Here is a 288,358-nt window from a genome sequence, read left to right on the forward strand (position 1 = left end):
TGTAATAATAATAACAGGTCAGTGAAAGAATTTAAGTATTTAATTCAGTCATATGCTCCAAGAACCCTTTTCAAAAAACTGATCAAAGCTATGTCTTGTGTTTTCTCCTTCAGGCACCTGTAGCTCCTTAGTTCATTCATGTTTCTCTATTGATGAACTTGAATAAGGTTCTCGCTTGCAGGATAGTGTGTGTGTGTGTGTGTGTGCGTGCATCTGTGTGTCTGTGTGTGTGTGTGTGTGTGTGTGTTGCGGGTGTCCTTTTTTTAAAGTTAGTAGTCACTCTATTTGTACATCAACTCTCAGAAAATATAAGTAATATAAATAACATATACCTGAAGTTCATATATCCTCTTGTAAAAAGTCTGTCCTAGTGAGTTCAGGATTGCTCTTCAGTTAACTGCAGGAAAAAAAAATCACATCTTCCTTTGGTCATAGGAGGACAAAGTAAAGGGGAGTTCTTATATATGGTGATAGCTATCAAGTTTATCTGTATGATATTTAATCTTTAGGCCAAAATATATATGAACCCACTTTAAATTAACAATATATATCATACTTAGAATATATATATACATATACATATATGTAGGAAATAACAATTAAGGAAAAAAGAGGCAATGAGCTTGAAGGGCAGCAGGAGGAAGGGGTATTTGAAAGGGTTTGCATAGAGAAAAGGGAAGGGAGAAATGATGTAATTAAACCACAATCTTAAAAATCAACAACAACCAACTGGAGTTGGTGATCTCTGGTTAGTTCTGTCCCACCGTCTCCATCTGATGGAACATGAGACCAAACCGGACTCTCTGAATGTGGCCAACGGTGGAGGCTGACTGAGAAGCCAAGGAAAATGGCGCTGGGCTTTGACTCTTCTGCATGGACGGGCTCTGTGGGAGCCTTCTCAGCTTGGTTGATCACCTTCCTGGACCTGGGGGGAGTTGGGAGGACCTTGGTCTTAACATAGAGTAGGGAACCCAGATGGCTCCTTGGCCTGGAGAGGGAGGGAGGGGGGTATGGGTGGAGGGGAGGGGAGGGAAGGGGGAGGAGGAGAAGAGGAGATGGAAATTTTTAAATATAAAAAAATAAACCATATTAAAAAAATCAACAACAACAAATTTTTAAAGTTTTAAAAGATTAGCCATTCGTGAGCATATATGCTACCCAAGTGAGAGCTATACATTTCAGTAGTATAGTAAGTAACAAAACTTTTCAAGTGTCTTAGTTACTTTGCTATTGCCATGACAAAGCACTATAGCCAAGGAAATTTAAAATCAAATGCATTTAATCTGGTGGATGAAGTTTCCAGACATAACCATCATGGAAGGGAGCATGGCAGAAGCCAAGCAGACCTGACACTTGAGCTGACAGCTTACATCCTGATCCATAAGTTGGAGAGACAGAGACAGAGAGAGAGAGAGAGAGAGAGAGAGAGAGAGAGAGAGGATGACTTGGAATTTGAAGCCTCAAGTCCACACCCAATGATGTACCTCCTCAAACATGCCACACCTCTTAACCCTTCCTAAACAATACAACCAACTGAGGATCTAGTATTCAAATATATAAGTCTATGCAGGACATTTTTATTCAAACCATTACACCAAGTAAAATATTCTACCTCTATGAAAAATGTGATTTTTATCATGTGTGGTTTGTCCTCCACATACGACTTTTTGATGACATGTGCCTTGTTCTTGTGATTAGACACTTTATTCATGCAATGTCTCTTAGCCTCAAAGTATAAATTGTATGATACTGTGAATAAAATTGGCTATTACATGAGAAAGGAAAGATGAACATCTGTACCCTTGGAAGACTATGATACTATGATGGTCAGCATAGATGGCTGTGATTATGGGGCCTTTTTCTTTTCTTTTCTTTTCTTTTCTTTTCTTTTCTTTTCTTTCCTCTTCTCTTCTCTTCTCTTCTCTTCTTTCCTTTCTTCCTTCCTCCCTTCCTTCTTTTCTTTTTTGTTGATAAGATTAGAATTTGGAATCAATCAGCTCAGCAATCCAATCTGGCATCCTCAATGTGGGTGTGTAGCAGAGTTCAGTCCATTTTCTTGTAGCTTATTTAGAGGTATTCAAGCAATGAGTGTTTTTGATCTTTTAATCCTACATAAATAAAAATGTCTTTATTAGACTCTCCTATAGTTTGTATTTTTTCCAAATATAAAATTCTATTTTTGAAAGTTTTAGGGTATTTTTACTCATATCTGCTATCTAAAACTATTACTGAGATATCTGATTCCATCATGAGTCTCATTTCTTTCTACATCTTCTTTTCTCTAGATTGATGCTTTTAAGGGCATCATTTTCCCCTATGTATCTTGAAAAATTGCAGCAATATCTAAAAACAAAGTGAAATAGAAATTGTTCTCTAATGATAACATTGCAATTGAAAGCATAGACTAATTTTTTCATAATATATTTCCTCAATATGTCCTTTAGGAGTGCCTACTCAGCAGATGCATTGAACTCTAGATTAATCTACAAATATCCTTTCCTGTGTGTCACTATTAAAATGTGTGCATCTAATAAAAATCATATATCACAATTATTTGTGCAATATTGTATTATTTTTGTTGCAATATTTGAGCTTCCCAAAGCTCTCATTTCTCCCTGGTTGTTCTCTTATTGAAAAACATACACTTTTTTTTACAGTTGAACACATTGTTTAGACTCGAGAACAGGAATTATGCCAACCACACAAATTCTGCTTTTTCTGTTTCTAGTACATGATTATTGGTTTTGCCTTTTAACCTTTGTTAGATAAGCTTCATAAATATCTGCTAATTCTGACTACAGCATATCCTTGAGAGTGAAGCATATGCAGTTAATTGGAAGTCTTTTTGAAAAGATGAGATTCATGGCTAGCATTGACAACAGAAGGTAGTCTAGCACCATGAAGCAGACTACTTGTAATTGAGAGACTTCTAATTTTACTAGGTCCTAGCGTAGGATAGTTCAACTTTTCAAAAAATAAGAATTATCTCCTGCCAGTGTGGCTGTAAGTTTTCTTTCTTACTGTCCGGATCATGGGAGATGGACAAAGAAGAAGAGTTATACTGGTTAATATGCAGGTCCTTCCTCAAAGTCTCTGTCTAAAATCACATTCTTCAAGTGTCCATCCCATTCAATGTTCTCTCCAATCCGGGAATATTCTTCTCCATTGCCTGATTTTTTTTTTTATTTTTTTTTTATTTTTATTTATTTATTTATTTTTTTTTTTGGTTTTTCGAGACAGGGTTTCCTTGTAGTTTCTAGAGCCTGTCCTGGAACTAGCTCTTGTAAACCAGGCTGGCCTCGAACTCAGAGATCCCCCTGCCTCTGCCTCCCGAGTGCTGGGATTAAAGGCGTGTGCCACCACTGCCCGGCTTTCCATTTCCTGATTTTTATAATAGACTATTGTGGTTATCCTGAAGTTGGGCTAATGAGATAGGAGCATTTCACTGTTCCTTATAAAGACCCTATTTTTTAGATTATTTACTATGTATACAGTGTTCTTCACACCAGATCTCATTACAGATACGTGTGAGTCATCATACAGTTGCTGGGAATTGAACTCAGGACCTCCAGGAGAGCAGTTTGTGATCTAATTCTCTGAGCTGTCTCTCTAGTACCCCTTCCAAAGACTCTTTAAACAAACATATGTTATGTAAGTGTATTGACTTTTCTGATACAGGACATCTCAATTCCCATTTTGTAGCAAATGATTAGTGTCTTGATCTCTTATCATCATGATATACCTAGATATGTTCTTCACTTCTCCTAATAAACCACACACCCTTTTTAAAATTTTTCCAATTCCACATGATGTCATATTGTTCATGGTTGTAGGCACCATTAAATTTTATAAATGCAAGAGCTTTAAGTGTTGATTCTTCTTACCCATGTATGTTGTGTGTGTGGTGGTGCATTTCATAGAGTATTATAAGGGGTTATAAGAGAAAAAAATGGTTATGGAGAAAAGGAATGAACTTCTTTATTTGCCTAATTTCCACAATAAATTAGAGAGTTAAGTGTGGTGGTTCATGCCTGTGAGTTCAGGATTTGGGTACCAGGTACAAGAAGATAAAGATGAATTCAAGGGCAACCTGGGCCACAGTTAGTTCTTTGCCTGCTGAGGCTACAGTGTGAGCTCTTGTGATAAAAAACAAAGAAGTAAATAATAATAAGAAAAAAACAATTGAAGATCAGCTTCTTATTAGTCTTGAATAAGTCAGTTAGACAAAATCTCCATATGGAATAATAGAAATCTCAGAGAATGCTATAGGCTATCAACAAAGGACATGGAGAGGTAAAAGGGGAAATATTGCATGCTTATTTTCCTGTTACATGCTCATATTGTCTTAAGTGTTCAGTTTCTTTCTTTTACAAATACCTATGTCTTTCTCTAGACATGACAGACAAGAATTTATACCACGTCCATGCACCATGTAGCTTCTTGTAAAAGTTGTAAGGTGGACATAGTTCCTGTCAAAATAAACCCTTTCCTCCCCCAAGAAGAGTTAGAAACCGTTGATTCCTTGGGTCACTGCCAGTATTTTTAATCATATCAATCATTTAAATATTTTAACCCAAACACTTCAACTTATACTGCTTAGTTTATGCCTCTCTCGTGTCATTTTTCTAAAATGCCCCATGTGCATAACCTATGTTTCAAGAGATCCACATATATTATTGGTTGCGAAGATTTTTAAAATTCTTTAAGTGAAGCATGTATGTATGTTCTTCATATATCACATTCTGTTAAATGACAATATTATTAAAAACTATTCTACTTGTAGTTAGACTTTTAGGGAAATTGACTAGTTTAATCATATAAAACATTTATAAGATTATTTGGTAAATAGTAAACAATTTTTTTATGCTTGATTTTTAAAATTTTTCTCAGGTGGGATTTTGCTGATTAGGTTTTTTTTTGTCAGCTTGATACAAATTATGTCTTCTAAGAAGAAAAAGCCTCAGCTGAGAAAATGCTTCAAACAGATTGATATGTATGGGGCATTTTCTTGATTCATGTTTGTGTGGCTAGACAGGACTTCTACGGGTAATGCTTACTAAGAAACTTGAAACCACAAATGAAAGTTTAAATTGAAGGTGTGACGTCATATTGTCAGTGTTGGCACCACTACAAGAAGAATGTTAACTAATGAGTCATAATCAAATAATGTTTTCTGAGGACGAGGAATGTGTACTTGGAATTGTGGGATAGGAAGAAAAATAAGAGAGAAGGGAGAGATTGAGGGAATGAGTGTTTGATGTCACCCACAAACTCAGAAAAGTTTTTTCAATATATACAGGGAAATTTATCAGCACAGCAGAAAGGATATTGTGAACACATTGGTGCAGTCAGTTTAGGGAAGAAATGGTAAATTAGGTATTTTTTTTTAAAAAAAAAATATTACTATTTCATCCTTTTGCTCAGAGTTTCTAAACAAGATCTTATTGTTCTAGCACTGATTGCTGCTCTGCACACCTGCATTCTGGGAATGCGTTTATTTGATCAGATACTAACTAATGAAATAATGAGTTGAACCTCAAAAGATGAAAGTTTCTTAAAATTTAATTGATAAACTGACAAATGAAGATGTGATCATATTCCACTAAGGATCTCAGTAAACATATGAGAGAGACACTGGAACGCTGAATAATTCTCTCTAGGAAGTCTTTTGTGGCTCCTACACAGAGGCTGTTTCCTTATAATCAGAAACATCAGCCAGAATCATATGAGGCAAGTTCTTTGGTTAAATATGTAGTTCATAGAAATGTTCATCAGCAAAACCGATGCTACTTTCTGCTACTCCCCTGATGAAAATGAACCCTGGAGGGAAGAAATAGGTACTGATTTTTTGTGAAGAAAAATACAGTACTTCCAATGCAAGGCCACAATGAGGAAATTATTTTCTAAAAATATAACGTATTCTGTCCTTCCTCATAACCTAATATACCTCCTGGGTTTTACTAATAGTTAAGTAGAAATTGGAGTATATGGGATATGTGATCAAATTATTCAGAGTGACAATATGCAGCAAAAATCTGTCTATAACATGAGGTCTTCAGTTAGTATTACTGCATATTTACTCTTAAATAACAACAGTTTAGTGTTTCTGTTTGACAAGGCAGTAACTAGAGGATTATCACAAATAATAGATGTGCTAGTGTGTTTCACTATAGTAAACATTTGGATATCTTTGTATATTCTAAAACATCCTACTACAAACTAAAAATAAATATAATAAAATGAAATAAAACAAACATGGGCTAAAATACCATATTTTGTTTTAAAGGTAGACTGCTCATAACTGTTTTTTTTTTTTAAATAAAAACTAGCCAAGAAGTTGCTATGAGTTGAATGTGTCTCCCAGAGCCCACTGTTTAGAAAATTAATCACTAGTGTTACAAGGCTAAGAAGATTAAGAGGTAACTAAGCTACAATAGATCAATTTTGTCATTGCAAGAGTAGGTTACATACTTTAGATGGGTTCCTAAAAAAGAATGTGTTTTCCTGCTTCCAGTTCAATTTTTTATCTGAATTTTTGCATTCTATTGTATGTTTGGGTACTTTTAATAGTACCCAATAATGGTATTTTACTATATGTTTTTTAAAAAGCCAGAACAAATGGTTATTTTTAAAAGCTTTTACGTCAAAGAAATTATCAGCTTTTGAGGAGTTACATGTTTTCACTCTGATTTGATTATATATCATGTTAAATAATTCAAAAAATCAAGATATTCTATAAATTAGCATATATTATGGCACCTCAAATACAAGTGGTTTCAGGTATAGTCATTCACATCTGTAATATTAATATTTAGTAAATAAGGTAAGGGAGTTTCCATGAGTTCAAGGCAAATTTACTTTATGTAGTGAATTCTAAACCAGCCTTGAATACAGAAACAGAAATAAAAATAATTATTAAGAAACATTTCTAGCATGATAGACTTAAGAGTAATAAACTGCCTGTAATAAATATGCACGTCTGGGATTCTTATGTTTGCCTCATAGTTTACATTTTGATTTCACTCATGACCTATTACATAGGCTTAAGGTATGGTTTACCATAGATTTCATGGCTCATTACCCATCTGATGCACTGAGTTATTATACCATATGGCACAATATTGTGATTATTCCATTTATTGTGAACATGCTTTTATTTTGGTATTTAGTAATTATTAGCAATACAGTTGCTTTTTGCAGAAAGCAAAAGGCACTCTGGGTAATTTTGCTGCTCACAGGTAATTACATGAAGAGTGAGATTAAATATAAATAATGTTTCAATCGTTTTCCATTCTGAAAACATTCCCCAAGCTAATGCCACAAAAGCAAACTGTTTCAATGTCTCTTGTTTAAAGAAGCAGTTCTTTCTTACCTGCTTGTCTCCTTATTTTATATCTAACACATCTTTTAGTTGATTTATTATTTCTTTTATAACCATGAAAATTCTAACAATTCCTCAAGTTTATCTCTCTAATATATTCTGCATCATTTTTATTTATTTTCCTTTTCCATGGAGCCCATGAACCTAAGCTTCATGGCAGTAACTTTTACTCTATTTATAAAACTACTGGATCCCCAAATTCTTTTGTAATATTTACTAAATGAGAAGTTCCCAAGTCTTTGTCATTTTCTACATGTCTCTCACGGATCTTTTATCATTTTCTGTGGAAATAAGCAACTACTTATTTTAAGCATGTATGATACTCTGAATAGCGTTCTCTAAAAAATTCTTGCAGTTTTATCAAATGGTGGTGACTTCAGTTAAAATACCAATGGACTCAAATCTGCACTTAGAGCTATAGATATATTACTTCAATGCACTTTCATGACAATCTGGTGAAACAGGTATCATTATCCACAATTTGCAGGTGAAGATATTGCGCCTTTGAGAAATCCAGACATGACATATATCAAGTGAGTGAAACAGATAAAACTGAGCCAAAATTTTGTTCAAGTCAAAACACATTTTTCTTACACAATACCATATTGTCTATTTTATTAGTGGATTAGTGGTCACAGTAACATCTGACTTTAAGAAATATTAACTACTAAGAATGATAAGACCCCTATGAAAACATCCTCTTTTTTCCAAAAGCAATATTTCCATATTATAGTATGCAGAATATTAAAGTAAATGAAATATAGTAAAATATAAACTAGATTCATTATCTTTCTTCCTAGTGCCATGACTGTTACCTGTGTTGTTGCCTTTACCAAAACCTAAGCCTTGATCTCTGTTGTTGAAATGATAACAATAAACAGTTAACATTCACACCTGGTCATGCTACATATTATTTTCACAATAGAATGAGGATTTTACTGAAAGTTTTGCTCTTTAACATGAGATAAATTTGAAAATACTTTTCTCAATATCTAATTTCATTTTGTGTAACTAAATCATACACAACCTACATGATATGGTTGCCTCCCTTACTGTTTGCATCTGTACTCTTCTGCTATTGTTGATGTCTTGTGCCACATCAGTTTCTGTTCTTTAAATTGATTAAATTCAAATTTCCCATTTCAGGTAATTAAGAACTGCATGTATATGAGAATTAACATAGAGGCCCACATCTAGACAAAGTTCAAAGAGTGAGAGACCATGAGAAAGAGGAGAGGGAAAGATAGAGTCTGGTTTACATTGGATTACCCTGGAGAATGTTTGATATACCCAGTGACATTTTAATGAAGGAAACTAATTTTCCCTTTTCCAGTAGGCAGCAATTAATGCAAAGAGATTCTTGGCTGGTTGTGGAACTTGGTAACAGTTTCCCCTTCCCAGTGCTGGAATTTTTTTCTGAGTTGAACCCATGCGACCACAGTCTACGTACCCATATGTGCATCTGTCCTGATTTTTACAGGTGCTCTTTTTCTTTGGTTATCTTCCACCTCTGACTCTTAAAATAATTCTACTTCTTCATCTGCATGGATTTTCAAATATTGAGGGGAGAGTTTGATGAAGACATACTATCCAGGGCTAAGTATTTCAAAGTATCTCATTGTCTGTACATTGTATGGTTGTGGTACAAAGTGTTATTTTTCAGACACACAAAGCAAAGATTCACTATACATGGCACTGATTTGTGGGTGTATCAGAATGTTGCTAGGAGTCATTTTACTACCATGTTTCTTTAGCAGAATACTTTTGTGTTTGTAAAATTAACCTGGTGCTTCCTCCTTCCTCACCAAATTGTATATTTTTATAGTTGAATTTATTTTCTGCATTTATATATTTATCCTGGTCTTCCTTATTCAACTAAAGTGATACATTAAGTGGATCTTATAACAAACATTCTATGTTTCTTCCCGCATACAGCTTCAAACTCTTCCAAATTCTTGGCACTACCCAGTTCCAGAAGCCCAAGAAACACATGATCAATGCTGTCACAGACACAGACCAATCTTAGTATCAATACCTTTGTATTAGTTTTGTTGTTGTTGTTGTTGTTGTTGTGATATAATTCTAAATATAACAATTTAAATGTGGAAAACTTACCTTGGTTCATGACCTAGGTGATATAGCCCACCATAGTAAAAAAACACATAGCAGCAAGAACTACTCATGTTGGTGGCAGTGGGAGTGTGAGCAGCTAGTTACCTCACATTACAGGTCATGAAATATAGAATCAGTCCAGAAACAGTCACAGGCTATAATCAAAATGTCTTTTCCTATGTCTATTTATCTGGCAGCTAGGTATCATGTTTCAATGGTTCAAGCTATCTCGAAACAATATTACCACCAGTTAGTTACCAACACATATGCTTGTGAAGGACAGTCACATTCAAGCCATAACACTGTCTATAAGCTATATACATATATATGTATATATATATATGATATATATACATATATATATATATATATATGAGAGAGAGATAGCTGTAGCTTAAAATGTTACTTTATTATTTCAGTTGGAATTCAACCCAAGCTCCATAACTGATACATTTTTTCCACGCTGAGCTACTTTTTCAAATACTTTCTTTTGACTATAATTTTAGTTAAGTAGCATATAAGATAAAGGTACTGTCATGGAATCTTCATACATGGGTATGATAGCTTATCATGTCATTTGGGGAATGACAATCTGAGTTTTCCTTGTTTTTAAAAGCCTACTCTGAATTTATTCCTAAAATACAGCTACATTGGTAAGTAGCTACATATTGTTAAGAATGATTTCATTGTTTTGTGGCTCTCAAAAGAAGACCTATCATATAAACACAAGGTTTAAAGTCTAAACCTAAACTGTTTGTTCATCATGTACATATTACAGTTTTCAGAAGCTTACACTTTAGAATAGTTTCTACCCTTGACAACCGATTAGTTATTTTGACTTTCCAATCTCAAATTTTAAAGTGGAATGTTGTAGATAACACAGAATATGCATTACACTTTTAAGGGTTTGTGGATATGGAATAATTTTTTTTTACTAATCAAAAAGATGGTATAGCTTTTTGTCCAAGATGATACTTAGCATGAATAAAATTTCAAAGATAAATAGTTCTCATAAAAATTGCTCCAATGCTTAGAGATTTTAGACATTTAATGTATGTCTTAAGAATTAACATTTTTATAATATTGATTCCAAATTGTGGACTGTGCTGGAACCTTGGAGAATGGAGCCTAAAAATGAGGTGCATCAAAGTTTCATAAATGGACAACTTTATTCAGAGAATCAGACAATTTATACTCTGAGAGCTAAGAGTCATATTAGTAAAGTTTAAGAATAATCTGTACATGGCAACAAAATGTTTTGCCATAGAGACATATAAAAATAATATCCTGCTATAATAAATAATTTGAAGCAAATGCTCTCCTATTCCCTTCTCTTAGGAAGAACATGAAAACATATTCCAAGGACAGTTTTGTAATATTTAAAGAAACTGAAGTCACATGATTCTTGAATTGTATTCTTGTAGTTTACTCACAAGCACTCAGAAATTTTCCCCATTCAACTCTATTCTTGGACTCTGTTCTGATAAGTTATAGTGAAAAGACATCAACTATGAATGTAACATAAAGAATAATTTGCAAATTAGCTAATTATAAAATATAGGTAAAACTCATAGATGAGTTGAATACAATCAATAAGCTATTATATATTATATAGGCACAATCTAATATGCTAATGATGAAAAGAACAAATGAGGTGTAAACAAAATAAAAGTGTCATATAGAAACAAAATAGATCAAGTCCTGATAGTGCATCCTATAAGCTAAAATACATTTACAATAGTCTGTTATGACTTGAGATATTATCTGTGTGAGAAGATAAGGAACACAAGTGCCTCTCCATCTCTAGACAAGCAGTTGGTATGGTCTTCAATGGGGAAGGCCACTTCTCCCCTTCCCTATAACTTTTTGTGTGGGTATTTCCTACACAATCTCAGAACTATGGTGTGACCAAGAAAAGGAATGTTGACAGAGAAGCATGACACCTAGATGCTGTTTGTATCTGAAGTCATGTAGAAGTCATTTTCTCTAACTCATAATCTATCTGAATAAGTCTCAGCTCTCTTTCTCTCTGTCTGTCTCTCTATGTCTCTGTCTCTCTCTTGCTCTCACTCTCGCTCCCTCTCTCAATATAAATATATCTAATACATTACTTGGCAATAACTATTTCTGAAATGGTATTCCTGGAGTAGTTTGCAAGTATATTCAGAGGCTACCATTGTGCCATGTCATTTCCTGTATGGTGGGAGTTGACAATAAGATAATTAGAACATAGCTCTTACTCCTCTTTAAAAAATAAATGTTAGAGACAAATTATCCATAAAGTAAGAGGGCATAAACACAACAATGTTAGGATCAAAGATGTTCAATTGTACTTATTGTAGCAATATTTTTTATGTCTGTGACATACTTCTAACCATGGTCAATACTGAATATATCTAAGGATGGAAGTTAAAGTGAGTCCTCTGTAAGATAGATGCTAATTAATCTCCAAGCTACATTGTCAGACACATCCCTCTGATACCATTTGGACATGATCATATGTCCAAGAAAAAAAAGAAATTTATGGTCCGTGACATTTTAATTTCTTTTTATGTAATTATAGATATTTGCTTTATATCAATCTGTAGTCCTTTCTAAGGCAGTTCTACTGCAGTGAATTCCACAGTCTGCTAGCGTGTCAAAAGCTGCATTCCAGGGGCGCCTGCAACATTTCACCACCTGCACTTTTGTCAGCCTCAGCCTCACATGCTCTGCTGTCAGATCAGTTAAAAAGATGCTTTGACATCTCCATGGATACCTAGAACCCCCTCTAGAGTGAAGTCTTTTGCTAACCCTAAAATGTCTTCCTTAATTAAGATATCTTCTTCCCTGCACCCCTATCCACCCTTCATCCCAACCATCCCATTCCCCCGGGGTCTCCCCATCCTCCCCTCCTCACTTTTCTATCCACCTCTCCCCATCACCCCTTACCTCCACCCCACCCCCACCCCCAAGATCCCAATTTTTGTCTGACAATCTAGTCTACTTCCAATATCCAGGAGGACAACTATATGTTTTCCTTTGGGTTCACCTTCTTATTTAGCTTTCCTAGGATCTGGAATTATAGGCTCACTGACCTTTATTTATGTCTAGAATCCACTGATGAGTGAGTACATACCAAATTCATCCTTTTGGGACTGGGTTACCTCACTCAGTTTGATCCTACCGCATGTACTGGCTTTTGGGGAGCCTAGTCCATTTAGATGTGCACCTTCCTGGACCCAGATGGAGTGGGTTGGACCTTGGACTTCCCACAGGGCAGAGAACCCTAACTGCTCCTTGGACTGGCCAGGGAGGGGGAAGGAAATGGAAGGTGGGGTGCAGGTGGAAATTTTTAATAATAAAAATAAATTAAAAATTTTTAAAAAGATGCTTTGAAAGATGCCGAGTTTAAATTGTTTTGGTGGACCCAGCAAAATACAAATTTCTTAAGATGACATTACCAAACCTTACATTTGGGCTATGGCAATGGCCCAGCTGTTAGCAGGGCTCACTGCTCTTTCAACCTCTTTCAAGTTTGCTTCCAGCACTCCCACTGAGCAGTTCCCAGATCCATGTACCTCTGGCTCCTGGGTATCTTACACCCTCTTCTGGAAAACACAGGCACCTAAACTCTTTCCCTGCCCCCTCCTGACATGCACACTTGCAAATAAAATAAATCTTAAGAAGTACTTAAGTCTTAAATCTTTGCCTCTTTGATCATAGTAAATCTAAATATTGAACACCATCTAAGTCCTAAGAAATAATAAGATTTGAAATGAATCACGGGACTTCTACAACTACTGAGAAATTGTATCAACGATTACAAAGGGAGAAGATCATAGTTTTTATTTATGATCATTGCAATAATTACTTTTTCTACAAGCTACACAGATTAAATTATGACACATTTGTATTCTGTAAAAACTGCAAATGCACACCTGCACACTTGTGTATATATTACTCATACTTACATACTTATCTGTAAATACAGGTAGGCTCAGCAAATATTTCTTTGTAGATCTGCTTTATTTGCCTTGTAAGACTTTGACTATGATGTTATAAAGTATCTAATTTCTTTCTTAGTAAACAACATGTAATCATGCCTTCCTTAAAACTCATTCTGCTATTATTTTGAGATTTTTCTTTTTGAGAGAGACTCTTTCAAGGTGGGTCAAATGACCTGGAATTGATTTTGCGGTACATAGCCCAGGCTGGTCTCAAATTCATAATCCTACTTCCTGCTCTCTAATTACAAGTATATATCAGCATGATCGACTTTGTGGCATCTCCTGTAGATCCCACTCCCCTGGAAAAGGAAAAGCTTAGTAAATGCACCTACTCCATACATATATATAGTCTTTTCTAGGTCATAAGCTTTTATACTTGAGAAATAAATAAAGTGACAAATAAAATTATCACTAAATATTCAAGATGTATTTAGGAATAATCAAACACATAGACCAAATAGATCAAAGTCTGGGCCATTTCTGAAATAAGCACATTCAGCATATAGCTTTCAAAATATGCCTTTTGAGAATACATGATATCATCTATATCTTAAATCTTTTATTTATTGTTTAAGAATTTCTTAAATACATATAATATATTTTGGTCATATCTGCCCTACATCCAACTCTTTCCAGATCCTCCCACCATGCAGCTCTCTTCAATTTCATATTATATGTCTCATGTTTTTTATAACCTACTGAGACAAAGTGATGTTGCTCATGTGTACATGGATCGTGCACTGGAGCATGGGAACCTACTAAGAGCTGAGTCCATATAAACCAATCATTCTTCTTTTCCTATCAGTCATCACTACCAATAGCTCCTCTGCTGAGGATCAATCTCATCCATGTTAGAATTTTCACTGCTCTGATCTTTTGCAGGAAATCTTAGAAATTGAATAAGAACAATCTTACAATTTATAGAGAGGCAAAAAACTCTTGATACTGAAGCTCTCCTGTCCAATCATGACAACACAAAAACAAGTCATTATTATAAATACCATTATTCCTTATTCCACATTATACTATATATAAAGACTAATAAAAACAGCACATTGTTAACACGAAACACACCCACTGATCAATGAAATAGAACTGTGACATTAACTGCTGAGATTCTTTCAATTTTATCACCTTTATATGAAAATAGAAAATAAAACTTTAAACAGTTTGTTCTTTGTAAAGATTAGATTGCAGAGACTACCTAGAGACTAATGGTTGTCACATGTACAATTGGCCAGAAAACATTATTTTCTTATGTTTTTCTTTAGTAACTTGGAAAAGAAGTCATAAGGCAAAGAAAGAGTTGATTTTATTTTATGTTTAAAAAAATATTAGCCTGTTTTGCTTAATATACAGACCTAGGAACTTTAAAATGTCACTCTCTGCATAGACCAGTTAGGACAAAAATTCAAATGATTGTCCAATAATTGAACAATAAGGGAGATTACATCCTTTTTTTAAACTTTAAAATCAGGAGACAGTGGCAGGTAGATCTCAGTGAGTTTAGGTCCATGTTGGTCTACAGAGAGAGTTCTAGGACAGGCTTCAAAGCTACAGAGAAACCCTGTCTCTAACAAACCAAACAAACAAAAAAATTAGCCAATGTTACAGAAATCAGTCTTTATTAAAAAGAAAATAGATGAGTTTCAGTAGATAATTATATTATTATACTCAAATTTATTACATACACCCTGAATATTGGCTAAATTGCATTTATTTTAGCATGGTCAAGATTTAAAAGATACGTGCTGCATTACAAAGGAAATATTTCAACTTTAGCTTTCCAAAAGCCATATAATTTTTTATTGATTTTTATTGAGCTCTACATTTTTCTTTGCTCCCCTCCCATCCTCTCTCTACCCCTTCAACCCTCACCCAAGGTCCCTATGTTCCTAATTTACTCAGGAGATCTTTTTCTACTTCTTATGTAGGTTAGATCTATGTATGTCCCTCTTAGGGTCCTCATTGTTGCCTAAGTTCTCTGGGATTGTGATTTTTGACCTGGTTTTCTTTGCTTTATGTTTAAAAACTGCATATGAGTGAATACATGTCATAATAACCCCACATCAGACAGAGGTCTGATCTCCAAAATATACAAAGGACTCAATAAATTGGTCATCAAAAGAACAAATAATCCAAGAAAAATTGGAGTACAGACCTAAACATAAAACTCTTAACAGAGGAATCTAAAATGGCTGTAAGACACTTAGGGAAATATTTAACATCCTTAATCATCAGAGAAATGTAAATCAAAACAACTCTGATATTTCATCTTACATTTGTAAGAATTGCCAAGATCTGTCATACTTTCTTTATCCATTCTTCCATTGAGGGGGCATCTAGGTTGTTTACAGGTTCTGGCTATTACAAATAATGCTGTTATGAACATAGTTGAACAAATGTTTTTGTAGTATAAGTCTCTTGGGTGTATTCCGAAGAGTAATATTGCTGGATCCTGAGGTAGGTTGACTCCCAATTTTCTGAGAAACCACCACACTTATTTTCAAAGTGGTTGCACAAGTTTTCATTCCCACCAGCAATTGATGCGTGTTCCCCTTACTCCACATATCCTCTCCAGCATAGGTTATCATTGGTGTTTTTGATTTTCGCCATTCTGACAGGTGTAAGATGGGGCAGACTGAGAAGCCAATGAGAATGGTACTGGGATTTGTCTCTACTGCATGTACTGGCTTTTTGGGATCCTAGTCTAGATGCATACCTTCCTAAGCCTTTATGAAGGGGGGAGGGCCTTGGACTTCCCACAGAGAAGGGCACCCTGCCCTCTCCTAGGACTGGATGGGGAGAGGGAGTGGGGGAGCAGGAAGGAAATGGGAGGAGAGGAGGAAGTGGAAATTTTGAATGGTATTATTTATAAAGCAATAAATAATAATAAAAAAAAAGAATAGCCAAGATCAAAACACTGATGATTACTTATGCTGGAGAGGTTGTGAGGTAAAGGGAACACTCCTGCATTGCTGGTGGGAATGCAAGCTGGTACAGCCCCTTTGCATGTCAGTGTGGCAGTTTCTCAGAAAATTAGGAAACAACCTTCCTCAGGACCCAGTAATACCACTTTTGGGCACATATCTAAAGGATGCTCAATCTTGCCACAAGTACTTGTACACAATTATGTTCATAGCAGCATTGTTTGTCATAGCCGGAACCTGGAAACAACCTAAATGCCCCTCGACAGAACAATGGATAAGGAAAATCTGGTACAATGAAGTACTACATAGTAGAAAAAATAACAACATCTTGAATTTATGCAGCAAACAAGTCTGGTCACTAAGTATCCTTATATACTTGAATCGGAGTATCATTTTCAGTCATCATAGGAGAAGTTTGTTTTGTATTATATGCTACCCTTCAGAGCCTTGAAGTCCTACTGGATTTTCTGAGTAGAGTAAGAGTGGTTCCCCTTATGTACTACTGAGGGCATAGTGTAAGACACCATCATAGGTTTCTAAAGCCACAGGCAGTGTTAAATTCTGCATACACTCTATTTTTCCTTGAGTTATCCTAAGCAATGTTTAATTCAGTCACAGGAAGAGATAAAAACAATAACTAACAGTAATGTAGGACAAGTTCAACCATAAACCAAAACAGAAGTTGTGTGAATATAGAGTCTCTGTCTTGAAGGAGTCAGGACAATAGATATCTGGTCTGTGGCTGACCACAAACAATATTAGCTGTGCAAAGTGAAAGTGTGTATAATGGCAGAGGGGGATGTCTGCTATATTGGGACAATATTCACAGGAGCTCTTATTTTTCATTTCTATAATCTACAATCTCAGTGTGCTCTGATGTAAGCAACACTATTAATTCTGACCACTGTAGGCAGTCCAAGCACACTTAGACTTGACCTGGGTAGGAATTAGTTATTCGACGCTCATAATTCTTGGGTAACTTAAATACTTTGCTTTGTTTGTTTTTGAGATTGTATATAAATTAAAATAATTTCCCCTCTGTCTTGCCTCTCCAAAATGTCCCATATACCCCTCCCTAATCTCCTTTAAATTTGTGGCCTCTTGTTTTTTCCAATCATTATTGCATAGCTATAAATAGTTTTAACCTCACAGAGAAATGCATGGATCCAATTCCTGTTCAAAGATCAACTTAAATTGAGCAAGAACCTTGTCATGCAGTAATAGTGAATCCACCTCCAATAATAGACTTAGATTCGGTTTTTACCTTTTCCTATTATCTTGTACAAATTTGCTTTTAATTTAACTCATTATTTAGTACTCAACATAAATGTAATAATTAGAAAAACATATCTAGTTAAATTAACTGTCTATGATTATGTTAATTTGCAAAACTACATATTTAATATGAAGCATATATGGGCATTCTTTGGAGTACACTGGTAGGTCATCTGACAAAGTGTAGATAGGATTTGATGTTAGGTGTGTCTATCAGTGAAATCCAACAGTACCTTGAAAAGATTCTACTGGGCCTGGTTCTATACTTAGCCACAGCAGACTTTGTGTTCATGGAGATATGATACCAAACTGACAGATTCTTTTTCTTTTTAATTTTTTAGATTAAAATATAATTACATAATTTTACCCCTCCCTCCTCCATTCTCTCTTATATAACTTCTTTGCCTCTCTCAATTAAGTCTCTTTTGCTTCACTTGTTATTACACACACACACACACACACACACACACACACACACACATAAAACCTGCTCAATTTAGTGTTACTTGTATTCATATGAGTTTAGGGTTGACCACTTGGTTTTGGAAATTTTAATAATAAGATTTTAATTTTATTCATTGAGAATATCATATATGTATACAATGTACTTTTGTTGTTGTTGTTGAGATCGGTCTGACGCTCCTACCTCTAAGACCTCCCAGAACCAACCCCAATTATTTTTTCTTCCCCTTCCCCTTCTTTCTTTTCCCCTTCTTCCCCTTTATTCCCCCTTTCCTTCATTTTCCTTCTCCTCCTCCTGCTCTCCTTCTCCTTCCTCCTTCCTCCTCCTCCTCCTCCTCTTCCTCCTCCTCCTCCTCCTCCTCCTCCTCCTTCTCCTCCTCTTCCTCCTCCTCCTCCTCCTCCTCCTCCTCCTTCTTCTTCTTCTTCTTCTTCTTCTTTTCCCTCCATCTTCCTTCTCCTCTTCACCCCTCATCCTTTCCTTCCTTCTCTTTTTATTCTTCCTCTTAGTTTCATATCCACTAAGTCAAATTAGTGCTGCTTGCATGGTAGCCTTGTTCTGGGACCATCCACTGGAACATTAGCAACCTTCCAGTAACCCCACTCTCACCTTTCCCCACCATCCATCAACCTCAAGTTGCTTTTCAGCAATTGATAGGGCCCAAGGAGGCCCACCCCACCCATTCTGAAATGTTGACTACCTTGTCCTTTTACTGGCAACCACAGCTACTGTGAGTCATGAGGGTGATGGTCAAATCATCTCTAGAATATAACAGTTCATAACATTCTTCCTCTTCCTCTGGCTCTGACAATGTTTTTACCCTCTCTTCCAATGATGTTCCTTGAGCCACGAGGGGAAGGACTGCATTCCATATGTTGATGTGTACTTACAACTACTTATTCTTAGTTATTTGACCGGTTATAAGTATGCAAAATTGCTGCCCACCACAGAAAAATTTCTTCAATCAATTCTGAGATGAGCACAAGTCTATGAGTAGAAGAGAAAACACATAGAAAGCAGTTTGATATCATGATGACTTAGCACAACACAGAAATAGGGTCCCTGATAGAGGTAATGACTTCCAAAGCCACAGCCTTTTGACCAGATTTACAGTACCAACATAAACTTGGAGCAGGTTTCAAATCCAAACACAAAATGTTTGGTTTAACCCCATAGCAATGGGGATATCTTGCATGGTAGGTTGCATTGCAGCATCTAATAGTGGGTAAGACAATTTATGCCCCCTACACATAGTAAATGGCCTACACAGCACCCTCCAGCACTATGAACGCTGACCAATAGAAAGGACATTTAGTTATTGATACTGTTTATAACAAAGAGTTTCAAGTCTAGGTATATGAGCCTTTGTGTTCTACGTGATCATCATCAATAGTACATATCTAGAATGAAAAACATGTGATTATGCTCAAACAATGATGTTTAAAGATATAACCAGTAGAAATTAGCGGATGGTTAGACTTATTTTAACCACACATAGAAGCAGTCTATATATATACATATTCAAAATCAACTAAAAATCTTATGTAAATATATAAGAAAATATTTATATTAAAATATGTTTCATAGATTAACTTCTAAAAGTATCCCTGGAATGGATAAAAAGAAAAAGAATCTGCTTTTGATAGAACACTGAAAAATACTGGCATGAACATGAATAAATTTTGGGAAAACAAACAGCAAGGAATTATATTAGTGGTAGCCTCTGTTTTCTTTACAATTTATTATCATTTAAAAAGCAATAAATGTTTACAATAATGATGAATGGAAACTTAAGTGAAACAGCATTAACTCAGAGATTGAAAAAAAAGCAAAAGACCAATATATATTATTAGATTAGGTACTGGCTCTTGTTACTTAGGAGTCTGCCAAATAGTTTGAATGTTAGCCAAAGTTGCCTATTAGTTATTATCAAGTTGAAACCTTGAGAACAAGAGGGATATAAAAAGCATGTATATTGTACAAAAACTGAAGAAAAATTAATTTGGAACAGATAGCCAACATGTGACAAAGCCAAGGTTCTAGAAAATAAACAAAAGTGGAATAGTAGCTTCTAGGCATTATATTCTTGCCCCATCCCTAAGGCACAAAACATTTCATATCTTTTGTTAAGTACTTTTGTTAAGTACTTTAAGTTTACAGAATAAGTGAAAACTGCTTTCAAAGTTCTGGCATTGAATTTACTTGTGGTTGTTAAATTAATATATATACCAAAGTAAAAATTTTTAAAAAATCTACAGTTGGAGCTACAAATTATCAACAGAATTTCAAAAGCATGGGTTTTCAATGTTTAAAAAGAAGAACTAATTCCTTGAATCAAGTGACCTCTTGCCTTAGACTTCAAGTAGCTGGGAACACAGGTATCAGCCACACCCAGAAAAGCAGAGGCACTACCTACATAGGCTTTTTTTTTTCATTGTTTACTTTTTATATTTAAAAATTTCCATCTCCTCCCCTCTTCATTCCCCTTCCCTCCCCTCCCCTACACTCATATCCCCCCTCCCTCCCTCTCCAGGCCAAGGAGCCATCAGGGTTCCCTACTCTATGTTAAGACCAAGGTCCTCCCAACTCCCAGGTCCAGGAAGGTGATCAACCAAGCTGAGAAGGCTCCCACAGAGCCCGTCCATACAGAAGAATCAAAGCCCAGCGCCATTGTCCTTGGCTTCTCAGTCAGCCCCCACCATCAGCCACATTCAGAGAGTCCGGTTTGGTCGCATGTACCATCAGTCCCATTCCAACTGGAGTTGGAGATCTCCCGTTAGTTCTGTCCCACCGTCTCCATGGGTGAACGCACCCCTCACGGTCCTGACTTTCTCATGCTCTCCTTCTGCTCTTCATCAGGACCTTGGGAGCTCAGTCCGGTGCTCCAATGTGCTTTTTTTTTTTATTTAGTTCACTTGGGAGGACAATAACATTTGAGAGGTTCTTTAGAAATTTTTGAACAAAGCAGAAGTTTTTGAACTTGACAGAGATATTTTAATGTTCTATAATGACAATAGTTTTAGCTATGCATACATATTTGAATTAACACAAGATTTTCTACCCTCTCTCTCTCTCTCTCTCTCTCTCTCTCTCTCTCTCTCTCTCTCTCTCTCTCTCTCTCTCTCTCTCTGTCTCTCTCTCTCTCTCTCTCTCTCTCTCTCTCTCTCCAAAAGTACATAGTTTAATCTTTTTGACAAAGAGCAGATACAGGATCAAGGTCAAAGCTATGCTTAACTAATTAGAAAGACATTTTTTTTTTGAAACAAGGTTTCTCTGTGTAAAACTCCTGGCTGCCCTAGAACTTGGTTTGAAGTATGTTTATTTTAAAAATTTAACTTTTATAGAATAATCATGAAAAATATAGAAGAAAGTAAAACAAAAAATAAAATACTCTCATGTCATTTTCTTAAATTCTCTGGATATAATGATAGAAATATTTTCAGAAAAAATGTGATTTTTTTTTACTTCAATTTATTTGAATAAATTAGTATATTGAAATGGAGTCATTTCATATCATTACAGTAAATAAAAAACTTTATTTAAGGTCAGAGGTTTGCACAAATTTAATTTTGGTAAAACTAAATGCACAGCTTCTTGATTATCAAATGTCACATTAAAATGTTTGAATAATTCAGAATGGATAAAAATATTATTTAATTACATATTACAATAAACACAATCATGCATGTAATATATATGTGTATATGTATATGTACATAAATGTCTATGTGTTTAATTGAAAGTGATAAATATGCACATATCTGAACGGCTTATATTTTGAGATAGGGAAGATAACAACAGACTTGTGTAGATTATATAACAGTGTTAGAATACTTATGAAGTAGTACAAATACTGAAAATTCCACATAAAGTTTCCATTAAAGAGTCAATTCATGAACAGTTCATTACATCAGTATACTATGTATTCTGTACATAAGAAAGATGATTGTTCTAATTTTAAGGAGAGAATGTTAGAGATAATAACCCTGGGAAAGAGAACATGAGAAACAAAACTGGAAACTGGACAAACATTTAAAACAAGACATGATCTTGACCATACTACAATCCTGACTCAAGTTATATCTAACTACTCAAAGTTCCAATAAAGACAGCTTGATTCTATTATGGTTTGGTTTAATGTTTCTCAAACTGGAATGTGAGACAGGTGAGATCTCTAGGCCAACACTAGTGAGCAAATACCAGCAATATTAGAAAGTGAAGTCTAGTGGGAGGAAGATGTGATGATGGGACAACTTGTTACAGAGAATGCTATGATCCAAGCCCCTGCTCCTCTTCTCTTTATCTTCAGATATTGTGTTCTAAACAGTTTTCTGTACTACATGCTTCCTACATAGCTCACCTTGCTACAGATAAAATGTAAGTAAGGTCAATCATCTACTCTTTAAGATTAACATATATTCAATCCCACCTCCTGATTGCTGAGATAAATGTTGAGTTGTCTGGAGTTATCTATAATTAATAATTAGTAAGAGGTAAATATTTTAGTACATCTGGTCTTATTTTTAAAAGACATAAACTAAAAATTGGGTAATGATTTAGTGAAATTGCCCATTTATCAGCAGATTCCAGCTGCCATTCAAACCTTTTGGAAGTAAATGATATTAAGACAAAATAAAAAAAGGTCAAAAATTTAATTTGCTGCCTTAATGTAAATTATGTTTTCTCTCAGAAAATGGAGAATGAGAATAAAACATTTGGAGGCCCAGTTTAAAGCATATATTAAAATATCAACTGCTCTGTTAACATTTTATTTATTTCACTGTAGAACTTCCAAATATGCTAAACATAAAAATGTTATATACTGACAATATATTTTATCAATAAAATAATGAGCACAGCTTGCTGCACAGGTATTTTGTGTGTTCCATGAAAGGTAAGTCAAATTGGATTCAGCAAAAACTAAAGAAACTTTATACGTGCCAATAGAAGGAATCTCATCTATAGGTTAACTTAATAATTTTAATTTTACAGTTAATAATAACATTACCATAAGTAAATTCATTGGAGAGTATAGTCGATAGAACCCTAGAACTGTCACTTACACTTTCTGCCCTTTCTGAAGAGAAAGAATGATCAAAAGAGAGAGGAATAGTGGATATTGGGGGGAAAGATTGGGAGGAAAGAATGGAGGGAGGGAAAAACCATGATCAGGCTGGAAAAAATAGATTAATTATTTTAAAAAAAGTTCTACACCTTAAATATGTACTTTTTATAATCAACAAAATCAAATAACAAAAACAAATTTTAAAAAAATATGGAGAATAGAAACAGTTATCTTAATCATGCTGTTTTAAAAGATGAAACAGAAGCTTAGCAATTATTTTCTCTTTTGACATGTGATGATATGCTGCTTAAATGCATAGTATAAAATCATCTTCAACAAGAAGCTTATAATATACTCAGTAATTCCTCTCTAAAAGCAAAAAAAGAAAGCAACAAATAAATGAAAAGCATCTGGAAGAAGGAGAGGTGGTCTTTTCTAGAAAAGACAAAACAAAACAAACAAACAAAAAAACCCATCAACTTATTTTCCAATGTGAATGGTCAGCCCTAAAGCACACATACAAATAACATGCAGAAGGAGAAGTTTATATTCAGGAATATATATGCATACATATATAGGATTTTATATTATATTTAGAAATATATACACATCAAAAATATAGCATGCACACATGTGTATGCATTCACATATAGTCTTATATATGCATATATGCATGCAATATATCTGTAGCTAATGAAACATGATATGATGAATTTGAAGGAGAAGGGGAAGGAGTATATGACAGGTTTTGAGGAAAAGAAGGAAATAGAAAATTATATTTATACTATAATCTCAAAAATTTTTAAATAAAAAGTTTAAAAGAAATCAATAGTACCATTCCAACTGGAGTTGGTGATCTCCCGTTAGTTCTGTCCCACCGTCTCCATGGGTGAACGCACCCCTCACGGTCTTGACTTTCTCATGTTCTCTCTCCTTCTGCTCCTCATCAGGACCTTGGGAGCTCAGTCCGGTGCTCCAATGTGGGGCTCAGTCATTTTCTTCATCTATCGCCAGGTGGAGGTTCTATGGTAATATGCAAGAAATTCATCAGTATGGCTTTAGGAACTGGCCTTTTCAGGCTCCCTCTTGGAACATGAGAACAAACCGGACTCTCTGAATGTGGCCTACAGTGGAGGCTGACTGAGAAGCCAAGGACAAAGGCGCTGGGCTTTGATTCTTCTGCATGGACAGGCTCTGTGGGAGCCTTCTCAGCTTGGTTGATCACCTTCCTGGACCTGGGGGGAGTTGGGAGGACCTTGATCTTAACATAGAGTAGGAATCCCCGATGGCTCCTTGGCCTGGAGAGGGACGGGGGATATGGGTGGAGCGGAGGGGAGGGAAGGGAGAGGAGAAGGGGAGGAGATGGAAATTTTTAAATATAAAAAATAAACCATAAAAAAAGAAATCAATAGTCTTGATACACTTAGAAACATAGAAAGGGTGTTTTATTTGTGTCTTAATACTTGAAACTCTATTTTCCAGTATAATATGAGCTGAATATGAGCTGATTCATATAACAGAAGCCCTTGTTTTGTCTGGGAAGTCAAAACTGATTTTATTTATATGTATATAAGCTTTATATATAGCTATATATTTGCATATATATCATTTTATTTTATTATCTTTAATTGATTATTTTATTGATGTGATAAAACACCATGACTAATGTAACTTATAAAAGAAAAATTTTGAGAGCTCAGTCTGGTGCTCCTATGTGGGGCTCTGTCATTTTCTCCATCCAATGCCAGGTGAAGGTTCTATGGTGATATACAAGATATTCATGAGTATGACAATAGGATCTGGACATTTCTGGCACCCTCTCCTCAGCTGCCCAAGGAACTAGCTGGGGGCGTCTTCCTGGACACCTGGGAACCCCTCTAGAGTCAAGTCTCTGCCAACCCTAGAATGGCTCCCTTAACTAAGATATATAATTCCTTGTTCCCATATCCACCCTTCCTATATCCCAACCATCCTATTCCCCCAAGCTCTTCCCATCCTCCACTTCACACTTTTCTCTCCCCATCCCCCCATCCCCCCCACCCCCATATTGCCATTTTTTGTCCGGCAATCTTGTCTACTTCCAATATCCAGGAGGATAACTATATGTTTTTCTTTGGGTTCACCTTCTTATATAGCTTCTCTAGGATTTTTTATGAATTATTGGCTCGATGTCCTTTATTTATGGCTAGAAAGCAATTATGAGTGAGTATATCCCATGTTCATCTTTTGGGGCCTGGGTTACTTCGCTCAGGATGGTGTTTTCTATTTCCATCCATTTGCATGCAAAATTCAAGATGTCATTGTTTTTTACCGCCGAGTAGTACTCTAATATGTATATATTCCACACTTTCTTCATCCATTCTTCCACTGAAGGGCATCTAGGTTGTTTCCAGGTTCTGGCTATTACAAATAATGCTGCTATAAACATAGTTGAACAAATGCTTTTGTAATATGATTGGGCATCTCTTGGGTAAATTCCCAATAGTGGGATTGCTGGGTCCTGGGGTAGGTTGATCCCAAATTTCCTGAGAAACCTCCACACTGCTTTCCAAAGCGGTTGCACAAGTTTGCATTCCCACCAGCAATGGATGAGTGTACCCCTTACTCCACATCCTCTCCAGCACCAGACTGAGCTCTCAAGGTCCTGATGAGGAGCAAAAGGAGGGAGATCATGAGCAAGGAAGCCAGGACCGCGAGGAGTGCTTTTACCCATTGAGACGGTGGGACAGATCTAACGGGAGACCACCAAGTCCAGTCGGAATGGGACTGATCGAACAGGGAACCAAACCGGACTCTGTGAATGTGGCTGACGGTGGAGGAGGACTGAGAAACCAAGGACAATGGCAATGAACATGAACTCTACAGCATGGACGGGCTCACTGTGAGCCTTGTCAGTTTGGTTGCTCACCTTCCTGGACTTAGGGGGAGCTGGGAGGACCTTGGACTAAACATAGTGAAGGGAACCCTGATGGCTCTTTGTCTTTGGAGAGGGGTGGAGTGGGGGTATGGGTGGAAGGGAGGGGAGGGAAGGGGGAGGAGAAGGGGAGGAGATGGAAATTTTGAATAAAAAAATGAGAAAAAAAAAGAAAAAAAAGAAAAATTTTAATATGGGGCTCATGACCATGATGGTTAAAGTCTATGACCATCTTGGTGGAGATCATGGCATGAGGCCATGTCTCGGGAGCAGCAGCTAAGAGCTGTCGTCTTGAGACACAACCAGCAAATAGAGAGAACCATCTGGGAATACCATCAGTTTTGTGAAACCTCAAAACACATCCTCAATGGCACACTTCATCCAGCAAGGCCATACTTACTGATTCTTCCTAAACAGTTGATAACCTGGTACCAAATAGTAAACATGTGGGCCTATTGGGAGGCACATTCTCATTAAATCACTACATACATACATACACACACACACACACACACACACACACACACATCTTCTTCTTCTTCCCAGAATCTAATGATGAGTCTAATCATTCTGTGGCAGGGGTGGCAGATGCAGGGTGAAGGTGGGGTGGGTTAATTCTAGTACTTAAAATGGGGAAATGTGAACTGTGCAAAGCCTCATCCTTGTTTCTTGAAAGAGCCCTCAGTGTAATCATTTTGACTGCTACAGATGAATCATTATAAGATTCCACAACATGATTGCTGCTCAAAAGGCCCTGGAGACTCTGTGGAGTCTGACATCTTTCTAATTTGCTTTCTTTTCAAAGTATATATTATAATCTTTTCTTCAAATATCTGTGCAAAGCAATTATGTGGTCTCAAGAAACGTGTTCATGTACTCTCCGAGGACTCCACAAAATACCTCTTCCTCATTCCATAATCTACTTATTTTAAAGCATAGTTATAATTCTGCTTCAAATGACCCATATTTTTTAACATGTAAAAAGAGCCTAGCTTACTGTTGCTTAAGTATAAACTTACAGAATCAACTTTCTTTACTTTATTGCACCTTCGTGATTTCAAGATATTGTATCTTTATCTGTAGCATTATTGAAAATGTTGATTCAATACTTTACTTATTTCCATCAGCTCATATTTGAGGAACAAATTTTTAACAAAAAACTCCAGATTGCTCAATGATTAATTATAGTCATCCTCAGAGACTATACTTCAGAGTGTGAAAGGTTCAACCTTATGTCAAATGACGGTAAAATGGAAGTGATAAATAGGGAATGTTAAATATTCCTTTGATGAGCAGTAGTTATGGAGAGCACAGTTGTTCTCTTGCCTCAAAATGGAACATAAATAAAATGAGGTCGGGACTTAGTAAAAACAAAACATTCAAAGTCAAATAAAATGACTTGAGCTTTTGAAGGAATATCTAATGCAGAATCTGCTTAAAGATTTCCAGACTAGAAAGGCTGGAGTTAAGGTCATTTACAGAGCAGGAAGGCTGGAATCAAGGTCAGTTCTAGAGCAGAAAGGCTGGGGGCAAGGTAAAGAGTAGAGCAGGGTGACTTTCACTTTAGACACAAGGACATTGTCCCACTCTTTCCCTCTTCAATTACTTTTCTTCAACTTTCATGAAAACTAACAATTTTAATGGTTTTATAATCTTTAAGGTTACAAGACTTTTTTTAAAAAAAGGAAACCATCTCCAATGATTTTATTCAGAAAAAATTCTTCAATGCATTTTTACAGATAACAGGCAGAAGTTTTGTTCTCAATTTTGTGTCTCATGGTGTTATGTGCACAAGAGATTCGACTATCAATATTTCCATTGTGCGCAGTAATAGGATTCACTGTTTGTATTTCCATTATATAGATACTGTAAAATGACCATTTTCATCTACCCTTCTTCCTCAAGTTCCATCAATCTTTCCGGACTCAACTAATAAGAGGTGACAATTGTTTTTCTTGGCTGGTTTATTTTGCTTAATGTGATATCCAATTTTTCTTGTTCATGCATATGGCACGATTTCACTTTCCATATGGCTGGACAATCCCATATTTTGTGTATCTATGATCTTTTCCTTATACAGTTAATCCGTTTACAAGGGCTTAAGGTCATCCTGTATTACTGTGAATAATGCTAAAATAAACATAGACATTTGTTTGTAGGCTCATTTTATTTTATATATATATATATATATGTTTGTGTGTATATGTGTATATTTACAAATATATGTATACACACACACACATATCCAGAGATGATGTGGAAGGGTTTTCTATCTATCTATCATCTATCTATCATCTATCTATCTATCTATCTATCTATCTATCTATCTATCTATCTATCTGTTACTTTCATTGGTTAATTAATAAAGAAACTGCTTGGCCTGATACGTCAGAACATAGGTGAGTGGAGTAGACTGAACAGAATGCTGGGAAGAAGGGAAGTGAGGCAATCGCCATGCCTCTCCTCTCTGGGACAGTCGCCATGAAGCCAGCCACCACTGTGGCATGCTGAATCTTTCCCAGTAAGCCACCACCTTGTGGTGCTACACAGATTGCTAAATATGGGTTAAAGCAAGATATGAGAATTAGCCAGTAAGAGGCTAGAGCTAATGGGTCAAACAGTGTTTAAAATAATACAATTTGTGTGTTGTTATTTCTGGGGCTAAGCTAGCTATGTGGGAGCTGGGCGGGATGAAAAGCAGGCCTGCCCGCAGCACCTTCTACACAGAGGAAAGTGGGATAACTGAATAAAACAGTGGCTCTACTCTTAATTTACAAAAGAACATTTACAATGATTTCCACAGTCACTGCACCAGTTCACACTCGCATCAACAATGTACAGTGATCTTTTTCTTCTGTATCATCACCAGCAATTGTTATTGTTTATTTTTAATGCCTTTTAAATGTGAGCTAGTCTAACTTGGGTGAGTTGTGATTTTGATTTACACTTCTCTAGTGGCTAGTAAGAGCTAACATTGTTCCATATATGGATTGGTTCTTCTATTCTTCTTCTGAAAATTGTTTTGATACTCTGTCCACATTTTATTGAGTTACATTTTTTAATATTTGGAGTTCTTTGTGGTTTTGATTTTCAGTTGTTTTGAGAATAGGTCTTTATAAACATCTATTTATTTAGTATATATGTATCTAATGTGTGTTTAAAGATGTACCAAGAGACATGTGTGGAGGTCAGAGGACAACTTGTTAAAAAGCATTTCTCTCCTTCTTCCGTATGGGTTCTAGGTAATGACTTTGATGGCAACTGCCTTTACCTGCTGAAAACTCTCACTAACCCCTGAGACAGAGTCTTGGTGTACAGTGTAAGTAGTTGGTATCCACTATGTAGTCAGTGTTGGCCTTGAAGTCATAAAATCTCTGCTGTGTCAGCCTCCTGAATAGAAGCATTACAGGAACGCAGCTACTGGATAACCTTTGTGTTGTTCACTGTGTCATTTGTGCTATGGATGTTTCTTACCTAATCTAATCCCATTTATCAGTGCTTCTGCTTAGCCTGTTTCTTGTGTCCTATTTAGATTTCTGTCTATGACCTATACCAATACCTGGACGTGCTTCCCTGTGTTTTTATCTAGTATTGCAGTTTCAGGTTCTATACTAAAGTCCGTTTTGGTTGATTTTTGTACAGAGCAGCAAGAGGCAGCATCAAGTTTCAACCTTCTGTATGTGGAGATGTGATTTCTTCAGAACTTTTTGTTAAAGAAAGTGCCTTTTCTCCAATATCTGTTCAGTGCACATTTGTCAATACTTAGTTGGCTCTCTGCTATGTTTCTTAGTTCCTGTGTCTCTTTCTATACTGAGACAGTATATAAACTTAAAAAAAAATTAAGACTTGTTTTGTGACACAAATATATGAGCTATTTGAGATAAGGTTCCAAGATCTGATGGAAAAAACACACAGCTATTTAACAAAATGTCCTATAAATGTCTGTTAAGTCCACTTTCCCTTCCATATAGCTTAATTGATTGTGGTGCATGTGTATAATGTTATTGTTGTTGTCGTTTGATGTGGGATAATGTTCTTGTACACTATAAAGTTTTGTTACTCATATTGGTTTAATAAAACATTGATTGGCCTATAGCCAGGCAGGAAGCATAGGCAGGACAACCAGATGAGGAGAATTCTGGGAAGTGGAAGGCAGAGATGCAGTCACCAGTCATACACAGAGGAAGCAAAATGAGAATAGCTCATTGATAATAGTTACCAAACCATGTGGCTAAACATAGACAAGAATTATGGGCTAATTTAAGTTGTAAGAGCTAGTTATTAATAAGCTTTAGCTAACAAGCCAAACAATTTATAATTAATAAAAGCCTCTGTGTTTTTCTTTGGGACTGAATGGTTGTGGGAATGGGTATTACAGAAACTTTTGTCTACAGTTGTTGTTTTATTTTGTTTTAACATCTGGATAATAAATATATTTTTGTGAATTGAATTTTAAAAATACTCACTATAAGTATACTGGAACTTATTTCTTCTCTATTTTCTATTTTTTCTAAAAAAATAAAAAATTTCATAGAATTTTTATAATAGATTACACAACATAAGTGCATGTAGATTTGCAAATTTTATGTATGCAATGTTCTGCCTGTATGTATGGCTAAGGGCCAGAAGAAGGTACCAGATCTCATTGTAGATAGATGTGAGCCTTCATGTGTTTGCTGGAAATTCAACTAAGGATGTCTGTGTTCTTAACTTCTAGTTCATCTCTCAAGTCTCAGATTTGTAATTTTTTAATTTTCTTTTAGAATTGATATCTTTAGCATTACATAGTGATTTCACATTATCACAGTGATTTGTTTTGTCTCCTCTTACTGTTTTTATCTTAAAGTCAATTTAGTCAAGTAAAAATCTTGTTACTTCTACTTATTTTCAATTTTAGTTTGTTTAAAAATAATTTTTTTTCTTTTAGACTAGTGTCTCTGTGTTTCTATTTGAGGGTAAGTTTCATGTAGGCAGAAATGTGTTGGAACTTGCCTTTTAATTAATTCATCAAGTTTGTATTTGGAAACTGCAGAATTAAGAAAATTATATCAAGACTCTTGAAATTATAAATTTTTACCAATACTTCATGGGTTGTATTGTTTCTCTCTATATATTATATGATGCTTTGCTTTGCCATCAATGTGATCTAGTAGCCCCACTATCAACAGCTTTGTATACATGGGAACATTGTTCTGGTCAGAAAACTGTTTTCCTCACATTTTCAGTTGAAATTCATGCTATTGGTTGAGCAGGTATGCACTGTGTGGTTCAAGTAAAGCAAAATATCTCAGCTAAGGTGCTTACAGAGTGAAGAAGAGTATTATGGTACTAGGCAAAGTTTCTTTCCAGGTCTTCTCAAATCATATACTCCATGATTTCATTGATACCTTGGGACCTGGAAGCAGTGGTAAGGAGCACCCAGGATACCTGCCTTTGGATGGGGGAGAGTGGACTCATGATTTCTTCCTAGTATTGTTACTGACAAGTGACTGCCCATGGAAGATGCTGAGAATGGAATACCAGAAGTCTTGCAAATTTTATAGTTTTGACACCTATAAAACTACATACAACTGTCCCTGACCCTAGTTTCAGAAAGCCAACACTATTTCCTGGGGGTAGTACTATATTTATTTTCTATAACAAACTTTTAATTTACTGACATATCATTAATAGTTTAGCAGAAACACTATTATGGACCAAGTTTGGTGTAAGGCATTGGCACCCATTGAGCTAATGAAACAGGATTCCTGTGTAGTCATACAGACAAGAACTCTAAATATTTTCATTCCACCATAGAACTCCAAATTCAAAGAACAGGTTACCTCTCAAATGGCACCTGGCACTATCATCTTGGGAATTTTCTAGAAGGTTAAGAAGATTCCTTTACCAAAAGTAGGATCTGTAGAAAAGAGCCTGCATGGGTAGTAACAATTACTAATACATATGATTACCAGGATGTGGACTGCTAGCATCTTTTGGAATTCTGTCTTTTTTTTCTTTCTCCTGTGGATGGCAGCTGACACCTTTCCAGGATGTGGAACATGAAGAACTGATATTAGGATATTCCATTTGTTTTCCAGATCTTCTAGAATTTACTTTTTAAATGCTAGGACAACAACCTCTGGACTTGATCAGATTTCTACTTTTTTTTTTTTCAGTGCTATTGCTCAGATCACTCAGCAAAGTATGCTTCCATGTGTGTGTGTATGTTGCATTGGCTCTTCTGTGTGGAGGGACAGATAAGTGCTGAACACATCTATTCAACTATTTTGCTGACCTCAGTGTTTTAATAGTAAATATATAAAAATCATAGAAAATGGAAGAGAAAGAAATCAAAGTTAATAAATCACAGAAACTCAGTTACTATTAGTGTAGCCCTGTGCATTTTTCTATTTCAAAATTGTATCTAAATGAGATTGAAAAATCAAGTTCTTTGAACCTCAATAGGCAATATGAAAAATATGAGCTTAGCTGTGTGTTGACCAATTTATATTTCACTGTTGCTGTTCCAATTAAAGAAAATAAAGTACTGCCTCAATTTTATGTGACTGTGATGGAGTTCTAAAGATAATACTGTATGAATATGAACTTTATTTTCTAAAATAAAGGGATAGTTTATTGTTGATAATTCTGGAATAATTGTGACAATGTTCTCTGTTCAGTGTTGATAGAGAAAAGAAATGAGAAATGGATTCAGGAAAGGACAGGGAACATTTTCCTGTTTTTGATTGGTGTATTTAATAATGTGCTGATTTGAAACTCACAAGCATAGAGATTATGAAAATTATTACAGGCTTGAATTCATAACTTTGACCTACTTAAATATTACTCAAAATCAGTATCTTTGGAACATTTCTGTAAAATAGGTATTTGACACTTGTTCCCATTCTCTGTTTGTCCTTCCAAACTGCTATTGTGACAGATGTATTACAGAATTCATAATGGTTTCAATATGTTTGGGACCATAATTCCAAGTAGTGAGGAAGAAAACACAAATAAGAACTATTGAGAAAAGGGGTATATGAGTATTTGTACTCATGCATATCTATTATTAAATATAGGTATAAGATATTTGGTACACAAAATGCTATTAACTAAGAAAATAAGTCATAATGATAGAAATTTAATAAATATCTTATTTTTTCTATAAAATAAGTGTTCAGTTTGCTCAGAAAATGATAGACATATATAATGTTTGGAATTTTTAAATTCAATGAATTATATATTTATCAAATAAATGTACCAGAGTGGTATAATTTTATTAATTAGTTCTTTCAAACTTTAAGGCAATTGATCGTTGTTGCACCCTTTAAGTATTTTAGGGCATTCAAATTATGGCACAACATGAGAACTCATCATACAACTCAGAAAAATAAATATAATGTCTTATCTGATACAGCATTTTATTGCAGAATTACAGTCTGATGCACCTTACAGCATTCTTAATGTGAAATCCTAGTGCTCAGTGTAAGATGAATGTCTTTGGGAGTCAATCAGGTAATGAAGGTTATAACACAATGTAGGATTAATGTCCTTATAATACAGATTGAGATATAATGCCCCCATTTTCTCCATCTGTCTCCCTCTCTCTCTCTCTCTGCCATCTCTCCAATCTAGGACAAAGATAGTTGAGCTATTTACAAACGATAAACAACATCCTCAGCAGACACAGGATCTGACAGTGCTTTGAATTTTCACTCTTCAGAATCAGGAACTGTGAAGCATGAATGTGTGTAATTTAAGCCACCTAGTCTATGGCAAGCTGGTATAAAAGCACAAAAGCTTCCAGCACCAAGATAGAATAGGTCATGTCATACTCACTAAAAAGAACATCCAGAGGCTAAGAGAGGAGAATTTTTATGCACATATACTGCCATAGTTATGGTTTCTACTTCTATGATAAAATACTATGACCAAAGCAACTCATGGAGGAAGGGTATTATTTCAGCTTAGAGTTGTAGTCCATTATGAAGAGAAAAGAGAGCAGGAGCTCGAGCACGGAGGAAAACTGGAAGCAAGAACGGAAACAGAGATTTGTGAGGATTTGGTGCTTACTGGGTTACTCTCTCGTGGCTTGTTCAGTCTGTTTTCTTTCTTTATTAACAATATTTTTATTATTTTTATTGTGCTATACATTTTTCCTTGGTCCCTTTCTCCCCTTGCCACTTCTGTGACCCCAACGCTCCCAGTTTACTCGGGAGATCTTGTCTTTTTCTCTTTCCTAGTTAGATCCATGCATGTCTTGTTTAGGGTCCTTTTTGTTGTCTAGTTCCTCTGGGGTTGTGGATTGTAGGCTGGGTTTTCTTTGCTTCATGTCTAAAAGTTACTTATGAATGGTTACATATTATATTTGTATTTCTGGGTCTGGGTTACTTCACTCAATATGTTTTTTTCTAAATCCATCCATTTGTCTGCAAATTTCAAGATGTCATTATTTTTAACCACTGAGTACTACTCCATTGTGTAAATGTACCACATTTTCTTTATTCATTCTTCAGTCGAGGAGCATCTAGGTTGTTTCCAGTTTCTGGCTATTACAAATAATGCTGCTATGAACATAGTTGAACACACGTTCTTGTGGTATGAATGAGCTTCCTTTGGGTATACAGTCTGCTTTATTAAAGCACCCAGGACCAGCAGTCCAAGGCTGATACCACCAACCATGGACATCAATTATGCATTAAGAAAAAAATAAGTATAGATTTATCTACAAACCAAACTTATAGAGGTGTTTTTCTTTTTTATTGAAACTAGAATTTTTAATATAATCCATAATCTTTTTTTCTCTCATGAGTATACAAACATGAATATAACATAATTATAATTAATATCAATAATAATAATAACAATAAATTTAGATAAAATAAAATGTTGGGGGAGGCTGCTAGTTAGTTTCCTGACAACCCTGACTTGAAATAATCACACAGAAATATCTATTAATTGCAATACGGTTTGGCAAATAGCTTGAGCTTATTTCTGGCTAACTTTTTTATCTTAAATTAATCCATTTCTATTAATCTGTGCACGAGTTTGTGGCCTACTAGCAAAGTTTCAGTGGGCTCCAGCTGAGGCGTCTACGGAGGCGTCTATCTCCTCTGGTGGCTACATGGCTTCTCACTAACTCCACCTACTCTTTCTATATATCTTTTCCAACCTGACTATATTCTTTTAAACCACTGGCCAAAAGAAGTTTCTTTTTAAACCAATGGCAATCAAAAATACTCATAGCCTAAAAAGGGGAACCCTACACCAATAAAACAAACCAGTATTGAACAAATCAAACAACAGGAAAAAAGGCAAATAGATAGTTTAAGAAATGTAAGTTGTGGAGACACAAACATTTGTTCATGTAGAAATCTCATAAAAACGCAAAGTTAGAACCCATAATATAAACATGGAGAACCTGTAGGGTTAATAAAATTCCTGACAGTTATTTTGAGAAAAAGAACCTAGAAAATACCATTGAGTTCTTTTTGTTTGAACTGTTACTTCTAGGCTTAGGGCCTGGCCTTAAGAGTGATTTGTATATCCAGTAAGACTCTGGGCAAACAATATTTTCATTTGTAAGAGATTATCAATTGGAGATAACTTCTGGGTTAGGGATGTGGGTTTGTGTCTTCTTCCCCTGTCAGTTTTGGGACTCCATCTGGTGCATACTGGTGAAAGCCCTGTGCAGGCTGTCACAGTCCCCGTGAGTTCATATGTGCATTAGTCCTGCTGTGATTCGAAGGCTTTGTTTCCTTAGTGTCATCCAACCCCTCTGGCTCTTACTCCTTCTACTTCCTTTTCTGCGAAGCTCCCTGGGCAAGGAAACAGATAGAGACATATCATTTGGGTCTGAGGATTCCAAGATCTCTCACTCTCTGTACATTATCTAACTATGGATTTCTGTATTTATTCCCACCACTGCAGGAGAAAGCATCTCTGATGGTGACTGAGTGTAGCACTAACCTATGAGTATAGCAGAATGTCATAAGGAGCCATTTTATGGCTCAGTCCCTTTAACAGAAGAGTTGTATTTGGTTTTCCCCTAGGTGTCTGGCCTATCTAGTCTTGGGTTCTCAACCATACAGGCATTGTTCGGGATGGGTTTCATCTCAAGGAGCATACTTTAAATCCTATCAGATAGTAATTGTTTAGTCCTATAATCTTTGTGTCACTATTACATTAGTAATAAACATGTCACCATTGTAGGTAGAAGGGTTTGCACTCACGTTGGTGTTTATCCTTTTTTTGGTGGTATGCAGAGCACCTTCCAGTAACATGAATGCTAGTATATAGGTGAAGGATATAGGTAAGCATCATCCCAACTTTTTCACATTCACTGAGTTGTATAGGTGTTGTCTTCAGCAATAGGGCATACTATCGGTTTCTAGAGGGCCACAATAACTTTTACTGTAGCCTAGGTTTTTGGGGAGGATTCCCTGTGGTCTCTTTGGCCAGCAACTCAATTAGGTGTACCCATTCCTAGAACTAGAGACTTCATTTGGTGACAAAAGATGTCCAGTTGGGGCAACATCTCCCCTGGTTATTTGGTGACTCATTTTAGATCACTTGTATGTATGTATATATTTTCAAAGCTTCTACTGTATTAGGTTTTTTTATGCAAGTCCCCAAAAGGCCCTTAGTTTTAGATGTCCATCCCTCACACTCCTCTTCACCCCCACCTTCATTTGGTACTCCCACCAAGCTCCCATCCACCCATAATTTTCTATTCTATTTGCCCTTCCAAGGTGATCTAACCCTAACCCCTAGTCCCTCACTCTATACCTAACCTCTGTGGTTCTGTAGTTGTAGCCCACTTATTGAAGACTTACCAGCTAATTGGAGAGGATCAAAATGATTTGTACACATGTCTTTTGGACATCCTGTTGAAGAGATTCAGAACAAAAGACCTAACCATTTCATAAGTCACACACTCATTAAGCAATATGGTACAAAAGCTTGAGCAGGGAGAAGAAACATGAAAATAGTTTCCTTTAAGAAGTTGCTGCCATGTCTGTTCATCTGTTAGTGATACATTATGCAGAAATTTTTTTCATGAAAAAGCTGAACAGTGGCTCAGTCACTGACTTATGATAGGCACAATGATATCTTCTTCTCCTAAAATATGAGTATCACAGAATCAAGGAAGGTTGGCCTTTACTGTCTCCTGAACAAGCCTAAGTCAGCATGGGAAAGTCTCATATCACAATTTTACTTATTAACAAGTTATGTTTGAGAAAGAACTTGAGAGGCCAGACAGTGTTTTACTCACTCTGAAATAATTTATTATTTCATAACGTCAATAGAACTCAGAACTTTAACATTAACTGAAATATTTAATTCATACTTTGATACATATAAAAAATGAAAACATTTGAAATACCATATGTTCTTTTCAACAACTTGATATCACAGAATAATTATAGCTCACTACTATGAGATGACTTTGGATAGTATGTCTCTATTTTCTTCCTGGCAAGTAATCTATGAGACTAAAATATAGTATATAAATCAAATTAAGAGATGAAATGCTTTACCACAAGAGTATTTAACCAGCAGAATGACAGAGCTAAGAATTTTTAAAATAAAAGTATCCAAATAACAAAACAAACAAACAAAAACAAAGAACTCAAAATTAATATTAGCATCTGTCAGGTTTTTTCCTTTGTTTGTCCCATTGATTTACACTGACTTTTTTCTGACTTTGTTTTGAAACAAAAAAAAATATTTCTGCATAAGAAATTGCTGTAGATTGAGAACAGTTAGGAGGATATGCCTGTGAATTCCTGTTGGTCATTGCCAAGGAATGAAGCTCCCCTCAGAGATACAACAGGCTGGAATCCTTGCAAAATCAAGGTGCTTTAGATCTCTCCTAGTTTTATCTACCAAGTACTCTCCTTTGGAATTTAAAGACATCATTGTATTCTAGAAAATGTGTCTATGCAGTCGATGGAGTTACTGAGGTATGTAGTAAAATGAATTGACCGTGGGTGTTCCCATGGACTTGGGTGTTTACCCATTATCTTAGTTTCTTATTATTTCTGAAAGAAATCAGGAAACAAAAAGGAGCAATGAAAAATGAATGAACTTAATTTGTCCAAAAAGTCCCCACTGTGACTGTGGCCAACTTACAATTATTAGAGAACCACAAAACAAAAGCCACAGCATATACAAATGTAGCTAAGAGTCAGTTAGTGTCCCTTTCTGGTGGGGCAGAAGCTACCTTCTGGTAGCTTACCAGCTGGTTGTATCCATTTTCTGAGGTTTTTATTGTTGCTGTGCAAGCCTGAGTGAAAATGAATAAACATTTCGAGTGAAGATTTCTGAAAGAGGAAAGCAACTCTGGGGGTAGGGGGCTTTATGACATGGTGGAATCCCTACTCATCCTAACCTGGCAGAGCTGTTTGTTTTTAGATCTCTTCCTTTATTGTAAGGAGATTAGCTGCAAATTTGGATTTCTGCATGCCTGTTAGCAGGCCATTGCCATGGTTCTAAAGGATGAATTGCAGTATTGAAAGATCTACATGTACTATTTGCTTAATAATCAGCTAAGATTTTACATATCATAATACATGTTTATTATGCTATGCTAACAATTTTGTTAGTGTGTTTAACACCTACTTTGTATGTGTGCTCATGTCTTCTCCTTTCATTAGCATCTCTTTTTATTTTGAGGGATCTGCTTCTTTTCTCATTCCAACCTTGACACTTCAGTGGTTTCTGTCAATCATGCTACTTCATCTACTTGAGTCTTTATGTAGATAGCCAGGCAAGCTGATTTAGACAAAGCTTTTCTTTGTAATGATTTCAACTAGATCTAAGAGATAGAAAACAAACAACAACAAAAATCTTCATTGTAGTGAAATGCTCATGAATAGAAAATCACCGAAAAGAAAAGAGGTAAAAAGTGAAGGGGAAAACTATGGTAACATTGAAGTTTATCGTTTGGGGTTTTCTATTTCAACCTTGTTTTCAGCATTCAACACGGTGTGCCAATTGCTTAGGAAGATTTTTCTGAGTTCTCAGTCACTTGCAACCAAATGATGCCTTCTGTGACACAGTAAAACAGAATTGAGGTCTTTAATATAGGATCTTACTACCACCGTATAACTAGATCCACTTGTACTACTTTTCAATTTGGACTCACTAAAAACAAACAGCAGCAGCAACAAAACATATCCTTACTGCACAGCAAAATATATATGCTTCAGGTTTTTGGCATAGAATTGCTAGGTATGGTTATAACATTTATAGCTGTCCAGGAAGACCAGTGGGTATGCGTTAAAGGCTCTGCATAGCACCCTTGCATACCATAGCTGAGAGGAATTTACTCTGGGAGGATATTATCTTGGTGCTATAAAGAGTTAATCTGCAGAGCCCAAATATCCATTAGACATATAACACTTTAGTCAAGTTTCAACCAAATAGAATAGGCAGAGAAAAGTGAAATTCTAAATATAGTTGACCTAACTCACATTCCATCTAAAGAAATACAACTTTCACACATGCCCCAAAATATGTTGACATACCTGCAATTTCTTTTCACACATATCTGAGCAACTATTTTCTTGATGTTCTGCCTGCTTCAGAACTTAGCTGTAATAAATTTCCCTTGAGAAGGTTAGAAATGTAAGCCTGAACCTAAGATCACTAAATCCAATTCAAAACTGAAGTGAAATGCTGAAATAGAAAACAAAAGATAGTAACGTCCTGCATTTTTGTACAAGCCCAATTTTATTTTCTCTCAGTGTTAAAGTCGTAAATTCAAGCCAAAGTTGTGAGCCAAGGCTATGAAAACATTCTTAGCTAATTGAGTGTGACTGATTGAGCTAATCACAATGGAAAGAAGGTTGAAATTAAGGACCATCTAGACCTGAATAAGGATTCATTGTTACTGACTGACATTTCTTTCTGGTTTTGCCTACTTTGGACTACTATTCGTATTTTAAATGATCATGCATTATATTTTAATGAAATATTTTATTATCTTTGCAGGAGTATATAATAGGAATATAATTATACATGCCTCAAATATAAATAATTTTTAAAACCAGCTTCAGACTATAAAATTTAAAATAATTTGTTGTATTTATTTTTTAATTGATTTTATTGGCTCTTACCTCCCCTTTAACCCTCTCTCATGATACCCATGCTCCCAATTTAGTCAGGCGATCTTGTCTTTTATTATTTCCCATGTAGATTACATCCATGTTTGTATTTCTTAGGGTCCTCATTTTTGTCTACGTTGTCTGGGATTGTGATTTGTGGGCTGGTTTACTTTGTTTTCTGTTTAAAAACAATTTATGAGTGAGTACATATGATAATAGTCTTTCTGGGTCAGGGCTACCTCACTAAAGATGATGTTTTCTAGCTCCATCCATTTGCCAGCTAATTTGAAGATGTCATTAATTTTTCTGCTGTGTAGTACTCCATTCTGTAAATATACCACATTTTTCTTATTCATTTTTTGGTTGAGAGGTATTTAGGTTGTTTCTAGGTCCTGACTATGACAGACAATGCTGCTATGAACATAATTTAGCACATGTCCTTCTGGCATAATTGAGCATCCTTTGCATATATACCCAAAAGTGGTATTGCTGGGTCTTGAGAAAGGCTGTTTCCTAATTTTTTTGAGAAATAACCATACTGGTATCCGAAGGGGCTATACGAGCTTGCACTCACACCAACAATTCAAGAGTGTTCACTTTACCCCACAACATCTCCATAAGCATAAGCATAAGTTGTCATCACTGTTTTTGATCTTGGCCATTCTTACAGGTGTAAGACAGAATCTCAGAGTTGTTGGTTTTTTTGTTTTGTTTTGTTTTTTAATTCTCTGATGACTAAGGGTGTTGAGCATTTTCTTAAGGGTCTTTCAGCAATTGCAGATTCCTCTGTTGAAAGTTCTTTATTTAGGTCAGTACTCCATTTTTATTTGATTATTTGTTCTCTTGATGATTAATTTCTTGAGTTATTTTTATATTTTAAAGATTAGTCTTCTGTATAATGTTCAGTTGGTGAAGATATTTTCCCATTTTATAGGTTGTCAGTTTGTCTTGGAGATCAGACATCTGTCTGATGTGCAGTTAGGGAAGATTTTTTCCCATTCTGTAACCTGTCGTTTTGTCTTTTTGACCATGTCCTTTGCTTTACAGAAGCTTTTCAGTTTTATGAGGTCCCATTTATTAATTATTACTCTCAGTATGTGTGCTGTAGGGGTTATAGTTATGCAGTTTTCTCCTCTACCAATGTGTTCAAGAGTTCTTTCCACTTTCTCTACTATGATGTTCAGTGTGGTTGGCTTTATGTTGAGGTCTTTGATCCAGTTGGACTTGAGTTTTGAGCATAATAATAAATATATAGGGTCTATTTTCATTCTTCTACATTTTGATATTCTGTTATGCCAGCACCATTTGTTAAATATGCTTTCTTTTTTCCATTTGATATTTTTGGCTTTTTGTCAAAAATCAGGTGTTTGAAGGTGTGTGAATTAGTGCCCAGGACTTCAATTTGTTTCCATTAGTCCTCCTGTCTGTTTTTGTGCCAATACCATGCTGTTTTCAGTACTGTAGCTAAAGTTTCAGTACTGTAGTAGAGTTTGACCTCAGGGACTGTGATGCCTCCAGAAGTTCATTTACTGTACAGGATTGTTTTGGCTATCCTGGGTTTTTTGTTTTTCTATATGAAGTTGAGTACTGTTCTTTCGAGGCCTGGGAAGAATTTTGCAGGGATTCTGATGGGCATTGCATTGAATCTGTAGAGTGCTTTTGGTAAGATTGCCATTGTTACTATGTTTATTCCACCTACCCAAGATCATGTGAGATCTTTCCATTTTCTGGTGTCTTCTTCAATTTCTTTCTTCAAATATTTAAAGTTGTTGTCATACAAGTCTTCCACTTTATGGCTAGAGTTATTCCGAGATATTTTATGCTATTTGTGGCTATTGTGAAGGGTTATGTTTCTCTGATTTCTTTCACAGCCCATTTATCATCTGTGTAAAGGTGGGCTACAGATTTGTTTGATTTCATCTTCTATCCTGCTGAGTTGTGGAAGTTCCTTGGTAGAATTTTTGGGGTCACTTATGTAAACTATCATATTATCAGAAAATAGTAAGAGTTTGACTTCTTTTCTGATTTGTATCCCCTTGATCTCCTTTTGTTGTCTTATTGCTCTAGCTATGACCTCAAGAACTATATTTAATAGATATTGAGAGAGTGGATTCTTGATTTCAGTGGGATCTCAATGAGTTTCTCTTTATTTAGTGTGATGTTGGCTGTTGGCTTGTTGTATATTGCATTTATTATGTTTAGGTATGTTCTTTGTATCCATGCTCTATCCAAGACCTTTATCATGAGGGATTTTGTATTTTTTCAAATGCTTTTTCCGCATCTAATGAGATGATCATGTGGTTTTTATTTTTCAGTTTGTTTATATGGTGGATTATGTTGATAGATCATCAAATGTTTTTTTTTTTTTTCTTTTTTCGAGACAGGGTTTCTCTTCAGCTTTTTTAGAGCCTGTCCTGAAGCTAGCTCTTGTAGACCAGGCTGGTCTCGAACTCACAGAGATCTGCCTGCCTCTGCCTCCCGAGTGCTGTGATTAAAGGCGTGTGCCACCACCGCCTGGCCTAGATCATCAAATGTTGAACCATCCCTGCATCTCAGGAATGAAGCTGATTGATCATGGTAAATGATGGTTCTGATGTGTTCTTCAATTCAATTTGCCAGTATTTTATTTAGTATTTTTTTTACCAATTTTCATGAGTGAGAGTGGTCTTTAATTCTTTTTTAGTAATGTCTTCATGTGGTTTTGGTATCAGGGTAATGGTAGCCTCATAAAAAGAGTTTGGCAATGTTCCTTCTGTTTCTGTAGTGTGGAACTATTTGTGGCATATTGGTATTAGTTCTTCGTTGAAAATTTTGTATAATTCTGAGCCGAAACCACTAGTCCTGGGCCTCTTTTTATTGGGAGACTTTTGATGACTGTTTCTATTGTCTATTTAATTTGCTTATCTGGTCTTGATTTAATTTTATAAGTTGATGAACTACGTCCATATTCCCAAATATTGTTTATAAATTTTCTTTTACATTTAAAGGGGAATATGATATAGATATGAATAATTTACATTGGTATGGATTTTAAGGTCAATTTTGTTATATATATTTCTGATCTTGATTGGGGTATTGTGATTGTGTAGTTCATTTAAAAATGTAATGTATAATTAGGAAATATAGGTTGTTAATGGATAGTCATCAAAAATAGTCAAGCTTGCAGTCATGGAAGTTAGATTTTCTAGATATATATATATATGGATAGATAGATTTCAGTTAGATAGGCATTCTTCATATCTTTCAAAGACTACAGAACATGGCATTTAAGATGTTTTAATAACTTAGGACTTTTCATGAAAATGAGATACATCTGCTCCTTGCAGCACCAATCTACTTCAAGATAAAGATGGGCATCAAAGAGGCTCTTTATGAAGTTTGATAGCCATTTGGGCAAGAAACTGCTCTTGTCTGGACTGTTACATAAACTGGACACAGAAAACCCGCAGAGAGAAGACTGCTGAACTTGCCTAAAGATGAGATGGTCTTTTAGGGTTCCTGCTTTATAAAAATGTCTGTGAGACATTCTTCAGGACACAGCAGAAAGTGACTAAACTGTCTTTAAAATTTTCTGCTTCATGGAAAAGTCTGCTGGAAACTATGGGCCTAAAGGCTGAAGATGGATGCCCCAACACCAAAGAACTTTGGGTGACTGTCCAGGCAGCAAGATGTCTCTGTCATTTCTAGAGTTTTAAAAGTTGCTTACTTCTTGTTTACTTAGGTAATATTATATCCTTCTGGAGTCTTTGATGGAGTTAAAAAATGGATAGATAGTTGTAGTTTTCCTTAGTTATGATAAAAATAAATATAAATATTATAACTGTAATTCTTACTTGATAACTGTTTTGTTATATATAGTTTTACTATGTTAAAATTAAAGCCTTTCTTTTTTGTTTAAACAGAAAAAGGGGAAATGATGGAGGAGGGTCATCTGTATATCTGTTGTTTCATTGGTTAATTAATAATGAAAACTGCTTGGCCTGATAGGTCAGAACATAGGTAGGCAGAGTAGACAGAACAAAATTGTGGGAGAAAGAAAGCAGAGTCAGACAGACGCTTCAGGCGGTAGCCATAGGCAGTTGCCATGGCTCTCCTCTCTGAGTCGGAGGCAGGTTAAGATCTCTCCTGGTAAGCCACCATCTCGTGGTGCTACACAGATTACTAAATATGGGTTAATCAAGATGTGAGAATTAGCCTATAAGAGGCTGAAAATAATGGGCCAAGCAGTGTTTAAATGAATACAGTTTCTGTATAATTATTTTGGGTAAAGTTAGCCAGGTAGTGGGATGCAGCCCACCGTTCCATCTACAATAAATGATATTTAGCCAGAAAGTTGTCATTTCCTTTAAATTTTCCATGTTTAGGGAGTACAGGTTTTCAAAATATGATCTGATGATGCTCTGTATTTCCTCCGTGTCTGTTGTTATGCCCCCCTTTTCATTTCTGATTTTGTTAATTTGGATATTCTCTCTCTGCTTTTTGTTTAGTTTGAATAAAGGATTGTCTATTTTGTTGATTTTCTCAAAGAACCAACTCTTGTATCATTGATTGTTTGTATTGTTTCTATTTTTATTGATTTCAGCTCTCAATTTGATTATTTTTTGCAGTCTAATTCTCTTGGGTGAGTATGCTTCTTTTTTTCTAAAACTTTCAAATGTTTTGCTAATTCACTAGTGTGGGAATTTTCATCTTAACACTGCTTTCAGTGTATCCCTAAATTTGGATATGTTGTGTGGTCATTTTCATTGAATTTTAGGAAGTCTTTAATTTCTCTCTTTATTTCGTCCTCTTCCTTAACCCATTGATGATTCAGATGAGCTTTGTTTAATTTTCATGTGTTTGTGGGCTTTCTGGAATTAGTGTTGCTGTTGAATTCTATTTTTATGCCATGGTGATCTAATAAGATACATGGGGTTATTCCAATTTTTTTGTATCGGTTGAGGTTTTTTTTTTCCAAGTATGTGGTCAATTTTGGAGAAGGTTCCATGTGATGCTGAAAAGAAGGTATATTCTTTTATATTTGGATCGAATTTTCTATAGATGTCCGCTCAGTCCATTTGAGTCATAGCATCTGTTAGTTCCCTTATTTCTCTGTTATTTTTTTTTCTGACTGACCTGTCCAATGGTGAGACTGGAGTGTTGAAATCTCGCACTAGTAGTGTGTGTGGTTTAATGTATGATTTTTACATATGAGGGTGCGCTTGTATTGGGGGCATAGATGTTCAGCATTGACATTTCCTCTTGATGGATTTTCCTGATGACTGATATGAAATGTGCTTCTTTGTCTCTTTGGATTGATTTAAGTTTGAAGTCTATTTTATTAGATATTAGGATAGCTACACCCAGTTGTTTTTCAGTCTATTTGATTGGAAAATTTTTTCCAACCCTTTACTCTGATGTGAGTCTGTCTTTTAGGTTGAGGTGTGTTTCTTGTAAGCAGCAGAAGAATGGATACTTTTTCATAACCAATCTGTTAGCCTGTGTCTTTTTATAGGTGAGTTGAGTCCATTTATATTAAGGAATATTAATGACCAGCAATTGCTATCTCCTGTTAATTTAGTTTTTGTTGTTGGTAATGTTAATTTGTGTGCTTTTCCCTTATTTGGGATTTGCTGCTGTGAGATCATCAATTGTCTGTGTTTTTGTTGATGTAGCCAAATTTCTTGGGTTGCAGTTTTCATTCTAGTAAATGTGTAGCGCTGAGTTTGTGGCTAAGTATTGGTTAAATCTGGTTTTGTCTTGAAATATCTTGTTTCATCCTTCTATGGTGATTGAAAGTTTTTCTGAGAATGGTAGTCTGGACTGGCATCCATGGTCACTTAATGTCTGCATAAGACTTGACCAGGACCTTCTGGCTTTCATTGTCTCGATTGAGAAGTTAGGTGTAATTCTGATAGGTCTGCCTTTATGTGTTACTTGGCCTTTTTCTTTTGCAGCTCTTAATATTCTGTCTTTATTGTATGTTTAGTGTTGTGATTATTATATGGTGAGGGGACTTTTTTGATCTAGTCTATTTGGTATTTTGTAAACTACTTGTATCTTCACAGGCATATATTTCTTTAGGTTGGGAAAGTTTTCTTCGATGACTTTGGTAAATATATTTTATGTGCTTTTGAGATGAACTTCTCCTTCTATACCTATTATTCTTAGGTTTGGTCTTTTTATGGCATCCTATATTTCCTGGACATTTTGTGTTAAGCTTTTGTTAGATTTAATGTTTTCTTTGACTGATGAGTCTTTTTTATCTATTGTATCTTCAGTGCTTGAGATTTTCTCTTCCATCTTTTATATTCTGCTGTTTATGCTTGCATTTGTGGTTTCTGATCGTTTTCTCATGATTTCTGTTTCTATAATTTTCTTAGCTTGTGTTTTGTTTATTTCTCTATTTCAATTTTCAAGTCTTGAATAGTTTCTTTCATATGTTTCATTGCCTTTATGGTTTTCTTTAGGGGATGTGTTGATGTCTTCCAATTTTTTCTTTTTCTTTTTTTCCATTTTTTGAAGTAACTTCTCATTTCCTGTTTAAGAGTCTAAAACATTCTCCTGAAGTTATTTTTTAGGTCATTTTCTTCTGCTTCATCTAAAAAAACAAATGAACATTCTTAAATTTTAAGTAACTAGTTAAGAGCCTATGAATAGAAGGTCCAAGAACCCAGTAGTTGTTCAATTCATGAGGTTGTATGTCTCAATTGGTTTCCAGTATATACCAGACCCTCAAAACACTAGTCTACAATTTCAATGAAAAAATAAACTTGCTAGAAAGCAAAAGCAAGCAAGCAAAGAGCCAAAACTTCCTTTTTCCATGTTCTTATGTAGGTTTCTGGCAGAAGGCATGAGTCAAATTAGAGGTGGATTTTCCTAGCTCAGTCTGTGTTAAATGTCTGTCTTCCCACCCCAGGTCTTGGCCACTATCTGAGGCCATGTTGATGCCCAAGAGCCACACTGCTGCTGGAGCCATACTGATTTGAGTGGCCTGTGTAGTCATCCAGACATGGCCATGGTGACCTCTGGCTCCAAGGTGTGATAGAAGACCATGTCTGGTTTATGATTCTATCACAGCCAGGGTCTGTGTTGATGTCTGTGCCTTGTGTTACTTACTACCTAGTACCATGGAATAGTTGGCCTTGGTAGCCTGGGTACCAGAGAACTGGTTCTACCCCTTGACAACTGCTTCAAGGGAAGAGCTGTTCACCCTCTCAGAAAAACTGGCTCCAGTGGCATGGGTGCAAGAGGGCTTGCCCCAGCTTTTAATGGCTCTGGGACAACAACTGTACCCCAGCCCTCACAGGTTGCTTTAATGGAATAGCAGCCAACCTCGAAGCAGGGAAAGATGGCACCACCCCTCACCATGGTCATAGGGAAGAACTGGTTTTGACCCTCTCCTGTGGGGGCAGTCCCATTTGAGTCCCAAGCAGACCAAACTAGCTACCACCTAGGCCCACATCCAGGGCTTAGAATTCATCCAACCTAATATCAATACCATCTACTAATGTGGGATTTCCCTCTGTATACAGTGATTACCATAAATAAAGAACTGCTTTGAGTTTATAACAGAGCAGGGTAGGACAGAACAGAGCTAGATGGAAAGAACTGGACTGAATGCTGGGAGAAAGAAGAGTGGAGCTGCCACCAGATTCAAACATGCTGAAATTTTCTGGTAGGCCACAACCTTGTGGTTATGCACAGATTAATAGAAATGGATTAAATTAATATATAAGACTTAGCCAATAAGAAGCTAAAGCTAATGGGCCAAGTAGTGATTTAATTAATACAGTTTCTGTGTCAATATTTTGGGTCTAAGCTAAATGTGTGACCGTGTACAAACAAGCTGCTCCTTGAAACAATCTATGATATCCTGGAGCATATGAAGGGATGAGTCCTGTGGAAACATAGTCACAGGATCACCATAACTAAGGTTAACAGCAGGTTATCTGAAAGGAGTCTCATAGTCATGGATTGATTGTGTACTGGAAGCCAGGGGCCTTGAACCAGATCAAAGACTCATTGGAGTGAGCTTTTGCAAGTAAAGTTGTTTGATCAAAATGGTATATTGAATAGTACACCCAAGGCACTATGAAAAATAAATATGTCATTGAGAGGTGGAAAAGATAGAAGAGAAGTGCTTTTCTGTTATGGAATAATCATTTTGGGCTCTGTGAAAATGTGTTTGTGCCAAAGCACCTTCTGATTCATTTAATAAAAAGCTGACTAGCCAATAGCTAGGCAGGGAGGGGTTAGGCAGAAAAACCAAACTAAGAGGACACTGATAAAAAGAATGAGGTCAGGAGGAGACACTATCCAGATGCTTAGGACATAGGATGTGAAGAAAATGCAGTAACAAGATACAAGTCGTGTGACAACATGTAGACTAATAGATGTAGGTTAATTTAAGATTTAAGAGCTAGTTAGCAATAAGTCTAAGCTAGTGGCTGAGCATTTATAATTAATAAGAAATATGTGAGAGTTTATCTGTGAACTGACTAGGGAAACAAAGCTGACTGGAGGCATAGAAAAGTCTACCTGTGTTTTTCTTTTTTCTATTTTTTTAAATTTTCTCTTTTGAAGGCTGTAAGGGTGGAGGACAATGAGGAAGAACTGGGAAATTAGTGGGATTTGGGTGCATGATGGCATGATGTGAAATTCCCAAAGATTCAATTAAAAAATATGTCTTCCCACCTCAAAATCTAAATTTAATATCTCTTCCTACCTCACTGCTCTGGATTAAAAGTGATTCTTCCTACTTCAAATTAATCAAAATTTCCTCAGAGGGATGTCATTGTATTTTGGGGGTTTAGCTAATTCTAGATGTAGTCATGTTGACAAATAAGAATAGATATCACATCATATAAAAAAGAAAAGCAACCCAAAATTAAATGTCATTTTCCTCCTCTTTCTCTTCTTCCAAAGCTCCACAGGGTACTGGCTATGACATGGAAGCTTCATGGCAATTTCAATATTGAAAGAGCCTTTTATTCTATATATTGTAAAGCAGAACAGAAAATTTGGTGAATGATGTGGGATTCCCTTTTGTATTCTGTGAATACCATTGGTTAATAAAGACGCTGTCTTTGGACTGACAGGACAGAATAGAGGTAGGTGGAGAAAGCTAAATTTAATGCTGGGAGTAAGCAGGTGTAGTGAGAGAGAAGCCATGTAGCTCTGCCAGAGATGGACACCAGACAAAACTTGCCGGTAAGACACAGCCACGTGGCAATACACAGATTAATAAAAATGGGTTAAATTAGATGTAAGAGCTAGACAATAAGAAGCTATAGCTAATAAGACAAGCAGTGAATTAATTAATACAGTTTCTGTATGGTATTTTAGGGCTGAGTAGCCGGGAACAAACAAGCAGTCTCTTACAACAGATAAAATACATTTTATAGAGATTTCTTCATTCAAGAGCTCTGCTGACATACACCACACAGATGCATAAGCATCTGCAGGGATTCCACTCATACTGTGCTTAGTTTGAACTGCTTCATGCTGGTATGCACCCAGTCAAAAACTCAAAGATTCCACTCAATCATGAACAGATTAGATAAGTTTCTTATTTCGAATTTAGTTCTATACATCTTTAATGATGACCATTTGAGATACATGAAGTTCATATCATTGGGATTAATAAAAAACTATTCAACTTTGGAGTCACTGTTCTTATGATTCATTCATATATATGCAAATGTATACAAGCATGAGCCGTGTTGTATGCTCATGGCTATCTAAATCAACTATGATACCTCTTCCAAACTCTAATGACCATGGAGTTATAATTCCTATACACTAAGAATCACACCACTTCCAAGTCTGAAGTATGGTCAAATAGAGACCTAACCTGTGTTTTAACTTTATATGTTTAATTCTGTATCTGTTTGTGGTGGTCAGTTTATGTCAACTTGAAACAAAATAGAGATATCTGAAATGAGGAAAGCTGTATTGAGACAATGACTCCTTAAGTCCAGTTTTAAGACATTGCTTCAGTTAATGATTGACATTAATGAATGACTGTGAGTGGTGCCATTCCTGGACTGAGATCCTGGGTTTTATGGGAAAGCAGGCTAAGCAAGCCATGAAGAGCAAGGTAGTAAGCAGCATCTTTCCATGGACAATGCATCAGCTCCTGCCCCCAGGTTCCTGCTCTGAGTTCTTGCCCTTATTTCCCTTGGTGATAGAGTATTACCTAGCACTGTAAGATGAAATAAACACTTTCCTTTTCAAGTTACTTTAGTCATGAGCTTTTATTACAGTAATAGTAACCCTAAGTAGGACACTGTTCATTGCCATTCTTTTTCTTAATTCTATTTAGGAAAAAGTATTCAATGTTGTGAAAATCAACTTTAACACATGTTTTAAATCTTGATTTTCCATTCAGGAACAAAAAATCCTGGTAGTGCCTAATTTTCAAACAATAGGGTAAACCGAGACTGCACATTCGTTTTCTGCTACTCAAACCCGAATAATCACACAGAAATTATATTAATTATAACACTGTTTGGCCTATTCGCATAGGTTTCTTATTAACTAACTCTTACATCTTAAATTAACCCATTTCTATTTACCATGAGGCTGTGGCCTACCAGAAGGTTATGGCAGCATCATTCTCTTTTGGCAGCTACATGGTGTCTCCCTGAATCCGCCTACTCTCTCTATGTATGTCTATTCAGATTTCCAACATGAGTTTATTCTGCTATGCCTTAGGCTGAAACAGCTTCTTTATTAACCAGTGGTAATAAAACATATTCACAACATACAGAGGGGAATCCTACATCACAATAGTAACTGACTGAATAATTCTTGAGCACCAAAAATTTTATATGACTTGATTCATTAATACTAGTCATATTTTTGATATGAGTTAATTCCAATATATATGCCATTTCAAGGTCTTCTTGGAGAAAATAATATAAATTACTGATAGCCGTTTAGAAACCTCTAATTAGATCAGTGTGGAAACCTGAGTGTTTGGCGAACACATTTGCAGAACCACAATTCTTTTCCCCATTTAGTTTCCACATGTGGGTCACAAGTTTGTTATAGAATGCACTGTTACTACACTACAGATTGTGGGTAATGAGCCACTCACAGTTTGACAGCAAAATGAATCAGAACAGAGGATTTTCTTACATTTTGAATTTCAGAAGTGTTTCTCTAGCAAGAAAAATCAAGTAAATATTTGCCAGACTTAATCCAGAATTTACAAACTGAGCTTCATTAAATTTACCATCAAATGTGGATCACCCAACACATACTAATTAACCTCCAAGGGAATGTTACTGTGCTTGATATTGTGGCGAATGCAACTAAATTTAAAGTATAGACAATGAATTTAAAAATTGTGGCAGCAAGAACCTTTGCCCACTGAGCCATCTTGTGGGTTAATGATGCTAGTTTTAAAGAAAGGGTTATAAACCTTAATAGGACAGACATTTTACTGAGCAGGTGTTTTCAGACGAATCTTCTAGGAAAACCTAACATTTGAGATGCCGTACGTAATAAGAAAAAGATGCATTACATAAGTAGTTTAAGAAAAATAAACAATGGTGTAGACATAAGAAAATGCAAATTAATTAAATTTTCAGATTTTCATGAAGCCAGGCAGTGGTGGTACACACCTTTAATCACAACACTCAGGCAGATCTCTGAGTTCAAGGCCAGCCTGGTCCACAGAGTAAGTTCCAAAACAGCCATGGCTATACAGACAAACCCTATCTTGAAAAACAAAGAAATAAATGAAATCATGAAAGTCACAGGTAAATGGATGGAACTAGAAAAAATGATCCTGAATGAGAAAATTCAGACTCAGAAAGACAAATGTGATCACCGCTTTGCTCAGCCATCATCTAAAAGAAGTGTCCACCTGCAGCAGATGGCAACATATACAGACAGCCACAGCCAGACACTATGCAGAGATTGAGAGACCTTGGAATACTCAGTCCTAACAGGATGTCTCCACCAAATCCCTCTCTGCCAAGGCTTAGGGAACCCTGCAGAAGGGAGGCAGAGTATAAGTCACAGGGGAGAGAAGACACCAAGGATTCAAAACCTAAACACAACCAAAGCATATGTGAACTCACAGAGCCTGAGGCAGCATGCACAGAGGCTTCAAGGGTCTGCACCAGTTGGGGTCCAAGGGATAAAAAAACAAAAATGAACAGATGACCCCATTCATAACCCAGAAATTATCTCCAACTGTTAACCATTCACATCTCACTGGGAAAACAAACTGCTCCTAAGAGTATACCAAACGACCTACAATAGAGGTCAATAGAAAGTGAATTCAGTGGCATATTTGAAGGCTCCTTGTCTCATCATGTCTTATCAGTGCCTTTTATTTTTTAATTAGTAATTTTCAATTTACAAATTTAGCATATATAATACGGCTTCAAGTTTTGTGTTTTTATGAGATTCCTGAATATGTGAATGAGTGGGTCTTCTTGTCTATTTTTAATTCTTGTGCTTTTTCTTTGTTTATTTTCTTCTATTTGTTTGTTTTGTCCTATTCCAATTTGTTTGTTTTTGTCTTATCTTATTATGCTTTATTTTATTTATATTAAATGAATATTAATAAAATATAAAAAATTTCAGAGCTCATGGTGAAGTGGATTAATAGGAAGAAATGGGAGATCCATGGTCTGTTCTATAAAAGAGCCTCTCTGCCATCAACCAAATATACAGATTAAGCTTCCTGCTGTTCCACTAGAGAATGTTCTGAGAGTTCAAAGTTCAGTGGGGAGAACCACTAACATAAAAAAAGCAAATAATGTAAAATGTATTTATTAGTCAACAATATCTGTTGTAGTTTAAATCTAAACTGTCCCCTTTAAAGTGCATTTCTTTTTTTTCTCATTTTTTTATTAAAAATTTCCATCTCCTCCCCTGCTCCTCCCCCTTCCCTCCCCTACCTTCTACCCATACCCCCACTCCTCCCCTCTCCAAGCCAAAGAGCCATCAGGGTTCCCTTCACTATGTTAAGTCCAAGGTCCTCCCAGCTCCCCCTAAGTCCAGGAAGGTGAGCAACCAAACTGACAAGGCTCACAGTGAGCCCGTCCATGCTGTAGAGTTCATGCTCATCGCCGTTGTCCTTGGTTTCTCAGTCCTCCTCCTTCGTCAGCCACATTCAGAGAGTCCGGTTTGGTCCCCTGTTCCATCAGTCCCATTCCAACTGTACTGGGTGGTCTTCTGTTAGATCTGTCCCACCGTCTCAATGGGTAAACGCACTCCTCACGGTCCTGACTTCCTTGCTCATGATCTCCCTCCTTTTGCTCCTCATCAGGACCTTGGGAGCTCAATCCAGTGCTTCTATGTGGGGCTCTGTCATTTTCTCCATCCAATGCCAGGTGAAGGTTCTATGGTGATATGCAAGATATTCATGAGTATGGCAATAGGGTCTGGACATTTCTGGCACCCTCTCCTCAGCTGCCCAAGGAACTAGCTGGGGGAAATGCAAATCAAAACAACATTGAGATACCATCTTACACCTGTCAGATTGGCTAAAATTAAAAACACCAATGATAGCCTTTGCTGGAGAGGATGTGGAGTAAGGGGTACACTCATCCATTGCTGGTGGGAATGCAAACTTGTGCAACCGCTTTGGAATGCAGTGTGGAGGTTTCTCAGGAAATTTGGGATCAACCTACCCCAGTACCCAGCAATCCCACTGTTGGGAATTTACCCAAGAGGTGCCCAATCATATTACAAAAGCATTTGTTCAACTATGTTTAAAGTGCATTTCTTAAAGGCTTTGTCTTCAGGCAATAGTTTTCTGAGAATGATAGAATCTTAAAAATTATAGCACCATTAATGGATTCATACGTTGATCAACTGTTAGCTGCAGACACTTTTTAGTATTTAGGCTTACTTAGAGGAAGTAGACCACAAGAGGGATCTATTTGATAGTGAGTCATGCCTTGGTCCTTACTATTGGTCATCAGTCATGCTTCCTTTCCACATTGTGATAGATTTTGCGCCATTCCTCTGAGCCACCATGATATCCATCACCTCAAATGTCATATGTTTTGTCATTGATGCCCTCTACTGGATTTTATGTGCACACATTGCTGATGGGCAACAAAGATTTATTTGTTAAATTGTGTGACTGCATAATACATATCTGTGGTGAAGGATCACATCAAAGCAGAGAGAAAATGATATAAAAATTGAGGTGCTGGATTGTTGCCTGGTCAGTTCTGCTTATAAAATTCTAATTCTTAAATTTCATTTGAAGTAATTAATATTAAATGGGAGATTATGAGTATGTGGAAAAAGCATAGGAGAAAAATTTTAATTTCCTTGTGTCAAAATTATTTATCCATAGCATGAAAAATATTGTGATAGGATCAAGGCTTACCTCACTTTGAAAACATAAAACAAAAAATAAAAATGTTGCCTTGGTGTTTAATAGTGCAAACACATTTGTTTGCTCAGCCGTAGGATGATTGTGTTGAGTTACCATGCCACCACAGGGATATTAAGAGACTTATTGTATTAAAGTTTTCATCTTTCAGGAAAATATATTAGCTACATCTCACTCAAATTAAATAAAGGGAAGAAAGCTACCAGTTTTATTCAGAGACAGAACTAGTTTCCAGTGTATAGTTTGACCACTAGGTTCACTGTTTTGTATGGCTATTTATTGTTCCGTCTTCAGAATTTAGGACATGATTTCACTCTTGCAACAAGCAATTCTGCAAAACTCGACCTAATGTATTAGTTTTACATTTCTCTTTTCAGAAACAAAAATCTGCAAGGCAAGAAAATGTGTGTTATTCCAAGATTGATTTCCTATATCTTATGGAAGAGATTTAAAAATTACTAGGAGATACAATATTTTGAAACAGCAATCTAGAATGGGTGTTTTGTTGGCTAATTAGTGAATACTTGTTAAAGTTCTATATTGTTCTCAACAGTGGATCCTCACATAGGTAACTCCAGAGATCCAATGAACATATGCTTCATAGACAAATAGACCTTTCATGATTAAATTTTTTAAATTTTCATGGCAATTTAAGAATATATAATCATAATATATGGTACATGTTAGAAAAATATTGTTAAAGTGTACACCAGTTATTCTAACACCACTATCAATATAACAAGAGGTCTGGCAGGGGTGTGGAAAACTTATTGTCAGCATGTCCAACAGCACTTACCAATCATGGCTACAACAAAGAATTTTCTTTAGAAGAAAGAGATAAATAATAGCTAAAGTGAAACTCATGAATTGTTCTGAATATAATCAAAATTATATGATATGATGGTATTTTAAAAAGGAACTTAAATTTTATTTATCTCCTAGTTAGAATGGAATTAATTTTAATATATTTAACAAGAAGTTTTGCTTAATATGTAGAGAACAGTGAATCATAACTTTGAGGACATTATAGTACACATAAGTTATGATTAAGAACAGAATTCTATAGGACAGAAGAGAAGAAACAACTAACAGGCAGCTATGCCTCACAGAAATGGAATTGGATAGTTGAGCTATAAAAATAAATAGTATTTAAATATATGAACAGTTTTTATCAGCTATGTACGTTTATGAGTTTTAAATATGATATAGATTTTATTCTGATTCTTGATAAGCTCCATTATGGATAAAATCTAAGGTCTTATGTAGAATTTATAAAAAAGGTTGGAGAAATTCATTTCAAGTGAGAAGTGGTAGAGTAATGAACAGAGGCATCAGACATATCGATGAGGTTGCCCATATTCCAAAATCTACATGAATCAAGTGTGCATGGTAGGGATAATGGAGTGATATAATAAATGGAAGAATGTGTTCTTTATCAGGAGAAGAGATGGGGGAAGATATAGAATGGGACAGTGTGGGACAGGCAGGAAGCCTGCAACAGAGCAGTCAAATATTTTGTGCCTGAGAAATGTTAATTTGTTAAAGAACATTGTGCAAAGGGGATTATGTGCTGAAGTTCCAGAGCGGGAGGATACAGAAAGAAGCTCTTGGCAATAATCTGCATGTGTGATTCCATATGCTTCCTCTTCTCCAATGCACTGAGGCATGAAGTCAGGATGAAAGCTTCTGTATAAATATTTCTGCAAAAGAAATTCATCTTTTGGGCTTCTTCCTCAGCTCCAATTTGGTGTTCATTTTTCTCTATCCCATTCAGCTGTTCAAATGCCTTAAGTATGCCTTACGTCATTAGATTGTGATAGTCACAATTCTTTTTATTACACAGTAGTTTGCATAATGCCTAGTACACCACAGGTGTCCATAAGACCTGGCTATATGACTGTGCCATGTAGTATGTCACACAAGTAACCAGTGAAGTTCTGAAATTTTAGAAGCCATTGCCTGAAGTATCGTGAGCATATACTTTGTTAATATATCATAATCTGAAAAACTCAATATTTTAGGTCTTAAGTCTAAGAAAATCTTGAGGAAAAAAATGTTAGCATTTATTTTTTTTTATTAAAAATTTCCATCTCCTCCCCTCCTCCTCTGCCTTCCCTCCCCTCCCCTCCACCCATACTCCCACTCCCTCCCTCTCCAGGCCAAAGAGCCATCAGGGATCTCTACACTATGGGAAGTCCAAGGTCCTCCCAACTCCTCCCAGGTCCAGGAAGGTGAGCAACCAAACTGACAAGGCTCACACAGAGCCGGTCCTTGTCGTAGAGTCCGAGCCCAACGCCATTGTCCTTGGCTTCTCAGTCGGCCTCCACCGTCAGCCACATTCAGAGTCCGGTTTGGTCGCATGTTCCATCAGTCCCATTCCAACTGGACTTGGTGATCACCCATTAGTTCTGTCCCACCGTCTCAATGGGTGAACACACCCTTCACGGTCCTGACTGACTTTCTCATGTTCTCCCTCCTTCTGTTCCTCATCAGGTCCTTGGGAGCTCAGTCTGGTGCTTCAGTGTGGGGCTCTGTCTCTATCTTCCGCCATCGCCAGGTGAAGGTTCTATGGTGATATGCAAGATAATCATCAGTATGGCTATAGGATCTGTCCTTTTCCGGCTCCCTCTCCTCAGCTGCCCATGGAACTAGCTGGGGGTAGCTCCCTGGATACCTGGGAACCCCTCTGGAGTCAAGTCTCTTGACAAACCTAAGATGGCTCCCTTAATTAAGATATATGATTCCCTGCTCCCATATCCACCCTTCCTATATCCCAAGCATCCCATTCCCCCAAGCTCTTCCCATCCTCCCCTTCACGCTTTTCTCTCCCCATCCTCCCTTGCCCCCATCCCACCCCACCCCCAAGTTCCCAATTTTTGCCCAGCAATCTTGTCTACTTCCAATATCCAGGAGGATAACTGTATGTTTTTCTTTGGGTTCATCTTCTTATTATCTTCTCAAGGATCACGAATTATAGGTTCGATGTCCTTTAATTATGGCTAGAAACCGATTATGAGTAAGTACATCCCATGTTCATCTTTTTGGGTTTGGGTTACCTCACTTAGAATAGGGTTTTCTATTTCCATCCATTTGCCTGCAAAAGCAAAGGACACTGTCACTAAGACACAAAGGCAGCCTACTGACTGGGAAAAGATCTTCACCAACCCCGCAACTGAAAAAGGTCTGATCTCTAAAATATATAAGGAACTCAAGAGACTAGACTTTAAAATGCTAATTAACCCATTTAAAAAATGGGGTTCTGATCTGAACAGAGAATTCTCAACAGAAGAAGTTCAAATGGCCAAAAGACACTTAAGGTCATGCTCAACCTCCTTAGCTATCAGGGAAATGCAAATCAAAACAACTTTGAGATACCATCTTACACCTGTCAGATTGGCTAAAATCAAAAACACCAATGATAGCCTGTGCTGGAGAGGTTGTGGAGTAAGGGGTACACTCATCCATTGCTGGTGGGAATGCACGCTTGTGCAACCACTTTGGAAAGCAGTGTGGTAGTTTCTCAGGAAATTCGGGATCAATCTACCCCAGGTCCCAGCAATTCTACTCTTGGGAATTTACCCAAGAGATGCCCAATCATACTGCAAAAGCATTTGTTCAACTATGTTCATAGCAGCATTATTTGTAATAGCCAGAACCTGGAAACAACCTAGATGCCCTTCAGTGGAAGAATGGATGAAGAAACTGTGAAATATATACATACTAGCATTTATTTTCTTTATCTTGTGAACTGAACCCTGTCATCTGCATGCCAATGAAGCACACTACTTCTGAGTTACATCATCAACCCTTGAAAACTGTTTTGAAAATGATGTTCAGTCATGATTGCTGACATAATATATGCTTTTTTTCATATATGGGCAGCAGATCACTTAAACATTTGATAATGGTGAAAGTTAATAAACCAAAAATACCTGTGCAGAGAAGAATATTTTTCCCATTTAGAAGTTCGGAGAATACAATAAGGAGACATAATTACTGATCATTAATAAAGGTAAAGAGAACTATTATGAAACAGTTGTGCATAAAAATCAGAATTTACAATAAACTCTGTGTACATATCACACAAGATAATAAAAGAGAATATAAAGTCTTGTGGTGATTTCACAGAATTATTAATTTCAAAAGTCCAGAATATTGTTGAGTGCATGAAAAATTGTTAGGCCCCAAAGTATATTAAGTATACAATCAATTCATAAAATAAATTATACAATTTTGTTAAATAGGAAAATACATATTAAAACCAATGTACACATATGAAGATCAATATGCATTAAATGTACACATACTACCCTACATACATAAATATATAATGTATACTTAAATATGTATTAGTAATAGAGTAAATAAAATGGAAAAGTATCCATCTAAAATATTGGTGAAAATGTGGAGCAATCAGAACTCCTTCTCACAGACATTCGGTAGGGAATATAGATTCTTACACTTGTTTTAGAAACCTGAAACTATCTTCTCAATTCAAGGATACATACATTAGAAATTAATATGCCTGCTCATTTAGAGGAGTGTCACAACAGAACTATTACTAAGACCCTATTGTTAAAATTTACTCAAACATACAATAATAAAATGAAAAATAATGTGAAATGTGCTCAAGTAGAATTCTATGCAGCAAAATAATTTAAAAATTATAGTTGCATATACAAAATAATTGATACTTACAAAAGTAATAAAATCTGAAGAGGTAAGGCATAGATTATGTACTGTGTGCTTACATTTATGTATCATCACAAACATATGGCTTTGAAGTTAGGTTGATGGATACTTTGGGAAAGGGGCATTTGTGCTGAGCTTCTAAGGTTTGTTGACTGGCATGATGAGACAGATGTGGACTTGTGATTTGTACTTTTAATATAAATGTTATATTTCAACATATTTTTTAAAAATTTGTCTTTTAATGTTAAAGCTTTGATGGCATCACTATTGCATTCAAGAATAAAGTATAATTTTGTTAGGTAAATCAAAATTAGGCTAGGAAGGAATGTATTTGTGTTCTTCAGATTTATAAAATTTGTCACTTTAGTAGTATTTATCTTGTCGGGTTTTAGTCTTATTATTCAACTACGTAGACAAATTGTCTTCAGCTTTATTCCATGAGAACATAAAGAAATGTTCCCTACACTAATCTCTAAATGTAAGTGATACATACAGCTTCGTTCCTCATTTCTTTCCTCACTGTGAACCTCATGCTGAGAACTGATTATCCTGCGGAATTCACGACAAATCAAAGATTCTCATAGATCTAACTCATAGATATCCAGAACAGGTTACATATTTGTGTTACAAAATTTTCATCTTAGGTAGCCTAAAAATATTGTTATTGTAAAACAAATGATCTCTATTTCTTGACATTTACAAGAGTGTGGGTAGTTTTTATAAATACTTTGACCTCAAGGAGGAGGAACATGATTCTTATGTTCCTGGTTTTTAAGTGCTAGTTTAATATGAATATACTGATTTCCTTCCAGAAACCAGGAGAAGGACAGGAGACAGAAGTGATTCATTGTAGAATGATGAGCTCTCCTCCAGTCTTTAAGGGTGATAGCACCACTGCTGATTCCTGCTGGGAGAAGGCACACTAGGTAAACTGTGGCATGATGGAACTGCTGCTCAGTCCCAAGGCCTTTCTCCTACCTTTCATAGCCACTACCTAAACCCAAGGCTCAACTCCCAACAGAAAAGCATCCTATGAATGTCCAACTAATATTCTTTAAAAATATTTTAGTGTCATTAATTAAACACAAGCTGAGTAATTGCCCTTTTAAGAGGAGTTTAAGGAAACACTGCAGAAAATTCCAATGTGTTGTCTTTGTAAGATGATGGAACTGAAAGCAAAAATTAGGAAATAACTAAAGAGATAATAAAGCAGATTCTGATTACTGCTAATGAATTACTGCTGATATTTGTCACATAAAACAAAGGTATTAAGCCAATGAAAGATTTTAATAATATGGGAGACCAACAATAGAGAGAGCATTTAGAAACCCTCTTCTATATTTTTATTTCTCTAAATCTAATAGTATGATTTTTAAAGTGTTCAAGATATTACATGTGGACTATCTTGACAATAGACAGGTGAAAAAAATGATTTTACTTATAATGTTCATAATTACATGTTACTTGACACAAGGTCTTCATTAACTCAAGCAACATAAGTGGATAAAACACAGTAACTTATGTATCCCTCTTCTGTTTATGTAAAATGCAACTTTAATTAGCCACCCAGTGCTGTGTCTAACATCAGACTCAAGAGATAGACTGGTATTAAATGCCTGGCTGGTCATGCTTTGTTGCTCATCTGCTGAATTCCCCCTCCTTTGATTTTTTCCCACTGGTTTTGTATATGATCTATAGGCAACATAGGGAATGCTAATAAAAGTGGAAAAGACGGCAGCATAGAATGTATGATGATAAAACTTTTCATGAAGCCCTGTTACACAAATTTGGAGACAGACTAAATAAAGTTATTACTCTAAAAGAAAAGGTTGGAAAACAGATGTTATGTATATTGACATTTGGGGAGCAAATAGATTTAACAAATATGGGTAATCTTTGAAAGAATCAATTTATTTGCAAGCAAAAATGTAAGAGTAATGATTAGAATGACAACCAATTTCCAATATCAAGTAGAATATTAAAAATAGCTTCTGAGTTATTATCTTTGAACAAGTATGATACATTTGAATCAAGTCTATAAGTAAAGAAAAACTTATTTAGACCTTAGGTTTTCAATTTAATTTTGTTTATTAGTAAAGAGTTGGCAAGTGTGTGTGTGTGTGTGTGTGTGTGTGTGTGTGTGTGTATGCTAGTGTTCCCAGTATGACTGTGTAGATAAGAAGACAGTTGCCAGAGTCAGTTTTCTCCTTGCCCATGTAAATCCTGGAGACTGACTCAGATCCTCAGGGTTACTGGCAAGCTTCTTGATCAACTCAGTCATCTCTCTAATCCTTTGTCATAGATTTGGAATCTCAAAATCCAAGTTTCACAGCATAGGCTCTACGACAAGGGTCACCTTGGCTGCCTTACTCTTGAGATGGAGAACAATTGGTGGTGTGAATATTTAACAAGTAGTCAAAGCTTGAGCCAGGAAACTTTGAATTTCCAAAGGACTGCAGAAGAATTACTTCTGTGAGCTAGTCACTAGTGATCTAATTATCTCCTTTTAGGTCCCATTTCATAAAAGTTTTAATAACAAATCATTTTGCCTTGGAGGAAAAGGCATTGCTCACAGGTAATCCCTAACATAAGCAATAGAATGTTCATCTTGTTGCAGTGGTCAAATCATACTTATTACTAAAATTTCTGAATAATTAAAGTATCACAGATTATTACTTAAGGATACACATAATAGAAAAAAATTTTAAACTGAACAAACTGAGTCAAGAAAGGAGCCTCATAGTCTCATGTGCCCTGTGTTCATTAATAGGTAAAGGAAAAGAAGAAAAAAGAGGAAAGGGAAAGGAGATGAAGGAGCATGGGGAATAGAAAAGGAGATGAGGAATAGTGAGTACAGGTGAGTTGAGAAGAGGGGAGAGGAGACGAGACTGGAAGAAAGGGTAGGAGAGAAGAGGCAGAAGCATGGAGGAAGAGGAGAGGAGAGATCATATGGGAAGCATGATAGAAAGTACAAATCCACACACACATTTCCATATACATTCTTGTTATCAAGTTTTAAGAACATTAGAAAGTCAGAAATGGATTATGGATATATTGCAGCATTATTTCCAAGTTTCTAATAGTTTCTTGTGGGCATATATTGCTTTTATAAACGAAAAATAAATTTATATTATTTTAAATTATGTATTAATTGAAACATACACATGAACTTTAGGAAACTGAATAAATCAACTTTTTGTCAGAGTCACCTAAAAAGAGAAAAGATGTGGCTAAACAAATTTAAACTAAATTTACTTAGAGATTTTCCATTAGAACTAAGGTTGTCCTCCACAATTTTTGTCCTGTAATTTTTATCATATGCATTCTCGGAGTAAGGCAACTGATTACAACAGGTTACAGAATGTTGCTAATTTAACAATGCCTGCATTTCTAACTCCTAAAAATTAATGTTTCATGGAAAATTCTAATATATTATTAAGTAGACAAAAGTAAGTCTATGAAAAATGCATACAGTATGGATGGTGTTCAATTTTAACTATATGTGATTGATTATAAGCATCAATATATAAACATAAAGATATATGTATATAATAACATTTTTAAAGTTTTGTAGGATTTACATCAAATTGATCATGAGAGTCTTGTCTGAGGGAAGGTCTACAGGATGGGACCTGGAGTCAAGATTCAGTAGAGCTGCTTTGGGCTCTGTTTTGTTTCCAATATTCACACGGGGTGTAGCTATTGCTTTCATGTATTGTTTAGTAACTAGATATTTTTAAACAGATTTCAAAAAAAATATCACTTTGGGCCTTCTATACTCACTTTTAAAATGGGCAAGGAATGTGTGACAACTTGTGTAAATGCAGAGAATATGTTCACCCGAGCGTGCCTCTGGGAAGGTACACTCTACAAAACATTCCTAAAGCATTCCAAGCACTACTTCCTTTATTTAGCACATGGCTCTGTGACCACAGAGTCACCTGAGAATTATTAACTGTGAAAATTGGACTCCCTACCCTACACCTGTACAAAAACTTGGAGAGTTTGAAAGTTTTATACTTTGTTTTCATAAGCCTTCTACGCACTGCCAGTGCACACTATTAAAATCACCATTGCAATGTGTTAAAATGCATTGCTTTGAAAGTTTGTGTAATAAATCACTGATGTAATTAATAATATTTCAATCTAGCTACAGAAATCAAACTCAGAGGGGAAAAAGTTAACTTACAACCTCACTAAATAATATCCGATCTAGTCCTTGTTAGTCAATTGTAGCTGAGTTCCAGCTCTTACAACCATGTAAACGAATCCCAACAAAAGTACATAAATAGATTCACACTTTAATGAAAGCCTTAAGACTTACTTGGCTGTTGTTGCTTTGTGGCATGAGGATGTGCTGTCCTGAGGACAGTAGCTATCTTGGAACTAAGAGGATTAAGGCCATATGCTAAGGATAGCATATCATGGAAAGAAACTGAAGCTAGCTAGGGACTTTTTAATATCATGGGTGTGAACTATTTTTGCAGACCTAGATTTCCAAAGTAAACTTTTATTCAGTAGCACCTCTTCATTTCATGCAATCTGATTCAACCTTAGCATAAAAACACCATGCAGAAATTTCTATTTAGGTCAGTAGAAGGAGCAAAATATAAAGTGTTTTGGAAACTTAAAGTGCGAGAGACCCAAGACACATGTTGGACAGAGGAGTGAGAACTGGGAAATATCAATATGAAGAGATATTCCATTCCATCATCAAGACTGGCCATGAACTTCCTTCTTGCTCAGTTATAAATTTGCCTGCCAGCATTCAGCTCTTCTCATCCAGAAACAGCTTTCATATTTCATGTATTCCTAAGATCTGGGGCACCATCTGACAAGTTTTTCTTTCTTTGTTTTTTTTTTTTCTTTTAGAAAATAGGAAAATGCCCCAAATACATGTAAAGTTCTTCTTTGTAACACAGCTGCACTGCAGACACATGGAAAGAATTCTGTGGAAGGAAGAATAAGGAGACTCTGCCCTGGCTTCCACTAGCACTTTTGGATCTTCAGTATATAGCAGAACTCACCATGACCCGTGACCTCTTTTCACACTCTCTTGCAAAATTCTGAAAGGTGCTAGGTAAACCCTTTACAAGTTTTAGTCCTATTTTCTTATTTTTATCCTTTTGCTGGGAAGATAATTCTTCTATGGTAGCACATTCTGGCCCTGCTCTCCAGTAAAGAGAGGAACTGGTTTCCCAGATATGCAGATATCATCCCCTAACCCTGTAGTCACTGATTTCAGATATAGTTGCAGTGCAGTGCAGCTAAGTATTTTCCCGCAGGACCTCTTTCCTCCTGTTACAAAGGTGGCCTTATTTAGTATGCCAGTCTAGTGCAATGCTGTCCTTTGGTAACATTGGAGATTCTACACCTTTCTGGGGCTAGTTGTGTATTCATTTCCGAAGAAAGCTTCTCCACTTGTTTTCCACTTTCTTATAATAGATGCAACACTTAACTCTGGCACAAAGCGAAAACCACCACTTCTTATTCTTAGGGCTGTGCAAGCTCCATGGCCTTGCCAGTATTATGCCTTTCCCTGTGTGGCAGCAGAGCATTGAAATAGCTTTTGGTAATGTTTATACGCAGTCTCCACATTAAATAAAATCCCACTATAAATAAGCTTGTTTGCAGTGGAATTTTACTTTTTTTAATTTTTCAGCAACTTTCAAAAGTACAAATTTAAAAATCTATTTAGGTAACCTCTAACAATGATATTTTTATTTCCAGGACTTTGAATAGCTAATAACTCAGTCCTTAACAGACACCATAATTATATCTGTTCTGTAGTACTCATGGGAAATCCTCCGGTCATTTTTTCAGTTCTGACTGATGAAACTGGAGATGTTCTGGGTAGCCCACTAGACCTATAATTTCCCTCCCTTTCATTTATGTGTTGTGGAATATTTTATTCCACCATGGTCAAAGAAGTTGACAGTTTATTAATAAGACACTGGAAGACAAACTGCTTCCATAGAATTCTGTTTTCTTGATGGAAAATCTGAAACACAAGGAGTCTTTGATTTTTGTACCAAAAAGGAAAGCTCCAACTGAGCACATTTCTACTCAAAGACAGTGAATGGTGCTTTTGACATTTACAAGAGCTCTGTAATTCCTGGAGAATTAGGCTGAAACGAGGAACGGAAAGATAGTGCCTTGAATGCAGGGCATTGGCTGTTAAGAGAACTTTGCTTTTCTTCTGTTATTAACTGTGTGCTTTGCTCTTCAACTTCAAGAGAAACTGTGCCAGTTCACAGGAGGCTGAAAATGCCTTTGACAATTTCAATGAGTACTTATAAAATTAAGACATTTCCACCTACAAGTATGTGCTCAATGATGACTCACTGGCCCATGCAGGTGGCCACTTGATTAACAATACACTTCACTCAAGGGTGACCTGTGACAGGCAGGAACAACTTGCTGTACACCAGAACAGTGTTCTTCCAGCCCACTTCTCTTAGTCCTCCACAGCTTCTGAAACTTCTGACATGTGCAAGAGTAAAACCACTCCAGCATTTCACTCCTGCAGGACGGAGGGTATGGGAGAGGAAGAAGCAGTGGCAGCCGTCCCCAAACATCCTAATCAGTGGAGTATAACTTTGATGTCAGCTCTGCTATGAAGGGGTAAGGGTCTAGCTTGCCATGAAAGTGCAGTGTGCACATGCCAACATAATAAACCCTAGGGCCTTCTGTTCCATGGTGCTCATACCATTGCTGATGAGGGTGGTGTACTCTGACCTCATGGCAGTACTTTCTGGAGATGATCAATGCAATGCAATTGATCAGTGCAATGATCAATAATCTGTTAAAAGCAGCAGGTGCCACCTCTCTTGTACAACTGTAACTGGTTCTGTATCTATAGGCTTTATTTCTTATTTTTCTTTTCAGACTTTATGTTGCACCATATAGAGCAATTAGCCTTTTCTCAGCTGTTGCTAATTTCTCCAGAATGTTAATCAATACCAAGTCATGGCAAGAGTTACTATTTTTTAAATATTTAATCCTTTGTAAATAAATAATATGAGTTTAGATATATTTATCATACATGGCAGTGAGAAATTGGTCAAATAATCTATAATTTATTGTTGTGTATTTTAATCTATTGTTTATTTAACCCCCAGTATACATGTAAATTAGTTTTAAACTTGCTGACATGTAATCTCAATGACAAAATACTATTAATCAGTGTAGAGTGTCTGGATACAGTTCTTTTTGTTTTTAACTGATGTGGGAGAGTCTTCTGTTTGAGTTGATTTCATTGGCTAATAAAGAAACTGCCTGGCCCATTTGATAGACCGCCCCTTAGGTGGGTGGAGTAGACAGAACAGGAAGAGGAAGTGAGGTAGAAGGATCAGTAAGATGCCACGCCTCTCTTAAGTTAGGCAGACTGCCGTGCCTCTCCTCAGAGAGATGCGAGATGCGATGAGGCCAGCCACCAGGTCAGATGTGCTGAATCTTTCCGGGTAAGACACCATTCATGGTGTTACAAAGATTATTCAATATGGGTTAGTCAAGATGTGAGTAAGAGGCTAAAAATAATGGGCCAGGCTGTATTTAAAAGAATACAATTTGTGAGTTGTTATTTCGGGGCATAAGCTAGCCGGTGGCCGGGAGCTGGGCAGGATGAAAAGCAGGCCTGCCCGCAGCTCTACACTACATTTAACTTTATATTCTCAAGTCAAAACAGGTTTGAAAATTAGCTAATCTTTCCCCACCACTTTTAATAGTAGGATTAGATTCACATGCCACATGGCCTTTTATTTTGTAACTTCCCAACATACATATGAAATTTAAATAGGCATACAATTATGTACAAGGCAAATGAGTTTGGACAAAGCCATACTCCATGTTGACTAGCTTAGTCCCATAGTCAATAACAGCATTATCACCTTGCAGAGCCCTTTTGTACTGATCCATCGCTCCATTCTAGTTCCTGGTTATTGTAATTTCTTTTGTATTTTTATGATTTGTGTTATAAATGATGGGATAAAAATATAATGAAGCTTTGTATTCTTTTACTTCTGCTTTTCTGCATTTATTGAAACACCTGTAATATCTATATGGTATGTCTGTCTATGTTTCTGTGAATTAGCATGGTATTCCTTTATATCATTGAACAGTTTTGTGTTTTATGGATGAAGCACTGTGTCATAAATAAGTTAGATTGTTTATTTACAATTTATAAGAATTTTATATAAATATAATTCCTTTGTATAAATTCACAAAATTTAACCATTGCAAATATGCAGTTCAATTCTATTCAGTGTAGTGAGGAGACGAGCAGGCCTGCTTTTCATCCCACATCGCTCTCTCACGGCTAGCTTTATACCCCAGAAGAATTACATGGAAACTGTATTCATTTAAACACTGCTTGGCCCATTAGTTCTAGCCTCTCACTGGCTAACTTTTACATCTTGATTAACCCATTTCTATTAATGTGTGTAGCACCACGAGGTGGTGGCTTACTGGGAAGATTCTAACCTGCGTCCATCTCGGAGAGGAGAGCTATGGCATCTGCCTGTCTCAGCTTTCTCTCTCCCACAATTATTTTCTGTCTTCCCTGCCTACCTATGTTCTGACCTATCAGGCCAAGCAGTTTTCTTTATTAATTAACCAATGAAAGCAACAGATAAATAGAAGACCCTCCTTTTTCTGTTTAAACAAAAAAGAAGGCTTTAACATTAACATAGTAAAATTACATATAATAAAATGGTTATCAAGCAAGAATTACAATTACAATATTTAGATCTATTTTATCTTTTATCGTAACAATGGAAAAACTATATCTATCTATCCATTCTTCAACTCCATTAAAGACTCCAGAAGGATATAATATTACCTAAGTAAAGAAGAAGTAAGCAACTTCCAAAACTCTAGAAATGACAGAGACATCTCACTTCCTGGACAGTCATCCAAAGTACCTCTGTACAGTTGGGGCATCCATCTTCAACCTACAGGCCCATAGTATCCAGCAGACATTTCCATGAAGCAGGAAATTTCAAAGACATTTCAGTCACTTTTTTCTGTGTCCTGCAGAATGTCTCACAGACTCTTTGATGAGTCAGGAACCCCAAAAGACCATCTCACTTTCAGGCAAGTTCAGCAGTCCTCTTTCGGCACGTTCTTTGTGTCCAGTTTATGCAACAGTCCAGGCAAGAGCAGTTTCTTGCCCAAATTGCTAACCAACTCCATAAGGAGCCTCTTCGATGTCCATCTTTCTCTTGAAGTAGATTGGGGCTGCCAGGAGCAGACATGTCTCATTGTCATGAAAAGCCCTAAGTTATTAAAACATTAAATGCCATATTCTGTAGTCTTTGAAAGGTATGAGGAATGCCTATCTAACTGAAATATATCTCTATATATCTAGAAAATCTAACTAACATGACTACAATTATTAATGATTATCCATTAACAACCTATATTTCCTAATTATACATTATATTTTTAAATGAACTACACAATCACAATACCTTAATCAATATCAGAAATACATAAACATATAACAAAATTGACCTTAAAATCCATACCAATGCAAATTATTCATATCTATATTATTTCTCCCTTTAATTGTAAAAGAACATTTATAAATAATATCTGGGAATATTGACGTAGTTATTTCTCTCCAAATTCCTTCCTGTTGTATAGGGGCACTGTTAATCAGGTCTTTCACGGTATACCCTATATGCTAGCTTCATCTCAGTCGGCAGTTGAGTGAAGTGATTTTCTGAAGGTGTTCACTGCTGCAACCTTTCAGGAGGGCGTGATCTATCATACCATATTGGGATAGAAGCAATCCACAGGGTCTCATCCTCTGTGAAAACAAAAGAAGACCCTCTCCAAACCATCATGTCCTTAAACCCAAATTTGGAAGTTATGATACCTTTGGAACATACATGTTGGATCAGCTTAGCAGCCCATACAATGAAATGTCTCTCTGTATTTAGCTCCTTCACAGTCAAAAAGTTCAAAGAAAATACAATATACAGAATCCAAACTCTCTGTAAATTTTCCATTTTTATGTGGCTTATTTTTCTTTATTTCTTTTAATTGATAACTCTCTGTACTCTGTCTCTTTAAAGACTTTACCTTTTTTAAGGCATTAACTTTATTCTCTATATTCTTTTTCTTCTCTCTCCCAAGCCTACACTATGTCTAACACTATGACCCATTTAGAGGTCTTTTATGTCTGATTCTGTTCCATTGCATAGTCTGTTTTCTAAGCTGTAACATTCCTAAGTCAAAAACAGGTACTGCAGGCAGAGCCACTTGTGACTCAATCAGTTGCACCTTTGAGCTGCAGAGCTGTGGGCTGATCTAGATGTTGGCTCCACCTCTCTCCAATTTCAAAATGGTGGGCGTACCATTTTCTATTAGCTCTGGGGCCGTCAGGTAGGAGCCACATTCAGCACTTTAACTCTGAGACTGAGCATGCGGCATAGAAACTCTTTTCATCCAAGTTACAGCCAAATCTGACAGGCAGAGCACTGCGCAGCCTGGAAACATCTCTGTGTATGGAGACGGGAATCCGCCATACTCTCCTGCTGAACAGTTTTGTGTTTTATGAATGAAGCACTATATCGTAAATAAGTTAGATTGTTTATTTACAATTTATCATAAGAATTATATATGAATATATTTTCTTTGTATAAATACACAAAATTTAACCATTGCAAATATGCAGTTCAATTCTATTCAGTATATTTACAGATACATAAAACTATAGAGAAGGTTTGGAAGTGTTTGTCACCTCACCACAAGAAACTCTAACACTCAACTGTCACCCCTCTTCACATGTGCCTGCCTCCCAACCTTAAGCTGACATTCTTTTTTTCTTGGGTTTTCTAAAAACTTCATGTACACAAAAGTGGATTTTTCTCCTTATCATTGGCTTTCAGCATTGTTAGTATGAGGTATCAGCATGAATATATCTTTGCAATGATACCTGGAGTTTGTTGACCACCCGAGTATGCGGCTTACTTTTTTTAAGAAAAATGTTTATTTCTTTTAATGTCTTTTCTGTTTCTTCATATATTGAGCCTCCTCTTGCTCTTCTCATTACTCAAGTGTTTTTATGGTTAATAGTGCCCCATGTTCTAAGAGTCTGAGTATTTGTTCAGTTTTCTTCATTCGTGTGTGTGTGTGTGTGTGTGTGTGTGTGTAGAGAGAGAGAGAGAGAGAGAGGGAGAGAGAGAAGAGAAAGAGAGAAAGAGAGACAGAGAGACAGAAAGCAAGAATAAAATGTTTGAGATTAAATAATCTCTATTACCCAGTTCAGTCACTATTGTGAATTTTTTTTAATTATTATACTTTCAACTTTCTGGATAAATCATATATTTTCAATGATATTTTTATTGATTCTATCATCACATCTTAGCATGTATAATTACAGTGTCTCATAGCCATTGGTCATTCAAGTGTTATTTTTGCTGAAGTTTGCACATAGGTTTTTTTTTTTTTTTTTTTTTACTATATACAACTGTTCATTTCTGTGAACTTCATTGTTTTCTTGGGGATGGTTTATAATTTTTAGTTCTTTGGATATCTCATGCATTTCTTCTATAGACTGAGTATTTTAGACAGTGTGTGGTAGTAGCACTAGATATTGGCCTCCCACTTGGAGCTTGTTGCTGTTCATTTTTTATGACATTATGATTGACTATAAAATATTAGTAATTTGTTTTATACCTACCTCACACCTGCACACCCTCTCCTCCAATCTCTGTATTACATTTTCACATTTTATTCTTGGGTTCCAGACGTAGTTGTTTATGCCCAACAGACATCTGGTATAAAGATAGTTCTGGAAACCATTATTTAACTATTTTTATTTTCCTTGCGCACCCACACAGTTATAAGCAAAGCTTTTCTGTTTGGCCAATTATTTCACATTAATATTTATTTCAGCTTCATTCATAACAGGTAAAACAGAAATCTTTGTTTTTGAGTAAGCAGATAGATTAAACTCTGCTAAATCCAAAATGAAATGGTGGTATTGCAAAGTAACAAATTCCTAAAAACAATTAAAATATGGATACATTTTAAAGACATTATACCATATAGAAGTCTGTCTCTGAAGCTCGTGTAATATCTGATTCTATTTGTTTGCCATTTAAAAATGATTTTAACATTTCATTCGTGTATATATTATATATCTACTAAGGAAGCAAAGTTGTAGTGATAGAGAATAGATGATCATATGATTGTCACTGAATAAGTGTGCAGAAGGGAATGACTAGGAAAACAAGGCAAATTTGGCAGTCTTAGAATTGTTCTGAATTTGGAGTTACAACAGTTACAAGACTCTGTATGGGTGATAAAATTGAAAAAAAAAAAAACGCACCAAACAGAAGTCAATTTACTGCATGCTAAATTATAGTTTTTAGTAACAGTAAATCTAAACATAAATCATCATTACAGTAAAAAAGGTCAGAACAAAAAGTATGCACTTCAATAAGAGAAACATCATGTACTGCCTGGGACTTTCAAGGAATGAACACATGGTCACAGTGACATCCCAAGGTGATACTTTATGTATTTCTTAGCATTCAGGTAATCATTTTCATTGTCAATGAGGTAGCTTAGAAAAGGTTGGAAGTCAAAATATAAAATCTCCATTTGTTTGTTGAGCAAAGATTCTGATTAATAATTAGTGATTTACTTTGGCAAATTTATCTTTATAGGGAAGTTTAATTTTCTTTGATCATATATATATATATATATGTATATATATATATATATTTCATTTTCCTTCATTATCTCATATTATGGCCATGTTTATAAAGATTTGATTTGCAGACTTTATGATTTAATTAGTTAGAAAATCATAAAATAAATATAGTGAAGTGTGGTCTGTAGAACTTCTGAAGTAATGATAATATGCTGTAGAGAAGCTTTATGTCTACAAAAACTAGTGCTAGCCTCAATAATGCAAGCTTCTAATGGTTTTGTGAAATGGACAACACCTACCAAAATTCAAAATAACAGTGAAATTTGAAATGCAATATTTCAAGCTACACAGTGTTTATTTTTTTCAAGTCAATAAAGTAAAACTGTTGCTACTTGACAATCATTTTGGGGTAAAACTATGGTTAGGGGATAGCTGATTTTAAAATTAACGTCTCTTAAGTAGAATGTACTAAGAGGTCCATAAAGATCAAAATTAAATTTTATTATTTAAATGGCATACATTAACTCTATAAAACTAAGCAAGTCCAAAACCTAACATAAAGACAATTCATGAAAACCACTGGCTAATTTATCTAGGTTGAATTTGATTAAAGTGTAACAAACCATCTCTTGATGATCTATAACATTTTAATTTCTATGTTAAGTACAGAGACTATGGCCTTGTTTTATTAACTAACAAATATAGCAGAAATAATGTTTCATTATAAGAGCATTTAATTATTGGTCTGAAATTCTGACACGTATCTATGAATCCTTATTTGCAACTGCATTGTAAAATTCACTTTTTAAAATGTTCTAGTTCTCAGTAAGTAATTAAATGGCCTTGTTAAGGTCTCTGATGCAGTCACGTTGCTCTTCACTTTGTCACTTAGCTTCACAAATGGCTCTTGCATAATGATAATAGGTGAACTGAATCACAAAATTTGCTTATAGTGTTTGTGTCAAAAAATACTAGAGTTAATTAGCTAAGTCAGTCTAATTCCTTTCCTTTAATAACCAAGGGATTTTTTGAAATGACATTTGAAACCAAACTATGCTCCGACACACTTTAGGTAATAAGTGATTATTTTGAGATAAGTGTAATTCCTTCCAGCTCATATTATCTATCTTTTTATGAGATGAAATGGTACAAGGAAATTCAACTAGTATAATAATTGTACCATTGACATAAACTAAGCACTGAGTATTTATATGATTCAAGAGTGACAGTTTGGCAAACATCTAGTGATCTAAGGTAGAAGAATAAAAGGATTTATCAAGGCGAGTAGTAGAAATAAAAGTTCATATTTCCTTGGGTCTCTTGGGTACCCAATGAACAAAACATACGCAGCAAGTGGGTGAGTCAGGTGACACTCTATGTAATATATAGTGTAATCAAATGCAAAAACATAAACATAAGAGAGATCAACTACATTTACATTCTTTGCAGCTGAATGTATGTGTTCTTATTTTGTAGGTGCATGTAAACATGTGTGGGGGCCCAGATTTAGTGCTTAGTGTCTTCCTTGATTGTTCTTTATTTTAATTGAGGCAGTGTTTACTCCCAGAGCTAACCATTAATTATGGTTAATCTAGCCATCTTGTTCCAAAGCTTATTTGTCTTTGCCTTCCAAATTCTGTGATTACAAGATTACACATCTGACTATTTTTTTTTGTTTGTTTTTTGTTTTGTTTTTTCGAGACAGGGTTTCTCTGTGGCTTTGGAGCCTGTCCTGGAACTAGCTCTTGTAGACCAGGCTGGTCTCGAACTCACAGAGATCCACCTGCCTCTGCCTCCCGAGTGCTGGGATTAAAGGCGTGCACCACCACCGCCCGGCTTCTGACTAGTTTTTATGGGATATCTATGGCTCAGAACTCTGGTCTAGTGGTAAGGGCTTTCATTAGTGAGCAATCTCACCAGTCCCCTCAGATCGATATCCTTTTTTAAAAAAGATACATACTGTTATGTGTATGTGTTTGTTTGTATGTATGCATGTATGCCTTTTGTTTGTAGGGGGGTGCCCACCGAGGTCAAATGAAGGTATCATATCCCCTAAAGCTGTAGTTACAGACAGCTGTGAACTTCCCTACAAACAGGGCAGGGACCAAACAAAGGTCCTCTGGAATAGCAATAAGAACTTTGAATGGCTGTGCCATTTCTCAGGCCCCACAAAAATATTCCTGGTGGCAAAAAAGTTTAAACAATAATTTGACACATTAGGATTTGTTTTCCTATAATATCAAATTTAAGTAAGAAGTAATTTCTTGAGAGAATAACTTTCTAGTGAGATATTAATATTTTTAGAAATTATCTGTGTGCCTGTTAACCAGAATCATGTACAAAAGTGTTAGGTGCCACTCAGAATCTGGAATTTCCACTGAGAACTGATGCAGTATGGTGAGATCGTGTTATCATGATAATGAGTTTAATATCTTACTAGTTCTTGAAGCATAAACAGTCCATTCATTAAAAATTTACTTTGAATAATTTGTTGAAATAGCTTCAAAAGAAACCCATGCTCAAAGTTTTCAGGTACAGTGAAACGCATTTGTGACCTCTTGGATGAATTTGTGATTCTTCCTTCTTAATGTTATTCTAATATTTTCAGGAATTCAGAAAATTTTAAATTACTAAGAGGCTAGTATATTAAAATGTCTGTTTCCTTAGAAAATATTAATGGTGATCATGCCTTGAGAAAGCGAGTTTTGTGTTCTTTCCATTAGAGCACTGGGCATACTTTACACTCTGCCTCTAGGTCTTTGGCTTTTAAAACTAATAGCTCTGATTTAAAAATGGACTGAATTAAACATTTTGGTCACTCTCCATTCTGACACTTTCACACCTCAGAATTTTTTTGCATACATACAAACCATCACCGTTGATCCCCTTTATTCTTTTGTCCTGATTTAACAATGGGAACATAAAATCGCAATTGAGCCTCCTGTTAGACTGATGAATTTGCAAACTTTAAAATTTATTCTTTTCTCTTGCAACCTACCACAAAAATATACACACACATTCATATTTATTGCAACACCTTTCACAATAGCAAGAGCAGAACCGGTTTAGATGTCCATCAGCAGAAGAACAGATCATGGAAATGTGACACAACACACCATAGAATATTCCTCGTCTGTTAGCCTTCATCCAGTAACTGATAGATCCAGATGCAGAGATCCATAACCAAGCACCAGGCTGAGCAACAGGAATCCAATCGAAGACAGAGAAGAGGGAATGTATGAGCAAGGGAGGTCAACATCATAATGGAGAAATCTACAGAGACAGCTGAGCCAATCTCATGGAAACTCATGAACTCTGGACAGACATCTGTGGAACCTCCATGGAACTGAACTAGGCACTCCATATGTGGGAAACTGTGGTGGAGCTTGGACTATCTGAGGGACTCCTTGCAGTAAGACCAGGATCTATTTCTGGTGCATGAACTAGCTTGTTGGATCCCATTCTCTATGGTAGGATGCCATGCCCAAACTTAATGCAGAGGGAAGAGGTTTGGTCCTGCACCAACTTAATGTGCTGGACTTTTTTAACTGCCCATGGGAGCCATTATCCTTTGGGAGGAGTGGATGGAGGGTGTGCTTGGTGGGGAGGAGGTGAGCAGGAACAGGAGGAGGGATGGGGGAGGAAAACTGTGGTTGAAATAAAAAAAATGAAATTAATAAAAATAAAAGAAAAATTAAATTTGAAGGAAAATGGGTGGAAGTGGAAAGTTACATGAAGTGAAGCAACCCAATCATAAAAAATTCATGTTATTTCTCATATGTGAATACTAACTTTCAATGTATAAGTATCCAAATAAAGAATTATGTTTGTTAGAGTGTGTGTATATTATGAAAGTAAATAAGAGACTGATGGGGGAACAGGTGTGGAGAAAGAGGAGGCTTAAATTACCTAGTTTGGCATAGAGGGGAAATGAGGATACTTGGGGTGAGAGGACATAGGGAAGGAATAATGATATGGAAAAAAGAGGTGAGAGAAACAATAAAAACAAACTTTGGTTAAAAATATCATAATGAAGCCTTATTCTTTATAAGCTCATAAGACATTTTAAAAGTCTATTATCCTCACCAATTTTAAGCAGTTGGAGTAGAAAAGAAGGTTAGTCAACTGAACCTCTTATCATCTTTTTGGGGTCTAGCTTGTGTGACAAAAAATTCAACCATCTTTCTTTAGATTAAATTGTACTAGCACTTATTTTATTTCAATTATTTGGAGAATCCTGTACACTACCATTCTGCTAAATGAACATTATATTAAACAGGTTTTCTAATGGATTATTCTTATACCCATATATTAGTGTGTCTCTCAACCCTCAGAGAAGCATCTTTCTTCAGTATTATTAACTCAAAACCCCGGCAGATCAAGCTCCTGTGACTAAGAGACTACAGAATGCGCAGAGCTAAATGATACATCTATAGAACACACCCTCCTCCCTAATCTCATGGAATATCTCTGAGGAGGCGAAAAAAAGAATATAACAGACAGAGGCACTGGATGACTACAAAGAAATAGTTTGTTCAGAACATAGTTGGGCAGTTGTACACATGGACTTAAAGTAGTTATGACAATACATACAAGTCCTACACAAGCTCAAGTCATACAATATCCCAGTTTAGAGATGATGGTTAACATTGAACTCAATCACTAGTTATGGAGCGATTCGCAGTTGATAGCTGTTGGAAAAGTCAGTTTTCTCTGAAAATATAGTCCTTAGCCTGACATAGTGGCCCAAATCTTTAAATCTAACATTATGAGGCAGAGAGGAGTGGATCTCTTAGTTCAAAGCCAGCCTGGTCTACATAGTGAGTTCCAGAACAACCAGAGCTACATAGTGAGACCCTTTTCAATCCCTTACCTCCAGAAAATGAAATGTAGCCCTTATTAGGTTGTCCATGCTCCAGTGGAAGGCAACTTATCCATGAATACATGGGCAGCAAAAATTGGACTTGAGGGTTTAAAAAAATTGGAAGAAAAATTTGGGTGAGTAGGGAAATGAGGATGGACCTGGAAGGAACTGAGAGAGGTAGGATAAATATCATTAAAAAAACAATATCATTGCAATCTGTTTTCCTGCTAATACACTACTTGAAATGCACTTTCCAAAACAAAAGTTATATTCTATAGCCTTTCTGAGAAATACTCCGGAAGATCTGCTCAACATTTCTGCAGCCTCCCCTGTCCCAAGCAAAGGCTTCTGGTTTCATGTGTGCTTTTCTTGTATTGCTAATAAAAATACACACATAAACACACAAACAAACACACACACACACACACACACACACACACCATGCCGACATGAATAAGGCTACAATTTGTGTCCTTAGTGCCATTCCTGAAGAAGTTCTTCCTATTGAGGATTTAGTTTGGAAAAAGCCATCAGGTACCTTTGAGCTGAACGTTATGAAAACGTGGCTTTAAATTCCTGGAACATCTTAACTCCTCATGATACACAAAGCATCATATGTTCAATGTGTATGTATGTTCTGCATGCATATAAATAATATGAATGAGCATATTTGTGTTTGTGAGACACTTAAAGGCAAGATTTCTGTGCCTTAGACTAAGTGGTGTTAGCTGGCCCAGTGAGCGCTGAAGGACAGCAGTGCATTGACAGAGGATGTGATTGATCAAGGGAGAGATTCTCCTAGGTCGGGAAGAATTACTGATAAGCTATTGAGCAGACTGTTTAGAGATCAATTCTTTTAGACATTTATGGTCAGTTCATGTTGTCTGCACCAGACAGCTCCTTTATTCTCTTTCCAATTCACCCCTCCACAGTTGCAGCTGATCCACATGTGTGTGAATGCACATCCGCTATTATAGATTGTCTCTATGTTGGAGTTAAAGATTATGCCTAGTCCCGTTGTCATCTAATTTTCTTAATCTCTCATTCGCAGATTCCCTTTTATTCATGCCGATTATTTATCTATTAGGCTCTTCTGTTTTCATTATCATTTTCCTGCAGTGTCTAACATCTTTGATAACTTCTGTTTTTCATAACTGACATAGCAAATTGCCCTCTTTTCTCTTAGTTAAGGATATAATGCATTAATTGTCTTTGTAGGTTAAGCAGATCAATTTTTCTGCTTGAAACTGTGTTAGGATATTCTCATTTTCTATGCTAATTTCACTCCAATTTACCGCTCTAGCTTGAGGAATAGAAATTTTCAAATAAAATCACAAGATGGGTATTTAGCTCTTTTTAGTGACTAAAATATTTCTACAAGATTTTGAATTTTTCTTTAATTTCTGCCTCTGTTTAAAAGAAAAAAGATGTAAAACATCTAAACATTCTAAGGAATTATCAAGAAAAGTCATATCATTTAGAATGTTTTTTGTTACTGGAATACTCAATCAGCATGGGTTAAATAGGAATATATCAGTGGTATTAATTATAGGTGACTGATAAAGTCAATGTGGCATCTCCAAGGTTACTAACAAATTATTAGTCAGTAGTAATTCAATAACAATAGGCTGAGAATGTGGAAACAGGAATGGATCAGGCCTGGGTCAATAGGATGCCTATTTTATGCTCTGACACATAAGAATAGTATATACTTGATGATAGATGAATGATGCTTCTTCATCTATTAAGCATCTTTCAAAAGAAGGCTGCTGATCTCTAATATGCAAAAACACAACCTATTTACACAATTGGCTAAATGAAAACTTGATGTTTGAATGTACACTTTATGTTTTGTTTATTCTTTAATTGACAATGTGATTATGGTAAAGAACCAGCATGAATTAAAGACACATGTAGAACTGGCAAGATGACTCAGTGGGTAAAACACTTATTACCAAGGCCAATGACCTTAGTTGCATGCCTAGATTCCACATTACTGAAAAAGAACAAACTCTTGACCTCCACATGCACACCATGCTGTATCTATACCCTTTCACACATATACAATAAACAAATAAATGTAATAAAAATTTAAACCATACCTAAGTAATTCTAACACATTCAAAATTATTATACATATTTAAAGAGAAATTTGTAATATTTAATAATTTTTACTAGAATGTGTCAATTGTACGAAGCTGGAGATCCCATTATGACAATTCCCGATATGTGTACAATGTATATTTATCATCTCTAGTTCACTATTTCTCTTATCTCTGTCCTACTTTTCTGTTTTTTCTTCCATATCACTAGTAATGGCTCTTATATTTCCATGTCTTTTCTTTTTACTAGCTTACATATATAAGAAAAATCATAATACTCATTACATTTAGCATAATTATCCACCATTTTCTGCCTCAAACCTCAGTCCATGTCCTTCTTGACATACAACGCCCTTAGCAAATGCTGATATCAAAGCATGTTTTAAATCATATGGGTTTATTAAAAGAACAAGCTTATGAATAAGGAGTAACACATATGCGGCACTTAATATTTTATGGGTATACTACATATGGCACTCAAGTTAGGAAAATATATTTTTACAGCATGTTCTCTAATTAAGGGGGTTATAAGATAATGATACCTTCAAATATTTAACAGATGCCATGTAAAAATTTCATGTCAAATTAAACACAAATCAGAGAACTTTGAAGGTGTGACTAGCAGAAATTGCCATTTCTTCATATAGCATCATTGTGGTTTAGCAAATTGTTTGTGAGTCTTATTAAAGCTTAACATGGTTCCATAAATTATTTTAAAATAGAGAACTGGACATGTGTGAAACATTTATTTAAATTTACAACTCCTAAAACAAAATGCTGGGCGATTCTACTTTTAAAGCATTTACTGCCAACAATGACTGCATTCTTCTTTTTTTTTTTTTTTTTGAGATAAGATTTTATGTATCCACTTGAACCAAAATCACTAATTGAAGAAGATAACCTAGAATTTTTAAACTCTTATCTATTCTTCCCAAGTGTTGGGATTATTAACATGTCCCACCATGTCTATTTTAAGGCTGTTCTAGGGACAAAGCCCAGAACTTCAGGTCGACAAGGCAGGCACGCTATAAGCTAAGTGACATTCTCACCTCTATGTCATTTTGGAACAGCTTCTACATCAGGAATTCAGAAGAAACTGACACCACTGCTAGGAGTTGAATTTCAGATATCTAACGTCTACGACTGTGAGTTAATAAATCTGTGCCACTTTAAACTCTTGATTTGTCGTGCCTTGTTAAGGTGTTCCATAGGAAACTGGTACTGGATAGAAGATAGTTAACTTAGAAAGAAATGCAGAAATCTAAGTATAAACAAAGGCACATAGCTATAGAGACCATCGTGCTTGCAGTCAGGAATATAATTGACTGACAACCCCAACTGTTCCTATTCAATATTGTCCCATTCTCATGCTGAGACCACATTTCCTATAAGTTATTCTCAGGCAGTGAGAGATCATGGAGGACTTATGAATATAGACTCTTTTCTAAAGATACAAAACTCTTCTCATGGGTGGTATTAACTCAACAACTCCCTGCAGACACTGAAATTTACTTCAAACTACTGCACAGTTCTCTCTGTACAACCTTCCTTTCTCCCTCCCTGCTCTCCTTTCAAAGGTTTCACATACACGGTGGTATGACCATCTAGTTTTGTATGTCTTTCTTAGTCAATATGGTATTGCTGTGAAGAGACTCCATGACCACAGCAACTCTAATAATAAAAATTATTTCACTGGTGCTGGCTTACAGTTTCAGAGACATGGTCTATTACCAGCAGAGCAGTAAGCCTGTTGGCAATCAGGCAGACATAGTGCTGGAAAAAAAAACTGAAAGTTCTCTATCAGGATGTGTAAGAAGGAGGAAGAGAAAGACATTGAACATGGCTTGGGATTTTGAAGCCTCAAAGCCCACCTGCAGTGAGACATTTCCTCCAAAAGGTCACATTTCTTAATCCTTTCAAGTAGTTTCACTCCGAAGCATTCAAATAATGTACTTATGGGGGTCATAATAATGGTGAATTCAGTAAATTATTCAGTGATATAATTAGTCTTTAAAACAGATTACTCTAATGTTTTGATATTCATGTCATTCTCTTTTGTTATGTTAGCATCATATTCTTTTCTTTTCTTTATTTCTATATGTCAGTTCTTGTCAGTTCAAGATGTTAGAGTAATGTTTACTGTGATTCAGATTTCCCAGGTTTGAAGCCTAGTTCACCACCTTTAACAAAAGCGAAACATCTGACCTGCATTTCTCTAAAAATGTAGATAAATAACTCTATAACATTTTTTTTCATTTTTTTTATTAAAAATTTCCATCTCCTCCCCTCCTCCTCTGCCTTCCCTCCCTTCCCCTCCACCCATACCCCCACTCCCTCCCTCTCCAGGCCAAAGAGCCATCAGGGTTCCCTACACTATGTTAAGTCCAAGGTCCTCCCAACTGCCCCCTCCCCCGGTCCAGGAAGGTGAGCAGCCAAACTGACAAGGCTCACACAGAGCTCGTCCTTGTCATAGAGACCAAGCCCATCGCCATTGTCCTTGGCTTCTCAGTCAGCCTCCACCATCAGCCACTTTCAGAGAGTCCTGATTGATCGGGTATTCCATCAGTCCCATTCCAACTGGACTTGGTGATCTCCCGTTAGTTCTGTCGCGCCATCTCAGTGGGTGAACGCACCCCTCACGGTCCTGACTTTCTTTCTCATGTTCTCCCTCCTTTTGCTCCTCATCAGGACCTTGGGAGCTCAGTATGGTGCTCCACACTGGAGCACTCTATAGCATTTTAAAGACTAAAGAGATAAATATTGATGACAGTGTCTCACACATAGTAAATGGTAAGTGTAAATGGTTAACATAACCCCACTTGGTAGTATTTTGTCTGAGACTTCACAGTACCTTCAAAAATGTTTCTTCAAACTTTCTAAAGCTTTGTGAGCTGCACACTTGACAACTAAATATGCAATTCATATATACAATTTTGCAGCAACTTTACTTAAGATAGACTTACTAGAAAACATAGGAGAGATCAGTGAGATGTGTCAATGTATATTTTATTATTTATTTAAATATTAACAAATTACTTGTATGATAGATGAGGACAAATGTTCTCTATTAAGGGAAGAGCAACCAAAGAAGTGTGGCACTACTGAATAAATGGAGACCACTTTTGTTTCCTGGCTGCTATTATTTGAATAATCACACCGAACTATATCAATTACAACACTGTTTGGCCAATGGCTAAGGCATATTTCTAAATAGCTCTTACCTCTTAAATAAATCAATTTCTATTTTTTTTTTTTATACTTTACCACGAAGCTCAAGGTTTACTAGTAAGGTCTCTGGTATCATTCTCCCTCACTCCCTGACTCTCTCTTCTTTCCTCCTCTAGCTCTGTTTGGCATTCCCATTTTGCTATATTCTGCCCTGCTATAGGCAAAAGAGCTTCTTTATTAATCAATGCTAATAAACATATTCACATCAAAGAGACAGGAATCCCATGACATTATCATAGTTTATTTAGTAAGTAGTTTAATTTATAACTGTGCACATTTCAATAAAAAAAGTGTTGGAAATATGCAATTCATATATACAATTTTGCAGCAACTTTACTTAAGATAGACTTACTAGAAAACATAGGAGAGATCAGTGAGATGTGTCAATGTATATTTTATTATTTATTTAAATAATAATAAATAAAGTATGGTGAAATAGAAAGAGGTGGTGAAACAGTGTTTTCAGAAAAAAATTATACCTAGAATATTCAGTTGCCAATCTATTTTCTCTCAATTAGTAAATGGAAATCACTATTCTAGAAACTAAAAACATTATTTTTCTGCTTTAAAGATTGACTAAAAGCTTACAGAAACAACATTCATTTAAGTGAACTTTATTTTAATTACTATTCTTATTGTTGTTGACTACCAACACATAAAACATTTAAGAGTAAAATTGTTTAAAAGATGCTGTGAGAATTTCAAAGAATTCCCTTCCTATTTCCTTTTCTCCCTTCCTCCTTCCCTTTCTTCCCACCTGCCTGTTTCTTGCCCACCTGCCTTCTAACCTGTCTTCTCACCTTTCTGCCTGCTGGCCAGCTTACCTGCCTGCCTGCCTTTATTTATCATTGACTAAGCAACCATGGCCAGATGAAACCAGATTATTTCTTTCCATTTCTATTAGGATAGCTGCTAAAATCTTCCCTGCATTTTTTCAAAGGACCCTTGCCTTCCCATCTCTGACACTCCTCTTCTTCTTTTCCATACAGTACAATTTAGAAAATTTGCTGTTATGGTTCATACTTCTGTTTCTCACAGGCCTTTGTCCATCTCATTTGTTCTCCTAGACTGTATTTCCCTACTCACATTCTTGCCTATAACTCCCATTAAAATCTCAATTCAATGTTTGGAGATTTTAAGGATGTTTTTGCTGATGACTATTTAATCCCATCACAATCCCTTTGCTTTGGATAATTCTTAGTTATTAATAGCGTTATTGTGAGTGTCTTTTACTCTCTATGAATAATAAGCATCATACAAACAAAAAATTTCTTTACTGTTTTTGGTTAAACTTAATTCTTACCAGAATTCTAATCATCAAGTAGCAAGTTTTCATTATATGTTTAACACAGAAAGAAATATTTATGCAAAATAAGTTATTGAATGGGCTTTCTTGAGTCAATAAGTTCATTTATATTTCATGCATTTGTCTGTGATTTTATTCTAAAAGGCTAAGTAGTTAATAAACTCTTTATACCAGTGTCTCTGCGTTATGACTATGTGAAAGAATTTTTCAGAACTTAAGCTTCGACTCAGTAATTGTATCAATAAACAGAGAAGATACATTTAAACCTAGTCTTTCTTTTCAATTCCAGAATTTAATCTGCTACATTACACTGTGAGTTTTAACACTATTTAATATCTTCATTAAACAAAATACTGTATATATAAGATACTGTCATAGATCCCATAGATTGAAAAGAAACAGATCATTAACAGATATTAATTATGCAATGTTGTTTATAATAAAGAAATTATTCATTGCCTATAGAATGTGACCCACATTAGAATTAATATAATATTTATAGCTATAAAATTCAATAGGTACATAAAACTTGCTTGTATTAAAATACTTGTATTATTTTTACAAATTATCACAGTGTGTGTTATATTTGATTCTTTATACAAGCAGGTAAGTTGCTCATATAACCTTCCTTCTGTTTTCAAATAAGGAAATTAAAATAATAGTGTTATTGGAAATAAGTATAAGAAATGGCAAAACTGTAATTAGGACTAGGGCATCAATTGTTTCATGACTGGGGGGGAGATCTTTTCAGGAATCTTGATACACTAATACTCAGAGTCTCATGACAAAAAGAGATTGCTCAGCCATTAAGAGTACTTCCTGCTTTTTCAGAAGACCCAGGTTTGATTCACAGCACCCAAATGTCAGTTCACGGCTACCTGTAGTTAGAGTTCTCTGGGATTAATATCTTTATCTGCCCTTCACAGATACCAGGTATGTGTATGGTGCACAGATATACTTGCAGACACACACATAAAATTAAGTAAAAAAATATTTTTAATATGTCAAAAGTCCAAAGTAATGGAGGGAATCTAGTCTTAGGGGAATACAAATCTGAGCTTCCAAACTCTGAATATTCTCATTTTATAAAATCTATGACAAGGGTTTCAGTCATGTTACATATCCTGTTATTACAAAGAATAATTGTGTGAATAAAATAATGTTGTAACTCTGTTAATTATTACACTGTCATGGGGTGATGTTGGTTATGTGCATAATTTTGTGGCTTGCATTACACTGAGTGTGAAGAAAACTTTGAGCATTTGTTAAAGAACTACTTAACTTGTAAATGTGTAGGTGATAGGGATTCTTTCTGTAATTTTCCTAAAGAAGGGAGAGAAGGAAAGAGAGATAAAGAAATAGAAAAAACCCTGTCCCAAGTCTTAAAATCAACTATGCTACTTGGTTCAGTCAATATCATGCTTTACAGCTGAGCTTATTCTCAGGCTTAGCAGTCACCTCCTCTCTTTCCCCCTTATATGCTAAAATTGAGTGAGCTTTCAATATCTGGTCAAACTCATTTTGTGTTTCAGTCATATGAAGTGAAGTAAGGTTCTACAAGTTCCTCTGGGTCTTAAACAGTAATCTCCAGTCTACTTATGTGTAGGAATCAACATATATTAACATAGATCTATTCCCTTTGTGTCAGGGACCATTTTCCTAAGGATAGATTTGACAGGGACCATCGTCCTTACAGGGATAGCAGAGGTCATTGCCCTAAGGATGTTTACGGAGATCCCACCCCTCATCCCAAACTATCTTGAGAGCTATCCTTTAACGGAACCCACCCCTTACTCCAATGCTAATGGATCACATCTGTTAACGAAACCCACCCCTTACTCCAGTGCTAATGAATCACATGCTTAGGCTTATACCAGGTGCTGGCTGATGACCTTCAGTTACCCCAGCAGAGTTCCTGCCTACCCCTACCTCCACCCCATTCAAGGGTATATAAGCTGTAACATTCACCCCAGTAAACAGAGACCTTGACAATAGAATCTTGCTTGGTCTCCTTCCTCTTCTTCAGCCCATGTCTTGCAGGTTAGCGCCCCTTCAGAGGACCCTGAATAGCTGACCCTGCCGGCGGGGTTACAGTGGCGCCTGAACAGGGACCCTGAAGTAAGGCCAACTAATCGGATGACGAGGCGCAGTCCCGGGACGAAGGAAAATAAGGTCCTGACCAGCTGTGATACTTGGACAGGTCTGCAGGACGGAGGTAGGAGCAGGTTCGTTGTCGTCTATAGGACATGGGACAATCGCTTCCAAAGGAAGAGAAATTTGTAGAGGAATTTCAACAGTCACTTAGGGAGAGAGGAGTAAGAGTTTAAAAAAAGAGAGATTTAGCTGAATTCTTTTGTTTTATAGATGAAAAATGCCCCTGGTTAATTTTAACCAGCCCAGGAATTCACCCCCAGACATGGGACAAGGTAGGGAAAAATCTTAGTAAAATGTTTAAAAAATGGAGACCCCGTGCTGGAGGCTGTCCTCAGTTACTGGGCTCTTAATAGAGATGTAACATAGAAAAAGAAATGTAGAAAAGCGGGACAAAAGTTAAATAGGGAGTAAAACTTTGTAAATAAGTTATAATGGGGATAAGGAAAAAGTATTCAGTTATATATATTGGTAACTAAAGGGAGTAAGAATGGAGCAGAAACAATGGCAGAGTTATTGAGAATCAGTAAGCGTGATAGATGTAGAATTGCAACTTTTATTGCATGCTAAATGAGTAAAAAAGGTAAAGAAAAAATTGATTTTTGTGAGGAGCCACGTGCACACAGTCAGCTAACCTAACTCACCTGCAGGTAAAATGGCAAGCAGAAACAAGAGTAAGTTTAGAGAGCAAATTTAACCTAACACAGTCTATAGAACAGAGGAGAGGATTCAAAAACTTCTCCTAATTTTATGATTTACAAGTTAAAATAAAAAAAGATAGTTAAAAATCTGCCTGCCAGAGTTCAAGAAGGCAGTCTAACTAACACTAACAGGCAAAGTGAGCCTGTGTTCTACCCCCTGCTGTGCGGCGCAGCTTCAGCTAAAGGAAAAAAGACAGGTTTAAATTAAGGTAGCCTCTGAAATAAGCAAGTTAAAATGCTTCTTTTCCTTTTCACGATGTTGCTTCTTTGTCAAAAATCTGCTGTTTGTAAGCAGGTGAATTTATATCCAAGGTGGATTGATTTCAGTACTGTGGTAAAGTTTAAAGTCAGAGATTGTAATACATTCTGAAGTTCCTTGATTGTACAGGATTTTAAGATTGTTTAGGCTATCCTAAGTTTTTGTGAGTTCTGTGAGAAATGTTGCTATAATTTTTTAATGGACATTTACAATGAATCTGTAGATTGCTTTCAGTGAGATTGTCATTTTTGCTGTGTTTCTTCTACTTTCCCAAGAAAATAGGAGATCTTTTTATTTTCTAATGTCTTAAATTTTTTCTTAAGAGTTAAAGTTCTTACAAGTTTTTCCATTTGTATGGCCCGCTCTTGGGTGGGAGTCGAGTTATCTCAGCTTGTGGTCCTTTCCTGCTGGCACGTGTTGCTTCAGGGTGGACTGCTGAGACTCAGGCCTTATTAAATTTATCAAGGGCCAGAGTTATACTCTAACAAGTGATAATGGTTAAAAATAAAAAAAAAAAAATTTACCCCTTCACAAGCAGAGATGACAGGACCCAAAACTTCTGTCCTGCTTGCTTAGAGTTACTCCAAGATATTTTATGGTATTTATGGCTATTTAAAAGGATTATGTCTCATCCTAGGTGTAAAAGAGATACATTTGGGTTGTTTTCCGATTCTGACTATTATAAAGTAATTCTGCTGTAAGCATAGCTGAGCACATGTCCTTTTGGTATGGTTGAAAAACTTTTGTATTTAGGCCCAAAAGGGGTATTGCTGAGATTTAAGGTAAATATTTGCCTAATTTTAAAAAATAACCATACTATGATCCAAAAGCGGCTGTGTTAGCTTACACTTCCAGCAATGGAGTTTTTTCTTTACCCACATTTTCTTAAGCATAAGTAGTAATTTTTAGTCTTGGTCATTTTTACAAGGATAAGATGAAATCTCAGAGTTTTGATTTGAATTTCTCTAATGGCTAAAGGATGTTATGTTTGAGCATTTTTTTAAATGTCTCTCAGTCATTTTTAAGTTCGTCTGTTGAGAGTTTTCAGTTTGTCTGTAACAAATATTTTTATTGGATTAATTTTTTGATAACTAATTTCCTGAGTTCTTCATATATTTTTGAAATGGGTTTATGATAAGTAAAAATCTTTTCCCATTCTATAGGCTGATATGTTTGTTATACTAAAGTTTCTCAATTCAGGAGATAATAATTTGTTTCTCCTAATGTTTGTGCCACTGAGGCTGTGTTTAAGATGTGGCAAAGTGTACTTCTAATTTTTTCTCTATGAGGTTCAATGTAATTTTTTATGTTGAGGCCTTAGACTCATTTAAACTTGAGTTGTACATGGAGATGGATGTGGGTCTATTTTTATTCTTCTACATGTCGATCATTAGTTAAAATGCTTCCTTTTCCCATTTTCCTATCTGCTAGGCAGACTTACAACTTAAAAGGAGGATAGCTTACAAACTTTTAATTAGATATACAATGGTTAAAGCCCTAGTTATAATATTCTTATGGGAGACTTTGAGCCAATAGGTAAAATTCTTACAAAAAACAATGAGCCAATTCCCAATAGAAAGATTAAAGAAGCTGCCTGACAGGTACTCAAACAGGTAAAGTGTACAATAATGTATAAGTACAGTGTATTACAGCTATGGCAAATTGTATATTAAGTACAAAACTTATTCTACAACACTTTTATGAAAAAGCAAAATTCTGCTTTTGGGTAAACCTTCCCAGTTTTGCCAGTTAAGATATTAAAGTCTTAAATTAGAGGCTAAAACCACACTTATAAGGGTAAAAAAAACTATCTCCCAGCAAGGCTCAGGTATTTTGATCCTGAAAAAATCCTTTATCTATTGACATTTGCCACTGATTATATGCCATCAGGGCTCCTGTGGCAAGAGGAGCAGCCGCTTCTTTGGATACATGCGCCTGCTACCTCATCCAAGGTTTTGCCCTTCTATCCCTTTTTAGTGAAGCATACCATCTCTAAGTTAATGGCACAAGAGACCCTTTACCCCATAAAAGGCAATGCCAAGACAATATTGTCTCATGCTCTCTTTGTGCTTAATTTCCTAACTTTGGACAATCAAGGGCAGTCCACTGTGGACAGTTTGTGGCACCCTTCTACCTAATCTACTTATGCACAAGCCCTATGGAAGGACCCCCTGTTGGGAGTCTGGGCTGGCCCTGACCCTATGCTTATTTGGGGAAAAGGCCATGCATGTATTTATGATACCAAGGCTCCTTGAAAGCAACTTTAAAAAGTTGCAAACAGATCCTGATGCAAACAGATCTGACATGATAACATCAAGCTGATCTTTACTAACGCAAGGTAAAAAAGCCCTTGCAATGCATTATAAGAAAAACCCGACCTATATATATTTGGGGTCGAGGATATGTTTATGCCTTGTTTCACAGAAAGAAAATAAAGCTGGACCTGATGTCATAGTTGTGGTCACCCCCTGGAGGAGTTCGTGGAGAGAGAGTTGGAGGAGAGTCCTTGGTCCAGTCTTCCCTGCCCCCATGGAGAGAAGTGCCTGATAGCAGGACCTGCTATGCCACTCTACACATCCTGCCTCCAGAGATTCAGCTGAGATAATTGCCAAGATGTGCTTCAGGTAGCTGAATCCAGCTCACCCCACCCAGGAATCCCACCTGCCCTAAAGCACAAATGCTGAGATGCTTCCAGACCTGAGACGCAGACACAGATGCCCTGCTGAGATGACCTGACCATTGGTGATTACAATTTTCTGCAGTTTGAATTCTGTTTGCTTTGGAGCTAAGATGCAGACTTAACAACTGACTGTTTTAATCTTTGGGACACAAAACTCATTTTGATTAAAATCTTAACTCCTCTTCACTTAAGAAGGGGAAAGAGCAGGATTTTAACTGTTGCTCAGAGACTGGAACTGATGGTGTTTTGATATAACAAAGTTTGTCATGGTACTCTTACTGGAATTGACCTAATGATATTTGTAACTGCTTATAGATGTTGGAAAAAGTTTGACACACCCTGTAAAATGTTTGGGTTTAATGCATATGTTAAAAATTTTTAGATTTTGCCACATAAAACCCAGAGATATGTGTGCCTGTCCACGATAGGCATAGACACCAGCAAAAAGGGTGTGAGACAAAGTACTGTAGGGAAGGACCATGCATTCTGTCTCTCTACCCTTGCTACAGACCCCAAACCTGGAATTCATGAAAAAAAATTTTGGCAAGCAGCACTCGTAATCTTATGTTGGAGTAGACACTTAGGAAGGAGTTTATACCATAGGTCAGACTAAAAGGTGAATACTGGGTTTGGAAAGTGCCCTTTCTTCTTGTCCAGAGATGGAGTCATTGGTGTCCAAATTATATCTTTTATACCTTTTGTTTTAGAAGCTCCTTGCAGTCTTTTCATTAATAGTCCACGCAGAGGCCCAATGACGGGAATATTGTGGAGCCCTCCCCTGAACAGCACATCATACAGAGGCCGTACAGGCCAGCTCAACATGGCATGATGTCAGGGGATGAGGATTGCCCTCCACATAGCCTAAGACAGGGACCCTGCATTCAAAGACCTGCTTACTTTGGTCTTGCTAGATACCTTTTTGAGGAGCTTCGAGGACGGGCAACTGATGGCGGGACCGCCCCCAACCTAAGACAGGGCCCTGGGAACCCTATGACGGGTAATGGGGAGAAAAACCTGGTCCCCACTCGACCTAAGACAAGATCCCTCATCACAGGCCAACATTACAGGCCAAAAAATAATTAATACTGCCCATAAGACACCCCTCTGTTCCCAGGAGAGGATAGGAGACTCTACCACTCGAGAGGAGGGTCCTCCTTGTCCCAGTCCCTTCTCCTATAGGTCTGACAATGTGGTTAGATTCTGACCAGTGCTCTCCACTTATTAGCTGCCTTCCTTAATAAAAGGAAGGGGGATTTGTCAGGGACCATTTTCCTAAGGATAGATTTGACAGGGACCATCGTCCTTACAGGGATAGCAGAGGTCATTGCCCTAAGGATGTTTATGGAGATCCCACCCCTCATCCCAAACTATCTTGAGAGCTATCCGTTAACGGAACCCACCCCTTACTCCAATGCTAATGGATCACATCTGTTAACGGAACCCACCCCTTACTCCAATGCTAATGGATCACATCTGTTAACGGAACCCACCCCTTACTCCAATGTTAATGAATCACATGCTTAGGCTTACACCAGGTGCTGGCTGATGACCTTCAGTTACCCCGGCAGAGTTCCTGCCTACCCCTACCTCCACCCCATTCAAGGGTATATAAGCTGTTACGTTCACCCCAATAAACAGAGACCTTGACAATAGAATCTTGCTTGGTCTCCTTCCTCTTCTCCATGTCTTGCAGGTTAGCGCCCCTTCAGAGGACCCTGAATAGCTGACCCTGCCGGCGGGGTTATACCTTTGCAAATTTGCATTTTAATAGCCCAAAAACTGCATTCATATAAAGCAAATGGCTAAAAATATTTTATAGTATGCACGAATACCTACAACATGTGAATATTGTATTTCAAAACAGCCAGTTATGAAAACGTATCACCATAACCTACTGATAGATAGTATTTTAGGGCTGTCATAAACTTTATTCTTTCTCACAACTAATCAACCAAGGACATAGAAGATCATTATTCCTTTTCTGAAGATAAAGAAAATAAATGCAAACTCATTAAACATTTTCTCAGGAAAACACAACTAATACTATCACACCTGTACATGGATACATGTGGCTCCATTCTGGAGCATACACCGCTTTAACCTGTGTGAGGTCTCTGTCCCTTTCCAGCTCTAGCAGCACTCGTACAAATGCCTCATATGTAGCCTTTAATTGAAAGTTTGTTAAATGCAAACCTACTTTCCAAGTCAAGATTTATCATCTGATCAAACTACATTGCAATCTTCTATAACAAGTAGCCAAGAATTCGGACAAGTATTGACTAGCGCAGAACTTAGAAATCACTGTTTAAAAGATTTAATTTTTAAATTGCAAAGTTTTAAGCAAATGAAGGCATAGCTTAGCAATTATTCTATTCTCATATGCCCATGACATTAAGGAAAAGTTTTAGTAGGCAACTGGTGTTTAAATTCATTAAAAAAAAAAAAAAACCTGCTGAGTGGTGGTAGGACAGCACTTTGGAGGCAGAGGAGGAGGATCTCAGTAAGTTTCAAGCCATTTTGGTCTACCAAAAGAGTTCCAGGATAGCCAGGAATGTTACACAGATAAACTCTGTCTCAAAAAATAGAAACAAAAAATTTGCCCTCTTACTATGTGCAACAAAGGATTTCAGACTTGATCATATATTAAGCTCAACCAAACAGATCTCAATAAAATCTTTAGTTAAGTTGCTTTGGGCAGGTGTTTTTCTCCATTGATCCCAGAGTGTAGTGAGGGCTCAGGACAACAGATCCAATACAAATGGACAACCTGAGAACCTGGTATTTCAAAAAGATAAGGTGACAATTATGAACAGAGGTGAGAAGTACTATTATTATTGTTTTATAAGAGTGAAAGAAGAGTAAGTTAAGGAAAAAAATCTAATTTACCTCTTGATTAAAATTACATTTTAATCAATTAAAGACTGCTATTAAAGAGCTTTTGCAATCACTGTGCCATTTATATTCAGGTAATATTAATGTATACTTAATTTCTATTTCAAAATAATCCTCCAAATCATAACAACATTTAAGCTAGCATTGTATGGTAATTCGAATGAGAACATACACCATAGGCTAATATATTTGAATATTTGAATACTTGATCCCCAGTATTCATGGAGGATTAGGAGATGTGGCCTTGTTAGAGGAGGGATGTCAATAGAGACTGACTTAGTGGTTTCAAAAGACTTGTGCCATTCCCAATTCTCTCTCTCTGTCTCTCTGTCTCTGTCTCTCTGTCTCTCTGTCTCTGTCTCTCTCTGTCTCTCTCTCTCTCTCTCTCTCTCTCTCTCTCTCTCTCTCTCTCTCTCTCTCTCTCTCTCTCTCTCTCTCTCTGTCTCTCCTTCTTTTACTCCCTGGTTATGGACCAAGATGTCAGTTCTCAGGTACTTCTCCAGTACCATGCCTCTTGGCCTGCTGCCATGCTCCCCACCATGGAAGTCATGGCTGCTAAAATGGTGAATTCCTGATATGGGATTTCCTTATGTATGCTGTGATTTTAATTCATTAATAAATAAAGAAGCTGCTTTGGACCTCTAGAAGGGCAGAACAGAGTTAGGTGGGAAAAACTAAACTGAACTCTGTGAGAAAGAAGACAGGGTCAGGGAGAAGTCATGTAGCTACTGCCAGAGACAGATACACTAGAACCTTGCCAGTAAGCCACAGCCATGTGGTGATACACAGATAAAGAAATGGATTAACCAACTATATAAGAGCTAGCTAGCAATACACTTAAATGATTGGCCAAGCAGTATTTTAATCAATACAATTTCTGTGTGGTTATTTTGAGTCTGAGCAGCCGGGAATGAACAAGTGGCCTCTGACTACACGCCCCAAATAATCTTTTTCTTCTATAGATTGCTTGGATATGGTGTCTTGTCATGGCACTAGCAAAGTAACTAGGACATGTGGAGAGTGTTTTAACTTAGAATAAAAATAATCTTGCACTGGGTAGTACTGCCAGAAGACCATATTTACTAATGAAACAAAGCAAGAGTAGAGTTTCATGTAATTTTAACCGTTAGTTTCCTTTTTTACCTGTTAGGTTTTGTTGTTGCTATTTTGATTTTCCCTATTGAGGTTGAATCCTGATGGCCATTAGCTCTGGCCACTTTGGTCAGTTTTCTAGCCTACAATGTACTGCCTATGCTTGAAGCATTATTACTAGGTTCAGTTTGCTTCGCTGTTCTTGAGACTGCTAAGATGTATGATTCATCTGCTAAAGCACCATGTCTAGGTTCCTTTCATTCCAGAGCCTGACATACCTATATTTCCTATAATTATCTGACAATGTTTGGGAATTTTGTTTTACACTAATATTCTAATACTCTAAAAGGACTTTCATTCCTGTAAGCTGTGAGATATAGGAAATTGCTGCTGATCTTCTTGATGAAATAGTCTTTTGGTTCTCAGAATATATTGGTTGGGTCTAATTTAGAGCCAGCAATGTCATCTATAAGTTAATTGGTAATCCTGATAAATTTTCAAATCTGTGAGTATTATCTTTTTATTTAACTTAAACAGCTTCTGGTACAATAGTTGACTTTAGTGCATATAGAAAGGGAAGAAAATTTTGCCTTGAGAAAAAATAAAATCATGATGAAAAAGTTGGAAAATCTATTTATTATATCTTCTTTTCTGCTACAAAATTGTCCTTTGTCAAAAAAAGAGTCATTTTTGGTTTTATTAGATTTTTGAGTGCATAGTGTTATTTATTATCCATGATTCTTTATTTTTTGTCATTGAAAACAGAATAAATTGATTGCATTAAAGTTGAAAGAATTGACCCATTAAGTTAAAGAATAATAATTAATTTTACCTTATGCTTTTTAAATAAAATTTAATTAAGACTTCCAGATGATTTTCATAACATCATTTTATATTCTTTCACAAAGAAGTGAAATAGTGTGATAAAGCAGTCTAACTTTAAGAATGTAAATATTGATTTTTTATCATAATTTATGTACTTTAATGCATTGTTAAGAAAACATTATTAAAATTTTTATTTCTCTAGGATGTATTTTCTTTGTTGTAACAAGTTAGGAAATAAAATGTCAGTAAGAAGGTCAATTATTAATTGATTTCTTATCCCTTACTAATACTTTTTGTTCTGATTTACAGTAAGTCTCCTATACAATATATCTTTTAGAACAACAACAACAAAAGCACATTTTCTTCATTAATAGTTTCAATACTGAAGTATTATTCTTATTATATTTTACAGAAGACCAAATTGTCTCCATGAATGTGATGAAAAAATAACACATAAATTATATTTTAGAAGATACATGAGCAATCCATAAACTTAACAATGAGCAAATAAAGCTAATTAATAGTAAAGGATCTAAGAGTGTCTTACTTCACCAAAACACATATAGAATAAGAATAAAACTCTTTATGTAGCATAATTTTTGGCATCATATATCTTTAAGGAACTAATATTAAAAGTTTGATACTACTTTATAAGAAAGAAATTGAAGAGGACACCAGAAAATGAAAAGATCGCCCAAGCCCTTGGGTAGGTGGAATTAACATAGTAAAAATGGCAATCTTACCAAAAGCAATCTACAGAGATGGCTTCTGAATCAGGAATGCGGCAAGTGTCCATTTGTCCTTTCTGCTTTAGAACTCCATCCCGTGAAGACCCATATAGGCCCTGTGCATTCTGCTTTAGTGTCTGTGAATTCTTATGTGTGATGATCCTGTCGATCTATAAGGTCTTGCTTTCCTGCTACTCTCCGTCTGCTCTGACTCTTACAGCCCTTCTACCATGCCTTTTGCAGGGTTCTTGAACCCTAAGGGGAGGGATTTGATTGAGACAACCCATTTAGAGCTGAGTATTCCAAGATCTTTCATTCTCCGCATAATGTCTGACTGTGGATCTCTGTATTTGTTTTCATCTGCTGAAGGAAGAAGCTTTTCTGATTATGACTGAGCAAGGCACTGACCTATTAATATAGCAGAATGTCAGTTGGAATCATTTCATTGATCTGCTTTTATTTGTTTGTTTTAGAACAGTGCTACTTGGGTTTCCCCCTGGTCCCTAGGCTATTCAGTCTCATTTTCTTGGTCATCCAAGAAAATGTTGGGTATGGGTTCTGCCTTTTGGGGTGGGCCTTAAGTCAAACCCAACATTGACTGTTTACTTCCACAAGTTGTGTGCTGCTATTGCACTCGTGTTTCTTGCTGCAAGGGTGCCATTGTCAATCAAAGGGTTTGTGGCTGGGTTGGTGTTTACACTTTGATAACACTCAGAGTGACTTCTTGTTCCAAAGACACTAACATGTAGTTGTGAAGACTTTTTGGGAGCACCCGCTAATTTTTTTAATAGACATTGAATTCTGGGAAAAATGTAGAGCTACAGAAGCTTTCCCTTCACTGATCATGGAAGATAAACGAATGAAGCTGGCTTAAAGTCAGTATGTCTGTTTCTTACAGTTTTAAGTATTTTCTCAACCACATACCGAGAATGAGAGGTTGTGTGATTCTTGGCGTTTATACAGATAAACTGAAATCTTCTGCCCACCAAAATCTTACATATGAATGTTCCATACATTTGTTCATAGTTTTCAAAACTTTTGATGAATTGAACTATTATTCAGTAGTAGAAGCAGTCTGCTTAGATGGGAAAAACACACACTAACCTTGTATACATATTACTATGAAATGTCATTCTGCAAGATATACTTACAATGTATATATACTACATTCTATGAAACTTAAAAAATATGTAAAAAGCTATAGAGATAGGAGAAAGATCAGTGGTTACCGGAAGTCCTAGGAGAAGGATGAAAGGTGGAGCCTGTGAAACCTTTCAGTATAGTAATGTGCTGAGAGTCCAGGAATTATGCCTTTGTTAAAACACATGATATAAATATGCAAACTGTAAATAAAAACCTGAACTGTGTTTTTTGTTAAGAGTACACCAGGCTTCATTGTATAAGAACTGGATTATACCAGTGCTTTCAGTAATGTTGTGGAATAACATAGAAAAGAACTGCTGGAAAACCTGCTTTTATTCTAAAACTTGCAGTGAGTCTAGAACTTTGTAAATGAGAAAGCCTAGTAATCATTTGTAAATGCAATAAAAAAATATATAAGTCTTACCCTGTGTGTATGTATATATATATATATATATGTATATATGTATATATATACAGAATTTTCATTATATATTTGTGCAGTGTTTTCACTGAGATGATTTAATCACAGTAGAAAAATTTATTATAATTCCTTCTGTTTTTTATCTTTCTACTTGTGCATATTATGAGTACATATGTAGTGTGAGGATGTGTTTCTTGTACACACTAGATAGTAATCAGTTCAGGTTAGTTAGCATAATTAAGCATTTTTATTTCTTTATGTTCAAATTCATGTCTTATAAATTATTGGGAAATGCAATTTTATTAATAATATCCATCCTACTATGCTACAGAGCATCAGAAATTATTCCTGTTGCCTAAAGATAGCATTGCATCCATTACTGGGTTTGTCCACATTTCCCTCTCCATGTACCTAGTCTCTGTTAGTCATTATTCTTCTTGTAATAACTATGAGAAATATTTAGCAATGCACAACTGTCCTTTAAGAAATTGTCCTACATAAAATTATTCATCAATATTCATATACATACCCAAGGAACATTTGTCTTTATGCTCAATGTCTACTTTTAAAATAGAAAGATTTTACATTCAAGAAACTTGCGATGTAGAAAGGAATTTAAAAATATTGCAAGTCACTTGAAGTCAGTGTCTTAGGTTAAGTTTAATGCAATCACTTATTAAGGGTTTTGTGATCTACAACTGTGTGTGCAAAGCTTGCTATTTGAACTTGTAGTTGAACAGATAAGATGTCTCAAACTAGGACTAGAGTGCTCTGCCTAAATGTAAATAAAGATTTAATGTCTCAATATTACATTGTAACTAAACTACAAATTATACTTGAATTTGTTATAAAATATTTTAATATCCTTTATTTGTACCAGTGTCCAAATCAAACTCTCATGCTATGTTTGATTGCATCCCCTCAATTTCTTCCAATCATAATGCTTGTTTCATAACCCTGCCATTTATGAGAAGCACTGTAATCTTATACATGTACCTCAATGTGTCTTTATGTGTCATCTTTGTATGAGTAGAATGAAGTCAAGCCTTTACATCAAGAATACCACAAAGGTGATACTCCTTGTCATATTTGGAATACATGATACCAATATTCCTTCTTAATGCCAATGCTGTCATTGTCTGTATGCTGTGGTTTGAAGGCACACACACACACACACACACACACACACACACACACACACATAAACACAGAGAATTAATTAATAATATAATTAATTAGTTAAATATAAACTAAAAATACTTTTAGGAAACATGATTCATTATAACTTCTGGTTGTAATCTTATTCTATATAGTTTATTCCTGATTCCATCATTCTTTGTAATGCTTCTTTTTCTCACCAGGAGAATTTGACCATTGTCATCTATAGTAATAAGCCTGTTTAATCCACCTTGGTATATAATAAAATAGTATTATAATGGCTAGCACAATCCCAAAGAGAAACACAAATAGAAAATATACTTTTATACCATTATTTCATCTTCAGCTAGTATCTAGTCACAACATTATTTTTAAAGTCAGTTACATTAATTCATGTCTTTCCCTCTGCTATTATTGTGTCATACTTTATACTATGTTAAGTTTATTTATCATGCATTTCATTCCATATTTATCTACCTGCATTTGAACTGAGCTGTTAAAATGTACACACAATACTGTCCTCCCCTTTAGTATACATATACAATTCTGTAGGTCTTCATAAAAGTGATTTTCATTTAGCAATAATGGAATTCAATGGGTTTTATTATGTTAATTAAAAAACTTGCCTCATTTTACACACCAAAGTACCTAAAAATGAATATTAATATTTGGAAATGAATGAGAAATAGAGCATAAAATTTTAGTTGTTAAGACAACATAGCAAGTATGGTCTTTTATGGTTGATTGAACTTGAATTTTATTGCTGCATATTTGGCTCATAATTTTTGTTTGACTCTATCTTCCTTTGAGTGAGAGTATAATAAAATTTATTACACCTCGTGATTTAGTTTAAGAATTAAAACTTCTATATTTAAAACAACAAATGTGATATTTCTCAGATGTTCCAGCATTAAATGGAAAGACTGGGAGAGAACTATTTCATGCATTTGCAATTGTATGTAGTCATGGCAAGGTGTAGTTATGGTAAGGACAATTTGAAAAGGAAATCATGATACAAAATAAAATATATAATATTAATTTTGTACAACTGGTTCTTTTGTGGTAGAGTCAACTACTATTCCAAACTTTCTAAGTAAGTACTAAAAAAACTCTCTATGAACTTTTGGTCAAAGAAGTCCAAAAGGCAGTTTCTAAAACATTATGGGGTATTGTTAATGTTCTTGGTTTTCCCCAAGAACTAAATTATAAGGTTGAGATGGGATAAGGACTTAGATGGAGAGCAAGGAAAGAGATATCTTGATTGAGGGAGCCATTATGAGTCTAGCAAGGAACCTGGCACTAGAAAAATTTCCAGTAATCCACAAGGATGACCCCAGTTTATTAGCAATAGTGGAGATAGTGCCTGAACTGGCCTTACCCTATAGGTAGATTGCTGTCTATCTTAAATGTCATAATAGAACCTTTACCCAGCAACTGACAAAAGCAGATGCAGAGATCCACAGAGGACCACTAGGCTGAGCTCCCAAAGTCCAGTCAATGAGTGGGAGGAGGAAGAATGTGAGCAAAGACGTCAAGACCCTGATGGGGATATCTATTGAAACAGCTAATGGGAACGTATCAATTATGGCTTGACAGTGAGGGAACAAGATAGAACCAAACTAGACCCTCTGAATATGGGTGACAGTTGTATGGCTGGAGCAACTATAGGGCCACTGTCAATGAGATGAGAATTTATCCCTAATGTTTGTGCTGACATTTTGGAAGCCATTCTCTTTGGAGGGATCTCTTTCTCTGCCTAGATATAGTGGGGAGGGACTTGGTCCTTCCTCAAAGCAATGTGCTAAACTTTGTTGACTTCCCTTGGGAAGCCTTACCTTCTCCGAGAAGTGGATGGGGGTGGGATGGAGAGAGGAGGTAGAGAGGATGGAAGGAGGGGAGGGAGTGGGAACTGGAATTGGTATGTAAAATGAGAAGATAGTTTTTGCTTATTTGTTTGTTTGTTTTAAAGACTCAATAGCTGAAGTTACCACAAAATTTGATTGTAGGACACTGGGAAATCAAGACGGATGTGAGATATGCTTCCTCTGTGATGTTAGCTTTCATAGTGCTGGAAGGGGCAATTGGGGCTGGTAGGGGAAGAAAGTCATCAACAGTTCTCCATTCTTGTGGGCTCAATCAGTAGGAAATAACCACTCCCTGATTAGAAATCTGATCCACAGAATGACCCTTTCAAGAACCAGTGGTTGAGGATACCACAGAACTAGGGGGAACCTAGTACTGTTATGCTGTTAAGTCATGTCAAATTGCTTTCTAAGCACTTGTGTTTATAGACACAGATAAGTACTTCTCTCAACCTTCATCAGTGAAGCGTCTTTCCTCAGTGGACAGTAGTTGATGCAATCTCACAACAGGTCTAATTACAGAGCTTCTACAAGGCTCAAAGAATGTTTTAGAAGAGGAAAAGGAAAGATTATATGAGCTGGAGTGTAGTAGGAATGCTTAAAAGCAGTGTGTTCTGGACATAACACAACTATTTTATTTATTAACTCACTGCACCTGTGGTTACTACACAGCTCTCTCTACAAGACTTGGGCCTATCTCTGTCCCACCAATGCATGGGGCTTATAAAGCCATACTCCTCAGTGAAGGATTATGGGCAGTTAACATACACTAGGCTAGAAGTGTCAATTTCTTCAGTGGTGTTATCACATTCATGAAAGTAACCTTAATTAAGCTCAATATTTCACATACCCTCAAAGACATATAGGTAGGAATAAGAACTGTTTAAAGCAAAATGGCTTCAGAAGGACAGAAAGAAGGATTAAGAGAGTGTAATATAAAAAATGTCCAAAATTAAGTATAAACATATTTGAAAATGTCAAGGAATAATACATAATAAACTCAGAAAGAGAGAGAGAGAGAGAGAGTGAGAAAAACAAGAACAAGGCACTATTATAATGATATTATATTAAAATATCTAGAAATCCCAACAAAACATTATGCTTTTAATTGTAATATGTATATTTTAAGATTTTATTCACTAACCTAATCCTAAGTTTAAACTTAAATCAATTTTGAAATTTTTTTCTCGCTATATAAAAAGTTCACTTTAAAGAAAAAAGTAACTCCAGGTTCAATCTTCCATAGCATGTATAGTTTTTTAATTAATTCTTTTTTAAATTTTTATAGAGTATATTTCAATCATAATTCACCACTCTGAAATGTATATATTATTTTAAATTCTACTTTTTATTAGAAGTTGTGCCCTGAAAATTTTTATATATGTAGAGAGATACTGACGCTACTTGGTTTGTTGAGTTTCCTATCTCAGGGATAAATATATATAAAGAGAGAGAGAAAGTGTGTTATCACAAGATGATAACATACCTCCAAGAGTCAAATCCCATTGTCAGGTAAGGGAAACCTCCCTTTCAGTTTTTGGTCAAAAGGATCCAAAAGACTCCCAAAACCATAAAATCTACTGACTTTACTCTTGGTTGCCTTCCAGATTTGAAGGTAAGTCTCATTCCACTCAATCAGATGATTTGGAAGAACTGAAATGATACTGATTTGGAAGTCTCCTCACTAAGGACTGGCTCTCAGAGAATCTAAAGCTGCTATGTAAGCTGCCAAGGCAGAAAAGTAATCAATATTCCTTCCCAGCTGTTAAATCTATGAGCCACAGCAATGATTGGCCCCAGCAAGATATTTCAAGCTGTACAATAATGAAGCCTATCTTGAGGATAACCAAATAGCTGCCTAATTAGACAGTAAGAAGTAATTCATATCTAGTACTCTAAACCTAGCCTACTACCTGTGATTGGAGAGGTCATAAAGGAGAAACTACTACCATTTTCCTAGAATAGTGCAGCTTCTCACTGTATTCTAAACACTTCTATACCCTCAGATATATGTAGCTCTCACTGCTTACTGGACATGTTTTTTTTTTTTTTATTTTGCAGCATACAAGATAGTACAAAGTTCCACATCTTGCAAAATGCAGATAAGTAATAAGAAGTGGCTAACACCAATTAGGATATCTACAGTACAATCTACCCCTAAAGTTAGGTTACATAGTAGAAGAGAGAAACGAAAGCTTGTAAGAGCTAGAGGACTCAAACATCTTCTATGAAGTAATATACAATAGACACAATAAGGATGTTGTGCCAATGAAATATCAACAATATTATTGTCTAAACAAGACCTGTGTAATGACCATACCAGTCTATGTGCCAAGAGGATCCAGGGAAATTTCACAATGTCTTACCACCAGATGAAGAGGTAACAGCAATCAGTGTCTACTCTAGGAGGGAGAATAATTTTTTGCAGGGGAAAAGTTCTCTGAAATGTTATCATATTCCAATTGGTCAGCCTTAAATCCATAAACATACCATGAACTCCCAGTGAATCATTGAGCTCTCACCGTTAAAAGCCTTACTAAGAGACCAAGCTAAGGCAGTTGATACACGTGCAGAAGGCCTAAGTCAGTCCCACTAATAGAGCAGACCATGGTGCATTATTCTTTCTCTCATTTCTTTCTTGTTCTATAGAAGTAGCCCTCAACCTGTGGGTTGTAATCACTTTGGCAAATCTCTATCTCCAAGAATATTAACATTGTGATTTATAACAGTAGAAAAATTATATTTATGAGGTAGCAACAAAATTAATTTTATGATTGGGAGTCACCACAACATTAGGAACTGTACTACAGGGTCACAGAATTAGAAAATTTGAGAAACATTCTGTGTAACATGAGGGGGCCTGTTTGTTGGGGGTTTCTGTCCCACCCAGCTCCCCACAGCCAGCAAGCCCCAAAGAAAATCACACAGAGATCTCTATAAGTTATAAAGCTGATTGGCCCATTAGCTTAGGATACTTAATAGCTCTTGTAGTTTATATTAACCCATTATTCTGATCTATTTTTGCCATATGGCTCGGTACCTTTTTCAGCTGGCAGGTCACATCCTGCTTCCTCGGTGGTCTGAGCAGGACTGGGAGGAATCAACTTCCTCCTTCCCAGAATTCTCCTATTCTCATTGCATCATTTCTAATTCCTGTCTGGTTTTCCTGCCTATACTTCCTGCCTAGCCAATCAGCTTTTATTTAAAACATGATTGACAGATTACAGACAATTCTCCCTCACCAATTCTATAGTTTTAATATCTTCTATATAATTTTAAGGAACAAATCTTATTTTCCTATTTTATACATTATCTATTCATTCATTAAGAAAATGCTAATAGCTTTACCTTCACATCCTAAATCTTATCATTTCTCATGCTATCCACAATTACCTCTCTAGACCAAACTACTGCAATAGTTCCCTAAACTACGCAGTTGACTCCTACTGAGTTCCCTTGTTTGTGCCTCTCTTCTAGTTTACTCTGTTTCCAAAAATATTTGAAGTAAGAACCATTAGAAGTCTCTTGTATATTTGAATCTTTCTCTTTATATCAACAATTAACTTGTTGGTTGCTGATTTATTTTGTTTATTTCTTCCATATATATATATATATCATATTCATATACAGTAACTCACTTCTCTCTAAAACACATACTCATCTCCCTTGACAAAACACCTATTTGTTAATTGTCTAAATTCTCCATAATAAAGGGAGACAGTTTTTGTATGTTTTATTAACTGCTTTATTTAGAAAAGCATCTTTTACATTACATTAACTAAATAGGGTAAGGAGACTACCAAGTATAAATGGTTCCAATTTCTTCTAGTCTTTCGTTGTTACTTAGTCTAAATCTGTAAATTTTCTTTGGACCCTCATAGCAATTTTCATGACTTTTTATTTTTAGCTTGTAATCAATAAGATTTTTTTTTTATATTTTGCCTGAAGAAAATGAAATGGGTCAGATAAAAATGTAGGTTTTCTTATGTTATGTATTCAGCAGTTGAGATATTTGTTCTTTCTGTCCCTGATTTATTCACAGTGGAGTTTGAAATCCACACTAGGGTCTTTTAGCCCTTATTACAATAGTCTTGAAAAATACTGACACTATTTTTACCTCTGCCTGGCTCTGACTTTCTTTGGCATAATAACACATACATACCCAGAAACCAGGATATTAATATTCAAGGAAAAATCAGTGCTGTGCAAAAATTACACTGGAATGAGAAATTGATATGAGCAAAGTAAGGCAGACTAACTAGTACTGCTCAAATAACAATTCATCCATCGTATCTTTCTACACATCAAGTCTAAGGATATCCATTCATAAAAAAATACTATAAATATGCTGCTACTTCCTAACATGCAGACAAGGCAGGTTATTCAGGGAGAGGAGTAGAGCAATTCTCAATATTTTTGCAGCATCATCTAGAGCCATTAAAGAATGTATGAAAAGAATGAATGTGCAAGTAAGATGTTTCTTTTTTTTTCTATTATAAACATTCTTGTAATGAGTCTACAGAGAAAGAAATGGAAACCATGTACTCTATTTTAGCAATATATCTATTAGGGTAGAATACAATTTTCCTTTGCTTATAAATGTTTAGAACTCAGGTAGATTTCCAAGAAAGATCATTTGATGAAGGTCAATGATGAAATATGTTCTAGTGATTTGTAAGAAGTTTTTAAACACCTGGCATAATTTGGGATGCTAAACAAAGGGAAAAGTAGGGTACTAATATTGAATGCAAATCATATAAGCTGAAACGTGTGAACAAAAAGAAACTATGGTGAAAAACAAGAATCACAAGAATAAACAAAAATTTTAAAGTCAGTCAAATGCAACATTGGTTAAATTAAAACAGTACCATGTATATAGTGTATGTAAGAATAGAAATGAATGAAAAAGGAATATGCCAATGATATCTTCTTTTGAGTTAATAATATCTGAATAATCAACAAATAATATCACATGCCCACTATTATTACTTAGAGATTCAGTCACCAAGTGAAGGAAAAATGGCAAAAGGAAAGATTTGGGACGATTAATGAATGAGCCTAATTGTATATCCTAGCTTCGTATGACCTTTCTGTTGATATTATTACCTTATACAATGTAACTTCTTGTACTTATGATGTATATCTTTACCAAAGAGAAAAATCCTTATTCTCTGCTACCTATATGAGTACTTTGCCCTAATTTCCATGATATGATATATAGCTGAAGTGTCAGATACTTCTAGAGTAAAAAACAGAATTCTGTGACTGACTCAGCCATGGTGGACATAGTATCATAGCTGAAGCTCAGAGAAAGGAAAAGAAATAACAGAGTTATTAGAAACCTATGAAGAATAGAAGAGATGAGAAACCCAAAGAGCTGCTCTTCACAAAGCATGCTTCCTATGGAAAGAATGCTGACATCGTAGTTTGAACCTATCTAGGAAGCTTTTGTCTGGTCATTGGATTCTTTTTTTTTTTTTTTTTAATGTCGAACAGTCTGTATACTTTATTGGTTTTTTTTTGTTTCCAGTTTATTTATTTTTTATTAAAAATTGCCATCTCCTCCCCTCCTCCTCCCCCTTCCCTCCCCTCCCCTCCACCCATATCCCCACTCCCTCCCTCTCCAGGCCAAAGAGCCATCAGGGTTCTCTACACTATGTTGAGTCCAAGGTCCTCCCAACTCCCTCCAGGACCAGGAAGGTGAACAACCAAACTGACAAGGCTCACACAGAGCCCGTCCATGTCGTAGAGACCAAGCCCATCGCCATTGTCCTTGGCTTCTCGGTCAGCCTCCACCATCAGCCACTTTCAGAGAGTCCGATTTGGTCGCATGTTCCATCAGTCCCATTCCAAGTGGACTTGGTGGTCTCCCATTAGTTCTGTCCTGCCGTCTCAGTGTGTGAACGCATCCCTCATGGTTCTGACTTTCTTTCTCATGATCTCTCTCAAGGTCCCGATGAGGAGCAAAAGGAGGGAGATCATGAGCAAGGAAGTCAGGACCGTGAGGAGTGCGTTTACCCATTGAGACGGTGGGACAGATCTAACGGGAGACCACCAAGTCCAGTTGGAATGGAACTGATGGAACAGGGGACCAAACCGGGCTCTCTCAATGTGGCTGACGGTGGAGGAGGACTGAGAAACCAAGGACAACGGCAATGAATGTGAACTCTACAGCATGGACGGGCTCACTGTGAGCCTTAACCTTCACCTGGCGATGGATGGAGATAGAGACAGAGTCCCACATTGGAGCACCGGACTGAGCTCCCAAAGTTCTGATGAGGAGCAGAAGGAGAGAGATCATGGTCATTGGATTCTTAAGGGCTAAATGTAGCCAGAATACAAGACAGGGTGTTTTACTAATGAAGCATTCACACACACACACACACACACACACACACACACACACACACACACACACACACAGACTAAAAATCTAGAAATAGAAGAATTATTAGCAAGTGAATTACCTTTCTTTGATATTTTCCCTGCTGATATTAAAGCAATGGAACCATCACTCTCAGTGTGCTAAAAGCAGCCTCTTTGATTCAGTCTGCTGCAATTGACATAAATTTGAGTTATTTTTCCACACTGGGCAAGAATCTTGGAGGTGTTATTATAATGATGATGGTAGTCATAAAATATTTTATTTAGTTTCTTTCATGTGAAAATGGCATGTGCATTTTACACAGCCATCTCATAATTAATGCTGTATGTCTTCTTTATTGAAAAGACAGTTTGGGACGATGTACCAGAAGAACATCCTTTCAAGTTTCTCCTAAATTACATTATTACTCACTAAAAGGATCATTTCCTACAAACACAATCAGAACATTACCATTTTTCTCCATAATCAGATTTTATATCTCCACAACATGTTAGTCATTTTTGCATAGAAATGAATCTACCCGTATAAACAATGCTCTCCTTCCTTCTCCACCTCCTTCCCCACCTTGCACTAAGTGTCAATCTGCAACTTACTGATTTTAGATCCTTTCATAGTCTTCTAGACAATATGTTTGTAATATTTTTCTGAAATAATGATGTTTTTGATGTAGTGTTTAACCTTATATATCCAAGCTGCTTTCTTAGGTAAATCAAACGTTGCCTTTAAAAACAAATTTTGTGGAAGTTTAATTTATAGTAATTCAGTGCTTCTCTTTAGGGTTTTCTTGTGTGTGTGAATCACAGTATTATTTTGTATCAAAAATAATTACTTCTGAAATCAGTATAGACTCATGAAAATTTGCAGAATGATAAAGAATTCCTGCATGATCATCAACAATCAGTCCTCTTAAACAGCTGTATTTAATATCTTGACTCTAGACATTTTTTTTACCTTCAAAAACATTAAAAATTAATGCTGAGTGTATTAAAACATTTAATTGAATATATACCATTTCAACAACACAGAAATTAGGGCATAAAGCATATTTATTACCAAGATGTTTCTAACATTCCCTTTACCGACAGTACTAATGATCCTTTTTGCCTGCCTATTGTTTTGTGCCAAATGATCTTTGTAGTATTAACTTATTTACACCTACCCTACTTCATACAGCACCATATTTTTTCGTATTTATTTCAAGATGCTGTAATATATGTACTTTATTATTATTTATTGATATTCTAGTGTGTGAATTTATGATAATTAACTTATTATTTTGAGCTGTTATTAAGTATTTTTGTTGTTTCAGTTCATTACTATTATGAATGATGTTAGTGTAAGTCTTTTAATGGACAAACATTTTCATGTTGCTTTGGCAGACATTTAACAGTAGCCTCATTACATAAGACCATTGCAAATGTCTAAAGGAAACTGCTAACTTTGGTTTTAATTTCTACCTACAATGTTGTTTAAGTATTTCCATATCTGGTGTGTGATGATCAACCTTTATTACAATAAAAATATGTATTTGTTCCTTTGAGTGCAAAGTTATATCTTAATTATGATTTTAACTCTGAATTTTTTAACAGCCTAAGATGCCATGCATCTAAAACTTGTCATCTTTATGTGTTCTTTTGTGAAAGACTCATATGATAAAATATGTGTCAGATATGTACATGGTGGAGATTTTCCCCAATAGCTGGATTTCCATTTTGTCTTAATCCATGTAAACTGCTACAACAAAACGTCATAAACTGGAATCCCGTCAAAACAAATAGCTGCTTATCACCTTCCCACTTGGCAATCTAAGTTCAGGTCAGTGAACTGTGAGTCTGGGGAAAACTTATTTTCCTATTCATAGATAACCAAATTCTAGAAATGTCTTCATGGGAAGGGACTACAAAGTTCCCTAGAATTTCTTTCATGAAAAAAAAAAAACTAATTCCATCCATGAAAGATCTGTCCTGACTCCCTGGCTCTATCTGCTAAAGCTTAGAGGAGAACATGGGTATCAGGTGAGAATGCTGCCATTTCCATAGTGATCCACTAGGATAAGCAGTAGTGGATCACTTTCCTAAAAAATGATCACAATACTGTTCTTTCGCTGCAAGGTTTTCTGTGCATTTGAAGAACTCTTTTGCCTAGCTATGTTTTCTTTTAGGACATTTACCATCCTTACTTTAATAATTGGGTCAACAGTTCTCATTACATAAATGAGTGAAAGAAGTTTGAGTTATTTTGTTGTAATGTATGAGTCTTAGTTTATTTATTGCTGAAAGTTCCATTTTTTTCAGCCCAGTTATTTGGATACGTTTGTCAAAGTTTAGTTGGCCATATGTGTGCAAATGTACTCATGACTTCAATAATGTGTTAAACTCTGTGTTCTTCACTGTGCTGGTTCCATATGCGACTTTATGGGAAATAAATCATGAGAGAGCAACTCTTCCAGCTTCTTAGTCACTTTGAGATCATTTGCACCTTAATAAACCTTTTGTAATCATCTTGCCAATGTCTACCAAGTATTCTGACGACATACTTCTTTCTTCAGTATATTAAATCTGTGGGTATTCAAGGGAATGGGACAATGAATAACTCAATGAGTCTCTTTGCATGGTTACTAGGCTTAAAGCATCATTTATTTAGGACTTCTTCCATTTGTCTCAGCACTCTATTACACTTTCAGTATATAGAGCAATTACTTACATTGATACATTTATTTGTCAATATTGTATGCTTTTTGAGGTCATCACTTTTAAAATTAGCTTTCACAATGGCTTTGTCTCATCGAAATAATAAGACTGGCAAGAGACATTGGCAGAGAGTTCTTCCACGTATCTGCAGTACCTTCTGCTCTACAGCCTCACAGTTACAGTCTTGGTGTCTCAGGAGTCATTAACTGCTAGCTTTCTTTTATAAGGTAAGCCATTCAAATTTTAAGAAGTAATTCTAAACAAAAGTTTTCCTTGTGAAATTATAAAGTACAGCCTTAGATTTTTCACCTCTTAGGAGCTGAAGGTCTTGGAAACAAGCCTAGGTATTCACTAAGCAGCAATCCTTTAGATATTTTAATTTGTGATCAATAAGATGACTCTATGGGCTAGAGGTAATTGCCACTAAGCCAGATGACCTGAACTTGATGGAGAAATGAGATAAGCAGTTCCCACAACTTGTTCTCTGATATTCATATGTGCTTGAGACTGCCTCTGCATGTGTGTGTGTGTGTGTGTGTGTGTGTGTGTGTGTGTGTGTGTGTTATTTTCTGTTTTTTAAAAAAATCATAATCCAGGCTGAATATCCATAGCTTCACCACTATTAATGTGGTACCATGTAAGAAGAATGATCCAAACGCTCTTGTTTTCCAAATCCTAGCATATGATTAACAAATGATGGAGTTTAGAATTTGAAAACAATGGTTTTAGTAATATAGTTATTAATATATTCTCCCAAATGATGACAAGTCTATGTTGCAAAATTTAGTCCAAAAAGATCCTTGAACTGGATGCCAAGAAGTTTTATAAACCAATTATTTGCATAGGTTTTCCTGAATTAGTTAATCAATACTAATATTTATTTATTTTTAAAAAAATTTCTTAGTTTTATGTTACACTGAATTGGGGTACAAAACTATTACTATTGCATATGAGCTGTTTATGAAAAACCCTCTTGTTTTAGTGTCTAGGTTTTTCTTGTTTTATTTTCTTTTTCTATCTGTAAAAGACATGTATTTTCTTATTTAAAATATACATGTGTTATGTTAGGTAATATGAAGTCTGTAACTATAATTGCATACAGGCTTAGTTAATCATGAGATAAGGTCAAAAATTAACATGAATCAATGTAAACATTTTACTCCTGATATTCTTCAAGTAATAAAAGTTGTTGCAATCAAAGAGGCATGTAAATCTATATTGCTAATTAGCCCTTTATTCCACTGATAAGTTCAAAGTTGCATATTTTTTTAGAGAAATGTGAGTAGATAGCTAAAGGGGAAAGATACTTCAATAAATAACAAGTACACAAGTGCATATGAACAAGGCTAAATGGATTAATTGTGTTCATAAACATGCCCATATATAACTATCTATACATAAGTATAAAAATAACAAAGAAGAGATCTTTAATTGATAGAGTTGAAAAGACTTGTAGTGGGAGAAGAATGGGTGGGAATGATGTAATACAGAGCTCGTGTATGAAATTCTTAAAAAATTTAATGAAATAACAAATATTTAAAAATTATTTGAAAATTGTCATTATTCCTTGAAATTTGTATCATTTTAAATTAATAAGATCACTTTGGAAAAAAACATCTCAATATCAGATAAATGTTGCCTACATTTAAACCACTAACTTTCAACAGTGTTTTAAAGCATCTCTTGTAATAAACTGAGAAATTAGTTGTTAGTTTTCTGAGCTTTTTACTCACCCATCTCTTATTATACATGCTAAATAAAAATAGAGGACCACCTAGCCCAACATGGACAAGTGATCCTGAGCAAAGAAGCTGTTTCCCTTTATCTACTGCTGTATGTTTGAAACATGCTGCAGGTGCCAAACTAAGGATCATCATTCAGTGCTAAATACTGATAAAGCATTTACCGTAAGATTGGATGTCATGTATGACACAACAAATATGAGCCTGAGGATACTGAAGGTGAACTATTATTATCAATGAGAGCATTATTTTTAATAATAATAAATATTAGTAAAAACAAAAAGAAGAAATACTACTAAAGTTTTTTGTGAATAAAGTCGAGTAGTTGCTGAAAGAAAAGTCCCCTGGATTCCAAGTAGTGTCTTTGCTGTCATTCTGGAAGGTGCTGTCTGCAAGAACTGCAGGGCAGTGCACTGTATATAGCTCTGAGAGCTAGAGACCTTTGAGTCTGACAAAATTGGACATTCCCTGGATACCATTCTAGGCAAAGGAACACAATGTGGGAAAATAAAAGTAAATTAATGCTAGTTGAAAAAAGTTCTACTCAGTCCTGAACACCAGATAAAAGTTGGGTATTATTATTTTCAAGTATTTAAAATTAGACTATCTGTTAGTTAATTTTTTTTTTGTCAAATTCCAACAAATTAAAGATACCCTGGGGAGAGTAAATCCCAACTAAGGAACTTCTTCCCTCAGACTGGACTGAAGGCACATCTATGGAGTATTTTCTTATTTTACGATTGACATAGGGGAGCTCAGCTCACTATGGGCAACGATATCTCTGGGCATCTGGGTTGTATAAGAAAACAAACTGAAAAAAAAAAAAAAAGAAAACAAACTGAGCAAGCCATAAAGAGCAAGCCTGTAAGCAACCTTCCATCACGGGCCAGTAAACAGCATTCCATCATAGGCTCAGTTCCTGCCTCCATTTCTGCTTCAGTTTATTGCCTTAGCTTTCCTCAATCATCAGTTGCGATTTGGAAGGGTAAGGATATAAAACTTTCCTCCCCTAAGATGGCTTTGGTGAATATTTCATCACAGCATTAAAAAAAAAAAACAAACTAAAGCAGAGTGCCAAGAAAGTGTTTCTAGCCCTATGAGAAAATTTGTCTTATAGTGGTGCCAAATTGTACAACCTGCTTTATAGCCAGAACAGTTAATGATGCGGTTTCAACTGATGGCGTACCAACTCTTTGGTAAACCCTAATCTGAGTTCGAGGCCAGCCTGGTCTACAAGACCTAGTTCCAGGACAGGCTCTAGAAACTACAGGGAAACCCTGTCTCGAAAAACCAAAAAAAAAAAAAAAAAAAAAAAGTTTTTTGATCAAATATACTTTTCCTTGTTTATTATTTTTTGACTTAGCATACAAAATAATGAATTTAGTTATGACAAAGTCATACATATGTACTTTAACATGCTTATGAATATCCACTCCCCAAACTCTCCCCATTCTTTCTCTCACTGATGTCACAGAAGGAAAAAAAACATGCAAAAGATTTTAAGAGTTGACACTTGAAGACTGAGTACCATCCAGGTGAGTGTGCCTCACGGGAGAATTGGTACAGGTCATGCATGGGATGTCATGACTGCTATGTTGAACAGTATTGGGGCTGTAAAATTTTAGTCAAAAGGAAGATACTATGAAAATAGGAACCCAAGAACTGGTAATATTTGTGGAATTGGTGAAAATTTGGAAACACAGTGAGTTAGTCCTAACCATTTACACAATCAGTCTTTCTCTCCATATCCATTGTCCCTCAGAGTTGACAGCAGCCAACCACAGATGGGAAGCCTTTGGGAAGAGCATGTTCCAGTACTGGGCATGTGCTCACTGTTTTTTGTCATCACTCCCTAAATGATAATGCTTAATTGTTTACATTGCATGAGAGGCTATAGGGAATCTCAATATCCTAAAGAAATTTGGGAGTCACTTAATCCTGTCTTGACAAAAGTCATTTCCCACAAAATAATGCCATTGGAGGTATTCTATACAAAAAGACAGAACTTATATATAACTGAAGAAAATATCAGCTTGGTTTTTATGAGTCTAATCTTAAAGTTTCCCCACTAGATCATAACCAAAAGGCTGAGAAAAAGATTATCTTGAAACTCCCCAAGTAAGACCCTGGTATAGCTGAGAGATGGCTCAGTGGTTAAGAGCACTGACTGCTCTGCCAGAGGTCCTGAGTTCAATTCCCAGCAACCACATGGTGGCTCTCAACCATCTATAATGAGATCTGGTGCCCTCTTCTGGGGTGCAGGTATGCATGCAGGCAGAACACTGTATACATGATAAGTAAATTTTAAAAATAGCTACATACAAATGCCTAAGAATATATATAGACAGAGTCAAACTGCTGATCCTCTTTGGCAATCATTTTTGAACTAGGGGTATGATAGATAAGATAAACAGATTTGTGAATGTGTTTAAGGTAACTGAAATAAGAATGGTAAACTATATGAATGATTCCTGGGAGAACTGGCCACGGTGTGGGAACGTGGAATGATTTCCTCCAAATACAAGCATTCTGTCCTGTCCTGGAGGCAGAAGTGAAACCTGTAACCCGCAAAAAGATAACAAAAATTACATGACTCAGGAAACTCAGAAAGTTATGGGTCACGAGACTGCTCTCCCAAAGGAAGTGTAAGCAGTAAACAGTTTCTAGTAGAGGAAAGAGACTTCTGGGGAGCTTCCTGCAAGTTGTGCAGGGAGCTGCAAGGACACAGCTCTAGTGAGTTGTCACTCACATTGGTGTGTACCTTTCATGACGAAGCTGCCTTTAAGTCATTTGTGCTCTTGTAAGTCACCCCGCCAAGCTCATGCCCACTGCTTCGCTGCTTTGCCCAGCTACACTTGGGTGAAATAATTTCCGTGGTGTGTCTTCTGTTCCTTTTCTGGAGAGACTATATATTTGTTCATGTCTTTACAAGATTCACACTACGGGAAGGTAATGGCATAGAAAGAGCAAAGTGCAAATGTGTTGGTAAGATGATTGTCCCTTAGGGTGGCTTAAGAAACCTTGTATAGAGAGCAGTGCCACTTTTAGAAAAACTGTGCCACGTGGCCTCTTACAATGGATTGCAGCGTGTGCTTACGTACAGCCATACCAACTGACTTATCAAGGCCAGGAGATACTAAGATTTGCAACACTTAAGACTTCTGTTACCTGGGTAGCACTGGGTAGTGAGTGGTAGCTCACTAGAAAAGGTTACAAGGGGACATTGTTAGGATGATAGAAATTATTGACATCTTGGGTAAAAATATATCTACTATTACTAATGGAATATATATATATATATATGTACACATACATACATACATACATACATACATACATACATACATACATGTAGTGAACTGTCCCATGAAACCAAGCATAAACTATGATGTGATACAGAGCTTCACTTCAGCAGGCTCAAGCCTCACTGCCCATCAGATCATGAAACCTTTGACAGTGTTTGTGGATTCTTTGATCAGTGAAACTAATGACTTTTATTTGAAATTCCTCCTTGGAGTTGTTTTTCCTTATAGGCTTAGCATATTGATGAATTATCTTAACTTTCCTTACTTGCACCTTAAGGGTCATGAGTAGCTAAAACAAAATATAACCCTAGATTCTTAGTGACTTAATACACCTCTTTTTTTTTCCAAAAATGATTGTCATTTCTACCAAGCTGGAAGATGCAATATTTGTTTACAAGTCAAGAATTGTGCTAGGTGTCCACCACACACCATACTGCCTTCTCTTTCTTGTTGTATCTCCAGGTTTCCCATCAGCTTCTTTGGTTAATGAAGTAATCAGAGGTTACCAGAGAATCACTGCCTTCCTGATATGCTTCCCTTATTTTCAGCTCATGCTGCCAGAACTGATGTGAATGCAAACTGTGTTTCCAAATACCCAACTGTGTGGTAAAAGGTAAACTGTTAAATAATTAGAATACAGGAGCTGTGGGTTAAATTTCAATAGGAATATAATCATAGCTAGATAAGAAGAGTACTTTATTTTGTCCATGGCAGAACCCTGCATCTTGTATTGTGCCCTCCAGCCAAAGGATATATGAAAGGCTTTGACTTTTCTCTTCTGTGGTCTTTTCAGCTTTCAAAAAGCTTTTCTTTGCACTGTTGCTAAGAGGGAAAAGAAACTGTTGCCAAGTAACAGGAAAATTGTGTCCAGCACATATCTGTGTCTCCTCAGTTGCATATCAAATGCAAAACCCTCAGCTGTTCTCAAGGACATGGTGTGACTGTGTTATTCTTCAGAGCATTGCAATCTACTGTTAGGCGCCATGTGGTACAGTGTTTTTCTAACAGTGGCACTCAGCTATACATACAAGTTTTCCTGTCCCACCTTGAGAAACAAGTACATCACTAATGCAATTGCACTTTTCATTTACCCGAAGCTCTACTTAACCATAAGTAATTTGAAGAAAGATTATTTTGCCTATTTCATTTCTTCCTCCTGACCAAGAATAGTTGTTACGTCTAACCTTCTGAACTAGACTTTCTCTCTGTTAACATGTAATAAGTAGATTAAGACTCTGTTTGGTTCACCTTGATGTGACCACAGAGAGTCACTTTGTGGCTTAAGAAAGTTCTACATTTTAGAAATGGACTTATCTAAAGGGCATACGCACCCACAATTATAATAAAAGCACACTCTAATAAAGCCCACTATACTAATCTTCCATGCCCCTCTTTGAGAAAATTGTCCACCTCTGATTCTACTCTTGGTTTGCCTTGTAACTTTCCAGTGTAGTCACAGCTAACCTGACCAATGGTTGATCTAATGGGAATCAATATGTCCTTTAACATAGAGTTAAGATTAAGTGTCTTATTTTGAAAATGTGTCCTGAAACCTAATGATGTGGTAGCCTACAGAGGGAACACATTAAATCATATTCATTCAGGACAGCCATATAGGGGAGAAGAAACAAAGGAGGTGAAACAAAGACAGCAAGGGGAATTATGCCACCCTTGATGCTGAAAGAGACTAACACAGCTCTTAAGAGAAGTAGACATTGACAAAGGCTAGATTCTAGTAACAAATTTGGTTTTATCATTTAATTGTTCTTTCAAGTGTCCTTCAGAAAAGCATTCTCTTTTGTCCTGAAACCATTCTATACTTTCTTGCTAACTGCTTTTTTTTGAAATTTAGCTCAGTCTACAACAGTCTCATATCTGAATCAAAATGTTTGCCCCTCCCATTTATTCCTTCTAATCTTTTTTTTTTTTTTAGTTGGTTAGGGATAAGAAAGACTAAAAATGATGAAATCTGCTCCTGCATTTAATATCTCTGCCATTAGGTGTCCTTGTGCTTTGATCCTTCTGATTTTACCTGGAGTAGGTGGTCCTAAGATTATGGTGTTACTTTGTTTCCTAGAATGAGTGTCATCTCTACTCTAGACTGCCTCTGTGGATCATTCCATCCCCTGAGACAGCTCTGACTTCTGTGGTCCTGCTAGGAATCCAGTTGGTTTCTTTTTGTCAATAAAGGACATTCCATTCCTTTACGTGATCAGTGCCTAGGCAGTTCTACATTTTCTTCTGCTTCATTAACTCCCTTTCTCTTTGCACCAAATACCAAGCAACTGTGAAATTCTCTCCTACCAACAGAGTCTCCAAAAAAAAAAAAAAAGGATAGAAACGAAGCTGGTTCCATATTTTGTCCAATTGAACTTCATTATATTTCCTCCTGATCCTCATAATATGGAATGCAGCAGATTTATGTTAGCCTCTTATGGAGAACACCCAAACACAGAGGAAATAAGATTGTTAAGAACTTCTTCATTATACCTCAGTTGAAATACAGCACAATATTGGGTTCATAAGTACTGCAACTCAACAAACACCTAATCAGAGGATGACATGCTCAGTGTCTTAGAGATGTCTCCTGCTGGCTCTCCATAGCTGTCCTTAGACATGGTGGCTGTAGAATAAGGAGGCTTTACTCTTCAGAGATTGCAAGGGAAATGCATTATGGGAATAAAACAAAATAATCACTTCCCATTCTGCCCTTTTGTTCCAAGATCCTCTGACACTTCTAAGCACCATCAAATCTCATTTTCTTCAATGAGGAGGTGGTAAAGGTCTTTGCTGCATCTGCAAGAGGAAAGCCTGTCTGACCTTCATCATACATTGCTCATCAGAATTCTTTTTAGAATAGAAAGTGCTTAGAGCTTCTTGTCAGAGGAGTTTACAATTAGCCTTGACTGTGACTGCAGAACATCGGAAACACTTCTATTCAACATCACTTGCACTTTCTCTATAGCTTAAGCCTGTTTCCCCATGAGGCTTGGCTGTACTTCCTATCTTTAGCTTCTGAAAAAGCTACCATTATAAAGAAAAGAAAAACTAGCTACTGATATTTTCAGTTTTCATCCTTATGTCCAAACATTACCCAACTATGACAATGGATAAGTTCCTATGACGACCTCTAGGGAGACACAAGAAACAGATAGCTCATCAAGGATCTTTAGCATCTGCTTGAACGACAAGTTTTGCACAAACAAAAATAACAATATATCCTATTATTTCAGTGAGTGCCAGAGGAATTGTCGGAGACAATAACTACTCTGGGAGGCTGCTGGTTCCCAGCTAGCAATCATGCCATTATCGTACAGAATCAGTGATTGGGAAATACAATCACATTTGCATTTAGAAAGACAAATGACAAGCTGCCTTTTCTTGAAAGCTTTGAATGATGTCTTTAGGGAACAGTCATAACAATAAAAAAATAATAATTTATATACCTGCACATCAGAGAGGTAACCAGCATAAAATTCTGTAAATTTTAAGTGATATTAAAAACTGTTTCTGAGTTTGCTGTGTTTTTATTCCAATTTATATTTCTATATATGTGTATGCATACATTATACACATATTTTAAGTAAAAAATAATAGAAATAAGTAAAAATTTGCTTATTTCTAGGAATTATATTTCATTAACCATGCTTTTAATATCTAATCAAGATTTTAGAACAATTATTATTCTACTGAAGCAAAAGGTGTGTATTAAAGTCAAACAGACTTTGAAGCTCAGTGTTTGTCATATATCACCAAGACACACTGAAGGAAAAGAAATCTTCTAAATATCACTTTTTCTCACAACCAGGCCTCCCTTGGGTACCATCTTTTGATGATGGTGGTAGGACAGCCAGTTGCTTTGACCGGGAAATTCCAAAGACAAATTACAGAGCAGTTTTTCATCCAATAATGAATAGATTACTACACAGAGAAGTAGCTATAATAATTACTATGAATAAAAAATATTAAGAATATTAAAAACCCTTGAATGAGACCCCTCTCCCATGACCTTTGAGCTCTAACAACATAAATTTATCCTTAGAGAAATGAGTTAGGGAATAAACACAGAGAAATGGAGAGACAAGCTTCTTATTTTCTTTATAAAAACTATGCTAACAAGGGCAAGTTGTTCTGAGTGAGCTATTCAAACATGATTTTTATATACTTTTATATTACAAAGTCTTTTGGATACCACTTCTAGTCCTCTGTGGGGAAATGTGCTTTAAATCATTAGCTTTGTTAAGAAAAATGCTTGGGAAATTATTATTTCATTTTAATGAGCATTATTCATAGAATAGATTACAAATTTTTCTAAGATTTCCACAGGAAAAGTCACAGTAAAACACATTTTAAATAGTAACCCAAAGGATTTATAGCTAGATTCAGTTTTATTTGGGACCCATTTTGACCTATAGCTAATTATATCGCTTCACTTTATAATTATCTCATACCCATAAAAAATGCTATTCTTGGAAATGCCAGGAATCTGAACTCAAAGATTCTTCCAATATTAAAATTTAATGATGTAAACTTTCTGTTAAGTTGTACCATAGATTTCAAACTTCTGAAAATTTATTTTTTAGCATACAATATAATTAGAGTTCTTGTGATATTTTCATCTGTTCTTTGTTTTGGCTGGCTTCCTCCTGTCTTTCTCATCTCTCTGCCTCAGTCTCTACTGTTGTCTTCTAAACCCATTATTTCCCCTTCCATCCCTTTTAATGAAGATTGTTCTTGGGATTTATAGGAAATGGATGGAATAATCCATTATTTGGGATTTCACTGATATCCGTACTAGCTGACATCATTTAATCTTGAAGTCAAAGAGAGAGTGAAGAATTTGCAGTAGTGTTGGAACTGTAGAGAGTAACTTGAAGGATCTTTGCTGAGAGAATGAGGTGGGACTCAGAAAGATAAATATTACATGTTTTCAGTTCAATGGTGAATCTAAGGAAAATTAAAAAGTCAAATACATAGAAGCAACCAAGCAAACTAATGCTTAAAAGGCAGAGAAGGAATGAAAGGAAGAGAGGTTGACTAATTTGTTCAAACTTTTATTTGTGTTGGAGGAATAAATCCAGAGACCCAGCAAACAGATGAAGTACTGTAACTATAATATTTAATTGAATACTAGGTATTTGTTAAAAGATCAGCTTCTTGGTGCTTTTACTTCAAAAATAATCAACTGTACAAAGTGATTAATACATTGATAGTGTGGTCATAGTAATCATTTTACTATATACATGTGAATAAAACATAATTTGATAAACTTTAAATATATAATAATAGTAAACACATCTATTTTCTTATTTGTTCAGGATAAATGTGAACCTCTCTTAAAATATTAATACATAATAATATATAGTGGTATTATACAATATTATGGCATGTTTTATAGGATGAGGTGTATAGTTTCTTAAATGCATTATATATAATATGGTAGTATACATATGGCATATTAATTATAACATATTAGAAGTAATATATAATATAATATATTTACATGGAAAATAGTGGTTCATTGTGTCATTATCACCTAATTAAATATTTAATTATTATTCATAATATTGACCAATTATTCAGATATTGATGATTTATTATTATGTTTTGTCAGCTGGGGATTTTAAAGTTATAATTTAATTCTTGGGAAGTACCTTAGAAGTAATTGGCCCAACCTCTGGGTTTTCTTTCTTGATTCCCTAAGTTTCTTCTTTATGTGAAAACTTTATCAGTAGGGACCACAGCCCAACTTACAGGCAGTTGCTCCCCATCAACTGAGTGCTGCTTTTCTAACTCTGGAGATGGGCCTTGATGGGGATCTTCTCCTCCTATGATCTTCCTGAACCTGGTGTTTCTTAAGTGTTATCTATCTCCCTTCTCTTTCCAGGAAAGAATATTAAATTTTGATAAAAAAATAGCTATACAACATACCACCCCTTCCTGCAATTCTCATATTCTTCCTTCAGCCATTTCTGCTATTTTCTTTTTCATTGTGGACAGGATGGTGTTGATTTCTGACTATTTGCTTTCACTTATGGGTAAGCATACATTAGGACATACTTTCTTGTGATGTATACTGAACACTGAAAAATAAATTTTTTTCAAAACTGAGACTGATAGCACCAGTAATCCACCGTTGCCAGGTCAAATATTTAGAAAGCACTTTAGTAGTCATATCACACCCACTTAATAAAGTAGCAGAAGTTGCCTCCTCACCAGGACCTGTGACCTTCATAGTCAAAGTTTTTGCCTTGTCTTAACAAGATGTGAGTTTCTTCTTTTAGAGTTTAGTTTGAATCCAAGTAGAAAATAGTCAGCTTATCAGACACTATGCCACTATTGCACAAGTGATAATATCTTGCTTGGCATGTTGCAATATTCATAACAGAGTAAGATTGTTGGTTCCAAGTTTCCTCAAGCAGGCCATGTGTGACCTCAAGCACTAGGAAGCCAACTATCGATGAGTTTTCTGCTCATTCCGTATCTGATTTCTGCAAGTCCTACAGTCCAAAACATGTAACAACTTCAGCAATATCATCTTAATATCTAATTATGGAATGCTCCAAAAAGCAATTGCAATAGCCTCATAGTTTATAAAACTTTAGAAGATACTCTAGTCAAGAATTCACAGGGATGCATTCTGGCTAACTTTATGTCAATTTGACAGAAGGTTGACTCATTTTGGAAGAGAAATATTCTTAATTGAGATTATTTCTCTACGAGATTGGGCTGTGGACCATCCTGCAGTACATTTCCTTGATTGATGATTGATGTGGAAGGGCCCAGCTCACTGCAAGCAGTGTCAAGCTTGGCATGGTATGCTGTGTGTTATAAGAAATCAGGATGAGCAAACCATGAGGAGAAAAGCAGTAAGTGGCACTCCGAAGCTTCTGCATCAGTTCCTGACTCTAAGTTCTTGCCTCAAGTTCCTGCCCTGACTTCACTAAATATTGAACTACAAGCTGTAAGATGAAATAAACCATTATCTCCTAAAATGCTTATAATCCTGGTGTTTAATCACTGCAATAGAAACCCTACTTAAGACAGGAAGTATCCCACCCATACTTCTGGGATTTGTCCTGGTAATCTTATGGCTCCTGAACGTGCCTTTTCACTCCCATTAGGGTATCTTCATTCACACTCCCTTACTTCTGTTCTTATCATCTTTTCAGAATGTTGTCAAATGTAATAGATAGGAAAGGGTTCTATAATATGATACATTTTATAGAGGGTGAACAATGTTTTTGAAGGCCGATTTCTGCCCATTCTAAATAAGTGTCATTTGGTCTTTGGATACAGTAGCTATAAGAATAATAAAAATGGAGAGTGTAAAATAGTATCAAAGTCCAGTCTTGTAGTAAGAAGGGTTGCCCTGCTATCTTAGGACTGAAATTATCATACAGAAACTGTATTAATTAAATCACTGCTTGGCCCATTAGCTTTAGCTTCTTATTGGCTCTTACATATTAATTTAACCCATCTCCATTAATCTGTGTGGCTGTGGCTTACCAGCTAAAGTTCCAGTGTCTATCTCCAGTGGCTCCATGGCTTCTCTCCCACTGTGCCTTCTTCTTCCCAGCATTCAGTCCAGTCCTCCCCACCTACCTAAGTTCCGCCCTATCAACAGGCCAAGGCAGTTTCTTTATTCATTAACTAATAAAAGCCACACATAGACAAAAGAACCTCCCATACCACAATATTGCAGGGAAAGATGCTATAAATGGCTCATAGGTCTATCCTATCACACACACTCTATAACCAACAGTGATTTTACACAAGCTATCTGCTCCCCTTAGTATATGCTGCTACTCTTCCTATGGGTCCACTTTGCATTTATTCACATCTAATAGTAAACTATTGGGGTGGGCCTATACTGCTCCAGCTGACTCGGGGACCAGGAGAACTAAGGTTGAGTTCTGCCTGCTTGTACCTACTACTAGAGCTGCTTCTTTGGGTTTAAAGGATCTTGACCAATAAAATGGGCCTTACCTGTCTGTCAACTATTCTTGACAGCTAAAAGGGATATAGGCTAGGAAAACATCATCTGCCTTAGTGGGTTTTATTTCAGGGGAGAAATACACATAACATACTATGGAGGACCGTGAGGGAACCTCCAGCTGGCGACAGATGGGGAAGGTGACTGAGCCCCACATTGGAGCACTGGACTGAGCTCCCAAGGTCCCGATGAGGAGCAGAAGGAGCGAGAACATGAGGGAGAAAGTCAGGAACGAGAGGGGTGCGTTCACTCATGGAGACGGTGGGACAGAACTAATGGGAGATCACCAACTCCAGTTGGAATGGGACTGATGGATCATGCGACCAAACCCGTCTCTCTGAGTGTGGCCAACAGCGGGGGCTGACTGAGAAGCAAAGGACAATGGCTCTGGGCTCTGATTCTTCTTCATGGACGGGCTCTGTGGGAGCCTTCTCAGCTTGGTCGATCACCTTCCTGGACCTGGGGGGAGTTGGGAGGACCTTGGTCTTAGCATAGAGTGGGGAACCCTGATGGCTCCTTGGCCTTGAGAGGGAGGGAGGGGAGGTATGGGTGGAGGGGAGGAGAGGGAAGGGGGAGAAGGAGGGGAGAGAAAGGGGAGAAGGAGGGGAGGGAGGGGGGAGGAGGAGGGAAGGAGATGGAAATTTTTAAATATAAAAAAAAATAAACCATGAGGAAAAAAAAAAAAAAAAAAAAAAAAAAAAAAAAAAAAAAAAAAAAAAAAAAAAAAAAAAAACATACTATGGAGGAAGGATTACTAATCTCTAAAACAAGATGATTTTTTTCCATCCACTGATTTTACCATTGTTCCTTCCATGTGCAGTCGATCGGTCTATATTAATATATTCCAAATATTTACTAACATGGCAACTGGCTTTCCATTAATATGTTCTCTAGAAGACTGGCTCCATTGTAAGCCTTGCTACAATTGCTCTCAAATAAAAGGGCAGATTGATTTAAGTGACTTGGCTTTTTCTCATCCCTTTTGGTTTGTTTTAGCACTTTACGAACCTGGTTTACATGTTGATCTTCATTACACAGATCTGTCAGAACTCCTCCTACCCCAATAAAGACCAATCCCACCAAATGATCCAGCAAAGACATGTCTCATGACAAATTGATGGGATTTCCTCTTTCTGAATTAAAGATTAGACCCTCGGGGTATCTTTTATAATATCTTCTTTAGTCTTTCTCTATATCACCGTTTGTCTTCCAATGGTCTTAATTGTTTGGATCTCAGGTAAGTCTCCATAGAAGAGTTCTAAGTTGAATTCCTTTTTCTTTCCCCTTGAATCAGGTAAGCTGTTACTAAACCTGACTAAGTTTCCTTAGCTTGCTGAATCTTATGAGCCTCCACCTCCCTCAAGAAGGAAATATTTTAATTCAAAGAAAATAGCTGCACAAGACCAGGTGACAATAGACTTTCTGGGCTAATTATGTCTTTGCCTCATGTCTGGAATATGTATAACTTAAGAGTCACTGGGAAAGTCTCAGTTGACTGCTTTACCTAGAATGCCCTCATGAGGCTTTGCATGAGAAGGAATATACATATTTAAGTAGAAGGCACAGGGAAATAAGAGGGAATTAAGACAGAGGAATGACTGTGTAGCCTAGACTGCGGAAGTGAGCTCTCCTGATTCTGCTTTCAGTCTTCATAAGGATCATGAATATTTAATGTTCAGCTTCTCAAGTTAAAAAAGTCCTCATCGAAGACTTTCCAGGCATAGAAAACAATTAAAAATAACGTGAAACTAGAGGTTATTCATAAGAGCTTATTTCCAACTTTCCCTTAACCAAAGAAAAACTGAGAATTCATGAAGAATCACGACATAATTGAACCTCTAGGGGCCAAAACCCATTGTATTTCACTTTTGTAGGTACACTTTTCAAAAAACATTATATTAAATAAATAGTTAAGTATTAAAAGGAATGGAGTGTGCTTTCCTAATGATGTTGTGAATATTTTGAGAACACTAACAATGTATCAAATCCAAACAATTATAGTATGAGCCCAGAAAAATACAGTGTACCTCCTATAATAGAGTGTTTACATGTTCCTACTTAAACACATGGTTTGTAAGAAGGCACAGGAATGACAGGTAACCTGCTTGCCTATTTTTATCAATGGTTCCATATTAAAACCTTGAGTTTAAATAATTGATCTAGTTCATTGAGTTCACCAGGAGATTTTTTTCTGTATTTTTTGCTACATTCTTTTCTCTTTTTTTCATTTTTTTATTAAAAATTTCTGCCTCCTCCCCACCTCCCATTTACCTCCCCATCCCCCCTCCACTCTCCCTCCCTCTCCTGTCCGAAGATCAGTAAGGGTTCCCTGCCCTGTGTGAAATCCAAGTTGCTCCCCCCTCCATCCAGGTCTAGGAAGGTGAGCATCCAAACAGGCTAGCCGCCCCCACCAAAGCCAGTATATGTAGTAGGATCAAAATCCAGTGTCATTGTCCTTGGCTTCTCAGCAGCTCTCATTGTCCACCATGTTCAGGGAGTCTGGTTTTATCCTGTGCTTTTTCAGTCCCAGTCCAGCTGGCCTTGGTGAACTCCCATTAGATCAGCCCCACCATCTCAGTGGGTGGGTGCACCCCAAGCGGTCCTGACTTCCTTGCTCATGTATTCCCTCCTTCTGCTCCTCATATGGACCTTGGGAGCTCAGTCCGGTACTCCAATGTGGGGCTCTGTCTCTATCTCCATCCATCGCCAGATGAAGGTTCTATGGTGATATGCAAGATATTCATCAGTATGACTATAGGATCTAACCATTTCCTGCTCCCTCTCCTCAGCTGCCCAAGGAACTAGCTGGGGGCATCTTGCCTTTATGATGACTTACTTTTCTTATCCCTACAGAAAATATTCACCAAAAGGTAGAAGAGGTCCAATGTGAGTTTCTGTTTCTTCCTCATTGAAATCCTATCTTAGATGTCAGGCACTCACTCTGCCAACTGAGTTGCATCCTCCATCCCCAAAGCACCTTACATCCTTTTATGATAATCTGATATTTGAAAGAATATGCAATGTTTAAGATACTTATTAAGAGGTCAAACATGGTAGAAATTGGAGCATTACAGTCAGGATTTCAAGGCTAGTATCACTTACAATGTGAATTTCAGGCCACCAATATTATATGGTTTCATTTTAAAAGAGGGGGGGAAAGAGCTGTAGCTCAGTTTTCAGAGTACTTGGTTAGCATACACTAAACCCTGGATTCAATCCTTATCCTCAGCATCACATATAACCAGGTGTGGATCACACACTTGCAATTCCAGTATTCAGAAGACAGAGGCAAACATTAAAAGTCATTCTTAACTACACAGCAAGTTGCAAGCCAGTCAATACAGGAGAAAGTTTTGTTGTAATAATAATAATAATAATAATAATAATAATAATAAAATTTTTAGGACCTCAGTTGGAGTTTGAGATTGATATAGCTTCTGCTTCTTCAATTAGAATAAGGCACGGTCTCTCAAATATCAAACATGGTTTCTACTTTCAGGAATGTCTTATTTACTGTGTAGGTGATGTCTGTGTATAAATTCTTTTTGGTTGCCTACATCAATGAGCAAATAAATCAAAAACAAAATAAAAATTAAGTGTGAGAGTATCAAATAGCAATTGACAAGGTAGTGAACTACAATCACCAAAAAGTGATTCAAGGCAATAAAAGCTAAGAATTCAAGAAAATTCCAGTAGGTCAGGCCAATCTACCTTATAGAGAGCATGATGTGGTAGGGTAGAGAACAGAATATGTGGGGCAAGTAAATAATCCCTTCTCATTTGAAAACAAACAGACTCACTAATAAAAGCTATTATTATGAGGACCAATTACATGAAAGGCTGAAGCAGACTACCCTGGTCAACTTAATGGTATCCCGACTCAAAATCAAGCAACCAAACAAAATCTAAAATACAAATAAACAAAGACCCCTGCCATAGCACTCTGAGTTTCTTATGTCATCATTTTTTTGTGACCCACGTATATTTATCACAACCAATCAGCCTGCAGATGCTTAGAGTATAGTTTTATTTTAGGGTACTTGTTCCATGGCCATACCATAAGTGCACTTTCACTGCTCCCTATCAATTAGTTTATCCAGAGGTCTGTTTGTTGAACTGAATCTGTAAACTAACCCCTATTACTTAGAAACATTGTATGACCCTTTTTCTTGGCTTTTGAATATTCTGTTCATTTTGAGAGTTATACATTTTGATAATCAGAGGCATCAATGGAGTCCTTAAAATTGTCTTAATGGGCATGAGCTCAGCAGTTTAAGTACTTGCCTCACAAACAAGGGGACCAGGATTTGAACCCCCAGAGACTAACTTGTAATATCTCCCTATTGAGATTAACTATATTATTAAACTCTGGGTTTGCTTGAGACTTTGAACAATCCATCAAGAAGGACTCCCTAGATCAATCCTAGGCCTTCATGTGTGTGCACACAAACACACACATTCATACACATGCATGAACATGTACATGCATACACACGCATGCACATATACACACAGGTGCTTCCATGGGTATGCAAAGAAGCATAAACACATTGAAAATGCATGTACATGAAAAGAAGAGAAAAACACATTTTTGACAACAAATTTTGACTTAGAGTCTTAGTAAGGTATTGGTTGATTCATTTGATGCAAATTGCACAGTGGATATTTGTGCTTATTTCATAAACACTATCCTTTTGTTTAATTAAGGCAGCAAGAAGGGAAAGAGACTCTTATTCAAGTCTTTCTTATTTTCAGTAATTATTTTTACCTTTAGCCTGGGCTGTAATATTGGAGGTTAGGAACTCATTAAGTTCTAGCTCATGTAATTTAACTATTTAGTGACAAAGTACTAATTGTTCAGGTTCAAGGTGCACAGACATCTTTTCAGTCCATTTATAATTAGATAGAGAGAATAAAGTTGATGGAGAAAAACAATATTACAAATTGTGACAGTCTCTGGTGCGTGACTTACAGGCCCCCATAATAAACAGGACAGCAAGAGATACAATATTATTTTGGTGCTATGAATATATCAGCCTGCAAGATTCAAGTATAATAAAATGACCAAAAATAATTGAAATGCTACTAAAAATCCATGTGAGGTTAAAGTGACAGAAAATAAGGAGAGGCAACTGTTTTCTTCTCATATGAATTTTGTTCAAAGGCATGTTTTATTGACTAATAAAACCCTAAGATATGATATTCAACTCTGAGAATATTATAGTTTTGAAGCTTGTTTTGAAGCATGTAATATACTGTCACACTGTCATGTCACCCATGGAATTTTATGACAATTCCCACCAACATTACTTCTGAGAGCTCTATAACTTCTCCACGGTTCTCTTAACTGGAGGTGGGGTGATCCATTATTGTTACTTAAACAAAGTATGCTATGATTGTTATTGATATGTTTTCAACAGCTTGAAAATCTGAGCTTGCTGAAAGCATGAACCATGATCCATTCATCTTTTAATTCTCAGCACTTACGATAATATGGGCTCAATCAATATTTGGAAAGATAAAGTGATTTTCCTGGCATATCAAAAATATTTATAACCTAATTCAAAGGTATGAGTCATGTTAATCATAGATAATTACATAAATATTGTACTCCAGCTTAATGACAAGATTATATTGAGAATTTATTATAGCTTTGTACACATTAATGATTGAAATGCCAACATTCTATGTTTTCCTTAAATTAGCTTTCTTGGGTCAATTGGTTCTAAGAGAAAAAAATCAATTCTGCACATCATTAGGAGTTGCTGTCCTCGAAGAGCTACAGAGATTTTTCATTACAGACACCATGCATTTCAGTGCATGCCTAGAAGAATATTCAGAGACATATGGCCCACATTTCTATAATGTTAATCCTTATGTTCCAGTTCTTGGTTATTAGTTTTGTTTTGTTGAGACATGGTCTCACTGTGTAGCTCTAGCTGTTCTGGAACTCACTATGTAGACAATATTGGTTTCAAACACAAAGAGGTCCACCTGCCTCTGCCTCCTGAGTTAAAGATGTGTGCCACCAGATCCAGTTCAATAGAAGTTTTTTATAACTACCTTTTACTCTTTCCTTTTCTTTGAAATTGAATATTGATCCATACTGAACATTGACAAGATGCTTAGATATTCTAAAAATAGTTAAAATCCTTACAATGCTATAATGATATAAATGGTACGGTAGGACTTTAAGAGGAATGCAATGGAGGACTTTGGTTTTTAATAAAGAACCCATAGCAAATAAAGAGGAAAATTGTTGTAGAATATTAATTGAATATTTATTACATTTGTTTAGGCTATGGGATATTTGTTCAATGATGCAAAGATGTGTTACATTTTTTATGTTGTATTTGTTTAAATCTGTGGAGCTGTGTTGCTTTGCCTGTTTAAAACACATGATTGGTCTAATAAAGAGCTGAATGGCCAATAACTAGGCAGGAGAGGGATAGGCAGGGCTGTAAAGCAGAGAGAATAAATAAAAAGAGTAAATGCTTAGACAACAAGCATCTAACTGGTAAGGCCATCTCTCCAGCCCCTAGAAGTTATTTTTTAAATATTGGTAGTAAAATTGGGGAGGACTAGTTAATGGTACTACAATTTAGCTTTATGCAAACTTCTATATGCATGTTTAAAAATTAACTGTCTTTGATTAATTTCTTGTTGCTAAGATAAAATAAAATGGCACAAGCAGCTGGAGGTTCAAAGGATTTGTGAGGCCCACTATTCCAGGTTACAACCCATCATACTAGAGAAGTCACAGTAGCTGTAACTTGCAGCAATTGGTCACATCACAAAAGCAGCCAAGAGTAAAATGCATATAACCCATGCAGGTATGCTAGTTGTTAGCCACTATTCTATTGCTGTGAAGAGACACCATGACCCAAGCCACTCTTATCAAGGAAGTATTTCATCAGGGGCTTGCTTACAGTCTCAGGACTATGGAGGCAGAGATCATGGCAGCAAGAAGGCGTGGTGCTGGAGAAGTAGATAAGAGGCCCATCCTGATCCATAGGCCAAGAGAGAGACACTGTACCTGGCATGGGCTTTTAAAACCTCAAAGTTCACCTTCAGTGACACCCTTACTCCAAGAACACGGGCCAGCAAGGACACACTTCCTAATCCTTCTCAATGAGAGCTACTCTCTGGTGACTAAGCATTCAAATACAGGAGTCTATGGGGGAGGGGGAGGCATTCTTATTTAAACTACCACACTAATGGTGAGGTTGCTTTCTCCACTTTTATAAACTTTTAAAAACCTTACACAAGAAATGGTGTCTCCCACAGTGGGAGGGAGATCCCATCATAATAAGCCTAAATAGGCCACTCCAACCCATCCCACAGCCACACAAATATGACTACAAGTCAACCTGCTGAAGACAGGCCTTCCTGGGACTTTTTTTCCTAGCAGTTTTAGATTGTGTTGAGTTGACAAAATTGCCAAACAGACACTATGAATAAAAGCGAAAGACTAACAACAAACTAAGGTAGCTAATTGCCACATAACGGGATACATAAGTATTATTACTTTTACAGCCCACCAGCTGGGTAGAATTGAGCAAGTCTCCTCACCCCTCTGAGACTCAGTGCTCTAATGTAGAGTGGAGAACACAGGATGCCTGTTTGCAGGTTTGTTATCCCGACTGTGGTGTTTATGTGTAAATAATGTGACTCTTGAGATGGCAACTGGCTTATACTAATAAATACGCTACCTCTCCTGTTGTTATGTAAAATTCCCAGGGAAAGACAAATATAAACAAGGTATCAATGTCAGAATATGTAAAAATGGTTACAAGAAAGACAAGAAAAACAAACATGCTGTTGACATCAGAATATGTAATAGTGACTAACCGGAGATAAGATATGATCTCAAGGTCTAATAAGGAGGGCTAGGAGGGATAGGTACACTACTCATTGGAGAAATGAGTAACATGCCAGTTCAAAGATGAAATGTTCTTGTGAACTGGATGCTGTCTGCCCCATTCTAATCCACAATGACCTGCTATTGGGAGGCGAGACCTTTGAAGGGTCAGTGGGTTCAGAAAGCTCATGAGGGTAGAGTACCACAGACTACCAGTGGTACTCTTAAAAGGGATAGGACACTCTCTTTCCATGATCCTTCAGCACCAAAAAAACTGGAAGCAACTGCAAGTCCGAATAAGGCCCTCTGTAGAAACCACCCTGGCCAGGCTCTTCACTTTAGGCAGCGCAGCATCCATGGAAATTAAAGTAATGTTTGGTGTCCAACCAGCATAATCTATGGTATTTTGTTAGTGAAATTTTCACATCATTTTATTTAGCATCTTCTAGTTCTTTGCTCTTTCCCATTCTTCTCAAATTATATGTAAAAATAGGTATTTGGACAAATGTCATAAGGAGTGCAGTTTTATTTAATAATAATAAATAGAAGTAATTAAGGGATCCAAGGGCAAGATAAAGGTTATATCATGCAAATAGAATCCTAGTCAAACTATTAAAGATAAAATTTCTGGAGTATTAATATTAAAAATGCTAATGAAAGTCTCATCTCACAGCAAAATGCATTCAACTTATAACTACCATGCATCAAAATAAAACATTCACACATTGCTTGAAATGTGTAAAAGGAGGGCCTGGAGAGATGGCTCAGCGGTTAAGAGCATTGCCTGTTCTTCCAAAGGTCCTGAGTTCAATTCCCAGCAACAACATGGTGGTTCACAACCATCTATAATGAGGTCTGGTGCCCTCTTCTGGCCTGCAGGCATACACACAGACAGAAAATTATATACATAATAAATAAGTAAATATTTTTTAAAAGAAATATGTAAAAGGATACTTTAGAGTATTAACAGTAGTTAACTTTAAAATGGGATGTTAATTTTTTTTTTTAAATTTTTGTGTTCAAATTCATTAGGTTACTATATAACTGATAATTTAAATTAAAAATACTTAGAGAAAAACATTGAACTCCTATTACATAAAAGGTATAAAAATGTGACTTACACATGTATGTGGATGACTTGTGGCATCATCATGCTCTACATGCCCTTAGTGATATTTCTTCCTCTCTAGTCTCAGTGTCCTCATTCCGTAATAATGATAGGACTAAAATGTACTCATCATAAGGGCTATCCAGGGTCATAGTACAGAGCTCGGCAAACAGAATGTACCAAATAATTGTTGGTACAGTTATTTCAATCACCATGCACTCTATAAAACAAGCACTGAGATAAACTATTTTCTTCCTTTTTTTAGAATTTAATGACCCAGAATGCTCACTGTTGAGCTCTGGGCTAAGAACACTGCCCTGCAGGATATTTGTCAAAATCCTGTTTCCAAAATGAGAATGGTCATAGCAATTGCCCAGGGACTCTGAAAAATATAAGAAGGCTGTCTCCATCTTCAGCCCAAGCTGGATAGATTCTGATTCTCTGTTTCCAGGCTAATGACTAAGCATTCATATGCCTTCAAAGTTCCAGAAGAAATCCCATGATAATAGAAGCCATTGGTCTATTCTCCCCAATCCCCAGACCAGGTTGCTCCTTAGAAAGAAAAACCTATTTTAAGACAATACTTTCAGAGACCATTTCTACAGCTTGATAACTGGAGACCTATTTTGAATATTGTTCAGAAGGCTGAATTGACAACTAAAACAAGGATTCAGACTCCCCAAACATTTATCCACTAGTTTTCCTGCATAAGAGAGACCAGACTAAGGAGCTTTGCTTTTGATATGGAAATATTGGGCAGCTCAAAGAATTCATGAAATATGTAAGCTAATAAGGCAATATTTAATTCTCCATAAATGTGAGATTTGGTGTCCCCTGGAAAGAGAGTCACAGTGAGGAGCTGCCTAGGTCAGGCTAATCTGTGAGCGTGTCTATGAGGGATCATCCTGATTGCATTAACTGAGGCAGGAACACACCTGCTGTGGGTGGCACTGCTGCCTAGCTTGGAGATCCTGATCAGGCAAGAGTAGAGAAAGAGAGCAGAACGTGAGTGCATACATTCTGTCTCTCTACTCGACTGTGGACGTGATCAGCTGTTTCAAGTCCTGCAGTGAGGAACTGCATGTAATCTGAAATAGGAATCAAATCAAACCCCTTAAGTTGTTCTGAGTTGTTTGTTTGTTTGTTTTGATTCAGAGTTTCTCTGTGTAACAACCCTAACTGTTCTGGAATTAGCTCTTTGCAGACCACACTGGCTTTCAATTCACAGAGCTCAGACTACCTCTGCCTCCCAAGTGCTGGGATTAAAGGTGTGCACCACTACCACCTGGCCCCTTAAAGTTGTTCTTGTAAGGTATTTATCATGCTAACAGGAAACATAATTAGGACAGTTTCCAATACTTGTGGATCAAGAACTCTAACATGACTGAACATTTACTTAATTCCTGACAAGGGTAATCAATGTGGTTTCAAATGCTGAAAACTCTCAGTGCTGACTTTTTTAAAATTTAATTATTTTGCATCTTTATACACTTTTAATTAAAATGTAACCTATTTCATTTGTGTTTCCCCTTTCCTTGCTCAAGTCGCTCCCAAGGGTTCCTTTCCTCAAATTCCTTTCATAACCTGCTCTTACTCTCAAATTGATACTGCCTCTTCCATGATTATGGTTGTGTCATAGTTGGCCTCTTTGTATTGAACAATTTAGGGGACTCAACTCCAGAAGAAGCTAACTCTCCTCTCCCTGCGGTCATCAGTTGCCAATAATTACTTGTCTAGAGTTGGGAACCCATGAGATTTTTCTCCTTTCCGTGCCAGCATGTCTATCAATAGGAACATGGTTCTGGTCTTGCTTATGCAGCTATTTTTGTGAAAGACTGCTTCACAGAAGTCTTCCCAGCATTCTGGGCCTTATAATCTTCTGATATGTTCCATGAGCAGTAAAATGCAGGAGCTGTGATACAGACTGTATCCATTGGTGCTGACTCCCACCATGCATTCATCTCTGCATTGTGTCCAGTTGTGGTTTTCTATAAGATCTCCATTTGTTGTGAAGAAAGGCTTTTTTGATGAGGGGTGATAGTGACACTTATATGTTGGTTTAAGGATAAGATTTAGAATATATTTAGGAATTATGTTGCTCTAGCAAATTAGTGATAGTAGATTCTCCACAAAGATCCATGACCCCTGGGAAGTAGGTTAGTTTTCTATTATCAGGTATGGTTTCCCTCCTGTTTAATGAACCTTACATCCAATTAGTCAGCTGTTGGTTGCCACCAACATGTGAGTGACACTTAACACACCTTTACAGATATTGTGCTATGCCTGTCGCTTTTCTGGCCCATAGGTGTCACAACTGTGTAGGACTATTAACAGCTTCCCTCCCGTGGAAGCTTGCTTAGGATTTTCTAGTATCATTGAAGATAAACTGAATAAAGGAGGCTTTCAGGTAAAATCTAAAGTCCTGTGCCCTAAGTGTGTGGTGTCTTCAGCAATCAGTTTTACCTTCAACCTCTGAGGAGTGACCAAGAGCACGAGGCATAGTCAACATTTTTTTGCGAATCAATTGGACTTCTCTGACCAGCTGTTAGAAAAGCTATTCCTGCACCTGGTTCTGGGGATTTTATTGATATGTGATTCTTTGGGGAGCATTGTCAGTCCTAGTGGCACAACTTCCACATTGCTTATAAACACATATATTTATGTGTGTATGTATATATGAATATGCATATGTGTATGTATACATATATACAATGCATACAGAATACTGTTACATGTATTCTGTATGATTTTAGGTAACTATAAAATAATAAGATTCCTTGCAGCTTTTGTCAAGCAGTCTTGGTGGTATTGGTTCCTTCCTCCTCATTCTCCTTCTGTTTGACCTCTTCCCCTGTTGGAAGCCCCTTTCCTATTTCCCATTCCATGCTGGCTTTCTTGTGCACTTGTATGTCTGCAAGTAGTTTCTCATCTCATTACTGCTTTCATTTGCTTCATTTACTTTATCTCCTTTCACTCCTTCTGAGATGCATAATCTCTTTTATTTGTCACAACAATCCTTCTCACCAAATACTGAGTTATAACAATCATCTGTTTTGTGCTGTGGACATCCTTGAGGTCTCAGAAATTTAGAATCAAAAGCAGCAGTTTATTTTCTTACTCAGTATCTCGATGTCTGTCTCTGTTTTTGAGCCCCCCCCCACCTCTGTGTGTGCATGTGTCTGTGTGCATGTGGGTTGTACCATGCTATTTATAAACACCACATCTAAGCTGAAGAGCATTTAATGAAGAGAAAAAAATATCTTTTAGAATCATCTCCATTGTGCGTTGAGACTGGCATTTTATCTCACATGACTGACACCAACCACCCAGGCAAATTATTGATATCACTAGGTCAACTTAAAAAAATCATATAATCTCACACTCAGAGTACATTCTTCCTGCTGGTTGTGACAACATCCGTGGCTTCTCGGAAAAAGCGTTTGACCTCCAAATATTTCAAACATCATACATTTTCAAGTGACAGAATCCATCTGGATATAATCCCCTCTCCGTGTGCTCTGGGAAATCCAAGAACAACTTCATTAGGATACACATCTCAAGGACATCAAGTTAAAAGCAGGGAAATAAAATACGAAGTGAGTCCTCATAACACCATCTGTTATAATCATCTCTGAGAAGCAGCAAATCTCCCTGTGACAAATGAGGCACTGGATTAAAATACAAGATAAAAAGAAGAGAAATGAAATCTTCTCCAGTGTAGTAGTGCATGCTAGTAATCCCACACTCAGGAGGAAGAAACCAGATGATAGAGAATTTGAAGTTAGCCTAAACTAGAGCAACTACAAAACCAGTCTCAAAATATAATGAGATCCCACCTCAAACTTCTTGAAAAAAGTAAAATTCAGTTCTTGTGAGACTTGCTATGTTTAGCATAAGTTCTTTCTATATTCAGTGCCCATCACGATCCTCCCTATTCCACATATATTCAATAGCAAGTATCTTTAATGAGATAGCTGATGTTCAAATGCTATACTTCACAACTCTGCTATGGGAAAATATATTTCTGTCCTTATCTATTTTCTCTATAAAATTGATTTTAACAAATGATTTCATTAATAACAACTTTTGTTCACATTACCTAAAACCATAGTTCAGCAGTTATGACACAATAGATGTCTGCTCATATGTTTCATCTAAGAATAAGTTGCAAGACAAAGTTTCTTTAAAAAAAAAAACTTGTAAGAGCCAGCAAGAAGGCTTAGTAGGGGAAAGCACTTGTCCCCAAGACTGTCCCATGTGATGGAAAGAGAGAGCTGACTCCTGTAAATTGTCCTCTGATCCCCATGTCCATGTTGTGGTATGAGATATCTATTTTCTCTCTTCCTTGCTATTTCAGTGGATAATGATTTATAAACTCAGGGCATCTTTTATGTGTCAAGTGTTGAGCCAAATGTTCTGTGTTAAAGGCAAAGAGGTGGCTTTTTTCAGTCTAGCACATCAGTAAGAATCCTTCACTGAACACAGTAAAAACATCTATAACTTCTGGTCTTTCAAGAGTGAGTCACCGGAAACAACATAGTCTAAAACTCTGACTCTGGGAGTACTCTTTTTCTTATTTCAAAATATTCAGTTGTCAATAAGGATTGAATATATTCAACATACTAATAAATTACAATTACAGATATAAACACAAGTAAATGATATTCTGATCCTCACAAACCAATTTCTTAATGTACGTATCATAATCCATAATGAATATTTGATTTGGAAGGCTTGCCCATCTTATAAATAAAAATGTGTTTCCTTCGGCCTACAACCCCTATTTTCCCACTATGCAGCCCTTGGCAACTGCCACTGTATTCCCTGTTTCTGTGAATTCATCTGCTTTAGATGTCACATCCAAGACGATACACTATGTCTTTCTGGATATGGCTTACTCCCACAGTGCCCTTCAATCCCATCTGTGTAGTAAAAAAACAGCATTCTTACCATTTTAGATAGATACTTTAATGTTTTATTAAGTTTTATTTATCTGATGCCTAAAGCATCAAAACTCATGTATTGTATAGAAAACAACTTTTTTTCACATAAGTAAATCCCGTTAGGTAAAAATGCTGTAAGAGGAGGGGCCTCTTGTTTGCCCCTGGCTGCTCAGAGCCCTGAAATAATCACACAGAAGCCATATTATTTAAACCATTGCTTGGCCCATTAGCTCTAGCTTCTTATTGACTAACTCTTACATATTAATTTAACCCATTTCTAGTAATCTGTGTATTGCCACAAGGCCATGGCTTTCCGGGTCAAGTTCTGGTGTCTGTTTCTGGCATGGCTACATGGCTTCTTTCTAAACTCCACTTTCCTTCTCCCAACATTCAGTTTTGTTTTCCCCACCTACCTCTGTCCCCTGTGCAGGCCCAAGACAGTTTCTTTATTAACCACTGGTATTCACAGAATACAGAGGGAAATCCCACAGCAAAATGCATTAGTACCCTTTGAGGACTTTGTCCCCATGATCTAGTGATATTTTTTTATCCAAAGCATTATGGACCAAGCTTCTTGCACACAAACCACACATGTCCTGTTTACCTCTAATTGACAGCGTCACACCTCCTGGAGTTGTCTGACAGGAAAGCTTCAATTGAAGAGTGACCTAGATGAGACTGACACCATTCTCTCAGCAGGTGGTCCAGGACTGTATAAGGATGTTATTAAGCACGAGACTGTAAGAATGTAAGCCAGCAAGGAACATTCCTCCATGGTACTACCGTGGAATTCCTGTTTGACTTCCTGATGTGACTTTGCCCTTACCCTGTAATGTGAAGTAAAAATGCTTTCTTTCCCTGAGTTGTATTTGGTCAAGGTATTTCAGCACAGCAACCAAATGAAACTAAATTAACTTCTAAACAGTAGCACTTTCTCAGCAAATGTCACAATGGCTCTGTCTCCTCTGTTCCATTAACCATGTAATTATTACCGATTGACTCTTACCCAATAGCTCTACCAAGATATGTCAACTACTATCCCACTGTTCCTTTGTTTCTTTGTCATTGCTGTTTGTTTTGTCTGTCTGTTTTTTCTTTGATAATGATGTTGTATACCATTGGTTATACAATTGACTTTTCTTTGGACAGTTCTACACTCAAATCCTTTAGCCATTTTCTAAATCCAGCCATTCGTTGTTTGGTTGGAGTAATTTTTATCTGTTTTTATATTAACTTAGTATCAGCTAAGCTGGGAAAATTTGGCTGATTATGTTAAGTTACACTTAGGCTTGCAGGTTGCTTACATTCTTAGACAGAAGCATTTTAGTTGATGCTGTCCATGTGTCCATTTGGGGAGGGAGTGTTGCTCTTTTTGATTTTGGTGTCATCTCTTGACTAAGGAATCATTGTCAAAATCAGTATCTAGGAGCTTCTGTCTTTTGTTTCCTTCTAGGGATCAACACATAAGCCTTTACTCTAATTCATCTTAGTGTGCATATGTGCATCGGGGCAGGATTCAGTTTGATTATTTTGCATGGATACGCAGTGTCCTCGCACCCCTTAGCAACATTGCATCTGATATTCCTTTAGCACTAAACCATATGACTATCTCATCTGCTCATTTGATTATTTTTACAAACACCTTAATTCGTCTTAGAAGTAAAGCTCAATATTCTATGAAAGAACCTCCCATGGATTTGCTGGAAGGGCTTCCTGGATAATGTCAACAGAATGTGGTTTGTGTCTTGAGAGAGAATTGCTTCTTATTTTAAACAGGCTATATTTCACCTGGGCAGTTATGGCTAATGTCTTTAATTACAGCACTTGAGAGACAAATGCAGAAAGATCTCTGTAATTTCAATGCCAGCCCATGGTCTGCTTGTCTGCAGTGTAAGTTCCAGGACAGCTAGGACTGTTACACAGAGAAACCCTGTGTAACAAAAACCCACACATGCTATAAATCATGAATTTGTATATCATCCTTACATAGAGACTATTCTAAATTTTGCCCCTTCTTTACAATTTTAGCATGTATACTACCAAAGTGAGCATAGGAAGAATTATTTCTAATGTCAAGATTCAGATAGGTATCTGTCTTTTCAGTATGATCTTCTCCTTTATGGCACCTCTTTTATCATGAGATAAAGAAAAACTACACTTATAATAACAAAAAAGTGAACTTATAAAAGCATACTATGTTAAATCAATCTATTCTCTTGACTCTTAGGTCAGATGGCCATCCAAACGAATATCCACTCCTTTTGTAGAACTAGCTGGTCTGTTTTTACACACACAGACACACACACACACACATCTCACATATATATGTGAGATACATTTTATTATATACAATATCCTGAAAGGTTGTTGGATTGTATTATTAGTATAAAAACTGATACAGGCTCGCTAGAGGTACTATAAGCATTAACAGTATTGTATCCTTCATAACTGAAATCTCCATGATCATTTTGTTTTCTGCTTTAATAAAGTATGCCTATTTCGAATAATAGGTTAATTAAAAGAAGATACTTAGCCACATCATGAGGTAATTTTTCATCGGTGTAGAGTATTTTTTGGTCACTGAATCTCCTATAACTTTGAGAAGTCCCTATTTGGGGGCATATATGTAAATAAAAAATTTAATATTGATGAATCATTTTTACTTTTCAGACTAACCTGCATTTTCTAGATCTTAAAGGCAAGTAAAATTTCTTAAGAACAGTTGAATGGTAGGTCATTAACATAGGCCTCGTAGGTAAGTAAACTGAAGAAAATGTTGCATTCATACTAAAAGCATTATTATTTTTTAAATAAAAAATTATTAGAATATATTAATTATAAAGAAAATTGAGTTTTATTATGTCATTTTCATATATAGTGTTTTTAATCATATTCACCTTCATTACTCTCTTTTATGCCCCTTATACTCCTGATCCTTTTCCTCTTTCCATGTAGTTTCTCTTCCTCCCTCTCTTCCACTCCCTTTTCTTCCCCTTCCTCCCTTTCTTTTTCCCATACTTCTTTCCCTTCTTCTCCTTTTTTCTCCTTCCTTTTTCCTCTCTCTTCTTCCCTCCCTCCCTCTCTCCCTCCCTTCCTTCCTTTTTTCCTTCCTTCCTTTCTTTCTCCTCCATTCATTCTCCTTCCCTTCCTTCTTTCTGTCTCTGTTGCTCTGTCTCTATGTGTCTGTATAAATGTTGTCATTTGGAAACTCTCCAAAGCTACTGCCAACTTTTCTGGAGAAACAGCTTCATGCAATGATCAGTAATAATGATCAAAGTAACTACCTAGCATCATGATTGGTACAAATGCTGTGATAGGAACTGTTGAAAGTTCAGTCAAAAACCATTATTCATCTCAGTCCTCCGAGAATCAGGAGACCATCCTGAAAATGCACCGGTGTGGAAACAATCTAAGTGCCAAGGAAGAAGTGGGATGGGGTTGAATACTCTTTCAGACATGACATCACCATTACACATGTAATTTCACAGACATTGTCACTACTGGCACAAGACCTGTGCCAATTTGGGTCTGTAAACATCCTGTCTTGGAGGCAGGGACTTCCATCCCAAGACCTAGACACAGTAATGGCAGCTGAGGGCGAGGTTCATTAGTCACTACTCCTCTTGAAGATCTGTAGGCAGTTAATGCCTACTAAGAAAGTGACAGGAGTTTTCATTAGTCGTGTATCCCCAGGTAAGGAGCCCATGCTCTTGTAGACAATACTTTACCTATGTACGAATGACTTACAGACTGTAATCAGACAATAACCATCTCCTACTAGGAAAGAAAAGGATCCTGCATTGTTCTGTGCACTATAGTGGATGTCTCAGCAGTACTAATCTGGGGCTGGGGTTCCAGGGAGGTTTAGGGAGCTTATGGTTTTTAGTGTACATTGCAATACCAAAGAAGTAGGTTCTTAATACTGGTGAAGGAATGCATCAGGAATGGAGTAGGTGAACTTACAGTGACAGTAAGGACAAGCATACAAAAAGCAAAAGTTTACTTCTCCTATGTCTTGTTATGTGAGTTGCTACCACAAGGTATGGCCTAAATTTAGGGTGTATCATCTGATTTCCAATAATCCAATCAAGATAAATCTCTCCCAGTTATTTCCAAATGCTTGAGTTTTAGCTAATTCCAGGTGTAGTCAAGCTGACAATGAAGACTAGCCATCACACAGGGCCTTAGTGTGCTGCCAAAGCTGATTCTTACATAGCCTGCACAAACATTGAATTTATGATCTTTCTGCTTCAGCCTCCTGCGTTCTGAAACTATAGTCGTGTTACATGTCTAGCTATATTTTAGTATTATAATTAATGTCGAATACCAAACAGTTGTCCAAAATAACAATGTGGTGTGAAGAGATGTGTAATATTATGATATACATACACACACATACACACACACACACACACACACACACACACACATACACACACACACACAGTGACCAGTAAAAACAACAGGAATTCTCTCTGATCTTATATTTACTGCAGAATAGGATAAGCAGAGTGAAGAAGAAAATGACATGAAACAATATATAATACATTATATAGCAGTAGCTGTGACTTAAATATGCAATTAATAAAGAAAACAGTATTATTTATTTCATAATAGAAATAGTAACCCTACATGTATCAACATGGTGATTGGTAAGCTTCCAAACACTGTGACTGTAAATTTCACATTGGTTATTTCTATATTTATTATTTATATTAGTAACCTTCTTTGGATGTGTGTTGTGAATTGTTAACAAGAGAAATTTTTGTTATAGTGTATTAAAAACATCAATCACTTAAGCAGAATTTGTTAGAAATTTAATGGGTTTACTATTTAAGAAATAAAGTTCACTGTTTATTATGCTGTTGCCTTGTCAACCTTTGTTCTACATATTTTTAAACTTCTCTAAGTGGTTTCTTTTACCCCTAACAGTAACTTTTCCTACTTTATTGCCCCCATGTTCTCATTTTTAAACTTATGTTTTCATTACAGTTTATGCTTAGAGTTGGGTTTCTTTAATTCATATTTTTATTTAAAAAATTTGCTTTTCAATTTACATACCAACTCCATGCATCAATTCCCCTTCCCTCCCCTTCTCCTGGCCCCTGCTTCCCCCACTTCCAATCTTCCATCCACTCCTCAGAGAGGGTAAGGCCTTCCTTGGGGAGTCAACAAGATCTGACATACTCACTTGAGGCAGAACCAAGTCCTTCCTCCTATATCAAGGTTAAGCAAGGTATCCCACCACAGGGAATGAGCTCCAAAAAACCAGTTCATACATCTGGATTAGGTCCTGGTGACTTCCAGGGGCATCCAGAGTTGGGTTTCTTTTTAGTTGCTGTGATGTATCTGTGTCTCTTAGGATTTATTTTTCTATTGAGATTCTATACTGGGAAGGATATAACAACCTAAAAGTTGAAGAGCATAATAGTGAGAAATATCTGTGTTTGTTCTCCCTCTAGGTGCATTTGTCATGGGATGAAATGGCAGAATGACAGGAGATACCCACCCCTTCTCCTGACAGTAGTGAGCCCATTTGCTAGAGTATGCAGGTGATTCTGGCTGAGAACCTCAGAAATCAGGGTCAAAAGGGCTGCAACAGGGAATCTAACATAGGTAAAACTTTGTAGAAACCTTTGGCTTAGCTCTACCATGAAGCACATTACATCAGCATGACTCCCTGAATGAATTTCCCTGATCTGTGCCTTCACAGTCATACCAACTGTCACAGAAGAAGCCACCATTTGATGCCTCTGTTGCTTCTCTAGGAGTTCCTTGGCATCCACGTTCCCTCAGGAAAATATGTGGGGTGTAGTCTATCTCTACACACCTGTTTAAGACAGTGTCATGCCAGAACATCTTAAGAAACTCCACCTGCTTCATGTTCATGGGGAAACTGTGTTTACAAGTCTTTCTACGGTGTCTTTGCATCCCTGCATTGCCTCTACCTATCGTGGTTTGAGTCTCCACTTGAATAATGTTGTGTATTCCCTCCTGATGTGGAATGTGTGTCTGCATCTGCATCTGAGTGTCTGTATGTCTGTGCAGTTTACTGTATGTCTGTGCAGTTTACTGTATGTCTGTGCAGTTTAATGTATGTCTGTGCAGTTTAATGTATGTCTGTGCAGTTGTTTACTGTGCATCTGCATCTGCATCTGATTGTCTGTATGTCTGTGCAGTTTACTGTGTGACTGCATCTGCATCTGAGTGTCTATATGTCTATGCAGTTTACTTATGCTTATCTATTATAAACTTTGCCCCAAAGACACTTAGCTGCTATTAGAGTAAATTCAATGTCAATGCAGTGTTCAGTGCTTTAGTTTTTAGATTTCCATCAGATCATTCTTAGAGAATTCAGTTACCCAAGAATAGCTTGAGGGCTGGAGAGATAGCTGGCTCAGTGGTTGAGTGATTGCTTTTGTTACCTAAGATCAAAGCTAGTTTTCAGCACCTAGAAAGAGATTTCATGGTACCTGTAGTTAATGTTCTATGGAATCTGATGCCCTGTTCTGGTTACAATAGCCACCTGCACATGTGATATAGTCGCAGGCAAACATAAAAATAAACATGAGTAAAAATAAACTTTAAATAGTTCAAAAATATCGGCTTAGAACAAATTATAAGTTCCCTCACTGAATAACACTGACTGGCACTCCTCTCGCTTGCATTGGTTTCTTATAGCATCTACATTGCAAGTAGAATGTGTGGGTGGATTGGCTCATCAGTCAGGTTGCTAGCTGTCTCCCCATGGAAAAATCTCTTCTTTCTCAGGCAGTTTCCACACAAAGGTATGTGATTTACCTTAACTTATTTGTGGAGTCATTCTGAGTGCCAAATTCACTAAGGCGGAGGGATAGAGAAATTAAAAAGCACTAGAGAATTTTCAGAAATGATCATTAATGTATATGGTTTTTTAAAGGTATTTTACAATATCTCTTGTATTTTTTTAAAGTTTGTTATCATCTAATATTTTGTTATTTTCAGATTCTGATCTATTTATACCATTCTTGACCTGCTAGTGCATACATTTAAGTAAAAAAAAAAAAAATCAAACTTGTAAGGTCTACTGCTCCTAAGGAAGATTTAAGGGAAGTAATTTGGGGTAGTTAAAACTATGTTGGGCTCTTCCTGATCACATAGTACTCTCAGTATGAATGATTGTGCTCACTGTCTCTGGTAGGGGAATTTCTGAAGTATTCTAAGGCCATTAACATCTGTCAGAAATGCATTACTGTTGTGGGAAGTCCTTCAGTCAATAGCCTTTAAAATACTGCCCCAGTTTAGCCATGGTCTCATGTACTATAAATGCAGATGAAAAGTGTGCATGGGCCCTATTTTTGCTGGATTTGGTTCTAGTGCACAGCATATGCCGAGAACTGCAGATCACTACCCTTACTGTGAATTTGTCCCCAAATAAATAAACCTTTGTTGTACTCCATTCTGAGGTATTGTAGAACTCTTTGATACTATTACACATTATAATTTTTATTAACTAGCTTAGTTAAATAATAGAAAGTATATTTCTCAAATTTATAATTTACATGAAACGGAAAGGAATAAAATGAGGAACTTAAAAGTTCTTTCCACTCTGAAAGAATGGATTAAGGTCATAAAAAACAAAATATGATGTATTCAGGTTTATGTTTAGTAAGTAATTAAAAATTAGGTCAGTTAAAATAAACAATAAGTCCTGAAATATACTTCTAAGATGTTTTTAGATTTTGTTGTATCACAAATTTAATTGTTCTTAATAAAACCCAGAGTTACATATTAGTGACTTAAACCTGAAAGACCAGAGAAGCAGAGCATCCAGACACTAGAGAGACTTTTACCTCTACCAATACTCAGACAGAAGGGGCGATGATGTCCTCAGACTGCTTTCTCAGACTTCATCCTCAGACTGCAACTGTCTCCACAAAACCTCAGACTGCTTGAGTTACTGTCTCCTTCAGCCTTATATTCTTCTCTCAGCCCAGCCACATCACTCCTGTCTCCACCTCCCTAGAGCTGCGATTAGAGTGGGATCCCAAGTGCTAGGATCACCTTTGTGTGCGCTCTGTTTCTATTCTAGACAGATTTAATCTTTTGTAGCCCAGGGTGTCTTTAAACTAAATGAGATTCCTCCTCCTCTATCTCTGGAGTCCAGTGATTAAAGGTGTGCGCCACCACTCTCTGGCCTCTAGTGGCTTAGCTCTGCACTCTGCTCCTCAGGCAAGCTTTATTTGTGAAAATATAAAAGAAAAAATATCACTACACCTAAAAATACAATCACAAGCTACATTATTAGACTTTAGTTTTCAAGATTAAAGGGAGTGCTTACTAGATAAAGCCCTCACTGAGGAGCTGAGTTTCAATCCTTAGAACGCACATAAAAATCAGTTGTCACAGCAAGTACTTACAAGCCTAGTGTTGAGACAAAGGGGTAGGAGGGTTGCTGGGGCTTTCTGATCAACCAGTCTAGCTGAATTTATGAGCCACAAGACAATGGGAGACACCACTTAAGAAAAATAAAATATATGGATCCTGAGACAAAGCACCCAAGGTTGACCTTTGGCATTCAAACTCAGGTGCCCATATTTTCACCACATGCATATCCACACTACACACATTCACACACACAAAAAAAAAATCAAACAACATAGAAGCATGAAGAGATTTGTCATCCAAAAACATTAAATGAAAATGCTACCCATACTAATCAACTAAATATGTTAACAATGTAAATTTAAAACAACCAGCTCAAATAACCTTACAAAAAGATATGTTTGTAAATATTAATATTATTTAAAAATATTAAAGAGAAATATTTCTGCAATTATGCAATATAACATCACAGATTATTTTATGTAAAACAATCTCATAGATTTATTCCTGAATTGAAAAAATGATTGCAGGAAGTATTATGCCATGCTGTCATTTGGGCACTAGGCAGAGCAATAAATATGCAATATATAAAAATGTGAAAATAGCTATTTGTATGAGAAAGGATACAATGCAGGAACAGACACAGGTCTTCATGACTATGCATTGTTTGCTCCTCTAATCATGGAAATTTTAATACTTTTATGATCATGAATTAGTATTTCTTACTAAAAAAAGTTTCTGACTACATCTGAATTTGTAGGTGTTATTCAACACAGAGAACTTCTAGTCCAAATCAATTAAAAGAAAACAATAATTTGATTACCTGGCTCTCATGAGTGACTGAGGGTATTTCTGAAGATTGTTGCATGTAATGTGGGATGAAACAATTTTTTAAGCCATTCATATTAACATAGCTACCAGCAAGAATTATAATTGCATATGATTAAGTATATGAGCTAAAAATATAACTTAAAGAGATACTATTAGTTTCCATAAAAAAGCTAGGTAAAACATAAAATTTTGCAAGCTGTTAATAAAATGGAAACCTTAACTTCATCTTGATTTCCTGTATATATTCTGCAACTGGAAAAGGAGAAAGCTGGGTTTTTTTTTTTTTTGAAAATATCTTAACTACCAAGTTAAGGGTTTGATTTTAGATTTAGAACAACACTGTTTTATACATCTTAAAATTATCACAAAAAATATGAGTGGATCTAGTCATTGAATATTAACAGTTCCTAGATATTATCTGTCCCCTTGTGGAAAAACAATACATTATCTGTGAAACAACCCTGTCAAAAAGTAAATATTGTTAAGTTTTTCCAGCCAGAAAAACCACTCCACCAATGCGATAATCCAAGTCAAACCAAATCAGAACAAATTAAAAGATGCCCAGGTTTAATGGATGCCAGCACTCCTGGGCAGCCCCTCAGGAAAACATGGAGAGGGAAAAGGGGAGACCACATATTCTTTCTCTGAGGGGCAGTTTAAATAGCCTATGGGAGGGGTCGTGATCCTCCCTGGGGAAGGGTCACCATTTGGCAGGCTTTCTTGAAAGTGGAGTCTGGACAGCGGCAATTCCAGGGGAGGGGGCTTGGAACTTTCCCACCAAACATTCCAGACTCTTTGTATATATGGATGCCAGGGGGCTGGGGAGACACTTCCAAACAAACATTTCAGACTTCTTTTGGATAAAGATGTTAGGGGCTGAGGTGATGCTTCCAACCAAACATTCCAGACTCCTTGGATAAAGTGGTGCCAGCTCAAGTCTGGCCACTTCCTATGGGCATGGGGCAACATGGGAGAGGAGAGCTTTGGGAATTGGTGGGCTCACGGTCAGTGAGAAATGTGGTTGGAGAGGCATCTGGTTTACTGCCATCCTGGAGGCCTCAGGCAGCTGTTCCTTGAGGAAGATGAGAAGGAGGAAAAATATATTGTTATTATTGGCCCTATGAATGGGGCTAGTAATGGAAAGAGCCATTAACTGCCAGAAAGAGTGGGACAGAGAAGTGGTTGTACAGGAGAGGCACGGGTGAATAAGTGAGACATGAGAACAGATATGTCCTTTAAAACCAGATTTTAGTTGGTTGGTGTCCTTTTGAGCCAAGAGAGTAGGTACTAATGGTGAAGTCCCATTAGTGCAGGTGTTGGCATTGTCTGGAGGGCCCTTTGTAAATTGGTCTTGGTCCAGACGGCAAGAGTAACCTGTAAAATATGCTTAAAAATGGGTGGGGTTAAAATATGCTCTGGAAACTGTTTTTTACCAAACCAGATTTTTGATACAGCTGTAGAACTTTTCGCAGGAACTTGCATCTGTATCTGGAACAGAAACATTTTAGAAGACAATTAAAGGGAATTAGAAACTTTGGGTCTTTGAAGATACATCTGAAACCTGTTAAACCTGAACTATGAAACTGATGAGAGAGGCAGACCTGTCTATATTTTAGTAGGAAACTTAACAAATGAAGTAATGACTTACCAATACCTTAAGTCATCAAATGCCATTAGACAGATCTGGAGAGAAATGAGCAGAAATGAATCAGCTTTTTTAGCTACACAGGCAATCCCAAGTCTCTCCATAGTCTTTGGAGAATACCAGCCTTAGAAGCAGTGCTCCATTATCTGATGAGTCCAAGAAGCCAGAAGATTTTCCTGGGGGGGGGGGGAGATTTAGTCTACCTGTCTTGGCAAGATGAGATGATTGATTCCCCAGTGTAACATCCAGAAAGCTGAAGAGGTAGAAGGCCACTTTTTGCTGTATGGGTGGCTTTGCCATACCCAAAAGCAAGCCTCCAGGAGGAAGGTCTTTTGTAACCATGCATCTTCTTGGAGGAACTATAAGATGCTACAGGAGCTGGCATGTCTCTGTGTTAGAAGCTCTTTTGTTAAATGTCATACTCTCAGATCTGTAAAGGCATTTGAGAATTGGGTACCATTACCTGTTATGTATATTTAAATAAGACATATAAATTAAATTTAGATATGTATTTTACCCAACTAGTTACATCTTACCAATGCTAATAAATGTAAGAAGATTAAAAGGAATATTTTTAAAAATCAAAAAAATGTAGGAGGAGTCCATTTGTTCATCCCAGCTGCCCAGAACCAAAATAACCACACAGAAGCTATATTAATCAAATCGTTGCTTGATCCATTAGCTCTAGTTTCTTATTAGCTAATTCTTACATTTTAATTTAACCTATTTCTATTAATCTGTATATCATCACATGGCTGTGGCTTACCAGCAAAGTTTCAGCATGTCTATCTCTATGTGACAGCTCCATGGCTTCTCCCTGACTCTGCCCTTCTTCTTCCCAGCATTCAGTCCCAGCTCTTCCACCTACCTAAGTTCTTCCCTATCAACAGGCCAAGGCAGTTTCTTTATTCATTAACCAATAAAAGTAGCACATAGATAGAAGGACCTCCCACATCAAAAGAATACTAGCAAATGTGGGTACTCTTATTAAAGATGGTGATGAGGTCAAAATGGTGACTACCCACATGTTTTTATTTTTCTAGAGCTGTTGTAGTTTGGAGTTACAAATTTCACAGATCTTTAAATATACACACATACACACAGAAAAATCAGACAGGCATACTATGGAAACAACCATACATACACACGTAGACATAAAAGTATAGTGTGGCCACATTATTTTAACAGAAAGACAAATAAAACATTTTTAGGAGCCTGTGTCAGTTGATCAACTTAAAAATCATGGTGTAGGCAAGTAACAGAAGCCAGGGAAGCACCTATGTGATCCCATTAAAGACCAGATTAGCAGACGTTACAAGAGGGAGCAGAAACATAAGGATGGAAGACCTATACAGTTTTAGAGTAGAGGACAGGGGAAAAACGAACCATTTGTAGAGAGAATCCAAGCATGAGACAAAGAGCTAGAGAAGTAGGGAGGGGAGCTGGAAAGAGGAGTAGGAGCAGAGCATCCAGAAACCATGGGCATATGGGGCCTTGTTTGTTTTACATTAGGCATTAGATAGCCCCAATTTGAAAAGATTTTTGTGAAAGGCAGCCCAATGGCATTTGGAGATCAAGTCTCAAATTGCAAGTGTCCATTATTATAAGTCTATGCCAAGTGTCAGGACTCAAGCCTACCACTATGCGTTCACTGTGATAAGACTCACGAGTCAAAAAACAGAGGGATGTGAAAATTGCTTGGGCAGACATCTCTGTCCCACAGAATCTCACCTCAATGAGGACTGCCTCGCCACTAGTGAGATTGTGTATCTGGCACAGACTGTGACTTTTGCAGATGACCCCACAAACATATGAGCCCTGGACCCTAGGGACATGTACTCGAAAAAGAGGAACTCACCCAGATGAAACACATCTTAGCCTGGCAGAGAGGATGGGCGAGAGAGGTGCTTTCCAACACATCGTCCTGGGCCAGTGGGAAAAATAGCCCATCTCTGTGTGCCCTCCAAATGTTAAATAGCCTATGGGAGTGGTCTTGACCCTCCCTGGGGATGGGTCACCATTTGTCCAGCTTTCTTGGAGGTGGAGTCTGGACTGCAGCCACTCTCAGGGGAAGGGGCCTGGAACTTTCCACCAAACATTCCAGAATTCTTGTATCTATAAATGTTAGGGGACTGGGGTGATGCTTCCAACAAAACAAATATAAGTCAGATCACCATTATATATCTAATTTAAAGAAAATAGTGACATTATAAATACTTTGCCTTATACTGTAAGTTACAACAAAGCAAAATGGTATGCCTTTATGACATATTTGTTTCTTCATTTCATATACATGAAGTAATCACAGATTTTGATTTAAAATGTTTTGAATATTTGAAGTATTTTAAATATTTTGAACACAATCAGGGAACACACAAAAATAAACAAACAATATTGCTGAGATTGTATAAAGCCTATAGAGAGAAACATAATTTTATATTATATTGTGATACTTATTTTAATATGCCCACAATTTTTAGTCATACATAAATATTTCCTAAAATTGGGTAGAAAAACCCAGCAGAGACACTTGAAACTTGTCACAATCCCTGCCAAGATAAGCCCATTAAGGCTGTGTGAAACAAGGCCATTATCCTCCTCTGTGTGGCCAAACATGGAGAATTAACAGCTGACTGTGAGCTGGGCTCTTGTGATTGCCCAAGGGAAAATCCTTTTGTCAAGACTGCAAGGAATTGCTGGCTGTGGATGTCACTGGCATTTCTGTGACTCTCAATGGCGCCTGATCTCCAGAGGCTAAATTTGACAGAAGCAGAAGCTGTCATAATTTGAATCCTCTAGTCTCAATAGGATGATAAGACTTCAGCATGGCAGAAACATGGATAAAATGATTTTGTCAGGCAAAAGGTTAATGAGGATGTCCTGCCTACATTGGTATATGACAATGGCTTCTAAGCTACTGTATTTTTGAGGATGACACATATGGAAATCAATCTGTTTATACCGTTACTTCTATAATAAGAAAAATAAAAAATCAAAAGGAGCGGCAAATCAAAGATTGTCAACTGCTTGAGAGTAAATGTTTGCCTCTATAAGTTCATGAAAAAAATGATTCTTTGCCCTATTGATGAACAAGTACTATAAACCATATAAAATATAGGTCAGTAAAAGTGCTAGATGAGTACAATACACCTGAAGTTTGACAGTCAGTAACATCACATACTCTAAAGTCAACACTAGACTATCACATCTCTGTATATTGATGATGGGGTGGTAGTAAATTACTGAATTCCATTAAACCAAAGCCAATATTAAGTCATTAGAGAGGTAAAAATACATAGAACACCTGACTGTGGTGTGTCCAGCCCATCTATAATACATTCTAAAGCTCAGAGAACACTTCAAAAGAGAAGATGGAAGATTCTAAGAGACAGAAGACCAGGAAGTCTGCTGCAAGACTGTACTTTCTAGAAATGACAGGAAGTATACCCATGAAATCTCAACATGTCTGCCTAAACAAGACATGAACATTGACAACCCCAGTTGTCATGTCAACATAGATGAAGAGGATATCTCATGGGGCCTGACCCATTAATCAAGAGTTTCAAGCAATTAACAATTCTAGGAGAGGGGAATTATTCTTCTTCAGGGATAATACCCCTAAATGATGACTTAATATCAAGTGGTCAGTCCTAAAGTCATAGGAATATAGATGACACTAAAGAAACCCAGCAGGCTATATCTATATATTTATTTGCATATATACGTGTGTGTGTGTGTCTGTGTGTGTAAAACAATAATAATTAAAGAAAAAGAGGCCATGAATTTTGAAGCAGATGAAGGGAAATGAGAAAAAGAAGGAAGGGGAAATGGTATAAATATATTTTACTTCAATAAAAATATTCATTAAAGACTCATGCTTTCTTTATCTGTTTTTTTGTTAGGCTTATATTTATGTATGTGTCATAGAAGAATATATATATATATATATATATATATATATATATATATATATGCCAGTGACTAACTTATATTCTTGTTTTGTATTCCTTACCACCTCACATACATAGAACCTACCAGTTTAGGGAAGGTTATATCTTCTTTACTTAGGATTTTATGATACCTCCACAATTTTATGTAACTGATACATTGAAATTATTTTTCAAATTAAACATGAAACTACTCGAAAGAGTAGGGTGACTAAGTAAATAGTGAGAGAAAATTCTAGTCTTGAACTAGTCAAGGTCACCAAAGATTCTGGTCTTTTGAAAGCCATTATAAATGGGGTGTGATTTCTTGTTATGGGTGTAGTGGTTTTTAATAAAAATAGACCCTGCAGATTCATACATTTGAATGCTTCATTTATTAGTTGATGGAACTATTTGGGGGAATAATGTGGCATCGTTGGAGGAGCTGTTTCACTAGGAGTAGGCTTTGAAGTTTGAAAGACCCATGACAGACTCAGTCTCTCCCTTTCTCCGCCTCCTGCTTATTAATAAGAAGTAAGGTCTCAGTTACTGCTCTAGTGCCAAGTTAGCCTGCTTTCTGCTTTGCTCACCACTATGATGGTCATGGATGCACCCTCTAGAACTGTAAGCAAGTCCCCAATTAAATGTAATTTTTATAAGTTGGCTTCGGCATGGTTTCTCTTCAGAAAACAGAAAATTAACTAAGACAATGGGTGCTGAAAGACTTTCTGAAGATACTGCAGCTATTTTCTTAGTCATCTCTGACTTTAGAAGTAAAAAACATTATTGTAAAAAATTTTTGTGAAAGTCTAGCCTCACTGAAACATTTAATGACACTCAATATTGTATCTTGACTTATAGAAGAACGAACATAACTTCAGGTTTTATCGTTCAAAACATCCACTGTGCTTTTGACTGTTAAAAAGCAAAACAAAACAGAATGTAAAAAGAAAAGAGAAAAAGAGAAGGAAAAATTAAATAAAACTCAAGTAGATCAGAGCAAATAAAGATAGACTATAAAATAACGACATGGTAGCACTAATCATCATCACTATGAAAGCTGTTTGTATTTACTGAAGTATGTCACTGCAGCTCAGGAAAGTTGCATATGGCTCCAGTAAGGCCAAAAGTGCCTTTTCCTACCTTGGTAATTAAAAAAATAGAATATAGGACTTTATTTACATAAGAAAAAAAGAGTAATTTAAAATTCACTTCCATGACCCAAGGTGATATCAACTTTCTTCTCTCGGTGACACATACTCTACAAAGACTTTAGCTATCTGACATTCTGCTAAACATGACATTGGTTCATTACACTGATGGTACATTAATTTTACTTGAAAAGGAATGAGTGGGAAGCACTCTTATGCCCTAAAAGAGATTACATGCCAGATGGTTAAAAATAAACCATAAATATATTCTGTGTCTGCTATTATCTGTAAAATTTTAAAGATCTGAAGGAAGTCCTCTCCATAAAGAGCATGTTATCACATCTCATCATTCTAATAGCTAAACTAGCAATTCCCTGGTGTTTGTGTGTATGTGATTGTGTGTCTGGATATTTGTGTGTGCATGTGTGTGTGTTTATGTATGTGTGTATGTGTGAGAGAGAGTATATGTGTGTACATACAGAGATTAAAAACCAGCCTTAGGTGTCACTCCTTGGGTGCCATTTACCTTGCTTTTTGAGATATGGTCTCTTCCTGATCTGGATATAACCAAGCAGGTTGGATTGACAAGCAGTAAGCCCAGAACCTCCATCTCCCTGGAACTGAGATTATGAATATGTGCTACCATGCTAGCTTTTATACATGGGTGCTAGAAACTGGAGTCATGTCTCATGTTTGAATGGCAGGCACTTTGCCAATAAGAGCTATGTCTGCAGTCCATCTGTGGGTTTTAAAGATAACACATAATATGTATAACTAGCTCTGCCCCCTTCTACTTGTGACACAGAAAAATAAGGATTCGTGTGGGAACCAGAATGATGAAGTTCAGTTTTCAGTGTGGACCACCTTTCTGCTCAGTCTTATATAATCCATTAGATCTCATGGAACCGTAGGTGTTTCTAGTTAGAGATGTCTTCTACAATGTCTACAAAACCCCAACAGATTTGCAATATAGATTATAAGAGTTTTGTTATAAATTACTTTCTTATATTAATGCTTAAAAAGCAAGTCACGGGCAACTGTTGAATCAATCAAAAGCCCAATGCTGTGTGGTTGGAGTTGGGGTTCAGACCTTAAGGCTCCCAAATGCCCCGAGTTGGGCACCAAAATGAAGGGGCATGGTCGATCCGTAATTATGATTAACCAGACTAGCTTTAATATATAATATTCAGCTTTAATAAAGGAAAGAAAAGGGAACTTACAAAAGCCAAGGTTCCAGTGAGGATCCCAGGAAAACAAAGAGAGCAAAACGAACACGGGTCTTTTAAAGGTATTTTTAGCCCTGGAGGGGTCACACCTCTCAGAAAACGGATTGGTCAGCTTCCCCAACAAGTCACAGAACACTATGTTCACTTAGTGCTCCTGAGACCTGTGAAAGAGTGTAAGCAAAAGACTGAGACATCAGCACCTCCTTCAAATCACACTGGGTCTGTGAGGGCAGGAATAGAATCAATCTATCACAGACAACAAATGCTTCATTTGTCTCCAGACCTGTGTAGCTTTAGAAACCAAAAGCAAAACATAAATAGTCAGCACAGACACCAATCATCCATCTCCAGTGGATCACAACCTCTTCCTCCACTCACACGTAAGATTTAAAGGGCTGGTAAGAGAAACAGCCTCAATCAAAGAGTAGAGAAAGCAAACTCTGTCCTGGTTCAGAAATGGATCATCTGCATTTGCTTCTGTGAATAAAGATATACTGAAGTTTCTCTCCAATGGCATCACTTGAGGAGACAGATACTTTAACAACAGCAATGAAGAAAACTCCTTGCAAGCAATAGAACAGTGTGTGTATCCATCATTTTTAGAGCAGGGAGAAGTTGACTTAAGTAAAACCCTTTTTATCTAGCTACTCACCCACTCACCCATCTTCATCTAACTCTATAGATATAAGTGGTTTGGTTGAGATTTGATAGTAGTTTGGAACAAGAAAATCCAGAAGTATGTATGTGGATATATGGGATTGGGCAATAAAAGCAAAACCTCTGTGCCTCATGTTAGTGACTGGAAAGAAATCACTGTAGAAGCCCTCAGTTGCCATAAGAAGAAAATTATTTGGTTGTCTATTAACTAGATCTACCTTACACTGTGTTTTCCCAATGGATGTGCACAATAATAACAGTATTAATAATAAAAATGTGAATATAAAATATATAGAATATAAATATAAAACACATAAAATGAAAGCAGTTGTTTAGTTTTCAGTGCTCCTTAACATCTGTGATTTTCACAAATGAATTTGCAAACAGGAACAAAGTTGACTAGGAGCTTCATGACAGTAAATAAAATATGTATAGTATCCACCCTTACAATGGTTGCAGTTTTGAGTAATGAATCACCTGCTGGAAGTGTGTGAAACATCTTAGCTGGCTTTTCTTTATCTTTTTCTAAGCAGAATTTTGTTCTATATCCTAGGTTTCACTGAATAGCCTATATCATCCTGGATGGCCTCATGATCATTCTGCCTCTTCCTTCCACGTACTTATGCATATACACATAACTAGAAACTGATATTGCAGCTATGTGCTATTATTTCTGGCTCATTTATTTCTATTTGCTAGAATGGTATATAATTGATGGATCCCTGATGGACTTCAACATGTACTTTTGTTATGAATATTTCTTAAGTGAAAATAAGGTTTAAACCAACCTAAAAGACATAATTTAATTACTGGCTAAATATTAAACTGTTAAAAATATTGAAAAGGATAATGTTTACTGTGCAAAAATAGCAAATTATCTGATAGTATAAAATTAGCAATTTGTTTTAGTTTGCTTATTTAGTGAATTACATTTATTGATTTTGTATATTGAGCCATCCTATATCTCTGGGAAGAAGCCTACTTGGTCATGGTAAATGATTTTATTGATGTGTTCTTGGTTTTGATTTACAAATATTTTATTGAGTATTTTGCATCAATGTTCATAAAGAAAACTGGTCTGTAATTTTCTTTCTTTAGTAGGTCTTTCTATGGTTAAAGTGTCAGGGTAATAGTTGCATCATTAAATGAATTGGGCAGTGTTCATTATGTTTCTATTTTGTGAAGTATTTTGAGGAATATCATTTCCTCAATGTTTCTTTGAAAGTATAGTAGAATTGTATGCTAAAATCATTTGGCTTTGGGATTTTTGCCTTGCTTTTTTGTTTTGTTTTGTTTGGGGGGATTGTTGTTATTGTTTGGTTTTGTTTTTTTCTGTTTGGGAGACTTATGACTGCTTCTATTTCACTTAGAGTTACAGGTATGTTTAAATTGCTTATCTGATCTTGATTAAACTTTGGTAAGTGGTATCTCAAGAAAATTCCTCATTTCTTTTAGATTTTCCAATTTGGTGGAGTATAGGTTTTTAAAGTATGTATTTACAATTCTCTAGATTTTCTTAGTGTCTTTTGTTATGTCTGCCTTTTCATTTTTAATTTTGTAAATTTTGATATTCTCTTTCAGCCTTTTAGTAAAGTTCAATAAGGGTTTGTGGATATTGTTAGCTTTCTAAAAGAACCCACTTTTTATATAAATGATTCTTTGTATTGTTTTCCTTATTTCTTTTTTATTTCAGTCATGAGTTTGATCGTTTTTTACAATCTACTTCTCTTAAGCATCATTTTCTCTTTTTTGTTCTAGAATTTTCAGGTGTCCTTTTAAGTTGCTAGTGTGAAATTTCTCCCCCTTTTTGTATGTGGACACTTAGTGCTATGAAATTGGCTCTTAGAACTACTTTTTTGTATCCCATTAAGTTTGGATATGCTGTGTGTTCATTTTCATTCAGCTGTAGAAAGTCTTTCTTTATTTTGGAGGAGGCTGCTTGTGTGTTCCAGGATGCCCAGAACTGAAATTATCATGTTGAAACTATATTAAATCACTGCTTTGTCTATTAGCTTATGCATATTTCTAGTTAGCTCTTATGTCTTAAATTAACCCAATCCTATTATTTGATATTTTACAGTGAGGCTCGTGGTCTAACGGCAAGGTTCCAGCTGGCTGCTCATGTCTTTACCTCTGGCAGTTAAATGGCATCTCCCTGACTCTGCTTATTCTCTCTACATATCTTTTTCAGTCTGGCTATATTCTGTTAAGCCATTTGCCAAAAACAGCTTTCTTGTTAACCAATGGCAATAAAACATATTCATAGCATACAGAGGGGAATCCTATCTCATCTGTTTCTCTATCTTGACCCATTTTTTATTCTGTAGGGATTTGTTCAGTTCCATGAATTTGTAAACTTTCTTTTTTTTTCTGTTGTTATTGATAGTCAGTTTTAATCCACGGTGGTCTGATAGAATGCAGAGAGTTGTTTCAATCTTGTATGTGTTGAGACTTGCTCTTTGTCCAAGTATGTGGTCAATTTTGGAATGAGTTCCATGAGGTTCAGGGGAAAAGGTATATTGCTTTGTTTGGGGGTAAAATGTTTTGTAGATATCTTTTAGGCCCATATGGGTTATAATTCATATTTGGCTACAATTTCTTTGTTTAGTTTTTGTTCAGATGACCTGTCTATTGGTGAAAGTAAGGTACTGAAGTCTTCTACTATCAATGTGTGAGGGTCAATAAGTGATATCTTTTAAAACAAATGTGGGTGCCCTTGTGTTTGGGACATATATTTTAAGAACATAAATTAAATTGAGAGAAACTCAAAGAAATTCCACTAAGATAATGAAAATGACAAGGTTATCCATTCTTTCCATACCTATTCAACATAATATTGAAGTCTTAACTAGAACAATAAGACAACTGAAAGAGATCAAGAGGATACAAACTAGAAAGGAAGAAGTAAAAGTGTCCTTGTTTGCAGATGATATAATGGTATTCATAAGAGAGCCTAAAACTGTACTGGTGAACCTATAGCAGATAAACCCTTACAGCAAAATAGCAGGATACAAAATTAGCTCACAAAAACCAGTAGCCCATATAGAAATGACAAATTAAATAAGAAAGAAATCAGGGAAAAGATACCTCTCACAATAGCCTCAATTAATATATATTGTCTTGGGGGGACTCCAACCAAGCAAGTGAAAGACTTGAATGATCAAAAACGCTATGTCTTTGAAAAAGATATCAGAAGATAAAAAGATCATATATGATCATGCATCAGGGGAATGAACATAGTAAAAATGTCTACCAAAACTAATGTACAGATTCAACACAATCCCCATCAAAATTTCAACACAATTCTTCACAGAGCATAAAAGAAAAAAAATTCAACTTTTTATGGGAACAGAAAAAGAAACAATGGATAACTAAAACAATGATGAATAACTAAAAAAATTACAGGTCTCAACATTCCTGACTTCAATTTGTACTACAAAGCTATACAATATAATAGTACAGAAGGTCTCAGTCATCTAGATTATATAGATGATGTAGAAAAGGCAGATATTGGACCAATGAATGTATATCAACAAAATACAAACAAAGTAACTCATTACCATTGAGAAAATCCTAGGGGGGTCTCTCACAAGCGCTCAGATCAAACATGGTCCAGCTATTTCCAGTCACTGTGGAGGACTTGCCTCCCCAGGAAAATTAGAAAATCTGGTACCTGTTGTACAAAACCATATTGCTGTAGATGACAGAATAAACATGGAGGATGAATATAAAATTCAATAGAAAATAGGAAATGAATATTTTGCAGACTTCTATAAATGATCAAAGACCTGATTCAAAGCTGCAAGTATGAATATGAATAAGTAACATTGCAATTGAAGGATTTCTGGCCATGGGTATGGATGTGACTATTATTATTCAACTCCTAGAAATTGGAACCCTATCTCAAGTAAACAAAACATGAGATGGGTTGGATGCATAGGGCCATTCATTCATGTGGCTAATATAGCATTGAATCTATGGGACTGTAATCTGTTGTCACAATGGAATGTCCAGATTAATGTTCCAGCAGTCTCAGAAATGAAACATAAACCAACTTATATTTTTGAAAGGATATTATAAGGTACTATTATAAGAAAAGTCACCAACTATTAAGGCTGTACAAAAACAGAAAACAACTAGCAAAATTTTAGAGATACCAAAGGTCCTACCTTTAAAATTATTTACTAAAAAACATATATGGGTTAAACAATAACCTTCAACAAAAGAGAAACTGCAGGCTTTAGAATAGCTGGTACTAGAGCAACTAGATGCTCACCATATTGAAGAATCAAGGAGCCCTTGAAATTCTCTTGTATTTGTTGTAAAAAGAAATCTGGAAAATGGAGAATAGTGATAGATCTAAAAACTGTTAATAAGGTGATTCAACAAATGGGCCCTCTACAATGTGGAATTCCTTTGCCTTACCTATTACCTAAAGGATGGCCTCTTATAGTTATTGATTTAAAAGACTGATTCTTAACTATACTTTTACAAGAAAAAGACAGAGAAAAATTTACTTTCACAGTGCCTACTCAAAATAATTCTCAGCCTACTAAAAGATATCAATGAGGGATTCTCCAACAGGGAATGTTCAATAGCCCCACCTTGTGCCAATATTTTTTAAGTCAGACATTGAAAATAATATATGAACAATTTCACAAATCTACAGCTTATCATTACTTGAATGATATTTTTCTGACTTATTCAAATGTAGATCCTTTAGAAAGAATGTTTGAAGAAGTAAAGAAAGTTTTACCTAATTGGGGATTAACAAAGAGGGGAGTCTATTAATTATCTATGTTATAAAATAGGTTTACAGAAAATTAGAACACAAAAAGCTCAAATTATTAGAGATTGATTGCAACTCTCAATGACTTCCAAAGATTGTTAGGAGACATTTTCAATATACAGGCCACATCTAGTATAATGCCTAATCAAATAATTAATTTTAGAAAAACCTTAGAAGGTGACAAAGACTTAAATTGTCCCAGGGAATTTAACAGCTGAAGCTGAGAAAGAATTGACTTTGATTGAAGAGAAATTGAGGAGGCACATGTGGATTGTGTGGATCTGAATCTTAAGTACATTTTGGTCATAGTATCCTCCAAATATTCTCCTAAAGAAATATTAATGCAAAGGGAAGATATTATCTTAGAATGGATCTTTTTTCAAAATAAACTAAGTAAAATATTAAAATCTTATGTGGAAAAAGTCTCTGAATTGATTATAAAATGAAAACTGAGACTTTGTTAACTAGCAGATATAGATCCAGAAGACATTATACTACTTTTAGGACTGATAAAATTTTTAAAAAGATATATGGGAAGACAATGAACCCATCAAAGAGCTTGTACAAATTTTGGGGGGAGAGATTAATAACAACTATCCCAAAAGTGATAGAATTAACCTTAAAAAGAGATCTAATTGAATCCTTCCTTATATTGTATATGACACACCAATTATTGGAGCCCCTACATTTTATGCTAATGCAAATATATCGGGAAAGACTGGTTACAAATCAGAAGATTTAAATAAAGTGGAACAAAGCCCTTATGATTCTGTACAAAAGTCAGAATTATATGCTATTCTCATGGTACTAAGGGATTGTCAAGAACCTCTGAGTATAGTTCCTAATTAGCAATATGCAGAAAGAATTGTTTTGCAAGTTGAAATCACTGAATTTATACCAGCCAGACTTCATTGTCTATTTAGGTTCAAGATATAGTCGAGAATAGGATTTTTCCATATACATAACACACACCTGATCCCATATGGATCTGCCAGGTACTCTAACACAAGGTTATGCAGAAACTGATTGATTGTTGATTGGAAATGTGCTGAAGGTCTCAGAATTTCATTAAGTAACATGGCAATAGCAAATGACTTTTCTACTACATGCCAACAAACTAAGGAGATTATAAGGAGATGTCCTGCTTGTTCCTTATATAACAAAACACCACTTCCTGTAAGAAGTAACCCAAAAGGTATTAAAAGGATGAAATATTATAGAAGGATGTGTTCTACTTTGTGGAATTTGGAAAATTAAAATATGTACACCACACCATTGATATCTACTCAGGTTTTCAGTGGGAAACTGCTTTGAGTTCAGAAAAAGTTGATTTAGTAATCACACATTTACTAGAAGTTATGGTCATCATAGGTATATCTACACAAATAAAAACTGTCAATGGTACAGCATATGTCTCTAAGAAAATGAAAAAGTTTTTTGCTTAATATGCTTAATATAAAGCATATTACAGGTATAGTTCACAATCCTACAGGACAGGCATTTTATAGAAAGATCAAATTGAACTATAAAAACATGTTAAACAAACAGAAAGAGATGAAAAATACACTCAAATAGATTGCAAAATTCTTTATTAACTTTGAATTTTCTTAATGCTAATGAGAAAGGAACAACAGAATCAGAGAGATATTGGATAGTAGAAAAACTTCTGTGTATCACTAGGTGACTGTGGCTTACCAACAAGATTCTAACCTACATTTATCTCAGGGCAATGATTCATGGCATCTGGCTCTCTGTCCTTCTTCCCAGAATTCTGTTCTGTCTACTCTGCCCACCTAAGGGCTGCCCTATCAAAAGGCCAAGGCAGTATCTTGAACAGGAGTAAGACCAGGGATCCTCTACCCTACACACACACAAAAAAAAAAATCATCATAGGCAACTAAAGGATGCTCAGGGTGAAAAAATTAACTTCCCCTGAAAAATCCACATCATTTTTAAAATCCAATATCAAATGGTTAAGCCTGAAAACATATATACACAATATGTACAAACTGAACAGTTAATACTCAAGTATGTAGTAATATATACCTATATAGGAATACATACACATACAACAATTTTGCACATGTTTGTGTGTGTATAATAAACATTAATGAAATAATAGACTTTTGGTTAGGAACATATTTATTTTAAAAACTCTATACCATCATGCTTAGCTCAATGCTTTTGTTATTGCTTTTGGCCCTAAGCATGATTCTTTTGTAGGAAAGGATCAAAGAACAACTTCAATCAAAATAAAGAAATATAAATTTTCAGATCTATGACAGACATATGTCTGTCATATAATTATGTCAATAATTATAATATTATGCTTAATATTAGGGCATATGACATTCATTTTTCTGGGTCAAGGTTGCCTTAGTTAGTATATATATGTATATATTATATACTAACTAATATAATATTTTATATATATATATATATTATTGCCAAGTCACATGTTGATGGCCATCTATTATGCTTTTGATTGTCAGCTTTTAAGATGAAAACAGCAATGAACCTGAGTGTGCAAGTATCTCAGAGGTATGACAGAGAGCCTGTTAGTATATGCTCAGAAGTAGTGAAGCTAGGTCACATATTAATTCTAATTTTGGTTTTTTGAGGGCCCTCCACACTGATGTGCTCAGCAACTGTGCTACATTAGATAAATTTTCAACAGTGTGTAGTCATTGGCATGTCTCTATGGTGTATTTTATTTCATTTTACTCTTTTAAAATATTCACCCACATTTTGAAGCTTATGCTAATACTAAACACAACAAAATATTTTTTTCTCAGCTAAAAACATTGCTAAACAAAAATGCCACTTTCAGTAAAGAGTAACTCAATGATGGAAAAATTGTGAAAAACATAAACAGTGTGCAAGCAAGTGTCAAAATCACTGTCTTCATCAAATACTGACACAGAAGTTGATTCATTATAAATGGTATTTCATGCTGAAATGTAATGGTTACTGAAGGGTAAAAGTATTTCAGAAAATATTTGAAGTATATCACAAATTGTGTCTTTATAAAAATGTATGTGTATATAATGTTAACATTTTATATAAGTAACCTCCCATCCAGCATGATTACCTATCTACAAAGCATCTAAAGAACAAGTTTTTGTGATAATTTATTTTTTAAATATTTTATTATTCCTGTTATCTTTATTGAGATGCAAATATCCTGTTTTTTAAATTTATTAACAACATTATTTGTATTTTACTGTCATTTCGTGGTCATTAGTTTGCCATTTGATTATGAATATTTTTAAATAAATTACAAAAATAAAGTTCTCATATCCTAAACATGTAAGCATCACCATAATAAAATTACTATAGTATTGTGGGATTAAAAAAAAAAGAAAAAGGAAAGACTTCTGAATTATATCAGCTGGTATATTCCAAAGTTGTGTTTACCTCAGAATGGAAACCAGCAGATGTGCTATATTAGGTAAGGGGTTTTGCTTTTGTCTTCTACAAGACAGGAAATACTATGAATACCATCAAAATTAATCAAGCTATGATTTGAAAAACAGAAACCTCTTGATAAAAAGAAATGACAGCTTGTTCACAGAGGTGACAATCCTAAGGTGTAAGGAAACCTCATAAGTGTTGAAGTAGGGTTCTGTTCTTGTCTTTGCAGGAAAATACCCATATTCAAAAGGCTGAGAAACCTTGGACATCTAGATGCCTAAAGAAGAAAAGATAGCTATCCAGAAAGAATCATCAAGCAAAGAGAAATCTGACTTGTACTAATACCCTTTGCAAGATAAAAATTCATTACCTAAGCATACATATCTCCCTACGTCTCAATATAATGATAGACACAACTCACTTAAAAATCACACCTGGCTTTGGGGTTGGACAGTGGCTATTCTCTTTAAAACCAAACATATTTTTTAAAGAAAAATTTAGAATTTCTGTCTCATATCAGGAGCCACCTGGTATGGGGCAGAAAGAAGAAAATATCTAGGACTACTATTATCAAAACTCTGCTTTCTCAAAATTTTACTTCTCCCCATACCTTTTTTTGTCTCTATGGAAGCTTTTGTTGAATATATGTCTATATGAATAATGTTAAATTTTTGCACAATGAATAATAAATTTTCTTTCAGTATTCCTTGAAGCTTCCAGGAGAGGGATGGTTACTCACAACAATAACTCCCCCTGGTTGATATAAAGTCAATATGCTGACAGCACCACTTTAAGATCAGTTTTATGTCACAAACTGCTCAAGATGATTCCAACTTGGATAGCTGAGATGGTGACCTTCTTACAATGTTCTGGCCAGAACTTCAAATAAAAACTTCAGGAAAATGCTAATGACTACTCAGAGACTGTCTGCAGTTATACCTGACAGGAATCTTGAAGCTTAACCATCATTTTAGTTTCTACAGGATCCCATAGAAATAACATTGTTCCCATTACAACTGGGAGTAATTCCATAAAAAAGTCCCCTCTCCTGACAAAGTTTGTCCTCTGGGCTAGGTACATTATTTGGGGTTGGTTATAACTGGTATAGAGTTGGGGGTGAAAATTAAATAGACTCAGGGATCTCTTTAGAAAAAAAAGGAACTTATAAAATGGGATAACGGATAGATTAGTTTGAGTTTACAGACACTAATAATAATAGTGAGTAATAGTGAGAATATCAAATATGCTTTAAATTCTGTTTACAATATTTATGCACCTACGAAAGTTATTTTGTCATATTGTGTGCATGTATGCTTCTCCTTCTGATTAAGATATTTTGTATATTAATGTAATTTTAGAATATATTTTTCATATTTCATGAAACATTTCTACCTCTGACTAAGATATTTAAATATTGTTAACATTTTGAGGTCATTATCCTCATTTGCTTCACATTTGTTTAAAGACTGTTTAATTTTGTAATATGAAGCCTTAGTCTTTAAACTATATAGGTACTAAGAATTACAGGACAGCAGTCATGCATGTTTGTCATATTTATGGTTAGACTAATCAAGTTTTTAAGACACAGAGAAATTGTATTATGCAAAGAGAATTAATCTTCAAACACTTCAAAGAACTGTTGAATATATGGCATTTAATAATTTAATAATAACTTAGACTAATTTAGAACTGAGAACTGATTGCTTTTGGCAGCACCAATCTATTCCCAAGAGAATGTTGGGCACCAAAGACGCTCTACCTGGAGCTTGTTTTCTTCTTGACAAAATTGGCCTTTGGGTAATAAACTGCCCCTGCCTTGACCACTGACAAAATGCACAGTGTATAGACTGGACAAGCTGGATACAATAAAAAAACTGCCAAACCTTGCCAAGACAGGAAATGATGACTTTTCAGATTTTCCTACCTCTGAAAATAGTCTGTCAGATACTCTAGGTCTTAGCTAAAATTGGTAACCCCAATTTTGCAGATGAGATTTTGGCTGATTTTCCAAGTAGCTAGTTGTTTTTATCATTTCTTGAACCTTTTGGAAATTGCATGAAGGCACTTCCTTTTTACTCAAGTATTATTATTTCCCTTCTCAGGTCTTTGAGAGGATCAAAGACTAGATAGTTATAGTTACTTTCCTCTCATGACTTAGTCAAGACATTTTTAATATAAGTCTTAGACTCTTTGGATAGGATAATTATTGAAACATTTAGCATATGCCTCTTGTTTGATGTTGTTCATGCTCGTTGTAATTCTAATTTTATGTATTTTTTCCTCTTCTTTTCCCTGGACAATACTGCTATTTGTTCTTATTGTATAAAGTTTTGTATTAGACTTGAAACACTATTATTTAGACAAAAGGGGGAGGTGCTGTGGGAACTCCTTCAGCTAATAGCCTTTAAGAAACTAGTCTAATTTGGGAGTAGTCTCATGTACTATAAATGCAGATGAAAAACATGGACAGGCCTCTTGGCTGTTGTATTCAGTTCCAGCTCCCAGCGTATGCAGAAGACTATGGTTAGCTACTATTTCTGAGTTCATTCCCTAATAAATAAATCTTTGTTATTCTCTATTCTGGGCTACTTTGGAACTCCTTTGTATGCCAACAATGTGTAGAGGAAAGGACTAGGGATCACATGGATTTCCCTGGGATAGGAAAATAGAATATATTCTATGGGTATAATGTGATGGGGGATAAGAATAGGGAAGATTGGGTGAGAAGGGGGAAGAGAGGTCTCATTGAGGAAAGGGATGGAAGGAGAGGTAACTAGAAAAATTAACAATTTGATTCTACTTTTGCTCATACTGACAGCAACTGTGTGAAATTCAAACCATTTCCAAGAGTGTGCAGTCTGTTTTGATGTAACAAGGGAGCGTGATAAACGATGATAGTTATTTGCATCTTAATTTAATTTTAGAGGTATTTAAACCTTCCTAATAGTTCAATGTGTTTCTTGATTTGTAAATGTGTCAAGCCTAACAAATCTGGTACAGTGAAATTAAATCTGTCATGAGTATAAAAATAAAACTTTACTTTTTCAGTGAGCAGTGAAGAACTTATTAAACTCTAGAAGAAATCTACTAGTAAAATAGACTATTAGGAAAATAAAAACAAAAATGTAAAGTACTGTTCATGCAGTGTGATTTCACAGTGTATATTCAATTATCTCTTGCCTTAACGTGAAGATAGTACCTATGAATTTTTTCTAACTGGTAAGCATATAGACTGTAGTTCACAGTCTAAATTGCACATTAGAATTAACTAGAGATTAATGTATTATTTATCTATCAAACTTACCACAGCAATCAAATAAAAACTTCTAGGTAGAATCTGGGCATCTATGCTATTTTTTAAACTCCCCAGATGAAAGCAAGTAGTTTTGTATGTATTATGTCTATGCAGAGGAGTGCAAGGCTGACTTCCGTTTATACAAAAATGCTTGAAATGCATTCAAAATATAAGTTAGCATTAAGTGAGTAGGTTGTCAACATTTTTATGTAACAAAATGACAGAAATGAAAATGTTTTAGGGCAGAAATGATGGCTGCTACAACAGTATCCATATAAAAGTAATTGCTTTTGTGTAGACACTCTGGCTGTTAAATGATAAAAGAATTTACACTATGGTGTTGATAATTATCAAAGCAATTACTTAATTAAGAAATATTTTATCTATATTATACTATAATTGAAAGGGAAGTCTAGAATACAAGCTGATTTGCTACCCAAAAGACTTGCTGGAATGAATATTTGAAATAAAACAAGGAACATTTTAATAAATCTTATTTCAAATTTTGTATTTAACACTTTTATGATTTTATTCATTTATTTTTAAAAATTGCATTTACATTCCAACCACAGTTTTCCCTCCTTCCTCTTCTCCTATCTTCCCTTGACTCTCTCCTAGTCTACTCCCCATCCACTGCTTCCAACAGGTAAGGCTCCCGTGGAGAGTCAACAAAATCTGACCCATCAAGGTGAGGCAGGACCAGGCCCTTCCCCTCAACATTAAGGCTGAACATGGCATCCCATCATAGGAACTGGGCTCTGACAAGTTAGCTCATGGAGCAGGGATAGATCCTGGTCCTTCTTCCAGGGTTCCCTCAGATAGACAAAGCTGTACTGAAGGAAGTCATGGAGTGTTTCATGTATTCCCACCTCACTTCTGAACAATGTGTTACTTAATAATTCTCGAAGAAAAATAGTCATTAATTAAAGTTCATAGCTTCTGCTGAGACCATCAGATCCCAGAGATATTTTCAAAACCATAGCAACACAGATGTCTCTAGGTAAACTTCATGGATCACAAAACAAAGCAAGAGGACATGAATATGGCAAAAAGGATTTTCAGAGTAAAGGAACGGCTGAAAAAGGGTAGAAGTGATATAAAAATGGTTGGAGGTTAAAAGAAATCCAAATGCATTATCTGCATGTATAAGATTATCAAAGGGCAAGATTAATTGAGATGGATGAGGAAAAATAAAATATTGAGTCCATAAACTCTCTGTGGTTACTGAAGGACTAATGAGACTCCATCACTGTCTGAAAGTTATTGGGCAGTTAATATTTGTGGAAGACAGGGGCAACCTTTATTGGTGTACCTACTAGAAGATGCTTAGTAAATAAACCCACACTCATGTTACTGGAGCAACATTACTAAACTAAATGGTCCATTAACAAACATAAAAACACAAAACTAGAAAAGGTACTTAGAAAGGAAGATCTGTGTGTTCAAAAGAGAGTAATAAGTAAATATGATTAAAATAAGGGAGCCATTTTAGGGTTGGCAAGAGACTTGGCTCTAGAGGGATGTCTCCAGCTAGGTCCTTGGGCAGCAGAGTAGAGGGTGCCTGAACTGGCCTTGGCCCACCATCACACTGATGATTATCTCGAATATCTGGCAACGAATGGAGATAGAGACAGAGACCCTCATCAGAGCAACGGACTGAGTCCCCAAGGTCTAGTTGAAGAGCAGAAGGAAGGAGAAGATGAGCAAGGAAGTCTGGACTGAGAGGGGTTGGTCCACCCACTGAGACAGTGTGCCTGTTCTAATGGGAGCTCACCAAATCCAGCTGGACCCGGACTGAATGAGCATGCGACCAAACTGAACTCTCTGAATGTGGCTGAAAATGGGGACTGACTGAAAAGCCATTGATAAAAGCACTGGGACTTGTTTCTACTGTGTGTAGTGGTGTTTTGGGACCTTAGTCTATTTGGATGCAAAGTTTCCTAGGCCTGGTTGTAGGGGGGAGGGCCTTGGATTTCCACAGAACAGGGTTCCCTGCCCTCTCTTAAGGAAGGAGGGGGGAGGGTAAGTGGGGGAGAGGGAGGGGAATGGGAGGAGTGGAGGAAGTGTAAATTTTTGAATGGAAAAATAAATAAAAAATAAATTGTATATGTTAATAGCAAAATTTCAGGTATTTTTCTATTTTTTCTTTTATTGAAAATTGATTTTTTTCTATGTAGTATATTCTGATTATGGCTTCTTCTTCCCTAACTCCTCTAATTCCTCCCCACTCTCCTGATCCAAATCTATTCCCTTTCTGCCTCTGATTAGGAAATGAATGTGTATTTAAAAAATAAAAAATAAAATAAAATAAGATTAAAAAACAAATCAGGACAGGACAAAACAGAAAAAAAGAGACAAAACAAAAGCATAACACACAAGAATCCCATAAAAATACAAAACTGGAAACCCTGATATATACACAGTAGATCTGTAAGAGAAAGAAAGAAAGAAAACAACAAATTGTAAAAGTAGAAATGAAATAATTAAACAAATTCCCTGGATAAATGTTATGAGATAAAGAATCACCAAAGACACCATAGAGTTCATTTTTTGTTGGTTCTACTGCTGGGCACAGGGCCAATCCTTGTTTGTTTTCTCAGTGAGATTTCCTAGGAGAAAATTAATTTTTTTTTGTTTTGTTTTTGAGTGGTTATCAAGAGGAGAAAGCTTCGGGATTACTGATGGAGGTTTATGTCCATTTCTCTTCTCAGTGCTGGAACCCCATCTGACATAGGCCCATGCAAGTTCTGTACATTTTGGCACAGTCTCTCTGAGTTAATATGCGCACAGATCCTGTTGTTCTGAGAAAGCCTGTTTTGGCATTCTTCATCCCCTCTGCCTCTTTCACTCCTTCAACCTCATCTTCTTCAAGGTTCCCTTAGCCTTTACAGGCGGTATTGATGCAGACATTCTGTTTAGGACAAAGGCTTGAGGGTCTCTCATTCTCTGCAGATTGTCTCACTGTGGTCTCTGTATTGTTCCCATCTGCTGCAGTAGGAAGCATCTCTGAAACTGAATAAGCAAGACACTAATTTATGAGTATAGAAGAATGTCATTAAGATTCATGTTTATGTCCATAAGCAAAATTGGTTTGTGATGCTCTTTGTTAGGTCATTGTATGCTTTAGGTATTAGGGTAAGAGGGGTCTCATAAAAAGAATTAGACAATGTTTTCTGAAATAATTTTAGGATTATTGGCTTTCATTATTCTTTGAAAGCATGGCAGAATTCTGCTCTAACACCATCTGGCCCTGGGCAATTTTTATTATTGTTGTTTTTGTTGTGAGACTCTTAATTACTGTTTCTATTTTTCTAGTGGTTATAGTTCTGTTTAAGTAGCTTACCAGATCTTAGTTTTACCTTGATAGGTGGTATATGTTAAAATGTCTTTTAGATTTTCCAATTTGGTGTAGAACAGGTTTTAAAGTATGTCTTTATGACTCTGAATTTCCACAGTATCTGTGGTTGTCCTCCATTTCTAATTTTGTTAATTTAGATCTTCTCTCTGCTTTTTAATTAATTTGCATAAGTACTTGTCAATCTTATTGATTTTCCCTATGAATCAACTCTTGACTTCCTTGATTCTTTGCAGTTTTTTGTTTCTCTCTTAATTGGTTTCAGCCAATCTAATTATTTCTTGCCATATATTCCTTTTGGGTATGAGTTTTCTTTTTATTCTAGATTTTTTTTCAGGTTTTCCCTTAAGTTATTAATATTAGACCTCTCCATTTTTTTATGTAGGCACTTAGTACTATGAACATGCCTCTCAGAATGACTTTTGTTGTGTCCTATAAGTTTAGGTATGTTGTTCTGCATTTTCATTCAATTACAAAAAGTTTTAATTCCTTTCTTAAATTTTGCCTAGGTCCATTTTTCATTCAGTAGGGAGTTCAATGTCCATGTGTTTGTAAGATTTTTGTTGTTTTTGATATCACAGCTTTAATCTCATGGTGGCCAAATAGGATGCATGGTGGGCTTTTTTCTTTTGTTTTAAATCTATTTGTTATCTGTTCAGATTTGTTCATTGTCAAAATATATGGTGAACTTTGGAAAATGTGCCATGAACAGTGAAAAAAATGGTATATTGTCTTTGTGTCTGGATGAAATGTCTTGTAATATCTGTTAGGTACATTTTGCTTATAATGTTTATTATCTTCAGCATTCCTCTGTTATGTTTTTGACTGGATAATCTGTCTGTTAGCAAAAGTGGTTTATGAAGTCTATCACTATCAGTGTGTGAAGGCCAGCATGTGATATAAGCTGCACTAATGCTTCTTTTATAAATCTGGGTATCATTTTGTTTGGTTCATGTTTAGACTTGTAATATCTCCTTAGTGGACTTTTTCCTTTGGTGAGTATGTTGTGTCCCTCCCTATCTCTTATGATTAGTTTGGTTTGAAGTCTGTTTTGTCAGATATCCATTCCAGTGGATTCACTGGAATGCTTGCTCGGAATATATTCTTATATCTAATGCATATAGATAAATATCTCAGGTTATACAATGCTTAAATTTTTAAGATGGATATGGACACAGCCCAAGCCAAGTGACTGTGAAGGTTATGAAACTCTCCCCCATAGTAGTCTACCTCAGTTAGCAATTGAACTAGACTTTGACTTATAATGCCTTTGCTTGATCAAGAATGAACCATATTTTTACCTCTTCTTGCTTGCTATTTCAAGTATATTCATATTCTTTGATACAAATAAACAATAACTACACCAGTCAAAAACAAAGGTAGCATTTATTTTAAAATATGACTGCAGTATTTGCACATTTACAAAAGAAGAAGAGATAAATAACCAGAGTCCAGGCTATAGAATCACAACAGCATCCTGGAAAACCTCCTGGGAACAATGGAACATGTAGTAGAACATCTTCTGCCTTGTCATTGCTCCACAGCCATTCAATTTAGTGCATGCACATGTACAAAATTTATGAAACAACCTGCATTCAGCCAACGTGCAATAGATTGTCACAAAAGGGAATGTACCCAAGAATATAAAATATGATTCTAAAACAGTCAGTGAGTCAAGAAAATTCAGAAGATATATCTGTTTTCCCTCCAAAGTGAATCTCTCTTTGTAACTATGACTTTACCAACTGAGTTATAAGTGTCTCATCAAAATCTAAGAGTTGGGTGCATTTCAGGGACAGAGAAGAAAATGCCTAATGTGATTGCCATGGGTGTTAATGTTGCACTAAATTCTAGTGCTCACACTACAAGGTACATAACTGATTAGTGAATACTCATGAAACTGGTGTTTCTATATTTGTTGACTGGAGCATTTCAATCCTATAAATGATATATTTTAACTTAGATTCAGTAAATTAACGAGTTTCACATTGCCTTTATTATGTATGAAAAACTTATTTAAGTCACAGAAAATGAATCATAGAGTCTTCTTTACTACCACAGGATTTTTGAGTGTATATGTAAGAACATTATAGGTGGATAACAATAACAAGGAAAATAATTTTCATAGTTTACATTGCTAGTGAGAGAATCTATTACTTATTTTTTTCTAATTTCATATTTCTTTTAAAAATCCAAGTAATAATAATTCAGACTTCATCTGTACAACTGTGAAATAGCGAAAAAGTTTACAGAGTGTGGGGCTTAACAATAGTGGTGGTAGCTCTGGTATATAGAAACAGAATGTGAGAGAGATCTCACCTATACAAAGCCTCTGTCCAGCATTGCACCTGCACTCTACAGTGACAATGACACTAGATGACAGAGAAAACCAGAGAGGAAAACCACATTTCAGGAGCAAGAGTAGACATAATTGTAATGATATATACATAGTTATATAAATATGTTCTTTTCTTTACAATGATAAGAAATCTCCACATCAGTTTCAGTTTACAATTTATGTAGTGAGTTTTAAATACACAGACTAAAAGTATGGTTGTTGATCTTTCTTAGGGAAGTGAGTCACAAGCTAGAATTAAATAAAGGGAGGAGAGATATGAAGGCAAATGTAAAGTACATTATGTATGGAGAAATATGCTCAAATAAGGAAGAGAAGGAGGGGGAAAGGAAGGGAAGAAAGGGCAGAAGGAGAGATGGAGGAGGAACAGAGGGGCGACAAGAAGACTGAGCAAACCTCGGTGGGATAAGATGGGAAGAAAGAAGGCAAGTACAATCAAAAATTAGAAGAGCAAAATTATTTTTTACAGAAAGAAGAAATTAAAAAGGGAAATGATTGTTTAAGCCTAAAGGGTTTAAACCTTTAATATGTTTCTCCATGTATTATGTGATTTCATAATCATGAAAATTTCAGGGTATCATTATTTTCCATTATAGCAAAGATAATGGTACAACAGAGAGTAACTCAATATTCGTTTTTGCAGATAAGTAACCTGAAAATTTATAGAATAATCTTGTAACAATAATTTATAATATATATTTTACGTGTATATACTATATATTTGAATGATTGTAGAAAAAAGCCAAAGTAACTGAGTGACAGAAATATTTGATTATCGCTATACTGATCTTCATGAATTGCCATGAAGTCAGAACTAATAAAGTGCCTTATCTTCCTATGTGCTTTTGCTCATGATTCTTGGTATGGACTGAATTACATTCTCACCAATTGAAGAAAAGTTTGGCCAGCTGTATTCTCATCTGTAGTTTCACTTGGGAAAACACACATTTCTCTGCATACAATCCCACTGGCCGTGCTGAGTCCCTGTAGTTTCAGGTGTGGGTACCTGTTGATTTTGTGAACTGTTGATGGAGCCCCTCTCAGGAAGGAGCAAAGCCTCACAAAACCTTGCCTATGGGCTCTTCCTGTGAGGATCATTTACTTTATCAGGGAACTCAGGAGAGACTCAAAATGTTATACCAATCATCCTATTCTACTGATTAGGGCTAAGCTATAGGTTCCTCCTGCACTTCAAAGAAAGTTGTGTAACAAGAAACAACTACTGTCAGGAACCATGCGATAATTCAGCATGTTAAATTGAAAAAAAGAAAGGAATTCTACCTGGACCATTAAAATCATTTACACAGAATTGTATTGCAAAAAAGAGAAAATTTAGGGTGTTTTGTTTTGTTTTTCAAATAGAAATAGAAAAATTAAGAACAGATTTTGAGAGTGTTAATTGCCTTTATCATGTTAAGTCGTAACAATAGGATGCTGCAAGTGGCCATTCTGAATTGAGGGGCATCTATGAGTTGTTCCTGGCATGGGCTTTCTGCTATGCTATCTCATTGTGCAGTATCCTAATGACAACAGAAAACCAGGATAAGTAAGAAAAGCAGTGAGCCAAAATAATAGATTCTCTAGAGAAAATTCTGGGTGCTATAGAATATGATGACTTAGGTATTTCACCCTGCTTGAATTTTACATGGTGATACAGTTTGCAAACTGATCTATAGAGTCAAATACAAACCAAGAAATTAGCAACTTGAAGCAAAACTGACATGAAAATTAGCCAAGGGACATCTGGAAATAAAATCAACAACTTGAGTCCCCAAGCAAGATAAGAAAATGTTCAAGATTGCCAGAGGAAGACACAGAGTGAAATCAACTAAAGACTAGATTAACCTAATCATAAACCAGGCACATAGCAATTCTACTGATAATTACACTCCAGTGAGTCACTTATAATGCCATTAGAGTACACATTAGTCACCCTTCTGCCCCACTTGCCCAAAATATACTGCAGACTGGCAGTGTAACAGCTGTTCTCTGCTTAGTAGAGGTTACAAATATTGTGGAAACAAAGAAGACTAAAATATATACCTTCTTGCATTCCCCTAGCCTGTGATAGTAACATAGTATTTCTTCTAATAAACAAAGTAGTCACTGAGTATTCCTGGTAGTCCTGGAACTCCTAGGTAGACCAGGCTGACCTCTAAACAGGTTCTTAATTTGGATGATATTGTGCAATAAAAGTCTCTTTCAGGAATAGGTTACTTATATAAGTTGCTGATGTGAAAATAACACAAAGATCTAGAACGCTGGGAAATATTATACATTAAGATCCTCTATGGTGCTGTAGGAGATTTGATTTTTTTTTTTTTTTTTTTTTTGGTTTTTCGAGACAGGGTTTCTCTGTGACTTTGGAGCCTGTCCTGGAACTAGCTCTTGTAGACCAGGCTGGTCTCGAACTCACAGAGATCCGCCTGCCTCTGCCTCCAGAGTGCTGGGATTAAAGGCGTGCGCCACCGCCGCCCGGCTGTAGGAGATTTGAAATGATTATAAAATAAAATCCATTTTTAGTTGACACTCACCTGTTAAAAATAAAAGATAATTTATTTATCTCATGTCTCTATAGTCTATGTTCCAGACAGGCTGCACATGGGACTACAGCAGACATTACACGTGGGTCTGTCATGTAAAATATGTTAAAGATTGTACTTAAACTCAAGGGCTCAAAAGTCAGTGATAATTCTAAACATTCAAATACTTAATGAATAGGCAGCATTCCAATGACGTATGAACAGAGCACACAAAGTCACTTCTGCCTGCTGTAGAGAGGAACACTTAAGGAAACCTTTGAATTATTTTGGATCCATGGCAACAGTATGAGTTTGATAGAAGAAGAGAGACAGAAGAAGAAAGGTAATATTAAAAATAAAATATTATAATTTATATCTAGCATGGTAATTTAAAAATCTCGTTCCAAGTCCAGTTGGAATGGGACTGATGGAACAGGGGACCAAACCGGACTCTGAATGTGGCTGACAGTGGAGGAGGACTGAGAAACCAAGGACAACGGCAATGAACGTGAACTCTACAGCATGGACGGGCTCACTGTGAGCCTTGTCAGTTTGGTTGCTCACCTTCCTGGACTTAGGGGGAGCTGGGAGGACCTTGGACTTAACATAGTGAAGGGAACCCTGATGGCTCTTTGTCTTGGAGAGGGGTGGAGTGGGGGTATGGGTGGAAGGGAGGGGAGGGAAGGGGGAGGAGGAGGGAAGGAGATGGAAATCTTTAATAAAAAAAAAATCTCGTTCATCCTAGTACTTATGCCTGCCGTAACTCTTTACTTCATCACTCCTTGACTAGGTTTTACATATCTTATTTTCATGGCCTTGTTCAATACACATTTACTATACTATACTTTGAAATTCAATAGCTCACAATCAATTTTACTGGCATATATATGTATATATATACATATATATATATATGCCTATATCCCTTCTATGGGATCTAAAAGAACCCTCCTTCCTTATCAGTCCTAGGTTCAAGAGAGGCATGCAATCTTGGCTCACGGCCACAATAATCTTCTCATTGCCTCATCATATGTTCAAATATTTATTTCCCATCAGTATAAAATTGTAGTCACCTGTTATGGTTAGTGATTTTATGATGTCATCTTTATTACCAACCTCTTTACTTATATGGTTTCCCTATTTCTCATCTGGTGATCTTTATATCTCATTGCAAAACTACTTACATTTATTCCTAGAAAAATTGAAGAAGATGTAACCTTCTGCAGCAATATGAATGTCTTTGTTTTAATGGAAAATAACACAGGGAAAGATCAAATTGTTTCTCCTAATTTTTGCTGTTAGGAACTATGAGGGATAACTTAAGATTTTGCTGTTAATAAATCATTCTGTTGGCTTTTCTTAATAGAACAGTTGGTGTAGACATCAAGAGAAATAACTAAATAATATTACTAGCAATTGCACTATCTTAAATCACGTATAGTTACTATAAAATATATAATTCTACAGAGTTCACAAGATTCTTTATATACAACATCTAGTATCAGCTTTGTAACATGCTCTTAATGTCACTACATTTTCCCATTTTAAAGGCTATAAATTGCAAGTATTCTGACAAATTATTTGCATACAGGATACAGAGACATGAAAGGGGACCTTTCCCCTGACATGATGGCATAATTTGTAGAAGTCTAGTTGAAATGCAGTCTCTAGCAGCAAAATGTATCTGGGCTGAGAAACGCACCTCCCTAGCAGCAATAAAAGGCTTTGGACACTCAGCCTCATTTGTATCTCAGGACCAGTGTGTATCTTGGGATAGGGAAAGTTCTCCAAACTACTACCTCAAGATCTTTAGATGTATCTCCTAGAGCCAGTGCTCATGTTCAGTGTGAGCATCAGTAAGGCGAAGTTATATACACTACTCTGAAGAGTTCTTTTTGTATTCCAAGATCTTTATCTCTGAATTAATTTTAAAATCAGAATTTATAACTGTCTAATTGTTACAACAGCTTGTATTGGAGTTTCCATAGCCAGATGTTAGACCACAACAGTGCTGAGATCCTTCTCTCATTTTAATATTGTAAACTAGAGGCAGACCTGTACTTTGGTTGGGTTCCTTCTTTGTGACCTAGTAAGAGACCTGTAGAAACAACATGTTTCAATAAGCCCAGAAACAATGCTTGAAAAGTTTTCATATACACCTGGAGCACCAGTGATCTACTAAACAACAGATTCTAAATCAGCAAGACACTGGCAAGATGCTCAACTCTGAATAACTGTCAACTATTATTACTGCTGGTCCAGAGAGGATGGTTTTAGAGCAAGATCAAGGTCAGTGGTCCGCATTCCATGTCATCCCATAGCCAGTGTGCGTTCTCCTCAACTCTGCTAATACCCTGTGTTCTACTTATGATGAGCAGAGAACTAAGAACATTTGAGGGAAGAAAGGATGGAGTTGAAGAATAAGAAGGGTTTCTTTAGAGTAAGCACACGAGCAAGATTGAGCCTTGACATGCGCAAGACAGAAATCACCGAGGATAGTCAAGCACATACTGTAACACACACACACACACACACACACACACACACACAAAAAAAAAAAATTGCCCAATTTGGACAAGCTCAGTCACACAGTCATTCCGGCAATGTGAACACTACTTTGGTTGCCTGGCAACACTCTTCAATGTAAGAATTTTCTCTATCTCAACTTTCCATTCATTTACTTGAATGTTTTTGGAACCTAGCTGCCGCAGGTGCTCACCAGCAGGTATGCTGTGTTTGGATTGATTATTTTAGCAGTTAGCTCACTATTTAATCCTTTAGGCCTGAGGGTATAAAATCTTTCCTGCCCTGGAACTGTGCTACACTGAGTCTGACATACAATTAATGTTAATTAAATATCCTATTAAATTTTAATTTATTGTTTTATTGCCACTTCTCACGTGTGCCCAAGTAGGAAAAAAATTAGTAACCACTGACATCGGCATCTTATTGATTCTGTCAAGGGGTGGAGGAATGAGTTTCTTTTCTCCGATAATTAAAGAATGAAAAGGCAGGACAAAAGTATTACTGGATCTTGGAAAGTCATGGCAGAGCCATTATATGAGATTGATAAAACTGGGGTCCTCTCTTTAGCTTCTCAGTCTCATTAAGAAATGAACAGCTCACACTAGAGCATGAGGTTAATATATTAGAGTTTATAAGGGAAACCCAAGAGTAGGCAAATTGAAAATCTCACAAATACCCAAAGGAAGAGAATGGAGACAGTAAACACATACAGAAGTCATCCACATGGCAGCAGGACTCCAAGGGGTGAGGAATGGAACTCTAGCGAAAGAGCAAGATACATGAGTTGGAAAGTTAAAAGCATTAAGTAGACTCTGTCCTATTTTGGAATGAAATAAAAGAGAAGGAAAAGGAATAGAATGTGTATGTCTTTCTGACCAAGGACCTAAAAATGTAGGCTGAACAAACTTTACATCAGGTCAAAGGGATGGTCTTAGTGGCAGAGGAATTCTGGGAAGGAAACTTACTTCTTTTATGTTGAACCATCCTTCCCATGAATCCTCCCTTAGTCAGCTCCCAATAGAATTTTCATCCAAAATAGGGGAATTGTGTGAACAACTGTAAAAGCTGGGAAAAAAATAGCTCTAATTCACAGCCCAGTTATGGCTTTTTTGTACAGTAATTAAATTTCCACAAAATATGATTAATTTCAGTGTGACATTTTTCACAAATACTTTGTTTCTTTTTTAAAAAATTTTCTTTATGGGCTTCAGGTCGTGCCTTTTTCTATGAAATTCTGTGTATAGCCCTCAGACTCCAAACCTTTGGCTTTTTAGACTTTAAAACCTGATTCTTTTTAACCATGGCACACAAAGCATGTTCTCTGCCAATGATAAATATTGTGTCCATATTCATTCTCCACTACTAGCCAGCTAATCATGTTTACACTCAGATATTTTTTCTTTAAAGACCATCATTAGTTAACAATAAGCACAGTAAGTATATGTTTATATATCCAGTTCTTCATTATTTGCTCAAAGTGTACAATGCCCAAACGACTGTGTTAAATTTTGTGGAGAATAAAAATATGCAATTGTAGTCCTTCCTCTAAGTTTATACTGCCTACTAGAGAATAAAAATGAAACTCTTCAAGGACATTGATAGAACATTTGGGAATTGTTTGCTTTTGAATGTTTATGTGTCATAATTCAGAACAGTAAAAATGAGTGTAAAGGATGTATGTCTTAGATGGTATCTCTGGCATTGAAATAGCTATGTTGCTAGCACTAGCCAAGACTTGAGGATCATTTACTTTTTATGATGACTGTTTGTGCTCAGTTATCATTCCTCATGTGCTGCTATTATAAAATAGTTTCAATTCATGCTTTCCTTGTGAAGTCTGTACTATTTTTTTTCACTTAACAGACTCTTCTTGAGGAGTCAGATTAGTCACTAACCTTGACTGGGCATCTTACCTGTGATACTCTTTGTCCTAGCTCTTTAGATTTCACATGCAATGATGGACCATTGAGATCTCAACCCAACATCTAAGCTAACATTACACCATCCTCAGTAGGTATCACTGCAAGAGATCTTACAGACTCTACAGCTATATGGAAGAGGGCAAGATTCATTTTTCTTCATGGAAACTTATCTTTCCTTTATTTATAATTGTTTCAAAGAGTGATTTTTAGCCTTTCTTAACTGAAACATAATCTCTCTTATATTCTAAATTTGAATCTAATTAATTCATCAACAAATTCTACACATCCTAACTATGTACGGGCTTTTCAATCTCTCTTTCCATCCCTCTCCCATTGCCATTCTGGTTTATAGTTCTACCAGTTTCCTGTCCTCATGTACAATATCTCTTCCTTGTAACCATGGTGGATAGGTGAGATCAGTGGTATAGAAAATTTTGAAATAGCATGTCTTTATTCCCAACACTCAGGAGGCAAAGGCAGGTGTATCTCTGTGAATTCAAGGACAACCTAGTCTACATGGTGAGTTTCAGGATAGCATGTATTATGTAGAGAGAAGCTTTCTCAAACAAATAAACAAAAAAGAAAGGAAGGAAGAAAAAGAAAGAATGAAAGAAAGGAAGGAAGGAAGGAAGGAAGGAAGGAAGGAAGGAAGAAAGACAGAAAGAAAGAAAGAAATGAAAAAAATTTGTGAAAGAAATTGCATATACTGAAAGTATTTGAGGTTAGATGAAGAGGTCATATAAAGACTGGATAAAAGAAAGGAAGATATGAGCATGTTTTTTCAGTTCCTGTTTTAAAATGTATGAGAAAATGCTCCATTCTTATCAATGACAATAATTTTACAATTCTTCAGCAAGAAAAGTATGTTTCATCAATGGTTCATAATTCATATCTTGTGAGTAATACATGCAAAATTCTATACTGTAAATGTATTTCTAACGATAGGATACAATTTCAAGCTAGTATATCTACATTTAGTAGCGTTTGTAGCATGACTTGACCAGATGTGTTCCAGGTATGAGTGGAATCCATAGCTCATTGCTTCAACCATTTGAACAATTATTGTGATTATGATTAAAATATTATAGTTGAAACTAATACAATGCTCACTCACATGATTAGAATAAACTGCATATTGTGAAGTTGTTTACATACATAATTACACTTCAGTTTTCTCAGATTATTTTGACTGAGCAAATATTGCTAAGTGGACAGAGTATTAAACCAACTCCTGATGTTTAGGGTTGTTTATACCAAGAGATCTGTGCATCTCTTGACCTTCTTCTCAGAAGCTTATATTTGAAGTAGATGGTGATTAACACAGTGACCTGCAACTGATCAAGGTGCAGTGGAACAGAGACCACAGAATACTTAGTACTAAAGGGAACAAAGGGAACGTGTACATCTCACCCATGCATCCCTTTGAATCAGAGACCATTTGAAAAGAAGGGGCAGAGTCTAAGAGCCTGAAGTAGCAGGTGACCACAAAGAAACAACTTGTAAATACAGCAAGGGAGCTGCACATATAAATTAACAATGGTTTCAACTTTATGTGCAAAATCTATGAAAAGCTAATCCAGACAAAATTCCAGCATAAAGAGGGGAATGAGCACACATTCAAGATGCTGAACTATTGGTAACTATTATCTGCTGGGAGAGACAAAGGAAGCTTCCTCTTAGATTATAATCCACACATTCATGAATATTTTGGACAGCACAAATTGATCTGAAAAGATAAAAAAATTAAAAAGTTAGATGGGTAGAAGGGTGAATCAGGAAAGAATAGAAGAGGTTTAATATTTCAAACCTCATGTATAAATTAAATTCTGGAAGATTATAAGAAATATAAAAAGACAAAAGATTATTATTTTCCCTTTACTGAAAAAAATATCTGACATTAGGAAAAAAAAAAACGTGTGACTGTGTGAATAACTCAGGTAAATTTTTCATGGCCATAGAGAAATTTTGATAATATAATATTGATGATGTGACAACAGCATGATTTTACAAACATTTTTTTAAAAAAGAATCTTAGGATAAGAACCAGCCTTTGAGTTTATATCTGTGAGACTTCAGTAAATGATATAGACCCCATGAGGCTTAGATTTTTTTCCCACTGTCAAAAGAAGACAATAATAGCTACCTTGCAGAAATGTTGGAAATGTGGAATAATATTCTTAGAGCAAACAGCAGAGGATAAGTACCTACTAGATGATCAATAAATTGTGGTTCATATCACTGTCACAGTCCTTCTTATAGAAATATAATTGCTGTCTGTTTTATATTCTAAAAAGTAGGTTTCAACTTTCTCAGTATGTAGTCTCCTTCCTTCCCAACCTGGAATTAGAATCAAATAAGCTGTATTTGTCGCACTTTCTGTCATTGTTACAAACATCTGGCATAAACAAACTTGAAGAACAAAAAGGACTACTGTGATCCCAGTTTCTGAGCTTTCAGTACATTGTAGCAGGAAGGACGTGATGGGACAGAGCTGTTTACACTATGGGATGCTGGAAGTAGGGAGAGAGAGAAGGCACATGCCAGCCAAACAGCATTGTGTAGACAATAACAAGGTCTCTACTCATTTCAAGCAGTACTTAGTCTCCCTTGGGCTTGCTATAGCAGCCTCTGAGTTTATGGATCATTCACCACAGCACATCAATGTACTTAACATCTAACTAATAGACCAATACTGAAAATTAAAAAACAAAGAGTTGAAATAAGCAGAATGGAAAGGCAAGAAAAAAAAAAAACCCTGCAATTGCGACTTTCAAACAATGAAAACTTCAGACAGTTATATTCCATGTAATCATCAAAAGTAACAAAAGAACAGTCTAAAAGTTAAATTGTTTGGGTGTTATGAAGAAAGTTTTCAAGAAGAATTGGCAAACTTGGGCTGAAAATCGTTGAATTAAAACTTCATAACTGGGTGTTATGAAAACGGTTTTCAAGTAGAATTGGCAAACTTGAGCTAACAAGTATTGAATTAAAACTTGTCCACTTCATAATGAGGAACTGTTGGCAATTGAGAGTTGCTGGGAAAGAAATTATTATTTGTTGAAGATGTAAACACTAGTTAGTTTCCCATGCTCCAGTGGATGGTCCCACACCCATGCACATATTGGTGTGGTTTGTAAAGAGACAAAGTTGGAAAGTGTTTGTGCTAGGGGAATGGGAGGAGTTGGAGAGGGCGATAAGGAGTAGAGCTGGTCATATTTTATTATATAAATGCATGAGCTCAATAAAACTAATATGTAATATATTATTTCCAAAATACACATGATATATTTTACAAGAAAAATTTCCAAAACCTCAGATTGTTTCATAGAATATAAGAACAACAAAAATCTCCATTTTGATATCATATTTTCTAATATATTTCCTACCTCCAGGCACTGCCTCAGATATTATCTTATGATTGATTTGCAGATGGAATTCTTTTAATATCTTCATTGATGTATTATCTTATATAATTATTTAATTCAAGAATAATTACAGGGCATTGGCATAACAAAGGATTCAAATTAATATGCAATAAACATTCAAGCTAAGACCATTTGGATTCAGCCATACAAGAGAAGCAAACCCTGTCCATGAAAACATTGAAGGCTCAGAGAATGAGAGATCTCAGAAATACTATGAACTACTTCAATCTTTGAAGGTTAGAAGCATTTAGGGCCTCTTTCACAGTTGAAGGATGGAATATATTTTTAATTACAAAGACTATTTAAATATTGTCTATTGACCTTGATAATAAAATGTTCAGGATCTTCCATGTGTTTTATTAAGATCAAAAGGAGACACAGAGATGGGCAATAAGTTGTAGAGATAGGTGGTGACGTGAATGAAAATGGCCCCCACAGGCTCATAGAGAATGGCACTACTAAGAGGTGTACAATTTTGGAATAGATACCGCTTTGTTGGCAGAAGTGTGTCACTGGGTGGACTTTGAGGTTTCAAATGCTCCCAAAAGTTTCTGTGTCAATCTCTTTTCATGTTTCCTGTTGATTAAGATGTAGAACTCTCAGCTCCTTCTACAAAACCATGTCTGCCTGAACACCACCATGCCTGATAATGATGATGATGATAGACTGAATCTCTACACTGTAAGCTAGCCACAATTAGATGTTTTTCTTTATAAAAGGTTTTCATGGTCATGGTATCTCTTCATGCAATAGAAACCCTAAGGCAAGACAGAATTTGTAAGAATGAGACTAGTAGACTTTACACACTTTTTGGTAATGATGATCTCCATTATCTTCTCTGTTTGCATAGGTTATTAAGTATTGCATCAAAACCAGAGATTATAATGTAGTGCAAGAGATATATGAAAAGTATAGAGCTGTTTATACATACATCTCAAGTTTTAGGTATGCTGTGATTTTGGAGTTGAAAATGTGACTGAAGTATTAAGAAAACCACTAGCAAGGTTATTTTTTGATTTGAGAGTTGGTCACAGTCTTTAATGCAAATTCTGAACTGTATCCTAATTAGTCAAATTTTATGTGAAAGAGGTCCTGGTGCTTACATTCATTTTTTACAGCTATAACACAGTTATAGGATGTGCACTCTATAAAAAAAAAGAATGTGTTTTACTCACAGTTAAGATTTAAGAGATGAAAACATCACCAGTTTAGCTCTAATGAGGCGTTATTAGAAAATGGCATCAAGAGGATGTCAGGGGGCATAAGATGACTTCATGGTGTCAGTAGAAAAAGATCTAGAGTAGTTGCTAAGCCTGCTTATAACTGTAACAAAACTAACTTCTTAAGACTTTACACATTCCCCTGTGGCAGTGTTAATTTGCTCACAGAGTTTGATTTATATCTGACTCCATTGTATGAGGTCCACCACCTCAGTCAAGGCATGGTCATAGGTATCAGATACTTGGGAAGCTTTTTTGAGAAGATGGAGATTTCAAAGTAATAGTATGAAATACAATGAGACCTTGTCTCAAAAATAAAAAATGAAAACAAAAAGCTCTATCCAGCTTAGCATCATACACTGGTGACCAGGTTTCTAACACATGAGCTTCTGAGACAAAAATCATCTCCAACTAAGATATCTCACCCCTTCTCCAAAGTTTCCATCCTCTGCAGAATTCTCTTTTTATTCTACTCAAACATTTTCAAAGCTTTAAGCCTTTCCAACACCCCTGAGAAGTTCAAGGCCCATCCGAGTTTCAAGGCAAACTGCTTATATCTATCTTAGCACCTGTAGAAAGAAAAAAAAAAACAAGCAAACCAAGTCTTTAGTTCTGAGATATGATCATCTAAAAGGTATAAGAACCATTCTGGCCCCAAAGTGAAAAATTTTAGAAAGATACAACGGCATTATAAAACCGAAGTAAGTCAAAGCCTCGAATGTCACACAGCAGATCTTAGAACTGCAGGTACGGCATCTTCTTTTCTGCATAAGTGGACCCTTTGCCTTTGCTGGATTCAGCTCAAATGACTGATGTCATGTTTTCGTGATGGGACCCTGTGGATTTCCTCACCTAGTTTCCATAACTCCCTGTGACAATTCTACACACATGCCTAGTTTCTAGACATCCCTGAATTAACCATGATCCCATGGTTCTTTCACTCTCATTGTCCACAGAATTAGTACCACATGGATATCAGCAGAGTGTGCAGCTTGCTTCACTAGGAACAGCAGCACAGGCTACACCTGGCTGTGAACCACAGAGGTGTAGGAAGTCCTTCTGTCTTTGTGTTGCTTTCATTAATTAATAGAGAAACTGCTTTGGGCCTGTTGATAGGGCAGAACTTAGGTAGGTGGGGAAAATTAAACAGAAAGCTGGGAAGAAGAAGGCAGAGTCAGAGATGCCATGGAGCTGTTGCCAGAGTCAGACTTGCTGAATCTTTGCCCTTAAGCCACTACCATGTGGTGATATACAGACTAATAGTAATGGGTTAAATCAAGATGTGAGAGTTAGCCAATAAGAGGCTAGAGCTAATGGGCCAAGCAGTGTTTTAATTAATACAATTTCTTTGTGGTTATTTTGGGGCTAAGCTATCCGGGCAGCCTGGACAAACAAACAGGCCTTCCTCCACCAACACCACAGCTAGGATGACTGCTGAGCTCTTCCATAAAGAGTAATGATCAGAATCCTGAAGCATCCCTGGGCAGTGAGTCCAGAATTCTGGACAAGTTTCATACAGGAAGTCTCTCATATTTCTGGACCAGCCTTGAGTTGTCTGCCACAGTGTCCTGATATACAAAAGTGGGCTTCAGTTTATCTCATTTTTGGACCTCACCTTTACATTATTGTTTTGTTTGCTCTTTTCTTTACCAGGCTATGAACATTATAATCTTAGTGACTTCCCTATCATTTCCCCTTAAATTGTGTTTTTTTTTCCAAGCCATTCCTTTTTTACTCATTCAAACACAGAATTAAAAGTAGCCAAGCAATGCCTGATACTTTGCTGTTCAAACCTTTCTTCAACAATTTCATGATTTAAAACTTTGGCTTCCCATAGCACAAACACAATGCAGCTAAGTTCTTTGTGCTGATAGCACAAGGGTGTTCTTTCCTCCTGTCTCCAGCAGAAAAAAAATCTTTATCTCTATCTGAGATCTTGACAGCAGAACCACAACTGTGCACATTTCTATTGGTGTTCTGTTCACCTCCACTTAGCTCATCTCTAGAATTTTTAGTTCTTTCCTAGTCCTCTAGAAAAGATTCTAGACCCTCCTCATGTAATAATGTCGTCCTTGGTATGGTAATATAACCCTTTGCTAGACTTCTCCTAAAAACCTTTCCAACCTCTTCCCATTGCCTAATTCCAAAGCCACTTCCTTGCTTACAGGTCTCCAGGTCTTGCTATCACAATATCTCATTCCTCCTTATCAACTTCCTTACTAAGTGTTTTTGGTATTACTATAGCAAAACAACCAAAATTGATTGACTATAAAGTAAAGACACTTACTTAGCCTGCCATTTGAGAAATTCAATGTATGCGGGGGGGGGGGGGGGGTTGGGGGGCTCCAAAATGTACAATGAGGATGTCATGAATGCATGAGAGAGATATAGAAATGGAACTGAGTGGCCACAAAAAAATCAACTGTTCAGAGCAATTTCATTTTATAACAGCCTATTCTCACAGGAACTAATTATGAGTCACATGATTTGACCCACTCTCATAAGAGAGCAACAACTAATTCATTAATGAGGGTGAAGACTTTATGTTCTTATTATCTCCTCTTAGAGCCTCATCTTTGAAAGTCACATCATAAACCTGCCAGTAAGTGAGCTACTCAGGGGACAAACTGTGTCCAAACCTGAGCAGATTATTTCTAAGTGGTTGAAAAGATTCAATGAATGTTGAAATTCAATATGATCAGACATGTGGTCACAAATATGATCTGGATTGATTACATTTCTTACAATACAATTTTCAGTCTCTCTTTTGTGTAGAGAAAGCTACAATTCCACTGTCCAGTGAGTACATCTGGAGAATAAGATCATATTCTATAATAAGCTCCAAATAAAATGATACTATTTTAACCATCTAAATGTTAATGTAATGATAAATACAAGTCTTCTGGTATACTTTTTTTACCCTTTACTCTTTGGGAGGCCTTCCAACTCACTCCCAAATAATCACACAGAGACTTACTCTTTCTCATGAATGTTCAGCCTTAGTTTGGTTTATTTCTAACCAGATTTTCCTAACTTAAATTATCCCATCTACCTTTTGCCTCTGGACTTTTGTCTTACTCTATTCTACATATCTTTCTTTATGTCTTACTCCATAGCTTGCTGTGTGATTGGGTGGCTGGACCCTAATGTCCCCCCTCCTTCTTTTCTTGCTAGTCCTCTTCTCTTTTTCTCCTATTTATTCTTTCTGCATGGCAGCCCTACCTATCCCTTTCCTGCCTAGCTATTGGATGTTCAGCCCATTATTCCACCAATCGGGTGTTTTATGAAGAAAATTATGCACAGTAGCAACTTTACAGAGTTAAACAAATACAACATAAAAGAACTTAACACATCTTCGCATTTTTAATCAAATATTCTGCAGTATAATTGAATGTAACACATCTTAAATTAGTATTCTACAACATCTGGTCATTTCTAACTAGCTATTTTTGAGTCTTACTGTATGTCATACTAAAGTGGAACCTACATTAAAAATCAGATTTGTATATCTATAAGCACCAACTCCAGTTTGACAGACTAAAAGCGACTGACATACTACATCAATAGGAAATATTCACAAAACTCATAGGAACACATTTCAGATGCTGAAATCACACTTTCAGCATCTCTAAAGTTATGCTTACTGACTTAGTAAACACTCAGGAAATGACTAGCACCCTGGAATGGTGTCCTGTTCCCCATGTTGAGAGCCACTGGTCCATTCCAGGCCTTTGATCTTCGTGTCGTCTATATCTTTCTAGAGGTACTTTCTCCTTCCATTTTTACTTTTTGATTTTCTGTGACAGGGTCTTGTGTAGTCCAGGTTGTTCTTGAACTTGCTCTATATGATGATAGTCCTGAGCTATTGATTCTCCTGGTCCCTTCATCTCCCCAGTGCTGTGACTGCAGAAATACACCACTTTGTCTGATATAACATCTCTCCTCTATCTCCTCCCTATGTTTAGCATGCAGTAATTCGGAGAGAAGCACAGAAAGGGCCGCCTAAAGGATGGGCCATGGCAAAAATATTGGCATTTATAACTTAATCTTTACAGTAAGGATATTATAAACTTTATTTCATAAATTGGTTTGAAAAGTTAAACACTATAAATAATGTAAATGGATGGTTTATTATGTAATCACTTTTTATTTTATTATGTAATCAAATTCAATGGGTAAAGTTTAATATTTACTTATTTATTTATTTAGTGTGGTATTTGTACATATGTGCATATATGTTCATGTTTAGACCAAAGGGAATCTTATAGAAGTCCTTTCTCTGCTGCAACTGTATGGGTTCCAGATATTGATTCAGATTGTCATACTTAGTACCAAGTGCCTATGCTGTGTCATTTCTCTGGTATACATACAGATTTTGTTTGTAGAAAGACTGGATTTGTTCAAAATTCTTCAACAAAGAGTTGTTGACTTCGTGAATTGAGTTGAGATTAATTCCTAGAAAAAATATTCAAAAGTCATTCTAAACCACAGTATCTATTCTAAAATATCATGCTTAACTATTCAAACTTCCTGAGCATAGATAGGTTGGTATAATAAGTGTTTTTTCAAATCTATAAATCTATTTTGTCTTCTGAATTATCCAAAACGTTTTAAAGTCCATAAAACAGTATAAAACTGAACTCACAGACTTAGAAATTTTAATCTAACATGAGAAAAATTTAAAGTACTCATTTAATCCTAATAACAAAAGCTGAAAATCTAAGATACATCTCTAGATCTGTTATAGTAATGAGGTCGCAAGGCAAATCACTTCCCCTAAATCTGGTAAGTAAATGTATAAAATAGTAGCCCAGAGGCAGAAATCTCTGTGGGAACTAATGCCAGAATTAGAAAAGCTAAATTGTAATTGAAAAAAATGCTGGAGGCTCACTGTACACAAGTATGGAAGGCAAAAACTCAGGAGGGACCCAGTTTATCAGAGTGCACCCCATACTTTGGAGGGTTTTGCCCCCTAGTGATCTATCTTCTTTAGATATGAATGAAAGAAAACTCATTCATATTGTCTTCAAGGTGAGAGGAAAATGTATCATTTTGGAATACCCTTATAGATTTCTGTCCTTTGAGGTCCTTCCACAAGCAAAACTGTTTAATAGATGCCTAACTGCTAAGAATATTATACTCTAACTAACATGGGAAGAGGTAAATATTGACCTTCAGGTGACTCTACCCTTTCATGGGATGCCTGGTGTAGAGAAGTCAAGAAATACTCAAATAATGGAGTATGGAAAATTTCCCAGTTGAACCCTCTTGCCATTCTGCTCCATCTACTGAAGGTGCAGAACTGAAAATCACTTGTTCACAGAACAGAGGCACAAGTTCATTGAGATACCAGTGCTAATCTCAGGAGTCAGAAATATCTTCCCACACTGTCCTCACATAAAAGTCCAATTTACAGCACTTTTCCCTTATACAGTGTATTGTATCTGACTGCAAAAACGTTAAAATGGTTGCTGGACCATGGTGGTGTACACCTTTAATCTCAGCACTCGGCAGGCAGAAGCAGATGGATCTCAGTAAATTTGAGGCCAGTCTGGTCTACAAAGTGAGTTACAGGACAGCAAGGACTGTTTCACAGGGAAACACTGTTTCTAAACCATAAATAAAAAGGCAAAAGAATCACTATTTAATGAGATATTATCAATGGGAAGATATATTTTGGTTCATACTCTCAGAGATTCAAATTTATATATGAGGTTTGGGCCTTTGGCTAAGGAGTACACTGTGATGTGAGAAAGTGGCATGGAAATATGTTCACTTCAAAGCAGCCTAATGGTACAAAAGGTACAATATTCCCATCCAAGACATGCTCCCATGACCTAATTTTTTCTAGTATGCTCCATCTCTTAATGGACCTCTTACTTTCCAAAGCACCATGAATTAGGAATCAATTCAAACAAAAACTATAACATTATATTATAATAAAATTATAAAAAGTCAATTAGAGTAGTGGGTGTGCCATCTGATCATGACTTCAAAGAATCTGGTAAGAATCTGGGGCTTGAGAGATGGCTCAGAGGTTAAGAACACTGACTGCTCTTCCAAAGGTCCTGAGTTCAATTTCCAGCAACCATGTGGTGTCTCACAACCATCTGTAGTGAGGTCTGGTGCCCTCTTCTGACATTCAGGCACACACAAAGACAGAATATTATATACATAATAAATAAATATTTTTTAAAAAACTGTTCCTCTGTGTTGACGAGAAGTATAAGTTAATATTAACTGTGGAACTCAGTTTGAAGATTTTTTTTAAAAAAAGAATTTAGTAGCCATGACTATTGATTAATTTTGCTTTTACTGTAAGGATGAACAGTGAAGTTGTGGCCAATATAATTCTTTCTAAGATACAGAAATATTGGAAAGTTTAAATGTCAATAGATTAATCCATGAAAGAAAATGTTAATAATGTGGAAGAGTGAAAAGAGGAAGGAAAACTGTTGGAGGGCCAATCCTGATGAAGAAAAGGATTCTTAAACAACCCAAGTATGGGGTGGGACAATTGTCTATATTTTGTCAATTATGTTTTAAATAAATGCTGATTGGCCAGTAGCCAGGCAGGAAGTATAGGTGGGACAACCAGACTGGAAGTAGATGTGGGTCAATGAGAAGAGGAGAATTCTGGGAAGAAGGAAGCTTCCTCTGCAGTCCTGCCCAGACACAGAAGAAGCAAGATGTGACTATGCCGTTGAAAAAGGTACTGAGCCATGTGGCTAGCACAGATAAGAATAATGGGCTAATGTAAATTATAAGAGTGAATAAGAAACCTTAGCTAATAGGCCAATAAGTTTATAGTTAATGGAGACCTCTGTGTAATTTTTTTGGGGGGGGGACTAAATGTCTGGGGGACCAGGCGGGACAGAAACCTCAGACAACATGAATAGGGGGTTTCAAGTCCTTTCAAGGACTTGAATTTCCCAGGCAACAACACTCATGAAAGAGTAGGCTTTTACCTGAAAGAATAACACTATGTTGTGGGATTTCCTATTATCCTCTACCATAGTTTATCACTGAATTTCTTGCTCTACATTGAAGTTTAGATCACCCCACTCCAGTTCTGGCCCCTTTAGCAATATCTCTAAACTACTTGAATGCATTAGCTCTTTTCCTAGCAAATATTCTCACTGGGAAATGTGGCTGGAGAGAAGTTGCCACAATCTTGGAATTTAGCCATAAGCAATAGGAAATCATCTTCCAGCTCAGACTGTGAATTCTTCTCAGTAGCGGCAACTTCCAAGGGGAGGTTGACACTGGGGTGCCCAGCAATACCTGCTTAAAGCATGCATCAAAGAGCAGAAAAATATATCGTTGATGTACTGCTGCTCAACAAGAGGCTCCCCTTCAAAAGAAAAGTCCTTCTCTCGTTCTTCCCTAGTGTTGGTAAAATTGGCAGAAGTACTAGAATAATCTTAAATAAATCATATACTGCTTTATTTATCATACTACTAACAGAGAAGAGCTAACATATGACTCCAGAGGTAACTGCAGTCACCAGCGGACATGGTCCACTTTTAGCATTGCTCAGGAAATGAGATGACAAAGAATTAAATTCACTTCAGAGCAAGTACAGCCACTGACTCCTCTGAAACAAGAAGTAAAAAAATGAGAAAAAAATCCTCATTTCTATAAAGCATTTATGTTGGTGAGTAGTTCAAAGCCTGTGGACCTTTTTGTCCTCAGTTTAGGGAAAGTAAGTGTATTTCCTGGAATTCAAAACAGTCACTGCCCTAAAGTGAGGCAGATGTGATCTCTTACACATAGGTTTTTCTTAATTTTCACAAGCCTGTTTGTAAGAAAGTTAATGCCTCAGGATCATGATTCCCAAAACAGAATATCATTAAACTCTATATTCAGCTAGCAGTTTGATATAAAGAAAGAGAATTGATGAGTATCATCATTATTGACAGCATAAAGAAATCAATTTTATTTCTTAATTTCTCTCAATTAAAGCCATGATGTACATATTCTTTATTCTGAAGAATTTCATATATGTTTTCAATGAAATACAATCATTTCTATGTTCATTTCCTACCTCCAACTTCTCCTATGCTTGTCCAAGACATTTCTCACCCCAACTTCATGCCTACTTTTTAAATAATCTACTAGGTACAGTTTGTGCCATCAATACTCCCATGGATAGCTGTCTACTAGAATGTGAGAAACCTACTAATGACTACACCTTTAAAACAGAGCGATTCTCCCTTCCAAGAAACTATACACTACCAAGAGCATCTCTGTAAGAGATGAGGCCTGGAGACGTGTTACCATAGCTATGCCAGAGTTTTAACTGGCTACCACAGCTACAATGAATGCATGAATGTGTTGGCCATGTTATGCCTAAAAGACAACCTTCAACAACACCCCTCTCCATCCTCTAGCTCACACATTCTTTCTGCCTCCTTCTTCACAGTGCTCCCTAAGACTTAGTGGTAGAAGTTGGGTAGTAAAGATGTCCCATGTGGGGTGGAGAACTCAATCAGCTAATCTCAGCATTTTACAAGTTGACTGCTATTGATTGCAAAATGTAGTTTGTATGACAATGGTTGAGAGAGGACCAGGTTTATGGATATAAGCATAAACATTTAAAAGTTAATTTGGTAGTGTGATTATTTAGCAGAATGAAAATACTTTTTATACCTTAGAGCCTATGAGCTCCAGAAGCATACACTTTTAACCAGGATTCCAGTACAAAGAATGAAGTTCCCTCTTCTGGGACTGGCCTCAAACCCAACAAAAATGTTGTTAATTAGTCCTTAATAGTCACCACACTATTGTGCCAGTATGAAAATCTGATCCGATTGGTCAATATTGCAGCATGCTGGGTCTTTCCTCACCCAGAAGTCGGCAAGGTACATGCTGTCACTATGAAATGCAGAGGATTACAGGTGGATCTATAGTCAGAATGTATGGTATTTTCAAGATTTGAATCTTACCATCAAGTGCTAGTGGGAACAAGAGCAATAATAATAGCCTGTGTTGCTCTGGAAGCTTCAGGGTGCTCCTGAACCAGTAACTCATAGTAAGCTCTCCCACGCCTTATGTAATTTTTGTTTACTAACACATGTGTTCTGAGATCAACAGTGACCACTTATAGATGGCAATTCCCTTCAAACTTTTCAAAGTTGTATTTTGAAATTAGCTTACTGACTGTTAGGTTTCCTTAAGGCCTTTTCGTAGGTCATTAGTTTTAGTTAACCCACCCATGAATCCCTCTTCTCCTCATTCTCCCTTCTCCACTTAATCCTTTAACCTTCAGTATCCCTCCCTCTTTTATCTTTACGGACATGTTCTCCTGTCTTTACACTTCTTTTTTTGTTAAGTTTGGTTATAAGCTAGTGGCCTTTCATGTGTTTTTTCCTACCCTCTTCGTTTGGATTAGCCCTGCCTTTCACTCCCTGATTTTCCCCAAACTCCTATGCCCCTTCATTCTCATGCCTTATGGCAGCCAGTATTCATTTAGCTAGTTTCATTCTACTTATATTCTACTATTTTCCTCCATTAGCGTTCTTAAATCACTGGTCTGATAATAGGAAAATTGGAAGAAATCTTATTTCATCACTATTCAATATCAACAGGGTTTCTTTTACTTTAAGTACTACATGTATATGTACATTTCTTAATATAAAATATAATTATGCATTCAATTCATAATTATTACTGAAAAAAGGAATACTTTAATTTATACTGGCCCATTACTTAGCTTTAACTTTATACTAATGGCATTTTTTTTAAGTTCAAAAATGTAATATATTAAAAAGTTGACATTCAAGTGGCAATTTAAGGAAATTTTATACTGAGTGATTAAGTCAAAAGAAGAAAAGCACATTAAAATTTCCATGAAATACCTATAAATCACTGAGGATCTTTCATAATGTGTTTTAACATCTACTCTGAGACCCTCTTGACTAAGGCACCATCCAAAAGCAGTCAGGTCTGAAAGAAATTAATATGCAAATTGAATGACTTCAGTTCTTTTAGATTCCAATATATATTTTCTGTATAATAAATATTTTTGTAAAACAATTAACCATTATTTTAGTGTATCATAGCAACACATGATTCTGGAATTCAGCAGGAGTGTGTGTGTGTGTGTGTGTGTGTGTGTGTGTGTGTGTTTCTTGAGGAATTGTAAAACTTGAATTAAATTTCTCACTCTTTCTTGAAACACATAAACCATCATTTCACAGGTTGACTTCAATCACTATGGACGTTCATTTATTCTTTCAAGGGACATTTATTGCTCTTAAAAGAGTCATTCTTTTTCTATTTAGACAGCACTCCATTACATTTCCTTCATGCTCAATTCTCTGATGCAATGTCCAACTTTGGTAGATATTTTATAATCTTTGATTCCTAATTCCTAGAAAGACTTAAAAAATGTTGCTTTCAATTCATCAGTATAAATCCTGGGAATGAGACTGGGGACATGATAGAAGAGGATGCTTCTAAATCCATCCCACCCAGTAACACACCAAACAAACCTCTACTCTGGAACCAGTTTCCAGATATAGAAAACCAGAGCATGATGATGAGAGACCTCTTTACCAGGTAGAAAATCTAAAGCACACTGAGTCATGACTTGTGGCTAGAGACAGTGCTCCACATCATGATAAGAATCTCCAGCCTTCATCTTCTTTCTGTATAAAGAAATATTGAGAAATAGCATGCAGTTTTCTAGTTCTAAGATTCTTTGTTGGATCGTTTTTAATTCCCACGTCAGTGAGATTCAGCATTACACACATGTGAATTTCTATAGACCAGGAGTGCTCTCTAGACCTGGAACCCTGCAGTGCAGACAAGTGGCTTGAAAAATGCATCACTTCTTCCTCCTTAGAAAAGCTAAAGATGTGCTCTTCATGTGGCCCCTTGTTTGGAAAACTTATAAATTATGAATTTTACCCTTAACAGTAGTAGCAGCTTGGGTAGCAGATTGCCATTCTCCATGTCTCCCTCAAGACGTGAGTCTAGATATGTCGATTCCTTTAGAAATGAGTTGGTCTACACAACAAATTTTATTGCTCCCTCTAGAGAAGCAGCATGTCAAAGCTCCTCTCTTGGGGACAGAGGGACACAGTATGTGCGAGTCAATCAAGACTACTTGAGAGAAGTCCTAGATGTGGATTTCTGCCTCTATAAGTAAGGAAGAGAATAGACAATTAAAATGCAGTGCCAGGAATCAGAAAGAGTGACCAAGTAAGTCTTCCGTAAATGGAGGATCATCTCTCCAGAGACAGAGCAATTCTGACAGATATTCATGCATCAAACACTGTTCACAAGACCTATAGGAACAAAGTGAGAGACAACAGTGACTCCTTTTATTATACAGAAGCAAGGGTGACTTAAGAATGACAGGACAGAGTAATATACACTCCCATTTACTCTAAGCAACAAAATGGAAAGAGATGCTCCTGATTATGAGAGTGACAGGTTTAAGACATAAAATCCAGTATGTCACAGTGAAAACTAGTGTCAATCAGAACCCCACAATGTCTCTCATCAGGCCAATGCCAGCAGATTATGCCACAAGAACTCATAGCCAGGATTCTGCAGGCCCCTAATAGCACTTCTTCAGTCTCACAGAGCCAAGCAAGAGCAAAAGTTTAAGGCCTTGGGAGTCATGGAGAAACAGTTGTGTTAGTCTTTACCATTGAGTTCAGTACCAGGCATATGGCATTGAGACCACCAGTTGGAAATCAAATGTCACATATCCAAACCAGGGTTCGAGCACTTTCTTGGCATTATGTGGAGCAGATGTGACAGACTTAAGTTTTGCTCAACACAATTGGTAGCTTTAGAGTGGGGCTGGGGCATAACCTTCCACCCCTTGTCTGTACAGGCCTCTGCGACTGTGGTACATCATCTACATAAACCTGAGCTTTGGTAGCAAGTCAAATATTTATGCTACCCAGATCTCTACTTCAGGCAGCATTGTCTGGAAGGCCAGTGTTCAGCATCTTCTCTGTTTGAGAAGATGAGATGCCTCTAACAAGATTAACTTGTATTTCAGTTTCATTACCACTTACCTACAGCACAGCTTTACTGCAGCACAGTTTTCTGTGTGCCTCTAAGGCTATAGTTTTCTGCATTGTGAGATTTAGGCACACAATAGCTTGAGACACACCACCACTGCCTTAATATAAGGAGCATATCATTGAGCAAGACACCACCCATGGCAGATAAAGCAGGCTCAATAGTCATAGCACTTTGGCAGAGAGGGACTTAGTCAAATACTAGCAAAACCTCATCCTGAAGAGAGGGTGAGGGTTCTTGTCTCCAGGCCATGCACGTACAGCCTAGGGAACACGCCTAGTGTCAGAGAAGGGCATTCAAACCCAGAAATAATAAATGTGTGAGATGCTGGATGTGTTCACTTCTGCAATGTGATCACGTCAAAAATTATGTTGACAACAAACGTCACAGTGCTCCCTACAAATACATGTGGTTATTATTTATAATTGAAAATAAAATTTGAAAGCTATAAAATTCTCTTTGGCAGTGTATTATTAAGTATTTCTATTTTTCCTGCATGCACTGATAAGCTAGTGCATTTTAGGCCATATTCATTTATACATTTTCACAACTGCTTTTTTATTCATTATAATTTGTATTATTTCAATGTTTTTCTCCCATATAATTTATTTACTTGTCTATATCTTTGTTTTCCAAAATTTATTTATATATAGTATAGAGTGTTATATGTAGGTAATCTCAGGCTCTTGTCATTTTTCTCCCCATGTTTTTCATATAGATTTTATATCCTTGTCCATTTTAAACTGCTTTTTTCATTTAAGAATCACAAATTCTTAAACAATAAATGTATTGACCAAATACACCTTATATCCTTCTCCTCCAATTCATCCATTATTATTTATACCACTATCCCCTCCACTCCAGTGTGAAACAAATAAACACACAAACAATAAAGAATACTAAATCTACTTGGTGCTGTCTATATGCTCATGGTTGCAGGGCCATAGAGAGCCTCTAACAGGCTGTATCCCTGAAAGAAAGTTACCCTGCCTATCTCAACAGCCATCAGTTTCCAGTAGCTCCTCAGCTAGGGGAGGGACTTCATGAGGCCCTTCCACATTCATGCTAGGACTTTTCTGGATTGATCTAACAAGGCTCTTGAGTAAGTAGTCACAGCCATGTGGATTCATATATGCAATAACACTGCCATGCCAAGCATATAGTTTTGCAGTGCCCATGGATGCCCCTCTGATTCTTGCAGTCTTTCTGCCCTCTTTTCCAAAATGATCCCTATGCCTTGGGGAAAGGCATGTAATTGTATTGCTGCCCCCATACAACTCTCCTTACTATAAATAATAGATACCACCTTAAGATAAAGGATGTAAAGGGTATTCTCAATATATATTCACCAAACATAGACATAGCCAATTTTACTTTTAAAAAATCTAGATGTAAAACCAAGATTAACCCAATGCAGGGATAATGAGTGAGTTCAGTACATTACCCTTGCTGTAGGAAATCCTTCAGCTGGTAGCCTTTAAGATACCAGCCCACTTGGGCATGGCCTCTTATACTATAAATGCCGATGTAAGGCATGCAAACTCTCTCTCTTCTGGTGGCTGGATTTGGTTCCTGTTCCCCGTTCATGCAGAGGACTGTGATCTGTGAATATACCCCTAAATAAATAACCCCTTATTATACTCAGTTCTGAACTAGTGTGGGATTTGTTTTTAGCATCTGTTTTCATATCCTAAACAAAACAAGAGGTCATTGAGGCAAAAACAAAACAGAGAAATACTGAAGGTTAATACATTATTAATCAAATGGACCTACCAAATATCTACAGATTATTCCACCCCCAAACTAAAGAATGTACCTCCTTCTCAGGAGCCTATGGAACTTATTCAACTTCCGCCTCATACCTTCACTGAGTTGATGGTCTGAACATTCAAACTGTGAATTAAAATAAAACATTCCTTCCTTAAGGTGTTTTTATGTAGCAATGGTACAAGTAACTAACATGTGAAATAAAGTTTGCAGCAATGAACTAGGAAGTGCAGCCTTTAGTTGTGAATGAATTTCAAGTATATACAGAAACGGGCTGAGAGATATGAATCTATTTTCATTCTTCTACATGTTGATATCCAGCTATGCCAGCATCATTTGTTAAATATGCATTTTTTGCATTTTATACTTTTTGCTTTTTTGTAAAAAATCAGGTATTCTAAAGTGTATGGATTAATATCTGGGTCTTAGATTCAGTTACATTGGTCCTCCTGTCTGATTTTATGCCAATGCCAGACTGTTGTCAGTAACAGAGTTTGAAGTCAGGGATTGTGATGCCTCCAGAAGTTCATTTATAGTACAGGATTGTTTTGGCTATCCTGGATTTTTGTCTTTTCATTTTATCACCGTGCACAAAACTCAAGTCCAAATGGATCAAAGACCTCAACATAAAGCCAATCACACTCATATACTTAGGAACGTACACTTGAATGCATTCTCATAGACAACCACTTCCTAAGTATAACCCCAGCAACACAACACTGAGAGAAACAATTAATAAATGGGACTTCCTGAAATTGAAAAGCTTCTGTAAAGCAAAGGACATGGTCAACAAGACAAAACAGCAGCCTATAGAATGGGAAAAGATCTTCACCAATCCCGTATCAGACAGAGGACTGATCTTCAAAATATACAAAGAACTCAAGAAATTGGTCATCAAAAGAACAAATAATCCAGTAAAAATTGGGGTACAGGCCTAAACAGAGAGCTCTCAATAGTGGAATCTAAAATGGCTGAAAGACACTTAAGGAAATGCTCAACATGCTTAGGCACCAGAAAAATGCAAATCAAAACAACTGAGATTCCATCTTACACCTGTAAAGAATGGCAAAAAAAAAAACCCCACTGATGACAACTTATTTAGGATGTAGGGCAAAGGGAACACTCCTGCATCGCAGGTAGGAGTGCAAGCTGGTACAGCCCTTTTAATATCAGTACCGCAATTTCTCAAAAAATAGGGAAACAACCTACTTCAAGACCCAGAAATACCACTTTAGGGTATATACCCAAAGGATGCTCAGTGGTACCACAAAGACATGTGCTCAACTATGCTCATAGCAGCATTGTTTATCATAGCCAGAACATAGAAACAACCTAAATGCCCCTCAACCAAAGAATGAATAAGGAAAATGTGGTACATTTACACAATGGAGTACTACACAGCAGAAAAAAGTAATGACATCTTGAAATTTACAGGAAAATGGATAGATCTAGAAAACATCATATTGAGTGAGGTAACCCAGACCTAGAAAGACAATTATCATATGTATTCACTCATAAGTGGCTTTTTGATATAAAGTAAAGAAAATAGCCTACAAATCACAATCCCAGAGAACTTAGACAACAATGAGAACCCTAAGAGAGGGTTCTAATGTACATGGAAAGTAGAAAAAGACAAGATCTCCTTAGTAAATTGGGAGCATGGGAACCATGGGAGAGGGTTGAAGCAGAGGAGAGAGAAAAAGAAAGGAGCAGAGAAAAATGTAGAGCTCAATAAAGTCAATAAAAAAAAGAAGCTAAAAAAGTTTGAGCATGTCTTTTATAAAAACCAAAGACAAGAGGAACTCAGCAATGAATGAGTTCTCTCTGTGTATGAGAAATAATTTTATTCTCTCTGAGGTAAAATAATATACCAATTTATTATTCCTTCAGAAAATAAAAAGTATAAAGCAATCAACTAAAGTTTAGAAGGTGGTGAGGATAGCACATACGTCCCATGTAAAACAAGTATCAGGCAATGTGTTTTTGTTTTTTTAATTAACTAAATGATTCTAGTTTCTGACAACTCTACAATGATTTATCTAAGTCATAATTAAAGAACAATTAAATCATCCCATACATGAAATTATCATTATTAATGATATACCATATGGTTGTCTATATGACTTAATGTTAAGAATGAGCATCATAATTAATAAAAAAATTGAATGCAAAATATAGATACAGATATAACAATAGCTAGGGCCTAAGAGATTGTGGAAGACAGCCGGGTGGTGGTGGTGCACGCATTTAATCCCAGCACTTGGGAGGCACTTGTGAGTTCGAGACCAGCCTGGTCTACAAGAGCTAGCTCTAGGACAGGCTCTAAAGCTGCAGAGAAACCCTGTCTCGAAAAACCAAAAAAAAAGAGAGAGAGATTGTGGAAGACAAATGCAGCTATACTTAGGAAAAAGTATTAAGAAAGTTTTGATTTCTTTTCATAGCACCATAATTTGCATGGTTTTTGTTGTTCTATAACACTTCCTCTACAATTCTCGGTTAAGAAGACTGAGGCTGCAGCATTCTGGTTACACTCCACACATCATTACCTATTCCTTTCCTCTAAAAGCAAACATGCCGCTCTACAGAGAGAAATCAGCATACGAGGTAGGGACGATGCTTAGAACTGTTGCTCTATGCGTACTCAAAGTACTGAAGCTATATCGCCTTGCTAAGCTGGTGAGACATCCTCACATATTTTCAGGTAATTCTCCAGGCAGATTTTGTGAAATAAGCCTCTTACATAACTGTTGCTTCTCAAACACACCAGATTCCTTCTGCTCAAAACCTAGCTCTTCCTTCAGGTCATGCAGGTCACACATTATCCCCTCTTCACACGAGTTGTAATCCTCGAACAGATCTCTGTCTGAGTTTCTTTGCACATATCTCTTTGTCATGTTTTTTCCTCATTTTCATCATCATCCTGTATGATGAAACCTCCCAAGCTCTGAGATACTCATGATGAGTTATTGCATTGTTTTTGTTATTCTATATACTTACTATAATTCTTTAGACAACTGGTTCTCCACACGTAGAAGAAATCTGGAACACCTGAAGAGCAACATTTATCTAAGAGGTTTATTTCACAAAATCTACCTGCTCCTTCATCTTAAACATATGAGAATGTCTCATCAGTTTAACTGAGCAGAATAATTTTTTGTAATTTGTTTAAATGTTATCATTTTGTATCATTTATGTAGCTCATACCATAGGCATGGCTCTTGACTCAAAAATTCAAGGTTTAAGATAAGACTTGTACACATCTTATTGATAAGTTTCTTTTTATATAATTATTTGTGGTATGGTCCCAAATTGTAATTTTTAATAATAAACATGCAAATATGTATACATTATACATGGTTATAAACACTACAAAGTTAAAATCAAAGTATTCTTGCCAATTCAGATACATTTCAACATGAAAGAAAGAAAACTGGGGGATCATGCACAACTCTCTGAGATACTGATCTAAGTTCTTCCAAAAAAAAGAACATTCATATTCTACATGCAAGCACTTGCTTTACATATCTTGAACATGTGCACACATTTCTGTACCTTATTTTATCTTTAATGGACTTTCAGACAATAATAATACAGGTAATATTGCTCTTTCTAGAACATCAGTGTCTTGCCACCAACTCCTGTCTTGGCCCTCCAAGATCAATGTACCCAAATATCTGATACAAATATCTTCCCTTTGTTTTAAAAACTTATCTATGCTACATCTTTGAAATGTAGATGTTTTACTGTAGCATGCCTCTTTCTCTTCTAATATTCTGCCTGTCTCAAATAAACAGTGTTATTCTCTGGAGAATCTCTATATTATTGAGGCTGACACACCATAATTCGGCTTTCAATTGATGAGAATCAAAAGACAATCAAAATCACCAAATGTCAAGTGAAAACAGACATCTTTCATCCATTTCAATAGGGGAAGACAGTACCTCTTAAGACTTAACGCAAGGAAGATTGCCAGGGGATCTCATTAAAATGAAGACTCAGTAGATCTGGAGAGGAACCTGCGATTGAGTTTTGCAAGCTTGAAGATTATGCCAGTGATGCCGCTCCAGGTTATAATATCTAGGTTGCTGATTACTGATTAGAAAACTGAGAAGTTGTGAGGTGTGATTTTATCATTAATGTGGATGAAACAACAGAAAATCATGTTGTAAGTGTTAGAGAACAAGAATACAAAATGAATCAATAATACATCCACTTGAACAAAAACTTACCCAGAAACTTTTTTCTATTTCTCCTTGTGACTTGACTGATTTCCCTGTAGATTACATTCCATAGATTTCTATTTTTATATGGAAATTTGAGTCAGGGTTAGAGACGGGGAAAGTTTACTATTGACCCAGAAAGGGTGCAGATCCCAGATCCCAGTTTTTACTGAAGATTTGTTTCTATAGAATAAGGACTTGTTAGGAGCAACCCTTTTTCTCCCAAATAGGTATAAGTTGATGTTCAGTTTACACACACACATACAAACACACACACACACACACACACACACACACACACACTAATTTTGTTAAGCCCTCCTAGCTTTATGCCAAACCTCCTGTGATAATATAGGAAGAGATAAATGTGAATGCAATATGAAAACAGCCACAGACCACTGCGACCTTGAAGAATCTTTTAACACTAACTCAAAGAAACCTACTCTTAGGATGTTATTGGGAGGTGTCTCTGTCCAGGACTAATAACTGATTTCAGTTGTGTTGAAATATAGGAAGATAGATATCCTGGAGACAAAAGTGATCTATTCTGTCTCAGGAGTTACAGCTTCACTGTCCTGAGCCTTCACACTGCCCACACTCTGGAAAGCTAACCCAGTTTAAACATTATTTGGCACAAGATTCCTGTATTTTATCACTGTCCTACCTGACAGGCTCAGTTCCTGTCTTAGAGAGAAAAACATGATACCCACAGAGATCCGGAACATCTTCCTTTGCAAAGATGTCTTTCCTGTGAAGGGCTTTGTTTTACGTTCTCAAACATCATTCCTCAGCTGCAGCAGTTTCTTTCTCACTGACTTGCTAATGCTACAGGGAAAGAAGAGAGCACGGGGCGCCTCTGAAGACACAAACATTTTCTTGGTTTGAAGTCATCTAAAGAGTTCACTGAGTTTTTTAACTTAGCCATTATTCATACCTATGGCATTTCAGACCAAAGCCAAATTCTGAGTGGAGAATCCATACCTTTATTTCTCATTTATTATTTCCTTTTGTTATTTGAAATAACAAAGAAGAAGAAATGAGGAAATGTTATTCTTCTAGTTTGGTACCCTGAACAATATTTTCAGATTTTTGTCATAATAAATCTTTATTTCTTAAAGCTCAGATGTGGAGCTTATATCATTTCTTTGCTTTTTTTCTAAAAAGCTGGAAAGTGGCATTCTACCTAGAGCCTAAGTAAAGACTTACACTTTTCATTTAAGAATTTAAAATGATTTTGCACTAATGACACCTTTATAAGATTCCTACAATGTAAAATGATAACGACTAAAAATGATAATGTAAAAAGGCATTGGCTCATTGTGAACATTAAAAGACAATGATAACTAATTGCCTGAGGCTGCAGGAGTGATGGGAAGCCTTAAGGAAGCAAAGAAGAATGCTGCTTCTTAATAGGTTTTTAAAATATTTATTGCCTCGATTATTTGCGAAACTTCTTGAACTCAATCCGATCCCCAGTCTTCCTGGCTGTTGTTTTTAATTCCTCCAACTCTCACTAAAGATGGATTGTATTTCCTGGTGGCATCACATCCTCCTGTAGGAGTTTCTAAGCCTCAGGCAAAGTCTCTGGCTGACTTTACTTTCTGAAAACCTTTCATTCCCTGCATTCTTTCATCCTAATCCACAGATTTACATAGAGATTTAACAGACTTGAAAATTTCCCACAATTTCTACCCCCTAGTTATTGGAGGTTAAGGTCTAGGTCACAACAGACTGAATATCACTGTTTTAACAATGATATTTTAGCATCAAATCTGTCTTGTTATCTTGGTAGGGTATGTCTAATGAAAGACTCCTACTTAAAATAACTAAGATAAATTGTAATCAGAATTCTGATGTTGATTTAAATGGTACTATTTCTAAAGATCAATCAACTGTGTGATAAAATTCACTCCACTACTTGCTACGTGCTCTGGGGTTCAATTCTTCTTAGCATCCACAAGTTAATAATCTGCTGAAACAGAAAATTTCTTGAGAAGGTTTCTACTAGTTTAAAGAAACCTAGAATTAAATGCTAGCAAATTGCTTTTTCTATTTAATACACAGAAAATATCTAATTTGATCAAAACACTAGAGGAAAGAAAGATAGGGACCAAGGTAACAGTGAAAGCTTCTCTCCTAGACTAAGGAGTCCCAAAATATTTCTAGCCTTACTGTGATGGAGGAGTGTCTATGTGTTACTTTCATTATTAATAAAGAACTGCCTTGGCCCTTTAAGAGAACAGAAAATTAGGTAGGCGGAATAGACAGAACAGAATTCTGGGAGAGTTGGGGAGACGCTTCAGGCAGTCGCCATAGTGAGTCTCCATGCTTCTCCTCTCCGAGATGGATGCAGGTTAAGATCTCTCCTGGTAAGCCACACCTTGTGGTGCTACACAGATTACTAAATATGGGTTAAAGGAAGATGTGAGAATTAGCCAATAAGAGGCTGAAACTATGGGCCAGGCAGTGTTTTAAAAGAATACAGTTTCTGTGTAATTATTTTGGGCAAAGCTAGCCGGGTGGCGGGACACAGCCCCGCCGCTCGCTTCGTTCTACATTACTGCAAAACATTTGCTTGTAAATAAACTTTATATCTATTCAAAAGTTGCAAAAAAACAAAGATAGTGGAGTTCCTCTGTATTTCTCACTTAAATTTCTTATTAACATCAAATGTAATGACAGTATAATTATTAAAGATAAGATACTAATATTGATACAATGCCATGAAATAAACTCCTGACTTTGTTTAAATTTCACTGTCATCTTGTCCACTGTCTGTTTCCATGTCGCCGTTTCTGTTCAAGGGTCACACTGTGGATCCTACTGCATGGCTTGGCACCCTCCGTTCATTTCATGACTTTGGCATTGTTGAAGCATACTCATCAATTATTTTGTTTCATATCCCTCTGCTTCTGTTTCTGTCATATTTTCTCATTATTGAAGCCATTATTTCTTTAACAGTAAACTAGAGAAATGTTATGGAATGTCTTCATTTGCTTATTTTACTTTTTGAGAACGAGTCTAGACTGGCTTCTACATTACTAGATAGTCAAGGATGACCTGGAACTTTTGATCCTCTGCCTGCATCTCTTGAGTAACAGGATGATAGGAGTATAGCTGATTAGCTAATGTTTTAGAATTATAATTTTCTAGCTCCACCGTGTACACGTGGCTCATGAACTACACTAACTGGGTACTGTAGTTCAACATAATGGGACTGGAGAGAAAGCTCATCAATTAAGAGCACTTGCTGTTTTTGTTGAGGACTCTGGTTTGGTTTATAGCACCCATACTTTGGTTCACAACCAACTATACCTCTAGGTCCATGGAATCCAGTGCTATCCTATTGGCTCTATGGGTTCATGCAGGCATGTGAAACACATAAACTCATGCAAGCACACACACACACACACACACACACACACACACTTCTTTAGAACAATTTACAGAAAACACTTTGTGTGGTATCATTTCTGTTAAATGGCTACTCAACTGATACTAAGAGCAAGTTTACGATTTACTTTATTTTTAATTATATGTATATGTAGAGAGAGTGTGTGCATGTGTAAGTGCAGATGTCTACAGAGACCAGAAGATTGGATCTCCTGAACTCAAGGTTATAGGTGATTGCAAGCTATCCAACATGGGTGATTAAGAACAAATTTGAGTCCCCTGGAAGGACATCACAGGATCTCTTCAGTGCTGAGCCATTGCTCTCATCCCTCAGGTACTTCAGTGTGTTTTAATGAGAACAACATGAGATTCTGTAATTAAAGTTCTCTACCTTCTCATGTCATCTGGTAAGTATCACTAGAAGCTGGTCAACCCATAGTAATGAATACTATCACCAATGTAAGCTAAAGTTTTCAGTGTGAACTTTGAAGAGAAAAAAATGTTTGTGTAGTCTCAAAGAACCTTCTCCAGAAAATCTCTCTGCTACAAATGGAAAACTAATAATCCTATAGATGAATAAGTTGGATAATATCAAGTTAACCCCATGAATGAGTGAAATTCATTTGCTCTATTGTGAAAGCAAAGTAAATTGAAGTAAAGACTTCCAGTTACTACAGTTATTACTTCATTTGTTTCTATTTCTTAAACCTTTTCTCTCTCATTCCCCCCCCCTCTCTCTCTCTCTCTCTCTCTGTGTGTGTGTGTGTGTGTATGTATGTAGTCCTGTGTGTGTATATGTGCATGTGTGTGTGTGTGTGTGTGTGTCCCCTGGCCTACCAAAGATCATAGCTGGAAGAACAAATGCATGCAAATTCTGATTTGGGAATAAAGAAATTACTTTGTTTATAATTTCTATGCTAACCAGCATAAAAATATGAATGGGAATGCATATTTTAAAGTAACTCAACTTCTAAAAATACAGAATTCAGAGATTCTGCAATCTTAAATAAGATCAAAAACAGCTACCTTTCACTTAAATCATAACTCAAGTAGGTGTTGTCAGGGTTTCTGTCCTGCCCAGTTCCCACAATCGTTAAGTCCCAAAGAAATCAAACAGAGGTCTACATTAGTTATAAATTGATTAGCCCATTAGCTCAGGCTTCTTATTAACTCTTTTTTTTTTTTTTTTTTTGGTTTTTCGAGACAGGGTTTCTCTGTAGCTTTGGAGCCTGTCCTGGAACTAGCTCTTGTAGACCAGGCTGGTCTCAAACTCACAGAGATCCGCCTGCCTCTGCCTCCCGAGTGCTGGGATTAAAGGTGTGCGCCACCGCCGCCCGGCCCTTATTAACTCTTATAACTTATAATGGCCCATTATTCTTATCTGTGTTAGCCACGTGGCTTGGTACCTTATTCAGCTGGGCAGTGACATCTTGCTTCTTCTGTGGTGAGGCCAGGACTGCAGAGGGAACTTCCTTCTTCCCAAAATTCTCTTTTTCTTGTCACCCACCTCTACTTCTTGTCTGGTTGTCCCACCTATACTTCTTTCCTAGCTACTGGCCAATCAGTATTTATTTAAAATATAATTGACAGAATATAGACCATTGTCCCACATCAAGTAGGATCTTTCCTCTTTCAACAGTATACTATATTATATGGTTTCCATCTGAAATCTCTTACATAATGCTTTTCTATTTTCAAATGGATTTCCATATTACTATTGATATGCTTATAAATCACATAATAAGTCACATTTAAAATGACCATTATTTAATATTAAGACATCTTAGTGATAATATAAAATATTACAAGAATCATCAAAAACCAAACAGGATTGAACATATGAAAGTTTTCAAAAGGTATAGAGAATATGTATCATTGTTTGGGGAATATTTTAGAGTCTCAAAAGAAATCCAAGAATCTCAAAACATCTGTGTTTAAATTCAAGAGGATAAATACTAAGTTTTGAGTGGAAGAACACTCCAAACACCTGCAACAGATTATAGAAAAATGTGAACATCTTCTGACTATGCCATTACCATTTTCATCCCATTCTCCCTTTTAATTTTACTGGAAAAGATAAGAAAAATTATTATGCAAAAATTTGATAATACAGCCATACAGCAGACACTCTGAGGTCCTTTGTGAAGCACAGCATTTAATGTAAAATCAGCTTACTATCACAGCTGGGGAATTGAGGGTAGGGAAGCTACAGTATCTGTCAAGTGGTTTCTTCCGTGGAATTTTTTGTTAACATTTACAAAATAATGCCTATGATCAGGGAAGGTGGCAGACTTTCAGCAGCCATATTCAGAGCCCATGATATCAAAGCAAAGCTTTTATGGCACTATTTTCCCATGATATGTGGGTGATAAGAAAGAAGATGGGGGATGTTTTAATTTCACAGTTTCCATACCACACCCACCTGACTTTGTGACCTAAAAAGTTTTCTATTTAATAATAGTGTTGGTTTCCTTATTGCTCAAGAGTAGCCCCAAGAGCAATAGCAATAGACAGTCATGGCTGGAGTTCTCTAAGATTGCACTAACCAACAACTCAAAAGAAGTGGCCATTAATTAGCACTGGTCTTTTCATTGGATAGACTGTAGTGTCTGGAAGAGGTGTGTTCTGCCCATTTCAGGGTCATTACATTTAAACTCCTTTTATGCTGTATGCTTTTACATTTGTGGAAGCTTCTACAAACATTAGGCTTCCTTTTTTGCCTTTCGAAATGTCCTTAGTGTCAGTTATTCCTCCCTATAATTAATTCTTCTCATCTCTGCCTTCCCATCCCAGACACATTTAAAACTTCTCTTTCCATTATTCTCCTTTCACTCTTCATACCACCTGACCTTCTCTTGAAATACTTTTTAGCCCCTTACTAGTTTCCTGTCTTTTATGAATACTCTAAACAGACATATCTGAAGATTCAAATCTCATACCCCATGAGGCAAAACAAGTGGCTCTTGTCTCTTCTCTGTCTGGATTACCACATTCAGAATGGTTATTTCTAACTCCAATATTGACCAGTGAGTTGCATAATTTCATTATCATTTACATCTTAATAATATGTGATTATTTATATCTACCACACTTTCATTGTTCATTCACCAATTGATTAACATTTAGGCTGTTTCATTTTTTAATATTGTGTATAAAGCAATAATGATCATAGATGAGCAAATATCTCTGTAGTGGGAGATAGAGTCCTTTGGGGAGATAGTCGGGAGTAGAATAGCTAGATCATATAATAGCTCTATTTCTAGCTTGTTTTCTGTGGGAGCATCCACTCTGATTTCTGTAATGGCAATACCAGCATTCACGCTAACCAACAGTGAAGAAATGTTTCCTTTCCTGACCTTCACATCCGCTCCAGCATTTGTTGGCTTTTTTTTTTTATCTTTGTCATCCTAGCTGGGAAAAAAAAAAAAAAAAAAAAAAAAAAAAAAAAAAAAAAAAGCTTTCATGGTGGGTTGAGAATCTGTATATACATGATACCAAGATTTTAAAAAAAGTAATCAAAAGTTTTATCCAGCTCTGAACTCTGCAAGTAATAGATGTCACTGACATAACAAAATGTGCCAACTGGTGTAATAGTAACAGGAATGTCATAGAGAAACCATGAAGTTTCTGGTTGGATGTAATGTTTGGTTTTATTAACTGGCCAAAACTCTGAAGCTGGCTGGGTCATATGACTTCGGTGAGAACCTATTATTAATTCTACTAAAATGATATAGTATTAAACTACCCCCTAAGTGCTTATTGCCTTTATAACTATAGATTAAGGCATCTCTGAATTCTCATCTCCAAAGCTTAGTTTGCAATAGATGCTGATTGCTACAAAGACCCACAGCTGATCAGCATGTATAGACTAGAAATAGAGAGTAGTGCAGTATAGGATGCAGGACAATCTGAGGAACAGAGCACAAGAGTCAGCAGCAAAAGTAAGAATAGAAATATGACAGTCTTGAAACCTGACGAATGGACTAGAAGACATAATTAAAGACAGATGTGTGCTTTAAACATACACAATAGTAACATCATTTTTTAAAAGAGGTAAGAAGAATAGGGGACTGATTTGTGGTATAAATAAGTGACACATACTTTAATTAAAATGTTAATATTAAAAGAACATGCTTGAAAATGTAGGATACCGAATTGTAGTTTGGAGCTTAAAACTGGTGGACAAAATATATGAATTGGGATACTTAGCATCAAATAGTGGATTGCCTAAGCTATGCAACTTTAGTGTAATATGTTCTTTGAGTGTCATTTTGTTTATGTTTAATATGGAAATTAACACTTCTGTCTCTTCTACCTGATTTTTTTTTCTGGTTTAAAAACAATGACATTAATGGTGTTTTTCACAAGTTAGTAATCTGAAACCGAAAAATTTCAAGATATTCTTGTCAATGTAATCTGTGCAAAATAAGAGGTAAGGGCATTACTGAAGGAGAAAGACTAGACAAATGAAGAAGGTTTAAGACAGAGGGTCCGTTCCATTATTGGCAGAAGAAGTGAAACCACCATGTAAAATTATATTAATGTCTTTCTCGTTTATTTTTAAATTCTTATATTTTAATATAAAATAGTTTTGTATCACACTGTAGAGGAGTTTTTCATCAGGACCTATGGTCAGCTCTTTCTCTCTAGCCATTCCCCAAATAGCCATACAGATACTTATTATTAATTATAGATGTTTGGCTCATAGGTTAGGCCAGTTACTAACTAGCTTTTGTAACTTAAATTATAACCCATATTTTTATCTACCCCCTGACACATAGTTGTACCTTCTTTCAACATGGCAAATTCATCTACCACTTCTTCTACTTCTCTCCCTCAATCTTCTGGAATCCCATGACTCCAGTCCTGCTTCCTAGCATTTTTTGTACCCTGAAAATACTGTCTAGCTATCGGCCAGTCAGCTAGCTCTTTCTTAACAATAAGAGCAACACATTTTCACAATGTACAGAAAGATCATTCCATAGCATTAAGTAAAGTCAGATACTCTTATAACGAACTATATCTTTTTTACTAGAGATTTAAAATTTAGTTTCTGTTTTTCAGTGTTGTTCTTTCACACATAACAAATATTTTTCTTTTATACTTTAGGTGGATACCCAATATCATTTTTCCTTACCTATTGCTGATTTATAGTTGCATCTATTTATTAATATTTTCTTGGCTACTAGTGAAGAGCAATGTGCTGCAAAGTCAGTTCAATAGCCCTGGACTTTAGCCCGAGGTGGGTGGTCTGTAAAACAATGATGCCAAGATCACCTACTAATATGATTGTTTGCTTTATTCTTCTGTACTTCTGAGACCTTGTTTCACTTACTGAACAATGGAAGCACACGTTACAACCTCAACATTTTAAAGTGGTCTGAAAAAAAGACAGCTTGACTTCTGTGATCCAAAGTTTTGTCAACTTGCTGCCATCTAGAATCACTTGGAAGAACATCTCAATGATGGATGTCTAGCAGAGTTTCCTCTGAGGAGAAACTGGTTAAATGATTTTTGCCTTTAAAGTAATAACTTACCTTTATGTTGAGATGAGTTAAAAAGTGTTTTGAATTGCCACATATTTTTCTAGCACTTGGTATACAGTAGTTAGTCCACAAATGTGCAAAAGAACAATATAGATTATTCTCTTAAAATTTGATACTCATTACTTCCAAAGGAAAATTTAGGTGTGAATAGGATTAAAAAGTAAAAATTTCAAAAAAGCAGTAAAATAAAATACTTATTCTCCTGTTTCAGAATAAAAGATAGCAATTAAATTTATAATTGAACTTTAAATGAAGTCCTCAATACAAATCAATGGAAAAGCAGAAATATGATGGGAATAGGACAGTATCTTTTTTCAGTAATTTCTCTTTATTATATATGGGCATTTTGCATGCATGTATCTTTGTGTACCTCATACATACTTGAGGCCCACGGAGGCCAATAAAGAAAATTTAATTCCCTGAAACTGGAGTTAAAGATGGTTGAGCCATCAGTGCTGGGCATCAAACTTCAGTTCTCTGGAAAAACAGCCAGTTCTATTAACCAATGAACCATATCTGTAGCTCTCTATAGCATCTCTTATTTAAATTAAACCCTTAGCCTCTAACCAAAACACTGTCTATTTATAAATGTTTAAGTATAATTATTCTCATCCACTTATCTCTTCAAAAACAAGTTTATGTTCCTTAGATCAGCAGTCTTTTGTATGACTCAATGCCATAGCACATGGCCAGTAATGTCATAAGTTTCTAAGGCACAATTGACATGAGAAAATTATGGAGTCAAAGTTCTGCATATGACTCACTGAAACATGAACTTTTTTGTGTGGGACTTGCTTTGCAGTGAGGAGGTGAGCAGGCTCACTTTTCATCCAGCTGGGCTCCCACATGGCTAGCTTTACACCCAAAATAACAACACACAAATTGTACTCATTTAAACACTGCCTGGCCCATTAGCTCTAGCCTCTTACTAGCTAACTCTCACGTTTTGCTTAACCTACTTCTGTTAATGTGTGTAGCACCATGAGGTGGTGACTTACCGAGAAGATTCTAACCTACATACATCTCAGAGAGGAGAGTCATGGCAGTTGCCTGACTCTGCTTCTTTCTCCCAGCATTCTCTTCTGTATTCTCCACCTATCTAAGCTGCTGTCCTATCAAAAGCCAAGGCAGTCTCTTTATTTGACCAATGAAAGTAACACATAGAAGACGCACCTACATCATTTCCCCTTTTTCTGTTTAAACAAAAAGAAAGGCTTTCACTTTAACATACATATACATAAAATTACATATAACAAAACAGTTTAGAATTACGCTTACAATATTTATATCTACTTTATCTTTCATCATAACTAAGGAAAACTATAACTATCTATTTATTCTTCAACTACATCAAAGACACCTGAAGGATATAACACTACCTAAGTAAACAAGAAATAAGCAACTTCCAAACTCTAGAAATGACAGAGACATCTGCCTGCCTGGACAGTCACCCAAAGTTTTTTTGTACTGTTGGACATCCATCTTTGGCCTTCAGGTCCATAGTATCCAGCAGACATTTCCATTAAGCAGGAAATTTCAAAGACATTTCAGTCACTATCTGCTGTGTCCTGCAGAATGTCTCGCAGACTCTTTCATGAATCAGGAACCCTGAAGGATCATCTTACCTTTAGGCAAGTTCATTAGTCCTCTCTCTGTGGGTTCTTTGTGTCCAGTTTATGTAATAGTGCAGGAAAGAGCAGTTTCTTGCCCAAATGGGTAACCAACTCCATAAGGAGCCTCTTTGATGCCCATCTTCCTCTTGAAGTAGATTGATGCTGCCAGGAGCAGACATGTCTCATTGTCATGAAAAGCCCTAAATTATTAAAACATTAAATGCCATATTCTGTAGTCTTTGAAAGATATGAAGAATGCTTATCTAACTGAAATATATTTCTACATATCTAGAAAATCTAACATGACTACAAGCTTCACTATTATCAATGATTATCCATTAACCTATATTTCTAATTATACATTACATTTTTAAATGAGCTACACAATCACAATACCTTAATCAAGAGCAGAAATACATATACATATAAAAATTGACCTTAAATCTCTATCAATAAAGCAAAATCTATACCAATGCAAATTATTTATATCTATATCATATCCCCCTTTAAATGTAAAAGAACATTTATAAACAATATCTGGGAATATGGATGCAGTTAGTTCTCTCCAAACTTCTTCCTGCTGTACAGGGGCACTGTTAATTAGGTCTTTCATGGTATAACCTGTGTGCTAGGTTCATCTCAGTTGGCAGTTGAGTGAAGTAATTTTCCTAAGGTGTTCACAGCAACCTTGCAGGAGGGTGCAGACTATCATACCATATTGGGATAGAAGCAATCCACATGGTCTCATCCTCTGGCTTGACTTTCATAACAATCATTAAATGAATTTTGGCTCAAGATTAGGACAGATTTCTGAAATGACCATCAACACACTTCTGCCACTTTGTACTTTGCATTTATGTAATGTGACATTCTCACAACTAGTGATTTCAAAGTCTAATAATGATTAACTATGGAAAGAATGGAAGATGTTCCATGGCCTGCAGTCACAGATATTCAGCCAAGATTAAACTCTATTTAACAACAGACAACATGTCTCTCTCATTAGTGTACAAATTTTCTTTCATCAGTAAGAAATTATAAAATTATGTATAAACCAATGAATTATTTTAAAATAATTACTTTATAATTTATTATCAAAAACTTAGAAGGAGAAGGAGCAAGAGGAGGAGGAGAAGGAGGAGGAGGAGAAGGAGGAGGAGGAGGAGGAGGAGGAGAAGAAGAAGAAGAAGAAGAAGAAGAAGAAGAAGAAGAAGAAGAAGAAGAAGAAGAAATTGAACAGATAGTAAGGTTTGAAGATTAAGACTTCAGGATACTTCATTTGTAATCTCTGGCACAGGCTTCTATCACATTTACCTCGTACGCATTTAATCCCAAATACTTAGAGAATACATAAGACATTGCTTTCTAGGCAATTAAATAGCTGTTATCAACTGCAAAAACTCTTAAGAACTCTGTATGTGATTGCTTCAGTTGGCAGTGAAAGCTGGTCCTTTAGTACCTTCCCATTGAATACACAAGTAGACTAAACATCTCAAAGGTCTTGGACTTACATGGTCACCCTGATGGAAGAGAAACTGGACACTTAAACTCAGATTTCCTGCTGCAAAACTGATGTCCTTCTCCATTTTCTAACTCCTTTCTTCTCCTTTTCTAACTCCTTAACATGCAATACAGAATGATGTGTGAATTTCCCCTTACCTTTCCCAAGTCCTGATTCTTTAAGCAAATGTTTCCATAGCTTTTCCACTTAAATGCTAATGCTTAGACTACAATTAATTTCTATTTTTCTCCTTGGCATCACAACATGGCAAATTTTCAAGGTTTTAGTTGGGTACTTAAAAACAGTGACGTCAGTGGCTTTATGGAAAAAGAAAAAGGAAAAAAAAATAACAAAAACAACTTGGGCCAAACAAGATGAGTTTAGTCATTGTTTTACAAACTCATCATTTTAAAAGCAGGAATTGTAGCCTCCTAATAGAAACACAATATGAGAATTTTGATTTTAATTACAGCTTTCTATAAAATCTACCCTTTATGTGAAACCAATAGGAAGCCGCTTTTTATAGGCACCAATTTATTTACTCTTTTTAGCACTTCAAAATGAACAATCACTTTCATAATTATGTATTCTTAAAGGAAGCTAACGTGTGAACTACTGCCATAATAAATAAGAGCAAGTGTCAATTGAATTGAAAGTTACAGAACAATCTAAACCCCCTGGGTTTGATTCAAGAGATCTAACTGACTGGGAATAGGAGCTTCATCTGACTTCAGAGAATAAACCAAAGTAAACAAATGGGTCCCCAAGGTGTTAAGAATAGAGCAATTTCATTTGTGTCCATCAGGCAGTTGGCGCTGGAACTATCCTACCCAGGTCTGCAAATTACCATGTGACCTTTCCAGAGGTGAGCTTTCTTTGTGACCCTGGTTTTACAAAAGCTACAACAACAACTGAAAATTGATCTCTAGGCATTCAGAGCTGCCTGGACTGTTAATAGACTAAGATCTGGAATGCTTAAAAAGAAGAATACTATAGAAATTGACTGAAGAATTCACCCTCAGATGTGAATGCTTCTGGCAATGAAGGAACTGTCTGACTCTGGGCCTACTTTCACTGTGATTAAGTGTTTCTGAGGCTACCTCAAATGATGTCATTCATTGCTCATCACATGATTCTAGGCATCTAGTTTCATTTTCTACTTGTGGAAAATTGTTATGGTACTGTTTCACCAATTTTTTTTAAACAAGACAGAAATATCCCTTGCTTTGGAAGACATTATTCTGAGAGAACGTCTTATTTTTGAAAAGTTGATACCTGATATACTTCGATGAATTCATTAAAAATGTTTGGACACTTACTTGATACAGTGCATGATTTGGTGGGTTGATGAGTTATTATTTATAAATGTATTTGATGATGTAGTTTTGATGTTATTTGTGCTAGCAAATGTTCATGGCATTCTGCATACTGTTCTCACTGTCCTAAAAGTCAATGGTGCTAACAGTTCTGTTTTTAATTTATGTGATGGTAAATATTGGCTAACTTCACAAATTTAGAATCATGTAAAAAAACTTCTGGACATATCTGTGAGGTAATAACTAAATCAAATTAACTGTGGTGTGAACACCCATACTAATGTCCAAACAAATAAAAAAGAAAAAGTGAGTTGAGCACCAGCATTCTTTACTCTTCATTTTCTGGCTGGATAGAATGTGAGCAGTATCCTCTTAGTACTGCCATCATGCCTTCCCTGCCATGGTCAGCTTCCTTTTGAACTATGATACCAAATAAACACCTCTTCCTTAAGAGGCTTTTGTTAATATTTTTTCATAGTAACAGTAAAAGTAACCAAGACATACACATTGTCACACACAGAGATGCCATAAAAAAACAGAGAGTATAATATGTAAGCAAAAAATTTTCAAAGTGCAAAAAAGAAAGAAAAAAGGAAAGAAGGAGAGAGAGAGAGAAAGGGAGAGAGGAAGGAAGGAAGAAAGGAAGGAAATCAAGAAATAAATAAGAAAGAAAGAAAGGAAGGAAGGAAGGAAGGAAGGAAGGAAGGAAGAAAGAAAGAAAGAAAGAAAGAAAGAAAGGCCCAGACAAAGCATTGGAAAAAAACAAACAAAAACAAAACCCTATAAAAAATAAACCATTGAGTTCACTTTATTGACCGTCAATTGCACAAGGCCTGCCCTTAACTGTGGTTTATATACCCAATGAGACTCCATTAGAAAAACTAATTTTTCCTTTTCCAGTGGTTATCAATTAGACAGGGCTTCTAGGTTAGGGATGGATGCTTATGTATAGTTCCCCATTAGCACTGGGATCTATCTTAGATTTTTGAGATCATGTGCATGCTGCCATAGTTTCTGTGAGTTTATATGTGAGTCAGTCCTGCTGTGTCTAGAAGGTCTTGTTTCCTATTCTTTTTTAACTTATGCTTTTGACACAGGACATTGTAAAGTAAAGAGAGAGAGAAAGAAAAGGAAAAGAAATAACCCCTTGGTTCCAATTCAGGAAATCAGTTCATATACTCTAAAAATCACATTTCATTTTTCTCTTGTGTAAATTGGGCAATTCATTCTAAAATAAGATCAAAGGAATATTAAATAATCACAAAGAGCTACATAAAACCAGTTTATTAAAGGGTTCCAATGGAAAGGGACAAACTCAGAGATAGAGAGAAAATGTTGAAGCCTTGTACTGTCTCTCCACCTTCCTGGTCTCCCCTCATGTGAAGCAAGAACCAGAGCAAGAGAATATGTATGCTTCTTCTTGCAGTTTATAGTGAATATGTAGCCACTCAGACCATTCTCAAAGGGCTTGTATTCCAAAAGCTAATTACCGAATGAATTCCCATAATAATTCTCCCCTTTATCTTTAAATAAGATATCTTTATCTAATACAAAACTATATACAATAAGAAAAAATATCAAATATTGTCTGGGGGAAAGGAAAGGTAAAAAACAAACACAAAAAAAAATAGAACTACAACCAACATGAACAACATCAATCAAGAAACATATGCTAGATGTCCAATCAATAGGTAATTAGTAAAATAGAGATTATTTCAATAGTTGTCCTATCTTGAGGAATCTAAGTTTTGTACCTAAAATGTTTTAGCTAAATTATGAAAGGAAAGTAGCTATGACATCTAGCCTTCAATCCCATCAAAGACCTAAAAAGAAAAATAATATTACCCAAGTAAGCAGGAAGTGCAAGCAAGCAACTTCTAAAAGGTATAGGAAATAAGAGGAATAGCTGACTACCTGGACAGTCACCCAAAATCTCACTTGAAACATTGGGGCAACCAACTTTGGCTAAGGCCTAGAGTATCTGACAGACCAATTTTAGAAGCAGAAAAATTTAAAAGACTGTCCTACCCTGTCTTGGCAAGGTTCAGCGGTTACTTTTGGTTATATCCTGTTTGTTCAGTTTGGACAGTGTCCACACTTTCAGCAGTTGAAGCAAGGGTAGATCTTTGTTCAAAGACTAATTTTTCCAAGAAGAAAACAAGCTCCAAGTAATTGTTTTTGGTGCCTAACATTCTTTCCAGAATAGGACAGGGCTTTCAGAAGCAACTGTGTCTCACGTCAACAGAATCTTGAGTTACTAAAATATTTAAATACTGGTGTCTATGTGTTGCTTTTATACGTTAATGAATAAAGAACTGCTTTGAGCCTATGACAGGGTAAAACAGAACTAGGTGGGGAAAACTAAACAGAATGCTGGGAGGAAGAAAGCAAAGTCAAAGAGAAGTCATGGAGCCACCAGAGACAAATGCAAAACTTTAGCTGGTAAGCCACAGCCACGTGGCAAAGCACAGATTAATATAAATTGGTTAAAATAATATGTAAGAGTTAGCTAATAAGAAACTAGAGCTAAGGGCCAAACAGTGATTTAAGTAAAACAGTTTCGGTGTGGTTATTTCAGGTCTAAGCTGCTGGGCAGCTGGGAAACAAGTGGTCTTTCCCTGCAACAAAATACCATTTTCTACAGGTCTTTGAAGTATTTGAAGATTGTCCACCTATGCAGAGTACATCTCTGTGAATCTAGAGAACCTGACTAAGATAAATAAAAGTATAATAAACATGGGTGACTATTAACCTGCAATTCTTAAACATATATAGCTAAGAGACTAAAGTTTTATATATGGACAAAAAAATCTTTAAGCAAATGTGCAGCATGAAGACAATGACCTCAAAATTGTAACAACATAAAAATATCTTGATAAATGCATAGTGCAATAGGACAAATATCCTTAAATTGCATCAATATACAAAATATCTTAGCAGAGGTAGAAGCATACATATGTACAGCATGACAAAATAAATTTACATTTGTGTACAAAATATTGCAAACAGAAATAGAAACATACCAATATAATAATATAATTTGAATTTGTATCAATATACAAATTATATTAAAGAGGCATTCAAAAATAATTTTGCATATGTATCAATATACAAGAATCTATACCAATGTTAATTTTCTATAACTAACAGTTCACAAGTAGATACACTAATCTACCTATTATTCTACCCCATCCATTCCTCCTTTTTTTCTTTTCCAAAATAGATTCCTGAATCTAAATCTTATTATTCTGTCCCCAACCCTATGGGACTAATAACTAATCCCTAACAGACAACAATTATCCATAAACCTGAGAAAACAAAGCCTGTTGGGAGAAGGGACATCATTTTCTAGAATTACTTCCAGCTGTCATGGGGGTGATGATATTTCTATTGGATCCTGTTAAAACTAAAATGGTTAAGTCTCAAGAGTATTGTCTGTAACAATTGTCCACAGTCTATGGATAAGGAATAGGATTTTTCTGAAGTTTTATCTGAAAGCTCTGGCCATAGTATTGTAAGAAGGCCATTTCAGCTGGACAAATTAAAATCAACTTAAGCAGGTTGTAGCCCAAAACTGATCTTTGAGTGGTGCTAAACAGCTCAATGCCATCACATGAAAAAGGTATAACCACTGTTGTGGAGCTCCAGCTTCTTTCTGTAGACTTCAGAGATTGCTGTTAGGAAAATTTATTGCTCATTGTGGAAAACTTAAAATTTATTAATATCAAGACAGAAAGTTTAAATTTTAAGATAAATATTTAAAGAAAGATACCAAAGAGTCAAAAATAAGTATGGAGAGAAATGGAATGTATGGAAGAAAGGAATTTTGACAATAGTCCCTAGATTTTGGTGTTCTTCTGTCCCATACCAGGTGGCTCTTCTAACAAAAGACAGAAACGGTGAATTTTTCTTTTAACAATATGCTTGGATTTAGAGAGACAGAGAGCCATGCTCCAACTCCAAAGCCAGTTTTGAGTTTTAGTTGAGTCAAACTTACAACTTTTCTGAGAAGCAAAGAGATGTTAATGTTTAGGTAGTGAGAGATTTTACCCTTCGGAAAATATTGGTACCATAAATCAACTCTTTCTTTGCTTGGTAGTGGTTTTGTTGCGGTTTGTTTTTTGTTTGTTTGTTGCTTGATTTTGTCTTTTGCATAGTTTTCCTTTCTTCTTAGATATCTGAATGTCTAAGGTCTTTTACTTCCTTAAGGCGGGTATCTCTATTTTGCTGTAAAGACAACAAAAACAAACAAACAAACAAACAAATAAGTAAAAATAAATAAATAAATAAATAAATAAGAATAAATACAGATCCCTGACCCAACCTTTGTGAGTTTTTCTTTTTTTTTCTTTTTTTTTCCATGGTTTACTTTTTATATTTAAAAATTCCCATCTCCTCCCCTCCTCCTCCCCCTACCTTCCCCTCCTTCTCCCCCATCCCTCCTGTCCTTCTCCCCCTTACCTCCCCTCCCTCCCTCTCAAGGCCAAGGAGCCATCAGGGTTCCCTACTCTATGCTAAGACCAAGGTCCTCCCAACTCCCCCCAGGTCCAGGAAGGTGATCGACCAAGCTGAGAAGGCTCCCGCAGAGCCCGTCCATGCAGAAGAATCAGAGCCCAGCGCCATTGTCCTTTGCTTCTCAGTCAACCTGAAAAGGCCAGTTCCTATAGCCATACTGATGAATTTCTTGCATATCACCATAGAACCTCCACCTGGCGATAGATGAAGAAAATGACAGAGCCCCACATTGGAGCACCGGACTGAGCTCCCAAGGTCCTGATGAGGAGCAGAAGGAGAGAGAACATGAGAAAGAAAGTCAGGAACGTGAGGGAACCTCCACCTGGCGATAGATGAAGAAAATGACTGAGCCCCACATTGGAGCACTGGACTGAGCTCCCAAGGTCCTGATGAGGAGCAGATGGAGAGAGAACATGAGAAAGAAAGTCAGGAACGTGAGGGGTGCGTTCACTCATGGAGACGGTGGGACAGAACTAATGGGAGATCACCAACTCCAGTTGGAATGGGACTGATGGATCATGTGACCAAACCCGTCTCTCTGAATGTGGCCAACAGTGTTAGTTTTTCTTATAGCTAGTAGGGTCATCGCATCAGTGGATGAGCTGTCATTTTCAAGAGTTTTCTTCTGTTTGAATGGAATCTTAGTTAATTTTGATAGTATCCATAGCTTTTCTTCTCCTTTTGAAACAAGGGTAAAACTCCTTTTCCACCATAGCGCATGTCCTGGGTTCCATTCTCAGGTCAACATATCTTTGAAATATACAAGCTGATTTAACTCAGAAGATTTTTGTCCATTGTCCAATGTCTCTCCACTGTTGTTATTCCTTTCTCATTAGCATTAAGAAAACTTAATGTTAATAAGACCTTATTCAATCTATCTCTGGGGATCATAATTACTCCTACCTGTTTATTAAGCATTTCTTTTAAGGTGCAATTAGATCTCTCAATGACTGCTTTTCCTATAGGATTTAGTGGTATGCCTGTAATATGTTTTATGTAATAATATTCAAAAAACTGTTTCATCATACAAGAGACATATGCTGAATCATTGTCAGTTTTAATTTGTGGAGGTATACCCATGATGGACGTAACTTCTAACAGGTGTGTCATTACAGAATCAGCCCTTTCAGAAAAGACCTTGGTTCAAGCAGCCGGCATGCACGTTCTGCAGATAAAAGCCCTGACTAGCTCAATCAATAGAACATGAAACTTTTAATTTCATGTTTATGGGTTCATGCCCCATATTGGGCACCAGATATTTCATAATCACACAAAAGTGAATAAAACCAATTTGTTAAGGGGTTGCAATGGAAAGGAATGAACTCACAAATAGAAAAGGCTGAAGCCACCACTGATCCTGTGTTGTCTCTCCACCATCCTTGGTCTCCTTTCATGCTATTCAAGAGCCAGAGCAAGTAAGTGAGTGTACTTTTTCTTGCCGCTTAAAGTGCATAAATAACCCTGCAGACCATATCCAAAGGACCAGTAGTCCAAAAGCTATTTGGCTGAATGAACTCCCACAATAAAGGAATCCCTTTCCTAAATATTTCTGAAACAGTGTTTCACTGTGTAGCTCAGGTTGATGCCAAAATTATCAAACTTTCTTGTCAGTCTCCAGACTATTTATTGGGATTACAGGTATGTTCCATCAAGCAACTCTCACATTATGGCACAGTTGTTCATGAGAGTCAAGGATCAAACTCAAGTTCTCAGGCAAGGAGGTGAGAACTTTTACCAACTAAGTCATCTCAAACTTTTAGAAATTCTTAAGTCTGGTTTCCTCTGAACCAAACATAAAAATAGTATCATTTGTATTAACTGCTCCTTACTATCTAATGACTGTCTACCTCATACTTTGTAAATACTTCTAAAAACTATTTTATTGGTAACAGACACTAAACATGCTCTCTTTTGTGAAGATATAGTTGGCATGAAATCACTTACAATTAGACTTGCATTTGGAAAGCAGTTTGTGCATATTGTTGTGTATTCATGGCATGTGAACTGGATTCATGTTATAATTTATATTTTTATTCCTAGAAGCAGATCATAAAGATACAGGGGCTAAGTGACATTCATTAATTAGACATGCTGCTAAAGATTCTAAACCATCACCTCTCCTGTCCATGTAAGTAATAGAGAATTTTTCTGATAGAGGTACTTTAACTAAAAGTGAAGTATTGTATAAATATATTATTATAGTGATGATTGTATACAGTATACAGTGTGCATATGTGTGTTAGCATTGAGAAAAGAAATTAAGAAGTAGATACCTAAATAGTAATTCTATTCTAGTTGACAGTATTCAAAATGAAAGAGTCGTTTCCTAATAATTTTTCTTGAATTTACTTCCTCTCAGTAGTAGAAGAATAACATAGCAAGATTCATGATATGAAAGAAATGGTACTGAGTAAGAAAAATATTACACTATACTATAAGGAGAGGGGGAAAAAGAAACATTTCTGATATAATATAAAGTTGAACTGATCATAGATTAGTCTATAGCAACTTGAATAATAGAGTACAAGCAATTATTTAGTGAAAATTCACTGATCAGACTTAGTCTGACAGGGAAAAGCATGAATGAAATTTGTGTCTCAAATATAAAACCTCCATCTACTTTAGAATAAAGCTGAGGGATCATAACAGATGCAAACTTCATCACCAAACAAATATTATTGTTGCAAATACTGAAATTAAGGCACCCAAACACAATATAGACACAATGTTTACAGCTTCAAGTGCAGGCAGTTAGCCAAAACAAAAATATTTACTATTTGTGAAATACCCTACTTAAAGTTAACAGCTCTGGTCTCATATGATTTCCCTAGCACGATTTCTCCAAGCAGTATTGGCACCACCTGGGAACTTAGAAATGCAGGTGACTGAGCCAGGAAATCTGGAGGAGGGCACTCCTTCCAGGTGGTTCCCAGGCACAGAAACATTCAGAAAGACTAGCTTAAACTGTGGAGAAACTGGTAGCAGTGGTTTTTATGCATTGAAAGAACAGGAGAAAAAAAAAAAAAAAAAAAAAAAAAAACAGGACAGGCAGCTCTGAGCAAGGACTCCAAAAACTCCAGTTCCAGAATGCCCTGGGTTCTCTGCCAGTAGTGCCACATGGGAGCTTTGGTTTCTTACCTCCTGCTAAATGAGTACCCTTCCATGGAGGCTACACATAACAATGGAAATGAAGACTCCAGTCCATCCATTAACAATTCCTTCTAGTAAACAGCTTTGTGGCTGAATCTACAGATTTCCATGCTTAAAATTTGTTATATCTATTCTATGACTTCAGCCTTTTTTACATCTTAAAGAAATCTTTTATTTATACCCTCAAAACTATTTTAATTGAAGATAGATTCTTCTCTCATACAATATATCCCAACCACATTTTCCCCTCCTTGCCTTCCTCCACTTTTCTAGCTCCCCTCCACCACCCTCTCCCCCAGATCAACTCCCCCTGTTTACTCTTAAGAAAATAGCAACCCTTCAAGAGATGACAGCCAAATGGGAAAAAACAAGGTACAATAAGACAAAGCTGAAATCCCTCACATGAAGGCTGAACAAAACAACCCAATAGAAGGGAAAGAGTCTCAAAAGCAGACAGAGAATCGGAGATATGCCCAATATCACTGTTGGGAGTCTCACGAGAACACCAAGCTAATAGCCATAACACATACTCAGAGGACCTGGTACAGATTCTTGCAGGCCTCGTGTTTGCAACTTCAGTCTCTCAGAGCCCATAAGAGCACTGGTTACTTGATTTGGTGGGCCATGTAATTCTAGTATCCTCCATCCTCTCCGACTCATACCCTTTCCTCTCCCAATCCATGTGGCTCCCTGATTTCTGAAGAGAGGGCCCTGATGGAGACCTCCAATTTAGACTCTCTAAGAATAATGCTTGGCTCCTGCTGCTGGAGGAAAACTCTCTGTTGATGACTAGACAAGGCACTGGTCTGTGAACACAGCAGAATATCATTAGATATCATTTCATTGATTTTATTGTTTTATGTTTTTATTTACGTTATTTGCGTGTTTGTTTTTGCCAGTCATGATTGGTTTTATCCCAGGTCTCTGAGCTATCAAACCTCCCATTCCTGGCCATCTGGGCAGTGTAGAACATAGGTTTCCTCTCATAAGGTGGGCCTCAAGTGAACACAAATATTGGTGGGCCACTCCCACATGTTCTCACATCTGGCAGGAAAGACAGGTTGTATGTCATGTGTTTTATGGCTGGGTTGCTGTTGGGGTTTCTCTTTTCATAGCCTGCAGCCTATTCTGGTACCAAAGAGACCAGAATGTAGGTGTGAAGGCTTCAAGCCTCTATCAGCTTAAACTCTCTAAATTCAGTGAGCTGAGTGGAAGTTGTCATTAGCAATGGGGCCCTGTTGTCAGATTTCAGAGGGCAACCTATTGTCCTGGCATCAACTTCAGTTCTGGGTTGTTTAGGAATCTCCATGGGACCTCCTTAGCCAACAACTCAACTGAATATAACCCAGTTCCAGTGCTAGAAACCTTACCTGGTTATAAGAGGTGGCCTTCAACTCAGACTCCAGATCCTTCATTACCAGGAGGCCTCACTGAGGTCACCTGCATACATGGCAGGAAGTTTCCACTGCACTAGGTTTCTGCAGCCACTCCAATGCCCCTAATTTTAGCTGCCTCTTCCTGAAACCTTTCCTCTAACCCTCCATGGGAAAGCTTCTGCTCTCCTCCCCACCCACCCTAGTCCACCCTCAGAATCTATTGTACTTCCCAGGGCCTATAGCCTTCTTCTTTATTTAACCTCTCTGGGTCTGTGGATTGTAGCTTGATAATCAGTCCTTGTCTTAAATGATTTTAGGGCTACCTCTTCAGAGGAGGAGACTGAGAAAAACAGTAGTAAAGTACTGTTAAGGGAAAACTAATTCCTTCCAGTGAAGAGTATGGAATACCTGCACGGGATAGGGACATAACATTCCAGTTAGATCCCACCAAGAAATCACCTCTCAGAAAGACAGGTTTACTTTAAGCCGTACCAAAAAGATAGATGGAAAAATTAATAAGATTATATGTGGAAGGACACTTTAAAAATCCCACATTAGCTCAGAATTGAGAAATAGATGGTTATTTATTTAGGGGTAAACTCACAAATCAGAAATCTCTGCTTGAACAAAGAACAGAAACCGAATCCAGCAACCAGAAAGAGAGGTGATGCATGCTATACAGCGGTTTATATAGCATAAGAGGCCATGCCCAAGTGAGGGGATAACCACTGGCTGTAAGACTTCCTACAGCAATTTTGTACTTTTCCATACTAGAACTCCTGTCCTCTAATCCAGTAGCTTACAGGACCTGCACATGAAACTCTATAAGTCTGTTTACTTTCATAAATTGTTTACACTAAAATATTGTTTTCTTTTCCTTCTGTCATTTTTCTATGTATGTTATCCCTAATTCTTTGGGCTTTGCTTTTTATTTAAATCTCATCTGATTGCCTGCTATTATGTGACTAACCTCCCTGCCAACCCAACTCAAATGGCACAGCCTTGTTGCCCCTCCTCTTCTCAATTCCCCTGATCTAGAGAGCTACTAAAATTGCAGGTCACTTGCCAAGGACTTTTTCTTTTAAACAATAATAAAATTGTCTTCTATTTTCCATTTGCATCTATCCTTAAATTCTTTTAGTAATGAGCCTAAGAACTCCAAAAAGAGACACTGATATCCACTGTATCATGAAAAATATTGTAAATTATGCAATATTCATAATGATAAATCTTTTTATTATATTTTTTTTAAAAAAAATACCAATCCAAATTCCCACTCCCTCCCCTGCCCCCATTTCCTCCACACATCCTCCCACCCTACCCCGTTCCAATACTAAGAGAGGGTAAGGCACTTTGATTTGTGGAAAGTCCGAGGCCTACCCTACTATATCTAGGCTGAACAAGGTATACATACAAACATAATAGGATCCCAAAAGGAAGTACATGCAGTAGAGATAAATCCCAGTGACACTGCCGTTAGCCACTCAGTCAGCAATAGCCAGACAACTGTCAGCCACATTCAGAGGGACTAGTTTTGTCCTTGCTGTTTCCTTCCCAGTTCAACCAGATTTGGTGAGCTACCATTAGCTCAGGTAAACTGTTTCAGTGGATGAACCCTTCATGGTCTTGACCTCTTTGCTCATTCCTTCTACTCTTCAACTGGAGGCCAGTACTCAGATGTGGGATTCTGCCTTTATTTCCATCTGTTGTGGGGCAAAGGTTCTATAGTGATATTTAAGATAATCATCAATCTGACTACAGGGCAAGGCCTGTTCAAGCACCCTCTTTTATTGCTTAGGGTCTTAGCTGGGGTTATCCTTGTGAGGAATTTTTCTAAAGCCAGGTAAAGCTGCAAAACACACCAGTTAAGAATTATGTATAATAAAAAGGTCATTTATTTGAGGGGAAAGACTTACAGATCACCATTCCAAACAACAGATCTCTCGATGCAAACAGGAAAGAGAAAGTCTAGCAGCTGGAACAGGAACTGGAAGCAAGAGAGAGAGCACATGTTTCCCGCTGCTTTTTAAAGTAAGAGACCATGTCCCAGTGGGCTGGTATCTTAAAGGCTATTGGATGAAGGAGCAGAATGTGCTCCCACAGCACATCCCCTTTGTGTTTAAATAAGAGAGTTCCAAACCCTATACAAAACTATATACACTAGGAACAGATATCAAGTATAATTAGAATTCCATTCAGCAAAAACAATATTAAGCAAGGAACATATGCTAAATGTTTTAATAAACATTCTATCCTATGGAGTCTAAGTCTTATATAGGAAATGGCTTAGCTAGATCGTAAGAGTACAGTAACTATGACTATCTAACTTTAACCCCATCAAAGGCCTGAGAAGAAAGATAATATTACTTGAGCAGGCAGGAAGTACAATCAAGTAGCTTCTAAAGTGAGTAATATATGATGGAGACAGTCATATATTACTACCTGAGCAATCACCCAAAGTCTTTTTTTACAACATTGAAGCAAACAATTTTGGCTAAAACCTAGTGTAACTGACAGACCATTTTTGCCTGAACAGCCAGGTTTCATGATAACCCCATAATGGCTTCCTAAAACAAGATATCTCTTTCCTTGCTCTCATATCTGTTCTTCCTCTATCTCAACTATCCCATTCCCTCAAGTTCTCCTCAACCCTCCTCTTCTCTGGTCTTTTCCCCTTTCTCCCCTTCCTTCTACCCCCTGCCTCCATGCTCCCAATTTTGTCAGGGAATCTTGTCAATTTCTAATTTCCATGTGTGTGTGTGTGTGTGTGTGTGTGTGTGTGTGTGTGTGTGTGTGTGTGTGTGTATGTGTGTGTATGTGTGTATGTGTATATATATATATGTGTGTATATATATATGTGTGTATATATATATATGTATATATATAATGTTTTCTTTGAGTTCACCCAATTACTTAGCTTCTCTAGGATCATGAACTATAGGCTCAATGTCCGTTGTTTATAGCTAGTATCCACTTATGAGTGAGTACATACCGTATTCATTTTTTTTGGTCTGTGTTCTCACTAAGGATAGTGTTTTCTAATTCCATCCATTTGCATGCAAAATTCAAGATGTCATTGTTTTTTACCTTTGAGTAGTACTCTAATGTGTAGATGTGCCACAGTTTCTTTATCCATTTTTCCGTTGAGGGGCATCTAGGTTTTCTCCAGGTTCTGGCTATTATAAATAATGCTGCTATGAACATAGCTAAACAGATGCTTTTGTAGTATGATTGAGCATTTTTTGGGTATATTCCCTAAAGTGGTATTGTTGGATCCTGAGGTAGGTTGATTTCCAATTTTCTGAGAAACCGCCACACTGATTTCCAAAGTGGTTGTACATGTTTGCATTCCTGCCAGCAATGGATGAGTGTTCCCCTTACTCTATATCTTCTTCAGCATAAGCTATCATTAGTGTTTTTGATCTTAGCCATTCTGACAGGTAGTATCTCAGAGTTGATTTGATTTGCATTTCCCTGATAGCTAAGGAAGTTGATCATTTCCTTAAGTACCTTCTGGCCATTTGAAATTCTTCTGTTTAGTATTCTTAGTTTAGTTCAGCACTCCATTTTTAAATTGGGTTATTTAGTATTGTTTGGAAAGTATTAGGAGATGTGGTCTTGTAAAATGTGTGTCATTAGAATGATATTTGAGATTTCAAAAGCCCAATTCCTCTTCTTGGTCTTTCTCTGCTTCGTGGTTTTCTAAATATCTAACCTCCCAGTGACTACCTACCTGCTGCCGTGTTCCTTGCCATGGTCATGAACTTATACTCTGGAACTCCAAATCCCCAATATACTCTTTACTTTACTTTATTAGTTGTATTGGTCATGGTGTCTCATCAAAGTAATAAAAAGCTACTAGTCAGGGCTATCCCAGAGATTCCCTCCCGCATCCCCAGAACAATATAAGCTACCAGCATTCATCTTGATTGCCCAACAGAAGTCAATGGTAAGACCCGATTGATGAAGATCCGACACATGTTAGTCAAAGACTATTGAGCAACCATGTTAATATGATCAGAAAACTTCCTTCCTGCTGGCTAGCCTTCATAGTATCATAAGATGCTGTGTAGAATACTGGGTATGTGTGTGTCAGGGGGAATTCATTAGCACTCTTACCCAGTTGCGAGGCTTGGGAATTACAATAGTGACCATTATGTCAAGGCACACACATGCTTGTAGTAATGGCACAAATGTTATAGGAGTAACTAGCTCCTTCTTATAGTATATTTCCTCCTGTACTATAAAGAAATAAGTAATTGAGAAATTTTATATTAGTCATAGGTAGTCAAATAAAAGGTTCAGTGCTAGGAGGAAGTGCATGTCAGGAGGTATAAATTTAGCCAAGAATCCATAGTTTGAGAGCTTATAGGTCTCAGGGATAGACCTACCACTACCATTCTGCTAAAGGGATAAAATATTTAATTTGCTTTCTAATTCATATCTCTTTATTCTTAAATTAGTGTAGCTCTCAGAGTTCTCAGAAAAGTATCCATGTGGCATGGATTGTGGCTAACCTAGAAACTTGTAACTGCTCAAAGTACATAGAATAAATGTTAATAAAGGACTCAACCACAAATGAGATACACACACACACACACACACACACACACACAAACACACACACATAAACACACCAATGCTTGGGACCATCTAAGAAGACCAGGGGAAAATATTGTAACAGCTAGATTGACTCAGAATCTTCTGGACATGACAGGGCAACTGTATTCAAAAACTCACAGCAGCTGTGATTGTTTGCAAAATACCTGAACAAATTCCACCCAAACGTGGAGGGGCTTGTGAGCCACTTAACCTCTCCCAGGAATAGGCAATTATTGATATTTGATAGTTTCTTGGGGGAGAGAGGGATAGTTTTCTTCAGGTCATAGCTACTAGAACATCAGCCTGTTATTCTGTGGATGGCCTCATACCCTTAAGTATTTGGGTAGCATGATCTGGATTTTATATGTTATTAAAAAGGGAAAAAGAGGAAACACAATGAGGAATGAGAGGAGAGTATAGATCTGGAAGAAGTTGGGGGAGGCGTCTGGGTAAAGGTGATGAGAATACATTGTTCAATATTCTCAATAAATTAATGAAAATATTTAAAAATAACTTTTCATAGATAAAAATTTCCAATAACTTAAGAATAAGGAATATAGTTTACCTCTTGCCACACATCAAATTATAATTTATGTGTAGTCAAAAATCCTATTTATCAATATCATAATAAAAAATACATTCTATTATACTGGGCAGGGAGAGAGAAAAGAATAAAGACAAAATCAAGGCCCTGAACTCGAGCCCATTTTGATTTGCTTTATTCTACTGTAAAGTAAAGCTGTCACTGAGACCTCATTCTGGACTCCCATTGGATCCCTAGTCCATTTGCTCTCTGTCAAAAAAAATTTAGACAAGACACACATACTGTAATGCTGAAGACAGGCAGAATTTACTACACAGTAAGGGATGAGAGAAGGCAGTGGTCAAAGGGGCCATCACCCTGATCTGTGCTTTAGGCAGGTTTTATACTATGCAGAATACCTCTGGATCTGACAGCATGCCTGATAGACAATTTCCTGTCCAGATGATTGATAGGTCCACTTGAATTGACTCTCACAAGAGAGTACAATGGCATGCCCTTATTCTTTATCAGAAAGCCTCTTGTTGGTATAATCTTGTAAGGTTTGGTGTTTCTAGACTCAGGGTTAGGTAGTTATTGGTTAACAACTTCATATACCATTAAGGATATTATGTTCCCTCCTAGGACTGGGATTTATTTGAGGTCCCATTCCTCTAACTAGTAGAGCACTTCAAAATGTTCATTTTACAATCTATTTCTGAAATAATGTTCCAATCCTAACACTCTCTAACCCTGCTAATATCTAACTAGCTAACAAAATTAAGAATACTAAACTTCCTGTAGAGTTTTCTGCACTGTATATCAAGCTACAATACTAGACAGAAACAATTAAAATAAGATCCTTGTGGAAGAATCTAGAGCAAAAAGTATTACCAGTTTTATACAATTGGATCATTCATATGAAACTCTTACAAATTATCTTCTAAGATGACTTTCAAAAAATATTTTGTTTCAAATATGAATGCTTACAGCATGAGCATGAATTCTAATTGCCCTGAATGACATGTTCTACCATGGAAAAAGTGACATAAAGTTTTAGAGTCACAAAAGAAAAGTAAATAAAATAAGTAATACATTTCCTGATTATATTGATAGAACACTAGGTAATTGGAGTACAGAAAAGTATGTAACCATCTTATATAAGATTTTAAATGTGTATTCATAACTCTATTGTTGGTAGAAGCTAAAAGTTTCCTAAGGTTAATGGTGTTATATGAGTTTTGCATCCTTATCACAAATACATTATGTTAAATTGAAATGTTAAGGTAGAACTAGAGAGTTCAATGGTGTAGAGCACTTAATGTTCTTCAAAGGACCTAAGTTTGGTTACCTGCATACACATGACATCTCAAATCCACCTGCAATTCCAGTTTTATGGGAACTGATACCATCTTATAAACTTTTTGTGTGCCAGGAATGTACCTGGCACAAATATAAGCATGCCAACAAATACTCATACACATAAAAAAATATTTTTTTTCTGAAGTGAAGGTAAACAGTAACAAATTTGATTAAGATTTTACATATTTATAAATGAAAGTATTCAGTCAATCAGGCCAATTTAAAAAGCAATAGAAAGTTTTATTTTTCATTTGATATCCCTCCATACATTTTGAATATATGTATGTGTTTAACACTGATTTCCATAGATTTCTCAAAGTGTTTATTTCTAGTTCATGGTATATTAGGGTTTCCATTTTGTTGATCCAAACACTATGACCAAAAGAAACTTTGGGAGTAACAGGTTTATTTTATCTTATAGCTTCTATTCAGTTATCTACAAGTCAAGGTAGGAATTCAAACAAGCTAGAAAGTGGGAGCAAAAGCAAATGCAGGAGCCATGGTGTGTGCTGCTTACTGGCCTGCTCTCCATGAATTGTTCATTCTGCTTTCTCACAGTACCCGGGACATCAAGTCCAAATTTGCCATGGTATGTAGTGATGTGGGCTCTCTGACATAAATCATCAATCATAAAAATGTGCCACAGGATTTCCCCCAGGCCAGACTGTGGGGACATTTTCTTAATTGTGGTTCTCACTTCTAAAAATTACCCTAGTCTGGCCAGCACAAGGGGTATCTCTGTGGTCTATAGGTCTCAGGCTGTCTAGGAAAGCTACAAATGTGTCAAACTCAAAATCATAAACTTACTTAAAACTATGTCTCCCCCATGTGTGTGAATTTTTTTGATTGCTTGCTGTACAATTCTCATGCATGAACTCTATTGATGTATAGAACAACGTTATGTTTCAATGTCATACAAAATGAATACATGTGTGTTCATACTGCCTGTATCATTGCACCACATCAGTCTTACAGTGGTGTGTGGCTGCTGGTGTATCTTCCAGGTGCAGCCAAATTGATTCCATCAGATATGGCATATGCTCATGATCATTTGACCATAGAAACAGAGTGATTATCAGCTACAATTTATGCTCCCAGTGAAAATTAGAAGTTGTTAATGCTATTTAGAAAATGGCAAGAGACTGGAGAAATTATTCAGCAGTTAATAACCCAGGCTGCTCTTCCTGAAAACTTGTATTTAATTCCTAGTACCCACATGGCAGCTTACAATTACCATCTGTAACTCTATTTCCAGATGACCCAACTCCATCTTCTGGCATCCAGGGCACAAGACGTGCAACTTGTATACAAACACACAGCAAACAAAACACTCATTAAATTAAATGAAATTAAAGTTAAAGTCAGATACTTATTTTTGACTTTTAAGGATAACCAAACAGTCTTTTATGTCTCATATATTGCCCATCCCAATATACAACCTACCATCTATTATGTTCTGCATTGGCAACTGAAATGTAGAAGGTCCAAAACATTGTTTTCTGCTTTCTTGTCAGTTAATTTTGATAATAAAGTAAATATGGCACTTTACCTACTATTCTTTTCCTAATCTCAGTATTGTTTCTACATCTCATAGTACCTGGTCTCCCAATGAGCAAAATTACATATGAAAGAATGTTGTTCAATACAAAGTGGATAAATGAAAATTGTTTTTCAAGTACAAAGAGAAAGGAACATTGATTAATTTATAGTGTTTTTGTTCAAAGCTTTCAAGACTGTATAAATATTACATACAAAATTATGCTTCCAAATTAAGTGCATAGCCAACACTGCATAGGCAAGTCTTACCTGGTTGTAAACCACAGCAATGTGCTAGCAAGGCAAGATATACCCAAGGTTACAATAGTGGCACTTACATTTTGGAGGTCACCAACAGCTACAAAACTGGAATTAGGACTCACTCAGTAGAAGAGAATTCATGCATGAATCTGTCAACCTAGACAACTACCTGTGTCTAGTGAGGCCATGGACCTGGAGGAGAGTCTACGACTGCACTTCCTAAACCATTATAACTCCCAACTGTATTTTAAATGTTTATCCTGATGTATTTTCACAGAAATAAATGTACTTACTCTGTACAGCATATGCTTAGAGTCCATTTCTTATTTGAGAAGGTCTAGAAAGCTCTAATGAGAAGTCCAAAATGCTTGGACCAAGTTAACGAAGCTTTTGGAGTTTTTTGAAAAGGATTCAACAATTTGAACTCAAAGCTGTAACTTTATGAAATAAAATCAAGAGAGTACAGTGTTGTAATTTGGCTTTTCAATAGTTTTTTCAAAGTTAACTTGATATCAGATAATTGGCATCTGTGTTTTATTGCAGGGACTGTCTTCTAGTTTGTCCTTTCACCAGAAAGAACCACACAAAACTGATGAAGCCCCTGTTTAAACCTTTAGCAATAAGCCACACTTGACTATAATCTTTCACCTAGATTTTCAGTCCAGAAATGTCTTCCTGTCTGAGGGTAAGAAAATTGTGTCAGAGGATGGTAGCCTCACAATAAACATGGAGAACATTCTGGAATAGGAAGGAGTTTCCTGTCATTACTATACTTAGAAGTGATCATGGAAAAATGAATTTAAAAATGAATCCTTTGAATTGACATCCAAAAGGCTCAAGATCCAGGTAAGCAGAGCAAAGTATTATAGAGGAAAAAGCATTAAAAAGAAAAACTTTCAATTCTACAAATGAGTCCCCTTAAGACAGTCATTTAAAATGGTTACCTGGTCAGTAAGGATATGCAATGCAGTAAACATTCACCTGTAATCCCAGTTCTCAGGAAGGAGAGGCAGGCGGATCACATCCAAATATAAAACAAGAAGTTGAATTGAACTTAACAAAGCAAAAATCTCCTGCTCCTTCAAAATCACACTTGCCAAATATTAATTTGCAATCCCACTAAATGAGAAAAACATTTCTAATACATATAACTAATGAAGAAATTGTATCTCAAATACATAAAGAAACAACCATATACCTTGGCAGTGTAACATGAGTGGGCCAGGCCTGCTTGTTTGTTGGGGTTTCTGTCCTGCCTGGTACCCCACAGCCAGCAAGCCCCAAAGAAAATCACACAGAGATCTCTATAAGTTATAAAGCTGATTGGCCCATTAGCTCTAGCCTCTCACTGGCTAACTCTCACATCTTAACCCATTTTTCTGATCTATGTTAGCCATATGGCTCTGTACCTTTTTTCAGTGGGGCAGATCACATCCTGCTGCTTCAGTGATCTGGGCAGGAGTGGGAGGAATCAACTTCCTCCTTCCCAGAATTCTCATGTTCTCATTACATCATTTCTACTTCCTGTCTGGTTTTCCCACCTACATTTTCTGTCTGGCCAATCAGCATTTATTTATAACATGATTGACAGAATACAGACCAGAATACAGAATACAGAATTCTCCAGCACCTTGGCACAAAGAGAAAAAACATTAATGAGTTGAATAAAACATTTGAATAACACTTCACAAAAGATATGCTATTAATCATAAATACATTAAATAATGTTGATTTGTTAGTTTCTCAGAAAAACACAAATTAAACAGCAAAACTAATACCATAATACACAATAAGGCAGTTTAAACTATTATGAATGACAGTATGAGAAGGTGATGGGTGTGGAACTTTCACCTGCTACTAGTTGGAATGTTAAGTGCTATAGTCATGTTGAAAATTATTCAAACCATTTATTACAAATTTAAACATTTTAATCATATGACTCTTGAATTCTACACATGAATAACTGAGAAAAAGGTAAAATAGCATCTCTTCTCCTGGGTTTACCATGCTTAATCCCACCACCTTGCCCTCCCACTATGGTAGCCCATTTCCTCAAATCACAAGCCCAAACAATCCCTTTCTATTGTTCTTGTCAGGTAAATATCTGGTCACACCTATGAGAAGGTTTGTAACAAGAATCTGGGAAGTTGCTATAACTCAACATGATTGTTCATCCACCTTTGTCTGTAGAATAAATACAGAATAGTTTAGAGCTAAGGAATAGTTGTGAGCCAAGGAAGCCTTAGAATCCTGAAAGCAAGCAGATTAATGGCCAATTATATTGGAAGCATGGAAAACTAGAACGCCAATAGAACTAGACTGCAAAGATTAAGCATGGGAGGTCATTCAGGGGAACAAGAATCTACAAGGTACTGGAGTGTGAATATTTGTGTTCTATTCTGGCAAAAGATGTATTTGCTTTTCACTCATGTCCTGAAAGTTTGAATGAGGCTGAACTAAAATGCATTGGGCAAAGGAAAACCTTTCAAAACAAGGTAATAATCAACTACTATATGGTTTTGTTCCCAGAACCTACATTAGATGGCTCACAATTACTTGTAACTTCGGCTGCAAGGGATTTAATGCCTGCCCTCTTCTGGCCTCTGAAGACACCAACACATATGACATGAACCATACATATATAGACACATATGTAATACATATAGATGTACACATAGATTAAAAATAAATATTTAAAAATGAAGACACATCTTAGTCCAGACTAAAACAGTATCAGTGGTACTTTGAAGAAAGGACCTCATTCACTGAAAACTGTAAGGTACATTAATACAAACTCAGTTTTTAAACTTTCATTTTTAAAAAGACAGCCTGTGGGGGTATCCAAGCGAGGCAATGTGTAACAGGGCCAGATTCCTCCCACTGAACCCCTGTGTTACTGCCCATGAAGCTGTAAAGGTGAAACCGAAGTTTCAAAGAGGAAGTGAAGTACATTATAAATTCCAGGAACACAAAACATCCACCCAAAAAGCTGCAGGCATAAAGCAGAACCACCCAACATAGACATCACATATGCTTGGCCTCAGAAATGAAAAGTTTATAACCCAGGTTATCTAGGGCACTGGAGCTCAGGTGATGCCATTGTGAACTCCAGAAACTGGACATGGGGTTGCAAAGTTTGCTGTTTTTCCAACTTGTTGCTAATATTGCTTCAAACTTATTCTTCCTTGTTTATTCACCCTTTCTCCATATTTAAATAAGAGCATTTACTCTGTGTCATAACCCATTGGAAGCTGTTGGGTAGAAATTTCCTTTGAGTTGAAGCATTCCCCACAGGAATGGGGGGAGAAGATCAGGGGGACAAAAAACTTCATGTGCCTGGCAATACTGAAATTTAAAATATCCATACGCCTCCCCCAGCCAAGGTTATAGGAGTAATATAGGGCTATAGGGAAAAGATTTTCATCAGCCAAACTCCTTGGGGGAGACTCTGACCTATTGAGCTGCCTGCACTTCCTGCAAAAAGATCCAGAACTCCAACTTTAATGCATTGCCACCAATGCTGGAGTGGATTATTGGTGACACAGGTGACTTTGAGTCATGCAAGCTCCATTACTTTTACCCAGACTGACAGTAAAGGAGATCACTTCAGTACACTCACTGTCTTACCAAGCTGGAATTTGATGGTATTGTTTCTTTTGTATTTTATCACTTCCTTGCCTGCGGTGAGTAGATGTTTGTTTCATCTTTCCCATAATAATGCCACATGAAAGAGGTTTATGAAGTAGTTTTTGATTTTTTACAGGAACTGACAACAAAAAAATTGCCTGAACCAGAAGAGAATGGGGACTTTTGAACCATGCAGAGACTGTTGAGAGTGTGAGTGCATTTAAAATTGTACAAGATTAATTTCATATGACCATGGGTCTCCTGGATGCTAGAGACAGTTGAACACTTGAATCAAGCTGGAGGAGCTATATTGATAAATTCTAGAATTTTAGAAGCTGGGATGTAGCCAGTGGTAGTGATTCACTAGTGAAGTGCATTGATGGCCGTACTTCCTGTCTTGTCTTTCTGATTCCTGGTCATCTGAAATGTGTGCAATAAACTGCTACACACTATTGACACAACAGCTACAAGTCACTCCTCTGAAGATACCTGCTATGCTATGCCGGACTATAGCCTCAAACCATGAACTAGAAATAGATTGCTGACTTCCATAATTGCCATCAGAGATTATCCAGTAACTGGTGGAAGCAGAGACAGAGATCCACAGACAAATACTGTTCTGAGCTCCGAAAGTCTTGCAGAAAAATGGCAGAATGGATTGTATCAGCCACGGTAGTCATGAGGGGAGAAACCACAGAGACAGCTGACCTGAGCTGACAGGAGCTCATAGATGGGGCTGGATCAACAGTAGGGACTCTGAGTGGGACTAACCTAGGCCCTCTGTATGTGTATGGCAATTGTGTAGCTTGGTCTCCTTGGCGCTTAACTAACTCTTGGTAACTTGGTCATCATGTTGGATTACCTGGCTCTGCCTAGACATAAAGGGAGGAGCTTGGTCCTGTTCCAGCTGGATGTGCTATGCTTTGTGCAAGCCCACGGGAGGCCTGCACCTTTCTGAATGGAGATGGAGGAGGAGTGGATAAGGGGGCAGTTATATGGGAAAGGGGAGGGGACTGGAGGAGAGGAGGGAGAGGAAACTTGTTGGTATGTAAAATAAATGAAAAAAAGTTATTTAAAATAAAAACAATTATCCCCTAAAACCAACAGAAAATCATGTATCTACCACATAAACATTTACACATATATTATTTTTATAAATGTTCATAGTAGCTTTATTGCCAAACTGAGATAATCAACAATTCTATTGATCAGCAAACAAATAGATTTTGGAATATAAATAGAATCTTAACAACAGTCTAAACAGCAAATTTCTGATATGCTAAAATAAATAGATTTTTAAAGTGGTTAACACCACTTTAAATATAATATATTTAAATATATTTAACTATAATAATAGTAAAATATTCTAGATAAAACAGGGTACCTATATTAGATTTTCATTTGTATGTAAGTCTACAATCGACAAAGCTTCACTTTAGTGACTGGTGGAAGAATGTCACCTGAGAAAATGTGATATGGGTGAAAAAGATTGATTATAAAGGTAAACAAAATACAGTTTAATGTAACAGAAATGAGTTCAGGGAGGCTGCTCATTTATTTCCCGGGCACCCAGACTCCCAAAATAATCACACAGAAATCTGTATTAATTGCAATGCTGTTTGGCCAATAGCTTAAGCGTCTTTCTGGCTTACTCTATACCTTAAATTTACGCGTTTCTATTATTTCATATTTTACCATGAAACTTGTGGCCTAGCAGCAAGTTTCCAGCGGTGGCTTGCAACTTTCTCCTCTGGAGGCTCCATGGCTTCTCATTAACTCTGCCTTCTTCTTCTTAGCATGCAATTTAGCACCCCTCCCCCCACCACTGCCTAGCTCTATTCTGCCCTATCACAGGCCAAAGAAGCTGTTTATTTATAAACCAATGGTATTCACAGAATACAGAGGGGAATCCCACATCAGAAATGCTAAATATTTCTAGAGACTCAATAGCATCACAGATTTATATAACTGTCAAATGTAAACCAGCACAGTCAAAACAGCTTCAAAATTTGTTATTTTTAACTTTTCCTTTTGTATAGAACATTTTGCACACATCTATAATGTATATTGGACAATCCCACCTTCCCAATTACTTCTCCTACTCATTCTATATCCCTCCATTAGATTCCCATTTCAACTTCATATGCTCTTTTTAAAACCCACTGAGTCCAAATAGTGTTGTCTGTTGTGGGGCCATCAACTGGAGAACAAGCAGTCTCTTGTGGGCCATCTTTGAAGAAAATATTCCCATTCCTACATCAGTCATCACCTGCCAATAGCTTCTCAACTAGAGGTGGGACTTCACATACATCCAGCACACGCATACAAGCCCTACACACAAACACAACACACAAAAACACAAGTCCTCATCTATGTTAGGGTTTTGATCTTGTATGGGTCTTTTGTATGCTGTCATGGCAACTGTGAATTCATGTGTGCAATTGTGCTTTCATGTCTGGAAAACAATGTTTAATTAACTCTGGATCTTACCATCTTTCTGTTCTCTTTTCCACAGTAATTTACTATAGGCAATAAATATTCAACAAGCTTAATTTAAGAGCAAAACTAATAACTAAATGAATAATAGTAATTACTAATATCAATGGAAGCAGGAATGTGAGCCTATGATAACATTACTTAATTAGTTAATTCAAAAGAGAAAAACTAGGACTAGAGAGCAAATCTAGTGTTTAAGTGTAGTTGCTGTGTACACATAAGGACCACAGTTTGAAACTGCAGGATCTACATGAAAAGACATGCCTGACTGTGTAAGTTGAATACAGAGGGCACAGACAAGGAAGATCCCAAAAAGTCTCTTGTCAGCCAGCTTAGCTACAAAAAGAGGAGAGTCTAATTCAGTGAGAGACTCTGTCTTGGGTATTAAGGCTGACAGTAATAGAGGAAGAAACCTGGTTTCTTTCTCTGGTCTGTTCATGTGTATCTATATGTACACCTACACATTCACAAGCATCCACCAAACATGAATGTACACACACACACAAAAAAAAAAAACTCACAAAGGCAAAGCACAACAAAAAATAGAGACACAAATATAGGATGTCAAGAGCCAGGTATAAAAGAATATTTCAGTTTAAAAATCACTACTTGAAATCTTGAAATAATTCAGTCAGGATACACTGGTATAAGGTGAGAGAGTGATTGATGAGCAACATGATATTTACATGGTTTCAGATTTTCCCTGGTAAAACATTTACTGAATATAAAAGGATATTTATAGTGTAGAAACATGACAAACCAATTCATCATAGGGGTGTAATTAACATATTTCACATTATCTGATGAGACAGAAAAAACTATTATTTCTTATATATTCCTTCCAGAAGTAGATAGTCAGTGTCTAACTGTTAGAATATATGAACCAAAATTTAGAAACATTTTACAAAATTATTCTAAAAGTAAACATGATAAGTGAATTCAACAAGTGGTCATTGATAGGTTGTTTGTGCTATAAATGACATTATTATAATAACCAACAAAATGTGAGTGAATTTTTATTAGATGATAGCACTAATCAGTGATCATTTCATAATCTTTTTTATTTTTGGTTTTGAGACAGGATTTTTTTTTGTGTAGTCCTTACTCTTCTGGAACTCATACTGTAGACAAAGCTGACCTAAAATTTAGAGATCTGTTCTGCTTCTGCCTCTCTAGTTCTGGGATTAAAGGCATGTCCATCACTGTCTGACTCATTTGATAACCTTAATAGATGCAGTATTGTTGTGTGAAAGAGTTTTCTATAGTAATAATATTGCACAGTGCTCCCAAGTAATAAGTAGTTTCCTTAGTGACTTGGGAAGAACAGACGCGAAAATGACAATGGTACGATTTTTGGGAACTGTAATTATCTTCTCAGAGGTTCATTGGAGTCATAAAATGAAAAAAGAAAAACTAGTGTTTTCTAATTTTAGTAAGAATAATACAGTCTCACGCTCACAAAAGGTGCATAGAAAATAAACTGTGTACATTCATTAGAACTAATGGTAATTTAATAAACATGATTAAAGTATAACTACCACACAAATTACTTATTTAAAGAGGATTAAATGATGCTCCACACCCTCATAATTAAAACTTTCATTTTGAAGTATTATTTTCTTAGGTGTTTTATGTATTAGGCCAGTTTATTTTTAACTTTTTTTTCTACTTCACAAAGCAATTAGGCTTTTCTACTCTGTTTTTCTGACCTAGTTATAGCAAATTTGGGGTTTTTAAATATCTAAATAAAACAAACATACAAACCAATGGATGATAATTTTCTTAGTGTATTTTGGAGTATTCTTGGTACTGTTGGATATGTTGTCACAAACTACAATTTGGACTACACTGTTGTATTAATATCTGCAATTTTCCACAACTTAGGTTTAGCACAAGTAGAAGGATTACATTCTATGACACATCCATATTTCCGTACCATGTGTTATAAATTCATTAAAACAGCTTAGAAGTTGTGTAAAATCATGGACTCTTCAAAGCAACCAAATACAGTCTAACCAAGAGAAACTTATCAGACTGCAAATCTGTTTCTAGGTAGGCTATTAAATTATTCGGATGTTTTAACCAAAATTTTAATTAGGTGATTCTCTGAACCCATAAACTATATAATTTTGCTTTTTCAACTATTGCCCCACAGAGACTACTGATCCCAAGCTCCTCTTACTAAGAAACTAAATATATAATGCCCAAAATTTCAAAAGTAATTCAGAACTCAACTTCAGCACCAAGGCCAGCACTCTGTTGCTTTTTTTTTTTTTTTCCCCATACAATTATTGAATATTTTGAATATTACACTTAAGAGTATTTGCCTGTTCACGTAAGACTTTTGAGGTTATTTCTCACATTTTATACTGATCATATTCTTTGTATTTCAGGTAGTGTTGTTCGTTTAGGGGTTGTTTATTTTTTAAAGTTTTTTTTATAAGTTTACTGTTTTTTTACTTGTATAAGAATCTCAAATTTAAATTGTATTTTTACTTAGGGCTAGAACAATTTGTCTTATACTAAATACAAATTGCTTCTCATCTTTGTTCTTTTAAATAGGCTCAGTAAAACACTGAATGACTATTTTTTAGTGTCCCAGTTAATAGACATTCTAGATCCATGGGTCCAATGTGGGGAGTACTGCTTTCCAGCAGAGTGGTTTTAAACCAGCTACATACTGGAATCATCTTGATATTTTTGTTTCTTTAACCCCGAGTTAAGAATTTGTGTTTGCTTTTATTTGTGCTAAATCATGTATATTATAAAGTTTACCAACATAACTATTCCAAATCTTTGCTTCAGTGTGTAACCAAGAATTTTTCAAATAAAAGTTTGAAATTTTTTTACCCATTAATTAATAATTACTTGTGTATTTCTAACAGGCATACAGTCACCATTGTAGGCACCATTTTTTCTGTTAACTTTTGTATTCTCTGTAGCCCTATAAGTGGAATCTTACATATGTGTGCATTCATGACTGGCTTACTTTTGTAACATAATGTTCTTTTATATAAGCCATGTTGTAGAATGTATTATATTTTTCTTCTTCTCAAAGAAGAAATAATGAATAATACTTGCACTATATATATGTGCTACAATAATATCTTATAGCAATGAAAGCATGTATTTTGTATATATTTTGATTGCTGTGAATAACACAATGAATATGTGTGGCAAATATCATTTTGACATATATCCTACAGCAATTCTATGCTCAATGTCTTAAGAAATCAGCAAAATGCTTCTATATCAATTTACTATTTTAATCTCTAATGATTCTCAAGGATTCCAGTTTCTCCAAACCTTCAATATTTTATTTATCTTCTAGCTTTGCTGTAGGCCCTGTTCTTATGGAGTGAAGTAACAAGACTGCTTTCTTAATCAAAGTTACTAAAATTAGATGACATAAAAATGTTTGTGATAATCTCTAATATCTTTAATATTTTTGATCAATTATTTTGAAGTTTAAATACACAAAGCCACATTTTTATCTTGCCACTGTTTTTTAAAAAATATGATGTAGTATAACTGTATTTTACATTTTGAAATGAAAAGTATTGAGTATAATATTTTTACTATACTACTTAAAAGCTGGCAATATTTACTCTCAGGATGCATTAAAATAGCCAAGGCCACGGGACTGAGAATTATCTCCTCAGTTCTCACTCTGAAACTTGGCATATTTTTATTACATGCCCTTTCTGTGGTGAATGACATGGTCCCAAATCCCGCAAATCTATTTCTAGCAACGTGCAATTCAGTAACAGATTTTTTTTATTCTTCCTACATTTCTAGTTCTAAATAATCTTTAGTTAATTGTTCACATCTATCTTGATAATTTGTGTTATTCTGGAATGAAGACTATAGTATCTGTATCAGTTTAAAAATTGGAGAAATTTCACTGAAAAAGAATGTGTTACCTTGATAACCTGCAGTGTCCTGAGTTAGCAAACAAACAGACTTGGACACTCCTAGAGTGAGTTCCAAGTTCGAACTACTTACAAAGTCAATAATGCTTCTTTTTCAAGTAGCCACTAGAGAAAACTGATTTATCTAGTGCAGAGAATATTACACATAGAAAATTTACCTTTAGAAGTCTGCAGTTTGATACAGACTGTTAAAAACCAATTTGCATATGGAAGCAAAGAGGTGGGCATTATTTCCCAATTAATTTTAAATTAATATCCCATGTGGATTCTTGAGAGATATTAAATTGTAATTTATAAAACTTAAAAGCTAAAGGAAATACACAGATAAATGGAAAATTAATTTTGGATATGGGTGCTACAAAACCATTGTTTCAAATAAGAGTCTTGCCTGGGTTTTGATTAAATTGAGTACAAATTTGAAATAATTTTGTTTATTTTCTATTGGTACTTTATGAAAATCTTCCACCTTTGCAATGTTATACTTTAAACAAATAAAACCTAACATTTTATTTTTCTCATATAATTATTTTCATGTTATCAGTAATATAAATAGAATTTAATTGGAATCTTTTGCACAACTAGGTCTATTAGAACAGGCAGTACATGACTTCTATCTTAAATCACAATCCTCATCTTGCCGGCTCATATGTTGTTCCCTGAAGTACACCTAAAATTCTCCTATGTTCACCTACTAAAACAGACAGCATCTCTCTGATGAGCAGAGCATTGGGGCTTTTCCCTGAGATGTAGATATGCAAAGAAGTTTCTGATGGTAATGGTACACAGACCTCCTCTACCTACATGAAACCAAACAAGAGTCCTTCTGCATTGAGAGCATCTTACTCTCTTGGGCAGGAATCTTCACTTTGAACCACTTAGTGAGCCATGGCCTTCCTCATCAACAAACATTGGGTGAAGAATATAAATGACACTCAGTGAATTATAAGAAAATTAAACTATTCAATTTAAAAGTCTTAGAGTAATTTTTATTTTATGTGTATGGGTGTTTTGCCTTCATGCATATCTGTGCATCTCATACATGCTGTTCCTGTGGAATCCAGGAGAGACATGTCAGCTCCCCTGGAACTGGATTTACAGGTATTATTTAGCTGCTGCGTGGGTGCTAAGAATCAAACCTGAGTCCTGTGGAAGAGCAGACCATGCTCTTAACTACTGAATCATTTCTCTAGCCCCTGAATCTTGAGATTGTGGTTTATGTTGCCATATTCCATTCTTCTACTCATGTATGAATAGCAGTACACAATAAAATTATTAGCATTGATTAAATCTTTAAGACATGCCAAATAAACTGAGATTTTACATAACTTACATACACAATTTATTTTAATTATCACTATAACATACTCATTTTTTACACTGATAAACCAGACTTGCCAAAAAGTTTAACCAAAAAATTTTTTACAGTTCTATACACCAAAAATGTATGGGGTCAGCATTTAAATGTTTTCAGACTGACTCCAGATTCTGGCTATTCATTGTCATTATCTACTTGTGTTGAAACCACCCAATATCATAACCGAAGTGCTTGGAAGAAAAAAGTAACTGAAGAGTAGTTGCAAATACTGATTGAAGTACACACTCATTCAGCTTTTTCAGTAGCAGTCGGAGCATGATGAAGCTCTTTAGTTCCCATATTTGCTTCTTCATTCTTTTAAAATCTGACATTTTAAAATAGGCCCAATAAGAGCCATGCTAGCTAAGTTCCCATGTTAACAAATCATAAGTGATTTGCTTACACACGCTGACACAGAGAAAAAAAAAAGGTGGTGTCCAAATAGCAGTAAATATGCAGGATTTTCCAACAGTTTCCTCAGGAACCAGATATGACCTGCCCACTGCTGGCTACTTATTTCTACTGACTTCTTATTCTGACTAAATCCCCCACTGTTTTGCTCACTGAGGTCTCTTTCTACATTCACCACTGTGGACAGGTGCTGTCAGACACAAGAATCACGGATACAAGACTAATCCAGTTCCAAAACTCAATTGCTTACATTTTATTGACAGACTTCACCCCCAAGCTGCTTATTTTTAAGTTAGCAACAGCAAGATTATCCTCTTAAAAATTCATCACGGAGGAAAGACGGGGGTTCATTTCTTGTAATTATCCAGGAAACTCCTTGATTGCAAATTGGTTTCTTAACCAATTGCTATTGACCTGAAGTTAAAGGGGCTGTGGTAATCATGACCTGGGCACCTGCTTTTCAGGAAGTCCAGGCTCAAATCCAAACCTCCTGATACATGTGGACTGAGCTTTGGAATACAGTGCTTTCTCCAAGGGGAAATGGTCCTGTATTATTAACAAAGGATAAGTGGATACTGGGAAGAACACAGCTATAACTCTACTGAAATATGTCATTAAAAATAAAGAAAACTACACTGGCTAAAAATTACACAGCTTAAAATCTGATATACAAAGCCAGACATAGTCGTTTTGTATAGCTGATACAATCTTATACTGTCTGCCCATTTACCCAAATAGTATGCTTTATAATGTGGGTATGAGGTTCATTGAGATAACTCAGTGGGTAAAAGTGCTTGCTGTAAATCCTAAAGACCCAAGGTAAATCATTGAGACCAAATTGTGGAATTAAATATAAACTCCTACAAATTGTACTTTGACTCCACATTTGTCACACCATAATGCACCCATACATGCAAACACATGCTTCTTTATAGTTGAATAAAACTTCATGCAAATCAAAAACAAGCACACAAAACACTATTCTCTACATAATTCTTTACCCATTCCTCTGTTGGTGTCTTCCTAGGCTGGTTCCACAACTTGGCTGTCAAAATCATGTTGCAATAATCAGGGTGGATATCACTAAGGTCTGCAGACAGATTCCTTCAGGCATATACCAGCAGTGGAATAGCAGAAATACATGTTGGTTCTAGCTTTAGTTTTATCATGAACCTCCATACTGCCTTCTGTAATGTCTACACTAACTGAAGCCCTACCATGAGTACATAAAGGTGACTTTCCTCTTTGTCTCCAACAGTATTTGTGTTCACTTTTCTTTTTGATGCTAGTTATTCTGAGTCGAGGAAGAATCTCACTTTATTTTCTCTTTTTTTTCATTTCCTTATTGACATAAAAATTTTGAATTTTTTCATATATGAAGAATCTTTACTCTGAGTAAAGTAAACCATTGACTTAATGGCTTAAGTCAATGCTCCTGATTTTCATATGTCTTTTGTAAATATGTGTTGTACCTATATATTTTGAGCCATGTCTTTCTGGAAATTATCTTTTACATTTCCTACTATCAGCTGAAGACATTTCATTATTTAAATGTTCCCAGTTGTGTGGATTAGCTTTTAAACCTCATTAGATACCAAAAAAGTCTATTCCACACAAATACTAAAATCATAACCATTCTGTAAATTTGTCCCATGTTTTTCTTATTTCTATTTTATCATTTGGTTGCTTGAATTCTTATGTCTAACACTTAGCAAGCTAGCCTGCTCACACATGAGTGCATACTCATATAAATAAGTATATATCTTTGGTGATTATGTGGAGATGAGATAAAACTCCATAAATTCTAAACAGGGTAATAAAGAAAAGAGAATTCAGAAAAATAGTAAATGTGGAAGAATGTTTTTTTCAAAAGAATAAGTCTTTCTACTGTAGATTTTGTTTGAGGTGTTGAGTGTATTAATAAAAACATTAAAATAAATAAAACAAAATTTTGAGTGAAACTATCACCATATGATTATATTATTATATCTCAGCCATTCAATGTACAAACTGAAGGAAAATGTTTCCAGAATCACTGTTGCACATACCACGATGTAAATGGCTATAATAAAACACCATAGCTGAATTTTAATTCTTAATTTATAGCATAGTTGCTACAATTAAATATGAACTAATATTAGAAATGAATGAACTTAAAGGAAACTATTTTTTCCCATTTCCAAACAAATGAAGCAATTACTGTATTACAGAAAGTGTTGGGTGATGAGGCCATCAACCTTCCATTTTCACATATGTCATTGGATAAGATAACAGGTAATAGGAAAAACAGCTCAAATAGAGTTGTCAGCTTGGGTTAAGTAAAGGAAATTGACCAAAACTCACTGTCTTGACTTTGTATGCCATTGCTGAAAAAATGACGAAAATGACTTGGCATCGTTTTCAGTGGCTAATTATAGAGCTGCTGTTTAAAATAACCTGCTACTTCCAGCATTTAGGAATTCACAATGCATGAATCTTGCTAAGCAATAGAAGCTGAAATGTGAGTATAATATTTCCCCAATCTAGGAAAGAGACAAACACTATTTATTTAAGTGACACATTCTGAAATAAGAAATATTATCAGAGTGGCATAGGAAATTTTCAGGATAAATTAAACACCAAACTCACATCTGTTATGGGAGTAAAAAAAAAATAAAAGGACAACTAGAACTAGCATCAAATAGTACTACATAAAACTTGGTAAATAAATAGTTTAGTTAGAAAATTAATTGTATATGAAGATTGTAACTATTAAATGGAAGAAATTATAAATACCAAGCATAACTTTCCACAGCTAATTTGGGATATGCACAGATATAGAGGTCGTGCAATACATAGAGAATGAGAGACTGTAGGAAATTTGGTACATTTATATACTGTCATTTGCAATACAAATTAATGCTATTTCTTTGGATGATAACTGAGCACTATACTTTTTAGATCCATGAAAACAGTCCACAAAGAAGACTTTCTCTGGAAATAATGATTCAATACATATAAATGAGCCATTTCTAATGCAAGACCACACAGATTGTTGAAATTTTTAGAATAACTACTAGAAGAATAACAATGCAGTACTAGCATGGTTTGAAAGTTTGTATCTTCTCAAAGTTCATCTTGGGACTTAGTCACCAATGTTGCTTTCTTAAGAGTGGGGCAACCTCCTGAATGAGATTGGTGCCATGAAGAAAGGACAGCTATCTTATCCCTTCCATGTGATAATGCTGAAAAAGATACTGCCTATGAGCCTGGAATAAGACCCAGTGTATGGCAGAGGAAGTCTTGAGTGAATGGTGTGTGTTGACAAGGGGACTCCAATACCTTAACCCCATGGGAGTGGCAAAGCCTTCTCCAGGTGAATTTCATAGAGATGGCAAAGTCTTCTTTGGTGGATCCAAGTATGTATGTTGATAGTGTGTGCAGAAAATGCTCATTGTATCTTTCTTCTTCTGGATGTTTAATATCTGAAGACTGCTCTCCTTCAGAGACTTCTTCTCCATTAAGATTTGCTAATCTTGTATTGGCTCAGCCAAATGTCATAAACCCTTCCTCCTTGATTAAACTGTAATCAGTAATCCTGCCTCCTTGTTCAGCTGTATGTAATAAACTTGCTGAGCTTCCATGATTCTGAGGTTTCTTCATCAAAGAACCCATTCCATCTGATTCGAGTATTTTGTTGTATATGTGCACTTGTCTTTTCTTCATTTCCATGTCAAGTCAGTCAGGTTCATCACGAGCAATATTGAATACAGCAAGGTCCTCTGCAGATGCTAATTCTGTTCACATTCCCAGACACCAGCGTGAGGAGGAACAAATTCCTGTATTCAGAACTCATCCAGTCAGTAGTATGCTCTGAAGTGGTACAAAGATACTAAGACAAGTAGATAATTCCCAAACATTAGAAGAACAAGGTTTATAAATATACAATAGATTAAAAAATGAAAATAAATGAAGAGGACAAATGCATCCAGGAAACTCAAGGTTCTTTAGCTACATAATTTACTTTATTTTATCTTTATGAGAAAAATGCATAACTAGAGATAGAAGGGGCTACTATATAAAGAATTTTAAAATGTTTTAAATCCCCAATACACTCTTATATGAAAAAGGTGTTAATAGGTATGAATGAAAGGTAATTATAAAATTTAAGACAGTAATGAATTGTAGGTCAGCAGTGATACCTTGGGTTTCATTCATTATCCTTTAGAAACTAAATATATACTGCATGTGTACATGTGTATGTGTGGACAAACATATTCAATTTACATGTAATATTTATGAAAGTACAATACACAGAATTCAATTATAGACATTAACTCAGTTATATGTATTTAAATATATAAACAATAAACATCATATTGCATTAGAATGGTAAAATTGTTAGCTGGTTTTGAGTAAAGCTTGAAAATATTTAAACTTCTTTGTTAACTCAACAAAACTAATAATACATGTTCACAAAAAAAGGTTGGGGCACAGGTGAGTGGTGTGATTGTTATTAATGCTTTGAATGACTTTATAGAAGTAAAAGAAATTTTGCAAATAGGCTGTTTGGAAATTAAAATTTATATCACAATTACAGAAATTAAAAACAAGGGATAAATAATTTCCTAAAAGGAATGTCTTGTATGGGAACCAGATGCGTAGTACACACCTGTGATCCCAGGAAAATGGAGGCAGAAATGTCATGTTCAAAAACAGCCATGAGTACATAGTGAGATGGAGGTTACTCTGAGTTGGACTCCTTAAAATCATATATTTATGTCTACAATAATGCTAGCGATATCTTTGAAGTATATTTTACTTGAACAATATAAACATGCGTTTATAGCAAACATGTTTATATTCAAGTATAAATACTTAACATTGACTACATGACTGTATTTTTTCACTTTGCATACACTGCAAAGAGTAGAAAATATCCAAAAACTCCTAACATTCTGCAACTAAAACAATTTCTCATAACCATCAATTCTACATTACTGATTTCTGATTTAATTGAATCCTGGATGGGTTAGAAGGTGGATTAACATATCTAAAGTGAGGATAAGGGGTTAGACTGTGTTACTCTGCAGAATATAGCTGACATTGTATTCTGTTTAGGATTATTACTTTTGTATGTATTTATTTCTTAGATGTGTAAACTCTGACCTCTATCTCGAGTTCAGAGCAGTAAAATCTTCCAAAGGCTAAAAAATAGTAGAAAGTCTAGACAGGGCACTATAAAATATTGTAAGGCCTTTCCATAATTATTCTGTAATTCTGCTAGAACCAAATAATTTCTGTTCTAAGCCTTGTTTTTGAATACTTGCTTTAAATTTCTGGGAAAATAAAAGCTATATTTTAGCCAAGATTATTTTATTCTTGACTGGTTTTAAAAGAAGGGAAAATACATCATACACAACACTCACACACATACAGTTCAAGACATATGTATCTTCTATTATCAGGGCCTTACCTCAAAATATTTCAGTCTTATAATATTCAGTTTAACAAAACAGAAGCTTACCAGCTTTCTTACTGAAGTGGAACTGCAAAAATTCACACTGAACCCTCAAACAAATGTGAGGGGTTTCATAAGTCTTTAATTTATGTTGAGATTAATTTGTAATTACATAGGACACATCATTTAGGGTTGAGAATAACTACTCTGTAGTTATTTTTGAGTGCTTTTTTGAGTTGCTTTTTGAGTGGTCATTAGCATGACACCCACTCTCAAGCCTTCTCTTTTGCAAAAGAATTTACTTTCAATGATCCTAAGGAGCCAAGCCAATGAAAGTAAGCAACATGCACTCATACTATAACAGTTATATTTTACATTCATACAAACTGTTCTATAAAATGAAGTTGTTTTAGATGTCCTAGTCAGAACAGTACCTAGGATTTGTTTTCTCACTGACCAAAACTTTTTCTCGGGAAATGGGTCAAATTGCCATTGGACTATCAACAAATTATCTGGTTAAAGCTGAAATAATCTGTGTTCTTTCAGAAGTCAAAAAGATGCCACGATTTTTCAAACTTCTCCAGTGTGCATCTCTATAGAGAGTTTAAGACCCTGAGGTTGCATTCACATAGACCCTGCCAATGTCCTCCTTTATGAGACATCCACATTGTTATTCTGCCCGCAGGTCAACTGCTTCTGTAAATCAAAGTACCTGTTGAATTTGGGCTTATTTAAGCAACATTGGTTCTTCCTAATTAGCTTTTTCTAATAATGACTAGTGTTATTATGATTATAGGCTCTATTTTCTATATACTATAAACATCTAAGTACAAAAAGATAGTGACCATCAAAATTAACAATTCAGCAAAACAAAACAGAAGCTTGAAGTTACTGAAAAAGTCAATATTTTAAAAATATTTATATTTCATGTAAATTAACACATAGCAACAGAAGCTCGAATCTTGCTGGCAAGAAATAGTGTCCAATATTTAAGAATACACATATACATGCACACACATGCACATACCTGTATGCATTTGAAAGTACAAGAATAATAGGGAGTGGGAAAATGTGGAATCACACATAGTGAAATTGAACAGCTTTATTTGAAGAAAGCTATGTAACCTCCCTGAACAAAGTTTATAAAATCAGGCTGTAATATGTAGTAGTGGGTTAGAACTGGAAATTAGATAAATACTATTGACCAGTCAGCAAATATGAGTGGACTCGCAAAACGATATGATTAAGTGAAAATATGGTCATATAATGACGGAGGGGTGAGTAAGAACATATGAATAAATGTTAAAGTTGTAAATCCCTTGGGTTTGACTTCATAAAATACTCAATTCACCCAAATCCTAAATTCAAAAAAAGATGAATTCAGTTTATTGAGGTAGACCTTAATTTCATATATATATATTATGTAAAATTAGAAAATTAAAAGGTAATAATGATAGAAAGTAACAGTACCACAGTAAGGTGGGGCAACAGAACTTAATGATAAAAAGAAATAGAATTCAAAGTAAGCTATTTTCCCAGAAAAAAAGAAAGGTAACCTCAATTCAAATTAATTTTCCAGACAGAGGCACAAATGCTTTCATACAATTCCCAAGCCTTTCCTTCTTCTATTGGTTTTTAGTATTGTGGAAATGAAATTAACTCTATAGCTACATATAAAGGTATATCAGACATTCACTAGCCTTTCCTATTTTAAGATAAGCATTTAAAAAGGGACAAAAAGAGATGAGCATGACTAATAGAGACATGAGTGTGTGAGATTTAAACTGACACTTCATGCACTGGGGAGAGGTGTAAAATGTAATCCACCCATCCAGGTATCACCTGAAATACTTGTCTTGATCAAGATGCACTTTGCTTTCAGTGTTAGACTCAAAAATAACGTTGCAGGTAACAAGCAATGGCTTCTAATTAAGCCTGACGTATTCCCTGCAGTAGAGGATGGTGTACTAACCACACACTAGAAAGCAATTCCACAAAGGTGACTGTGGCAGCTTTGAGCCCAGAATGACACCTGCCACTTGGGAAGCTGATCTTAAGAAAGCCCAAATCTTAAAACATGAGGAGATGAAATGTGACCGTGAGTCTTTCTGTGAACCCAATGACAATGAAAGCTGATACGACTATAGATGAGAAAGGATCCTTTTATTTCTAAGTGAATATAATTGCTCTTTTCCTGATGCAATTAAACTCCAGAAGCTCATTCATAAGTACAAAATTCAGAATGTTAATTTGTTGAACAGGATCAATTATGCTTCCTCTGAACATGTGGATTGCATTTGAGTGCATTTGTTCACTTATTCAGCAAATTGACTGAATTCCTGTTATGTCAGTATTGTGAAAAATACTTTTAAAAAGTACTAGCAGAAAACAAAAACAGTGTTAAATTCACATTAGAAGTTAAGTGGAAACAAAACAAAAATTAACCAAGCAAACAAACCATCTGGTGTAGTATCAGTTTAGGATAATTTACAGGCCTACCTCTCTGTTAGACAATTTAAAATGGCATGGTAAAATGCTATGATGTTTAATTCTTATTGATTAGTAGTTATAATATGTAAACATGATAAAATATGTAAAGTTGACTTGAATTTAAAACACACAAAATACTTGATATAGGACTCAGGGGATGATTCTGAGGGAAAAGGGCATGTTATACAGGCATAAGGACCAGTATCCACATAAAAATTCATATGTGGCAGCATGCAACTTATAGTCCCAGAATTGGGAGGAAAAGAGCTTGGGATCCCTGGTGCTTGCTGGGTGGTTTAGCCTAAATGTGAAGCTTCAGATTCAATAAGAGACCATGTCTCAAAGGATAATGTGGAGAGCAACAGAGGACACCTGATGTCAACCTGTGGTCCCTATGCATACACATGTAACATACATACACACACACACACACACACATGTGCGTGCGCACACATGCACACAAATAACAGTAAAAAATTTGCTCCCAAATGCAGTAAAGCATTGAACAAATACCAATTTAATCTCCAGATCACATAATTTCAGCTTCTGATGTTTAATACTTGTATTTTGAGACCAGCCCAAATCACAGATGTGAAGTACCTGGAGGGACTTGATCAAAAACAACGTTAAGTTGAACTCTGTTTTACAGGATTGTTATGTAAGTAAAGAGTAATATTTCAATAAAACCTAAAAACCTAAACAAGCTTTGTGAACAATATTTGTTAAAGTCTAATACCTACAGAATCCTTTAAAGAGGTGAATATAGATATTTACATTTAAAAATGTAAAAATGTCAAACTTTGAATTCTAGCCACTCACTTGAGGCAAGAATCTAACTAGATATGCTAGACAAGATCGTTTTTCTACAAACCACTGGATATCTTCAAGAAGTGAGTAGGGATGAGCAGAGGGTGTGTGGGAGGAGAAACAGACATATTTTTCTGAGTGTCTGTTAGGAGAAAGCAAGCAAAGCCAGATGTTGCAATGGGATGTGAGAACAAGGGTTTGTTTTTATATATTAAGAGTGTAGTCACTAATCCCCAGTTAGGAGTGCATATAATCTGCAATGAAAAGCTAGTGCTGCACACAAGAGGACATGTTATAAGAGATTTAAATGGTTGGAATTTTCAGAAAGACAGTATGCTAAAACTTTGTGATATGGTATCTTTACCCAAAAGGCAATCAACTAAGAGGCTAAACTGTACTTCAGTTGGTATAGTAGCTTGCCAAACATGAATGAAGTCCTGCGCTTTATCCCAAGCCATACTAAGTGTGTGGTACCCACCTGTAAGTTCAGCACCTGGAAGGTAGAAGCAGGAGGATCAGAAGTTCAAAGACATTCTGAGTTGCGTAACATGCACAGTTAAGTTTGGAGTAAGCCTGGGATAAATGAGAGTGCATTTCAAAATCAATCAATCTGCCCTCTGCCCCTACAGATACAAGATATAAAAGATGCATAGAATAAATAAAAAAGAAAACAAAAATAAATAAAAATAAAAATAAGATTCAAAACAAAACATTCTGTCCAAATAAATAAATAAATAAATAAATGAACAAACAAACAATTAACCAAACAAGAGATATTGGTGCATTTTAAAGACTATTAGAAGGAAGGATAGGAAGGTGCTGTTTTTTTAGCAAGTTAGTTGGTATATTGTTAAAAACGATGTGAGCTGATGGCAGTGAGAAATTGCTAGTAATGAAATAAAGGACAAGAAAAATCATAGACTGCTCAAATCAATCGAAGATTGAAACAAAAGAGCATCTTTAATTATGGTCATTTATTGACGTTTATGTCAACTTATAGAAATGTTTAAATAATGACAAGCCTGCATGTACATGCCCACAATCATGCTCATAGCCCCTACTCTCTTTTCCAGAATCCTAGGGAGGAAAAGGTTAGAAAATAAGACAAAAGGCAAAAATTCAAAGCTTGCCAGACAGCTTTAAAATTCCGTATTTGATCCTTCCATTCTTCTATGTCTAAAGAAACATGTGTTGTGCAAGCCTGCTCAGAAAAATACCACATGACTCCCAGAGCTTTAATTAGAGGAGGGCAAGAGGATGGATGCTGGGAGGAACCAAATAGGGGGATGCTGTTAGAGCAAACCTCTCACAGCTGGTGAGGGCACATAGTCCTCACAAAGAAAACCTACAGCCCACCTCTTTTTCTGTGACTCCCGTGGAAAAGTCAGAGGTTCTCTTCTCCACTTCACAGCCACACAGTTGGAGTGGGCACTTCTCAGCCACTTCTGACATCTGCTGGATGCTGAACTGAGTTGTCCACTGCATCCTCACCATGGTGCTACATGAGGCACCTAAATCAGTTGATGTTGGGAGCAATGAGACCCCAGATCCTGAATTTCTTGTAATCCCCTGATCTGAGTGCCTACAGCTGTTCTGAGCACGAGACCTTCAGGAGTTCCTGATGGCAGAAGAGTGGTTTCTGGTGGGTTTGGCTGGGGCATGGTTATCTCTATATATTCTGCCCCTAAACACAATAAAGGGGGCATTCTTGGGGAATTCAAGGATGACCCATGTAGTTGTCTCTCTGTCTGTATGTATTTGTTTATTTTAACCTCCTACCCCTTGCCCCAATCTCACGAACTGGGTTCAAGCACACCGAGCGCAGACACAGGGGTGCAGTGCACGGTAATTGGTGGTCCCACCGAGATTACGGAAATTGGAGGTTCCCACCTCCCACCGAGATATCGGCAATTGGAGGTCTCCACCGAGATTTCAGCGATTGGAGGTCTCCACCAAGACAGCAGCAAGTTGAGGAAACTGGGTTTACAGTGAAGTCTGTAATTGGTTTAAATGTGAGGTCTGCAAGAGAAGCAGATGCAGGAGTGGGAAAGACACTCTACGGCTCTACTTTCTCCAGGGAGACTTTTTCCAGAGCTCTGTCTCTGTCAATTTGAACTCTAGATACCCTTCTAGGCACAAAGTAAATTCATAACATAGAAGGACAGACTGCATGAAAACTGCAGTGGTGCGTATCTCCCTTCCCAGAATACTTCAGCGCTATTGTCTGATTGACATGTAGACAAATGCCACTGGCTTTCTTTTATCTATGTCTGAAAATCCATAACCATAAAATACTCTTCCTGCACTGAGATAAAATTATGTTTTCTAGGCTCAAGTTAGAGGAACTACATAAATTACAAACTGTGTGCACCTCTAGAAGGCATGGAATAACTTGCCACTGTCATGCAGGAGGGGTCTGATACCCTGCTAGAGCACAGAATTGTTTACATATCAATGTACCTGAAGAAGGTCTTAAAGGAATCATAAAAAACGTTCATAAACCACTCAAGACATTGAGTAACAAAATTCCAGGTGATCCAATGAGGTTGATCAGCTTCTCAAGAATTAAAACTCAGATTAGGAACCTGTGTTTTTTTTTTTTTTTTTTCCCAAAACCAAGAATAATTTGACTTCGAGCACCAACATAAATGAAGACACATTATTTTTTGCTGATAGAGCTGGTTTGCTTCCTGCCCATGGAAAATTGTCTAACCTGTGGCTTAAGTAAACTGATAGAGGAACCCAAGGGCGAGGGTTTCCAGTGTAGAGGACTCTGAAGAAGCCACAAGCATGCTGCAAACCTTGTAAATGAATTGACTGACTAGAGCACTGTAATTTTAGAGTAATGGAGCACTCTAAGCGCAGACCCAAAATTAACCTTCGGTGTAATAACTTTAGGACTGCAAAGCAAAAATTTTGGGGTATATTATTAAACTCAGCAGTCCTCTAGCGCTAGACAACCCTAAACTTAAGAACGTGCGACCCTCTGAAACCTACAGTGAGGCCTTCTTGCTGTGATCTCACTGCAGCCTGATGCCCCATCACTGTATTTGGCAAATGCACTAATTGGGACTTTCTTTGATTCAGTGATTATAAAAGCTCATATACTCTCTTCCACAGGAGAACAAATATTTTTCTTTGGTGGGGGGGAGGAGGTAAGCAGAATTCATGTTGCCAGGCTTTGATCACTCCTCCCTGGCAGGGACTAGACTGTCTCTCAGTCCCTGTGAAACAAGAGCTGTGATTTGCATTGTTGCCAAAAACTGTAGACGACCAGCCATGAAGTGCTCCATCTATTCCACAGCTTGACACTGTCACAGTTTCAAAGCGAAGGAAGAAAAGTGTTCTATGAATGGACACTAATGAATTCCTGGCTGCCAAAGTGCTAGTATTTTCAACAACAGGCATTCTGTTCGCTACTACGGTTTCTTCCGCACCCCTCTTTCTCTTTGCTCACTTCCCTTTCTCTATCTTTCCATTGTTTCTCCTTTATTTTCACTAACTCAAATTTTGAAATTTTATCAAGGTTATTCCTTCTTAAATGATGCATATGTGACAAGCTGAGAGTGGGAATGTAACATGTAGACATCGAGTCTTTGTCATTCAGATGACACAGTTTTATTTTAAAAGAAAGGAGATGGGTTTGTGGATAATACGCAGGTTCACTTGCTGCTTTCATGGAAATTGGATGATAGTTAAATGTTTTAGATTTTTGTTTGTTTGTTTGTTTGTTTTTGTTTTTGTTTTTGTTTTTGTTTTTTTTTTTTTTGAGACAGGGTTTCTCTGTAGCTTTGGAGCCTGTCCTGGAGCTAGCTCTTGTAGACCAGGCTGGTCTCGAACTCACAGAGATCCGCCTGCCTCTGCCTCAAACTCCCGAGTGCTGGGATTAAAGGCGTGCGCCACCGCCACCCGGCTTTGTTTTTGGTTTTTTTTTTTTTTTTTGTAAATGTTTTAGCTTTTAATTTTACCTTTCTCATGACCAGTTGTTTACATAGTTTTTCTAATGCATTAATAAATATTTAAAATAATCACAGAAGGATACAAAGAACTTAGGAATATTTTCATGGTTTCTCTGAGAATGAAATGTTTAGAGCACAGGCAAAAATAACTTAAATGAAAGATATGTGATCGTTACTTAAAGCAACAACTGTCCTCTTTTCTAAGGAGTACTCATGTAGAAGGTTCTGTTAATCTAGGAAGAAGGAAAGGAACATTGGGGGAAATTAACATAATACCCTTTATTGAGAATAAATATCAACATCTCACAACTTACAACTTAACATTTTAAAATAAACACTTAAGGGGCTGGTATATTGCTCAGCGATTCATAGGTCTTTGCAGTTCTTGCAGTGGACTTGAGGGAGTTGCCAGACCCATGCTGGGTGGTTCATAATTTCCTGTAATTTCTAATTCACAGGGTCCAATACCCTCTTCTGGACTCCATAGGCATCTGCACGTGTGTGGGTACACATACATGCGCGCGCGCACACACACACACACACACACACACACACACAAAACACAGTAGATCTTTTTAAAGTACTCCACATTCAGCCATTCCAATTGCAAACACCTTCTTTCAATGTGTAGAATTAATTTTTTATTTCTTGGTAGCACTCTTCAAACACAAATGACATTTTCCTTTCTTCCTCCTTTGCCACTTATGCATTGCTGTATGTTAAATGCCTTTATCAACTGAGTAAAATGATTTTGTGTCTTCTCCTTTGTTCTACTGTAATAATATTAGTATTAGATATACTTATTGACTTGATGATATTTAACACATGGGATTTTTTTAGTTTTTACAAAAAACAAATCTATTTATAGTAAGTGTAAAAGACAATATACTAAAACAAGCCTTGCAGGGAGAAATTCTGAAATACTTTAAGATGTCACATTAACGTAGTCCTTAATTCATATAACATAATGCTACAGAATGTGTCTTGATAAATTAAGCTTATAATAAAGTAATATTTAAGGCCTTTAGGCAAGAATCCAAATTTTGAACTGTTAAATCAGAAATGTTAAACAATTAATGAATCCATGTGCATCCATTATATTAAGCAACCCATTAACTTAATAATAAAGCTTAAACTTTAATAGACATAAGTAAATGTATCACCACACTGACTGAGGAATATAAAACACTTGAATAAATAAAGAATAATAATATGTTTCTGCATACTGAAAAGACAATTACTGTCTTCAATGTTAATAATAAATTAATTATAATTGCATTAAAATTGGATTTTTTTAAAATTAACTAAATAAAGCTAAAGCTAGCTTTGAAGTCATCATTTGAAGAGATTTATTTTAAGTTGAAAGACATTATTATGAAAAATATTGATATTAACAAATATCAAAATATCCTCCCAAGTTTCTGATACCTTACAAGTATTACTTCTAGAAAAAAATTGTAATAAAAGAGAATTTTTCAAAATATAAGAAAAATAACAGTTTCCTATATTCTTAAGGTATTATTACTTTTACTCTATTAAAACTGTTATCTAAAAGCTTGGAGTAAGATCTGAGAGCAGGGCTTCTTATTCCCTGTAGAAGCAGATATTTGCCAATTTAATATGTGAACTGGAACATAAAGTTTTTCTTACTGTATGTCATATCTGGCACTGCATTAAAATTCTGATCCCAATCAGCATCCTTCCCTACTGTGCAGTTTTCAACCACCAAGGTGACACACTTCTCTTCTCTCTGTAATCCCAACTCCTTCTTTGGAATAATCAACAAATTCCTAAAACAAAGTACAGCATGACCTTCACTGGGAAGGCTCATTATGGCACATACCAGTATTGTCTTTACTAGTCTAATATTTATTTTTATACTTATAACATTAATTTTCACAACATTTCTAAGTTAGTTCTTTCTGAATTTTGTGATATTGTACCTTTTCAAATTTAAATTTTGGTTAAGAAGGTCTAGGTAGAACCTAAGATTCCATCTTTCTAATAAACTTTCAGAAAATGTTTTCATGAAAAAAAATTAATTTATTTGCAAATCTTCTTTCATTCTTTGCTTCATTGCCTGCAAAATAAGATTACTTCTTTATCCTTAGATTTCTCTCTGTATCCACATTCACCTATTTCATTAGGACAAGTAGCATGAGTTCAAAATACAACCTTACAAACACATCATATTTTCTAAGAACCAAAGAAATCAATGCATTTTTAAGATGGCTTATTACCTGGAAATTGATATGTGCAGCTTATTATTTTAAGTATTGAGACTTAGTTGAATTATTCATAAATACGAAAGTAGAGTTGGCAGTCTTTATCTGTCACTGACTTTGATAAGCTCTGTCTTGAGTTTTAATTGCTATGAACATCATGACCATGGCAACTCCTTTAAATAAAAACATTTAATTCAGGTGACTTGATTACAGTTCAGAGTTTCAGTCTCTTATTATTATGGTGGGAAGCAAGGCAGCATGTGGGCAGACATGGTGCTGAGAGTTCATTATCACCATGACAGGGACATTGGTGATGTATAGGCAAACATGGTCCTGGAGAAGTAGCTGAGAGTCCTACATCTTGCAGGCAACTGGAAGTACACTGAGTGGGTGATATGCTGAGCATAGAAAACATCAAAGCCCTCACCCATAGTGACACACTTCCTCCAACAGGGTCATACCCACCCCAATAAAGCCACAGCTCCTAGTAGTGCTACTCCCAATGATCTTATGGGTGCCAATTACATCCAAACTACCACATTCCACTCCCTGGTCTCCATAAGCCTGTAACAATATCAACACAAAATGCACTTAGCCCAACTTCAAAAGTCCCTATAATCCATCACAGTCTCAACAATGTTTTCAAGTTCAAAGTTTCTGCTGTGATTCATTATTCTCTTAAATGTAATCCCCTACAAAGTCAAAATTAAGAAACAGAGTCAGCATACAATGCCACAGGATGTACATTACTGTTCCAAAGGATAGGAAAGAGCATAGTGAGGAAATACTGGCCCAAACATAGTCCAACAATCAGTTGGGAAAACTCCAAACTCTACCTCTCCATGACTAGTGTCAATGCTTTTCAGATCTCCAAACTCCTTTCATCTTTCTTTCCTGCAACATGCTTCATTCTCTTGGGAAAGTTTGACTCACTGTTAACAGTCTCCTTCACAGCTATCCACAACTCTGGCATCTCTACAATCTTAGGTTCTCCAGAAAATCCAGTCTTCAGCTTCACAGTTCATGCAAGGGCCGTTCTAGGCCTCTATTCAGGGACACCCCTGACACATGCCTGGCCTCAGCAGCTTTCTTTGGATGCAAACACAAATTCCATAGCCCATTTCTTTTATCCGTAACTCTAAAATCATGTGCCTGAAGCTGCCAGTTTATGCTGCCTGCTGGAGCTAAAACATGGCTCTCACTCAATTACTTATTCACCAGCTACCTGGTTTTGATTGTTATCTTTACTGCCTAAGCTTAGCTATTATTGAACTTTCTCTGTAAACTAGGCTGGCCTCAAGCTCAGAGGTCAGCCAATTTCTGCCTTTCTGAGTGTTTCCATTAGAGATGTGCAAAATGTGTGCCACCACACTGGGTTCTAAGCCTTCCTTTAGTTCCTTTTCACAAGATGGAAACCTAACTGGGTGGGATCTTGGCCTGAGGTCACCACTCCGTTTATTACATTTTTAATGCATTTATATTCTTAAATATGGGATTTAGCATTATTCCACTTCCTGGTCCTTTTCTCAATCTATATATTTTGTATTTTTATTTGCTAAGCTTTCTCCTTTTCATTATAAATCTTCATTAGAGTTACCTCTGATAACCAGACAACAGAATCTATTATAGGCTGTTTTGAGATTCCCTCTGCCAATGGAATTAATCCAAAACTCTTCACTTTAGCCTCATAAAGATATTTTGGAGATGGGGAAAATTGACAATATTCTTAATAAAAATATAACAAGAATTATTTCTAGGCCACCTATTAATATATTCTTCTCCTCTGTAATCTTTTAAGCAAGCCCTCCACAGTTCATCAGATTAACCACGGCACCAGTGTCTTCTATGTTCCTACTAGTGTGGCCAGTTAAGCAGTGTTTAATGTATTCTGCTGCTTTCCTAACCTAAACTTTATATTTCTCAAAACAAAAATATGGTCAGGCTTATCAGAGCAATACCCCAACCTCTGGTGCCAACTTTTGTTTTAGGGTTTTTAGTTGCTGTGAAGAGACACAGAAACGCTTGTAAGAATAAGATTTAATTGAGGTGGCTCACTTACAGATTTAGAGATTTAGTCCATTATCATCATATCAGGAAACATGGCATTATTCAGGCAACCATGGTGCTGGAGAACTAGCTGAGAGTCCTCCATCTTTCAGGAAACAGAAAAATGACTGAGACACTAGGCAGTATCCTGAGCATAGGAAACCTAAAAGTTTTCACCCACAGTGACAAATTTCCACCAACAAGGCTATACTCACTCCAACAATGCCACACCTCCTAATAGTCCCATTCTCTATGAACTTATGGAGACCAGTTATATTAAAAAAAAAAACAGACTACCGGAGCTAGCTATCACTCATTCTAATATTTTGTTGCTTAACATAATATCTCAGACTGATGACCTAATAGAAATGTAATTTCTCATAATCTAGAGGCTGGAAGTCCACTATCAAGTATGCAGTAGAGTAATTTCTGGTGAGATTTCTCTCTGTAACAACTGCCCTATCTCTAGAACCTAATGTGGCATTCCTCTTTGCTCATACACTTGACATTTCATCTACTTCTTAAGTGAACATGAGTTCTGGTAGAGGGAGACCTTGTCCTTAAAGTGCCACTTAAATTTTACAATCTCCATAAAATTTAGTTATCTGTTTGTCCTAACATATGTGGTTTAGTTTCAATAAATATCTCAATATCAATCTGAACACACTGAATCTGATAGAAGAGAAAATGGGAAAGAGTCTACAACATATAGGCAAAGGAGACCATTTCCTATGTATAACCCCACTAGCACAGACAATAAGGGCAACATTGAATAAATGGGACCTCCTAAAACTGAGAAGCTTCTATAAAGCAAAGGACACTATCAATAAGACAAAAAGGCAACCTACTGATTGGGAGATCTTCACCAGCCCAGCAACAGACAAAGGTCTGATCTCCAAAATATATAAAGAGCTCAAGAAACTAGACCTTAAAATTCTAATTAACCCAATTAAAAAATGGGGTACTGATCTGAACAGAGAATTCTCAACTGAAGAAGTTCAAATGGCCAAAAGACACTTAAGGTTATGCTCAACCTCCTTAGCAATCAGGGAAATGCAAATCAAAAACACACCTGTCAGAATGGCTAAAATCAAAAACACCAATGATAGCCTTTGGTGGAGAAGATGTGGAGTGGGGGGAACACTCATCCATTGCTGGTGGGAATAGAAACTGTGCAACCACTTTGGAAATCAGTGTGGCGGTTTCTCAGGAAATTCGGGATCAACCTACCCCAGGATCCAGCAATACCACTTCTGGGAATATACCCAAGAGATGCCCTATCATACTACCAAAGCATTTGTTCAACTATGTTCATAGCAGCATTATTTGTAATAGCCAGATCCTGGAAACAACCTAGATGCCCCTCAATGGAAGAATGGATAAAGAAAGTATGGAATATATACGCATTAGAGTATTACTCAGCAGTAAAAAACAATGACATCTTGAATTTTGCATGCAAATGGATGGAAATAGAAAACACTACTCTGAGTGAGATAACCCAGACCCAAAAAGATGAATATGGTATGTACTCACTCATTAGTGGATTCTAGCCATAGAATTGAGCCTATATTTCATGATCCTAGAGAAGCTAGATAGGAAGGTGAACCCAAAGAAAAACATGTGGTTATCCTCTTGGATATTGGAAGTAGACAAGATTGCCAGGCAACAATTGAGAGCTTGGGGGTGGAGGCAGGATGGGGGTAAAGGGAGATGGGGAGAGAGAAGTGAGAAGGGGAGAATGGGGAGAGCTTGGGGGAATGGGACAGTTGGGATGGAGGAAGAGTGGATATGGAATCAGGGAGCCATTTGAAGGTAGGCAAGAGATTGGACTCTAGAGGGGTTCCCAGGTGTCCAAGGAGATGTCCCCAGCTTGCTCCTTGAGCAGCTAAGAAGAGGGGGCCTGAACTGGCCCTTTACTATAGCCACACTGATGTTTATCTTTCATATCACCACAGAACCTTAATCTGACGTTGGATGGAGATAGAGACAGAGACCCACATTGGAGAACTGGACTGAGATCCCAAGGTCCAAATGAGGAGCAGAAGGAGGGAGAACATGAGCAAGGAAGTTAGGACCGTGAGGGGTGCGTCCATTCACCAAGACAATGGGACTGATCTAATGGGAGCTCAACAAGGCCAACTGGACTGGGACTGATGGAGCATGTGATCAAACCGGACTCTCTGAATGTGGCTGATGAGTAGGGCTGACTGAGAAGCCAAGGACAATGGCACTGGGTTTTGATTCTACTGCATGTACTGGCTTTGTGGGAATCTAGTCTGTTTGGATCTTCACATTCCTAGACCTGGATGGATGTGTGAGGAACTTGGACTTCCCACAGGGCAGGGAACCCTGACTTCTCCTTGTACAGGAGAGGGAGGCGGAGAGGGTGGGGGAAGGGAAGGGAAATGGGAGGAGGGGAGGAGGTGAAAATTTGTAAAATTATATAATTTAATAAAAAAGAAAAAAAGAAATTTATAAAGGGATAAAATTCAGTCTAGAATAGTATCCCCCTTTCAGAAGTAAAAAAAAAAAAAGTTTCTTGTCCTTCTGCCAAAATAGTATTTACTATATTTTTTAATTTTCCTGGAAAATACATATGGAGTACAATATGGGTCATACAAATGAGAACATAAGGGAAATGCAATTCTCTCTATTAACAGCTTTAGCCTTTCCAATGTCAATGGCACAAATTATTTCAGCCTGACCTCCTTTCATGAGATAACCAGCTAATAGTTATTTACTAATTTGTGGTGCTTACATATAACCAACACCTATAATTTTGAAGCCTGTCTTAGACAGGTTTAAAAAGAAACATGACCCTTTGAATTGAATGAAACATTTTAAATTACATTATACAAAAAAAATGAAAAGATTGTTAAGCAATGATAAGGTGCACTACAATTACAAATAATTTTGTTTAATTATATGCTACTCGAATACTGAATAGAATATGTAGATGAACCCATTAATGCATTTATAAATAAGATCAAATTTGAATAAACCACTAAATGCACAAGCTGTACTTGCCATTAGCTTCTTATTTGAGTCTGTTTCTTTCTTTGATTTTGTACAAAACACATTACTATACTAAATAAACTGGTCTTGAGACATTGTTTCTAAAATGTAATTGTATTCGTTAACAAATTAGAGATAACTTTAAGTTCTAAAGTTTAGAGAGTGGTGTCAGTGTCACATTAAGAAGTGTAAATGAAGCTATTTCCTCTTGCCTTAATTTGACTAAGAGCAAATCCAACTGCATTTTCTACTTCTGTCCTTGTTTCATCTCTGTGTCTGTAATTTGTGGTTACTAGCCTATTTGTAGGTCTGTGGGGGTGTGTATGTGTAGATGTGTGACAGAGAGAGAGAGAGAGAGAGAGAGAGAGAGAGAGAGAGAGAGTTATGCCTGTCTCTGTAATTAACAAAGGGCTTTGCTCTGTATTCACTGAACATCGAAGAAAGCATGGTATAAGAAAGGAATGAAAGATTCTTTAAGGAGATCTTTAACAGTTTTATGAGGAATTAAGTTATTTTACCATCCCGAACAGACTCAGACGTACTTAGGACTGCAAGAGTATTATCCAACTATGTCTATATAATAGTTTCAACTTATATGGTGAGCATTTGTTACAGAAGGTTAATTTTAGTGTTGACTGTTCTCAGCAAATGATTATTCCTCATATAATCACCTACATTACTCTAAGTCAAAGGCATAGACACATATAAAAGATTCAAGCTATGTTCAAGCATTGATTACTGTAAAAGATGGTTGAATGGAAAATTGAAAGCAAATAAATTTGATCACGTTGTTCTCGTAAAGGGAGACTAAACATGATTAGTATGTACACAGTAGGAAAGAAGGCTAAATACATAGTCTTAAATTATTTTAGGGGGTATGATTAACTTTTCTGTGAGTCCCACCAAAAGTTTAGTCTTTTGAAAGTCAAGATACTCTCATTAAATGTATCATTGCATGTAATCAAGATAGAAAATATCTAAAACCACAATCAAACAATTTACATTTTGTTGTTAGAGGTAAATAATAAGAGTTTTATTCAAAATCTTTTTTAACATAAAGCTCTCTGAATAATCTGTAGGAATTTTTAAAACTTTTATATATTTTAGTATGTACATACTTATGTATTGTGTGTGCATTTATATGTGTACACAGTGTGGAAATCAGTGGCCAACTATGGGACTTGCTCTCTCGGTCCATCTTATATAGCCTAGGAATGATCTGTGGTAGCCAGTCTTGGTGGCTAACACCTTAACCCACTGAGCCATCTCACTGACCCCATTTTCACATTCTTATTCATGAAATAAAAACCATAGGGACATTGCTTTTACTAAGAGAAAAGTGTATTAACTTATAATGATGAACATCTAAATTAAAATTGATTCTTCTCACATGCCTCCCTTTTAAGTACTGAGTATAAGAAGGTCATTCAAGACTAGTTCAACTAGTCTTTGTCATGAAAGAGTAATGAGGATGTGAATAGAAGATCTGAGACAGGATGCTTTCTGTTAAAACATGAGCACACATAAACCTATGCTCATGCTACACACACCACACAGAGAGAGAGAGAGAGAAAGATGTACACGTGAACACAGAGTAAAGAATTTCTAACAACCCATCATCTTGTACTCTTTATGTCTTATTTCAATTCCAAACACTCTTTTCTTTAGGTGTATTCCTTGGGCTTATTTCCTCCTATTCTTTTTTAGACCTAGAGTGTATTATTTTGGAAATCTGCATTTGAAAAGAATATTAGTTTGTCATTTAGACATAGAGTGTATTATTTTGGAAATCTGCATTTGAAAAGAATATTAGTTTTGTTAGCAAAACTTTAACAAAACTAAATAGAAAAACTAAATTATGCTGTCATCTTTAACATATTATAAGCAATAATTCTACTATCTATCTGTGTATTCTTGAAAACATTAAATAATAAAAAAAATAATAATACAAATATTTTGCCCAAAATGATGTCTTGGAAAATCGGGAAGAAAATTTCTCTAGTCTTGTAGGTATTGGGGGATTTTGCTTTTGTTTTTTCTCTTTGCTCTTTGGAGGTCTGTTCCCAAATAAATACATGAAGGCTTATTCTTATTTACAAATACCTGCCCTTAGCTTAGCTTGTTTCTAGCCAGCTTTTCTTAACTAATTTTATCCTGTCTACCTTTTGCCTCTGAGATTTTACTTTTCTCTATTCTATGTATATTTCTTTATGTGTTACTCCATGGCTGGCTGTGGGGCTGGGTGTCTGACTCCTGACATCCTCCTCTCCTCCTTTTTCTCACTCCTCTCTCTTTTCTCTTCTATTTATTCTCTCTGCCTGGAAGTCCTGCCTAGCTCTCTCCTGCCTAGCTATTGGGGGATCAGCTCTTTATTAGACCAATCAAGTGTTTTAGGAAATCAAAGTATTATAGTTTCACAAGTTAACCAAACGTAACATAAAAGAAATCAAAACATCTTTGCATCATTAAAAAAATACTCTATGACATAAACAAATGTAACACCTCTTATAAAAGCATTCCACAACATAGTTTTCCTTCACTCTTACTTCTGCCAAAAAAAATGCAATGACCTGGTCTCAAACGGAACTCAGTAGTAGAGTGCCTTCTTGACTTGTGTAAGTCAAGAAAAAGAAAATTATATAAAAAGAAGAAAAAGAGAAGATTATATAAAAAAAACTTATCTTAATAAACTTGAAAACTTCTGTTCAGTCAAAAATATCCTCAAGAAATAATCAAGTGAACTTACTGGAAGAAAGTGTCTGCATCATAAATACTTAATGAAAACGAATTTGCAGTATACAAGAATAACACATTTGTAATTTGTTTGGTCAAAAGTGAGACCCCAGTCCCCTGACACCCCTATATTGCAGGACTCTAGGATGGTTGGGTTCAAAGTGTCACCCCAGCCCCTGGCATTCATCTTTAGAGTGCCAATAAAGCTTCCAGCTTCATTTCAAGGCCCCTCCCCTGCAAGTGAGCTTGGTCCAGACTCCATCTCCAGGAAAGCCCACCAAGAAGGGACCCCTCCCCAGGGAGGGCCAAAAAAATCCTGCCAGGCATTGACCCTTCCCCAGGGAGAGTCAGGATCACTCCCACAAGCTGTTTAGGCTGTCGCCCAGAAAAGGAACATATAGTCTCTGAGTTTTGCATGGTCTCCCCTGCTCTCTTTACCTCACCATGCTTTCATGGGTCACCTGGAAGCACTGCATTAAACGCAGACATCTTTTATTTGGTCTAATTTGGTCTGATTGGAATTATTTCTATCGGTGGAAATGCTCCTCTTACAAAATATACCTATCATAATTTATTAATAAAAGTACAAATATCCCCCCAAATTAGTGAAGAAACTCTTAAATAGACTTGTCATAAATAGTATGCAAAGTAACTGATAAGCAAAAAAACTACTTACATTATTAGATTCAGAGAAATGCAAATTAATACTGTAATCAATTATCAATTCAATACATACCCATTAAATATAAAACTTTTGTATACTTCACATATACAAAATGAAAATATTCATGGAGTCAAAGTGATGGAAATGACAATTTAGATAATTACATTGTCCAATTTTTAAAATATCCTCAAAGACAATCAGCAAAATTGCAAAGAGATTTATGCTGTATACATAGTCAGATAAGTATGAAATAATTTTTGAACAAATAATCATCTGAGAAATCATCAAAACCACACAAAATAACACTTAATGACAGAATAGCTATTATTAGAAAGACAAAAATAGAAAATCTTGAAGAAGTAAAATGTAAAATGAAGAAAAAATGAAAAAACCAAGAATTCCCAAGCTCCTTTGAATATAAATAGAAAAGCCACTGTGAGAAAATATATGGAACTGTTTCTAAACATAAAACTACTATATCACCCGGCTTTCCAGATAGTAGGAATATCAATAGAAAATAAGATTTTTATATTGAAAAGACATCTGCAGTGCCCTGTTTAATGCAGTCCTACTTGCAACAGTCAAGAAATGTATGCAAACAGGGTTTGAGGATCATACATTTCTACTGTGTGAAAATCTTAGCTTTCACTTTTTGTATTTGTGAATTTATGTTGAGTGGGGGTGTGTGTGTAGACACCAGGAAACTAGAAAGGACTTGTGTGAGGAAAAACAGGGACTTTAAAGGAGTGTGGAAGAGAGGGTAGAACAGTGCACATGATACAATAATAGTGTAGGTGGTATTGTGTAGTAATGAGGCTTGTTTGTTTCCTGACCACCCAGCAGCTCAAACCTGAAATAACTATACAGAAACTGTATTAATTAAACCACTGCCTGGCCCATTAGCTCTAGCTTCTTATTGGCTAACTCTTACATCTTAATTTAACCCATCTCTATTAATCTATGCATCACCAAAAGGTCACAGCATGTCTGTCTCTGGCAGTGGCTCCATGGCTTCTCTCCTAATTCTGCCTTCCTTCTTCCAGCATTCAGTTTAGTTTTCCCTGCCTAGATCTGTTCTACCCTATCAGGCCAAACCAGTTTCTTTATTAACCAATGGTATTCACAGCATACAAAGGGGAATCCCATCACCTCTCCTTTTATGTTTAAATAAAAAAGTTGGTTTTAACTTTAACATAGTAAAATTACATAAAATATTTAAGAAAGAATTACAGTTATAATATTTATATCTATTTTATATTCTATCATAACTAAGGAAAACTATAACTATCAATTCTTCAAATCCATCAAAGACTCCAGAAGAATATAATATTACCTAAGTAAAGAACAAGTTAATTGTAAGCAACTTCCAAAACTCTATAATTGACAGAAACATCTCACTGCCTGGACAGTCACCCAAAGTTCTTCTGTACCATTAAGGCATCCATCCTTAACCCACTGGCTCATAGTAAACTTTTCCATGAAGCAGGGAATTTCAGACAGGTCCTCCTATATTGGCAATTTGTCAGTAACTTTCTTCTGTATCCTGCAAAATGTCTGGCAGACTCTTTCATAAAGCAGGAACCCTGAAGGATGGTCTCACCTTTAGGCAAGTTCAGCAGTCATTTCTCTGTGGGTCCTGCATGTTCAGTTCACACAGCATACCATCAAGCATTCCAGGAAAGAGTAGTTTCTTGCCCAAATGGCTAACCAACTCCATGAGAAGCCTCTTCAATACCTATCTTCATCTTGAAGTAATTGGTGCTGCCAGAAGCAGATGTGTCTCACTGTCATGAAAACTCCTAAGATATTAAAACATTTAAATGCCATATTCTGAAGAGCTCTGAAAGATTTGCAGAATACTTATCTAACTGAATTATATATCTAGAAAACTTAACTAACATGACTACAATCTTGATTTTTATAGATGACTCTCTATTAAGTTATATTTCTTTATTATACATTACATTTTTAATGAGATACACAAACACAATACCTTAATCAAGAGCAGAAGTACATATACACAGCATAACAAAACTGACCTTAAATTTCTATCAATAAAACAAAATCCATACCAATGCAAATCTCTATAGAATATTCTACTTTAAATGTAAGCAAACATTTATAAATAATATTTGGGAATATGGGTATAGTTCTCTCTAAACTGTTTCCTGCTGTTTATTGGACAAAGTAATTTTGAGGGGTGTTAAAGGCAACCATTCAGGGGCTCTTGGTCCATCAAACCACATTAGTCTGGAAGGATTCCACAGGTTCACATATTCTGTGGAAACAAAAGAAGAACCTCTATTCCAAAGCAATGTATCCTTAGATTCATATTTTGAATTCAAGATCCCTTTAAAGTATATATGTTGATTTAGCTTAGCAGCCCATAAATGAAATATCTCCCTGTACTTAGCTCCTTCACAGTCAAAAATTCAAAGAAACCACAATAATATATATAATCCAGATTCTGTGTATTTTCCATCTTTATGTGACTTATTTGTTTTTACTCTTGATGTGGGAGAGTCTTCTGTTTGTGTTGATTTCATTCGTTAATAAAGAAACTGCCTTGGCCCATTTAATAGGCCAGCCCTTGGGTGGGTGGAGTAGACAGAACAGGAAGAGGGAAGTGAGGTAGATGGCTCAATCAGTTGCCATGCCTCTCCTCTCCAAGACAGATGCAGGTTAAGATCTCTCCTGGTAAGCGACCACCTTGTGGTGCTACACAGATTACTAAATATTGGTTAAAGGAAGATGTGAGAATTAACCAATAAGAGGCTGAAACTAATGGGTCAGGCAATGTTTAAAAGAATACAGTTTCCGTGTAATTATTTCGGGTGTAAAGCTAGCCGGGTGGCAGGACTCAGCCCCGTCACTCCATCTACATACTCTATTACTTTTTCATATTTATTTTATTATCTTTAGTCTTTTAATCTATGACTGTCTGTACTCTGTCTCTTTAAAGACTTTGTTTTATTTTTTGTAAACCATTTACTTAACTTTTTATACTCTTTTTTTCTCTCTCTCTCCAAAGCCTATGTACATTTTTTAAGATACACTGTGTCCTGTTTATAAGTATTTTATGTCTGAATCTTTCCTATGGTGTATCTGTAATCTTTTCTGACCTAGAGAGCTTTTAAAATGGTAAGCAGCTTGGTCACTGTGGACCTGGGTACTGGCTCTTCCTCTCTCTGCTTCTCAAAATGGCTGAAGTACCACCATGGTCAGCTCTGGGACTGCAAGGTAGCAGCCACACTCACCATTTTAACTCTGAGAAGGAGTGTACAGCACATAAACATTTTTTATCTGAGCATTAGCTAAATCTGCTGTTCAGCACACTGCATGGTCTTGAAATGTCTCTGTGTATGGTAGCCAGAATCTACCATGCTCGTTTGCCTGTACAACCTAGTAGACCTGATTCTGCTGCCTATCCAGGTGGGAAGCACTGAGCCATGGGCATGGTCTCAGTTATTTTGCTCTTGACCCCAAGTGGGCACAGAAGCACTCAGGCCTACAAACTCCATTCAAGTGTTCAGCCTTCAAGCCACTGCCATTTGAAGACCATGCAGTTTTTTCTGCTACTGCTGAATCAGAAAAACCTCTTTTAAAGGAGTTACAGCATGTTGCCAGTAAGCAAAGCTCATCTAGGAAAATAAAATGTCACTAAACTTTGAGTTTTTGTTGCTAGAGTTCCTTTCCAAGCTTTCTTAGATTTTACATGAATATAGTCGAACATGTTGGAATGCCAATTTGTTGTAAGTTAGTTCCCAGCTACCCAGCCTCAAAATAATCACTCAGAAACTGTATTAATTAAATCATTGCTTGGCCCATTAGCTCTGGCTAATTGGCTAACTCTTACATCTTAATTTAACACATCTCTTAATAGGGATCTGTGCATCAAAGTTCTGGTGTGTCTGTCTCTGGTGGTGGCTCCATGGCTTCTCTCCTGACTCCACCTTTCATCTCCCAGCATTCATTTTAGTTTTCCCTACCTAGCTCATTTCTACCCTATCAGGGCAAGCCAGTTTCTGTATTAATCAATGGTAATCACAACATTTAGAGGGGAATCCTGCACCAATTTTGTGTATCAACTTGGTAAATGCTAGAGTCATTAGAGGAAAGAGCCTCTGCTGAGGAAATACAGTCATGAGACTCAGCTTTAAGGCATTTTCTAATTTAGTGATTAATAGGGAGGGCCCAGTTCATGGTGGATGGTGCAATCCCTGGGCTGCTGGTCTTTAGTTCTAAATGGAATTGGCCTGATCAGGCCATGGGAAGCAAGAGATTAAGCATCTCCCTTCCATGGCCTCTCCATCAGCTTCCGCTTCTGGGATCCTGCCCAATCTTGAGTTCCTATCCTGACTTCCTTCAGTAATGAACAGCAATGCTTAAGTGTAGGCCAACTAAAGAGTTTCCTACACAACTTTTTCTTTGGTCTTGGTGTTTTATCTCATTAATAAAAACACAAAGAGAAGAAAAAAAGAAAGTATTGGGAATAGAAGAGTTTAAGTCATGATGGAAGACAGAGAGCTACAGACAGGGGCTAGAAAAACAACCAAAACTATGAATGCATGAAAATATCATGAAGAAATTAACTAATGTGTAAGTCAATTAGAAAATATTTTAAGTGTTATACAAATAATAGAATATCATTCAGTCATAAAGAAATGAAATCCCAGTACTGGAGAGATGGCTCAGTAGTTTAGAGTACCCATTGCTCATGTAGAGGACACAAGTCAGTTCACAGCACTCACAAACATCTATAACTCCAGTTCCATGAGATCCAATGCCTTCTTCTGGCCTCTGTGGACACCAGGTGTGTATATGGTGTACATACACCAGGCATGCAGGCTTTAAAACACTTGTGCATATTAAACAAATTAAATAAATCTTTTTAAAGAAGAAAAGGATAAAACCCTACAATTTGTTATAGAAAGGATGAAACTGGAGATCATGAAAATGATTTGAAAGGTGATAGAAAAGCAAGTACATGAAGAGCTCAGTGTTTTGTGGAATATAAAACAATTCATTTCATAGAAGATTGAGGTTTGGATGGTGGTTATCATAGGATAAGAAAGGTAAGTGAGAGAGAAGGATAAAAAAATGTTGACTAATGGCTCAGCTATAAGTAAGGTGATTATAGATAATTCCATATAATTTCAAAAATATAATTAACATATATTTCAAAAGGTTCAAAGAAAGAATATTTTTAATTTTATAACAAAAGAAAATATATACATTAAAAGATAGAATTTTCTTACCTTAGTTTGAATATTATACTATGTAAACAAGTCCATCACATATTACCCCATAAGTATTTATACCTTTTATTTATCAGATAAATATAGTAAAAGAAGATAAACCAGATGAAACACATACAGAGCATATATATATATATATATATATATGTGTGTGTGTGTGTGTGTGTGTGTGTGTGTGTGTGTGTGTATGTATATATATAATGCTATACATATACACATATAATTGCATATTATATATATATGTGTGTGTGCTATATATAATTACCTGAGGAAGAATTAGCATAGTAATATGCCTTAGTATGCTTTCTGTTGCTGTGGTAAAACACCATGACCAAAACAAACTTGCAGAGGTGAAGGCGTAAGTCAAAAACAATCCCACACCAGTTTGGAATTATGATTAATAGAATGGTTATTTATTTAAAGGGGAAAAACTTACAGATCACCATCCCAGCCAACAGCCCTCTGCGCAATCAGGAAGGGAGCCTAGTCACTGGAAGCAGAGCCGGAAGCCAGAGAGCCGGTGGAGGGATGTGGCCGCTTTTTTAAAGAGAGAGAAAGACCATGCCCCAATGGGCTGGTATCTCAGCGGCTATTGTCTGAAGGAGTGGAAGGAGCTCCTGTAACACAGAGGAAAGATTTTATTCAGCTGACAGGTTGTAGTCCATCATACAGAAGCCAAGCACGGAACTGAAGGCAGGAACCTGTAGTCAGGAACTGAAGCAGTGATGTAGGAGTGTTTCTCTCTATCTGCTGTTTCATTGGTTAATTAATAAAGAAAACTGTTTGGCCTGATAGGTCAGAACATAGGTGTGTGGAGTAGACAGAACAAAATTCTGGGAAGAAGGGAAGTGAGTCAGATGCAATGACACTCCGACCCAAAATGGACATAGTCTAGAATCTTCCCGGTAAGCCACCCCTTATGGTGCTACACAAATTACTAAATATGGGTTAATCAAGATGTGAGAGTTATCCAGTAAGAGGCTAGAGCTAATGAGCCAAACAGTGTTTAAAAGAATACAATTTGTGTGTTGTTATTTCAAGTGTAAAGCTAGCCATGCGGGAGCTGGGCGGGAACGCAGCCTGCTGCTCCTACAACAAAGCAGAGACTAAGAGGGAGATTGTTTACTGATTTGCTTCTTATACATGCTCAGCCTGCTTTCTTATACAATCTAGGACCACTTTTGTTGTGGCAACACTGCCGCTACAAATTCGGCAGGGCCCTGTCAGACTGATCACAAATCAAGAAAATGCCCTGCAGTCTCACCTAGAAGCCAGTCTGATGGAGGTAATTCCTCAATTGAGGTTCTCATTTTTCATGTGACTGTAGTTTATGTCAATTTGACAAAAACTAACCAGAACATAAAGTTAATTTAATAAAATAAAAAGAATTATAGAAGAAATCAAATTTATTAATTTAAATACAAGTTAAATCATATTTAAAAATTAAATTTATATTTTTCCCATATCAGATTTATAAAAATCCTATCTCTAATGAAGGAAAAGCTGTTTAAATGTCTGTCTCCTTAACTCTTAATATGTAACCATTGTGGGTTGATAAGGTCAAGTACAACAAACTTTCCTCAATGCTTGACAATAAACCCACCAGAACTGGAGGGGTCTTGAGATAAGGAATTTACCACTGCTCTGGGATGTGTCATTTCAAATGCTAGACAACAATAGTCCCTAAAATCAACACTACCACACTGTAAGTAAGAATTACAGTCTCTTTTATTAAAATGATACAATCAAAACACAGAGAGGTTAGGAAATGGGCATACATTCATCCAAACATAAAACTAAAAAGATGGAGTTAGGCCAAGTATGATTAGCTTCATAGTAGTTTTTCTACTAAACTGTCTACAAACTTTTCCTCCCCAAAGAATTTCTCTGTTCTTCCATGACCAACTTAATGAGCAGGGTTTTGTCCTTTTCTTAATCTATTTTTGGTTAAAGATTATGATGAGCAAGAAATAATCTGATTTCCAAAGAATAAGTGCTTATAGAAAAAAATCATTTACTATGCCTCTAGATTATAAGTCAGAAACACAGTCAAGACCTTATGGGGAGTGTTTGCCAAATACTAGAAATAATTATCTGCAGACTTGTTCTCTCACGTGTTTGGCAATTGGGTTCAATGGTTTTAAATATTTTAAAATTTAATTTTAATTTAGTTGCAATACTAATAATTGAACCCAGTGTCATATTTGTGTCAGAAAAATGATGCTGTACTCTTGGCAGAGGTTTCTGTCCTGCCTGGTTCCACAATAAACACACAGAAACTATATTATTCGCAATATTGTTTGACCAATAGCTTAAGCATATTGCTAACTAGCTCTTATATCCTAAACTAACACATTCCCATTAATCTGTGCATCACCCCAAGGTTGTGGCCTAACAGCAGAGTTTTAGTGGGTTCCGGTGGAGGTGTCTGTCGCTGGCAATGGCTACATGACTTCTCACTGACTCTTCCTACTTTCTCTCAGCATTCAGTTTAGTTTTCCCACCTAGCTCTATCTACTCTGCCCCATCACAGGCCAAAAAAGCTTCTTTCTTCATTAACCAATAAAAGCAACACATATACAGAAGGACTTCCCACACCACTGTACCACCGAAACGCATCTCTCACCCTTGTATTTTTTAGACAGAATCTGCATAGCTCTGATTGGTGTTGAACTCTTGAGCTTCCTGCTTCAGCCTCCTGAATGCTAAGTTTAATAGTGTACATCACCATTACTGGCCTTAAATAACCTCATGATGTTATGGATTAAGAATCTAACTAAGGCTTGGATCCTGTATCCATAAAGTTTTGATCAGAGATTCAGATTAAATTAGCAGGACTTATTAGAAGGGTTTACTTATGCAACCATGAGGGTTGGTTAAGTAACTTCACAGTCTGTGACACAAATAAGGAAAGGGGGATCAACCATAGACTGGAACCCTATGGTCTCTGTAAGCTAAAGTCACTACTCACAGACTGACACACAAGGAAGGCATAAAAACTATGTTATTTTCTTACTCCAAGCCATGTCTCATTGGTACTCAGCTGGACGTTAATTGGTCTACCAAGAAAGCTGCACAGTGGTACCCTAGCAGGAACTAGCTGCAGAGTGGATTCATCTGACCCTTCCTCTCCACATCATCATTAATACCACACCAGCTGACCTCTCTGCTAAGGCAACTGGATGCTTCAGATCACTCTGAAAACTATTTAGTATTAACAGCTCTAGGTCTGGATCCCTATGTGTTTGGACAATACAGTCACAGAGTAGCACAGTTTCACTTGGAGGGGGAAAGACTTTTCTGTTGGATGGAAACATATAAAAACACATACAACCCTCTAATCTACCACAGATACTCTGATTTCCTACTGTATGGTATGGCTCCAGAGATACTGCAGCATTTTCTATTGTTAAGAAGTAAAGAAAAGAGAATAGAGAAACAGACACAAATGCATGAAGCCTGTTGCATAAAAAGATGACATTGCAGATCATTAGGCAGGAGCTGCATCAAACAATAAACAGTTCTGGATAATGGTGCGAAAAATGGAAATTGGGTCTCTACTTCACACCGCATATAAAAAAAGGAAAATCAATAATGTCAGAAGGATTAAAGACATCAGTGTGAAATCAGAAACTTTTAGGAAACTTTTTGTAAAAGGATAAAAGGAATGTGCTGTAACTGGGAGGAAATAGAAAGACTCTAATTACAAAAGATACAGATCTACGGGGTCACATTAAACTGAGAACTCCTTTTCCTATACTTACCTTGCAAGGTATTTCTGCATTTAATTTTCAATAAATTATAATTGGAGTGAAAATATGCAACTCTTGAGGTTCTGAAAAAATGTTATTTTATGGTGAAATAATTTTATATATTTATCTTAGTATTGCTCATATGTATGTGTTTTTTTTTTTTGACTGATCACTTGATATTTGGTAACCACTTAAGAATCTCACTCCTGCAGAAGACTGATTCTCCTCTCCAGAGTAATTAACTGCCTGTAGCTCTTCTTCTTTTTTTTAAATTGATTTTTATTGAGCTCTACATTTTTCTCTGCTCCCCTCCTTGTCTCTCCCCTCTCTCCTTCAACCCTTCCCCACGGTTCCCATGCTCCCAATTTACTCAGGAGATTTTGCCTTTTTCTACTTCCCATGTAGATTAGATCTCTTTTTCTATGGGTGGGCTCTTGTGAGATTTCTCTCATCTACATTGTGATGTCAATTGTTATTGTCATTCTTCAGATCTCATTTAGCAGACATGTTCTTCATATTTCATGGATGCAGCTTTTCTTTCATATATAGAATGCATAATTTTGTAGCAGATATCCTGGTCCTCTGGTTCTTTCTAGCCCCTCTTCCACAAGGTTTACTAACCTTTAGATGTAGGGTTTGCACTATAGATGTATCCTTTGGGGCTATGCACACACAGAAAACTAAAATCCTGTTCATGAAAACTTAAGAGTGCAAAAACAAAAGCCTAAGCTGGAGACATGTTTGCAACATATCCAGAGTATAAAAAAATTCTAGAAAACAATAGAAAATTAAATATTCTAGCAGGTAAATTGATAAATTGTGTGCATTAATATTAAAAATAACTGAATAATAGATGGAAAATAAGTACAAAGAAAATTACAATCCACCTTACTAACAAATGTTTGGCCATGAGAATATTTAGATACACACCACAGCAACTACAATGTGACCTAACAATTTGTTGATCATATAAACAAAGACAATGGGATCAAAAAGAAATTAACACTGTCATGTTTTATACATAATTCATCAAGAAATGGAAATACCCTAATTGTCAATTAACTGATAAATGGGTAAAGAAAACATTATATATATATATATATATATATATATATATATACACACACATATATAAATGATAGAATAATATCCAACCACAAAATAACGAGGGCCTGCTATTTTTACTAATGTTGAGTGCAACTGTAGGACATGATGTTGAAGAAAAACAAACCCATGATCTCATTTGTGTGGAGTTTTAAATTTCAAACACCATAGAAACTGGTAGCAGGTAAGTAATAGCAGAGCCTGGTGGGGATGGCTACAGGCAGGCTGACCAGTGAGTACTTATTCAGAAAGTGAGAGCATGTGATGCTGCACACAGCATGACTACAGATAATAAGGATATGTGTATTCTTCAAGATACTAGCAAAAGAAAAGGACTTCAGATGTTTCAACATATGCAATGAAAATGATGTGTGGAGAGAGAAATTTAACTTGACTAAAACATTAAATAAATATATCTATGCATCAAACATATCACAGTGTCTCAGGAACATGCTATTTTTTATTTTTTAGTGCATCACTTAAAATCTAAATTTATAAATTCATAATGCTGTAAAATTGGAAAGGAGCCCCAAATGTATTTGGGATAGAGACTTTTTCTTTCATAACAACTACTTGCCTGCCAAGAGTGTAGCTCAGGGAAATTGCTGCTTGACCCTAGGTAGTAACATAACTGAATGTTCATTGTCAGTAACATGGAGTAGTAGTCTGTGTTTACCTGTACTAAAATAACTGTAAACTAATGAAACCTAGCCAGGTGGTGGTAAACACCTTTAATCCCAGCACTTTGGAGGCAGAGGCAGGCAGATCTCTATGAGTTCGAGGCCAGCCTGGTCTGCAAGAGCTTGTTTCCAGAAGAGGCTCGAAAGCTACAGAGAAATCTGTCTTGAAAAAACAAAACAAAAAACAAACAAAAAATCAAAAAATAATAATAAATAAAAATCAAACTAATGAAACCTGCAAATAACTTTTTCTGGACTTAATAGCTTTTGTACAACATTTGTATTCAAGGAAGAAGACATGGTGTTACCCACATGCTAAGGAAAAATTGAAATGAGTAACTTTCTTTTTGTTAGCTGTCTGCTGGACTGGGACACTATGCATATATATTACATTTTTTCTCAAATGTGAATTGTGGCTTTGTAGCATGATTAATAAAATTCAGAGACAGATATTGGGGTTAAACCTGAAGGTCAGAAGGGGAAAACAGCCAGCTACTGACTCTTATCTCTACCTCAGTCCAAAATGCTGATATTGCCTGTAGGATCGTCATAATGAGACTGTCTGAAGAGCTCTCACCTCTTGTCTTCTATTCCATTCTAGTGTTGAGATTGAAGGCGTGCACCACTACCACCCAGATTCTATGGCAAATTAGTGTGACTACTGGGATTAAAGGTGTGTGTCACCACTATCTAGTGCATAAGGCTGACCAGAGCAGTTATTATAGTCTCTGATCTTCAGGCAAGCTTTATTTTTTAAATAAAACAAAAAAGCACTACATGGCCTCATGCTCCTCTATTTAGACTGTAAGTGCTCAGATAGTCTCAGCAGTGAACATGAAGTAGATTGCAGATAAATGAAACTTTTGCCTTTGGTTTTCTCATGCCCCCCCAAAGCACCCGGGAACCTGCTCTTCCTTTAACCAGTGTGGATACCTCCTGCTGTTTTTCCTTTATTGCTCTTGTCATTATATATTCTTATGTTTAAAATTTTAGTTTTTACTACTGTGAATTTAAATAAAATTTTACTGCCTTTAATTTACAGAAATGAAAATCAACAGCCACATTCATGCGGCTGTGTACGTGAAATAACATTTCTGATCCATGTTTATGAATATGAAATGAAGCTGTGTTTCTCTTTAGATATAAGTGCAGCTGCGGCTTCTGTTTAGTAAGGCTTTCTACCATTGATTAAATGGAGGTATGTATCTTTTTAAAGAAATTTGCATACTATAAATAAACACTGTTTGTAACAATAAAGTTGAACTCTAACTTTAAAAATAATAACCACAGTAAGTTTTATATGCTGAGCTTTTCCCGGTCTTATGTACATATGTTCCTTCCAAAGACAGCGTAGGTGTTAGAAATGCCCCTGCCACAATCATACACCCATACCATCTCAGAGTACATTGTGGCTTTTATACTGTGAAGTCAAGTGATGGGAGCACTGTCAGTTCAACTCAAAGACCTCCCCTTTCCATGTGTTATTCTTGAGAGGAAAGGATTGTCCCAGGGAGAGCCAGCTCATCATTCCAACAACATCATAAAGGAAGAAAGAAAAATCGCAAACAGCAACACAGATGGCATAACAGTACATACCCTATCAATCAGACAATTGAGATATTCACAAATCTGTGAAATTGTGCCTTCGAATTAAAAGAAGCCACATACCCTAGCTGCCTTCTACTGTCACTGCCAAACAGTGACAGAACCTTTTTAGATGGAGTGATAACTCTACTCCTTGATATTTGTCAGGCACTTTCCGGCTTGATGACTTCATTCTTGTGAGAATGAAAAGTAGATTTAATTTATGTACAATATGTATTTAATAATGATAATAGCCTTTTTATCTCAGAAGATATGTTTTCAAATAAACTTTATTTCATGTTTAATAGCTATTTTTGAAATGCTTCAGACATCTATGAATTACTAAAAATTGCTATGATAATTAACTCCAGAAAAACATTAAGGCATAAGAGTCTTAGAAGCAGAGGGCATTCTTTTTGCAACATCAGATCTGAGCACATTTTTGCAGCATATATAATAATGAGCAATGAGATGATTGTAAATACAATATGTACTCCATTAGGATAGCGATCTCTGAGAGAGGTGCAATGGCTAAACAAATTATAGAGAATTGAACAGAAAACACTGTCTTTCAAAAACAGCCTTATTCATGGCTGCAATCCCAGCACTCTAGAGTAACAGATATTCAAAATTATCCTTGTGGTAAGTTAAATCTCATAGGGAGTAGCACTATTAGGAGGTGAGGTTTTGTTGGAGTGGGTATGGCCTTGCTGGAGGAAGTGTATCATTGTGGGTGCGGGATTCTAGGTTTTCTATGCTCAGGATATCGCCCACAATTTCAGGTGACTACCTGTTGCCTACAAAATGTAGGACTCTCAGCTACTTCCAAAATCATGTCTGCCTGCACATTGCTCCCTGTCATGATGATAATGGACTGAACCTCTGAAACTGTAAGTGAGACACCCCAATTAAATGTTTTCTTTATAAGAGTTGCTGTGATCATGATGACTCTCCATAGCCATAGAATCCATAAGACGATCCGCATCCTTATGTCTACTTCAATGCTAGCCTGAGCTATATTATATGCTACCTCAACAAAACAAAAACAAAAACAAAAGCAAAAACATCAAAGATAAACAAAGGGTTTTTAATAAACATTGGTGAGTAAAAAATTATTAATGAAACTATTTGATTTTTATTGAGTTTATTTAAAAGAACAAGTGCAGTCAATATGTGTACAGTACTAAGTTTATTATTTGAAATAATTGGTTGATAAAATAGATATTAATTTTAAAATTTAAGAGGAGTTAGAGATTTTCAATATTATGCTATGAATACTAAGTTTTAAGTGTATTTCAAAAAACTCATTTATTAGAAACAACCTCTACCACAACAGTTTTGAAAGGGAAACTTTTATAAAAATTAGGTCACAAGGATTGTGTCTTCAGAAATGGTTAATTCCATTTTCTCAGTAATGGTATAGTTGTAAAAAAAGATTCATGATCAAAAGATGAGTTTGACCCTTTTCTTCTATCTCCCTCGCATCTTCATGTATTCTCCTGTCTCTCTCTCTCTCTCTCTCTCTCTCTCTCTCTCTCTCTCTCTCTCTCTCTCTCTCTCTCTCTCTCTCTCTCTCTGCCTCTTTTTTTTCTCCATTGCTGTTTTTGTTATCTTTCTCTCTCTCACACACACATAGTTATGTATGCATGTATGCATGTATGTATATATGTGTGTCCTGGTTAGTTTTATGTCAACTTGACACAAACTAGAGTCATCTGAAAAGAGGAAATCTTAATTGAAAAAAATGCCACCATAAGAGCTAACTATAAGGAATTTTCTTAATTAGTGATTGAAGGGGACAGGCCCAGCCCATTGTGGGTGATGTTATCCCTGAGATGGTAGTCTGAGGTTCTATAAGAAAGGAGGCTGAACAAGCTCTGTTGAGCAAGTCAGCAAGCAGCAACTCTCCATATACTCTCTATTAGCTTCTTCCTCCAGGTCCCTGATTTATTTGACTTCCGATCCTGACTTCCTTTGATGATGAACAGTAATATGAAAGTGTAAGCCAAGCACACCCTTTCCTCTCCAAGTTACTTTGGTCAGGTTGTTTCTCCCCAGCAATAGTAAACCTAACTAGTACCCAGGGCATCACAAATAATACAGACTATTTTCATTGCTCTTGACTCTCCACTGGAACTAAATGCTAGCACCGTATTTCTAATGATACCACACACTCTGGTTGCAGGACTCAGAGAAATCAATCTTCAACTCACCAGGAAACTCTCTTCCGAAATGTGTTGTTCAGACTGCTAAGGGAGAAAGACATCAACTCTTTTATCCAGCTGATTTTGTGAATTACAAAAACTACTTGCTACGCAAGATGTGCCCACTGGTGAAATAGTGGCATAACTATTCATAGGCAAAACCAACTGCTTTCTTGATTTGATCTGAGGATTGTGGGAAGGAAGGAAGGAAGGAAGGAAGGAAGGAAGGAAGGAAGGAAGGAAGGAAGGAAGGAAGGAAGGAAGGATGAAAGGAAGGAAGGAAGAAAGCAAGCTGAGGAGGTTGATGGAGGGTCCTGTATGGGAGCTGGAGTAGGGGGGTAGATATTATTTAGATGCATTGTATACATGTATAAAATTTTCAAAGGATAAGTTAAAATAAAATAGTAAGCTAAAAAGAATTTTAAACATGATAGTTATGAAGCTGAAGTGGTTCTAAAAAATTATTAAGATAAATTCCTCATAGATCAATCCATTGCTGACCTCAAAAATAAAGTTGTAAGTATACAACTATTGTCTGTGAAAGCCATGGGCACAATTCTTCAATGTGTAATGATTTATAAGTAGATTGAGTCCACAAAGCGATGAGGGTCTTGGTGGCACAAAATATATCACAGTGTACCCAAGATGAGGAACATGAAGTCAAAAGAAGCTATTTTACAGCTTTAAGATTGAATAGAATTTTCCTTTTTGAGTTTTAGACTTTAGGAGAGTTTTTCACTGTTTTCTTGCCTACTTTGCCTTCTTTAGGGGTAATGTCTCTATTATGTGCCTGGACCAGCATGTGATTTTACAATAGAGAGCTTTCTTTGGTTTCAAGGTCTTACAGATATGAGAGCCTTTGGCTCAGGATGATTCATGAATATCTTCTTACCCATAACCAACTGGGAAAAAAGTCTGTAAGTGAATATAAGAATTGGGGCTGAAGTGAATTAAGATTTTGTGGTTGTAGGGATGAAATAAAGATACTTTCGATAAAATACATGTGTTAATTTGGAAGACTAGTGCCATTATTGGGGAGTTTATATGTTTCTGCAAAATTCCTTGGAAACAAACCTTCAGAGCAACAATACATATAGCAAAGACTTAGTAACTAATTATATCATTAGGGCTCAGTTTTAAATGGATCACTGTACTATGAGTTCAAGTCTTTATCTATCTATATATGTATCTGGGCATCTATGTTTCTTTTTATCCATCTATCATCTATCTCTCTACCTATCCATATATCTTTATCTTTCTTCCACCAATTAAATTAAATTTAAAAAGATACTTAAAAGTTGTGAGTCCTGTGGTCTTGCACTTCCTAGAATCTACACTGTAAGAATTATATCTCTACTTGTTATAAATTATCCATTAATGATTATTCTGCTATAACAGTATAAAACCAACTATGACAGGGAGCAAACTCTTTAACATTGTTGGTATGTATTTAAGGGAAACTCTTACACGTGAGCATCCAGGAAAGTTACGCAGGGTTCTTAGTGGTGTTGTTGTAGCTCTGATTTATGTCTCTGAACAACACTAACACAAACAGGCACTTATTAAGGATTAATTATAAACCATCTAGATTTATGGATTTATAAAAATAAGGCAAACATTCTTGCCTGAATACAGTTGATTCTTCAGGGATATGTTTATGACTGTAGGAAAATGACAAAAGAATCTTTAAAAAAACCATAAGAGCTATAACCAACTCAAATATTCATTTATAGGATGTATGGTCTCTTTACATATGTTAGGATATAAGCTTAAAAATTTGCTATAATATGGGCAATATTATAAGTTAAAATACTACTGCTAGCATAGTAGAATGTTTGAAATTCAATTACTCAAAAGAGAATAAATACTGTTGACAAAATTCCCAAATATATACTACAACTATGTTTTTGAAAGTCTCATGGCTGACACTCTGAAGGGGACAGCAAAAAAAAGACAAATTATTCAGTTCATTTAATGAGACCATTCTTCCATTATTAAAAATATTATTTAGTTTCTTGTAATAAGAACCTCATTGGTGCAGTAGTTACTATTTGTTTGAGACAATATTTATAAATGAGAAAAAATATGAAAGTAAAAATCAATTTTAAATTTTCTAGCATAATTTCATAACCATCACTTTGGTAACAACATTCTTCTTTGCTGATATTAAATTCATTCTTTAACATTTCCATACATACATGCAAAGGTTTCTGATTTCTCTCCTTACCTTCTTTTGTCTCCCTCCCACGCACATAACATTCCTTTCCTCATTTCACCATATTCATGTTTTTGTTTTGAGACCCTGTAGGTTGAACCAGGATCATCTACATGACTAAGTAGGTTTGAAACCCTCCACTGGATCCTGGTGTGATCACCAGTTATTACTCAGATGATGGTTACTCTCCAAGGTCCAGAATCAACTAGAGGTCACTAGTTCTTTAGTAGTTCTGTAGTGATGAGGTGGAGGTGTGCTGAGCCCCTCCTGAATTCAAGATCAGAGCAAAAATTTTGTAAATGCTTTTAAAAGCAGTTTCAGGAACACTTCAACACAGTATTTTCCCCCTGTTTTTAATCTTCTAGTGAGAGAAAAAAAAAACAAATAAGCAAACAGGTAGTTAAGAGGAAAAATAACACTCTTTAGTGTTTTTTTTTTTTTTTTTTTTTTTTTTGCTGTCTTCCACAGGAGAGAAAGTAGGCAAAATCACCAGGCAATTATTGGTGTTAATAGCTTTAAGTTTATCTATATTAACAAGGAAGGAAATATCGATAGCTGAAAAAAAGGCACTGTAATATCATGCAGTACAATTAGAATGTACATGCAGTACAAGTAAAAAGAGAAAACTTTGTTATGCCTTTCGTAAACAAGATGTAGGACTTTCAGAGTTTTGTTTGATTGACTTGTTTGTGCACAGTGCTCATTCATTTCATCCATTTGAATATCCTATGCTACAAATACCCAAGTGATTATCACCAAGCAGATAAAAGATTGTCATGTCATTCTTAATAATAAGTGGGAGATTAGAAGTGTTTAGAAATGACTATGATATATGCTAGCTACACTGAAGCTACTGTGGAGAGAACATTCACCTAAGCAATTCAAGGACTCAATGACTACTTACCAATCAGTTACCCTCCATGAACACAGTGCCCACCACCAGAGAGAGATACCTGACCCAGCCTGTCTCATTTCTTACCCACATGAAACTTTTTCATTGGAACCAGTCATGAATAAAAAAGTGGTTATTATGTTCAGAGCCACTTTCTTTCATAGGGAAAGAATTCATCTAAGGAGTCTCCATGACAACATGTGGGGTAATGGATGGTGCTGAGTGTTGGGCTAAAAAGACAAGAGACCTAAATTAGCAAGTTTTTCTAACATAAACTGAGAGAAAAATAACCCCAGGCATTTGGAATCTCTGACCAATGATTTTTGACACACTAAGCGGGATGAGACAATGTGATGTAAAGAAAGAAGCCTAGATGAGACACAGAGAGAAACAGCAGGCATTCTTCTGGTTTTTAGAAATAGAATCCCCTACAGAGAATGTTTTTAGAATGGTTGCTAATCATTCCTTCTGCTGCTCTCTCTTAACAATGATGGAATAAAACTTGCATTTATATAAAATGATAAGGTATGAAATAATTGGTAATGACTGTACATTTGGAATGTTCCAGTCTTTGACTTACTGTACTTATTTTTGAGGAAGGCAAAACCTCTGAGGTAATAATTTCTGCCATCCTTACACATAAACAAATAAATAGATAAAGTTTGGAGAAATGAGCACTCTCACAGAAGTTCACACAGACAGTATGAGTCTGAGTATTCTATTTGCTAATTTCCTGCTGAAACCAAAGTAACCTGAGAAGGCAGAACAGAGGGAAACAGCTTTCCTCTATAAATATTTTAGATATTTCACTCTTATGTCATGATCATATAAAATACTTTTAAATTTATGCCCTTATTAGCATAAACATCAAACTATATTCCAAGATTTTTTTCTGTCTTTAGATGTACCTAAGGAAAGAAAAGGAAGGAAGACAGAAATAAAGATAGATAGAGGTGTTTATCCTTTCTGTACAAAGCTCCAGCATGGAGATGTTGGCCGCTTGGAAACATCATTAGGGTCTCCTGAAAAGACGAAACACAGCTATGTAGAAGTGACTGCACAAGGGAAATGCCAGTAGTTAGTGTCCAACTCCATCTCTGATGATTTCCTTTTGGAAAACTCCTTTCTGTGTATCTTGAATATCTCTATTTCTGCATTTCAATATTAGAAGAAGTATTTTATTGGCTTCCCCTCAAAAGGGAAAATATTCCATAATAATACTTAACTATGCCAAAAGGGAGTGTTTTAATAAACAATCTCAGCAAATTGCAAACTTAACTACCTAATTATAATTAGAACTATTTAAAAAATAGGTATCTTGCCAGTATACTCCCTACCGATGTATTCTAATTAAAAAATCTGAAAGTGGACACACTTTAAATGGAATTTACATAGTTTTTGTTGTTAATAAACCAAAATTGGAAAAAATAAGTCTGCAGTCTATTCATTGAACTAGTAATCCCATTTCTTAAATCAATCCTTTGAAATTATATTATTTTCACTTCAATTATGGAGTTTATGTTTAAAGGATGTAATTTAATCTACAGACATGTATGCTAAATGTTTAGATTAATATCAATATAAGAAATAATTAAAGCCCAATGAATATAAGGGATTTCCGGAGTCATTTCATTAAAGATACCATTTTACTCTTTTAAAAGCTTGCTAACAAGCATATATATTTTCCTTAGCATGAACCTAATAGACCTCTCATTTATCTTACTTGTATTGATATCAACTCAGTTAGCAGCAAAATTATTTCCAAGATCTTGTTTTTACCAGGAACCTGACTTTACATTAATTTCTATAATTAATATAAAGTAAAACTTTACATATATTAATTTCTAGCTATTAACCCATTTTATGGTATTAGCATGTATTATCACACATTCCCATCCCTTACTCTTAACCATATGCTTGCAAACTATTTTCAATTTTATTGCTTATTCATGCAAAGGTACTCATTTATTTAAATTTTATGACTTGTATTAGTTTTAGTTGTATAATCTCTGTGATATTAAAACACAATTATGAGCATAAAACTTAAAGGGTAGAAAGCACACATACATACATAAATTTAAACATATATATTTTTATATTTTATAGAATTTCTATAAACATATATGAGGAATAACACACATAAAAATGAAGGTGATAGTGGCAAGCTGTGGATCCCTTCCATCACAGGACAGTCAGCTGTCAAAGACTGGCGAAGCATATCTGCAACTAGTCAAGCCTGAAAACCTGGACAATTTTGCTTCTTGCACACTTGAATCTGAAAAGTCACAATGTAAAAGATTATATAAAAGACTGAATGTAAAGCTACTATAATCATGAAATGGTTTCAGTGGTCAGGAACTTACTCATTAGAACAAGAAAAGTCATGAAAAGAGCACACTTAGGACAGCATTACTTTCAAAGAAACTGTAAGTAATTTAATAACCTATAATAGAAATAATTTATTAAAAATGGCACATAGGCACAGAGGTACAGTATTCAGACAGCAGAAGTTAACTATAGCAATTAACATTGCAATTTATATTAAATGCAGCTAATTAAGTAGAAACAGCAATTATAAGTATATAATATCTCAATTATAGGCAAATATTAGACAAATGTGGAGTAAAAATATGGATTATTGTTTAAAATGAGAGCTAGTTGGTTTAAACACCATTTCCTACCACAGCTATCAAGTTGATCTAAAGTCTCTGTATGATTTCAAGCCTTTACATTATCTGAATTTTAAAATTTGTTTCTTCCAATTTTAAGCATATTTCTACCATATTAGAATTACTTTTTAAACAGCATATTCCTGAGTCATAGCACAGATCTATTTTTGTAAAACTTGGTGTGGTTCAAATAATAGTTCTCTGAGATATACATATGTGCATTTAATTCAATAAGAAGTTAATAAATACTATATGCTAAAACCCAAATTATATATATATATGTATATATATATACATATATATATATATATATATATATATATATATATACTTTTAGAAAATCAGCCAAAAGTGATAGACTATAATTCAGAAATTTTTGTTTTAGGTAATTTTATATTTTCATAGTTTGGGAATAAATGACATTGTAGGATAACTCTAAGAAAAAAATTAAAAGTACCTTTCTAAGAATTTAAAGAAAATGATATCAAATTCAAAATAGTCATGTATTTAAGAATATGTAATTGGGTCTGAAAATTTTAAAAATTTTATAGTATTTGCTTAGCACATGAGAAACCTGAGATTTGATCCCCAATGTTCAAAATAAATGAATGGAAGGAAAAGAATGGAATGAATTAATGGATAGATAGGCAGGTAGAAAGAAGGAAAGAAGAAAGGAAGGGAGAGAGGGAAGGAGGGAAGGAGAAAGGAAAGAAGGAAAGAAGAAAGGAAGAATAAAAACATTACTAACTGGACCTTTGCATTGTCAGCATCTATTGTGGTAAGCCTTTTACCCAAGGATAGGTATTGTAGTTTGAGTGTAATTGACCCCCATAAAGTCATAAGAAGTGGCAGGTACTATTAGAAGTTGTGGCTTTGTTGGAGTAGGTGTGGCCTTGTTAGAGAAAGTGTGTCACTAGGGGCAGGCTTTGAGGTCTCCAATGTTCATGATATTCCTCAGTGCCATAGGCTACTTCCTGTTGCCTTCTGATCAAGATGCAGCCAGCACCGTGTCAACCTCCTATATTCCACCATGTTCCCTGCCATGATGACAATGGACTAAACCTTTGAAACTATGAGCTACCACCTCAATTAGATATTTTCTTTTGTAAGAGTTGCTGTAGTCATGGTGTCTCCTCATAGCAATAGAAACACTAAGACAGTAGATATCAAAAAGATATTTTTAATGCTTTAAAAATATGAAATTTCATTTTACTGTTACCTGTTATTTATCATGAAGCTCTGAAGGGTGATCCTAATTAGTCTTATCAATAAAACATGGCATCAGATATCAGGGTAAAAGCTGAAAGATCAGAGAAACGGCACAGCAGTCTACAGAGACTTCTTACCTCTCCGAGTTCTCAGAACAAAAGAACCGAGATCCTATCTGCACCCCACCTTATCACGTCTCTCCACCCCATGTTGTCACTTCCTGTCTCCTCTCTGTAAAGATCTACACACATCTATGGTTAACTAGTGGCTAGCTCTGCCCTCTGATCTCCAGGCAAGCTTTGTTTGTCAGAATCCAAAATATCACACAATACAGTTCAACATGAGAAAGTATTTTTTTTTAATCAACACAATTCTTTTACTGACTGTTGGGGGAATTTTACAGCATGCATCCCAATGACACTCATTTCCCAGTTCTTCCATGTCTGCCCTCTACCTTAGTAGCCTCCACACACCAAAAAGAAAATCAATCAATCAATAAATAAAAATAATTTAAAAAGAAGAAAATCACCACTTTGATACTCAGTCTTTGCTACCTCTCTGTCACATGTACATTTGTCCTAGTGACCCTGGTAGCTGTGGTGTGTCATACAGTACAACTTTTTTGTCCAAACACTTTTATGTGCAAATGTTCATTGCAATGAGTTGTTGGCTTGGTCCAAGGCCTCTGGCTTCTGGTATATCATCAGTACTTGACCCTTACCTCAGTCCTGCTGTGGCCCAGAACCTTGGAGCCGCTTAGGTATGGTTCCACAGGATGGGTTCCTTTATCAGCTCCAGCAGGTCATAGATGGGGTAGATATTGGAATGGGCCATCTCAAACCCTGGACATGGGCTTCAGCGGTATTTGAATT

This window comes from Arvicola amphibius, chromosome 10 (genome assembly GCF_903992535.2).
Source record: "Arvicola amphibius chromosome 10, mArvAmp1.2, whole genome shotgun sequence".
NCBI classification, from domain to species: Eukaryota; Metazoa; Chordata; class Mammalia; order Rodentia; family Cricetidae; genus Arvicola; species Arvicola amphibius.